Source organism: Anolis carolinensis, chromosome 5 (assembly GCF_035594765.1).
Source record: "Anolis carolinensis isolate JA03-04 chromosome 5, rAnoCar3.1.pri, whole genome shotgun sequence".
NCBI lineage: Eukaryota > Metazoa > Chordata > Lepidosauria > Squamata > Dactyloidae > Anolis > Anolis carolinensis.
In genome coordinates, this window is record NC_085845.1 from 61,822,167 (window position 1) to 62,073,549 (window position 251,383).

General features: G+C 39.1%; 4 protein-coding genes across 13 annotated transcripts; 2 read left to right on the forward strand and 2 right to left on the reverse strand.

The window, feature by feature from the left end:
* The first annotated feature begins 18,752 nt into the window (after window positions 1-18,752).
* wdr17 (WD repeat domain 17) lies at window positions 18,753-102,536 on the forward strand. Of its 6 annotated transcripts, none has more exons than XM_008111842.3 (30): window positions 18,753-18,908; window positions 50,825-50,953; window positions 52,472-52,655; window positions 54,187-54,417; window positions 56,955-57,206; window positions 58,473-58,595; window positions 60,522-60,709; window positions 62,689-62,857; window positions 65,568-65,659; window positions 66,619-66,701; window positions 66,856-66,942; window positions 71,357-71,521; window positions 74,118-74,320; window positions 74,421-74,570; window positions 75,525-75,655; window positions 77,473-77,598; window positions 79,628-79,783; window positions 80,388-80,452; window positions 82,398-82,530; window positions 84,127-84,218; window positions 86,426-86,525; window positions 87,965-88,104; window positions 90,681-90,701; window positions 92,552-92,663; window positions 94,756-94,897; window positions 94,989-95,091; window positions 97,324-97,425; window positions 98,622-98,720; window positions 98,873-99,056; window positions 101,597-102,536. In XM_008111842.3, exons 2-30 carry the CDS (start codon window positions 50,831-50,833, stop codon window positions 101,714-101,716), a joined length of 3,876 nt encoding a protein of 1,291 aa, XP_008110049.2. In that variant the 5' UTR covers window positions 18,753-18,908; window positions 50,825-50,830; the 3' UTR covers window positions 101,717-102,536. The 6 variants fall into 6 exon arrangements, 3 of the variants coding, with proteins under 3 accessions (XP_008110049.2, XP_062837453.1, XP_062837454.1); XM_062981383.1 differs by lacking the exon at window positions 18,753-18,908 and adding an exon at window positions 35,439-35,574; XR_010006409.1 differs by lacking the exons at window positions 18,753-18,908; window positions 101,597-102,536 and adding an exon at window positions 35,433-35,574 and having other exon boundaries at window positions 98,626-98,720; window positions 98,873-98,893.
* Window positions 102,537-104,142: 1,606 nt separating this feature from the next.
* spata4 (spermatogenesis associated 4) lies at window positions 104,143-111,751 on the reverse strand. 2 transcript variants are annotated; one of them, XM_003221648.4, is made up of 6 exons: window positions 111,556-111,751; window positions 109,563-109,692; window positions 108,541-108,659; window positions 107,483-107,703; window positions 105,983-106,099; window positions 104,143-104,650 (listed from the first exon to the last, which is right to left on the reverse strand). In XM_003221648.4, the coding sequence occupies exons 1-6, from the start codon at window positions 111,702-111,704 to the stop codon at window positions 104,526-104,528; spliced, it is 861 nt and encodes a 286-aa protein (XP_003221696.3). In that variant the 5' UTR covers window positions 111,705-111,751; the 3' UTR covers window positions 104,143-104,525. The 2 variants fall into 2 exon arrangements, with proteins under 2 accessions (XP_003221696.3, XP_008110053.2); XM_008111846.2 differs by lacking the exon at window positions 111,556-111,751 and adding an exon at window positions 111,369-111,389.
* A 9,029-nt stretch (window positions 111,752-120,780) lies between these two features.
* On the reverse strand, window positions 120,781-158,191 carry asb5 (ankyrin repeat and SOCS box containing 5). Of its 4 annotated transcripts, none has more exons than XM_062981389.1 (9): window positions 158,057-158,191; window positions 155,193-155,293; window positions 148,885-149,178; window positions 128,746-128,825; window positions 126,964-127,071; window positions 125,219-125,369; window positions 124,894-125,028; window positions 123,671-123,862; window positions 120,781-122,668 (listed from the first exon to the last, which is right to left on the reverse strand). In XM_062981389.1, exons 3-9 carry the CDS (start codon window positions 149,078-149,080, stop codon window positions 122,541-122,543), a joined length of 990 nt encoding a protein of 329 aa, XP_062837459.1. In that variant the 5' UTR covers window positions 149,081-149,178; window positions 155,193-155,293; window positions 158,057-158,191; the 3' UTR covers window positions 120,781-122,540. The 4 variants fall into 4 exon arrangements, with proteins under 4 accessions (XP_062837459.1, XP_062837460.1, XP_062837461.1 ...); XM_062981390.1 differs by lacking the exon at window positions 158,057-158,191 and adding an exon at window positions 157,633-157,919; XM_062981391.1 differs by lacking the exons at window positions 148,885-149,178; window positions 155,193-155,293; window positions 158,057-158,191 and adding an exon at window positions 137,388-137,759.
* A 27-nt stretch (window positions 158,192-158,218) lies between these two features.
* On the forward strand, window positions 158,219-172,848 carry spcs3 (signal peptidase complex subunit 3). Its single transcript, XM_003221642.4, has 5 exons — window positions 158,219-158,361; window positions 165,520-165,593; window positions 167,534-167,610; window positions 171,155-171,270; window positions 172,440-172,848. The coding sequence occupies exons 1-5, from the start codon at window positions 158,219-158,221 to the stop codon at window positions 172,570-172,572; spliced, it is 543 nt and encodes a 180-aa protein (XP_003221690.1). The 3' UTR covers window positions 172,573-172,848.
* Window positions 172,849-251,383: the final 78,535 nt, after the last annotated feature.

Here is a 251,383-nt window from a genome sequence, read left to right on the forward strand (position 1 = left end):
ATGATAACATGGATTATAACATCTTCTTTATATATAAAAATACAGCCTGCGTATGTTTGTGCATGCAGAATTCGAAAAGTAGCTGGTCGATCAACTTGAAATTTTGACACAACATGTATATGAGGGGACAATTACCAGAGTATTGCCCTGGAGACATTAAGAGGTAGAGCTGGAGAAGGGAGAAAGTAGGTAGGCAGTGGTCCCAGTGACGCCCGCACAATTCATACACAGTAGTATATGTGTATGACATGTATATGAGGGGACCATTGCCAGAGTATTGTTTTGGAGACATCAAGAGGTGTAGCTGGAAAAGGGAGACAGTAGGCAGGCAGCAGCCCCAATGACACCTGGGGAATACCAGGTTTATACACTAGTACTGTATATGCATATGACATGAGGGGACCATTGCCAAGGTATTGCCCTAGAGACATTAAGAGGTAGAGTGGGGAAAGGGAGAAAGTAGGCAGGCAGTATCCCTAATGACACCTGGTATATACACTAGTACAAGATAAAGCAAAACAATATAACACGTATATCACATCCTTTCAGGCTCGAACTCAAGAAGGTATATATAACTTTTTACCATTTTTATAATTTATTAAATTATAATTTATAATTTTCACAAAAGCCTTGCAAGGTAGAAAAGGTCGAGGATGAATGGCTTCCTCAAGGCCATTGAGTTTATTTCATGACTCAGTAGGAATAAGAACCTGAACCTCCAAAATCCCAGTCCAACATTTGTACTGCACTGAAACACAAACAAATGAGTAAAGATAAAACAAGATAGAATGTAATAGGAAGGGACTTCAGGACTTCTAGCCACTTAATTTACCAATCTGGCAAAATTTCAAAAGTTATGCTCCCCTCCAGAAGACAACAAGCCTTATAGTTGCCCAACTATATTTAAGATCTGTTACGGGACTTCAAATTACGTATGTAGCCCACATAGCTGAATTAAACACGTCCCTTCTTTTCCTACATCAAATATAAAATCATGATTTCCTGATAACTAATTACATCAATGTGTTAGTCATTGTAAAACAGGCTTATTAACTATTGCGTGAACTGTTCAAGGTTGTTAACTGTCTGCTGCTGAATCTTTAATGTCTACCTGATCTATGTAAATCAGCAGTCGAAGATTTTCACAGTGCAGAGATATATTTTTCATTCACTACATAATGGTAGTAAATTTACAAACAGTGCTTTTATTGCTCCAAGTATATCGAAGATTGACACCCGCTATCACCACCCACTATAAAGATAAATCATTCTCCAATATGCCTGGCTATAGATAGTGTCATGGAGATTTTATCAGATCATTTATGCTTGTCTTTTGTATACATGTTCCATCACTGACAAGTCTAAATAAATGTATTTCCCAACAGTACTGCTTTTGTGAAAAGAGATGCATACTGAAATATTTCTGAAAATGTCTATCAGCTTTGGAGGAAAGAGATCAAGTGACCTCTGGTGGACAAATGGTGTTGCTATCCAATGTTGCATGATAGTTTCCCAGAACAGAAACTAGATGTGTGAAAGAATTCAAAAGAGAGAGGGGGATCTGTAATAGAGAATGTGGGCGCCTAAGCTGGGGAAGCAACCCTCTGTGCTCCTGTGGAAAGCAATTGAGAGAGGTGGACTATGAGTGGCAGTATGGTAAAAAGAAGGAGAGGAGGGAAGGAGTCACTAGTGTGTTCATTTTTAGAAGGTATTGGTCAAACTTGAGTATCAAATCAGTGGGATTTATGTAGCCCAATACTACAAACAAATGCTTCCCACTGATTAAAATGCATCACTACAATAATACATTAATAAATGTAAAGAGTTTCCCCTGACATTAAGTCTAGTCGTGTCCGACTCTGGGGGTTGGTGCTCATCTCCATTTCTAGGCCGAAGAGCCAGCATTGTCCATAGACACCTCCAAGGTCATGACTTCATGGAGTGCTGTTATTTTCCTGCCGGAGCTGTACCTGTTGATCTACTCACATTTGCATGCTAGGTTAGCAGAAGCTGGGGCTGACAGCAGGACCTCACCCCGCTTCCCGGATTCGAACCGCTGACCTTTCTGTTAGCAAGTTCAGCAGCCCAGAGGTTTAATCTGCTGTGCCACTGGGGGCTCCATTGGTAAAGGTATATTTACAACAATAAGAAAGGAAGGGTGAAATCACTGGAATCTTCTGTCCTGTAGTGAATATAACTTTAAAAATGAAACATGTTTTTTCGGCTAATGGATGCAGCAGCTAAAAAAGCCAATGGGATTTTGGCCTGCATAAATAGGAGTATAGTGTCTAGATCCAGGGAAGTCATGCTACCCCTCTATTCCACCTTGGTCAGACCACAAATACTGCATCCAATTCTGGGCACCACAGCTGAAGGGAGATGTTGATAAGGTGGAAAGTGTCCAAAGAAGGGCGACTAAAACGATCAAGAGACTGGAGAACAAGCCTTATGAGGAGCAGCTGAAAGAGCTGGGCATGTTTAGCCTGCAGAAGAGAAGGCTGAGAGGAGACATGATAGCCATGTATAAATATGTGAGGGAAAGTTATAGGGAGGAAGGAGCAAGCTTGTTTACTGCTGCCCTAGAGACTAGGCAAAAATGATGGCAGGGACCTAACAGAAACTGAAGAGATCAAGAATAAGTGGCGAGAATATACAGAAGATCTGTATAGGAAGGATAATAATATAGAGGATAGCTTTGACGGTGTGGTGAGTGAATTAGAACCGGACATCCAGAGGAGTGAGGTTGAATGGGCCTTAAGAAGCATTGCTAATAACAAGGCAGCAGGAGACGATGGGATCCCAGCTGAGTTGTTTAAAATCTTGGAAGGTGATGCTGTCAAGGTGATGCATGCCATATGCCAGCAAATATGGAATACACAAGATTGGCCATCAGATTGGAAAAAATCAATTTATATCCCCATACCAAAAAAGGGAAACGTTAAAGAATGCTCAAACTTCCGTACAGTGGCACTTATTTCCCATGCCAGTAAGGTAATGCTCAAGATCCTGCAAGGCAGACTCCAGCAATATATGGAGCGAGAGTTGCCAGATGTCCAAGCTGGGTTCAGAAAAGGCAGAGGAACCAGAGACCAAATTGTCAATATCAGTTGGATAATGGATGAAGCCAGGAAGTTTCAGAAAAACATCTACTTCTGCTTTATTGAATATTCTAAAGCCTTCGACTGTGTGGACCATAATAAACTATGGCATGTTCTTGGTGGTATGGGGATACCAAGTCACCTTGTCTGTCTCCTGAGAAATCTGTATAAAGACCAAGTAGCCACAGTAAGAACAGACCACGGAACAACAGACTGGTTCAAGATTGGGAAAGGAGTACGGCAGGGCTGCATACTTTCACCCTACCTATTCAACTTGTATGCAGAACACATCATGCAAAATGTGGGGCTTGAGGAATCCAAGGCCGGAGTGAAAATTGCTGGAAGAAACATTAACAACCTTAGGTATGCAGATGATACCACTCTGATGGCCGAAAGTGAGGAAGAGCTGAAGAGCCTTATCACCAAGGTGAAAGAAGAAAGTGCAAAAGCTGGGTTGCAGTTAAACGACAAGAAAACCAAGATCATGGCAACTACACCTATTGATAACTGGCAAATAGAAGGAGAAAACGTGGAGGCAGTGACAGACTTTATACTTCTAGGCGCGAAGATCACTGCAGATGCAAACTGTAGCCAGGAAATCAGAAGACGTTTACTTCTTGGGGTGAGAGCAATGGCTAACCTTGACAAAATAGTGAAGAGCAGAGACATCACACTGGCAACGAAGGTCCGCATAGTCAAAGCAATGGTATTCCCCATAGTAACCTATGGGTGCGAGAGCTGGACCATAAGGAAGGCTGAGTGAAGGAAGATAGACGCTTTGGAACTCTGGTGCTGGAGGAAAATCCTGAGAGTGCTTTGGACCGCAAAAAGATCCAACCAGTCCATCATCCAGGAAATAATGCCCGGCTGCTCACTGGAGGGAAGGATATTAGAGGCAAAGCTGAAGTATTTTGGCCACATCATGAGGAGAAGGAAAGCTTGGAAAAGATCATGATGCTGGGGAAAATGGAAGGAAAAAGGAAGAGAGGCCGACCAAGGGCAAGATGGATGGATGGTATCCTTGAAGTGACTGGCTTGACCTTGAAGGAACTGGGGGCGGTGACGGCCGACAGGGAGCTCTGGCATGGACTGATCCATGAGGTCACGAAGAGTCGGAGACGACTAAACAACTGAGCAGCAGCAGAGACTAGGACGTGGAACAATGGCTTCAAACTACAGGAAAGGAGATTCCACCTGAACATTAAGAATAACTTCTTCACTGTATTAGGAATATATTCATAACTTGTTAGGATTATGATACAATATGGTTACATATGGGTGCAGAGTAACAAAAATACCGAAGTCTAGGGATTTATGTGAGCAGAGGTGAGAAAAAAAGCAAAATAGCCAGCCTCCCTTTCCCTTTAAAGAGTCATGTGCATAAAATAAGCATCAGAGACATCAAAAGTAAAATAGTAACAATATGTTTACTCACAATCTTGTATGATGATGGTCATACAGGTAAAAACATCTTAGTTCCAAAAGAATACAGTTCAGGATACTACATATCTCTTAACAAGAAATAACATCGGCATGGCAGGATCAAGAAGCAGGAAGAGGTGAAGAACAGAAAGAGAGAGAACAAAAGAAAGTCTCTCCTTTTATGCCCCAGATTCTAAAGGCCTATGTAACTTCCTGTATGTCTCCAGGAAGAATACTCCCATTTTCCACATCACATGCAAAACCCCTAAAATGGTGCCATCAACTCTGGAATGCAGCTTTGGCTTCAGGTTACTAGGCAACAAACAAAAACTAACTAACTACATAAACCATCCCACATTGAAAATGCATGCATGATTGCTAGATAACCCAACAGTGAGAGCAGTTCAGCAGTGGAACTCTCTGCCTTGGAGTGTGGTGGAGGCTCCTTCTTTAGAGGCTTTTATGCAGAGGCTGGATGGCCATCTGACGGGGGTCCTTTCAATGCGATTTCCTGCTTCTTGGCAGGAGGTTGGACTGGATGGCCTATGAGGGCTCTTTCAACTCTATAATTCTATGATTCTATGTGCATGTATCCTTCCTAATCCTAGTTTTTCCTTCCTCTCAACCTCCATCCCAGTCCCCCCCTTGTTTCTATATACTGTCCTTTTCCAACACATTGTTTGAGCTAGCTGTCTTCTCAAACTGCTTCCATAGTCTTTCCATGATTTCTCCTTCTCCCACTCATTTTTTATAAGCCTTATGGTTGGCCATCTGGACCACTTGTGTATGTCAGCCAACCCCTATTATCACTAGAAAATCATTTCATACATTTTAATATAGGTAGCAATCTAAAGTTGTGGATCCATGGATGGTAAGAGCTTGACATGCAGAGATTTCTTATACTACAATAGATGCCACGAAGCATGGGGTGAGCTAGCATACGATGACCATGTCAATGTTGATGATATTTTGGTTTTGATTGTTACTAGAATTGTAGAAACATTGACTTTGTATGCTCTCTTCCCCTCTCTCCTGTTTATCTCTTCTCAATTTGTGTATTTAACTATTGTATTAAGAGTGATTTTATACAATACAATAACAATGGAAAGTGTCTAAGAGTAGATTTAAATCGATACTCAAAAGCCATCATAACTCTTTCACCACTTCAAAATGCCCCTGGAGCAATACATCTTTTTATGTTCGGGTTTATCCTGCACAATGACAAAAATTCTATAAAACTGAAATAAAGCAGCTCCTTCCCACTTGTGTATTGTTAGTGGTGTAGTAATAATAAGCTACTCCTATGTAACCTAAGGCTTCCAAATTGATAAATTGTTAGGGAAATTATAGTTTTCCTCTCTGAATATTAGATAAGAAAGTACTTGAGTGTAGAGTTGTATACCTGGATACTGTGGATATAGTGGTGGGCACAGCAATATGTAACATTTATGCAAGTATCAACATGATTTGAAATATATTGTTGGTTATCGTGAGCCTGTACTGCCAGACAAATAACAATCTTGCAACAGCTGAAAGCAGGGAACACTTAAAATATGTCCCTTTGCTGGCTGTTTTTGAGACTTAGTTTTCTGAGACTTTTTGGGTCAAAAACTGGAAATGAAATAATCTTTTTTGGCAAAAAAATGGAAATTATTATATTATTATTTCCCCAGTTTTATCTCAAAAATTGACACAAGGTTGGGTTGCTGTGAGTTTTCCGGGGTGTATGGTCACATTCCAGAAGCATTCTCTCCTGATGTTTCGCCCACATCTATGGCAGGCATCCTCAGAGGTTGTAAGGTCTGTTGGAAACTAGGCAAGTGGGGTTTATATATCTGTGGAATGTCCACGGTGGGAGAAAGAACTTTTGTCTGTTTGAGGCAAGTGTGAATGTTGCAATTGCCCACCATGGCCTTGCAGCTTCAAAGCCTGGCTACTTTCTGCTTGGGGTAATCCTTTGTTGGGACATATTAGCTGGCCCTGATTGTTCCTGTCTGAAATTCCCCAGTTTTCTGAGTGTTGTTCTTTATTTACTGTCCTGATTTTAGAGGTTTTTAATACTGGTAGCCAGATTTTGTTCATTTTCATGGTTTTCTCCTTTCTGTTGAAATTGTCCACATGCTTGTGGATTTCAATAGCTGATATAAAAGTGTGGACCAGAATCCATTTCATGAGCTGTGTGAAGTGTTATCCTTAGCATATGTGAGTTAGTGGATATATGTGTATAAACACATCACTGCTAAGCTATCCTTGCCTGGTTCCTCCAAAAGTTGTGGCCTTCAGCTCACATTGGTAATTGGCTGGCTAGGTAATTCTGGTGCAAGTTATTGTTCAAAACATCCAGAGAATGAAGTGGCTGGCTATATGCCAGGAGGAAAAAGAATAATATAATGTTGGTCTGTCTCAAAAGTAATGAGAATGATTTCTTTTTTGCATTGAGTAGAAGGGCCAGGAAAGTAAAGTGGGTGTTGAAGCAGATGTAGAGGAACCCAGATATCCAGTTAGACCTTCCGCAGTTGAGTCTGCACATTTGTAGCAGTCAGTACGTTACCAAAGTGCGTAGTAATGTTACCCTTAGGCATGGAAAGCAGCCTCAAAATTGTAGAACAAGTAAAAAGCTGACACAGGTGTTTCTTAGACCAAGAGAAAAAAGTTTATTAAGGTGTATAGAGATGCAAAAAACAAATGGCTCGTACACATGCATGTGGGTGCTTTGTCTGGTTGCACAAAGGAGGGACAAATTGCATCTTTTTAGAACAATGGTTTTATAGTTTACCTTATCTCTACCACCTAGCTTAATTCCATGACCTTTTCTGGCTAATGAGATGCTTGTCTGGTTAAGAGAGTATGAGTTTGCTTGGTCTCATCATTTCCTCTGCCACAAGGGCATTATCTTATAGCAATATCTAATTCCAAAGGCATACAGCCAGGGTGGTAGAGGCTATCTCCTGACTGCCCATCCTTTCTATATCTCAAATCCATTATAGATCTTTGTTCTCAGTAGTTTTCGTGTCTTGTCACGGGCAAAAATGCAGAGGAGTCTGGGACAATCCTTCAACTTCAAGAACCATGTGGCTCCTTTGAAAGTTTTTCTGACTGCTTTCCTCACCTACTGTGCAGCCCTGAATGGCTCCATGTGATTTATTTTTATTCCCCTAGCTCAAACTCCACCTCAAAGGACATAATTTTGGGGACATAATTGAAAACATCCTGGTGTCTATGACATAGGACCTCATCAGATACAGGGTCCTTCCCATTTCTACACACTTTAAAAAGAGTTTAAAGACGAGTCTCACGGAGCTGATCATATGATGTGAAACTATTTCCGGTGTTCCCTGTGGAACTCTGCCTTAAAAATATGTTTAAAATGTGTAGAAATTGAGGTTTTAGGAGTCGGATAGCAATTGTCTTCAGATCTCTCAATTCGTGCAGAAATGGGTAAAGGCACTTATTTACACATGGGATGGAAACTATCAGATTCCCCCATTTTATATCGTTGTAGTGACGTTAAAGAGTGAGTGTTCCTGTGGGTGGTCTCGAAATGAGACCCAGTGTTATTTTTCTTGCCAGTAATCTTCTTGCATGAAACTTTGACAGTAATTTTTAAAAATAATCTATCTGTTGTATCTCAGGGCAGGAACACCTCTCACTATAAACACCATGCCAGTATAGTAAAATCAGCAAGCAGTTTACTGAAGGATATATGTGAACAAAGCAATAAAATAAAAAAGAACAGTTCAGTCCAAAAACAGTATTTTCCACAGGTAACCAATAGTCCATGAACTTCAAGGTACAAAGGTAAAAACAAGCATGCAAAATCCAAAAGAACATGAAGATGAAGATCCAATATACACAACAGGAACCAGGCAAAACCTGAAACACGAAACTAGAAATCCACTTGGAAGCAAGACTGTCATGAAGGTTCAATATTGCTGAGACTGAGCTAAAATCATTTCCCCGTTTCATTAAAAACCAGATAATGATTTCTTATTCCTCTTTTCCTGCAGATGGGCTAACCTTCAGTGAGAATTTTCCCTTAGTTTACAAAAGTATTGTCTTCTATCTTCAATCTAACTTCTGTACCTGACAAATCATCCTCAGAAGGCAGTTTCTCAGAGGAAGATTGCAGTGGGGCTCTCTCAAGAATTTGACCCTGAGCATCTACAAGAGAAGCACTCCGTTCCTCGGGCCTCTCAGCAAGGCCTGGACTTGACTCAGGCCCAGTAAAACCCTCATCTCCATTGACATCAGACACAACCACAGACTGAACTACAACATTATCCTTCAGGATAATCCATTCATCCAATGCTTTTGGGGTGGAAAGATCGGCCGCTTACAAGAAACGTTGCCCAGGGGATGCCCGACTGAATTCACTCAATCTTCGGGGAGGCTCTTTCCGTGTCCCCCAAAAACTATCTACAGCCTTAGCTAATGCTAAGAAAGACCGTTGGATAGAGCTGCTTGAGAACCTGGACATGTCCAAGAGTAGCCGAAAAGCCTGGCAATTGCTGAGACGCCTGGATAGCGACCCTCTGGTCAACCCTGGACATGCGAACGTGACACCAGACCAGATAGCTCACCAGCTAATTCAGAATGGGAAAACCAACTGCAGCAGAATAAAGATGAAAATCAACAGGGTGCCAGAACTTGAAACCCACAAGTTGTCTTCTCCTCTAAACCTGAAAGAACTCAGAGAAGCCATCAAGCGATGTAAGACTGGTAAAGCACCTGGCCTAGATGACCTGATGATGGAGCAAATCAAACACTTGGGGGCCAAAGCTGATAACTGGCTTTTGAAATTCTACAATCAATGCCTGGCACACAAACAGATTCCCAGAGCATGGAAGAAAACTAAGATAATTGCCATCTTAAAACCTGGTAAAGATGCCTCCAATGCCAGGAACTATCGACCAATCTCCCTCTTATGTCATCTATATAAAGTCTATGAGAGGATGCTATTAAATCGACTAGGACCTGTTATCGAACCCAAGCTTATTGCACAACAAGCAGGTTTCAGACCAGGGAAAAACTGTACAGGTCAAATTCTTCATCTGACTGAACATATCGAGGAAGGCTACGAGAAAGGCTGCATCACGGGAACAGTTTTTGTGGACCTTACGGCAGCCTATGACACGGTGCAATATAGAAAAATGCTGCATAAAGTCTACCATATCACCCGGGACTTTGACTTTACAAAAACTGTCCAGACCCTCTTAGAAAACCGCAGCTTCTATGTGGAGTTTCAGGGCCAGAAAAGCAGATGGAGGAGGCAAAAGAATGGTTTACCCCAAGGCAGCACTCTTGCACCGACCTTATTTAACATCTTCACGAACGATCAGCCACTACCACCACTCACAAAGAGCTTTATATATGCTGATGACCTTGGCCTTACAACACAAGCAAAAGATTTTGAAACAGTTGAAAAGCAACTCACCAATGCCTTGAAAGATCTCTCCAGCTACTACAAAGAGAACCACCTGAAGCCTAACCCTGCCAAGACACAAGTGTGTGCTTTCCACCTACGTAACCGCGAAGCCAACAGGAAACTGAAAGTTACTTGGGAAGGCCAAGAGCTCGAACACTGTTTCCATCCTAAATACCTTGGTATCACCTTAGACCGAACACTAACATATAGGAAACACTGCATGAACACCAAGCACAAAGTAGCTGCACGCAATAACATCCTGTGGAAACTGACTGGCAGCGCATGGGGAGCAGACCCACAAGTAATAAGAACATCAGCCCTGGCCTTGTCTTTCTCAACTGCAGAGTATGCCTGTCCTGTTTGGCACAAGTCTGCCCATGCAAAGCAGGTGGACATAGCACTGAATGAAACATGCAGAATCATCACAGGATGCCTTAAACCTACACCTGTTGATAAACTCTACAAGTTAGCTGGCATTGCCCCTCCTGACGTGCGACGGGAAGTTGCTGCTAACGGTGAGAGAAAAAAGGTTGAATATTGTGAAAGCCACCCACTGCATGGCTATCACCCTCCTCCCACCAGACTCAAATCAAGGAAGGGCTTCATGAGAACCACCACTCCTCTTGATGTTCCTCCAGCAGCAGCAAGGGTGTCTCTCTGGGCAGCTAAACCTGGCAATTCTAACTGGATGGCCCCCCACACGGGTCTTCCTCCAGGGGCAAACCAAGAATGGGCAACTTGGAAGTCCCTGAACAGACTCAGAAGTGGAGTGGGCAGATCAAAAGACAACTTGGCAAGGTGGCACTACCTGGAGGAATCCTCCACCTTGTGTGACTGTGGAGCTGAACAAACAACTCAGCATATGTATGCTTGCCCACAATGCCCTGCCTCATGTACGGAGGAGGAGTTGTTTAAAGCTACAGACAATGCGGTAGTTTTGGTCCAAAACTATTTAGCTGCTTGTGATTTCTTTTCTTTTCTATTTTATTTCCATTATTTGAAATGTATTTGCTGTACCAATGCTTTTGACACGAAATAAATAAATCCTTCAGGAACTGCACAATTTCAAAATATTACCTCTTTGCTGTAGCTGTTTTCCCTGATTTTTAGACCTAGATTTCAGACTTCCACATTTGCAAAGCTTCCCTTTTAAAACAAAACAAAAGAAAGAATGCAGAACGGGCAGGGACTACACTCACCTGTATGATAATTCAGAACGCAGAGGATTACAGAAGAAACAAACAAGAGTACATCACCTGTGATTTGGTGAATATATTATCAGTTTTCCTTATAAACGGAAGGGAACGAAGTGCTATGGTAAGAAGATGACCCTCCCCCAAATGGGATGAGTTATGTCGAGGTGGGATAGGTGCGTGATTTTTTTCCAGTCACGCCCTCCCTGGATAATATGCTGCACATTGGACTGAATGCTTCAGAGAAAGCCAAAATAAACCCATACAGAATGGTGCTTATCAGCTGTCAGCAGAATGTAACTGCACCGTCTAACCTTGTGCTGCTTACTGTTTAGAAAAACTCTTTTGACTCTGTTTTCGTTAAACCTCATAGGAGGCTTTCAATCTTGACATGTTGCTCTGTATACAAAATATATACACACAGATCAGGATCCTCTGATCCCCTGTCAGCCAATGGCATATACAGCAATATACTCATGACATAGGCACACAGATTCACAAGCAACAGATAGTGGCAACAGACGTACAGCAAGAGATTTTGCATTGCAAAAGATAAAGAACACACATTTCTTGCCTTCTTTTATACCCCTGCTTGCTCGTCATCAGCCAGGGAGAAAAGTGAATGATGCAACCCTCAAATGTTTTATCGATGTCTATTTTAGGATTGATTGATTTTATTGTGGTATTGTTTTATGTACTGATGATTTAAATTATGTTTTCCTTTGATATTGATGTATCTGTATTTATTGCACCGTATGTATTGTTACATTATGAATGCTTGTAAGCCGCCAGAGTCCCTTTTGGGAGATGGTGGCAGGATAGAAATAAATTTATTATTATTTTAATGTCATATGTCATGACAGCTGAGTGAATTAAGATCAGTAATGAGGGAGATGTCATATCAAGTAGGCTCCCTTTCTTTTTGCACAGCAACATCTCCAAAGGACTGGGGATAAAAGTTAGTGCTTACTGCCATATTTGGAATCGCAAATTTATGTGAAGCAGTAAAAAAAAAACCCAGTGAACTGTAGGACGTACCTGGAATTTGAGCAGAGACATCTGTTAGCAACTTGCGAGAAGGCAGGGATTTCTGGGATTGTGTATTCTTTTTTGTGTTTGTTCAACAGCTGAGCCATTCACATGTTTGTTTGTTTTTTGGCACACACTTGGATACAAAATAAGATGTGCAATGGGAAAAATGACAGAAAACTAGAAACGTTACACATGGGGTTAGGGCACTGGAAAAAGAAAATGCAAAACAAAACGTTTCTGAACGATGGCAGCAAAATCATAAATGAATTAGTGCTGTATGGTAAATACGTACAGGTTGCTATCCCTTATCCAAAATGCTTGGGACAGAAAGGGTTTGGGATTTTTTGGGGGTTGGGGTGGAATTGGGAGATACACACACACACACACACACACACACACACGTTTAGATTTGGGTCCCATTCCCAAGATTTTTTATATATACTGGGGGGGGGGGAGTATTTAGTCAGATACCAATTGTACAAGTTCTCCCACTTAAAAAGATGAGAGAGGCCTGTAATTGACATCATAGGTAGACCTCAATTATGAGAGACATGAGAAAACACATCCAGAAAATCACATTGTCTGATTTTTCACGAATTTATTTGCAAATTATGGTGGAAAATAAGTATTTAGTCACCTACAAACAAGCAAGATTTCTGGGTCTCACAGACTTGTAACTTCTTCTTCAAGAGGCTCCTCTGTCCTCCACTCATTACCTGTAGTAATGGCACCTATTTGAACTTGTTCTAAGTATAAAAGACACCTGTCCACAATCTCAAGCAGTCACACTCCAAACTTCACGATGGTGAAGACCAAAGACCTGTCGAAGGACACCAGAAACAAAATTGTTGCCCTGCACCAGACTGGGAAGACTGATTCTGCAATACCAAGCAGCTTTGTGTAAAGAAATCAACTGTGGGAGCAATAATTAGAAAATGGAAGAGATACAAGACCACTGATAATCTCCCTCAATCTGGGGCTTCATGCAAGATCTCACCCCGTGGGGTCAAAATGATCACAAGAACAGTGAGCAAAAATCCCAGAACCACACGGGGGAACCTAGTGAATGACGTGCAGAGAGCTGGGACCAACGTAACAAAGGCTACCTTCGGTAAGACATTACGCCCCCAGGGACTCAGATCCTGCAATGCCAGACGTGTCCCCCTGCTTAAGCCACTACATGTCCGGGCCCGACTGAAGTTTGAGTTGAAAGTCCGTGTTGCCCAGCGACAGCCCCAAAACATCACTGCTCTTGAGGACATCTGCATGGAGGAATGGGCCAACGAACCAGCAACAGTGTGTGCCAACCTTGGGAGGACTTACAAAAGAAGTTTGCCAATAAAGGATACATAACTAAGTACTGAGATGAACTTTTGTTACAGACCAAATACCTATTTTCCACCATAATTTGCAAATAAATTCGTGAAAAATCAGACAATGTGATTTTCTGGATGTGTTTGCTCATGTTGTCTCTCATAGTTGAGGTCTACCTATGATGTCAATTACAGGCCTCTCTCATCTTTTTAAGTGGGAGAACTTGTACAATTGGTTTCTGACTAAATACTTTTTCCCCTCACTGTATATATACAATCTTGGGAATGGGACCCAAGTCTAAACATGAAATTCATAAATACATCTTATAACCATAGCCTGAATGTAATTCTATATACACTATTTGAAATAATGTTGGCCATTACATAAATTCTGTGTCCACTGAACCATCAGAAAGCAAAGACACTGCAGCCCAGCTTTTATACTTTCTTCTTTCACCTTGGTTAGAAGGCTCCTCAGCTTCTCCTCACTTTCAGCCATCAAATATTATATGTATATGTATATACAATATATGATATTATTAGCATAGCACAATATGTTTTATACACTAATATATTGTACTATACCACAATATTATTAGTAATATCACATGTAATATATAATATACTAGCTGTGCCCGGCCACGCGTTGCTGTGGCGTTGTCTGGTGGTGTTGGTGAGAACTTGTTGAGGTAGTGGTGGTATTGAATGTCTGTTGTATGGGTGTCTTTATGTTTAGTATGCATTTGGTTATTTGTGTACTGTGAAAGTGGTGAGGGTAGAGGGGGTCTATGTCCCTGTGTAGTATTGTATAAGGAGCCCCGGTGGCGAAGTGCGTTAAAGCACTGAGCTGGAGACCAAAAGGTCCCTGGTTCAAACCCCGGGAGCGGCGTGAGCGGCCGCTGATAGCTCCAGCTCCTGCCAACCTAACAGTTCAAAAACATGCAAATGTGAGTAGATTAATAGGTACCGCTCCGGCAGGAAAGTAAGGGCGCTCCATGCAGTCATGCCGGCCACATGACCTTAGAGGTGTCTACGGACAACGCCGGCTCTTTGGCTTAGAAATGGAGATGAGCACCAGGCCCCAGAGTCAGACATGACTGGACTTAACGTCAGGGGGAAACCTTTACCTTTACCTTTACCTTTACCTTTAGTATTGTATAGTATTTATACGTTGTCCATGTGTTGTGAAAGCTTGGGTTGTGTCCAGCTGCATAGTAGAAAGGGTTGGGCTGGATGGCCCCTAGGAGTCTCTCCAAACTCTTGGATTCTATGCTTCTATTATTATTATTATTATTATTATTATTATTATTATTATCATCTTCTTCATCATCATTATTATGTAGAGGCTGGATGGCCATCTGTCAGGAGCGCTTGGATTGTGTCCTCCTGCATGGTAGAAGGAAGTTGATCTGGATGACCCTTAGGGGTCACTCCAAACCTTAGGATTGTATGATGTTGTTATTATTAGTAGTAGTAGTAGTACAGTAGAGTCTCACTTATCCAACGTAAACAGGCTGGCAGAATGTTGGATAAGCGAATATGTTGGATAATAAGGAGAGATTAAGGAAAAGCCTATTAAACATTAAATTAGGTTATAATTTTACAAATTAAGCACCAAAACATGTTATACAACAAATTTGACAGAAAAAGTAGTTCAATACACAGTAATGCTATGTAGTAATTACTGTATTTACGAATTCAGCATCAAAATATCATGATGTATTGAAAACATTGACTACAAAATGCGTTGGATAATCCAGAATGTTGGATAAGCGAGTGTTGGATAAGTGAGACACTACTGTATTAGTATTGAGAGGCTGGGTGGCCATCTGTTGGGAGTGCTTGGATTGTGTCCTCCATGGCAGAGTTGAGTTGGAGTGGATGGCCTTTAGGGGTGTCTCCTAACTGTCTGATGCTATGATTCAATGTGTGTTATTATTGTGCAGATATTGGATGGCCATCTGTCAGGAGTGGTTGGATTGTGTCCTCCTGCATGATATAAGGAAGTTGAACTGGATGATCCTTAGGGGTATCTGCTAACCTTAGGATTGCACAATATTCTTATTCTTATTATTATTGAGAGGCTGGGTGGCCATCTGTTGGGCGTGCTTGGATTGTGTCCTCCATGGCAGAATTGGGTTGTTCTGGATTACCACAGTAATTATTTCATATTACAGTAGAATCTCACTTATCCAACATTTGCTTATCCAGAGTTCTGGATTATCCAACGCAGTCTGCCTTTTAGTAGTCAATGTTTTGTAGTCAGTGTTTTAAATTCATTGTGATATTTTGGTGCTAAATTTGTAAATACAGTAATTACAACATAGCATTACTGAGTATTGAACTACATTTTCTGTCAGATTTGTTGTATAACATGATATTTGGTGCTTAATTTGTATAATCATTACCTAATTTGATGTTTAATAGGCTTTTTCTGAATCTCTTCTTATTATCCAACATATTCACTTATCCAACGTTCTGCCGGCCTGTTTATGTTGGATAAGTGAGACTCTACTGTATATTTATAATCTTATATTATCTGCTTAGAACTGGATTATATGAGGCCCCTTCTACACAGCTGTATAAAATGCACACTGAAGTGGATTATCTGGCAGTGTGGACTCAAGATAATCCTGTTCAAAGCAGATAATATAAGATTATAAATGGGTAATATTGCTGTGTGGAAGGGCCTTGAGTCTACACTGCCATTTAATCCAGTTCAAATCAGATAATCTATGGAAAATGCCTAAGTGAGGCCTAACTGTGCCTGTCCCGTGAGCTGAGTAGGTTGCTAGGAAACCAAGTGGGCGGAGCTTAGCACTCTAACTGGCAGCAATTGGATAAAAACAATTATTCCTCTCTCTCTAATTAGGACTTTATTTTTCTTTTCTTTTTGTTGTATCAACCTTGAGGCGTGGATGATGGGTTGTGTTGTCAAATTTCGAGGTTGGGGGGCCTGTACTTTTGTTGTTTTGTCCACTGCCCTGATGCCATTACTCTTTTATATATATAGATAATTATTATATTGTACTATATTATTATACCACAATATATATAATGCACTACCAGTATATTGTACTATTAGTATGATATCATATATTGTTCTATATCATAAATAGTATATACAATATATTACAACAGTATATAGGTAAAGTTTTTCCTCTGACATTAAGTCTAATCGTGTCCAACTCTGGTGGGTTGGTGTTTATCTCCATTTCTAAGCCAAAGAGCTGGCGTTGTCCATAGACACCTCCAAGGTCATGAGGCCGGCATGACTGCATGGAGTGCTGTTGCCTTCTCGCCGGAGCTGTATCTATTGATCTATTCACATTTGCATGCTTTCGAACTGATAGGTTGGCAGAAGCTGGGGCTAACAGTGGGAGCTCATCCTGCTCCCTAGATTTGAACCGCTGACCTTTTGGACGGCAAGTTCAGCAGCTCAGCGGTTTAACCCGCTGCGCCACCGGGTTAAACTGCTGAGCTGCAATTAATATACAATTATTATATTATTATATCTTATTCAATTGTACTATATAATACACTAGTATTATATAATATATATATATATTACATATAATATGTAATATATTGTACTATATCAGAAGTTGTAGAATATTATTACATTACAAAGTAACTTACATTACTCCTAGAGGTTGACTATTAATTAAAGTTGCTGGGGAGAACCAAGGTACATCTACACCAGGGGTCCCCAAACTTTTTAAACAGGGGGCCAGTTCACGATCCTTCGGACCGTTGGAGGGCCAGACTATAGTTGGCCACCGAGCAATAAAAATAAATAATAATAATAATAACAACAACAATAATAAAAAAGAGGGTTGGAAGAGACCCTTTGGGCCATTGAGTCCAATCCCCCTCTGCCTTTGTGCACCAAAAGCATAAACAAAGCACCCCTGACAGATGGCCATCCAGAATCAATGTTAATAATAATAATAATAATAATAATAATAATAATAATAATAATACTAATAAAGAGGGTTAGAAGAGACTCCTTGAGCCATTGAGTCCAATCCCCTTCTGCCTTTGTGCACCAAAAGCACAAGCAAAGCATCCCTGACAGATGGCCACCCAGCCTCAATGTTAATAATAATAATAATAATAATAATGGTTGTAAGAGAAGAAGAGACCCCTTGGGTCATTTAGCCCAACCCCCTTCTGCCCTTGTGCCATGGGGGCCGGATAAATGGCTTTGATGGGCCGCATCCGGCCCCTGGGCCATAGTTTGGGGACCCCTGCTCTATACTGTAATATTATATGTAACATATAACATATAATTAATATTATTATATGGTATTATTATTAGTATTATATTGTATAACATTATAATATTATTATCAATATTATATGTATATACAGTATATTATATTATTAAAACTGATATAAAAATATCATATTATAAAACTGAGGGCGGGGGCCAGGTAAATGACCTTGGAGGGCCGCATCCGGCCCCCGGGCCTTAGTTTGGGGACCCCTGATCTACACTGTAGTATTAACACAGTTTGATACCACTTTAGCTGCCCCTGCCAGGATGCTGTAGAAAACGGGGAGTCACAAGTTTGATGAGGCCCCAGCACTATTTGGCAGAGAAAGCACCTTAGCATTAGGTAAAGGTAATAAAGGTTTTCCCCTGACGTTAAGTCCAGTCATGTCTGACTCTGGGAGTTCATCTCCATTTCTAAGCCGAAGAGCCAGCGTTGTCCGTAGACACCTCCAAGGTCATGTGGCCAGCATGACTGCATGGAGCGCCGTTACCTTCCCGCCGGAGCGGTACCTATTGATCTACTCACATTGGCATGTTTTCGAACTGCTAGGTTGGCAGAAGCTGGAGCTAACAAGGGGCGCTCACTCCGCTTCCGGGATTTGAACCTGCGACCTTTCGGTCTGCAAGTTCAGCAGCTCAGTGCTTTAACACACTTCGCCCCCTGGGCTCCTTAGCATTAAGTCAATTCAAATAGTGTCACGCTATATTATAGTTCTACAGCCCTAGTGGGTTTCGAACCCTGATCTCCCGAGCCACAGTGCAGCGCTCTAAACACTAGACCACGCTGTGCTACGACTACAGATTTTGTGGAAACGGCTTTTTTCCTGTGAGTTTCTAGCCCTCTGTCTCTCCCTCCTTCTCGTCTCCCGTTGCCGTGGAGATTCATCCTGCCTCGGTTCCGCCAATCCGCGGCAGTTTTGTCGGTGACGTCACCGGCTCGGGAAGGCCTCCCCCCTCGAGGGGGGCTCGTGCGGAGCCGCCCCCAGCCAGAGAGGGGTGGAAGCGGAGGCGGGCCCGGTGGTTGCCGTGGAGACGGGGTGAACTCTCGGCTCTGGCGCTTCAGTCAGTCAGTCAGTCAGTCAGTCAGTCAGCCCTGCCAAGACTCCAAGGAGGGCCGCTACCTCTACAGCGCCTCGCTACGGGCAGGTAGGGAGCCAAGGGGGGAAATACGCCTGGGGGGCTCAGTGCTATGGGTAGACTGATGGGCCTTCAAGGCAACTCTATGCAGAGAGAGCCTGTCAGTGAGATTTGTAGATGATCCAGAGGGGGCTTGCCATTGCATCCCTCTGAGGTTGAGAGTGTATGATTTGCTTAAGATAGTAAACCATACACTGAGAGCTGAGTAAGCACCCATCCTATAGTCAAATAATCATCCAACATTGAATAAAGTAAATAATAACCAGACTCAAACTCAGAACCTAAATCGGGATGTATGGCCATGTTCCTGAAGCATTCTCTCCTGACGTTTTGCCCACATCTATGGCAGGCATCCTCAATGGTGTGAGGTCTTTTGGAAACTAGGCAGCTGTAGAAAGTCCAGGTTGGGAGAAAGAACTCTTTGTCTATTGAAGGCAAGTGTGAATGTTGCAATTGATTAGCATTTAATTATTAGCATTTAATGGTCTTGCAGATTCAAAGCCTGGCTGCTTCCTGCCTGAGGTAATCCTTTGATGGGAGGTGTTAGCTGACCCTGATTGTTTCATGTGGGGAATTCCCATTTTCAGTGTTGTTCTTTATTTACTGTCCTGATTTTTTTCCACAGTTATTTTTTATTTATTTATAAGTGTTTGCTGTATACAGTGCAATACTTCCCAGCTATTAGTGTTGCATAATCATTTCTCAGATAATATATTTTCTTTAAGGGATCGCAATCTTCTATTTAAATTGTATATATAAAGCTATCATAGGCTCCAAACTAATATCCGTTTCTTCCTTGCCTACAGTCTTATAGGTTCCCCTATATACATTTTTAGATTAATTTTACAGTGAGATGTTGGATCATTGGTTGACATTATCCTGATTTTAAAAGTGGACTGAGTATCTCTTATTATTTCCTTGACACCAGAAGTGTTTGGGATTTCATATATTTTTTGGAATAAAATGTATTTGCATATCCCTAAACTGGTTTGTACACTACGGTTTCAAACTTTTAACCTTCTAGGCTATGTTTATTGCTTATTTTATTTTGATCCAATATGTTTTATGTTAAATTTCAATAGTTATGTTTTACTATTATTTCTTTTGTTGCACGTTTGTATTGTTCTGGTTTTTGTTGTATGTTTTATGCTGCTTTTGTTTGTATTATTGTTATCTTGTAAGTCGCCCCGAGTCCCTTTGAAGAGATGGAGCAGGATACAAATAAAGTTGTTGTTGCTGTTGTTGTTGTTGTTATATACATAATCTTGGAAACGTCATCCAAATCTAACACGAAATCTATTTATGTTTCATATTCATCTTATAAACATGGTCTGAAGATGACTCCAAATGATATTTTAAATGATGTTGTGTATTGAATAAAATTCGTGCATATTGAACCATCAGAAAGCAAAGGCATCACTGTCTCAAACCCTCCCCTTCCCACAAAAATGTGGAAAATTTTGGGGGGGAGGGGTTTGAATGCTCAACTTGTACCAAGTGCTATAGCAATGGTTCCAAACCTTTTTTTGACCAGGGATCACTCTCCAACATTAGTACCAAAAAGGTTACAAATCAGTTTTTGGTCAACTTTAGATTCAGTTTGCTTATTTGGGGTGTTGATTCAGAAAACTGCATTGGATAGACCTCATCAACTCTATTATCTGATTCAGAACATATGACATCCATTAGTCGCCCTCTGCTTGCCTACAGAAAACCATTTTAATCATCTAAAGGGGTCTATCAATGCAATTTTCTGAATCAGCACCCCAAATTATTTATTTATTTATTTATTTACATCATTTATATATTGCCTTCCTCCCCTAGGGGACCCAAAGCGGTTTACAACATTCTGAACATACAAACAATGAACATAGTGTTAAAAATGGTCAAATCATGGCATTTAAAACATCCCAAGTAAAAAACTGATTAAAACATCTCAATTAAAAGTTAAAATCACACAATCCGAAAGCGTCGATCCAAGGCCAGTCCAAAGTCAGTTCTTCTCTGCATGTATGGTTCAATATCTCTTATTTCTGTTGAGTAAAGGCTTGGTCCCACGACTAGGTTTTTAGTTTCTTCCTAAAGACCATGAGGGACAGCGCAGATCTGGTGTCACTTGGGAGGGAGTTCCACAGCCTGGGGACCACCGCTGAGAAGGCCCTGTCTATCTTCCCCACCAATCGTGCCTGTGAAGGAGGCAGGATCGAGAGCAGGGTCTCCTAAGATGATCTTAGATTCGTAGGGGGAGATAGGTTCAGACAGATAAATTGGGCCCGAACTGTTTAAAGCTGTCTAAGCCAAGGCCAGCACTTTGAATTGTGCCTGGAAGCAGACTGGCAGCCAATAGAGCTGGTGTAACAGAGGAGTTGTACGTTCCCTGTACCCTGCTCCAGTTAGCAATCTGGCAGCCATATGTTGGACTAGTTGAAGCTTCTGAGCAATCTTCAGAGGCAACCTCAGGATTAGGCCTAAAAACGAAGACACCAAGAAAAAAATTGGTTGGGCTGTTATTATCCATAGTAGTAATGGTGGGACCACAGACCATATTTTAGTTCTTGCGGACCACTGGTGGCCTTCTAGACAGATCCTATATCTCAGGATCTGATTCCAGGTTTTCTACTTTAAACTGAGTCCCCAATACCAGATAAAATCTGGGATAAACAGAAAACCTGGGATCAGATCCTGGGATATATGGCCAGGGCCGGTCGGAGAAAAATTTAAATATTAAGCGGGGGCGCTGAAAAGCGCCCCCCGCCGGCCCCGCCTCCTGCGCCCTGGCCCCGCCTCCCAACCAGCGTGCCCTGGCCCCGCCTCCCGCGCTGCGTGGGAGGCGGGGCCAGGGCACGCTGGGTGGAAGGCGGGGCCAGGGTTGGCCCCGCCTCCCATGCTATTCGCCCTGGCCCCGCCTCCCACGCAGCGTGGGAGGCGCGGCCAGGGTTGGAAAGAGGGAGGCTTCGCCGCCCGGGGAGGGGAGGGGGGATCGCCTCCTCCCCTCCCCGGGCGGCGAAAGAACCAGGCTTCGCCGCCCGGGGAGGGGAGGGGGGATCGCCTCCTCCCCTCCCCGGGCGGCGAAAGAACCAGGCTTCGCCGCCCGGGGAGGGGAGGGGGGATCGCCTCCTCCCCTCCCCGGGCGGCGAAAGAACCAGGCTTCGCCGCCCGGGGAGGGAAGGAGGGATCGCCTCCTCCCCTCCCCGGGCGGCGAAAGAACCAGGCTTCGCCGCCCGGGGAGGGGAGGGGGGATCGCCTCCTCCCCTCCCCGGGCGGCGAAAGAACCAGGCTTCGCCGCCCGGGGAGGGGAGGGGGGATCGCCTCCTCCCCTCCCCGGGCGGCGAAAGAACCAGGCTTCGCTGCCCGGGGAGGGAAGGAGGCGATCCCTCCTCCCCTCCCCGGGCGGCGAAAGAGGGAGCCACAAGGCCAGGGCGCACTGGTCGGGCGGCGGGGCACCGTCAGAGCGGTGCCCCGCCTCCCTCCCAGCCTGACGGCGCCCCCCGGGACCTGCGCCCGAGGCGGCGGCGTCAATGGCCTTTATGGTGGGGCCGGCCCTGTATATGGCCTGTCTAGAAGGGACCTTAGAGGAGGGAAATCCTGTGAAATTCATGGGGTTGTCATAAAATCGTCGGGCAATCTGAAGGCATGGCAACACAGCAAACTCCATTCTTTATCCTTAGCCAGAGTGTCCTCCTTGACTGGGTAAATATTTACACTGGCATTGAGGCCTCTTCCACACAGCTGAATAAAATTCCACATTTTCTGCTGGAATATGTGGCAGTGTGGACTCTGATAATCCAGTTCCAAGCAGATATTGTAGGATTTTCTGCCTTGATATTCTGGGTTATGTGGCTGTATGAAAGGACCCTGAGTCATCCCATTTTTATTGATTCCTTACAAAATCATCTTACTTAAGATTTTAAAAACACAATTTTATTTAAGATTTCAATAGAACAATGTTAACATAAAGTAAAAAGGGAAAGTGAGAAACAGGAGAGACAGCACAAAAGAATAAGAGAGAAAGAAAAGGGAAAGAAAGTGGCTTCCCATCTTCTCTTCAACAGTTATTTAAACATATAATCAGTTTATACCTCTCTCGTTTATTTCTTCTAAAATATTGTCCTCTCTAGGACAATATGAGTAACAATAGGAGTAACAATCAAAACCAAAGCTTGCCAAAACATATACAGTAGAGTCTCACTTATCCAACATAAACGGGCCGGCAGAATGTTGGATAAGCGAATATGTTGGATAATAAGGAGGCATTAAGGAAAAGCCTATTAAACATCAAATTAGGTTATGATTTTACAAATTAAGCCCCAAAACATCATGTTATACAACAAATTTGACAGAAAAAGTAGTTCAATACGCAGTAATGCTATGTAGTAATTACTGCATTTACGAATTTAGCACCAAAATATCATGATGTATTGAAAACATTGACTACAAAAATGCGTTGGATAATCCAGAACGTTGGATAAGTGAGACTCTACTGTATTTAACTTTCTACAAAAATGTCAACAAAGGATTAGTATTTTTGTTAAAACACACTATGATTTTCTTAATCATTTTCAGATCGATTCATTATGCTTAAATTGATCCTAACTTTTAAAGTCATTCTCTTTTAACAGGCGATGTAACATAATAAGACATTTCAGATAGTAAAGCCTTTCCTCTTTATAGTGAGAAAGCTCTTCCAGCTATTTCCATCTCCAGCATTAAACTAAATTTATAAACAAAATCCATTAATCTCTTTAGATGTAACCTATATTCTTTTAAGTCTGAGGAAGCGTTGTTCCCTACCTTTGTCTTAAATCCTATTTTCCTGAGCGTGGGCACGCAATTTTATGTCTTCCTGTCTACATATTTATCAACTGGTTTTTTTTTTGTTTCTTTGTTTATTGATTAAGAAGAAATAGAAGCAAAGTTTCTACCAAGTACTTAAAATAATTCATCTTCCCCAGTCCAACAGCTTTGTGTGCATTAGTGTTTACATGTGCTTCACACTCTTTTTACAGTCTAGCAGTGTCTGATTTGTTGAGTATGTGAGATAATGATTAATGCAAATTTCAGCCCCCAAATAAAAGGCACAATTGATTAAATGATTATGTTTCTGTGCACCTTTTAACTCTGACCATTGGTCTTTTTTTACAGTATTGTATGCAGGTTGGAGGACAAATGAGCTCTGATTGTAAGACCCTAACCTGCATTACAAAACATATAGATCAGGCATGGGCATGGACATCAGGCATGGGCATGGGCATCAGGCATGGGCAAATTTTGGCCCTCCAGGTGTTTTGGACTACAACTCCCACAATTCCTAACAGCCTACTGGCTGTTAAGAATTGTGGGAGTTGAAGTCCAAAACACCCAGAGGGCCGAAGTTTGCTCATGCCTGGTATAGATGAATAATTGTTAGATTATTCCAGAAAACAATCAAAAGGTGTGAGCTGAAGTCTTAAGACATCTGGAGAACCAAATTTGGGAGTCACTGCTCTGCTCTGTGTGAATGATTGGTAGAATGTATAACTTTTCATTAAGATTTGAGATGGAAGATGAAGGAGTGAAGGAATGTATGATAAAATGGGCTAGAAATGTTGGACATAATATACACATGGAGACATGGGAAAGAATGTGGTGAAATGCTTTGAAATTTATAATATAATAATGATAAATCTTTATTTATATCCCGCTTTTCTCCCTAAACGGGACCCAAAGCGGCTCACAACATTATATAAAAGACAATAAAAATAATATATGTGTGTAAAACAATACTTATAAAAACAAATTTACAATACAAAATAAATAAACACATTTAAAATATAAGTCTAATACAGTTATTGCAGGCGACTCAACAAGATAGATGGGAATCTCAGCACGACTCAATAGATAGGATATAAACTTAAAGTGATTTTTTTGTGTGAAATAATGTGTTGTTGGAATATGACATCCAGAAGTATGAACAATCATTGGATGTATTGGATCATTTGATGTATGCTTGAAACGTAATAAGTAGGAGCCCCCGGTGGTGCAGTGGGTTAAACCCTTGTGCCAGCAGGACTGATGACTTGAAGGTTGGGTTGCTGACCTGAAGGTTGTTGGTTCAAATCCAACCTGGGGAGAGCGCAGATGAGCTCCCTCCATCAGCTCCAGCTCCATGTGGGGACATGAGAGAAGCCTCCCACAAGGATGGTAACCACAGCAAAACATCCGGGCATCCCCTGGGCAATGTCCTTGCAGACTGGCGATTCTCTCACACCAGAAGTGACTTGCAGTTTCTCAAGTCGCTCCTGACATGGATAAAAAAAGATAGCAAGGGTCCTTTTATCATACATAGTGGAATTATGAAATAGCTAAAATTACTAGGTTCAAATACATAGTATGATGTAAAAAGTTCTAAAGATTAATATGCACAATTAAAATGAGATAATAAAACTTAATGACTTATACAAAATGGACAAATTGTCTATTTTGGTTAAAGAAAAATTATTAATAATACGTTATAAGTCCCTGAGTTATATCTGTTCTATCCATTCTATCATCAAACCTGTCTTGTTGGATCATGGCCAGTGTGTTATAATTACAGGCAGGTCCCTGAGTTACAAGTGACTCATAGTTAAGAACAGGGCTGAGACAACAGCAAGTGAGATAAATCCACTTCTCAGAAGGGAAATTCACGCCCTCAGGGAAAAGGTGTCTCCACTGAAGCTTTGTCACCAAACCTGTTTCCACAACAAGCCAAATTTTTCAAAATCCAATTTTTACAGAGACAGCATGTGTGTTGGATAGCATAGGGAAGGGTTACTGCCCCTGTGTTGTTTGTTTTGCTGTCTGAACAGGGGCACAGACAGCAAAACAAACACCACAGGGGTAGTAACCCTTCCCTATGCTATCCAACACAAACACACATATATAAAGCTAGTTACACTTTAAAATATACCTGTTCCAACTTACATACAAATTCAGTTAAGAACAAACCCTCAGAACCTATCTTGTTCGTAACCCAGAGATTGCTTATATTTTTGAGACTAGAAACTGCTAATTTGCTTTTTTAAATATAGTGGGCGATGTGATGGTTGTTGGTTTTATCAAAATATGAGTTAAATATATAGATGAAGTGTAATTTGTAGATAAGAGACACAGTTGTTAAGGAATAAAATATAACTGCCGTAAAGATAGCTGGAAGTCATATTTTTGTAGTTTGTGTGTTGTGGGTTTTGTTATGTATGAAGGCTGGATCTACATTGTCTTATAATGCAGATTATCAATGTAGATAATCCAGATTATCTGCTTTGGACTGGATTATATGAGTCTACGCTGCCATATAATAAAGTTCAAAGCAGATAATCTGGATTTTTATGGCAGTGTAGATGGTCTAAAATGGGATGATTTAAAAAAAAACCTGGAAAGTAAAAGTAGCATGTGAACTCAACTCGAAGAATTGTTGTAAATTTATGTTGTCATGCTTATGTTTTATATGCTTATGTGTAGTGTGTTTTTTTATGTGTGTGGCACTTTGGAGTGCTTTTGTGAGGCTCCCCGAGTCCCTTCAGAGAGATGGTGGTGGGATATAAATAATAATAATAATAATAATAATAATTATTATTATTATTATTATTATTATTATTATTATTATTATAAACACAACACGATGAGTCCACAGCAGACACTCTGCCAGCTGTTGTATTGGATCACACGTCGGACATTTCCCAAGTGTCTAGGTCTGTGTGATGTATTGGCGATTGCAGATCCCAGTAAGGTGGCCTTCTGCAGCTGGCAGGTGGTAATTTTGTCAGCGCCGATTGTGTTTAAGTGCAGGTTTAGTCTTTAGGCACTGCATCCAGTGTACCAATCACCACTGGGACCACCTTGACTGGCTTGTGCCAGAGTCTTTGCAATTCGATCTTTAAATCCTCATATCGTGTCAGTTTTTCCAGTTGTTTCTCTTCAATCCTGCTGTCACCTGGGATTGCAACATCGACAATCCATACTTCGTTTTTTAACATAATCATGAGGTCAGGAATATTGTGCTCCAAAACTCTGTCAGTCTGAATTCGGAAGTCCCAGAGTAGCTTGCCATGTTCATTCTCTGTAACTTTTTCTGGTTTATAATCCCACCAGTTCTTTATCGCAGGCAGATGGTATTTGTGGCACAAGTTCCAATGAATCATCTGAGCAACGGGGTTATGACTCTGCTTGTAGTCTGTCTGTGCAATCTTCTTGCAGCAGCTGAGGATGTGATATATTGTTTCATCTGCTTCCTTGCAGAGTCTACATTTGGGATTTGTCATCAAATTTTCAATTTTGGTTTTGACGGCATTGGTTCTAATGGCTTGTTCTTGGGCTGCCAGAATCAGGCCCTCCGTCTCCTTTTTTAAAGTTCCATTTGTGAGCCGCAGCCATGTTTTTTCTTTGTCAATTTGGCTCTCAATTTTTCCCAGGAACTGTCCATGGAGAGCCTTCTTTCACCAGTTTTCTCTTCTGCTCTGGATTGTGTTTTTACCGTATTCACTCTTTGTCTTTTGCACTTGAAGCAGTTTACTGCTATTGACTTCCCTCAATGTTGGTTCTTGACTGCCTTTCACATAATCTGCCAGGGCATGTTTCTCTTCTACCATTTGTTTCACTTGCAGTCCTGCAATTATACTGTCCTGCAGAAGCCAGTGATGTTTCTGAACTTCAAACTCAGCTCTGCTCATTCTCACTATCTTGTTTGGAGTCTTCTCATAGCACATCTGTTTACAAATTTTCCTTTATGAATTCAGAACATATTTCTACCTTCATCCTGCTTACTGTGCTTTGATCAAAGTTATGCCACTGACCCCACAAGTCCTGTCTGCATTAATCAGCTTAAATATACTTAGTGCTTTGACCAAAAAGCCACTCCATTAAAAAAATGAAATTCTAATAAAAATACAAGGACCAGCCAAACTCCACCTCATTAGCAAGATTTCACTGCACAGTATATCTTGTTGTTCTTGAGTTGTTTTATCTGGGGAATTTGTAAATGTGCCCAAAAGGGATACTTGCATCTCCCTAGTAGGTTTATTATTCAAACAGTGTACATCTAGGGGCACTTGGGAATAGTTTAATTATAGGTAGTTCTTTATAGGTAGGATGGAATCATACAACCAGATACTATCCAGCAACTACTGAAAAATGTACTAGGTGAAAGCTCTGATTGTATGGCAAGCTTTGCATTTGTGGCTTCACACTTGGAAAGGAATATGGGGAACGGACTTGAAATAATCTACTGAACGAACGATCCAGGTCTTTTATCAGCCGAATGTTCACATGTAAAATCTCTAGGCATCATGTTAAGTTGCATGATACAAAGATAGAATTAATCTGCACATGTTGTGCAGTCATATGATACAATCAAAGAAAGTCATACCTCATTGGGCTATGCTCAAGATGCTGCAGTTTTAAATAATAACAATAATATTATTTGCAGGCACAAGCTAGTGCATCAAGTGAATGCAACTAGTTTATCAGATAGATTGAGGCTGAAGACACACTTGCTATATCCTAGAAGCTGTCCACTTGTTTTTCTGCCATGTTTAGGAGGGATGTTAAATCTTGGTTTGTTACTTGTTCTTATGTTTAATTTTAATAACTCTTCCTTAAAGAAAGCATCAATGGCACAGTGATTTTGTAACTAAACATAGCTCTTTGCAATAGGATTTATGTGGAGCTCCTCTTGTTCTGGATATTAATCTACAGATGCTCATAGATTTTATCCAATATTGAAATAATCTGACAAAGTGCACTAGGACATGTAAATAAATCAAATCAAGACTAAAACCTTTTGACCTTCTAAGAATCTTAGCAGGACTGTTATATTTGCATTTTCTTACCTTTGCAGAATCATAGTTACTTTTCATTTTTGTGAAGTTCACTTTTCTCTCAACTAATTAAATACCTATTATCTTTGTCTAGTTACAATCTAGTTGAGCTTTTCATTCCTTACGTAGAATTAGAACTGGACAATGATGCACAGGTTATATCACCATAATATTAAAAACAATCTGTAATGGTGCCATTAGAAATTGTGGTTACCATCATACAGACTCACATACTCAGAACAAGGGTTTTTGGTAAAAGTATTTAGTCACAGATTTTATTGCTATGGTAACACTAATGGCAGAATTAAGTAATAGCATTACATTGGATTGGTAGCATAGCTACCTTGAAAACTACTGGGATTACATTCCAAAGCTGGTCTATATTAAGAACAAATACTGGATTTCCCACTTATCTAATTATAGAATTAAAACATTTGAATACATTTTATTTAAATAAATTACAATAGCTGAATGATAAATTGAAAAAAATGTTGGGAACTCCTTATTCTTTAATAAGAGAAGGTATAGCAAGTAAAACTCTTGTGTTTCAACATTCAATAGGAACAGATGTTCACATTGTTCTTCCTGGATTATTTTCTGCCAAGCCCTAAATTTACCCATAATCTCCATTGAGTTCAAATTCTGAGGATTACCTTTTTTTAGTGCATTTGTCTACTCAGAAATAACCCCCATTCAGTCCTCTGGTTTATTGTTAGATATCAATATTCCAAGGAGCCCCCGGTAGTGCAGTAGCTTAAACCGCTGAGCTGCTGAACTTGTGACTGAAAGGTCAGCAGTTCAAATCCGGGGAGTGGGGTGACCTCCTGCTGTTAGCCCCAGCTTCTGCCAACCTAGCAGTTTGAAGACATGCAAATGTGAGTAGCTCAATAAGTACCGCTCCAACAGGAAGGTAACAGTGCTCCATGCAGTCATGCCGGCCACGTGACCTTGGAGGTGTCTACAGACAACGGCAGCTCTTTGGCTTAGAAATGGAGAGGAGCACCAACCCCCAGAGTCAGACATGGCTAGACTTCATGTCAGGGGAAACCTTTAACTTTACCTTCAGAGGCGGGAACTGACAAAAGCATCTTCAACAAAACCATTTTTGAATATTTCTTTCCTATGAAAACTCTTTGAAACTCATTAGCTGTTCATACGTCAACAGGCAGCTCAAAGGCACATACAAAAGAGAGACAACATGGTATATTGAATGAGGAGCCCCCAGTGGCACAGTGGGTTAAAACTTTATGCTGGCAGGACTGATGACTTGAAGGTTGGGTTGCTGACTTGAAGGTTTCTGGTTTGAATCCTACCTGGGGAAAGCGTGAATGAGCTCCCTCTGTCAGCTCCAGCTCTCCATGCAGGGATATGAGAGAAGTCTTCCACAGATGGTAAAAACATCAAAACATTTGGCCGTCCCCTGGACAACGTCCTTGCAGATGGCCAATTCTCTCACACCAGAGACAACTTGCAATTTCTTAAGTCACTCCTGACATTAAAAAAGTGGATTTAATGTTTGACTACAACTCTGGAAACCAGGATTCAAATCTTGCTCAGCCATGGACATCCACTGGCCAACTCCGGAAAAGTCACACTATCCCATCCTCAGAGGGAGTCAAAGACACCCCCCCCCCCCCCGAACAAGCCTTCTCAAGAAAATCCTGTGATATGACTTGAATATAAACAGCAACAATGAATAGATTGTCCCAATGTATAAAGTGATAGCTGTCTTAATTGCTGCAAAAATAAGCAAGGATATTGGGGTGCCTGAAATGCTAACAAATTCATAGTGGCATAGGTTTTCAAGGATTGGAATTAGATCCTCAGATTCCCTTTCACATCATTTCCCCTCCGCCCAAGCTATTTCAGAATAAAAATATGTTTTTTCTTGTAAAACTGAGGATGAGGCTGACATGTATACATGGGAATTGTCATGTGGGAGTAGAATCAGACATCATTCTACCCCACGTGAACTCCTTTGAAATGCCCACTTGTTGCTAAAAGAAATACCTAGTTGTGCAGAGATGAAATTCTTGTTTCCTAATTTTTTATCTTTTCTTTTTGAAATTGGTCTTTTTATTCTTTTAGGAAGCATGATACTTGATCAATTTTTGTTTTTTAAAAATCCAGATTGTATGCATGCAATCAAAGTTGGTTTAAAAATAATCCAAAGATTGTATCTGTACCTATCCATGCTCTGTTAAATAGACTCATAGTTCCTCTGTTAGTTTAAATATTTGGGTTTTTTGTTTGTTTTGCATCTTGACCTGGATGGTCAATGGCTGTGAAGAGTGATGCCCGCCGATCACAATCTGGGGCAACATGTTAGGGTTCTGTTTCTAAATTGGTATCCTTTTCATTTGGGTAAAGAATGGGTAAAAAATCTGACATGGAACTATTACAACATTATGTTGAGCACAGAGGGACATCCTGCATAAAAGATCATGGGTAAAAAGTTTGAGAACAACTGCTTTAATGGTAAAGAAAAATACCCTCAAGATTTATTGATACAGTAGAAGGATAATAATAACAATAACAACAACAACAACAACAACAACATTTGTTGTAATAATACCTTTGTCATAGCCATGTTCCTTCTTTAAATCCTTTTATCCTTTGACTTATGACAGAAACAAATCCAAATAACTTACTGCTCAGCTGTGTAGCATCACAAGATAGCTGAGGAGGATTTGTCGCAATATTTTCATACCATATGGGAAGGTGCAAACAAAGTTGGGATGTCCAGTTGATTGTACGCCCCCTTTTAAATTAGTGGCTACTGGCATATTTTACTGTGCACTTCATTTAATTTGAGTTGAGCTTGATAATTTCTGTATAACATAATTTCTGTATGTTGTGGTTTTATGTAAATTGGCGTGTTATTGATTTTATATTCTGATGTATTGTATTTTACATGTTGTGTGGCACCATTGTATGCTGCTTTGTAAGCTGCCCTGAATCCCTATGAGAGATGGTGGTGGGGTATAAATAAACTTTTATTTTAATTATTTATTATTAAAGCTGATAAGCAACCAAATGGCCCAAAGCCTGCGAGGCAGGAAAGGCAAAAAGTGATGTGGTAGAAACAATCTCTCTCTCTCTCTCAGTCACATAGTTGTTTCCGACTCTTCGTGACCTCATGGACCAGTCCACGCCAGAGCTCCCTGTCGGCCGTCGCCGCCCCCAGTTCCTTCAAGATCAGGCCAGTCACTTCAAGGATACTGTCCATCCATCTCGTCCTTGGTTGGCCTCTCTTCCTTTTTCCTTCCATTTTCCAGTAGGAAAAACAAAATGAAAAATAACTTAACAAGGGAAATTGAATAGTTCGATTGCTTATTTGGGCTGCAACAAACTCAGAAACTGAGGAGAGTCATCATGAATGCCATACCTAGAATTCATAAAATCATAGAATCATAGAGTTGGAAGAGACCTCATGGGCAATCCAGTCCAACCCCTGCCGAGAAGCAGGAAATCGCATTCAAAGCACCCCCGACAGATGGCCATCCAACTTCTGCTTAAAAGCCTCCAAAGAAGAAGCCTCCACCACCCTCCGGGGAAGAGAGTTCCAGTGCCAAACTTCTCTCACAGTGAGGAATTTCTTCCTAATGTTCAGGTGGAATCTCATTTCCTGTAGTTTGAAGGCATTGTTCCATGTCCTAGTCTCCAAGGCAGCAGAAAACAAACTTGCTCCCTCCTCCCTATGACTTCCCCTCACATATTTATACATGGCCCTCATCATGTCTACTCTCAGCCTTCTCTTCTGCAGGCTAAACATACCCAGATCTTTCAGCCACTCCTCGTAGGGCTTGTTATCCAGACCCTTGATGATTTTAGTTGCCTTCCTCTGGACATCTTCCAGCTTGTCAACATCTCCTTTCAATTGTGGTGCCCAGAATTGGACACAGTATTCCAGGTGTGGTCTGACCAAAGTGGAATAGAGGGGTAGCATGATTTCCCTGGATCTAGACACTATACTCCTCTATTTATGCAGGCCAAAATCTCATTGGCTGTTTTAGCCGCCCTATCACATTGTTGGCTCATGTTTAACTTGTTGTCCACGAGGACTCCAAGGAATTGACACTTGTTTGACTCCCATCAATTATTGTGCTTTGTTGTTGAATAAACTCTTTTCTACTTATTTAGTTCTTTATTTCTAAAACTGATCAGTCAGCTATAGATCTCGAGAAGACATATTGTAAAAATAAAACTGGAAATGATGTTAACAAAAAAATCAAGATATAAAGGGTCCATTAAAGATTTCAGGGCTAGAAACAAGGATAAAACACCTGGCTGTGTGCAATAAAATTCAGCATAACAACAGGGATGCCACTAGGTTGCCTTAAGCAATAAAGAAATATTTATTTCGTGCAAAAAAGAATAAAATTGGTGTCAAGCTGCTAGAAAACAGATACGGAGACTTGATCCTCAGCCATGGCTGAGATTTTCTTCTATGTAGCTATAATTAGGCTAACAGCATGGCAGACACTATGAAGAAGGTAAATGTGTTGTTGCTCTTGAAACTATCAACCAAGCTTTATTTAAGCATAGTATTTACTCATGTATAAGTTAACCTTGTGAATGAGGCAAGGGCATTTTTGAGGGCCAAAATTAAGCATGTAGATATGATGAATGGGTAAGTGGAGGGTTATTCAATTGAATGGGAAAAGCAACACAGCCACCTCAGGGGCCAGCAGGTCCTCACCACTATTTCCTTACACAGGTATTCATAAAGGTCAGAAGCAGTGCTGTGATAGAATACAGGGGCTTGGTGCTCCTTTTAGGTTTCTCCAGGATGGAATGAGCTCTTAACTTTTGCCACTCTACTCAGAGAACATGATGTTCCTTTTTTCAGTTAGCGTTCAAGTACAGTGCTCACACTGACCCATGGATAAGTTGATCCAGTTATTTGGAGGTTGACTTTTGACTAAAAGTGACTTAAGAAACTGCAAGTCGCTTCTGGTGTGAGAGAATTGGCCGTCTGCCAATTTGATGATTTGATGTTTTTACCATCCTTGTTGGAGGCTTCTCTCATGTCCCCGCATGGAGCTGGAGCTGATAGAGGAAGCTCATCTGCGCTCTCCCTGGGTTGGATTCGAACCTGGCAGCCTTCAGGTCAGCAACCCAACCTTCAAGTCTCAAGGCTTTAACCCATTGCACCACCGGGGGCTCCTCGAAACAAAGATAAAAACTTGGCATTATACTACATTTCCTTTGACCGGAAGCTGGGCACTTTAAGCGCTTCTAGTATTGCTGTAAGAAGGTCCTCCATTGTGCATGTGGCAGGGCCCAGGTTGCATTATAGTAAGTAGTCTGTGGTTTACTCTTCTCCACACTCACATGTTATGGATTCCACTTTGTAAAGAGGTTCTGGGTTTTAACTTGCCACTTTGGACTCTCGCTTGCTGAGGTATTCCTGCTATTTCTTGTTTTAAGACGTTGGCATGCTGGCTGATATCCAAACAGAGGATGGGCCGAAAATGTCAATGCCTTGGTCCTTTCATTACTGGCTGCTACTTCCCAACAAATATCCGGTGGTGCAATACTGGCTAGCTAGACCAGTGGTTCTCAAACCTCCTAATGCTGTGACTCCTTATGTTGTGGTAACCCCCAGCCATAAAATTATTTTTGTTGCTACTTCATAACTATCATTTTGCAATTGTTATGAATTGTAATGTAAATATCGGATATGCAGAATGTATTTTCATTCACTGGACCAAATTTGGCACAAATACCCGATATGCCCAAATTTGAATATTGGTGGGGTTGAGGAAGGATGATTTCATCATTTGGGAGTTGTAGTTGCTGAGATTTATAGTTCACCTACAATCAAAGACCATTCAGAGCTCCAATGATGGAATTGAATCAAATTTGGCACATAGAACTCCCATGACCAACAGGAAATACTGGAAGGGTTTGGTGGGCATTGACCTTGAGTTTGGGAGTTGTAGTTCACCTACATCCAGAGAGCACTGTGGACTCAAACAATGATGGATCTGGACCAAACTTGGCACAAATACTCAATATGCCCACATTTGAACACTGGTGGAGTTTGGGGGAAATAGACCTTGACATTTGGGAGTTGTAGTTGCTGAGATTTATAGTTCACCTGCAATCAAAGAGCCCCTTGAACACCACCAACGATTGTATTGGGCCAAACTTCGCACGCAGAACCCCCATGGCCAACAGAAAATACTGGTTTTTAGCAATTCCTCTGAACCCCCCTCGTGACCCCCCCCCCCACAAGAGTCCCGATCCCCAGGTTGAGAAACGTGCTAGACAGTATAATTTCGCCAGTGGTGTAGGCGTAGACATCTTGTGACATCTACATCTTTACACAAGCCTATAAGGGATGTCAGATCAAATATCTGACCAATCAAAACTACTGAGACGTTACTTCTATAAGGCACCACTCTATTGGTGCTTTAAGTGCAATAGTATGTACACTTATTAAGGAGTAAACCCTTTTAAAGTCAGAGAAATGTTTAAGTTTTACAGTCTATAGCATTAAACAAATTTTGATAGTGTGAAATATGCTAATATTTAGCAATATTTCAATTCCCATTTTCTCGTATAAACCCCATATTTGTGCCTTAATTATATCCAGATTTTCTATTAAAATTCATGGCCTTGGGTCTAGCCATGATAGATCAATTGATTTTGCAGAGTGCAGAGCCCTTGTCTGTGTTGCCTCAGTAAATTTTCACACAGAATCCATACTGCCTGAGCATTATTCAGGTGCTTACTTATCAATTCAGCATTTTGCATTCTGATACTCCATGGCTTGGATGACCTGTATTTCATATTGGTTTGATGAAGATGATTGGTATGAAGGACAACAAAGCGTAAGATTCTTTTTTTAAAAAAAAACCCTTGTTCTTTATTTATTTCACTGCATTTTCTTTTTATTGTGTGTTTTAAGTACCATCTGTATTTTGCACTGCAGTGCTTTGATTGGATCAGAAATACTTATCGAAGAGATGAAACCTATTATTCCTCTACTACAATGTTTTGTAATTATAGTATAGTGTGCAGAGCTAAAGGTAGACTACCACTTGGCAAATACTGCTGTTTCTCTATGGCTGTGTGTTTAATATGATTTAAAATGTCTGTTTGTTGAACGGAAAGAAATTAAATGCAATAACCCTAAAGGTGTGAAGTAATTAAGAATAGTTTACCATTTAAACACATATTAATCCGATTTCACAAAGAATAGTGGGATTTTACTCAGGCTCATTAGAAAGATGGTGTAAGGTTTCATAGCACTGATGAATAAGAAATAGGTTGCTATGGCAATCTTTGTACAACTTCAATGGGAGCATTTTTAAAAACATTGGACAGGCTTATATTACCAAAAATTAATAAATATTACAATTGTCTATATGTATTTAATACAAGGTTGACAAAGTGTGCTGTCTGAATTTTTAAAAGGGGAATATTTGGTTGTGAGTTGTATGTAATTCTTACCCCTACAAATAGATCTTCAGAGATCCTTTTGGTTGGTACAATCTGCCTTTTGTTTTGTATATGCTTTATTTTCCCAATGGCACAGCAGGCTAAAATGGTCAAGACAAGACTGTAACAAAATCAATAGATTAGAATGAATTTAGGCATTATAACCGTGATTAAAAGATATTTTTAAAAAGGACAGTTTTTTCTTTGCTGTCTTTAGCCTGGCCTTTCTTTACAGAGCACAAAGCAGTATATATAGAGAGTTTCATGACTATATCCAATCCTGTCCCATGGCACCCAGACTGAATTAGCATCAGCATAGTTTTAGCAGGGTATCTTCAGACCATGAAATGAAAACCTGAATGAAATAGGGTGGAACAAAGGGAGGCATGCTAGGAATGATCAGGCAGAAGACTCACTTCCGCTATTATCTGTGAACACGTAAACATAAATACTGCAACTGCATATATGCAGTGTATAGGCAAGGGGAATGCCTTTTTTCATATTATATGTAGTGGTGCATGTGGGATTTCATATGACTCAATAAATTGTTGGTAAGTGAATAAAATATAATATTGTCCCTGTACATTGCATTTATTTATTTAAAATATTTATATTCCACCCTTCTCACCCCGAAGGGGACTCAGGGTGGAGCACAACATATATACGGCAAACATTCAATGCCAGAACATAAAATAAGCCATAAATATACATAAACATTTCGTTATACAATGAAATGAAATGCTTTCTCCAGCACACATCACAAAAACAACACACTCATCCCTCCACACTCCAACCCCCCCCCCCATGCCACATCAATGCAAAACCATGGAGTTCAATGTAGTTACAGCTCTACGATAAAAGCTATCTTTCGATCTGTCCTTGTCTTTATCACCCTATACCAGGGGTCCCCAAACTAAGGCCCGGGGGCCGGATGCGGCCCTCCGAGGTCATTTACCTGGCCCCCGCCCTCAGTTTGATAATATAATATATTGTATATACATATAATATTGATAATAACATTATAATGTAATACAATATAACACTAATAATAATACCATATAATAATATTAATTATATATTCTATATTACATGTAATCTTACTAATAATATTACAGTATAGTGGCATAGTTCAATATAGTAACAAATAATGCTAATATTGTGTTATGCTAATAATATAATATATTGTATGTACATATAATTTGTAAGCCAATCTGAGTCCCCTTTGGGGTGAGAAGGGTGTGATACAAATGTAGTAAATAAATGCAGTAAATAATAAATAAATAAATAAATAAATTTTAGACTTAGGCTCGCCCAAAGTCTGAAATGACTTGAAGGCACACAACAACAACAACAACAACAACAACAACAACAACAACAACAACAACCCTAATTAACTTGACTATCTCATTGGCCAGAAGCAGGACTAAACTTCCCATTGAAATCCTGATAAATGTATGTTGGTTAAAATTGTTTTTATTTTTAAATGTTGTATTGTTCTTTCATTGTTCTTGTTCTTCTTGTTGTTGTTGTTACACTACAAATAAGACATATGCAGTGTGTATCGGAATTTGTTTGTATTTTTTTCAAATGATAATCTGGCCCCTCAACAGTCTGAAGAATTGTGGACCGGCCCTCGGCTTAAAAAGTTTGAGGACCCCTGCCCTATACTATCTGCCAGATAGTAATAATTTAACAAAAAAGAATGTGCTGGGTGAGATGGATCCTTAAGAAGGTTCTGAGCTCTCTTAAGGCTGCAGGACTTATAAAGTTCTTCCAAAGAGGGGAGAGAGCAGCCAATGATTCTCTGTGCAGTAGTGGTGACCCTTTGGAGAGCCTTCCTATCTGCCACAGTGCAGTTACCAAACCATGCACAGATGCAGTAGGTTAGGACACTCTCTATAGCACAGTGATAGAAAGTCACCAGCAGTTTTTCATTTAGTTGTTGGTTCCTTAGAAGTCTCAGATAGTATAATCTCTGCTGGGCTCTCTTAACTAATGCTCCCGTATGAGTACCCCAGGTCAGATCCTACTTAACAGTGACACCCAGGAACTGGCTACCCGTTCCACTTGATCTCTAATTATGACCAACAGATGGATTTCTGGTCTGTTCTTTCTGTAGCTCCTTGGCCTTACTGATTTTAAGAACCAGATTATTGTCCTTATACCACGAAGGCAGCCAATCCACCGTTGTATCATCTGCAAATTTGGTAATGATATTGCTATGATGGATGGGGGTGCAAGCATATGTGTACAAAGTATAAAGCCGAGGACTCTACACACAGCCCTGTAGCAGTGTTGAGAATGAGAGCTGAAGAGGTATACTGTAATTGTCTAATCTAACCCTCTGGGAACGTCCAGACAAGAAGTCCATAATCCAGGAACAGATTGAATATGACAATCCAAGATCCATAAGTTTAGACGTCAGTCTATGTGGGAGGATTGTGTTACACACGGAACTAAAGTCTGCAAAAATCATCTTCACAAAGTTCCCCTGTCGCTCCAGGTGGGTCAGAGCAGTGTGCATCATGATGGCTGTGGCGTCCTCTGTTGATTTGTTTGCTCTATATGCAAACTGATGTTTGTCCAATGTATGTGGAAGGCAAGAAATGATATGACTGCAGACCAGTTTTTCAATGCACTTCATGATGATGGAAGTGAATGCCACTGGTCTGTAGTCCTGAAAAGTATCAGTAGGGAACCTTTTTGGTAATGGAAGAATGATGGAGGCCTTCAAACAAGATAGCATAATAGACTGATATAAAGACCAATTGCAAATCACAGTAAAAACACTGGCCGATTGATCAGCACAGTTTTTAAGCTCCCGACCAGAAATGCCATCCGGTCCAGTGACCTTCCTAGGATTTACAGCCCTCAAAACATGCCTTAACTCATGTTCCTCCCCGGTGAAGTGAGAGCTGCAACTGCCTAACTGTGGTGCTACCTGTGGTGGACTTACTTCAAAGTGGGCGGAAAAAGTGATTCAACTGCCAATGAGGCGTCTCCCTCAACAGGAATGTTATGTGGTTTTGTTTCTTTCCATAAGAGCCAAGGTGGTGTATTGAGTGTTGGATTATGACTCTGGAGACCAGGATTTGAGTCCCTGCGCAATCATTTGGGCAACTTGCCCTCTCTTAGCCTCAGAGGAAGACAAAGACAAACCCCCTCTGAATAAATGTTGCCAAGAAACCCTGTGATAGATTCATTTTAGGGTCATCATAAGTTGGAAACAACTTGAAGTCACATAATAATATCATAGGAACTTGAAAAAATGCTATTTTAGAAGAATTATTTTCATTAGTCTCTAGGGGAGTGCCTCTGGGGTCTGCAATATAATCAACACTTCAATATTTTTATCAGTGACTTAGATGATACAGTGGCAGGAATATTTATTAAGTTTGCAGATGATACAAAACTGGGAGGAGCAGCTATCACACTGGAAGATGAGAAAAAAATTCATTGGGATCTCTGTGTTTCCATGAAGACTGGACTTGGACTATGATTTGAATCTGCTGTTATCACCTAGCTTGGCTCTCGCTGTGTCTTATCGTGGACCTGTTTTGGATGACTGCACCCTCTTCAGACCTTGGACCGGAATTTGACCTTGCTACTGCCTTCGCCCTGTGATTGATGACTACTATCGGCTTTTGACTCCTGGCTTGCTCTTTGGACACCGCTGTTATCTCCTGACCTGACCTTGGAATCCCGGATGACGTCTTTTCACCATCCTTTTGGAGCCTTTGGCTTTATCCACATTGTGGAAGCAGTCTACTGCATTCTTAGTTTGTTTGTTTGTTTCCTGACCAATTTGGTGTTTTCTTTTGGGAACTGTTCCTTTGAAAACTACAGAGCCGGCTGGCAGGGCTTGGACTCAGAAAGTGCAGTTTGCACTAAGTTTGTTTAGCTTTGTTTTTACCTGCTTGTGTTGCTGAATTATATTTTTGTTTGAACTGCTCTTGAAGCACTGATAGTGAAGTGTTTCAAGGTTTTTTCTGTGTTAACATTACTTTTTGGCTTATCTGCTGAATAAACTCTATTTTTGTTCGCTAATTGGCGTCTGACTCTTGACAACCGTGGCATTATTGTTGAACATAAGGTGCCGCAAGATGATGCTGCAGCAAAGAAGGTGAATGCTATTTTGACTTCTATGCATATCAGCATAGCTTTCACATCAAATGACGTAATAGTACCACTGTATTCTGTGCTACTAATCAAGGTTTATCTACCAAATTGGAGCAAATTCAGAGAAAGGCAATGAAGATGATAATAGGTACTCAAAACGAAACATGAGTAAATATTGGAGGAATTGAGCTTGTTCAGCTTGGTGAAGAGAAGACTTACAGGATCAGCCTTCTTAAATACCTCAAGGACTACAATAGAGAGAAGAAGGCAGGCCTGTTCTCTGCTGCCCCAGAGAGTAGGACCAGGTCTGATGGGTTGCTGTTATAGGAGAATGGATTTCAGTTGAACATTAGAGGAACTTTTTGACAGTAAGAGTGGCTTTCCAATGGAACCAATTGCCTCAAGGGGTGATAAGGTCTTTTTCTCTTGAAGTCTTCAAAAAAAGAGACTGGATAGCACTAACTGCTGGTAATGCTTTAGGTGGAGATTCTGCACTGAGTAGGGATTGGACTCAGTGATCCATGAGACCCCTTTCAATTCTTATGATTCTATGTATAAGAGATAGAAAATTGCCCTCTTAAATGCCATGTCATAAGCTGTTTTTATATCATAGAATTATAGAGTTGGACGACATCACAAGGGCCACCCAGTCCAACCTCCTACTATGGAGGGACACCAATCAAAGCACTCTCAACAGATTGCCATCCAACCTTTGCTTTAAAAACCAGAGAAGGGGGCTCCAGCACCCAATGAGGCAGCATATTCCATTGCTGAATCACTCTTACCATCAGAACCTTCTTTCTAATGTTTGCGTGAAATATTTTTCCCTGCAATTTGTTCAGAGTCCTAATATCCAGCGTAGCAGCAAAGAAGCTTGGCTTCTCTTCAGTGTTATGTTGGTTTCCAAACCTTTGCTCATTTTGGTTGCCCTTCTCTGGCAACCAATATATGTTTTTTTATTTAAAGTATTGGTTCAGAAGCATCCTGGTATTAATTGGAGGTAATTGATTTTAACATATTTCAACAAAAATTATAAACTATATCCATGGTTGATTTGTAAAATGTACAGAGGCATGGAAATCCACCTTTTTTGTCTCCTCCTTCTTACAACAAGGAATTCGAAGTTGTAATCCTTTGGTTTCCCAGTTCTATCATCTTCCTTTCTTTTCTTTTTCTTTACTGTACTTCCAGCTCTTGGGATGCTAACAAAAACATGAAAAGAAGTTGGCCAGTGTGTGCATTATTAAGGACAATCCAGGTATTTGAGAAAATGCCATATTTCCTAGGATGTGTTTCGCTTCTCCTGGAGTACAACTCCACATTTCTCCAGCCAATACAGCAAATGTCAACAACAGAGAGATAGAGAGAAATTGGTTGTGCTCTTGATCCTCCTTTTAGAACTTGAAAATTGATTATTATTTTTTTGGACAGGGGATTACATTTCCCAGTGGTCATGCTGCTGACTGGAAGATTCGGGGATCTATAATTTCAAAAAGTATTTTCCCCCTCCAATCTGTAGGTTGCCCTCCTGATCATATAGCGTATATCTTTAGATGGCCACATGTATGTTTGCCATATCTGGAAATATTTTTTTTTTAAGATTTGAAAGGGACATCAAAGGAGAAAAAATGAGTCAGAATCATTCACCTTCTTTCTAAAGGTTATGGCATCCAGCTGTAGCCTTATCTAGTTTCACTTTCATTTCTGTTGACTCATAATGGAAATTGGATTTCTGTAAATCAATGCAGTTTCAAAGCAGCATGTCAAAGCACTTTCTGGCTTGCCATTCGTATGATCACTATCACTTGCTTTCTACATAATGTGATTTAACAAATATAATTAAACTCGCTCCAGCTTAAATTAGCTTGGCCTGTTTCTTTTAATTCTGTTAGTGAAAAACGTAGATGTGAGCCATATCTCTTTTGGTGCATATTTCAAAGGGCTAGTTTCAAACATGGCATGATTTTCTGCAACAGAATACTACTACTTGAACTATTTGGAAATTATTGTTTTTTTAAAAAAGTGTGATTTGTCCAAAGTATTTTTGTGATGGTTTAACATTTGTGTGTGTGGGGGGGGGGGGGGGGGGAGAGAAATGTAGTATGCAGCATTTTCACAATTACTCTTAAAATACAGGAATTCGGTTTGCACAAACAAAACCTTAGTATATCCCTTCAGGATGTGTAAATGCCAAATAAATTGGAGAGCTGATTGAAATATGACTTTAATGGCAGAAAGATGAGGCCCTGCTCATGGTCCCGTCAACCTCACAGGTGCGGCTGGCGGGGACGAGAGACAGGGCCTTTTCAGTAGTGGCTCCCCGCCTATGGAACGCCCTCCCCAGTGAAGTCAGGCAGGCTCCTTCCCTCCTATCCTTCTGTAGGAAGGTTAAAACTTGGTTGTGGGGCCAGGCTTTCGAATAACAATTAGCAGCACTAATTATTATTATGTACGCTGGAACTCAATCTTGAACACGCCCATCTGTATTTTAGAATGTGTTTTATGAATGTCTGATGTAAGTTAATAATTTTAACTGTTTTATAGTGTATTGTACAATTTTTATATATGTGTTTTATTTTAAGCCACTCTGAGTCCCCTGTTGGGTGAGAAGGTCGGGATATAAATATTGTAACAATAAATAAATAAATAAAGTACTCTCTGCCCATTGAGTGAAGTCCCTTCCAATTTCAGGTTTTGATTATAAAATTTCAGGTTTATAAAAGCTTGGAAAGAGAATCCAAGAAGAGAAGCTATAAGTAGTAGAAGAGTTCTGATTTATCTATATGGCCTTTCTGCTTTAAAAATCAGACCTTCGTTGTCATCTTTCTACGTAACTGGGACAAATCAGTATTTAAGGTCACAAAACCTTCACCGTCATGTTTAGTTTGGCATTTGATTCTGGCACTTTATACTTACTTACTTACTTACTTAGGCGATCCCTCGTCGTTCGAGGACGATAGTCTTCCAACCTTGGTATCTTGGGCGTGTGTTCTTAGGTGACTGAAGAGACCGATTCTTGACCTGCATATTCTCCCGCAGTGAGGACATCGGTTTCCAGGTGGAAGGCGGTCCCGGTCGGGGTTAGCTTGACGCTCCTTCCTCTTGGCACGTTTCTCCCTTAAGCCCTCCGTTCGTGCCTCTTCGAACTCTGCAGCACTGCTGGTCACAGCTGACCTCCAATTAGAGCGCTCAAGGGCCAGGGCTTCCCAGTTCTCAGTGTCTATGCCACAGTTTTTAAGGTTGGCTTTGAGCCCATCTTTAAATCTCTTTTCCTGCCCACCAACATTCCGTTTCCCATTCTTGAGTTCAGAGTAGAGGAGCTGCTTTGGGGGATGGTGATCGGGCATTCGGACAACGTGGCCAGTCCAGCGGAGTTGATGGCGTAAGAGCATCGCTTCAATGCTGGTGGTCTTTGCTTCCTCAAGCACGCTGACATTTGTCCGCCTGTCTTCCCAAGAGATTTGCAGGATTTTCCTGAGGCAACGCTGATGGAAACGCTCCAGGAGTTTGGTGTGACGTCTGTACACAGTCCACGTTTAGCAGGCGTAGAGCAGGGTTGGGAGGACAATGGCTTTATAAACAAGCACCTTGGTCTCTCTACGGATGTCCCGGTCATCAAACACTCTCTGCTTCATACGGAAAAATGCTGCACTCGCAGAGCTCAGGCGGTGTTGTATTTCAGTGTCGATGTTGACTTTTGTGGAGAGGTGGCTACCAAGGTAGCGGAAATGGTCAACATTTTCTAATGTTACACCGTTAAGCTGTATTCCTGGCTTTGCAGAGGGATTAGCTGGTGCCTGTTGGAAGAGCACTTTGGTTTTCTCGATGTTCAGTGAGAGGCCGAGCTTCTCGTATGCTTCTGCGAAGGTGTTTAGAGTGGCTTGTAGGTCTTCTTCTGAATGCGCACAGACTACGTTGTCATCAGCATATTGGAGTTCTATAACAGATTTTGTGGTGACCTTGGTTTTGGCTCTCAGTCTGCTGAGGTTAAATAGCTTGCCATCTGTCCGATAGATGATTTCCACTCCGGTGGGAAGCTTCCCATCAACAAGGTGAAGTATCATAGCGATGAAGATGGAAAATAAGGTGGGGGCAATAACACATCCCTGCTTGACACCTGATTCCACCTTAAATGGGTCACTTTGGGAGCCGTTGCTGTCCAAGACTGTTGCCATCATGTCATCATGGAGGAGCCGCAGGATGTTCACAAATTTGTCAGGGCACCTGATTTTTTGGAGGATGGTCCAGAGAGTGCTGCGATTCACTGTGTCGAATGCCTTTGCAAGGTCAATGAATGCCATGTACAGAGGTTGGTTTTGTTCCCTGCATTTTTCTTGGAGCTGTCGAGCAGCGAAGATCATGTCCACTGTTCCTCTGGAGGGGCGGAAGCCATTCTGGGATTCTGGGAGGGTGTCTTCTGAGACGGGGAGAAGGCGGTTTGCAAGGATTCTTGCGAGGATTTTCCCGGCGGAGGTTAGAAGGGAGATACCACGATAGTTCCCACAGTCTGTTCTGTCCCCTTTCTTGAAGAGGGTGATGATGGTGGCATCCTTGAAGTCTGCTGGGATTTTCTCGGTCATCCACACCTTTTCAATGAGCTGGTGGAGTTGTTGTATCAGCTCAGGTCCACCCTCTTTGAAGATTTCAGCAGGAATCCCATCAGGTCCGCTAGCTTTATTGTTTTTTTGTTGGCTGATGGCATTGCTGACTTCTTCCAAACTAGGCAGTGTTGCAAGCTCATCCCTGGTTTGTTGTTGCGGGATTTGTGAGAGGGTCTCTTCGGCCACATTGGAGCTGCGATTCAGCAGGTTCTGGTAGTGCTCTTTCCAACGTAGTGCAATTGATGTTTTGTCCTTCAGAATTTTGGTTCCATCTGATGAGCGTAGGGGCTGTATGCCATGGTTTCTTGGTCCGTAAATGATCTTTGTGGCTTTGAAAAATCCCTGAGCGTCATGGGTATCTGCATGGTGTTGGATTTCTTCAGCCTTCTTTGTCCACCAGATGTTCTTGAGTTCTCTGGTCCTTCTTTGGACCTCAGCTTTTGCACTGGCATAGATCTTTTTCTTGGCAGCACAGTTGGTGTCTCTCTGCCATGTTTGGAAGGCTTTCCTTTTGTTATCAATCAGCTGTTGGATCTCTTTGTCGTTATCATCAATCCAGTCTTGATGTTTCTTAGTTAGGTATCCAATGCTTTCTTCGCAGGCTGTGATGATGGAGGTCTTCAGTTTGTTCCAATGTTCCTCAACATTTTCGGGGTGTTCTGTGGGTAGATGATCCTTGAGTGTTGTTTGGAGAAGGGCTCGTTTGGAGGGCTCCTGAAGGGCTTGGGTGTTCATTTTGCGCCTTGTTTTTCTTCCTTGGAGTCTGCGTTTGGGGACGATCTTGATAGCCATCGTGGATCGGATTAGCCTGTGGTCTGTCAGGCAGTCATCAGTACCTGTCATGGCTCTTGTGAGAAGCACATCGCGGCGGTCTCTGGCACATGTGATAACATAGTTCAGGAGGTGCCAATGCTTTGACCGAGGGTGCTTCCATGATGTCTTCCATGAGCTTGTTTTTCTGGCGGAAGAGCGTGTTGGTGATGACAAGGTTGTGCTCTCCGCATTTGGTGAGAAGCAAGATGCCATTTGAGTTGCTGTTTCTGACCCCGTCTTTTCCTATGATCCCTGGCCACAGGTCAGAGTCCCTTCCGACTCTTGCATTAAAGTCCCCCAGGAGGATGATTTTGTCCTCCTTAGGTATCTCCGATAGGATGGTATCCAGCTGACAGTAAAAATTTTCCTTGATGTCTTCGTCAGCATCTAGAGTTGGTGCATAGGCGCATATGATGGTTGCCTGTTGGTTTTTGGCAAGGTTAATTCGGAGGGTTGAAAGTCGTTCGTTGATGCCAGTGGGTGCTTCAGTCAGGTGCTTCACCAGGTCGTTCCTGATAGCAAAGCCAACTCCGTGTATTCTTCGCTCCTCTTCAGGCAGTCCCTTCCAGAAGAAGGTGTAGCCTCCCTTTTCTTCCTTCAGCTGCCCCTCTCCTGCTCTCCGGGTCTCCTGAAGGGCTGCTATGTCGATCTTGAAGCGTCCCAGCTCCCTTGCAATGAGAGCAGTCCTGCGTTCGGGGCGTTCACTGTCAGTGTTATCTAACAATGTCCGTACGTTCCATGTTCCAAAGTTCATTTTTCTTTTTTGGCCGCAGAGTGGTGACCCCTCTGGATGCGGCAGTCCAGTCAGGGTAGGAGAGGCAGACTATGTTTAGGGCACCTTTTCTAGCCCCTTCCCCGTGTGGGGTGAGCAGAGCGGATCCTAAAAAGGGCTGCTCAGTCATGGATACAGCTGCCGGACTACTCAACTGCCTCGGTCCTTGAGGTAGAACGACTGAGTCCATATCCACCGCCCATGTGCCAGTCTGTGACTAGGGGCTTCCAGATTTCACAGTCCTGCCCCCGTCGCCACTCGCTGATCGCCATGGGACTTTTGTAGGTTTGTTTTTATTTTTGTTGGAAGACGCCTGTGCGTGATTTTTTTTAATGTGTGGAGGTCGGTGCATGGCCGGTCAACACACAGTCTTCACAGAGTGAGGTTCCAGCAGTGGTGTGGTTAACACAACGACAGTGGCTTCTCAGTCTGTTGCAGCCTTCTTCCGCCTTCACAGCTGTTGTAACATGTACCATGTTATCCTCCGCCTGCTCCGCCGTTGAGGTCTTTGGGTCTTCGGATTGTGCTTGGTCTGGAACCTCCCCTGCGGCCACTCCTGGGAGTGCATCACTCCAGTGGTTGTGCCCACAGGTTCATCGGAACACGCAAGCCCCCTCACCACGGCAAGGTGACAATCCATCGAGGAGGTGGCACTTTATATTTCCTTGTGATCCAGGTGCACACTACAAATCTGTCCTTTTATTGTGATTTGCTAATAAGCATCCACCCTCTCCAGGATGCATACAATTTATTTTTATATTTATCGTATCAGAAGCGAACCGAGGATACAGTTTTAATGTATTTAAAAACACAAAGTTGAAAACTTGGCATTATACTAAATGTCCTTTGACCAGTAGTTGGCCACTAGGAGTGCCTCTGGTGTTGCTGTAGGAAGGTCCTCCATTGTGCATGAGGCAGGGCACAGAATGCATTGTAATAGGTGGTCTGTGGTTTGCTCTTCTCCACACTCGCCTGTTTTGGATTCCATTTTTTAGCCCCATTTCTTAAGATTAGCTCTGCATCTCGTGGTGCCAGAGCGCAGCCTATTCAGCACCTTCCAAGTCGCCCAGTCTTTTGTGTGCCCAGGAGAGAGTTTCTCATCTGATATCAACCACTGATTGAGGTTCCGGGTTTTAAGCTGCCACTTTTGGACTCTTGCTTGCTAAAGTGTTCCTGCGAGAGTCTCTGTAGATCTTAGGAAGCTGTTTCTTGATTTAAGACGTTGGCTTGCTGGCTGATATCCGAACAGAGGATGGCCAGAGATGTCAATGTACAGAGTTGCTAACACAATAGAAAAGCTTTTTATTTCATGTTAACCTAGGAGTTGGATTTTTCCTGGTTGACTATAATTCATAGCTGTGTGGTAATATTCCCAAGACACTGCATTCTGGAGTTCAAATATGTCAGAGTTTTATATTATTTCTTAAGTAAAAATAGGTAAGTGATTGTCAAGAACATGACCAATCACCTGCTAGAGATGGAGTACTACTAATAGAGACTAAGTACATTATGTTACTCAAGGTTGGAGGTTGGAGAGAGTTTGTAACCTGAGGTTGGAGATTGGAACCTGAGGTTGGAGATTTTTCCACAACTGCATGGTATACAGTAGACTACTGCAGAGATGAGAGGATCCCTCTTGTCCTTCACTGAACATAGCAGTTTTCTTAATGGGTCTGAAGATAGTTTGTAGGTTGTGTTTCTTCATCAACTTCTGTATGCGGTCTGTGATTCCCTTGATGTATGATAAGAACACTTTTCCTCTGGGTAGATATTTGTCTTTTCTCTCATGACTTGTTCTTGGTCTTTCAGCCCTGTCTGTGGTGGAGTATCCATTGGCCTGTAGAGCCCAGTTTAGATGGTTTAGTTCAGTTTGGAGCATGCAGGATTCACATATTCTTTTTGTACAATCTGTCAGAGCTTTAATTGTGCTTCTTTTTTTCCTTGAGTGATGGTTGGAGTTTTTATGTAGGTATCTATTCGTGTGTGTAGGTTTTCTGTAAACTGTGTGGCCCAGTTGTTGATTGGGTTTGTGAATGACTAGGACATCTAGAAAATGCAGTTTTCCTTCATTTTCTTTTTCCATGGTGAATTGGATGTTTGGGTGGATGCTGTTGAGGTGGTCCAGGAATTTGTTTAATTCTTTTTCTCCATGGCTCTAATTGGTGAAGGTGTCATCCACTTATCTGAACCATTTTGAAAAACAAGCCCTGGAAACAGCAAGAATGGTGAAGGTGTCATCCACTTATCTGAACCTGTTTCCAGGGCTTGTTTTTCAAAATGTTCCATGTAGAAATTTGCTATGACAGGGCTGAGAGGGCTCCCCATGGCTACTCCATCTTTCTGTTCATAGAATTCATTGTCCCACTGAAAGTAGCTTGTGGTGATGCAATGGTGAAACAGGGCTGTGATGTCTTCTGGGAAATTCTGGTTGATTAGTGTGATGGTGTCTGCTACCAGGACCTTGGTAAATAGAGACACCACATCGAAGCTGATCAGACTTTGTTTATTCTTCTCTCTGCTATGAATTTAGTTCTTTTTCTTATATGTCTGGCACAGATTGCTGACTTTACATAGTGTGGGCAGATGAGAAATGTAGACACTGTTTAGTAATAGTTCAGGAATACTTTGTTTTGAATTGGACTAGAACCTCAGAAATCATCAGCTTTAGTCATTGTTCAGTGTCAAAGAATCCAAATCACCTGGTAATTAATGTGTGGGAAGGAAAGAATGGAGTACAAATGGGTGGCAGCTGTAAGAAGTTCTATTGTATCTATACATCCACACATGTTCAACTCCTAAATAAGGTTGTGGGATTCAAGTACTTCATCAGGATTATATCAGTTTAGCTTCTATCTCAGGGTCTGTGATGTCTCATGGGCCTTGTAGTCCTGTTCCTAGTACTATTGTGGCAGACGAGGAGGAAAACATGGGATTTCTACCGTTTCAGCCAGAAACGGAGCCCCTGCACCTGGAGGATGTTTGCCCTCAAGAAGTCAGCCAAACAAGCCTTGGGCAGAATTCTCCCCCGTTTTCTCGAAAGGACAATTATAATAGAGATAGAGGAGTGAGGGAGGCGAATCGCCAGAGCGCCAGAATTGCAGCCAAACAATTAGCTGATTAGCTCTGCTTCCCTTGGGAAATTCTAAGGAGTCATGCATCTGGACACAGTTGGGTTTCACTTCTAGTTCTCCAGGGAAAGTGTTCTTCTGGCGGGAAACGAGACCCTATTTAGGGGGTTTGCCGCGAAGGAAACCTTGCGGAGTCAACTCGTCAGCTGGAGGAGTGAGATCGTGTGTGGACTACGCAACTCCAGTTCCTTGTTTCCAGGACCAAGTTCCAAGCCTGCCTTGTTCCCCGGACCTCGCCACGAACCTTGTTTTTGCTTCTTGTTGCCTCGTATCAAGTCTTGTTTGCCAAGAATCTAGTTTGTTTTCCAGCCTTGTTGTCAAGCTCCAATGGACTAAAAGACCTTGTCATTTCCCCACACTTTGCTCGGCAAAGTGTGTGTTTTGGTTATTGGATTATAACTTTGGACCTTAATATCACATATTGGACATTATTTTCCTGGACTATATTTGACCTTTCCTGAAAGGTCTATTTCTGAACTTCATTCTTCACTTGTTTTTATTGACTTTATATATTCCTTTAATAAAGATATTAGATAGAATCTGGCCTCAGCGCATGGTTATTGGTGCTCCGTAGCCTGGGTCTTGACAGGGTCATCAATTAGAACCACATTTCTGCAGTCTACCTATTATTAATTCATGGTGCAATTTGGAAAAATATAATGAAAATAAGCATAATTTTAATGATGTTTACCTGTTGTCCCAGGTCGAAAAACCTGTGAAATACAGAGACTGAATGTAGCTTCTATAAGAGCTGTCCTTGACAGATTGGACCTGTACAATGATTGTGACTCATATTTAGTCAAAGCTGTGAGTCTCTAACGTATTGATGATTTTATCTGCTAAATGAAAGACCCATTGCTTAATCAGAATTTTAATCACAGGTTTTCCTTAAGGCAAGGAAATGCAGTCCTTCAGATGTTATTGGACCATAACTCCCAACATCCTTAGTCTTCATTCGCAGTAGTGAAGCACATTGGAGTTGCAGTCCAAGAATATTTGGAATGATGCATGATAGCCATCATGATTCTCTGTCATCTTGTTTTACACACATGGTCTTCTATCAAATTAGTCAGTTGGAACATCAGTATTACATTCACTTCCTGCATGGTTCAGAAGTAAGTCCCAGTGATGTCAATATGGTTTTCTTCAAGGGAAAGAGATACAGAATTGCAGCCTTATTAACCACATTTCTCTGTTTATTTAACAGGCAAAAATGGCACAGGTTAAGCAAGTGGGACTATTAGCTGCTGGGTGTCAGCCATGGAATAAAGATGTCTGTGCTGCTAGCGGGGATAGATTTGCCTACTGTGCGACTCTTGCTATTTATATATATCAGGTGAGATTAAATTTTCCAAATTCCTTTTGAATATTCTCCTTTGCTTGCTTGCTTGCTTACTCACCTTCCTTCAAGCTGTTCTCCATCTAGAAATGTCAGAAAGTAATTTCGTTTGATACAGTGGAGGTTTTATGTGAGATCAGTAGCCTTAGAGAAGGTATTCATTTACATATGCTTCAGAAAATTCATCCAGCAGATTTATTTGGGCTTACATTTGCACTGCACTTATGCATTTCCAAATGGAAGTGCATCCACAGTCATTCTGTGGAGTATCACAATCCCATTTTATCTTTTAACTTCATATTCATATGAGCGTCAACCCAGAGTTCTTTTTAAGATCCCTTACAATTACATGGAAAAGCACACTGGAGGGATGATCTATGCAAATAGTATTTCACAGTTGGGTTTCCCTACAACCTATTCTAATGTCTAATTTTGTGCACATTCAGGGCAAGGTATTCATGCATATCGCTCTGGATCACATCTCATTCCTTCAAGGTTATCAATGTCATGGGTGTCAATGTATTTTAACTGTACAGTAGAGTCTCACTAATCCAAGCCTCGCTTATCCAAGCCTCTGGATTATCCAAGCCATTTTTGTTGTCAATGTTTTCAATATATTGTGATATTTTGGTGCTAAATTCTTAAATACAGTAATTGCAACATAACATCACTGCGTATTGAACTACTTTTTCTGTCAAATTTGTTGTATAACATGATGTTTTGGTGCTTAATTTGTAAAATCATAACCTAATTTGATGTTTAATAGGCTTTTCCTTAATCCCTCCTTATTATCCAAGATATTCGCTTATCCAAGCTTCTGCCGGCCCGTTTAGCTTGGATAAGTGAGACTCTACTGTATATGGGATGCCTGGAAAAGATAATCAAATTGTCTCTAGAGAAATACTACACTCCTGAAAAAAAATGTTTAAAAACAGCGTGGGGTGAACTGTTAGGAGAGTGTAGCATTTCCCCGAATTGGACAGGCTTCCATTCAGTTTTGGAAAGCTCTTCTCTTTCCTATCGTTCTTTCCTATGTTGCTCACTGTGGCTCCCAGACACTTCTGATAAGTTTCAATATGTATGGATGGCTGAAGATCCTTCCCCCCTCCATTAAAGTATTTAATTGAATTTTCCTTATGGTCAGGTTCAATTGCTCGTAAGATGGCAATATTTTTAATGCCATTTTTTGCTTTTAATATTTGCTAACGAACCAAAGACAAAATATTTAAGAATGTAGTAAACTAGTTAGGAATTTGTTAACATATACAGTATTCATAAATTAAGCCTGTCTTTGTTTTGATAATATTATCTTGTCTTTATGTGAATGTAATTGAATGCACATCAATTGGGCTTTATAGAATTAACTGTAGCTAGGGTTTGTACATAATTTCACTGAGATGTATGGAGAGAAGGCAACATTTTAGAGATGTGGGTGGGTTAAGGATGCCAATCAGTCTGTTTCTGTTGTTTGAAATGGCTAACTTTTATTTTTTTAAAACATTTTTTTCTTTTCAGTTAGATCATCGGTACAATCAATTCAAGTTATGGGGAATTATGTCTGAGCACAAGAAGACAATCACAGCAATTTCTTGGTGCCCCCATAACCACGACCTATTTGCGAGTGCAAGTGCAGATAATTTAGTAATAATTTGGAATGTGGCTGAAAAAAAAGTTGCTGGAAAACTTGACAATACAAAAGGTATGTGAGGAACTCAAGTCTAACAATTTTCAAAGTAAAAACGGCCAGCTATACTTCTATATATACAATTTGTTTAATTGAAACAGAAGAAGTACTGTATATATTCAAGTATAAGCCTAGTTTTTCAGCCCTTTTTAGGGCAGAAAAAGCTCCCCTCAGCTTATACTCGAGTGAGGGTCCTGGCCGGCTTCTATTCAGATCAGCTTATACTTGAGTATATAGGTATTCAGAGTTGGACAGTCTTATCTTATTAAAGTCTTATTATTATCTTAAATTACAGTTTTATATAAATATTCAAAAACATTTAACCTACTGATGCCTCAAATAATGCAATTTTATTAATATCTATTTTTATTTTTGAATTTGACCCGTAGCTGCTGCATTTCCCACCCTCGTCTTCGAGTCAATAAGTTTTCCCAGTTTTTGTGGTAAAATTAGGTGCCTCAGCTTATATTTGGTTCGGCTTATACTCAAGTATATACGGTAGTTTATTTTTCCAAACAGAAGTAGTTTATTCCTCTTATTATTCCTTGTATTATTCCAAGTTGGTATGTTTCTTACAAATTTAGTACAGAGGACCTTTAAAAATAGGAAAGGGATCTGCAGAAAAGGAAATGATAAAACCCTTTCTGTTCGCATAAGCATCCAGCAAATTGAAAGGAGTGCTTTCATAAGCAGCAGGGCACTTTTGGCTCCATACTCAGGCTAAAATAATATCATATTATCTCAGGCTGAAATAATAATAACCTATATATTTTGTCATGTCTCAGTGTAGCAAAAGGGCTGTACTTTCCCCTTGTTTTACCTTGGGTAATACATTATCATGATTTATTTTGTTTTGGTGAGTTTCCTAGATAAAATTAGAAATTTCAAGCTTTTGTTTTGATTTGTTTTACACAATTTGTTTTATCCAGTACACAATTGTTCATTTTGATATATTTTCTTCTGTGATAGTTTTAGCAGTACAACACTGTTGTTTGCTTACTTCCTTGCAACAATCATAGTTGCCTCTGTTTGGGCACTCTTTACATTTGTTTTTACATCACTCAAAATGTTTTCATAGTGTATGCAAATATATGTGAGGGATAGATGCTCAAATAACATTTCATTATCATGGTGTTGACATTCATTGGAAGGAAAAAATAGGGCCCTTTCTACACTGTTGTTATATCCCAGGATCCTATCCCAGGTTATCTGCTTTGAACTGGATTATATGAGTCTCCACTGCCATAAAATCTGGGATCAGGAAATAATCTGCGATCAGATACTGGATATAAAGCCTAGATTGCACACAAGTGTTCCTTGGCCGTTTTCTTCAAATTTTGTCATTTAAAATTTCAGTTATTTTGAATTTTTATTTGTAGGGGGAATTATACATTATAAAAACTGTTACATATCACCACTTAATTCTTAGTGTTAATTCTCAATATGTAGATCGGGGAGAAAACATTGCATAAGCAATCTAATCTGCGGCCCTGGGAATAAAGCAGCAAATGTCTTTTAGATTTTTAGATTTCTCTTTATGTTCCAGGTGTTCCTGCCTTTCTTAGCTGGTGTTGGAATGCAGGCGATACAATTGCATTTGTCTCCCATAGAGGTCCATTGTACATCTGGGCAATATCAGGACCTGATAGTGGTGTAACTGTACATAAAGATGCTCACAGTTTTTTATCAGACATCTGTCTGTTTAGATGGCATCCGAAAAAGAAAGGGAAGGTAGTGTTTGGACACACTGATGGAAGTCTTTCAATTTTTCAGCCAGGTAAGAATATATCTTTGAAGACATCCAATACTATATGCAGGGAATGCATCTGTTATTTTGAGAGACTTGAGTCTTTGTTGTTTCATTAACATACTTATTCACACATTACTTGCGGAAAGGACTGAAAATCTGTGCAGTACAGAGTTATTTATTTATTTATTTGTCTTCATGTCAGAAGCAAATTGAGAATACAGTTATGAAATATAGAAAAACCACAAAGTTAATGCTTTGGCATTATAATAGATTTTCTTTGACCAGAAGCTGGCCACTTCGAGTGCCTCTGGTGTCGCTGTAAGGAGATCCTCCATTGTGCATTTGGCAGGGTTCAGACTGCATTGTAGTGAGTGGTCTGTGGTTTGCCCTTCTCCACACTCGCATATCGAGGACTCCGCTTTGTAGCCCCATTTCTTAAGGTTAGCTCTGCATCTCGTGGTGCCAGAGTGCAGCCTGTTCAGCACCTTCCAAGTCGCCCAGTCTTTTGTGTACCCAGGAGAGAGTTTCTCATCTGATGTCAACCACTGATTGAGGTTCTGGGTTTTAACCTGCCACTTTTGGACTCTTGCTTGCTGCGAGAATCTCTGTAGATCTTAGGAAGCTGTTTCTTGATTTAAGACATTGCCTTGCTGGCTGATATCTGAACAGAGGATGGGCCAGAGATGTCAATGTACAGAGTTGCTTTAACACAATAGGAAAGCTTCATTAATATAACTTGTAAAAAAGTATTCTTGACATAGTTCGTACACTCACTAAGGACACTCTAAGAAAGAATCTGATCATTTGTAATAAATTACACTGACTAAAAACAAAGTTATTCACATAAACATTCACTTTAATGGTTTAGATTCTATTTGAAAGGTAAAATACATTCTGTGAAATACAAAATCAGTCATAAAACTACATTTTGGGCAGTCTGGTTAGAACAAAAGTCACTGTTACAATTTTGCATGCTAGCTACAAACTAACTTGTGATTTCCACATATTTGCTTACATAAATAAGTTCTCCTAAAACTGACTGGTTGAATTAGTCTCTGTTTAGTATCAATATGTGAGCATTTGTATGTATCAGTGCAGTACGTACCTGATGGACATAGAGGTGTATGGGTGTTTCTGTGATGGGATTAAACCTAATTATGTCTTTTATCTAGATATGGTGGTATCAACCTATCTATCTACTGGCTTTAGCGGTGCGGGAATGTATCCAAAGAGACTTGCTATTTTCACAGATTTAAATACAGAAAAATGTCAATTTGAAGATTGCCCTTATAGCCATTGTTGTTAAAATGTACTTTGTAAACTATCGTGTTGCAATGCAAAAGTGGAAGGTTATTTGATGCCACTGTTTGGGCTTCTGTTTCCAAGATCCTTCAATTGCCTCCCAGGAGTGATCTGGGTGAATTCTTAGATTTATATAAAGCAGTTGCTTAATCCGGCTGCCTGACTTCATTTCCTAGAAAGATAGTTCCATGTACATGCAAAGCATTGATCCATATGAAGGGAGCTGCTTCCTCCAAGGGAATGATTCAGTGCTTTGGGTTGTTAATTCCACCTGTTCATTAATACAATTTCTAGAGCAGCATGACTATGTCTACAATGTACATTGCCATTGACTTTACAACAATGTATTAGAAGCATATAAAAATGGAACCTCCCTCCCCAAAGCAAAACAAATAAAATATTAAAGATAAAAACATAATGCCATACATAAAAAGGTGCAAAATTATATTTGTTGATATTGGCATCTAGTCTGTATTTAAACTTTACGCATATAATTAATTGGACATCATAGTGGATGTTCCTTGTCGCCCTCATCCCAGCACTACAAAGTGTTGTTTTGAAACCAAAGAACAATTAATCACCTTCAATACTGTAATTTAAGCTTGAGTCGTTGTTGAGTAATTAGCACAATGAAGCAGTGTTTTTCATTGTTGATATTCCAGTATTTTGTTCATTGTATTCAATTCATTTTGAACTTATGAGAACTTTCTGTATCCTAATAATGGCACAACAGAAGCATAAAGATAAAGGGGGGAAATGTAGGTGATGATAGATAAAATTCCTTCTAAACGTTGCCCACAGAGCCAACGCCTACTGGATATTGAGCATTGGAATTATCCCGGAGGACCTAAAGATTACTAGAAAAATGCCTTTCTGCAAGAGGTTGACTACAGAGTTCTGCAGGAAGACCTAGAACAGTGGCTTACTTTATAGATGAGTGCTTCTCAGCCTGTGGGTCCCAGGTGTTTTGGCCTACAACTCCCAGAAATCCCAGGCAGTTTACCAGCAGTTAGGGTTTCTGGGAGTTGAAGGCCAAAACATCTGAGGACCCACAGGTTGAGAACCACTGACCTAGAGATTCCTATATAGGTGTTCAGACAGGTAAAATAAAACAATGTTGCTGCTTTTTATTAAAGAGTTTTCCGCTTTTATGGTGGTCCTATATCTTTAGTTCCAGTGAATGTTTGGGTTGACTGCATGTTTATCCTGCAGACTGCAGTGCCAACTTTTTTTTTGTTTAAATTTTATTTTTGTCTTTCAAGGTTCCAAGAACCAGAAACATGTTCTTAGGCCAGAATCACTTGAAGGAACAGATGAAGAAGACCCTGTGACTGCTCTAGAATGGGATCCTCTATCAACTGATTATCTTCTTGCTGCAAATTTGCACAATGGCATCCGTCTTGTTGATTCCGACTCTCTCTCCTGTATCACAACCTTTAGTTTTCCTACTTCAGCAGCATCTGTGCATTGTTTAGCATGGGTTCCTAGTGCTCCTGGAATGTTTATCACTGGAGGTAAAATCAACACATTTCCGCATGTTGGTTTGTAAAATAGTAAAATAAGTAATATTAATAATATTTATTATTATTATTATTATTATTATTATTATTTTATTCATTTTCCGCGTGTCCTGATGGCTCGGGGTGGAGTACAACAAATTCAAAACATATAAACATAAAATATATACAATAAATTACATAAAGACACAAAAATGTTAAAAATACGTTCACCAAACACAGATACAGAGCTGACATATAGTAGCATGTAATTCAAAATTCATGATTGAAAATTGACTGGGAAGACCTGCTGGAAGAGATGGGTCTTTAATTGTGTTTTAAATTCCAACATCTGATCTAGCTGTGAGAGCTCTTCTGGCAGGTCATTCCACAGTCTTGGGCTGGCTGATGAAAAAGACCTCTGGGTGACAGCCACCAGTCAGGTTCTGGCTTTCGGTGTAAGTGTCCCTCAGAGGACCTACGTGTCCTCAAGAGTGGATTTTGCAGGAGAAGACAGTCCAGTAGATAACCTGGACCCAAACAATGTAAGGCTTTAAAGTTCAAAATCAACACTGTACTTTGCCTGGTAACTAATAGCCAACCAGTGGAGTGACTTTAACTAATTGGAATTTCCAAACTTGGTACAGAGGCAACCCAATGTACAGCACATTGCGGTAGTCCAGCCTGCAATGTTGGACCACCAGTACTAATGTATTTAGTTCCTCAAACACTGCGGGTGCAATCCATCGCAGCAATAATCAGTTTATCTGCAGTTTACTTTATTATAATGTGATTTGGGTGATTAGTTAATTAAAAGTAAAGACAGTCATAATATTTTAAGAGGAATGAATATAGTTTGATAGCATAATCATGCTGTGAAAATTATATCTGTTTGTCTTTTCTTTGCATGCCTCTAGAAAGTCTGATGACTCATATGGTGCATAATAGGGGAGGTCAATCTGATATGAAAACATACTCATGAACTCCATGTTGAGTTTGGAAGTATGTATTTACAGTGATAGTTGTGGAAGTTTCACACCATGGAAGTTTTGTCTTCATGTGTAACACTTGATGAAAGTCAACATAAACTACTCTTCTGCTTTGTTTGAAGAAAAGAATTACTAAAGAGATGATCCACGTTCAGTTTTTTTATCTATAGAAATATGAATAACTGTTAACACAAAGATCTCTGAAAGAATTAAGTGTATCACTTGTTGTTCAAATTATTAGATTATGTATCATTTGGGCTTCAATCAGAAATGAGTTTTGTCCTTTATAATCCAGATTCTCAAGTGGGTGTCTTGCGTGTTTGGAATGTATCACGAACAACACCAATAGATAATTTTAAACTGAAGAAAACTGGTTTCCATGGTTTACATGTTCTTAGTTCTCCTCCAAAGAGAAAATGTAAGTATTTGATTTTGGTTTTTCCTCTTAGAGAATATGTACCAAATCATTGCATTAATGTCCCCCTTGAGTTCTGCACTTGTATATTGTTATCTCTTCAACACAATATGGATCAGTAAATGGCTGTATAGTCCTTAGGAAACCACAGAGATTCTTTCCTAGCATTATTGGAATACATCAAAGATTCTCATAAAATAGATGTTTTTAAAATGTGATTCTTTATATATTGATAAAGGCTGCCTTGCAAAGTTTTATAAGCCCATAACTGAATCCCTTCTAGCTTTGCAAAAGGAGCGACCCTACATTCTGCTCCTCCTGGCTAAAATCCTGGAAGATACTATTACAATCCTTATTGGTTGTTTTGTTTGAGGAGTTACAAAGATTAGTGAAAGGGCTAAGTGCCAAACTAGACATGGAAATAATAGCAAGAATGTGGTTAGGTGCCTCATGACCGATGATGATGATGATGATGATGATGATGATGATGATGATGATGATGATGATGATATCATCATCATCATCATCATCATCATCTTTATTTATACCCCACCCACCAACACCTCCCATAGGGAATCGTGGCAGCTTACAAAATAGCACACGATGGTGCCATTTGTTGTTTATTCATTCAGTCGCTTCCGACTCTTTGTGATCATTGCTTCTTGGTCATTATACAGATTCCTCAAGAGACAGACAAGGTGACTTGGTATCCCCATACCACCAAGAACTTGCCACAATTTATTATGATTATTATTATTAACCTTGCTTCCATCAACTGCTGACTATAGGAAATTTGCTAATGAGTCTATCTCTTCTCATTCCCACTGTTAAAATCTTGATCCCTTCTAATCTCCACTTGGTCAGCATTGCTTTCCAGTGTTCATTTCCAAAGTCTTAGGATTCATATTCAGTTCACTGCTGTAATAGCTCCCACACACCCACCATTGTTTCCCGCTTCTGATTTTTAGCCCACCAGATGATGTTGGACTGTACCTTCCACCAACCCAAGGCAAATAATGAGGGATGGTGAGGTTTTCACTCTCAACTGTTCCTTGAGGACTACTAATTGCCTGACCTAATGCAAATGTTCTGGAAGAACAGCTTGGAAAAGCTGACATCATTGCAGTGTGTTATTTTGCTCAGTGCAGTTACAAAGGCCATATCTCATAGTATAATTAGTAATGAACATATTCTCTGTGCTCATTTTTGCTGTTCATTTATTTTCATACCTATTTACAACTCATTGGTGGTCCCAAATTACTAAATATCATTTTGAGTATGAAGCAAAAACTCATTTATCTTAACTTTTTTTGAGTTTGTACTTAATGAAAAAAGCAAAAGCATGCATTACCAACTTGAGTATTAAAAAAGGCTATTTATCAATGACATCCAAATAAATGTACTTGGTACAAATAGAGCTGTGAAGAATCCATAGAAGGGTAGATATATACTGGAGGGTACATCTATGCTATAGAATTAATTCGGTTTGACACCACTTTAAGTGCCAGAGCTCAATGTTATGGAATCATGGGAGTTGTAATTTTACAACTCTGTCAACGAATATTGGTGCCTCGCCAAACTACAACTCCCAGGATTCCACAGCCTTGAGCCATAGTAGTTAAAGTGGTGTCAGACTGCATTAATGTTACAGTGTAGATGCACCCTATGACAGCTATTTAAAAACAGTTATCAAACATACAGAATTAAACTGAAACTCTCAGAGAGACACCCTGCAACAATTCTTAACACAGGTTGACATTTTTGTAATAGCTTTCATTGTTACATCAAGTTGTAATTCAAGTGACAAGTTTGTGATTAATTCCATAATATAGCCTTCTAACTACCAGGGACAGGTGGTCAATAATACTGTGTTTTTTTTAAACTGGAAAATATAAAAGGGATGCTAATATGTTTTATCTTTTAATTCAGCATGTTCTTCACAGTCTCCTTCTAAAAATCATCACATGTCATCAACAAGCGAAGCTGTTCCGCCCCCATCTCTTACTCAAAACCAAGCATTTTCTCTACCCCCGGGACATGCGGTGTGTTGTTTCATGGATGGTGGAGTAGGACTTTATGACATGGGAGCCAAAAAATGGGATTTTCTTAGGGATTTGGTAAGTTTGCTGGTTTTTGATATGTTGACTAAAGTTCAGTTCACATATTTAAAATCATCCAGAAATTAGTCTTTACTGTGGATGTACCTGCAAAATATTGGGTGTGATTTTAGTCATGATTGGACACATGTTTCTATAGGGGAAATCGTTTATATTTTCAGCTTCTACAGTAATCAGATATGAATGATTCCCAGATGTTTGTTGCATTCATACCTGGAGATGAAGTGAATCACCTCATGGAAGAAAGTTACAAGTTTTGTAAACAACCTTAAGATAGTAATCCACTAAAATAATTGAGAAAATACAAGTAGTTTTCAAAATAATTGCAAAAAAACCCTTTTGAATAAAATATTAAGAAGAATATATGGCTCAGCAGTACTACATGCAGAAAAGACCTTGGAGTTCATGTTTATCATAATATGAACATTCTGCAGTATGATGAGGCAGCAAAGAAAATAAATGTTATTTTAGCCTGCATTAGTTTCAGAGTTGAGGGAAGTAGTAGTCACACTATACAACTGTCCTTCTACGTATTTAGAGTTCATTTTCATAGATCTGATGCTGTCTCCACTGCAAAACATATAAGGAAATGTTGCAGAAACTAGACATACATGTAAAGAGAAGACAAAACTACATGATTACATTCTTTGAATATCCAGAGGGTTGGACTCAATGGGCTATGAGCCCCCCTATGACTTTGTGATTCTTTGACACATATCCCAGTTTGGTAGTTTCTAATAGAGGTTGATATGTTTTAAAAAATTGGAAAATGATCAAAATGGGTTTCTTGAATGTCAGGAAGCCCTATTGAAAAGTACCCTAGACAGGTGATATTTAGCAGTTCAGATCTTATTTCATGAGGGAAAAACCCACAGATTGTTTGTGCTCAAAAATGATATCTAAAATAGCATTTTCCTTATGGAAAACATTGTGTGCAGAAAACAATATTTCTGTGCACAAAACAAGTTTGCTGCTTAGAAAGGGTTTTTTTTACTCCAAAAGTGTATTTTGGTATTGAAAAGACTATTCTGCCCTATTTTTATTGGCATAAAGTGCATCCTGAACTGCACATAGTCTTCCATAACTGTGCACTCTGACAACTTCCACACAGCAAGAAAAAATGTAAAGAGTTTCAAGCAGTGAGTGCTTTTGAAGTATTTCCAGTTATAACTGGAGATAAAAAAGAAGTGTCAAGCTGGAGACTGCAATTTTTAGAATGTTTTTTATCCTTATCTGATTTTTCAAAAAAGTATTTTCCTGTTATTTTAAATTTCAGTTTCATTTGTAGTGGACCATACATTACAGTGTCTTGACTATACTTAACACATATCTTGCTCACCTATATTGTTGGCTAAAATGATTATTTGAAAGTTGGCGAGGTCTGACTAGTATGACTATGAGAATAATATTACTCAATGCACTTTATGTAACTGACATAAAATACAGCAGCGTGAAGGATGACCACAGATTTAGGGCAATGTTTTTAGCAGTTTTAACAATTTTGTTGTATTTATATGTTTTATCTGTTTATTGTTTAATGATGTATTTATACGTGTGTTTTTACAATGTGGCACGGTGTCCAAAGTGTCCAATTTGTAAACCACCCTGAGTCCCTTTCGGGGTGAAAAGAATGGGGTAGAAGTATAGTAAATAAATAAATGCACTTTCAATCCAAATGCAAGATACTTTTATTTTAAATCCCCAAATACTTTGGAACCCCTGGACCTTTAAGTTGTACTTTCTCCCATACTAATTTAAAAAAGGACACACAGAGTGTTTGCGTGTGTTCTATGTTTGTATATTGCCGTGGAACAGCAGTATAAATACTGGAAAATCAGTAATTATCTCTTTGTTTTAGTATTTGTTTTTTTCTTCTAGGAGATAAGAAACTATAGTAGAAATGTCAACAGATAAAGCTTTTTAATTAATGAATATAACATGTAAAACAATTCTTACAGTGGAGCTTACTTTTGTTCTAGGGTCATGTTGAAACCATCTTTGATTGTAAATTCAAACCTGATAACCCAGACCTTCTAGCCACAGCATCATTTGATGGAACAATAAAGGTGTGGGATATAAATACTTTAACAGCTGTCTACACCTCTCCTGGTAATGAGGGAGTAATATATTCAGTTTCATGGGCTCCAGGTAAGAAATTTCTCATCGATTTCTGAATAGCTTATATCTAGCCTATATCTGTATCAGGGCTGCACAACCTGTGGCCCTCCAGGTGTTTGGGACTGTTAAATCCCAAAAGATCTAGCCAGCTTGTCCAGTGATCGACAACAGTACATGTAAAAAAGATCTTGGCATCCTCGTGGACAGCAAGTTAAATATGAGCCAACAATGTGACGTGGTGGCTAAAAAAAGCAGTGGGATTTTGCCCTGCATAAATAGGAATATAGTGTCTAGATCCAGGGAAATAATACTACCCCTCTATTCTGCCTGGATCAATGACTTCAAACAACAGGAAAGGAGATTCCACCTTTTTTTGTGTCAGCAACAACTCGAGAAACTGCAAGTCACTTGTGGAGTGAGAGAATTGGGTGTCTGCAAGAACGTTGCCCAGGGGATGCCTGGATGTTTTAACCATCCTTGTGGGAGGCTTCTCTCATGTCTCTGCATGGAGTTGGAGCTGAACATTAGGAAGAACTTCCTAACTGTGAGAGCTGTTCAACAGTGGAACTCTCTGCCCCGGAATGTGGTGGAGGCTCCTTCTTGGGAGGCTTTTAAACAGAGGCTGGAGTCGGGAGTGCTTTGAATGCGATTTTCCTGCTTCTAAGCAAGGGGTTGGACTGGATGGCCCACAAAATCTCTTCCAACTCTATGATTCTATCATTCTATGATCAGGAATTCTGGGAGCTGAAGTCCAAAATACCTGGAAGGCCTCAGGTTTTGCATGCCTAGTCTATAGATATCGACATATATATAGAGAGATATATAGATATAGATATAAATAGTTCTTCTCTGTTAAGATTTTCCAGAGATGTAGCATTTCTAGCTTACTTAATGGATCAGTGGTTCTCAACCTGTGGGTCACCAGGTGTTTTGGCCTACAACTCCCAGAAATCTCAGCCAGTTTACCAGGTGTTAGGATTTCTGGGAGTTGAAGATCAAAACATTTGGGAACCCACAGGTTGAGAAGCACTGAAATAGACCATAGTTATCTTACCAATCTCAGTTAATGTGTGGCAGTGGCAACACTTCATAGTGAATAGAATTTAAGATTTAATTTAACTGCCTGAGGTTGTTATTTTGCACTTCATTTCCTCCACAAAACATTGGCATACAAGACAAAAAGAAATTCTGCAAATCTTATTGTATTTCCCCAAATTAATAGGGCATGATTTTTCAACATTCATTACTGAGATCAGTTCTTAACCAGTTAATGATAAATCCTTTGCCAATCAACCTTCCTAGTCTTTTTTTCTTTCTTACTTTCTCTCTCTTGACCATATCAACTAGCTGACACACATACTCAAGATCAGTCTCCCACTTTCTCTTTCATCCCATCCTTCAATTTTATCTCTTTCTTTTATCTCTCTCTGTCTTCCTGTCTTTTATTTATCTTTCAGGCTTACTAGGCAGATATACCAGTTGGGTCCCCTTTCCTTTCCTTTCCTTTCCTTTCCTTTCCTTTCCTTTCCTTTCCTTTCCTTTCCTTTCCTTTCCTTTCCTTTCCCTTCCTTCTGAATGGAATATTGGAAAGTAAACCATCACATTTCAAATGACTTTTCCTTTAGGGGTAATTTCAAATTACTTTGCAATGTGAAGTTGGCCTCCCAAAAATGGTCGTTGCGGGATATTTTAGGGAGCAATGGGAGATTGTGGAGGACAGAGCTGTCTGGGTTCTGCATCACCATTGGATAACACATTGGGAAAGAGGCATAAATGATGAACCAGTGTACATGACTTTTGTTGAAAGGGAAACTCTCAGGTTCAAATCTGTGAATCTGGGGTGCAAGAGAATAGAAGAAAACATTGTCTAAAAACACACCAGTGAAACAGAAGAACAGTTTATAACTTCCATTTTGACAACATTAAAGTGTTGAAACTATACATATGACAAGCAGAAGATGTTTTTAATATGCTAGAACTCCTATAGAAAAAAAACCATGAAGAAATCACATTCTTTTTCTTGTTGAGAGAAAGTGAAGCATATAGTTTGGGAGCCTAGCGGCACTACAATTCAAGAAGGTGTGGTTTTAAATCACTTGACCAGGGACTACTTTGACCAGGGACCACTCTCCAACATTAGTACCAAAAGGGTTACGAATCAGTTTTTGATCAAGTTTTTGATTTGGTTTGGTTGTCTGGGGTGCTAATTCAGAAAATTGCATTGATTAGACCACATCAGCTCTAGTTTCTGATACAGAACATATGCCATCTGCTCACCCACAGAAAGCCATATTTAATAATCTAGAGCTGATGTGGTCTATTCAATGCAATTTTCTGAATCAGCACCCCAAATAACCCCAGGAACAGGCCTAAACACAAAAACACCAAGGTGCCCCGCTTCCAGGTGCCACATGGAACGACTCTGCTCAGGGGGAGGGAGGAGGCGGAGAAACAGTTGTCAGGAGCTTTGTTGTTGTGCCTTTCGTGGGTAGTCAGCCTCTTCTCTCCCAACATCCCTGTTGCTTCAGCACTTTAAGAGGGTTTTGCAAGACCAGTCACTCTCATTGCAACGGTATAGTAATGGTGAGATCACGGACCATATTTTAGTTCTTGGGGACCGCTGGTGGTCCATGGACCACAGGCTGGGAACCACTGTTTTAAATAGTACACTATTGTTAAAGAATAGAAGTTACATGTACAATCTTCTACCGCTGTTTACTTTATCATTTCTTTCCCAAAGGAGACTTGAACTGCATAGCTGGGGCAACTTCCAGAAATGGTGCTTTCATCTGGGATGTTTCACGGGGCAAAATGATAACCCGTTTCAGTGAGGTAAAATAAATCTTGCTTTTCAATTAAAATTTTTTTTAAACTCCCAATAATACTTCTTCATGTAAATCAGAATGATGCTTTATTATGGGAAGTTAAAAATCTAACTACTGAACTACAGTTGAAACTTCTTGTACAGTAGAGTCTCACTTATCCAACGTAAATGGGCCGGCAGAATGTTGGATAAGCAAATATGTTGGATAATAAGGAGAGATTAAGGAAAAGCCTATTAAACATCAAATTAGGTTATGATTTCACAAATTAAGCACCAAAACATCATGTTATACAACAAATTTGACAGAAAAAGTAGTTCAATAGGCAGTAATGCTATGTAGTAATTACTGTATTTATGAATTTAGCACCAAAATATCATGATGCATTGAAAACATTGACTACAAAAATGCGTTGGATAATCCAGAATGTTGGATAAGTGAGACTCTACTGTATGTGTGAAAGCAAGGATGGATATAATCCATTCGAGATGCATGCAGTCCATGGATCCTACCAAACAGATTTTTGTGTTTTTGATAAACTTCCAATCAGATTTTATTAATAAAATGGACCAAGATCCCATATCAACAAGTACATAGGGGTTACCAAACTTAATGTGATCTCAACACAAGTTGTGATTTCAAATGCTTGCATAGCAGCTTTACTGGGATCTAGAACTGGTTTATTGGTACATTTTATTATAACTAATGGCTACCAGTGGAACACGCTATTTAATATTCTGGTTTCTTTCTTCCTGCAACCAGTGCCAGTCTGGATTTTGTGGCAATCTGCCTTTTATCACAAGGAAATGCATTATGGGAGGGATATATACTGTACATACTAGATTCAAAGGCTAATGGAAAATACTAGTAATCATATTTCGAAAAAAAGGTAGATCATAACCAAATTTATAAATAAGAGAAAAAGGAGTGAATTATTTCTTATTGATAGGCATTTTACATTTTTTGAAGCATGGAAAGAATGGAATCTTCTGCATTGCATGGAGCCATAAAGATTCCAAAAGGATAGCAACCTGTAGTGGTGATGGATTCTGGTGAGTGATCATTTCGAGACAACTTCAGCATTTGCCAGAAATGTTTATCTATTTTGTTTTTCATAAAGTATAATTAAATAACATCTCTGAAATGTTTTTTACATAAAACATATGCAAGCTTCTGATCTTTATTTCTGTATTGCCATTTGTTCAGTATTATTCGAACCATTGATGGCAAAGTTCTTCATAAGTACAAACATCCAGCTGCAGTCTTTGGCTGTGATTGGAGTCAAAACAACAAGTGAGTTACTTTTCTGTAAGCTTTCTCCTATTATTTATCTCATAATTTCAAATACTAAGTTATAAAACAAGCTTGTAATTGCTGCTATGATTTAGTTCAGTAATACAGTAGAATCTCACTTATCTAATACTCACTTATCCAACGTTCTGGATTATCCAACACATTTTTGTAGTCAATGTTTTCAATATATCATGATATTTTGGTGCTAAATTCGTAAATACAGTAATTACTGCATAACATTACTGCGTATTGAACTACTTTTTCTATCAAATTTGTTGCATAACATGATGTTTTGATGCTTAATTTGTAAAATCATAACCTAATTTGATGTTTAATAGGCTTTTCCTTAATCTCTCCTTATTATCCAACATATTCACTTATCCAACGATCTGCAGGCCAGTTTATGTTGGATAAGTGAGACTCTACTGTACCACAAATTTATTAAAATTTGTTCTAGATTGAGCCAGTTTAGAGATGGCATTGTTATGCCCTTCAAAACTACTTAACACTACAAAGTTCTCTTATGTGTGAATTCCAAATATCTTTTGTCTTTCCATTTGGTTTGTTGATTGACGGACAACTGATTTTTGATATATAGTTGCTTACAAAATTGTATTAAACCTTACCTGGTAATCTATTTGGGACCAGCTGCAAGAAGCATTTGCATCAGGGTTAGGGTTGACTTCTAATAATAATAATAATAATAATAATAATAATAATAATAATAATAATAATAAATTTATTCTTATATCCTGCCCCATCTCCCCGAAGGGACTCAGGGCGGCTCACAGCAATAATAAAAACAGTGACAAATTACACATTGTAAAATCAAACATGAAAAGCAGTCATACAATCAATACATACATCACATGTTAAAAACAAGGAGCTAATCTTTCCATTTTCTAATAATAGTATCTGGTAGTACTGTGTTAATGTGGGACATACTTCACATGTAACTGCATGATCTTCTACCATTCTATTCCTTACTTTCTTCTTCTTATCATTTATATAGTTCAGATAGTGTGCATAGCACTTAACATGAGTGGCTTACAATTGTTAATTTGACAGTTCCTTGCCTTCAGGCATATGCTCTAAAAAAAGTACACACACAAAACAAGAAAAATGGGCATGGCAATGGGGAAAAGGAGTAAGTCCAGAAGATGCTAGTTGCTCGTCTCCCTCTTTTTAAAGACACTGTCCAAACAAAACAGTTGCCTTAAGGCGCATATTTAAATGGATGCATGTACATCCATAGGTAAGGAAAAAATATTACTCTTAAGTTCTGGATGCCTTTAAGGTCAGCCTCAATGGAACACAGAACTGAAGCATAAAAGAGAATGGAATAACTGTATTGTCATTGTACATCATACAACAAAATTAAACGCCATCCCCAATCACATTATATATGTACAAATTACAAAACAAGCACCCATCCTTTCACATTCTAATTGCTATTGCATATCCCCTAACTCTGGCTCTTCTGTTTAGAAATGGAGATGAGCGCCAACTTCCAGAGTCGGACACGACTAGACTCAATGTCAGGGGAAAACCTTTACCTTTACCTTACACTGCTATATAAAATCCCGATTTTCTGCTTTGAACTAGATTATATGGCAGTGTGGACTGATATAATCCAGTTCAAAGCAGATAATGTGGATTATTTGCTTTGATAATCTGGATTATATGGTAGTGTAGAAGGGACCTTAATGAGTTTTCTTGGAGTGCCAAACTTTGATGTCCTATTTCTACCCATTTTTGTTCCCTTTCTTTTCCCCAGATCTTTATGGTTAATATTTTTCCTTTAGCTTGCTGGGTTGAACATAGTTGTTGTGAGAGAAGAGCCATGGAGTTTTGTTTACTTGTTTAGCAAACACAAAGATGACTTTTCCTTTTGATACCTCTTTTGTCTCATTATAACAAACAAAAATAGTTTGCTTTATAAGAAGAGAAAAGAGACATTGATTCTTCATTCCCTTTTGTTTGACCAAGTCTGCCTATAGTTGCAGTTGCAGAATAATAGAAAACAATTTCCATTTGAGGAAGCTTTTTTAATGGTCAACTTTTATTTCCTGACTCCAATAAAAATAACAAGAGTTTCTCTAAATGGAGCAACCAGAGCATATCAATTCCCCTTTGCTGCATAATGCTTCATGGGAAACAGCATGGATTTTTTTGTCTCAATGTGTTATCATTAACTGGGATTTCAAAACTCATAATGGCAAAAACAGTAGGACTGTGGGATTATTTTTATGCTGTTATTAAGAAGAGCAATCACTGTGCCAAAGCAAGTGGCTGCATTTTTAGAAAATTGCTCGCTAGTGTGCAAGTAAGAATTTTGCAGAATGCCTGCATTATACATTTAGTGGTTTGTATGCTTGCTTATAATTCCCAGACACATGTACAGAGGAAGAACTGTTTAAAGCTACAGACAATGCAGTTGCTGTTGCCCGTTTTTGGTCTAAAACTATTTAGCAGCTTGTGATCCCTTTATTTTATGAGTTTTAAACTTATTTATTATGCAATGCTTTTGACACAAAATAATAAATACATTTAGTTTTGTACAGATTATACAACAGAACACGACTCTGGGAAACTAAAAAGGTCCATTTGGGTATCTAGAATTAGATGCTTTTTGCTGATTCCTATATTGATGAAATTTACTTCATCTTTGTGTGTGTTAAAATAAAATCCATATTAAAAGCAAATAATTTTTTATGGACTGCGTTTTTATTTCCAGTTGAAACATTGTGCCCGGAACATTGTGCTAAACAAATATTCAGCAGTTAAAAATAAAGTTTCTAAAGTGCTGAAATGTGTGAGCCCCCCAAAAATATTAAAGGTTCATTAGAAAGGAGATAGAATAGGAACCCTCACTATAACAAAGATCTAACGACATTATTTATGCACAGGCTCCCCTTCTTAGGCAATGCACTTAGTGTTATTAATTTTGTCTATTAGTAGGGGAAAATTACCCAGAAACACAGCAAAGCATCCAAAATACAAAAATACACGATACTTATAGTTGAGCATTCAGCTCACAGCAAGCAGAGTGTGAAGTGCCATGTGGCTGTAAAGAATTTAGAGCTTAGATAGCAAAAATCCAGAGTTCAATCTTTATAATTACACAAGGTTTATTTATAAAAATAATAACTGCATTTCTTAATAGTAAATAACTGGGTCCTAGCTACTCTAACTAACTCCATCTCTTCTAGGGTTCAAAAGAGAGGGAAAATCTCCAGGCGTTACATGTCTCCTAACAGACAAGCAGAGAGAGATCTCAATACACACAGCACACATGAAGATGAAAAAGTAGAAGTCATAGACAAAAGTATCCATTCTACATAACAATCAGAATGAGAACAGAAACAAAAAGGAGAAAAGAAATAGATACTTTCTAACTGCCATTCTGGAGTCATAGGGGAAGGGATTTCCCTCAGCCTATTCTAAGTGATCTAACTACTCCTCATTGAGGACTGGAGACTTGGGCAGTGTGGGGTTGAATTCCAACACCTAGCACATGTAAAATGGATATTGAATGGTAAGATAAAGTATAGTATAACTTTCCAATAGGTAGTAATGCATCACTGAAATACCAGAATCACAGGAGTTGATATAACAGTAGAGGTTTTGTGTAAAGTTTTGGGCCTTTCTTCTGTCATGGAAAGAATCATAGGTTTGTTTGAATAAGGATTTTAAAATAAATAGAAAGATGCAGAGATTGGGAAAGTTGCTTTTTTGAACCACAGTTCTCAGAATCTCATCACAATGGTATCATATACCACAGGGAATTCTAGGAGGAGTTTGTTTGAAAAAAAGAACTTTTCCTGGTTGTAGAAAGATGGATGAGAAAGGCCAAAGTACTGCACAATCTCACCTCCCCCCTCTGCTTTGCTGATTGGATGAAGCGTTTGTCCATTAGAGGTAACAGCAGAGATGTATCTATTTCAAAAACAATAACTGAGCTCCCGGTGGCACATTGCGTTAAACCGCTGAGCTACTGAACTTGCTGACAAAAAGGTCTGCAGTTTGAATCCGGGGAGCAGCGTGAGCTCCTACTGTTAGCCCCAGCTTCTGGCAACCTAGCAGTTCGAAAACATGCAAATGTAAATAGATCAATAGGTTCTGCTCCAGTGGGAAAGTAACAGCGCTCCATGCAGTCATGCCAGCCACATGACCTTGGAGGTGTCTACGGACAATGCCGGCTCTTCAGCTTAGAAATGGAGATGAGCACCGACGGACATGACTAGACTTAATGTCAGGAGAAAACCTTTACTCTTACCCTAACAAAGCAATAGTTGAATTGAACATTTGAAATAAAAAGAAATGCAAGAAGGCTTCCAAAATATTGCATTTTTTCTAATTCTATAGTCTAAATTTTAGTGACTTCTACAACTGATTGCTTTTCTTTTTGCAGAGACATGATAGCTACTGGATGTGAAGATAAAAATGTCCGTGTCTATTATCTAGCAACTAGCTCTGATCAGCCTCTGAAAGTTTTCAGTGGGCATACTGCAAAAGTGTTTCACGTAAGATGGTCTCCTCTGAGGGAAGGAATCCTCTGCAGTGGTTCTGATGACGGGTGAGCATTCTGGGCAGAAATTGTGGTGGTGTGCAATATAAACCTTTAGTTTTTATTCATGACTATAAAGCCATTGCTATTTGGTTGTATGGCCTGTTTTTAACTATAATCTGTTGTTGTGCTTTATTACTTTTGTACTTTAGTTGAGTTGCTTCTGTTAATCTTGTTGTTATTTTATGTTAATTGGTGCTGTTTATTGATTTTTTTTGCAAATTTTGTTGTATCCTATGTGTTTTGTATTGCACTTTTGCTGTGCTATTTTTTAAGCTGCCTGAGTCCCTTTTGGGAGATGGTGGCGGGATATAAATAAAGTTAATCGTATTTATTAATTAATTTACTTATTTATTTACAGTATTTATACCCCGCCCTTCTCACCCTGAAGTGGACTCAGAGTGGCTTACAAAACACACATACGGCAAAGATTCAGTGCCGATTATACAATTAACAAGGACAGACATTAAAACCTTTAATTCAGTAGAGGATAAATTGTACTTGATGTTAATGCTGTTCAATTTTTAAAATAATTTTTGACTAACATTCAAAATATGATTATTCAATTTTATATCCAATTTTTCCTGCAAAACATGTTCTTAAAATAAAGTGAAGGATTGGTCTTCTTAGAATTACCCTGCTCTTATGTTCTGAGAGGACCTGTATTGCTGATGTCTCCTAAGCTCTTGCTGTACTTAGAGATTGGTTTAGTAATTAGTGGGATGATGGTGGAAAGTAGCATGTTGAACCTTGCAGGGAAATATTAATTGTTAGCTAAATCTAGAACTGCTCAACATGCACTTGATGCATCATGATAGCTGTGGCTTTCTTGGCAAAGGGTCAGTTGCCTTCCATCTGTGTACTATGATCAATCAAAGCTTTGATTAATTCATAAAAATGCAGTTGCTGTAAAGTTTTATTTTAAAAAATATGCTACCTCCATCTTTATTCACTTTCCTTTAGGTCTCAGCAAAAGCTGGAAACATATATTTTACTTGTATAGAGATGAAAGTTTGGGGAAAAGTCACCACTGCTGGGTGATTTTCCAGCTGTCTAGATTTATCTGTAGGGAACAAGAGAAACAATGTAGAAAAACTGAGGCATTGTGAGGGTTATAATTGTTTTTATTACTACTACTACTACTACTTCTGCTTCTGTTTAAATGTTTTTCAAAATAAATTGAACATTGCCCAGAGTCCCACCTGAACGAATGTTAAATCAACTTATTCAACCGTAATAAAACAAAAAAAATCACCAGTTGCTGGACCTCTATAGGGTAGCAGGGATTCTTTTTTTAAAAAGCTTTTTTTAATTGATAAATCAAACCATACAATTTGCTATTCTGGACACGAGGTGGCAGGGAAAGTATAACAAACACATATACAATGACTCCATTAAGACTGAAAAATCCACAAATTTGAAGACCACTGTGAAGTTATTGCATGAATTACAATGGAGTTTTTACTGGAACCAATAGTTAAGGCTATTTTTCTTTCTTTCTAATTATTGCAAGGAAACTGTCACCTTTTATTATTAACAAAAAAATAATAGTAAGATTTGTTGATATTCTAAAACACATTTTCTTGAAAAAATATGTATGAATGAATACATTTTATATTTGATTTTGCATTCATGTATGCTTTCCGGAATGGCTTCCAAGCATTGCAACATTCAAACATGCAATCTGGAGCATTTCAACCCACCACATGAAAATAAACGATCACTGCCCAACTATCTGCAAATATCTTCCTGCATTACCAGTATAGCAGGGCTTCTTATGTCCTTTCTACTCACAACCACTCCTGCCCAAGTAATGTTTATGTGACCCCAAGTATATAGGTATATAAAATAAGTTTAAAAATCAAATGATTATGACAATAAATCAGTATTTATAAGGCCTGATACACATGCTGATTTTCCTTTTTGTGGAGTAGAAACATTTTCTGTAGAGTCCATTGTAAACACTGCTTGTTGTTATTAATAAACCTGTTAGTGTTGCCAAATTGTTCATGACCCCAACACTGAGCAAAGGGGACCCAATTTGGGATCGGGAGCCACATCAGTGGCTCTGTAGTATCAGTGCTCTGTAGTACAGTATGTATTTTCCAGTGTGAAGAATAATTCTGTCCTCACTTAAAACTCTGAATATGGAGGTATTCCATCATTTTATGATGCAGGCTACAGGATATTCAGCTGCAATGCTGCACACACATGCTAGTGAATAAGTTCAGCTTCAGATTGGTGTCTTCTAGGTTAATATGCACCATATAGTGGCTAAAAAGGGAAAAAAAACATTTTGGTAAAAAGGTAGTGAAGAGATCAGAAGTGGAAAACAATAAAATGAAAGCTTCACATACAATTGTAGAGTGGTGCATTTTTGTGTGAAAAGCAGCATGCATGAATTTGGTAATCTACTTCTGCAAATATTCGACTTTTAGGTGAGTCAGGCGTTTCTGCAGACATGAGAGTTCCTTGCATTGCCACAACCTGTCAGACTTTTACATAGGTAGGGTCCTTTGAAGAAAAAAATCTGAGAGGTGTGGTGTGAGCAATTCTTGTAGATTGTCAGATGTTACAGTAAATTTCCTTCACTTCTTATTTGCAGCACTGTTCGAATATGGGATTATACCCAGGATGCCTGTATAAATGTTCTTAGTGGACATAAAGCACCAGTACGAGGATTGCTGTGGAATACAGAAATACCTTACTTACTAATATCAGGCAGCTGGGATTATACAATAAAAGTATGGGATACGAGAGATGGAACATGTCTGGACACAGTATATGATCATGGTGCAGATGTCTATGGTAGTATATTTAAATGTTTGATACTACACGTTTTTGTTAACTTTCACAAATCTAAAAAATGCATTGAATAAAAGCAAATATTGAAATATCTTGTTTCTAGGATTAACTTGTCACCCAAGTCGTCCTTTCACCATGGCCTCTTGTTCTCGAGATTCGACTGTGAGACTTTGGTCTTTGACACCTCTAATAAATCCTCTCCAGCTAAATATCTTGGCAGACAGATCATGGGATGAGATTATCGGAAACACTGGTAGGTTACTGCCTTGTATGCTTAAACAGACATTGGAGATTAAAAAAAAATGTTTCTTCATTTCCATAGTACACCTTGGCATCTGGGGCTTTTCCATATTCATGAACAATTTGTGGAGTATCTCAGTTATTCTTTGTTTTGTGTGGCGTAGGGACTGTTTAGGGCAATGGTTCCTAGCTTGTGGGCCGCAGGCCAGCATTGGGCCACGAGAATGAAAATCTGGTCCGCGAACCTCCTTCCTGTTTATTTATTTATTTTATTTCCTTCCGCTCCTTTCCGCAGAGCTAACCATTGCATTGGATAGACCACATCAGCTCTAGATTATTAAATATGGTTTTCTGTGGGCGAGCAGATTGCAACTACTGGATGGCATATGTTCTGTATCAGAAACTAGAGCTAATGTGGTCTAATCAATTCAATTTTCCAAATCAGCACCCCAAATAACCAAACCGAATCTAAAGTTGACCAAAAACTGATTCATAACCCTTTTGGTACTGATGTTGGAGAGTGATCCCTGGTCAAAGTGGTCTCTTGTCAAAGTGGTCCCTGTTCAAGTGGTCCCTAGTCAAGTGGTCCTTTGTCAAGTTGTCCCTGGTCAAAGTGGGCCCTGGTAAAGCAGTCCCTGGTCAAAAAAAAACATTGGAAACCACTGGTTTAGGGAAATGGCCCCCACCAGCAGAATCACTGCATACTCATGGATAACCATCCTTATGATGAGGTTAGCTTTTTTCAGCATCATGCCATCCATAAGACTTACCAATCCTCACCATCTGCCAAGCTTTCTGGGAATAGTGGTTGTATGCAAATGATCTGAAATGCATCAATTTAGGGAAAGATTGAGAGGAACTTTGATGCATACAGGTTTCCCAGAATGTGTAGTTCTGAAGTGTACCTTTGTATTATTCTCATTGTTTTTCAATTGTATTAAGTTCTGTAACTGATGGTTTTTACTAGATCGGGCAATTGAAATTGGTGCTCCTCCCTTGCTATGTGGCAAAGTATCCAGGGATATTAAACAGGAAGTTGACAAACTGTCGGGTAACCCTCGAGGGAGAAAACTGAGATGGCTTTCAGAATGTGTGTCAGTGAGTATGAAATGCTACACATTATGTCCATAGATGATGAAGGAATATAAAATAGGAATTTGATTGAGTTAAATTGAATTAAATCCAAAGCTGCTGGTCAAAGCTAAGACCAACTTCTTTCTTTGCTGTTTTTCATATAAATGCATTTCTATTGAAATATTTTGTTGTTTAAGTCTAGGTGCTTCTAAAGCAGAGCTTAGAAAGTTACTTTTATGAAGAATTAACATAATGACATACTGAAGCCAAGCATAACTGAACAATGGTAGGAGGAGGATACCCTGGGTTAGTTATGGATGATTTCATCATGTTCAAGAGCTTGGATAGTTACTTTTCTAAAGTAATTTATTACAGTTAGAACTTCGGGTCCCCCAATATTTTTGAAGGTTTCCCTTTTTCTCAAAAATACCTAAAGTATTTAATGTTAGGGTTTTTTAGTTAATTTAGAAAAACACAACTAGTTGCTAGAAGCCACTGGTTTGTGGCATACACAAAGTTCCTGTTCATCTCATCACCTCCATAAAAAGCACAAGTACAAACTAAACAATATGATGTTTCTCCTCCATTTCTAGTATTATATAATTAACTCAAAAGTTACTAGTGAAAGTAACACCCTGTTAATTATAATCATAATTAAACTTGATGATGTTATATTTGATAGCAACAATTAATTTACAAATAACTATGAACTTTCAGATTCTAGAATTTACAATATTTATTCCTCTTAAAAATAACTTTCCACGTTCTGCTTTAACCACATTCCAAGTTGCTTCCAACTTATGGCAACCTTAAAGCAAACCCGTTGTGCGGCTTTCTTCGGAAGACTGGATCAAAAGGAGTTTGTCATTGCTTTCCTCAGAAACTGAGAGAGAGAGCTATAATCCATTATTCAAACCACTACAACACACTAGCTCTCTGCTTATCCGCCTACTGTAACTCCTGCACATTAAACCCTCTTTTGCTTCCTTAAACTCTGGGCCCTTCCGCACAGCCATATAACGCAGAATATCAAGGCAGAAAATTCCACAATATCTACTTTGAATTGTGTCATCTGAGTCCACACTGCCATATATTCCAGTTCAAAGCAGAAAATGTGGGATTTTATTCAGCTGTGTGGAAGGGGCCTCTTTCTTTGAAATCTTTGACATACATCCTGGCTCATGTTTTAGTATAAAGCAAGTATTAAATACAACATAAACACATTCTTTCCACCTTATCCCCATTTCTTTGCCCTTAACCGTGTTTGGTTATTGCACTTTAGGAAGTCCAAACGTCACCTCTCCCATAGAGCTTATTTTATATGCACTTTTAATTATGATCTGTATTTTATCATTTTATCGTGATGTTTTTATGTATATTTGCTTCTGTTTTTATTATTGAATACGGCATCGAATATTTGCCTTTTGTATGTGTAAACCACTCTGAGTTCCTTCGGGGAGAGAGGGTGGATTAGAAATAAAATATTATTATTATTTGATGCACAACAAGATTAGTACACAGCAAACAAGATCACTATGCTGGCTGTTGTATTGGATCACACGTCGGAATTATTATTACTTTGTTGTCCCTCTTGTGATTTTAAGTTCCTCACTTCTCTGAAAAGGGGCATTTTACAGTGGTCAGAGATGTGCACATTAATGCTTTTAATAAATACTAACAAAGTCAATGTATACATAGAAGGATGTAAGAACAGTCCAGACTGGATTTTGTTAAAAATCTCGATTCAATATTAACTTTTGAACCGACCTCCTTTTACTTTTTATCTGGTTGGAAAACTACTGTTTTTGGAAGTGTAATTCTAACATGAATTATTTTTCTAGCCCCCAGGAGGCAGTAAGAACTTATGGGATCTAGTAGCTGTAATAAAAGGCCAAGATGATAGCATGCTTCCACAGAATTACTGCAAAGGAATTATGCACATGAAACATCTGATTAGATTTAGAATGGTAAGCTATGCATGCAAATTGATTGCCTTCTGTATTGCTTCAGTTTTCCAAATTACAAAAGAAATGGGATTATATTGATCGGTCAGGCAAAATGCTTGCTATGAATAAGAGTTGTAGTATAAGCAAAAAAATATGTGTTACATTTGTAAAAATACACACATGGGAATAACCCCTTAAATTATCACTTGTCCATTGTGTAAGTTTTTGATTCAGTTTATTTCATAGAATGATAGAATAATAGAGTTGGAAGAGACCTCCTAGGCCATCCAGTCCAACCCCCTGCCAAGAAGCAGGAAATCGCATTCAAAGCACCCCCGACAGATGGCCACCCAGCCTCTGCTTAAAAGCCTCCAAAGAAGGAGTCTCCACAACACTCCGGGGGAGAGAGTTCCACTGTCGAACAGCTCTCACAGTGAGGAAGTTCTTCCTGATGTTCAGGTGGAATCTCCTTTCCTGTAGTTTGAAACCGTTGTTCCGTGTCCTAGTCTGCAGGGCAGCAGAAAACAAGCTTGTTCCCTCTGCCCTATGACTTCCCCTCACATATTTATACATGGCTATCATGTCTCCTCCCAGCCTTCTCTTCTGCAGGCTAAACATAGTGATAGTAGATGTCTTTAGGCAAAATGAGTACAGATTTGCCTGTTTAATCTGTGTTTAGTTAGACTACAATTCTCTTTACAAAAAATAAATAACTGGTAGATGAACCTTCAAATATTCCAGATGTAGAATCAGATCTGTGATTTCAGGATCTATTCTTAGTTAATGGGTTTCACTCCTGTGTTTTTTATGTGTAATTAGTTTAAACTTTGGCTTTGTTATTTTGTAAGTTATACTGAGTTTATTCTATTTTATGTTTTATTTTGTTTGTTGTTTGATTACTTTTGGGCATTGAATGTTTGCCATCTGTGTTATTTTTTTTTTGGAAACCACCTGAATCCGTTTGGGGAGAGAGGACAGATTATAAATAAAGTTTTATTATTGTATTACCTTTACAAAAAATATTCTGACAAAAATTACTCTTGCCAATGGACTAATATTGTTGAATATAATAACATATTTTGCTAGGACATGTACCTCAAGAAACAGTATTAAGTGCATTGTCGAAGGCTTTCATGGCCAGAATCACTGAGTTGTAGTGTATTTTTCGGGCTGTATGGCCATGTTCCAGAAGCATTCTCTCCTGACATTTTGCCCACATCTATACCTCACAACCTCTGAGGATGTCTGCCATAGATGTGGGCAAAACATCAGGAGAGAATGCTTCTGGAACATGGCCATACATCCCAGAAAATGCACAACAACCCAGTATTAAGTGCCACTGTAATGGTCAAGGTAATATTTCAATGTAGTTAATGCAAGATATGCAAAAGACTGTTCTACCATCTATCAGGAACTTCTCCTGTGTACACTCCATTGCAACAAATAGGAGATGGGAAGGAGACTCCACCATGCTTTCATGCAACATATTCCACTTTCAAACATCTCTTACCATCAAAACGTTCTTCCTAATTTTTAGGTGTAATATCTTTTCCTGCAATTTGAATCCATTACCCTAATCTCTAGCAGCAAAGAACAAGCTTGCTGCCTCCTCCATGTGATATCCTTTAAAATATTTAAACAGGGCTATCACGTTCCTTCTCAACCTCCTCTTCTCCAGGCTAAGCATATCCAGCTCCCACAGCCTCTTCTCATAGGGCTTGCCTTCCAGACTTTTGAACATTTTGATTGCCTTTCTCTAGATAAGTTTCAGCTTTTTTTCTCTCTCTCTTGGGAATGCGAAATCCTGCTATGGATCATGGGTGGAGGCAAATGTAAACTTTACACAGAGAAAAGAGGAATCCTACTTAGACAATTGTGCCTCCCTTTTCTGCTTTACGAATTGCAGTAGACAGGTAATTTCTCTTGGCAAGGGCTAGATGTTGACAGTGCTGCAGCAATACTGCTAGAGATTGGGGACATTTTGTCCAAAATGTATTTCATGTCATAAAAAACAGCTTACTGTGTTTTTGTTTTTAAATTCTTCTTTCAGTCCAAAGCCCAAGAACTTACAATTGTAAAGATGTCTAAGTTTGGAGGTGGCATTGGTGCACCTAGTAAGGAGGAGAGGCTGAAAGAAGCAGCAGAGATACATCTCAGACTAGGACAAATTCAGAGATATTGTGAACTGATGGTGGAACTTGGAGAGGTAAACTTATTGCATGATCAAAGTGATTCCATTGAGGAGAAGTAAAGTAGCATCTACCCACCCTACCCTACCCCACCCCCTTCCCTGGGTTTTGTGTTTTTCATACTGAATTTACACTTTACTAGGCAGACATAGAAGTCATAATTTGGTATAGTGGCAGATGAAGTCTTAGGGGAAAGAAACGACTAAGTATCCCTTCCAGTTTGTTGGTTCTCCTGCAGATTGTATCTCTTCCCTGTCCTGGGTTATTGTTGACCATAAATTTTGCTTTGAAAGTTAGCATGCAACTGCTCTCTTACAATCTCTGGAAAAAGTATTATTCCACAGCTGATGCATTTCAAACATATGCCCCTTTGAAGCAAACACAGAATTGCTCTGTAACTCTATTCTGAGGAGTGACAAAAAATATTGTTGCCTTTTTACCCACCTCATTTTTCAGCAATTGTTCACCTTGAAGTAGGAATGGAAAGAGCTAATTCATTAGCTATGTTCTTAAAAATTGAAAAGAACATGACAGATCAGAACTGTTTTCACAACTATTCATTAGCTGAACTTCTGTTTTGAGATAAACATAATATGTGGCAAAACATATTCTGTATTTTAGTGGGACAAAGCCCTTTCGGTTGCACCAGGAGTATCTATGTCATACTGGAAGAAGTTAATGCAGAGGTAAGGTGGAAAGCAATTCTGTACTAGTATCTTCCCTGGTGTTTGTAAAGTCAACGTCTTGAGTAGCTAGAGAAGGGATTGTTTGCCTGGCAAATTAGACAATTGAAAAGTACCTTTCTTTTACCTTCCCCAGGCTTCCTTATGCCTTTTTTCCTTGTCTCCTGCCAACCTTTACTACAATTATATGGTTACAAACATTTTAAAACTTTTTCATAAGTGATTTGTACTTAGTGATGAGTAATAAGTCAATCAAATTTGCAGATAATAAATGAGGGCTTTAGTCCTGTGCAAAAAGTGGGATGTTATCTATTAATCTTATCTATCTATCTATGATCTATCTGTCTATCACACAGTTATTCAAATTCTAATATTATCCTCCAAAAGGAGTTGACATTGTTACCTCCAGCTTGTTCTACCAACAAATTTGATTGCTTCACTGATGTTTGACAGTACAGTGTTCCCTCACTACTTTGCGGTTCACTTTTTGCGTATTCGCTGTTTCACGGTTTACAATTTACAACCTAAGGAAGGGAGGAAAGAGAAGCTGAAGGGAGAGAAAAGGAGCCCAAGTGGCAACGGGAAGAGAAGGAGGCAATTTATCAACACTTGATTGGTTGATAAAGACTTAAAATAATGTATAACTACTAAAATAAGGTATAAATATATAGCATCCCTACTTCGCGGATTTTCACTTATGGTGGGTGATCCTGAAACCTAACCCCCGCGATAAGTGAGGGAACACTTTATAACAACTTTTTTTAAACCCCCCCCCCCTTCTTTTCTTAAATCAGGGCAAGGCAATCTTAATTTAAAGAAAAATTGCACTCCTAGGACTGTGATTGTTTACAGAAAGATGTGCACTCCATGTTGATTGTTTTGGACAGCTGCCTTGGGTCCCACTTTGGGAGAAAGATGGCATACAATTCAATCTAGGAAAAAATAATGTTAGTTCATCTTAGAATCATATAATCATAGAGTTGGAAGAGACCTCATGGGCCATCCAGTCCAACCCCCTGCAAGAAGCAGGAAAACCGCATTCAAAGCACCCCTGACAGATGGCCATCCAGCCTCTGCTTAAAAGCCTCCAAAGAAGGAGCCTCCACTATACTCCGAGGCAGAGAATTCCACTTCTGAACAGCTCTCACAGTTAGGAAGTTCTTCCTAATGTTCAGGTGGAATCTTCTTTCCTGTAGTTTAAAGCCGTTGCTTCGCATCCTATTCTCCAGGGCAGCAGAAAACAAGCTTGCTCCCTCCTCGCCATGACTTCTCCTCACATATTTATACATGGCCCTCATGTCTCCTCTCAACCCTCTCTTCTGCAGGCTAAACATGACCAGTACTTTGAGCCTGTCCTCATAGGGCTTGTTCTCCAGACCCTTAATCATTTTGCTCGCCCTCCTCTGGACACATTCCAGCTTGTCAACATCTCCTTTCAATTGCAGTGCCCAGAATTGGATACAGTGTGATTCCAGGTGTGGTCTGACCAAGGCAGAATAGAGGGGGAGCGTGACTTCCCTGGATCTAGACACTAGACTCCAATTTATGCCGCCCAAAATCCCATTGGCTTTTTTAGCTGCCGCATCACATTGTTGGCTCATGTTTAACTTGTCCACAAGGATGATAAGATCTCGTTTAAAGCTTAAGTGGGGGTCCTGCTGGCTGACATTTTTAAGCTACGTATTTAGTTTTACTATTTATACTCAGGTATTTTATTATACTCCACATTTTATTTTAACTTATGCAAATGCCTCTGGCATGAAGACCTGATATTAAATTTTCCTTCCCCCCCCCCCCCCAAGCATTGATTGGAGAAAGACATCTATGTATCACAGAGGCTGATTTATTGTAACTAGCTTTATGAATGTTGAATACAGTTAGACCTGATATGGAAACATAATTGCAGTGAAACTAAATACCTAAGATATTTTTTCCCAATTTTGATTAGGAGAGCTGATCAGTTAATTCAAGAAGAAAATGATGATGTTATTCCCTATTGCATAGCTACTGGTGATGTGAAGAAACTTGTCACATTTTTTACTTCAAGAGGACAGCTTCAAGAAGCTCTGCTAGTTGCACAGGTACCATTGTATGTGCTTATATTCATTCGTAAATAATAATTCATATTACAGTGTAGTAAAAACGATTTAGTTGTATTCCCTTTATCAAAAAGGGGGGAGTAGATGGCAAGGAGGAGAATAATCTAGCAGAAGACTGAATATTAACATGTATTTTAGCAAGATCTTCTTCAATTCCCTGAAAAAATTGACTTATTTCTTGTGATATTGTAAGTTCTAAAGTTATTGCCTGGAGAAGAATGATCTGGGATATGTTGCCCAAAAGCCTGATATGATTCTCTGTATTTCAGAATAAAACTTTTTAAAATTCACTGTTAATGTTTTACGTGTTGTCAAAGGCTTTCATGGCTGGAATCACTGGTTGGCTGTGACTTTTCCGGGCTGTGTGGCCATATTGGAGAAGCATTCTCTCCTGACATTTCACCCACATCTATGGCAGGCATCCTTAGAGGTTGTGAGGTCTGTTGGAAACTAAAAAGTGGGGTTTATATATCTGTGGAAAGTCCAGGTTGGGAGAAAGAACTCTTGTCTGTTTGAGGCAAGTGTGAATGTTGCAAATGGCCAGCTTGATTAATTGCTAATAAATGCTGATCAAGCTGTCCATTTGCAATATTCACACTTGCCTCAGACAAGAGTTCTTTTTCCCAGCATGGACTTTCCACAGATATATAAACTCCACTTGTCTAGTTTCCAACAGACCTCACAACCTCTGAGGATGCCTGACATAGATGTGGGTGAAACATCAGGAGAGAATGCTTCTGGAAAATGGTCAAACAGCCCGGAAAATTCACAGCAACCCAATGTTTTAAGTGCTTAGTTATTCTGCATGGACACTGCACATTCTTCCTCAGAGAGAGGTAAATAATGTGTTCTTTGCTTTATTCATATCTCTGTCTCCTATCTGGGAAAGATGGGAAAAAAGACTCTGAAAATACGTGGCTAGTGTTAGAGCTGGGAATTCTTGGCCTAACTAGCCTTCTTTTCCTTTAACCAAGGGCAGAAAATTCTTGAATATCCCTATAGTATTGAATTTGATATGTCTAGTTTCAAATGTCATAATTAACTGCTTGCTGCTTCTCCTGTAAAGGTAACTCCAGTATTAAAGGATAACATTGTAAAATTTGTCCACTTACTGATTGAGATATATATATATATATATATATATATATATACACACACACACACACACACACGTATAAATATGCACATATACACACACAAATAAGCTGAAATCCATATTGAACCTGTGCTCTGCTGCAATAGTATGGCTGCTTCAGATTTTAGTCTTAAAGTAAATTTAGTTTTGATGTTTTTAACTATGAGTATGTGCCTTCAGGAATTATAAAGGGTTTTAAACTCAGAAGTAATTAAGTAGTTTTGACAGTTCCTTCTTCTGAAATTCAGACTTATAGCACCCAATATTCATCTTTTTCCATCCAAATAGTAACTAGGACTGTCTCTGCTTGTATTGCAAGATCAGATGGGATCTAATGCCCTTACGTCATTTAAATCCTGTTTTAAGCCTGCCTTCAAACAGTAAAATGGTAGGAGGGAGTATAATTATGTTGCTTTGGGTTGATGATCTTTTAATATTTATAGGCAGCATGTGAAGGAAATATGCAAATGTTCCAGTGTTCTGCACCGAATGGTTCAGCACATTTTGAAGGAAGCACCATGGAAGATTACAATGAGTGAGTCATGCTGAAAAATTATATCTTTTATTGTCTGTTTTGACAAATTGAAAAATTATTGTAGTGGCATTCATTGTTATTTTGAAACGGGGTTTGATGCTTTCTGCTGAAATTTGCTGAAATTTGAAAGCTGTTGAAGTTCTGCCTAGTTTAGATATCGCATGTACACAAAATAGCTAATTCTGTTGACATAAAATATATCTTCTTTTGGACTTGGAAAATTGCTGAAACTCTGCAGGCTACATGAATTAATACAGATCATAGAGAGTCCACAACAATCTCAGTTCAGTTATATTATGTAACACAGTGGTTCTCAACCTTTTTTTGACCAGGGACAACTTGACCAGGGACCACTCTCCAACATTAGTACCAAAATGATTATAAATCAGTTTCTGGTCAACTTTAGATTTGGCTTGGTGATTTGGGGTACTGATTCAGAAAATTGCATTGGATAGACCACATTAGCTCTAGTTTTTGATAGAGAACATAAGCCATCCAGTAGTCGCCGTCTGCTCGCCCACAGAAAACTATATTTAATAATTTAGAGTTGATGTGGTCTATCCAATGCAATTTTCTGAATCAGCATCCCAAATAACCCCAGGAACAGACCTAAAAATGAAGACACCAACGCTTGCAGGTGTCGGGTGGAACGACTCCACTCATGGGGAGGGAGGAGGAGGAGAAGCAGCAATCAGGAGGCTTGTTGTGCCTTTTGTGGGTAGCCAGCCTCTCCCCTCCCAACATCCCTGTTGCCTCGGCACTATAAGAGGGTTTCATGAGACAGCTGCTCGCATTGCAACAGCGTAGTAATAGTGAGACCGCTGACCACGGACCACAGATTGGGAACCACTGATGTAACAGGATTTTTGTTTCTAGATAATAAATGTCATTTCCTAATCAGTTCTATCATAAAAACATGGAAAAAGTAGCATATTTTGCTGTAGTTTTTCAATGAATATCTCATAGAGTCTCAACCAATTCAATATTGTTTGTGGCATCCACAGAAACAAAGTTTCTTGAGTATAACAACAACTTTCAAAGTAAGTACCACACAGTTAAACAGAAAATAATACTTTCAAACCAGGAACAGATTTTTTTTTTCAAATTTTGTTACATAGTGTTATTTATGTGGTGGTGTCTTCAAGTTGTCTGTAGACTTATGGTGACCATGCATTCCATAGTATTTTCTTAAGCAAGGAATGTTCATAGATGGTTTTTTCCTCTGAAATGTAGCCTTCAGCACCTGTATTCCTTTACGGTCTTCCATTCCATTACTAATCAAGGCTGATCCTGCTTAGCTTCCAAGATCAGATGGGATCTAGTGTCTGTAGGGTATTTAGGAGAACAGACTTAACCATCAAACAGTTCTATTTCCTGTGTAAGTAAGCGGGCTTTTTGGAATTCGAAGGTCATTAGAGGAATAAAAAAGTGACGTGGTTTCCAACACTTTCATTTATTATTGTTAATCAATACTGTATAAAATGTGAGAAGAGACTTCCCACAATCTCCAAATTGTTTGGGGATGAACAGCCAGCAAGCCAAATCCCAGACCTACAAGCTGTTTCTTCTTATCTTCCTTTGATTAAAAATATTGTCAAAATTCAGTGAGATGCAGGGATTGATGCTTAACATAAACGGAGATTGCTGAGCCTCCAATTAGGAAGAGAATGGATCAATCAAGGGAATGGATCAAGTGAGATACTGTTTGAAAACAACACAAGCAATTTAGTTTATATATAGCCTGAATGGAACAACTCTCAAAGCAGGTTTTCAGAACTGAAGTACTAACAACACAGATTCTCCAGGATCTCCATAGTAAAAATCAATGCACCTTTAATATTTGTAGGTGTAGGGCTTGCAGGAGAACAGAGGAAAGGAATGGCAAGTTCAAAAATCACTTGAATCAAGAGTTGACAAAGAGATTTGGTATGAACCCCGTGTTGGGTAGATATTGACTGTCTTAATGCTTTCCATCAGGAGAAGAGCTGAAAAACAAGATTTTTTCTGCCACTGGTAAACCATATTGTGCTGTGGATTTAGCAGAAACTGGAAGCCATATAACAGGATCTTCATAAGGAAACTGGGTAGCTACTCATGATAGGTCAAAAAAGCTATAATGTTGTCTGAGAGTGTTCTCTACATTAAATTATTCAAACTGTTATTAATTAATAGCTTCAATTGTTCATTCAAAAATTGTTTCTTTATAGGATCCTACATAAGGTCAGTAATGAACTTGCTGAGTCGTATTTTCAGGACGGCTACGCAGTGCTGGCTGCTTGTTGCCATTTAGCTGTTGAAAATATTGAGGTAAATACTTCATACATATTGTTTAAAAAAATAAGATGGTTTACCATGTTGGAATATCCAGAATGTGAGGTCTTCTCCCATATATGAAAGAAATATTGGTCAGACTTAAAAGAAACACATTTACAGAGTGTGGAAATAGATCTTATATCCATATGACTGTCTCTCTTCTTAGAAACTCTGCCTCATAGAGGAAGTCAGGATTTCTTCTATTGCTGTTCGAAGTAAATCTTGTGAAATCCTGCCACCTTTTTATCTTAAGCAAGTCACATTATGAAATAAACTTCCTACTTCACTCTGATGTTTCCAGAAACTAGGTATCTCCCCACATTAATTTTTTTGTGGGTTGCAAATTGTGACAGAGCCAGTATCCATGTTGACTTAATTCATGCTAGGTAATAGATTCAATAATTGTTTTGATAATTGGAAATGCAACAAGTCAAACTTAGGCCCCTTCTACACTGCCATATAAAATCCAGATTATCTGCTATGAACTGGATTATGTAGCAGTAGAGACTCATATAATCCAATTCAAAGCAGATAATGTGGAATATCTGCTTTGATCATCTGGATTATATGGCAGTGTAGAAGGAACCTCAGTGACTACAATGATCAGATTATACTATGTAACATGATTTTTGTTCTTATGTTATAAATGTCATTTTCTAATTGGTTCTATCATAAAAACAAGGAAAAAGTGTATTAAACTGGCAAAACTTTGTTTTTGTGGCACATTTTGCTATAGTTTTTAAATGAATATCTCAAGTCTCAAACAATTCAACCTAGATTGTGGCAGCCATAGAAACGAAGTTTCTAGAATATAACAACTACTTTCAAAGTAAGCACCATACAATTAAACAGGAAATAATACTTGCAAACCAGGAACAGATTTTTTTCAAATTTTGTTACATAGTGTTATTGCTTATTAACAGAGCTGAATTCGTAAATCACAAGAAGTCACGTGTTTGAAAAACACCTCATGTTTTGTCATAATTTGTAAACCTATCTCTCCTAACATGTCGTGGGTTATTAGGCAGTGCAACAACAAGCTGCAATCTGAATTTGTGATGTCTTGTTACAAACTCTGGCTTGTTTAAAGCATAGCTTGTTGTGGTGTCTAGATTACTACATAGCTTGTTCCTGGCTTATTTTCACACTTGGAAATCCTAAATCTGGAACTAGCAAAGGGAAATGGAGAAGAGAAGCCATGTTTCAGTTGGTAGGTCTTCCATGCAATTCATGATGTGAGTGAGAAACTATTTAAGACAGATCATGGCTTTTTGTGATGTACAGACATCAACGTTCCCTTTGAGTCTGATTCCATAATGCATGTTTCTGTTGCACTTTAAAGTAACCTTTGAAAATAAATGTTAACATGCTGGTATCATTGAATCCTTGAAGTGCTTGTGATGCTTAATGATATGATTTTCTTATTGAGCAAGCTTGCCATGGCATACCTGATTCGTGGAAATGAACTGGAGTTGGCAGTCAGTGTGGGTACTGTCTTAGGAGAATGTGCAGCCCAAGCAACACATTATGCACTAGAGTTACTAGCAAGAAAATGTATGACTGTAACAACATGGTAAGAATGACTTACTCTAAAGAATTTTCTCATTAAAAACCACGCCCATTGTTATAGATCAAAACTTTGTATATCCCAAAATCAGCTTTTGTTGAAAAAAATGTTTTTCATTCACACACATACACACACACGCACACACAAAATCAAAATTTGAATGTCATCTCCAGGAACATGTTTAGCATATTATGAATACTACTGCCTTATAGGAACGAGATAATGTATAAAATTAGGAGGAAAACAGTTAATAACTATTCATTCTGCTACTGTTATGTATGACTGTGTTTTTAAAGCAATGCTTTACCTATAGCGTCGTTGTGCAGGGATAGATGTTTTAAATGACATCTGTATAATTGCAATTGTGTTTACCATTTGAAAGATTACACTTCTTTTGTGGATATTAAAATTGGCCACCTTTGGCAGGAAGGCAGCAGCCAGGCTTTAAAGCTGCAAGGCTATTCAATGCTATTCAAGTGGCCAATTTTAACATTAACACTTACCTCAAACAGACAAGAGTTCTTTCTCCCACCCTGGACATTTCACAGGTATATAAACCCCACTTTTCTAGTTTACAATAGACATCACTACCTCTGAGGATGCCTGCCATAGATGTGGGTGAAACGTCAGGAGAGAATGCTTTTCCAGCCATACAACCTGGAAAACTCATAGCAACCCAGTGAATCCGGCCATGAAAGCCTTCGACAACATACTGGAAGTCGCTTCCAATTTATTTCCTGGGACTAAAATGAACTGGAAGACGTAGCGGAAATGGACACTGCATTACCTATTTGGGCCAAATATTTTTATTACCATTTTTTAAATTTCCAAGGATCATTAAAAGAGTCCCAGGTGCCACATGACTGCACTTTGCCCAACTCTTATATAACATAACCAACTAAATTATGGAATAAGCTGCTACAGGGCAAATGTGAAAGCCATCAACTTGGTTAGCTTTAAAAGAAACATTGAATTATATGGAGTTTAGTGCTACTACGGGTTTTGTGTTGATCCTCCATATCCTTGGTTTAACTTTTGCAAATGTGATTAATATATTCTCTTGAGGAATCTCTAGATTCTCCATGGTAACTCTGTGATCATCTTCTACCAGAAGTTGCCTATAGAGTCATGCAATACTTCTCTAGGAAATCTCTAGCTCATTCAGTATTATTTTATGGTTGACTTCCAGTGAAAGCTGATCATAGAGTCCTCCTTAAGGTGGCAAAAATGGTGGACCTACAGTAGTTCAAAGATGACGGAGCCATCAATGTCTCTCAGTCAGAGTATCTGTATAGCAGTTCCACTATCGAAGCCTCTGGTGGCCAATGAGTTAAACCCTTGTTCCGGCAGGACTGTTGACTGAGACGTCAATGATTCAAATCCAGGGAGAGCGGGAGAGCTCCTTCTGTCAGCTCCAGCTCCCCATGCAGGGACATGAGAGAAGCCTCCCACAAGGATGGTAAAACATCAAACATCTGTGCGTCCTTGCAGACGGCCAATTCTCTCACACCAGAAGTGACTTGCAGTTTCTCAAGTCACTCCTGACACAGAAAAACAAGTTCCACTATAAAAAGCAGTATGCCTCTACAAATCAGTTGCTGGATGGAAAGAACAGGTATATTCACATTCACAGAGTTATATTTTAGGCTGCTGGGTTGGCTGCTGTAGGAACTGGATATTAGACTAGATCGGTTCCTCTTAAACATATTCTTAATGATATCACATCTGCCCTATTTGTGCCCTTCTCAAAAGCACTATGGGAACAGCAACCTGAACTAAATGAGCCCCTGTTCTAGCTTGTAGTTTCTTACTTTCTTTTCTACATCCTGTCAGCCAACCAAAGGCTTTAAAAAAATCAAAGGAAGCATTTCTCAGAGAAAACTATGTCACTATGTTTCCCTGCCCTTATTAACATGTATACTCTTCCAAAGGCGCCTCTAACCCACAGGAGCAAATTTGGGACAAAGGGGAGAAAGGGGGAAATTGCCCCAAACCACTATGTTAGTCCGGAGGGGGGGGGGAGCATCAATTGAATATCACATTTCAGAAGCATATACCAATATCTAATCTTATGCTTTCAAAATAATGCCGGGGGAGGGAGCAAAATTTGCCAACTGTGAGAAGATTTCACTTTTTTCTTCCATGGAATTGTCATGGCTCCAGTACATTGGTTTCTTAGTTGGAGATGTTTTTCTTTTCAAACTTGAACCCTGCCGATTTAAAAACAGATATGCAATCTTAAATATGTGACTTACAATCACTTCTAATAAAAGAAATTAAGCAAAAAAAGGTGACAGAAATTCTTAACAACTAAAACATCAGGTTCACTTTTGTTTTATTACATCTAGGAGATGCTTGGGCATCGGAAATGCTCGATTACGGTTTTCATTTTCCAAAATCAAATTGACTTCTCATGGTTGTGTGTCAAAGCTGATTTTTTGTACAACGAAAATCTTGTTAATTTGTATTTCTTTTCCTGCATGTTTTTATCAAAACATCCTCCACCTCTTGCCAATTCCGTTGTATATGTTAATATCTGAATGCTATGTGGGTTTGTTACAATTTAAATATCTTTGTTTTAGCTTCCCATCACCTGGATACAGGTATTTGCTTGTTTCTAGAGAGATTCTAACCAACCCTTAGTGAAAATGTTCCTTGTGCTTAGATTAAAAAGAAGATTCAATGCCTTGTCTTGATGTTTCTCATAGAGGAAAAATATATTTTCAATATATATAAAAATAGGATGAATGGGTTCTAAAAAAATTACTATTTCAAAAGAATACTGATGACAACATCTAAGAGCAAAGTGTTAATCTATGAAAGACATCCCTTTCCTGTGTGCTTCTATGAAATTAAGTCTGAAATGTCATAGCTTGATTCTGAAAAACGCAGCAGGCAAATGGCTATGGCATACAAAAAACAAATATTATGCTGGACTTGTAGCAGAAGTAACATTAACATTGGAGATTGGGGCATACAGATTCTTGCTGTTCTTATGTGCCTTCATGTTGTTTACGACTTTTGGAGACCTTAAGGTATTACTAAAAGGACTAATACAAATTTGGTACCCGTTCATCCAAGTATATGGTCCTTTTATAAGGAGAATTATTGAAAGATACCAGTCCTCTAATTAGTATTTGTTTGTGACCAGAAATACACATGTATATCAATAATTTCTATGAACAGTTAAGAATTCTCTTATGAAAAAGCTACTAGTAATCATCGTGAGGTTCTGTATGCATGGCTATAATATGAATTAACTGGATTTCAGATCATTACATCGGAGTAGTGTGGATAAGTCATGCTAGTTCCACCAACTTGCTGGATTCAAATATTGTAGACTGTATCTGACACTATGTAGGTTGATAGAAAAATATTCTGGAGGCATAGGAGACTTAAAAAAAACCCCAATACATTTATTAGTAGTTGTTTGTATTTAAATTAGACAAAACATGCTTTCACTTTTGAAAATTAAAATGACCTCTATATGCAGAATTTCTACCTTATGATTTAAATAACTCACTACAATACCAGGGACTGAGCAGTATGGCAGTGGTCTCAATCAAGGACAAAATTGACAGTTCTTTATATTTCAAATTATGACAATCCCATTAATTTTATAGTGTTTTCTTAGGCAGAGAATAGAGGTTGTTGCCAGGTCCTTCCTCTAAAATGTAACCTGCAATTCTTGGTATTTATGGGCGGTTTCCCATTCAAGACTAAGCAGGTTGTCTCTGCTTCATTTCCAAGATCAAACAAGATCGGGTGCCTTTAGGATATTTGGGCCTTCTTTAGACCTAACCAAAATCCAGCCCAGATATATATACCTTTGAATTAAATAGTCTCAACTGAGCCCATTGAGCCTGGATTTGCTCTTTGTATGTCAGATAAGAGTGCAAGCTTCAGAATCAGTCAGAGTTCTGTGTTGTGCCCAAATTTACAGAATGGTGGTTTGCAATTTCTATAGATACAGCTAGTGAAAACAAAGCATGATCAAACCAGCATTCCAGAATTTTCATTAGTTGGCTAACTTTAAGTACTGTATAACAAAAAATCACATTGATCCTAGTTTAGATACATCTTGGATCTATAATCTATTCCAAAGCAGTTTTTGTTTCACTATTTGGTGAAAAGATGGGGAATTATGCCAGTCTAGGGCTCATGGCAGCTCATTCCTGATCACCTAAGTAATACAGGACTTGTGAAGATTTCTCACTTCTATGTTGGGTGATCAACTGAATTGGATGTGCATTGTTGCATGTAGTAGTTACATTAACAACTCTCTTCTTTCCCTCCTCAGTATTTCAATGTGTTTAAGTTGTCCTCTGTGTAGTTGTTTTGTGTCATCTGTAGTCAAAAAAGAAAGAAAAGCTAAACCAAGCAATTCTAACTATTATTGCTTCCTTGCTTGTATAAGTTGGGTGAAATGTGAGTTGTCTCTGTTGCTTTACAGGGACTTAGCAGCAGATCTTCTCATGATGATTCCCAGTAATGAACTACAGTTAGTAAAGCTTTGTGCTTTCTATCCCGGATGTACAGCAGAGATAAATGATCTACATGAAAAGGTACATTTGAAAAGCTAATTACCTTTTAACACCACCCCCCCCCCCTTCATTATTTGTTCAGCATAATATTTAGTTTAATTTCTAGATTTGTTTATTGTAAGATATTACCGAGACCTTTCACTGTTCATGTTTATAAGTGAGCATCACAAAATACATTCCTTTTTGTTAAAAGTCACAATTCCACAATGTTTTGCCTCAGGATTTGATTCTCCACAGATCACCATGTGTATAAAGAGTCGAGGTGGCATAGTGGGTTAAGCCCTTGTGACAGCTCAACTGCTGACCTGAAGGTTGGGTTGCTGACCTGAAGGTTGTCGGTTCAAATCCGTGAGACGGGGTGAGCTCCTGTCTGTCAGGTCTAGATTGTGGGGACAAGAGACAAGCCTAACACATCTGGGTGTCTCCTGGGCAATGTCTCTGTAGACAGCCAATTCTCTCACAGCAGAAGCGACTTGCAGTATGTTCTCAAGTCGCTTCTGACACGATAAAAAAAAAACTATGTGTACAAGACCACCTGGGATTTCTTTACTAGGATTGCCAATAATATTTTCTACAAAAGAGAATGATAGGCTTTACATGGATGAAGGTTATTAGGCATAACCGAGTTGTTGAATGATGGTCTCACAAAGTAAGAAAGCTGCTCTTTCCCAGCTTTAAGGGAGATGTGTACTTAGACTGGATCTATATTGCCCTATATCCCAGGATCTGATCCCAGATTATCTTCTTATCCAGATTATCTGACGTGTAGACTCATATAATCCAGTTCAAAGCAGCTAACCTGGGATCAGAACCTGGGATATAGAGCATTGTCAATCCAGCCTTTGTTGGGCATTCTGTAGACTTAATCTAGTTAAATCTAACACAGTGGCTATATGCAGATAGGATCACACTATGATTATGATGATGATGATGATGATGATGATGATGATGATGCTCAGGGCGGTTTACACACATAAGAAGGCAAACATTCAATGCCCTAAATAAGTACAAACACATCAAAAATACAGAATAATACGCAATAATATCAATAAATTTATAATGAATACATTGAATGGACTCACATTTTTGTATTCAGCTTTCAACACAAGCACAGACAATGTAGCCATTGCAAGGGTAGGGTTACAAAGAGTGACATATTTGTGTGACACATACTGCTATCGAGTTCTCTCTTTACCTGTAATGCAAGTTACACAGGTAACATATCGTATTTATTAGAATCTAATGCTCGCCCTTTTTGGCCTAAATTACCATCTCAAAATTAGGATGCAAATTAGATTTGCATAATATGGTAATCTTAGTTCTGAGCCAAAGCAAAGGGGGGAAGCTACTTCAGGAGCACCTGAAACTCCTATTTTAGAGACGTCGGTTCTAATGTAATTGACATATGGAATTCTGGGATTTGTAGTTTGGTGAGGCATCGTCATTCTTTGACAGTCCCCATGATCCCAAACTACAGCCCCAAGATTTTCTTTTCTATTGCTGAAAGCTTTGGTGTTCTAACACTTTTGTTTTTAAAGGAGGAATTATAAGCAGGTAGCCACTGTAATGGGTACTTTTTTGGTTAAATTACAAAGAGGGCACTTTTTGCCGCTGCACATTACATTCACCAGCAAATACTTATTTTGTTTCAGGATTTTGAAAACTGAGGTGTGCACTAAATTCAGTGTCACATTAGCCTTGAGTAAAAATGAGTAGTTAGTATAGACATGAAGTGCTGAAGATACAAAAAGAATGTACTCATTCGTATTGTTTACAAGCATGCATCTATGTCTTTGTGTTGTTGGGCAGGAAAGAAGACTTTTTTGTGTTTGGTCATTCTATAATCATCATCATCATCATCATCTCGTTTGCTGTGTCATACTCTGTCTTTGGGTCAATAATAATAAATTAATTAATTAATAATAAAATGTTATTTCTATCCCACCACCAGGGACTTAGAGTGGCTTACAAAAGCACGTAGTAGTGCAGCAAAATACACAAGATATAGTAAAATACATAAACATTTTATCTATTCTTAAGCACTTAGATCAAACATTTTTCTCTACTAATAATTCCATCAATGCAGTTGTTTCTTTGTATTTTTATCTTTCAGTGCAGCTTACCAGATGTCGAAGAATGCATGCAAATAGCAGAGACAGCTCAGATGGAAGGAAATACATTTGAGTCAATAAAATATTTTTTGTTAACTATAGAGCCAGAAAAAGCACTTCCTATAGGCATTCAGTATGTCAAAGGTAAGCTAGATGCTGAATGAAAATACTCATACGCTTAACTCCTTTGTCCTTCATTTTATTTAGTTCCTTTCCCCCAATTTGCATTCTGTAGAGCACATCAGCAGTTCAAATTGGACCCTGGACACAGTCTGGCCATTTCTTGATCTTTTGAGCTATATACGCACAGAAAAATTACTGCTTCATAAATGTAGTGAGTAAGTATGTTTCATTTTTAAGTGTTAACAATTGATTCTTAGCTTCTTGCTTCATACACTTAATATACCTGCATTTGGATGCCTTTGTACAGCTAGTAAATCCTACATTGCTTCAGTATAACCAGTCTGAATAAAATGGAATACAGTAGAGTCTCACTTATCCAACATAAACGGGCCGGCAGAATGTTGGATAAGCGAATATGTTGGATAATAAGGAGGCATTAAGGAAAAGCCTATTAAACATCAAATTAGGTTATGATTTTACAAATGAAGCACCAAAACATCATGTTAGACAACAAATTTGGCAGAAAAAGTAGTTCAATACGCAGTAATGCTATGTAGTAGTTACTGTATTTATGAATTTAGCACCAAAATATCACGATATATTGAAAACATTGACTCCAAAAATGCGTTGGATAATCCAGAATGTTGGATAAGCGAGTGTTGGATAAGTGAGACTCTACTGTATATCTAGTGTTGACAACAGAGCTGATAAAGTTAAAACTTTAGGCAAGCATGCTTTAAAAACATAGCTCTTCTTTTTAGAAGTGGCTGTTGATTTGTGTCATGATTTATTTTAGAGATTTAATCTTGACAGAACATCTTGTTCAAATAATTCCACTAAAACAATATCTTTCTACCATCACTAAGGGATTTTTTTGGCAGAAGAGTCTTGAAAGCCTAATTGTGTTGCACTCCAGTCCTGGAAACACCAATGACAACTGCACCACATAGGAGTCCAGGAATAAAAGCAAACAGTTTATTGTAAAAACAATACATTTTTTACTTAATGAGTCCCCTTTGGGGTGAGAAGGATATGGTACAAATATGGAAAATAAATAAATAAAAAGCATATTTAAAAAATAGGAATAAGAAAGGCAAATATATAATCCAAAAAGGTTTAGCAAAAGGGGATAACCAAACAATAATCCAAATTGTCTCATGAAGGTCCTAAGGTGGCAAAGTCCAGGAACATCCAGGGATCTCAGATACAGCATAAGTCCACAATCAGGAAGTTGTGACTAGTAAAATCTTGAACAGGAGTACTTGAACAGAAACATAGACAACTACTAGAATATATTGAATCCAAAATCAAAGCTTGATTTGAACCAGGAACAATAGAACTCAGGCTTAGCTTCTCACTCTAAGGCAACATTGCCTGAACCGATCTTAAGGTAAACAACTTGTTTAATAGGCACCTATGAAATTATTTCGTTTCCTGTGAATTTCTTTCACACGTAATCTCTCTGAATGATGTAATCTATTTTTGGCTCTGATTTGGAAATGAAGACTTTTGTTGATCTCCATAGCTGCAGGTGGGTTCCCATTGGAACCCTGCTTATCAGCTCTTCACTCAATTCCATATCTGCAGTTGCTACTTCTCACTCCCCTGAATGCCCTTGAGGCCCTGTACTTTCTGAGCCGGTTTTCTCACAGAGAGAACCATCATTTCCCAGACTTGAGGGCCCATCGCTTTGTGCCACAGGAAAGCTCACAGTCCTCTCTAAACCATCAGTTAAACCATCAGCTTCTGGGGACTATCTACAACAAAATGATACATTTAGTTCAGTGGTATTTAGGAAAGGCTTTTTTTCAGCCATCTTTATTGTGCAGAAACACCTTTTATCTGCAGTTGATAAACCTCCCATTACACCTGTGTATGTCCTTATGAAATTATTTCACAATGGGATATATCTTTTTTGCAACAATCCATCTCCCCAGCACCAACCTTTTCCGTCACTCTTCGTTGTCTTTTCTTTAGAGCACACATACAATAGCTACAAAATACCTTAGCACTCTTCTTAACATATTTCTTTCCTTATCTTAGATTGAAACCTCTTCTGTCTGCCAAACTGAACTATTATATTTAACTTTAACCAGCTAACTGAAAAGAAAACTTTATAATAATGGCCCTAGAATTTTGGTTCTCACAATAGTTCCCTTGTGTTGTTGATGAAGATAGTTTTATTCTTCCAAGAATATGAGAGTTAAATGTTTCCAGATTATAGCTTTCCATTATTTCAGTTTATGTATGCTTTACTTGCTTATTATGTTTTTTAAAATTAATGTAATACTGTACTTGGTTTTTGTTTGCTTTGTAATTCATTTCTGGAACTTCTAAAGCTGAAAAACACCACAGGAGTGTGGAAAATAGTAGTATGTGTCATGTTGATGCATGATGACTGAGTAAAATAAGAAACACTTTTCATTTGAATGCTATTCTATTTTCAGATTTCGCAATGAGTTGTTAATACTATGTGGTTACATTGGTGCTTTATTGGCTATAAGAAGACAATACTGTAGCATTGTACCAGCACTTTATGAATATACCAGGTAACAGCTTTTATTCCAGCAATAGCTATATACCCAGTTTAACACTGGAATTCTTGTGAGCCATTTTTGAACCCTTTGTTCAAACTGTTTACCATTGAATACATGGGAGTGGCGTGCAGGGAGCATACAACTCCCTTGTTATGTCAGCTCCACTGACTGCCAATCTGCTACCAAGCAGAATTCAAAGTTCTGGCTTTAGCCTATAAATCCCTAAATGATTCCAGTCCAGTTTACCTGTCCAAACACATCTCCCTTTTGAGCCAGCTAGACCACTAAGATCTGCCGAGGAGGTCCTGCTCTCAGTCCCGCCGCCTTCGCAGGTGCGATTGGTGGGGATGAGAGACATGGCCTTCTCAGTGGTGGCCCCTCGGCTGTGGAACTCCCTCCCTAGTGAGATTAGACAGCCTCTCCCCTCCCGCTTAGCATTTAGGAAACAACTTAAGACTTGGTTGTTCAAGCAGGCATTTGATGAATAACAGAAATATGAAAGTAACTAAAGATACTCCAGGATCGATGCAAGGTCTGAAGGTTTTATGTTGGGTCTGTGATTATTGTTATAGTTTTATAGTTTTAATGGTTCTTAATTTATTGTTGTATGTTGCCGATTTGATATGTGATGTTTCATACATCATTGATTTTTGATTGGCATTTATTTTTGCCATTGATTATGTTGTGAACTGCTTTGAGTCCCCCCAAGGGTGAGAAAAGTGGTATATAAATGCAATCAATCATCATCATCATCCGAAAAATACATCACACAGTCCTAAATACTTGGGAAGTATTTGATTGGTGATTTTGTAATATGAAATCCAGCATATATATCTCGTTTGCTGTGTCATACCATGTCTTTGTGTCAATAATAATAATAATAATAATAATAATAATTATTATTATTATTATTATTATTATTATTATTATTATTATTATTATTGAACAGAGGTTCTTTTGTGCTGTTAATGTTTTGTAAGAATGTTGCAGAAGGAGCACATGAAGCAGCATGGCTTCTTATTTCTTTTAGCATGCCTTTATTTGTATATATTTAACACATGCCTAGGATGAGAAGGCAATGCTCAGTTAAAAAAAAATTTCAAGAGAATGTTTACTTACTGAATTATTCACCACATCAAGCAGTCATATAGAACTGTAACGCATGCCCTATGCCTTCAAAACTTCTATTACACTGCATTCTTTTCCAGCCAGCTTTTAAAAAGACGGGAGGTATGTGTACCCCTGAAGATTGAACAACTCTCTGAGGAACTAGATGCTTGGAGAGCCTGTACTCAATCACTAAACAAGTAGGTGTTCAATGATCCTGACTGAGCCTTAGTTGCTTTGAATATCTGATCTTTTGCCTTTGGTAGAAGAAAACTGTATCAGGAATTCTGTTGAGATGCTATGTGTTACAATTTTCAATTAGTATTGGAAACAACATATACTTTTCTCCTAGATCTTCTGATGACTGTCCACATACACCTCCATCTGAGTTGCAACAAGAGGTTTATGAAACACTGCTCTCACGAATAAAAGAAGAATCTCTGAAAGTCAAGATAGGGCCAGATTATGTAACTGGCTCTAACCTTCCCAGTCATTCAGATGTTCATATCTCTTGCTTGACAGGATTAAGGATACAGGTATTGATTATGGAACTTGATGAGGTGCCGTCTTTGAGATCTTTGCAAATGCATCTCTTTGATCATATCTAGTAGTTAAGAAATGCTGCTCACACATTTGAGTTTCCCCATTCAGTTCTTGCTGCTGCACACACCTGCATCTCCCAAAATGTATATAAGCCTCATTTTTTTCAGATTCACCTCAGCAGATCCCAGATATCAGTATAATGACAAATTTTCATTGCAGTTTTTTTGTTCTATATTCCACCTAACATTTTAAGATATCTCTTCAGATTGTATAAATCTTTCTCCTTTTACTAAAGATATTAAGATAGGTTTTTTTCTATCTATATATATAAAAGAGTGATGGCATCACGGCGACTCACAAAACAACAAAAGTACAGGCCCCGCAACCTCGAAATTTGACAACACAACCAATCATCCATGCCTCCAGGTTGATACAGCAAAAAGAAAAGAAAAACAAAGTCCTAATTACAGGGAGAGCAATAATTTTTTTTATCCAATTGCTGCCAGTTTAGAGGGCTAATCTCTGCCCACTTCGTCTCCTAGCAACCAACTCCTAGCAAGCCAAGGGACAGCCAGGGTTCAGTTAGGGGACAGGCAGACTTAGGCTATCTAATTTGCACTGGATTATATAGCAGTGTAGACTCAAGGCCCTTCCACACAGCTATATAACCCATTTATAATCTTATATTATCTGCTTTGCACTGGATTATCTTGACTCCACACTGTCATATAATCCAGTTCAGTGGGCATTTTATACAGCTGTGAAGAAGGGGCCTCATATAATCCAGTTCTAAACAGATAATATAAGATTATCAATAAACAGTAGACTCTCACTTATCCAACATAAACAGGCCGGCAGGATAAGTGAGTATGTTGGATAATAAAAAGGGATTAAGGAAAAGCCTATTAAACATCAAATTAGGTAATCGTTATACAAATTAAGCACCAGAACATCATATTATACAACAAATTTGACAGAAAAAGTAGTTCCATGCGCAGTAATGCTATGTAGTAATTACAGTAGAGTCTCACTTATCCAACACTCACTTATCCAATGTCCTGGATTATCAAATGCATTTTTGTAGTCAATGTTTTCAATATATCGTGATATTTTGGTGCTAAATTTATAAATACAGTAATTACTACATAGCATTACTGTGTATTGAACTACTTTTTCTGCCAAATTTGTTGTCTATCATGATGTTTTGGTGCTTCATTTGTAAAATCATAACCTAATTTGATGTTTAATAGGCTTTTCCTTAATGCCTCCTTATTATCCAACATATTCGCTTATCCAATATTCTGCCAGCCCGTTTATGTTGGATAAGTGAGACTCTACTGTACTGTATTTACAAATTTACCACTAAAATATCACAATGAATTTAAAACACTGACTACAAAAACATTGATTATGAAAAGGCAGACTGCGTTGGATAATCCAGAACATTGTATAAGTGAATGTTGGATAAGTGAGATTCTACTTTAATATGAAATAATTACTGGGATAGAATAATGCAGAACAATATAATCTCTAAAACCAGGACAGTAAATAAACAGGGGAATTCCACACAGGAAACAATCAGGGCCAGCTAACACCTCCCAACAAAGTATTCCCATCATCAAAGTCTGGCAAATCCTCTGTTTTCTCAGGGCCACAGACAGCAGAAGCACATAAAATATCGCAAACAACACCACTCTGAAAACAAGGGAATTCCAAACAGGAAAGAATCAGGGCCAGCTAACACCTCCCAACAAAAAATTAACTCAGGGAGGAAACAGCCAGGCTTTAAAGCTGCAAGACCATTACATCCTAATCATTTTCCTAATTGCAGCATTCATACTTGCGTCCATCAGGGGAAAAAAAAACCATTCAGAAATATTGTATATTCACAACCTTTAGGAAATAATATCCCCTGATGGCGCAGTGTGTTAAAGCGCTGAGCTGCTGAACTTCTGGACCGAAAGGCCACAGGTTTGAATTGGGGGAGCGGAGAGAGCCCCCACTGTTAGCCCCAGCTTCTGCCAACCCAGAAGTTCAAAAACATGCAAATGTGAGTGCATCAATAGGTACTGCTCCGGCGAGAAGGTAACGCCGCTCCATGCAGTCAACCCACATGACCTTGGAGGAGTCTACGGACAACGCCAGCTCTTCGGCTTAGAAATGGAGATGAACTCCCAGAGTCAGACATGACTGGGCTTAATGTCAGGGGAAAACCTTTACCCTTTACCTTAACTACCACCAATTCCTCAATACTCTATTTCCCATACCACCATATTTCGCCACAGCAACGCGTGGCCGGGCACAGCTAGTGCATTTATAAAATAGCAAGAAAAAGACAACGTGAAGATAGCTTTTTTCTATGCATTTATAAAATAGCAAGAAAAAGACAATGTGATCCATGTTTACTCCTCGATCCTTATTTTAATCATAGTTATTTGGAATAGGACATTTAGCCAGATGCTATTTTACATGTGAAATGCCCTTCTCCTGATATGACTTTGCTTTCTTTGTTCATACTACTCGTATTATACAGGGTCCAGTGTTTTTTCTTGAAGATGGAAAGTCAGCAGTTTCACTTAATGATGCATTGATGTGGGCAAAAGTGAACCCCTTCTCTCCGTTGGGAACAGGAATTCGACTCAACCCATTCTAATGCAGAAGAATAGTCCATTTTATGAAAATGAACAAAAATGTGACAGCTATTAGTTTGTCATTAGTTGAAGGATTTAAGACTGAATCTTCCTTGAAGGATAGTTTTATGAAGTCAGCAAATTTTACATTTAATTTATATTAATATATTTTGTAATCCAAAGAAAGACAAACATTGTTGGCAACCTGGGGTTTTAAAAAAGGATTTAAAGTTCTATTTCCATGAACAAAAGACAAATGACAAAGATATCACATTCATGTATAACTTGTGCTTCTTAGAAAAGTCTCTGTAAATTGCTTTTAGAATCACGAGCCTATGATGAGGGGAGTACATCATTCGTACTTTAGATTAAGTTGTGTATTTGTCTCCTCTTGGTGGAAGTTAAGAGCACAATCTACAAAAATCTGCTTTGATGCAAGATCTTGGAAACCAATCATGTTTATACAGCTCTTCATGATGGATTGTGTTCTGATGAATCCAATAAATGATTAATCACTCTAAATTAAATGGTTGTATAATAAATACAGATTTTCATTTAGCAGATATTTTGAAATATTTAGTTTTACACTTCAACTGACATAGGATTTTTTCTTATATTTTGAATATCTAGATTTGCACTTGACATTTCTCTTTATTTTCAATGAATAAGCTTCTTTCTAAAAGTTATTTTATGACAAATACCATGTAAGTAAATTACTTGTTGGGATGTATCAAAATGCCATCATGTAAATGTGGAAAATTGAATTCCTTTAATTTTAGTGATTGTAAACCGATGGTATTCAAAGTTCTGAAATGTTAATAAATTGCTGATGTTTTATACAAAGGATTTATAGCTATAATTGTTCTCTGGAAAAAGAATTGGTCAAACAAACTGTGAGAAAAAAAATGTATCATACAGCATGTAAACTAAGAATTTACACTAATCCGTCAGTACCCACATTTGATGATAGTTAGTCTGTTGGATCAGGATCTTCAATTTCCAGCTACCACAAATCACTGTTCCCCGTATTAGTAAATGGTGGTGAAATGAATGTGTACATTCATATCACCCCCATTAAAAATATATAGAGCATGATCATCCACATTTTTTCATGTCCGTGGTGTCCAGAACAAATCCCTCATAGATGCAGAGGCCCCACTTTACTTGATGGAAAATAAACTTAGTTAAGGTAGATGCTCTCTTGAGTGTTGCACTGCTTATTACTTTAAAAAGCTTAGTTCTTCTTGGCTTTCAGGATATGGACTTCAAGAGCTAGTTATTTTATTCTTTTAAAGCAACTAAATTCATCAAAGCCAAATTCCATGGCCGCTCAAATGGAAGATCATTTATTTCCTCAGTCCATGTTGCATTTGCCTGTGATGAAAGTAATATTTCTTTCAAAGACTCAAACTGTTATTCAGAATGCCATGATTCAAGCCATCTTCTCACAAGTTGCAACACTTGGCCCATATTGCATTCAAAAAAGTTGTTGTTGGACATTCAGACAATAACATCAACAAAGAAGGTAATTTAGACCAGAGGCACAGTGCATATAATATTCTTGAAACAGATATTTAGATGTTTGCTTACAGAAAACAAAAGTTCACGGATGTAACTTCATTCATCCAATACTCCTCCCTCTTCCTGTGTATTCTTCAGAGAATACTAATTTCTTAATGTGTAGCTTAATCCCAGGATCTGATCCAAGGTTTTCTGTTTATCCCAGATTATCTGGCAGTACAGTCTCATATAATCCAGGTTAAAGCAGAAAACCTAGGCTCAGATCCTGGGATATAGGGCCTGTCTGGAAGGGCCCTAATTTAGATATGCCAAAATGATGGTTCAACATATCAAGAGGGGAAACGGGGATCAGATACTGGAGGTCATACTTGCTGCATGGTTTGTTGAAGTTGGAACATGCTTGAAATGGGCCACAGTACCAGAGCCTGGAGGATTTCCATATATCCTGCTTCTTTTGAGCATTTTAGTAGGATCCCTTTTTCACAAATACCTAAAAGCATCCTGCCAATCTTCCCAATTTTACAAAATATAGATAATAGATTCTAAGTAATCCTGCATTTTACATTATTAATAATGAATTCAGAATTCAATACAAAAAGTAGAATGTCATACCAAAGCATTATCCCAATATACTAACAAAATCCACATTTTCAAATGCCTCTTTTTTTCCCCTTTCTCTCCCCCCTCCCCCCAAAAAAATTACTGGCAGTAAATACCTTAGCTGCTGTTAGTGAATGACTAATACATTATTTTTCACATAGGCACTTGTTCATACTGTTCTCCCGTTTTTCCTTCGTGATTACTTTCATCCAAAGTCAGAAATACTCCACGATGAACCAGAAGTCAAACAGGATGACCCAGAACTCTGATTAAGTATGTGGGATTATTATGCCAGCCAAATTGGTAACAAATACTGTAAATGCAATAGTCTTGTACAAAGGTTTTATTTTATTTTATTTTAAAAATTGAAATTTCAAATAGCTGTCATTTCTTGATAAAAGGAACTCAATATTGTAAATTTCATCAGAACTTCTTAAATTGTTTTACTATTCTGTATTAGACAGTAAGATCAAAGTTATGCCAGTAATTAACTTTATTAGAACATCAACCAAAGGGACAAAGCTTTTTCCATATTAGAATATGTAGAGTGAAAAAGATTCCAGTAATAAAGAGAAATAGGAAAACTACTACCGGTAAGTTCTTATTCTGTATTCTATCTCACTATTTAACACTTTGTTAAAGGCCCATGTATCCAATATAAGAAAGAAGCCTTTTCTTGATTAAAAAATAAGCATGGATCTCCTTTATTAGTTACATTTTAAAATGGGTGCCTGGAGTTTCAATATTGATACGTCCATCAAAAGGGTGTCTCTCAGCTTGCTTCACTTGGATGGCTTTGAAGTGGACGCCCATTTTGCCTCTGATTTCGGTGGAAGCTACACAAAAGTAGGGGAAAAGAAAGTTAGTACTCTTCAAACTTAACCATGGCATCATATCATATAGACTTGCTTTTACCAACATCTGACAAATTATGTGCCAAAACAGCTTTACGAAACTGAGCCATTGTTGGAAAGGCCACGGCTCGGACTGGTTGAGAAAGCTGGATGCTTAGGGCTAAGCTGCCAGGACTGTGATGATGAGACTGCCTCCAGCTCTTTTAGCTATCGTTTATTCTAGAAACACTGACAGTATTCAACAATGCTATCTATTCTGTACAAAATCTGTATGTGTGGTAAACAGCTTCCATTACAAACATGGAGTGGGTAGAGCTTTTGCTGACTGTTTATCAATGCTAACAATGTGTAAAGGTGGTGAGGAGACTGGAGAAACCTTACTCAAACAGAACCAGGTGTCTTTTCTTTGCAAGGCCATAAAAAGAATTGATGTCTTAAATTCTTAGGACATAACTACAAATGATAACATCTACTTGAGAGAAAGTGTGCTTCTCACTTTTTTCCCTTTGAAACAAAGGGACCTGACTGATAAGGATCAAACAATAAAACTAGCCATCTCTCACTTCTTTCCCTTGCCCTGCATCAGAAAATGGAGGTGAATGGGCAGGTGACTCCCCTATCGGGAAACTTAAATAACATATAAAGGGAAAATATACAATCAAGGCTGCATCTACGCTGTTAAATTAATGCACTTTCTCACCACTTTAACTGCCATGGCTCAGTGCTGTTGAATCCTCGGCACTGAGGCACCAAAACGCTTTTGCAGAGGCTGAAGACCTTGTAAAACTAAAACACCCATGATTCCATAGCACCAAGCCATGGCAGTTAAAGAGTGTCAAACTGCATTAATTCTACAGCGTAACTGCATCCCAAGAGAGAAAAGGCTGCTTCTGCTTACAGACTCTTGTACATGAACACTAGCCACTGTGAATTTGGTGCACTGTGTACTCCCTAAGGAGAGAGCAGAAGCAGTGCCCACATTATGTCTGATCTGTTGATCATAATAAATCTATTCAAAGTGCCCTCATTTGCTTTTGCTTTCTGGAAGAGACCGTATAGAAACTGAAAGTCAAGGAAGGTGCATCCTCCTGCATCTCGCTTGGTCCACAGAATTTTCCTCTGGCAGTAAATAGATCCAATCAATCAGCATCTGGACCACAAGTTATCTAGTCCGGCTTTAGAAAAACCCACTGGCCTTTTCCACCCATGCACCTGAGGAGCAGGGGGGAGGTAGTTATACTTGTAGCACAAACTCTATCCCAATATTCTAAACAAGACTACAGCCTTACATTTTTAAATAAAGACAAAACTTACTAGTAGGTCCAAGAGCAGGTTTCTCCCTTGTAACATTCAGTGTACTCAAGGAAGGCGTCAAAAGAGAAGGACGACGAATAGCACGTTCTCTTAGCGTTGGCTTGATGCCAAACCGTACTTGAAAATAAAACTTAACGTGAGCAACATGCATGCAGATAAATGCCCCAATCTTTTAAAATTTACATTGTCTTTTCCTGAAGCTGATGAATACTTGTAAATAATCTAAAAAATGGAAAGGAATCCTGTTGGAGATTTGTATCTTTGTAAATGGACTTATGTACATGGAAATTAGAATTATGCAGTTGTATAACACCCATTTCTAGTAGAAGACTGATGTACATAGCACAGCCAGTAATAAAAGAGATTCCATCTAAACATTAGGAAGAACTTCCTGATAAGAGCTCTTCAACTGGATTGTGCTGCCTCATAGAGAAGTGGAGTCTTCTTCCCTGGAAGTTTTTAAACTAGAGGCTGGGTGGCTATCTGCTGGGAGTGCTTTGGTTGTATTTTCCTGCATGGTAGAATGGAGTTGGATTGGATGGCCCTTGCGATCTCTTCCAACTCTATGATTCTAAGAGCTTGACGAGACTGATGTGCATTGGTACCACTGTATTTCTCATTAATCCCAATACGCATTGGGTACTTTTGCAGGTATCCCATTAAGCAAGTTCACATTTCAGTAAAGGGGTCTCTTAGTACCACTACTACTTACCTAAACATAAATATTTGATATCTGATATTCATGACACTGGAATCCTATATGAACTGTTCATATAGGATTTCAGCATCATAAATATCAGATCTCAAATATTTATGCTTCACATGTATCAGCACTACAACCAGGGGATAAAGCTGGGCATTCCATCCTATCATGTAACTCAAGAGTCTGGTGTCCCAAGAGGATGGTGAAGAAACCAATTTCTACACATTTCTATTTGTCAAGGTGGGGCATATGGGAAACCTTATCCAGATGATGTCCGAACTGACAAAATAAATATAAAAGTAATCATCAATACACGCTTTAACTGGAAGAGCAACTTGTAATGACAAAGGGAGTGGAACAAGATTTACATGTCCCATACAGTTTTGTTTTTCCACTATGAATATTTTAGAATAAATATTGCTTAAGCTTCAGCTTCCAACCTCTTTTTGAATACTGAACCAGATCAACTTGTAAGATTGTCTTTCTCACACTCTTCTTCTTTTGCTCTTTAGTGTTAATAAGATGTTGATGTTCAAGTTCAAAACTTCCTAAAGCAAAACATGGTGGCTTATCAGTTGGTTGTCAGCATTCCTCTTAATTTGTGCAACTCACAAGTTTGGAAAGAAAGATAAGTCGAGAATGAAGCAAGCATATTTATGGCTACACCACCATCTCCCCTCTATGATCCCATGTTATTTTTCCATGTTTTTATCGGGTCAGTATTCTACCAAGCATAACATAGCAACAGTTGAAGAATACTTCTGTGCTTCATGCCACATTTGGATAGAACTACTCACCTGGATTTTGTTCCCTTTCTAGCATCCTTCGCTGCATATGCAAATTGATGACAGCATTAATTTTCTGTATGTTTTTGTTTTCATTAGGTTCCACCATTATTTCCGTTAGCTTAATGTGGGATTTGATAGCCCTTGAAAGAGTTGATCTAGCAACCATTGGTAACTTATTCTGGTACATACGATCTGTAAAGTCAACCTCTTCATCCTGGATGTGTTTGATCCTTGAAGAAGGGGAAAGTTGTAGATGTATATATATATTGACTGATCTTTAAATTAAACATTTCTTAAATAACTGTTTTTGAAAACGTACCGGATTACTCCGCACTGTGATAAATTTGGTTCTTCTCTTCATTTATTTACAGCACTGACAACAGATCTACCCAATTCTTAATATGCGAGTGAGAAGGACAGATGGGTGTAATAATCTCAGTGGCTTCTTACTACAGCAATTGAAAGGGTGGCTCTTGTCTTTAGTGCCAAAGCAAAAGGATGAATCTTGCCCTCATATTGGGACTCTTCAACCTACTCTACTTGCTCACCAAGTGAAGACACAGTTAGATAACCTCAGGTACAACAAACAAAGAATAGGCAGCACTTTGCCAAATGGGAAAAGCATATAACTTGATCAAAAATTATCACCAAAATTTAGGCATTTGTATGTAACATTTGTATGACCCCCCCCCCCCCCCGGTGGCACAGAGGGTTAAACTGCTAAGCTTCTGAACTTGCTGACCAAAAGATTAGTGGTTCGAATCCGGGGAGCGGGGTGAGCTCCCACTGTTAGCCCCAGCTTCTGCCAACCTAGCAGTTCAAAACATGCAAATGTGAGTAGATCAATAGGTACTGCTCTGGCAGGAAGGTAACGGCACTCCATGCAGTCATGCCGGCCACATGACCTTGGAGGTATCTACAGACAACGCCGGCTCTTCAACTTAGAAATGGAGATGAGACCACCGCCCCCCCCCAAGACTCAAAGACAACTAGACTTAATGTCAAGGGTAAACCTTTACCTTACTTATATAACATTCACAAATAACTTTGTGAAAAACAAAACTTACCGCCTGTTTGTCAGCATAGTATAAATGTCCTGTACAAATATTTCAGCAGCTCCTGGTTTACAATGAATTGTTCCATCAATCAGCTCTCGGATGGGCTTCAAGTTCCTTTTGGCAAAGAACTGTAAGAAAGAAACCAGAGGAGTTCACACATATTCATTTATTTATTTGTATTCAGTATCTGCTTTTCCCCACTTGAAACAAACATAGATGAGTAAGAATTTTGAACAACAAAACCTTAGAATACAAAATCTGAGCACCACAGGTGACAGGCTACAGCTATGATAAGTATGATATCTAACTAGAACTATTGCAGAATAAGAGAAGATCATAAGGAATATTTCAGCATTTGAAAAACGAAAACACAGAAATGCTAGTGAGATCTAATGCAGTGGTTCTCAACCTTTCGTCCTCCAGGTGTTTGGCACTTCAACTCCCAGAAGTCTCTGCCATTGTTAGGAACTTTGGGAGTTGAAGTCCAAAACACCTGGAGGATCAAAGGTTGAGAACCACTGTTTCTAGTGTCATTTGTGTTCGACTGGGACTTTGGGAGACCAGGGTTTTAATCCACACTCAGCCAAGGAAGCTACTGGGCTACTTAAGAAGAAGACAGTGGCAAACCTACACTGAACAAATCATACCAAGAAAACTATGTGGTAGAAGCCCTTTATGATTGCTATAAGTCAGAAATGACTGTGAGAACATAGCAATAGCAACACATCAAGAGATTATAAGGAACATTTCAATACCTTGGAAACAAAAAGAGTACAAGTAGTTCATATGTTACAAGTATTCCAAGTGAAAACACATATACATAAACTATATGCACAACCTGTCAGTCTATGATCGTTATCACTATTCCTCTGAATTAAGGGTCTCTGAACTAGATGATATTTATTTTTGAGCAGACATGAAGAAATCTCTGCCAGCTATTCAAAGAGTCAAGGAAGAATAATTTGTCCCACTGACTTTCTTGGAAAAGATCAGCAATTATCTGAAATTCCCAAAATGCTGCAATAGCTTACCTTTCCAAGCTGTGACCAATTGCTTAGTTTGGAAGCTAAGGAGGTCCCATTTTCAAAGTGATTCATTTGAATGTCTTCTGGGTAATACCAAGAGAATATTTCAGCAATGAGGAAGCCATTTGAAAAATCTCTGTGCCAAGATGAAAAGAGGGAGAGATTAGTTAACCAGGAGTTTAACTCCAGAGATAGTGTGGCTAAGCGGTTTGAGTGTTAGACTGAGAGTGCAAACTGCGCTCTGGCAACACAGGGCCAAGAAATGGGGCTACATAGTGGAGTCCATGACATGCAAGTGTGGAGAAGAGCACACCACAGACCACTTACTACAATGCAGTCTGTGCCCTGCCACATGTACAATGGAGGACCTTCTTACAGCAACACCAGAGGCACTCGAAGTGGCCAGCTTCTGGTCAAAGGACGTTTAGTATAATGCCAAGTTTTTAACATTGTGTTTTTTATATATACATTGTGACTTCAATTCACTTCTGACATGATAAATAAATACCACCATTCAGTTTCTTTAAGGGAGAGAAAAAGTGGTATATAAAAGTGGTATATAAATTAATATGATTATGATATGAGAGGGAGGGGCTTACGAGAGGTCTTTATGGGAAGAATGAATGCAGTTTGATGCCACATTAAACTGCCATGGCTCAATGCTATAGATTCCTGGGATCTGTAGTTTGCTGTGGCATCAGAGCGGTCTGACAAAGAATAAATATAGATATAATAAAAGTTAATGTTTGTCTGTATGTGGCAGCAGTGCGATTATGTATTTTTCTGGCCAGGCCTTAATGTCCTGGTGCAGCCTGGGGGAGGAAGGACCATGGATGATGGGATTTGAAGTACCTTCATACAATTCGGCTTTGACTTGGACAGGGCACTGCGATCTCCATGAATAATGGACCAGGACTAAACTTGGCACACAGACATCCCCCCCCCCCCCATAACCAACAGAACATACTGATGGGATTTAGGTGAAGATGGATGGGATTTGCAGTACCTCATCTGCTTCGGATCCAACTTCTAACAGACCACTGCAACACCACGAATGACCGACCTGGACTAAACTTGGCATAGAGAACCCCCATGACCAACTTAACAGACTGGAGAAGGTTGGGGGAACATGACCTTGATTTTTGGAAGTTGTAGTTCACCTGCATCCAGATATACTAAAACCTCCCAGCGGCAATGGACCAGGATCGAACCTGGTACAGAGAACCCCCATGAGCAACTGAACATACTGCAGGGAGTTAGGGGGAATTGACCTTGATTTCTGGGAGATGTAGTTCACCCGCATCCAGAGATCACTGAAACCAGTTAATGATAGATCTGGACTAAACTTGGTGGACAGACCCAACATGGCCAACTGTGAATATAGGCAGGTCTTTGGGTGATTAATCTTGGAATATGGGAGCTCTAAAATAAAGGCAAAGGTTTCCCCTGACATTAAGTCTAGTCGTGTCTGACTCTGGGGGTTGTTGCTCATCTCCATTTCCAAGCTGAAGAGCCAGCGTTGTCCGTAGACGCCTCCTAGGTCATGTGGCTGGCATGACTGCATGGAGCGCTGTTACCTTCACACCTGTTGATCCACTCACATTTGCATGTTTTCGAACTGCCAGGTTGGCAGAAGCTGGGCTAACAACGGCAGCTCACCCCCCTCCCTGGATTCGAACCACTAACTTTTCGGTCAGCAAGTTCAGCAGCTCAGCGGTTTAAGTTCAGCATATGGGAGTTCTAGTATCCCATAAAAGAACAAACCCTAGAACTGTATAGCATTGAGACATTGCAGTGTGGCTGGCTGGTTACCTCATCCCATCATCTCATAACCTTTTTCCCCAATCGTTGGCCTCTCAAGTGCTTTTGGACTCCAACTCCCAGAAGTCCACACCATGGGACACGCTAGCTGAGGCTTCTGGGAGTTGAAGTCCAAAAGCATCTGAGAGGCCAAGCACTTGGGAGGCCATTGGTATGCAGGGTCCACGACTGGCCTCACCTGCGGAAGTGCCGAGGCGAGAAAGTCAGGTCGAGGCTCTGCAACCACCGCAACACCGTTCGCGGGAGCCCCGTGCGCCTCGGGATGGTGGAATAGGCCTGAAGGATTTGGGACTCTCTCCCTCCGTACGAGGAACCTCCGGAAGTCATGATGACGGTTGCTACGGTAACCAACAAGCCCGCTCAGCACCGCGCCTCGGAACAGAGAGGCTGAAGGACGCATGCGCCGGAGGACATCATGTTTTATGTCGCTTAGCAACAGCTAGAGTGGGCTGTGTCAGTGGCTCCTGCAAACATAGGAAAGGCCTGTGCCTGTGGAGACTCAAAAGCAGCTCACAATCAAAAACATTACAACAAAATATATAAAAAAACAGAATATAATTATATATCATTATATGTAACATATTAGTATTATAATATTACCACATTCTTCTTCTTCTTCTTATATATTTTATTTATTTATTTATTATTTATTAGCAACATTTATATCCCGCCCTTCTCACCCCGAAGGAGACTCAGGGCGATTTACAAGTATATATACATACAATATATTATATTATACGACTATATTGCAATAGTATTAGTAATATTGCATGTAATATAAATATACAATTAAAATAGTGAATTATAATTACTATTACATTGTATTACATCATAATATTATTAATATTACATGTATATACAATATATTATAATATTAGTATAGTATAATATTATATATTATAATATTAAATTGATTATTACTATGTTGTATGGTATTGTATTACACTATAATATTAGTATTTATATATATTTAATATATTAGTCTTATGATATTACCATATTATTATTATATATTACTATGTTGTATGGTATTATATTGTATTATATTATAATATTAATATTTTATGTATATTTAATATATTAGTATTATATTAGCATATTATTATATATTACTATATTGTATGGTATATTGTAATATATATTATATTATATTATATTATTAATAATATTGATAATAATATTATTAATTATTATTATTAATTATTATTATAATATTAATAATATTATATTGTATAACGGCGTTCCATGCAGTCATGCTGGCCACATGACCTTGGAGGTGTCTATGAACAACGCCGGCTCTTCGGCTTAGAAATGGAGATGAGCACCAACCCCTAGAGTCAGACATGACTGGACTTAACGTCAGGGGAAACCTTTACCTTTATCTTATGGTATATTGTATTACATTATAATATTATTAATATTTTATGTATATTTATTATATTAGTATTATTACATTACCATATTAATATATATTACTATGTTGTATGGTACAGTAGAGTCTTGCTTATCCAACCTTCACTTATCCAACGTTCTGGATTATCGAACGCAGTCTGCCTTTTAGTAATCAAATGTTTTTGTAGTCAGTGTTTTAATACAATACATGTTTTGATGCTAAATTCATAAATACAGTAATTTCTACATAATGTTACCTTGTATTGAACTGCATTTTCAGTCGATTTGTTGTAAAGCACAAATGTTTTGGTGCTTAATTTGTAAAATCATAATATAATGTAACGTGTAATAGCCTTTTCCTTAATCCCTCCTTATTATCCAATGTTTTCGCTTATCCAACATTCTGCTGGTCTGTTTATGTTGGAGAAGCGAGACTCTACTGTATTATATTGTATTCCATTATAATAATATTAATATTTTATGTATATCTATATATATAAAAGAGTGATGGCATCAGGGCAGCGGACAAAACAACAAAACTACAGGCCCCCCCAACCTCGAAATTTGACAACACAACCCATCATTCATGGCTCTAGGTTGATACAACAAAAAGAAAAGAAAAACAAAGTCCTAATTACAGGGAGAGGAATAATAGTTATTATCCAATTGCTGCCAGTTTGAAGGCTAAGCTCTGCCCACTTGGTCTCCTAGCAACCTCCTCAGCCCAAGGGACAGGCACAGTTAGGCCTCATTTAGGCCTCTTCCACAGATTATCAGATTTTAACTGGATTATATGGCAGTGTAGACTCAAGGTCCTTCCACACAGCTGTATAACCCATTTAGAATCTTATATTATCTGCTTTGAACTGGATTATCTTGACTCCACACTGCCATATAATCCACTTCAGTGTGCATACTAAACATAAAGGCAACCATACAACAGACATTCAATACCACCACTACCTCAACAATTTCTCACCAGCACCACCAGAAAATGCCACAGCAACGCGTGGCCGGGCACAGCTAGTTTAATATATTAGTATTATTATATTAGCATGTTATTATATATTACTATATTGTATGGTATCATATTGTATTCCATTATAATATTATTCATATTTTATGTAAATATAATATATTATATTATTAGCATAGCACAATATTAGTATTATATATTATTATATTGTACTATACCACTATACTGCAATATTGTTAGTAATAGTACATATATATATAATATAAAATTATATTATTATATATATATTATTACATTGTGCTATATCAGTGATTCCCAAAGTGGGCGCTACCGCCCCTTGGTGGGCGCTGCAGCGATCCAGGGGGGCGGTGATGGCCACAGGTGCATTTGGGGGTGGGGCCAGGCGGGGCCTCTTCCCAAGTGCCAGAGACAGGGCTGAGCCCCTGAGGCGCCTGTTAGGACACAGGGGGTGGAGCTAGAGGAGTGAGCATGGCTTCTTCCCAAGAGCCCGAGACAGGACTGAGGATCTATACCTATCCTGAGGCACTTGTTGGGATACAGAGGGTGGAGCTAGGGAAGGGGGTGGGGTCTCCTTCCAAGAGCCCAAGACAGGGCTGAACCTCTATACCAGGGATCCCCAAACTTTTTAAACCGGGGGCCAGTTCACTGACCCTCAGACCGTTGGAGGGCCAGACTATAGTTTAAAAAACCATAAACAAATTCCTATGCACACTGCACATATCTTATGACACTGCTTTTGGCTAATAAGATGCTCAATGTCTGGTTCCATATTTGTTTCCCCAGGCAGGAAGCAGCCAGGCCTTGAAGCTGCAAGGCTTTTCAATATTAATCAAGGTGATTAATTGCAACATTCTCACTGGCCTCTAACAGAGAAGAGTTATTTCTCCCACCCTGGACCTTTCACAGATATATAAACATCCCTTGCCTAGTTTCCAACAGACCTCACATCCTCTGAGGATGCCTGGCATAGATGTGGGTGAACGTCAGGACAGAATGCTTCTGGAACATGCTCATGCAGCCTGGAAAACTCACAGCAACCCAGTGATTCTGGCCATGAAAGCCTTCCACAACTCAGAAGAGAAATGTTTGCGTTGTACACGAGGGATTCCTAGCCTAAGGAACCCTATGAAATATATAGGGTTGCCATAAGTCCATATATGCAGATCTTTTCCCTCAATGCTGCAGATTAGAACTGCTCAAAAAGGTGCACAGATGGTTGGGGGATTCTGGGAATGGCAGTCCAAAAAGAAGACCCTTCCCCAATCAATCCCCAAAAGGTCTGCCAAGGAATCCCAGGCACCAGAGACTTTCACAGATATATAAACCTCACTTGCCTAGTTTCCAACAAACCTCACAGCCTCTGAGGATGCCTGGCATAGATGTGGGTGAAATGTCAGGAGAGAATGCTTCTGGAGCATAGCCATACAGCCCGGAAAACTCACAGCAACCCAGTGATTCCAGGCATGAAAGCCTTCAAAAACAATGTTTGTCTTTATTACTGAAGCAGCGCGGAGGGAGGGACTTTAGGACCCAGCTCGCCCTTTTCCTCTCCTTCCTTCCTCTTCTACCAAAGCATGGGCGGGGGAGAGAATTTAGGAGCCCGCTCACCAGTCTCCTGTTTTTCCTCTCCTTCCTTCTCTTCCAAATTGGCAACAGAGACAGCGCGTCCTCTTCTTCCTCATCCAAAGCCCTGGTGAAAGCACTGCTTTGGAAGCAAAGAAGGAAGGAGAGGAAAGTACACCTCCCAGCCTACAGCCATGCTACCGCCACCACCACTTTGGAAGAGAGGGAAGGAGAGGAAGAGAAGGACAACACGCAGGCTCCTTTTTAAAATCCAAAACGTAACCTACTTTGTGGATAGCCCTCGTACTATCCAAATAGAAGACTGTGACCCCTTATTGAAAATTTATTATCTGAGAAATGATTATGAAAGACTAATATATGAAAAATATTGCACTGCATGCAACAAATACTTGCAAATGTATGTATATTTGAATGAATTAAAATAAATAAATATAAATTAAAAAAAGAATGGTGAACTTATGTTCAATACATGTCTATATAATTGTTAAGCCTTTTATGTGCAATAAAAATTTTAAAAACCTAAGCAGATATTGTGGATTATCTACCTTGATATTCTGGGTATATGTCTGTGGAAGGGCCCTGGGAAGGCCATATATCAATAAAAGTTCTGAAAATGGCAGCAGAGAAGCTCATTTTCTGTTCCTGGTTTGAAAGTATTATTCTTTGTTTAATTGTGTGGTACTTGGCTTGTAAATAGTTGTTATACTCCAGAAACTGTTTTTGTGGCTGTGGCAAACCTATGTTGAATTAGTTGAGACTTTACAAGATAGTCATTGGAAAATTATTGCAAAATGTGCTGCAGGATCAAAGTTTTTTGCAGTTTAACAAACTTTTCCCATGCTTTTATGATCGAACCCATTAGGAAATAACATTTATAGCCCAGGAACAAAAATCATGTTACTGAGGCCCCTTCTACACTGCCGTATAAAATCCAGAATGTCTGCTTTGAACTAGACTATATGGCAGTGTAGACTAATGTTTCATTTTTATACCTATTATATATACGCTTATATACTTGGGATCATGTAATAATTTCTTGGGCAGAAAGGGTCATAAGTGGAAAAAGTTTAAGAAGCCCTGATCTATTTTAGTCATTTATTTTAATCCTCCCTAGCTAATTTGATTTACCTTAATTAACTGGAGTACCTTCGGGTTTGCTGTGTCCCCATACATTTCATTATTATAATCTATATATGTATCTGTATCTCTAATAAAGGGCTGGTTTAATTTGCTAGTAAAAACTGAATTTTTGCAAAATGATGCATGCCTAAAAAGTATGTTACCAACATGAAATGTTTGGAAAGCTCTGCTCAAGAATTTTGACAGCTGACATCAGTCCTAGACACACAAAAAAGGAAGTTGCAGTCCAGCAGTTGAAGAACCACATATCTTACCCCCAATGTAAGGATAGAGTGTATCTTCCAGTCATCCCAACATAAAGTGAAAGCAAGTAGACTCAGAAAGGAGGACTGGCTGGAGGATCTCAGGTACCTGAAGCAATTATCTCTTTTTTAAATAATAGGTTTGATCCTGCTAGCAAATTATGACAAGGTCCCAAAGGACGGTAGTTTCCACATTCAAACTGCTCACCTCATTTGTGGCTTGATTTTGTGTGTTAATTTTGTAACTTGATTATTTACAGTTGAGTTTTTCTGTTTAGGAGGCTAAACATCCTGGAGCCATCAGATCCTGTTGGATCTTGGTCAGGCCTCGGGTGTGGGACCAAGAATATCAGATGCTGTAGGCTAATATTTAAGTGGAAGAAAACAGCAAACTGCCTTTGAGACTTCCTTGCCTAAGGAATCCTATGCAATTCATGGGATCACTATAAGTATGCATTCAGCTTGGAGGCACATACACATCCTTCCAAAATGTTCTCCCTGATTTCCGCCTTGAATTTAACTCCTACAATTCCCCTCAAAGTTTGGGGGGGGGGGGGGGTTGCCAGACTACAACAAACAGCTGCAGGAATCCCTACTTTGCCCAAGTATGTGGATGTTGTTTGTAACTAATTAGAAGAGATCCCACTAGTAAAGGATTTGATTAAAAGCTGTTTTTAAAATAGCATATAAGTGTAATCACTTTGGATGAATATGAAAGACAAAATAAACACAGGATCCGTATCAAATGACAAAGCCACATAGGTCCTGACTGACATTTAGGAAGGAATTCACAGTTTACTTTGGGTTTCTGCCAAGCCTTTGTTATGGAGAAGGAATCTACTTTGCAAAGCCCAAATCTTTAACAGTGGCCTTTGGATTGTTTCTGATTTACCTCACCAGCTTAATGTAGCTAGAAGCAAGATTATTCCATGTTGTTCAACTTTGTTGATGCTTGGATGATGACCACAGTGAAAGGAACCGGTTTGCATGGCATGCACCTCTATTAATGTAGCATTGAGAATAACTTAGTAGCATGTTAAATGTGTCGATAGCTATGAATTCTGCCTCATGTTCATCATTGAACATAAACCAAATTACTATTTAAATCGCTAGTTGTATAGGTAAACTAGATATTGTTTTTCTAACAGTAAATAAGGTGTGCTAGTCTCAGAAAGTATGGCCTGACCTATCCGCATGCCATTTGAATGTTATTGTTATGGGTACAGGCCAAGAGTCTGCATGAATCAGGTTACTATTAAGTGGCTGTGCCCACTTTTCTATCTGGAATTTTTGCTTTTTAAGGAATGCCATTAAAAAAAGTGTTATCCCAATTTTAAATGTAAGCATAACCAGGAGTTATACAACTCACAAAGCTATTGGAAAAAGTGGTGATTTGTGTGCATCACCTTGTATAACCAATGTAGAGCAAACCTGCACAACCTGGCAGTAGACAGGGGTCAATATTAAAATAGGCTAAATGTCTTCAGGCCAGATAGGTTTTTAGTGCCTCACCAAATGACAACTCCTAGGACTCCATAGCACTGCTCCATGGCAATTAAAGTGGCACCAAACTGCATTAATTCTACAATGTAGATGCACCTTATGACATTGAAATGGGAAAATCTGAGCACATTAGGGATTCCTACATGACCAGTCCCACTTTTGGACTTTAATTTTCAGAATCCTCCATCCAGCAAAGTCAGTGACCAGATTGGCCAGAGGATTCTAGTTGTCATTCAAAAGTGATGATTACAAGCTCTGTATAGAGTCAAAGTTAGGCTCCTTCTCTCTGTCCAGATAGGTGAAACTTCTTCAGGCTGCAGATAGGCTTTTAGCGCCTTGCCAAACTATAATTCCTAGGCTTCCATGGAACTGAGCCCAGTTTCCATAGTGGGTAGAGGCTCACAAGCTTCGTTGGCTCACTCCTCTGGGAGTGCTTGCTTACTTTTGGCTGGTTTAATTCCCTGGAGGGAATTCTCAGTGTACCTTGTATGCATGCGGCAATTGGGCAAGTGAAAGAGAAAGGCCCCTTGCTGTTATATGGGGCTCAGAAAGGAAAGAGGCATTTCTCTCTATGTCCCTTGGAGCTCAGTCAGTCCCCACACTCTCCTACTGCCAAACACAGCAAGCACTACTTAAAGCTTTACTTTCTTTTACATCCTCAACATTTTTTGATGCTCACCTGAAATCCTTTGACAAGCCGCAAGTGGCCCATCAACCGTATGTTGTGCAGGTCTAATGTAGAGGATGCATGAGAGTAAAACATCATTAATTATATTTCCATGTGTTGTGAGACAATATAGGATACTTGGGCAAAGGATTCCCAGTGGTGTGTTTTATCTATCTGTGGTTGTGTCTGTAGAGGGAGAGAATTACAGCTTGGCTGATAGTAGTAATAACTAGCATATATACCTGGTGTTGTCCAAATGTCATTGGGTCCTACTTTCTCCCATCTCCAGCTCTGATAAGGCCTATTGCACAATGTCTCCATTTCAACAGTGGGCAGGCTCTGTGTGGTTCATTCCTTCCTTCATTTCCCTCATACACCTTATCCCTCTATTTTTTCTTTATTTCGTCTCTCACTTTCCCTCATATCCCTTTCCAGTGACATCACAAAGGGCCACTTCACCTAGTGACAGCCATTGTGGTGTATACATACATACATATTTTTACTTCTATGTATGTAGATAGCTAAGAACAAGATGAAATTGTTATTGTGTTATCACTAATCTAATAGTCCATGTTAAACAATGCATAACGTCTTTAAAATGTCGTAACAATAACCAGGATGTTTTTTCTTTCTGAGGTGGATGGGTGGCGTTTGAGATATACCGACCCAAACTGATTTTGACCATGCATACCTACCAAGAAGCAAACTACATGTATCTTATAACTAATTAAGAATGTATAGGACTGGACTATTCAGACTGTCTTTGAATACCCTCATGATAATGAATAGCTGACTGTTATGATTGAGCCTCATGGCTCTGTTACTGACAGACGTGGGCGTAAGACTCCTCGAGAGTCAGATACTCTCGAGGAGCGAGAAAGAAAAAGACTGCGAGACATTTTTGCAGCACCGTCTGACGAAGAGTCTTTTGAGGGGTTTACGGAGAGAATGGAGGAGGGGCTGGTTAGCTCGGAGGAGGATGAGATGGATTGGACTCGGGTAAGGGAGGAATTGGGTGCCACTGGTCATGATGGGATAGAAGATGAATGGGGACTTTCAGGATTAGACCCATGGCTTAGCTGGAGGGATGGGACGGGATCCACAGCTGGAGATGCTGTGGGGCGTAGTCAGAGGTGTTCCAGCTCTGATGAGGAAAGTGATGAGGAAACGCCCGGGTTAAGGAGGACAGCTGACAGTGATGAGGATTTGTAACTGGCATAAAATGGGGCTTGGGAGCAATTGCAAATTGCGTTGGGCAAGGTAATCTGGACAAACGCTTGGGATCTGTGTGGGACGCTTTCCTGAAGACTGGTGTGTTTTCCTGTGCTGAGACCTTGACCTTCCGTCGTCTTCTTGACGGACGCCATCTCCTGCTTTGAAAACTCGGATTGAACTGACCACGGCTTGCCTTCCCCCTTCTGGACTTGGAAACTACAAACGTCTACTTCTGGCTTTGAACCACGGAAAGGAACTGGGTCTACTCTTCTGCTACAATCCTTGGCTGATTTGTTCGTGTTGGAAATCCTGTCTGCTGTGTGTGTGTGGGAGCGACGCAAGTTCCTCTAAGCACAGTGTTGGCAGCAGAGAGGAATCTGCTGCCAATTAGTTGCATTCTTTTGTATCCCTTGTTCCTCGGCTTTTGTTTTGTTTACCCTCAGGCTGAAGCAAGCAGTTTGTTTTTACCCGGATTAAACTTCGGTTTAATCCGGTTTATCTTTTGTACGTTTTTTCCTTGTCCCTTTTTTGCTCCTAAAGGCTAAAATTGCCTGGCCCTTGTGTTTTACGGGCATTTTTGAGTTCTGTAATTAAATAAACTCTGTTATCTTGAACCTTGTGGCGTTCTGTCCTTGACACTGACTAAGGATGGAAGAAGAGAAATGAATACACAGCATCTGCTTTATTAACTGCTTAAGCAGGGTGAACAGGAAGAAAAATGACACACTTATTATATTATCTTTCAGATTTTATATATATATATATATATATATATATATATATATATATATATATATATTAGAGACATCACATTTCTAGATGCATACATAACAAACATCCTGAACCAGAATACAACAAACCAAACAATAATTAAAATGTAAGATTACATACAATCTTGTGTAGATTGTACCAGACCGAACTCTCTCCTCTCTCTCCCCCCCCCCCCCCCATTACGGCACAGTATCATGAGAATTTTGGTGCTTGATATTAACATTATTTCACTTAAGTCTTTAAATATGAGTGTGTTTACACTGTAGAATACATTAAGTCTGAAACTATTTTAATTGCCATGGCTCAATTCTATGGAATTATGGGAGTGATAATTTTATGAGGTCTTTAGCCTTCTTTGCCACAGAGAGCTGTTGCCCCACTAAACTATAACTCCCATGATTCCATACCATTAAGCCAAGGCAGTAAAGATGATGTCAAACTGCATTAATAGTACAATATAGATGCACCTGGGGAGATTTATAATTGCAAGGAATTGGAAGATAGTAAACAATTTCATGTTGGAAGCATGGTATGGGGAGGTATGGAACATAACCTTAAATGATAAACTATCAATGGAAATGAAGGTGTACAGGGGGATAACTAATAGATCAGATTTTGATTTATATTGGTCAATTTTTATTAAATATGTTCTAGAGAGTGAAAAGGTAAAACAATACAACCTGGTTGGTCAGGAATTTTGGATATGACATTTGTTTAATGGTTGACTTATAAATTTTATGGTAAAGGTAATGACACTTGTTCAGGCCTTGGTGGCAGGGTTATGTGTTTGTAAAATGTTCATTGTTTGTAAGATGCACCTTGGCCTATAAGCCCACTAAAAAGCTGTTGCTCCTGACAACTAATGCCAGTTTTGAGGTGTGCAACAGCATTTAAATGAACTACATCCTCACTTAACCTTGATGTTCAGAAAAATAAAAATAAATTACAGTATTATTCCCCAGTTGTGTTCAGGGGGGACGAAAGAGAAGAACTGGTAAGCCCTCCTTCCTACAAAAGATGGAAGAGAGGAAAGAATTGCAAAAATTGCCAACTGCCAGTGTGGCACTGCTAGGAAAATGTCATTCTGCCTCAAATAACAAAATAATCAGAGAAGAGACAGCAGTATCCTCACAAGAACAACTGTACATTCCCAGTGCAACGTACAGCCTTTGTTTGATCATCATTAAATGCTATAGTGCAGTGTGTAACATGCTGCCAGGATATGAATGATTTCTGTCATACTGAAATATATTAGCACCTTATCAGTGGGTTGCTCAAGGATCCAAAATACTGTCAGATTATATTTTTAGTTGCCAAATATACATAAGTATACAAAACTTAGGTTGCACCCACAATGCAGAATTAATACAATTTGACACCACTTTAACTGTCATGACTCAATACTATGGAATTCATGGAGTTGTAGTTTGGTGAGGCACCAGCACTCTTTGGCACAGAAGGCTATAGACATGTGAAATTACAGCTCCCATAGCATTGAGCCATGGCAGTTAGTAGTGTCAAACTGCATGAATTTCACAGTGTAAATGCACCCTTAGTTTAGACACATTCCCCTTTCCCATCCCAACCATTTTTCACATAGAACATAACATAAAATACTTGTTCTTCAAGTACTGCAAAGCTAGTCAGTACATTTATCTATACTGTAAGAAGTCTTTCAGTATCGTGGGCAACTGGAGTTGTGGTACAAGATGCAACCTGGCTCTCCCAATGTAGTTTCGAATACGTAGCCGACACAGCTGGCAAAGAGAACACGGAGTAGCTGAAAGAGGACATGAAGCGAAAGTTCAATGCACTCAAGAATTTGCAATATATCTTTTACAATATTACAGCTTTCTATAGTACACTCAAATTGATATTTCAACAGTGTTTTTGATATAAATGTTTCAACTTTCTATTAGTGTGCCCTCCAATTTTGCCAGGATTGCTCCTCCACCCAATTTTATAGCAGTTTCCATGAGAAGCACCAAGGAATCGAATGAAATAATCACTTATGGAATCTGTCTGTGAAAATTCAGTAAGAACACAATTGAAAATGGCTAATAATGGAAGATAAGATGACACTGAGAAAGAGAGAGCATACAGATATTGGTTTCCTTGGAAATTAAAATGCTAAAATGGTAAATATTCATCATATAGTTTGGAATATAGGAGTTAAATGTGAAAGTTGGTTAGTCTCCCATCTTAATAAGATAACACAAAGAAAGATAAGTATTGGATCTCTGCAAAATCCATCCAAAGCCCAGCAGAAGTGATAGAAAATGAAATGCTTTTTCTCAAGCATCTCTCATCATTATTATTACAGTGTCTAGAAACCTTAAAGGACACACTGTCTAGAAACCTTAAAGGAAACAGATCTTGTTTGATCTTGGAAGCTAAGCATGGTCATCTCTGGTTAATAGTTTGCTGGAAGACTGCAAACGACTACCAAGTGCTATAGGTTGTACTTCAGAGGAAAGAATTGCCCCAAACACCTCTGAGTATTCCTTGCCTAAGAACACCCCATGAAATTTGGTAAGTCACCAAAAGTCAGCGGGTGACTGAAGACTATTCTACACTTCCATATAATCCAGATTATAAAGCAGATAATCCACATTATCTGCTTTGAACTAGATTATAAGAATCTACATTGACATATAATACAGTTCAAAGCAGATAATATGGATTATATATGGCAGTGTAGAAGGAGCCTTAAAGGCATGTACAGACACACAGATATACATATACATATGGTAGAGGCACATACAGCCACGCATAATCTTACCTTCATGAAGAAGCAATACTCTTTCCACCAAAGTGCTGGGAGAAGCTACATCTATAGGTCGTTCAAACTCTGTATTTTTGGCATTTATATCTGCCCCAAAGTCAAGAAGCATGCTTATTATTTCTGGATTGGATTGCCTTGCAGCTGCATGTAATGGAGTTTCCAAAAATTTTCCTTTTTGTACATTTGCACCTATTATTCATTGAAAAAAAGAGGCAAAGAGAATGCCTTAAATAAACTTTGAACAAGGTCAGAAAACATTCTGGAGTTTCCAGCAAATTCCAGAGTATCCCAGAACTTCAGGGCAGTCTGAAGGAGGATGAGGGGGTTTCAGGTCTTACTGTCCAGCCTGGACACCAATACCATCATCCTTCATCCACAGGGAAAGGAGATGTATCATGCCCATGTTGAACTGCTGCCACTCCTAACTAGCTTAGAAGCACCAGCCTTTTTTCGAATCACACACAGGTCCCTTTCCTACATCTGCAGAGATGCCTGCAATGCCCAAGAACTCATATGGAGCTCCTTGGATGGCTAGGAGAGGGAGTAGCAGCAACACAGAAGAGGTCAAATGTGTGTCAGCCCAGGAAAGAGGATGTGCTCCCGGGCCATCTAGACAATTGCTTCTTAAAATAGGATGCTCTTAGCTCAATTGTGGGGTCATTAAAAAATTCAGAACAGTAAAAGATTTCTGAACATCATCTAGTGGCTGTTTTGGACTTTCACATGAATCTATTGTGCATTACTTACAGTGGACTCTGCAGAAGATATTTCGGATGCAATTAATAAAAAAAGAAAATCAGCTGTTTCGCAAGCCTTACAAATGCTGATTTACTATCAGTAAATGTTTGATTTTATAGCTATTTTAAATACCCGTGGACCTAGGTTCACATAAAAGTTTTTCAGTCAGAAAGGGGTTGTGAGTAGGAAAAGTTTAAGAAGCCCCGACCTGTTCTAGACAATGGACCCAAAATTGACACAAACATGCTGTATCCAGGGAAGATTTACATCAGGCTAAACTGTATAGAACCCACAATCACACCACAGACCTAAAACTAATTGAGAATAGTCTCACTTGATCAATGAGCACTGATTAAAGAATTGGGCTGAACAAATAAAGCGATCATTAAAACAGTATCAAGGTTACTGAACTGAATGATTAATTCAATTTTTGAGGATGGGGGGAAACCCACAATAAATAGGAAGCTTTTAAACATACATACCTGAATAAAGAAGCTTCCGGACACATTGTTTGTGCTGTGAAATGCAAGCCACATATAGAGGGGTTCCGAGGTGAGGAATATCTTGGTCAACATCTATGCCCCAAGAGATCAGCAGTTCCAGACAATCACTATGGCCTATTCAAAAGAGAATGGAACTAATTTCCCAAAGTAGACACTGCACTTATTTTAAGCACTTATATCTGATCTTTTTGCCTTCAGGTTCACATTTCAGGCATGCTACACGGGGAATAAGGGTTGAGGAGCAAGGAGACATTTTTAAAGCTAGATACAATTCTTGATCTATTCTATTGTTCTGGTTTCATACCTCTGCTGGCTGCTTCATGGGTCGGTGAAGGAAGACATGTCTCCCACTGAGCCTTGGCCCCATACTCCAAAAGAAGCTCTACACAAGGTGCACTTCCTCTTGAGCATGCATGGAAGAGGGGGGTCATTCCATCAATCGTCGTAGCATTCACCTAAAACAATGAATATGTCTTTGAGTCAGAACAAAATACTTGCTTATATACCATATTTCTACATGGGAAATGTTTAGGATGTTACTCTGTTCTTCTATCTCTTTTAGAAGGCTCTGTTGCTGAGAAAAAGCAGTGTAGGAAAGGGATGTCTACCAAAATGGCTTGCAGCAAAGAGCAACTAGAGCTATTATATGAATAAATCGACATGTGCCAAGCAGAACCATGGGGAAAGTCTTAGTGGTTAAAAAAAACTCTGATATGGTGTAGAACAGGAGTCCTCAAACTTTTGAAGTGGAGGGCCAATTCATGGTCCCTCAGATTGCTGAGGGGCCGAATTATCATTTGGAAAAAAAAAACGAACAAATTCCTATGCTCACAGCACATGTCTTATTTATAGTGCAAAAAAAACCCCCAACATTTATTTATTTATTTATTTACTACATTTATACCCCACCCTCTCTCATCCCGAAGGGGACTCAGAGCGGCTTACAAGTTGTATGTACATACAATATATTATATTATTAGCATTGCACAATATTAGCATTATATATTACTATATTGTACTATACCATTATACCATAATATTATTAGTAACATTACATTTAATATATAATACATAATTAATATTATTATATTATACAATATTATTATATTGTATTATTATTATTAGCTGCCCTGAGTCCCCTATTGGGTGAGAAGGGCAGGGTAGAAATACTGTAATAAATAAATAAATTTTATATTGTATTACATTATAATATTATTATTATTATCAATATCAATATTATATGTATATACAATATATTATATTATTACTATATCATTCATTTACAATATTTCATTTACAATATTAGTAAATGAAAGAACAATACAATATTTAAAAATAAAAATAATTTTAACCAACATACTGTAAACTTATCAGGATTTCAGTGGGAAGTGTGAGCCTGCTTCTGACCAATGAGATAATCAAGTAGGGTTGTTGTTGTTGTGCCTTTAAGTCATTTCAGACTTTGGGTGAGCCTAAGTCTAAAACTGAGGGTGGGGGCCAGGTAAATGGCCTTGGAGGGCCGCATCCAGCCCCCGGGCCTTAGTTTGGGGACCCCTGGTGTAGAAGATGACAACTGAGAGAACGAAGTAGGAACTTGTGTACCATTTTGAGGATCCCTGAAATGTCCTGAAACTCTAGATTAGTAAATTTTCCTTCTATCAACTGTTAATACTTGATTTGTCATTTTTTTTGTTCTTAATGCATTATGATTATACATATTGTAGTGAACATGGGAAAGTTTGCCCTAAAAATAAATAACTTAAAATACTACTTTTAAATAAATGTACTAAGTTACTCTGAATTCAGAACATTGAACTGTTAGCATTAGTGCTAAAATGCTAAAATTAAATTGTTAAGGAACTTTAATTTGCCTTTGTTAAAAATTGAGTAAATGATAAAATCAATCTGTTTAATGTGTTGCTATATCAATACATGACATTTCCTAGAGATGATAAGTAACAAATTATAGTGAAGAAGAAATACTCAAAAATAATGTCATTGGCATTATAACAATTCAGCATAGGAAGTACAGGATGAAATAATACTTACATTTGCTCCCGCTTCAAGAAGGAGTCTAGCACATCCCACATGATCTCCCAGGCAGGCTTCATGAAGTGGAGTCACTTGGTCAATGGTTAGAGCATCAACATTATATCCCTAAAGGTAACCGTAGAAATAAACTGATGTTCCTTAAAGCTATTCAGCCTCTTGGAATGCAATTACACTATCAAATTAATACAGTTTGACACCACTTGAACTTCCATGGCTCAATGCTATAGAATCATGAGATTTGTAGTTCAGTGAGGTGCCAGAACTCATGGGCAGAGAAGGCTAACAACTTTGTAAAACTACAACTCCCAGGATTTCATAGAATTGAACCATAGCAGTTAAAGTACACTGTGGCAAACCACATTAACTCACAATTTAGATACACCCTTAGTTAAAATCTGCTGTATCTAACAATTTCAGACACATACATGTTAATGCAATATATCTGTGGCAAACATGATTGTCATTTGCAACCAATGCTACTGAATAACAATGTTTGTAAACCTAGAATAGCCCATCATCTGTAACTGTTGGTTAGATTTTGCAGACCCATTTGAAACAACTGTAGACTCCTGTCTTTGGCATCATTATTTTACACCAAGACATAGCCACATAAAAGCAGGCATTAGATTCATGTCAGGCTCCATAGGTTTTCTTCTTGCCTTTGAAACAGGCATGGGTAAACCGCCCAGCCTGCTCACTCCTCTCTGGCCCGCCATGTGGCCCCCATGCTAGAAAGTTTGCCCATGCCTGCTTTAGAAGAATAAAGGCATACTCCATGGTATTCCCTAAATTTTATTTTATTCCCTAAAAAGAAGTTTAGCTGTTTGGATAGTTCTAAATCGAAAATAGACTTCCTGAAGCACTGATATTAAAGTCTTTAGCTAGCATTTATTTCCTTGAATAAAATGTTTTGCCATACAGGATGGCAAAATGGAAGTCTTTCTTCCCTATCTTACACCCTTGATTATTTTTGGAATTGTTGGAATCTAAAATTACTCAAAAATAGAGGTAAACTTTGTGAAAGAGCAGTATTGAAGTTCTGGGACTCTCTGTATGAGAAGAAAGAGCAAGACATGAGTTACTGGAAAATGTTTACAAGCCTATCTAGTGATGGGCTTCCTTTGGAGTCCAGGTAGAACATTATCCATTTTGCAGACCTGCCTATATTCTATGTTGATGTCATTTAGAACACTGATCACTATCATGAAGTAAACAGAACAACATGACAATGATCTAAATTGTAGTGTGCTTGGGCATTTTTCCAGGTGTTTTTTTTTCCAATAATATTTATATTTTGCCTACCTTGACAATAAAAATATAGTTCAGATTCTCACCTAATCAAATTTTCTTTTAAAATTTTGAATCATTTAAAGTTTTAGATATAGAATAACTCCTATGTTTATGTTTTCTACAAACCAAAATGGCACAAGACTTTCCCTCCCTAAAATTGTCAGTTTACTTGTGTTTACTCTTACGAAACGAGGCTATATAAATTATACCTTAATCTTTATTAAAATGTGTTAATCTTCACAACCAGAAATATTTTGGCATGGCCAAAAACATTTTCAGATAATACAATTTGGTTTTTTTACACAACTGCAAAATGTTCTAAGAAATACTTTTAAGAGTGTTAGTTGATCTGTACAATTATTAGCCCAAAGAAGTTTGAAGAAATGAAACAATAAAGATGATACCAAAATGCCATTTTCACTTTAACACTGGATACTAGTAAATGATAGGATGGGGGAAACATGCTTTAAGTGTGTTATCTTTTTTTACCTGTGCAATTAAAGTCTTTAGAGAAAGAAGGCGGCCTTGACTTGCTGCTTCATGTAATGGCGAACGATCTGCCCAAGAACCTATGGAAGAAAACAACTATACAGTTTAATCTACAGAAACATTTTCCGTTAATACAAAATAATTATAAAACTGTACATATAAAGAGACGAAATTAAACATGCCATCATTTGATGGACAGTAAATTAATTATTTCCTAAAGCCAGAAAAGCTAGCAAAGTCTTGGAGTTTTAGGCTGCTGTTATCTAAGGAAGGGATGTGTAATTCCCCTCAGACTCACTCCAAGACCCCTTTTTTCTGGCAAAAAATAAGTGATTTGCCTCTCCTGGAAACTTTAAGTCACATCCTTTCACCTTTTAAATGAAGCAGACCCCTCTTGTAGTGATTTATGTAAAAAACTCCCCCCCCCCCTCAAAACCAGAAGTGGATTTCACATGGCTCCCAGAATGCACCAAAGTGTAGAACTACTCCCTGATCCCACTGCAGTTGTCTATTCCTGCTTTAATCCTTCACATAGGTCTGACTTTAACCAGATGGGTGTTATTTAGATAAAGGTTTATTCTACTTTTCCACTTAACCTGATTTTTTTTTACATGACCCCAGGTAAATAAATATATAAAATAGGTATAAAAATCAAACATTTACTGGTAACAAATCAGCAATTGCTAGACAGGGTGATTTTTCATTTTATGAAATACAACTGAAGCATCTTCTGCAAAGTTCACTGTAAACACTGCACAACAAATTCATGTAAATGTGTAACATAGCATTTGTTCACAAAACCGTTACCATTGCCAATTTTTTGGAGACCCCAACGTTGCACTATGGATACCCCATTTGAGGGTACCCACAGTTTAAGAACCAGTAATTTAAATAACAGAACATTTTGAGAAATTGAGATAAGAACAAATTACAAGCCCTGCGGGCTCAAACAAAAAGGTTATCTTCTCTAACATTCTATTTTCACAGGAACCATTCAGATATCTATGGAGACCTCAGAGGTAAGACAAGCATGCAATTGTACCCTCCCACTTGTGATCCTAGCAAAAGCACACAGGACCACAAGGCCTCTGATACAAAGGACTGGGAAAATTCTGGTAACTGTCAAGTGGACTGAACACGATTCCCTGGAGCAATTCTCCCAAATTCATGTTTATGTTTTTAAAGTCAGAAACAAGCCTGAAGATAAGTGGATGCTGTATACATCTACTCTGGTGCATTCTCACTGCGGAAAATTCAGCACTGTCTTCTGCTAATTTGTTTTGCATTGAAATGCACTGGGAAAGTGTACCAAGCATATAAAGTACCCTATTAAAAATTTTGAGGCATTCTGAAATGATACCAATATAATAGGTTTTGTTGAAGTCAGGACAGTGCTGGCAAGGTCAGTTTATCTGTTGCAAACCATGTTCATCTTCATTTATTATCTTCAGATATCATCATCATCATCATCATCATCATCATTATTATTATTACCACCCTGCTTTTCTCTCAGGACCCAAGACCTGAACTGAAACCAATTCATGAGTTTAGCTCTGCTACTTCAAGCAAACAAACAAAACCTGCTGATATTACTGTTGTGGCATGATATTTGGTTCTCTTCTTTTGCCAATACATTGTACTATGCCCCCTATCTGTGTCCACATACATTCATATACACTCACATTTTATAGATGAAAATAGAAAAAGCACGAACATGTTTGCTATAACACCCACCCACACCCAGTCATATATCTTCCCACCCCATTTTCAAGGCACATCTTCACATATTATATGCTGTATTCATTTACTCAACACAATCTAAACATCAAGCTTACAAAGACAGTGATGTCTGCAAGCAGACTGTGTGATTTCTTTTTTAAAATCTCAGATTTTTCTTTTTAAGAAATATTGACACTCAACGGATGAGTTGTCTATGTATAATACTTTCTATTTTTTCTGTTTGTAGTAATCTTTCCACTGTCTATAATAGATGGGTTTGGACAGAGCAATATACTTGCATTTTCTATATGAATCTTATGTATAGTCAGCCTTCTGTATCCATGGATTCTGTGTTCACAGATTCAACCATTCATAGCTTGAAAATCCAAAAACCACACATTGATTTTGCTATTACATATAAAGGATATAATTTTCCTATGCCAGTGGCTCCCAAACTTTAGCCCCCCATATATTGGGGTTTCAACTCCCTGTCAGCTTGGCTAACTGTCAGGAATTCTGGGAGATGAAGTCCAAAACACCTAGAGAACCAAGGGTTAATAACCACCGACTTGAGCATCCATGGATTTTGGTATCCTTGGGAGATCCTGGAACATAACCAAAGCATATATTAACTGTATTTAACCTGGTGGTTTTGCATGATAGGGATTTCTCTGTAGCAGCACCTTGACCATGAAATGTCTTCCCCAAAAGGTCTATTTGGCTCCTTTCTTTCTAAATCTCCAGAGGGCAGCCACAACTGTGTTATTTCAACTGGCCTTCAGTCAATGCAATTTGAAGTCTGTGGCAGTTCTAGGTTTTTTAGGTTCTACGCTTCTAGAACTATCTTTAAAACGTATCTTATAATGCATTTTGGTAATGTATTTACTTTTCAAAATATTTTTCTCCATTGGGAGCCCTGGCAGGTTGAAATTCCAGCTAGCATTTCCAGTGGGTCCAGATACTAGAAGTTGCAGTGCAACAACACCTGGAAGATCATGGATGTTGTTGTCTGATTGAGTCCATACTTCTGCGCAAATGGACTCTGCAATACAGCTTCCCTAACAAACTATATGGACCAGCAGAGAAGCATGCATCCCGACCCCAGTAAGGTTTAACGTCTAGTAACAAAGAGAAGGTAACTGAAACCTGCACAGCTCTTTTCGATTCTGGCCCCATCTACATTGCCAAATAAAATCCAGATTTACTGCTTTCCAAATTTACTGGATAATATGGCATGTAGACTCATATAATCCAATTCAAAGCAGATTATCTGAGATTAGATAGCTGATTATATGGCAGTGGAGACCCAGCCATTGTTTTATAAAGTCATTCCACAATGAAAATAATAGAGATTGTAATTTCTCAGGAAAAAGTAAATAATAATAATCAGGAACTGTTGCAATGTACGAGTGTGGTACTAAGATATCTATCCTTGTAGATACTGACTGCTCATTTATGCCATTGTTAATTAATAGTAAAGTTGTAATAACATTCCTGTATTCTGGGTATTCTGTATTCCTTTTAGGGAAAGTCCTGCCCTTTGCAAGTGGGTTATTGTGTTCCTGATCATGTACATGGAAGCTTTGCTATTAGGATTAATGGAGATAATACCAGATTCTAAACCACCCTGGATCTCTTAAACAACATTTTAAGGTAGGAGGGGGGAGTATTCAAGAATATTAGTCTATTCTCTTCTTGTGGTTCTTTTCTCTTTGACTGAAATGGAAAGTGTTGCTGCTATATTTAAACTCGGCATTCCAAGCCATCTGGTATCTAATATACACGGAACAGAGCCATCAGCTCCGTCAATACTGCAGAGGGAAGCTTAAAACACCACAACAAGCAGGCAAGGACAAGGAATAAATTAAAAATTGCATACAGTACCTAAATCTCCATCTCCCCAGGGGGTTTCCAGCCAATCGCAATTATAAATCCTGCTCATTTTGAATAAACCCTCCCCAAACCTGTCCCCTTTAACTGATGCCTGTTAGTAGACTCCAGCCATTTTTAGAAAGAGCTCTGTACTCATTATAATACGAACTTTCACCTGCACAGCTAATGCAGTAAACAGATGCCCAAAGCCCAGGGTTTATGAGCTAAGCAGGAATACTAGAAGCAAGTGTGTGTGTGTGTGTGTGTGTGTGTATTTCTTATGAACAGATATTTGGGTTGAGTCTGGATGAAAATCAGACGTCTGCTGCAAATTTATTGTATGGTTTGGAGGGTGATGTTTAACCTCAGTTTCTCATCTATACAACAGGAACAATTATCTGCCTCCCAAGACTATTGTGAGAGAACAAGTGCAATAAACAATATATATCTTTTTGCAGCTCCAAAATATAGTAGAAATTATTGCAGGGTCATGCCATGAACGTATAGGATAAATATAATAAAATATAATCAAGACAAAGGGAATTATCAGTTTTCCAAAACTGCATGATTTTTTTTTTTGCCTAGTGCCTTTTTGATCAAATACTATACAATACGGTCTCTGTATCTACAGACCAATACACATGATTTCATTATCCATGTTAAACAAAATATATCCTCGCGTTTTCTATATCTTGTGGCATGACTGTCTTGTATTCTTGGATCATAAATTCTTTTATTTCATTAGTATTCTCTATTATACATGGTTTCACAAAGTCCGGGAAAGTATCTCCCATAGTGTTTTATGGAAACTATATCAATATTAGATGGTCTCATGTAATTTATGAGATCGTAGTGTGTAATGATTTGGTTAAAGATTGCCCATCCCCATAACAATTTTATTACTTGACCATTTTTGCATCAGTTGCACTTTTCCTGGTTAATCTGATATTAATTCAGGGCCTCACCCATCCTAAACTGATCTCCAACGAAACTGTAGCACTTTATCTGTTATCTTGAGTTTACAATTTTTATAATGTGCACTTCATTTAGTATATTATCATAACCTTGCTGTTTTTAATTCCATGTTGTAGTAAGTGTGTTTCTATTTCTAGAGGTTAATGTTTAAATTGTATAATTTGCGTATGTTCTTGCTCATTGATGTATTTTATATTGTTACTAGCTGTGCCTGGCCACGCGTTGCTGTGGCTTATGGGAATCCTTTGTTGGCCAGGTGGAATAGCAGTGAATAGCCTTGCAGTCTCAAAGCCTGGCTGTTTTCTGGAGTAGCTGGAGCTTTTTGTTGTATGAACGTAGAGGCATGGATGAGGGGTTATGCTGCCAAGTTTAGTGTTTCTGGGACGTGTAGTTTTGTTGTTTTGTCCTAGGCTGAAATGTCACTACCCTTTTATATATATAGATAGCAGTGAATAGCCTTGCAGCCTCAAAGCCTGGCCGTTTTCTGGAGTAGCTGGAGCTGTTTGTTGTATGAACGTAGAGGCATGGGTGAGGGGTTGTGCTGCCAAGTTTAGTGTTTCTGGGACGTGTAGTTTTGTTGTTTTGTCCTAGGATGAAATGTCACTACCCTTTTATATATATAGATAGCAGTGAATAGCCTTGCAGCCTCAAAGCCTGGCCGTTTTCTGGAGTAGCTGGAGATGTTTGTTGTATGAACGTAGAGGCATGGATGAGGGGTTGTGCTGCCAGGTTTAGTGTTTCTGGGACGTGTAGTTTTGTTGTTTTGTCCTAGGCTGAAATGTCACTACCCTTTTATATACATAGATAGCAGTGAATAGCCTTGCAGCCTCAAAGCCTGGCCGTTTTCTGGAGTAGCTGGAGCTGTTTGTTGTATGAACGTAGAGGCATGGGTGAGGGGTTGTGCTGCCAAGTTTAGTGTTTCTGGGACGTGTAGTTTTGTTGTTTTGTCCTAGGCTGAAATGTCACTACCCTTTTATATATATAGATAGCAGTGAATAGCCTTGCAGCCTCAAAGCCTGGCCGTTTTCTGGAGTAGCTGGAGCTGTTTGTTGTATGAACGTAGAGGCATGGATGAGGGGTTGTGCTGCCAAGTTTAGTGTTTCTGGGACGTGTAGTTTTGTTGTTTTGTCCTAGGCTGAAATGTCACTACCCTTTTATATATATAGATTGTTTTTATCTGGTATTATCTGTGAGCTGCTCTGAGTGCCTTTCGGGGGAGATGGAGGCAGGATATAAATAAACCTATTATTATTATTATTATTATTATTATTATTATTATTATTATTATTATTATTATTATTTGAGTGCTGAGCCAGAGCTTCTGGAGAACAGGGCTCAAATCCACAGTCAGCCACATAAACCCACTGGATAAGTCATATTCTCTCAGCTTCAGAGGAAGGCAACCTGAAAATAAATAAACTGAAAATAAACCTGAAAATAAACTGAAGTTTATCCAGGTTGTTGCTTCCGGTGGCACAATGGGTTAAACTCTTGAGCCAGCAGGACTGCTGACCGAAAGGTCAGTGGTTTGAACCTGGGGAGTGAGGTGAGCTCCTTCCTGTCAGCTCCAGCTTCCCATGTGGGGACATGAGAGAAGCCTCCCACAGGATAGTAAAACAACCAGGCATCCTCTGAGCAAAGTATTTGCAGACGGCCAGTTCTCCCACATCAGAAGCGATTTGCAGTTTCTCAAGTCATCCAAACACAAAAAAGAGAAAGGCAACAGTAAACCCTTTCCAAACAATTCTTGCTGAAAAAACTTCTAATAGGTTCACCTTAAGGTTGCCATAAGAGAAAAAAATGACTTGAAGGTCACAGCATAAAAAACACACACACACAACAAAAGCCATGTACAGGCAATCACCAAGTTATGAACATTATAGGTTCTGTAGTTTCTTCTTAAGTTGAATTTGTTTGTAAGTGTAACACCAACCAAAAATATTTTTAGGTTTTGGATAACAAAGGAAAGGGTTAACAACCCGTTGGTGTTTGTTTTTCTGTCTATGCCCCTGTTCATAAGATTTCACCTCACTTTCTGTGATAACCGGATTTTGAAAAATTTGGCTTGTTGTGGAAGCAAGGATTAGTGATAAAGCTTCAGTGGAGATGCCTTTTCTCCATGATAACACTTCCAGAAGTTAAGTTCCCTTCCTAGGGGCAGATTTCTCTCACTTTTTATTGTCTCACTCCTGTTCTTAACAATAAATTGGATGTGGACAATTTCAACAGAAAGAAGGAAACCATGAAAATAAGTCAGATACAGTGTTCCCTCACTACTTCGCGATTCACTTTTTGTGGATTTGCTGTTTCGTGGTTTTTCAATAAAATATTATAAATAATAAAAAATTACATTTTACACCCTAAGGAAGGGAGGAAGGAGAAGCCGAAGGGAGAGAAAAGGAGCCCAAACGGCAACGAGAGAAGGAGGCGATTTATCAACACACAATTGGTTAATAGTGTAAAATACAAAGACACACAATTGGTTGATAAAGAGTATAAAAATAGTGTAAAACTACTAAAATAATGTATAAATATATAGCGTCCCTACTTTGCGGATTTTCACTTATTGTGTGTGGTCCTGGAACCTAACCCCCGCGATGAGGGAACACTGTATTTGTAACTTGGGAACTGCCTGTACAGTCAGCTCTCTATATTCACTGGAGTTAAGAGCACAGGACTCCTCCAAAAATGAAAAGCCACAAATAAAAGAATTCTATTTTTCTATCTCTCTAGTAATATCAAAGTTCCCTAGCATGACTTTATGGTCAACTTCCACTGGAGAGATGTTCTCTCTAGGAATCTCTAGAGGCACATTTACATCGATCACTTAGGTCAGTGTGAGTTTGGTAAGCCCTATGGGGTCAATTTGTGTTAACCCCAGGAAAACAGCTTGACACAGCTTTCCCCTGGATTAAGTGGACTCAGGTGTGCCAAGATTCAGGTTGTGCCCCAAGTTAGGGACAGTCAACTAAGTCGGTTCCTACTCTACCAACATTTTAAACAAAACCACAAATAACTAAATCCACAAAAACAAAGCACATTTGGTTTAAAGCATAAGCTTTTAATATTGCCTACCTAACACATAATATGCTAGATGGTAAACAGATGGTATTTATTATGAATAAATACATAAACAAAATTCAGAGGAACAAAGGACAGAAAAAATTGTTATAACATGATAACGCTTTCTATTTTTTACAGTCTCTCAGAAATATAAATCAACTAAGTGTATACTCAGAATAACCAGAATTATATTGATTTAAATAGTCTCTTGAAACATTATATAAACACACTTTTGTCTGTTTCTATGAACATTTGTTACTGCAATACAAGAAAATTGCTGGATACATTTTCCCCAAATTTGGAACATCTAAGATCTAGATGAGGAGGATCCACACATGTTGTTGTTGCTATTTTGAAAAGAAACATCTCAATCCTAGAATTCTATCATATAGGGAGCAACGCAACCAGTTTGAGCAAATGGATTATATACAGTTGGGTAATTTCAATTGACCCAGAAATAATTGGATGGCCAGATGGAGGATAATATTTATGTGAAGGTCTGGGGAGCATAATTGACAGGAATACTAGATTGTTGATTTTACAGCTTTCTTATTGTCACCTAGCATAATTTGTATGACTTGCAGTATTTCTGAAGCCAGAAAATCAATTCTATATTCATGTTTTGTGACATGTTTACATTTCACCGTGTTTAAAGGCCCCCTGCCTTGTTTATCTCCACTTGTACATTTACATAAAAGGTTACTCCACCCCTTCCACTCTGTAAACAATCCTCGGTACTTAGTAACACTGGTGTTTGCTTTGCATTATATTTAATGTGGCTTCAACATTTGCAGAGGAAGAAGCATTTGAAGATAATATTTAATGTGATATTAATTAAACAGAATACACTAAAACATGTGCATGCACACAGATACGTAACATATAAGGCTTTAGATGAATATTTAAACTTAAACCTTTATTTAAAAAAACAATTTTAAATGGGTGCTGCAAAAACTGGTTACATTAGCAAATTCTAGTTCCCCATCAGTTGGCTAAATGATTGCTTTACTGACCTTGGCTGGTGAGAATACCCCAGCTAGCTTTTCGTTTTGCAGGACATTCCCCTATGATGCGTTCTAGGCTTCTCTTTGAGGGATTCTGTTTATTGCAGCTCCTCACAACCGCAGTATTGGTGGACATAGTTTTACCAGGTTATTTTCCCTCCTGCCAAGACCTGTGTGTCATTAATGCAGATGCTCTTCCCTGAGGAACGCCCACAAACTACTTTCTGTCCTCCTTGACATTTGCTCACAAAGGGTATGCTTGTACTTGCTCTAGGACAGCTTCCTGTAGAAAAGCTTGTACGTGGAAACCCATTCAGCAACATTTAGTAGAAGGACTGTCCTCTAGAGTGCGAGAGGGAAAGGATTGCGCTGGCATGTTCTATTTATAAAGCAAGGGGGAAAAATCAGCTTAGCTGCAGCCTGGGTCTGTTTACATCACGTAGAATAGGAGGGAGTATTTGGTTTTTGCTTAAAGTTATACCAGATAGAATTTTCTCATATTAGTTCTCTGTTCATAAAAAGGGGAATAAAAACCTACCCACTAAGGATTTTTGAAGACAAGCATATTAATGATGATGATAATTATTATTATTATTATTATTATTATTTTGCAGCATTTTACAAAATTAAAGCTATAGGATTTGTGGCTGTGTTAACTAATATTTGCAACTGAGACAAGATTTAATACGGAAACAAATGTTTATTTAATGCTTCAATGCTGATATAGTATTGAAAAGTCCTGAAGGTTTTTAATCACTTAATGTTTGCTGGAAGTATAGCCTACGACCAGACATAAGAAATTATTTTTCTGATGATCAAACAGATTTGACATACAGTACACTAACTCAAAAAGCAGCATAAACAGCAGGTTTTCATAAACGAGAGTAACTAGCCTTTAGCCATGGCACTAAATAATCATGCTGTAATGCTGGAAGCAAACACATGAATAAGCAAAAAGGAGAGACGGGTCTAGGATAAAGTTACAGCACAGATTAACTAGAGCACTGATCTTGTTACAGCAGTGAAATGCCTAATAAAAGAGGTACTTATCTTATGGGGTTTTGTTTAACTAACTTAAGCTCCTGCAGGTACAGTAGAGTCTCACTTATCCAACATAAACGGGCCGGCAGAATGCTGGATAAGTGAATATGTTGGATAATAAGGAGAGATTAAGAAAAAGCCTATTAAACATCAAAATATGTTATGATTTTACAAATTAAGCACCAAAACATCATGTTATACAACAAATTTGACAGAAAAAGTAGTTCATTACACATTAATGCTATGTAGTAATTACTGTATTTACGAATTTAGCACCAAAATATCATGATACAGTAGAGTCTCACTTATCCAACACTCGCTTATCCAACGTTCTGGATTATCCAACGCATTTTTGTAGTCAATGTTTTCAATACATCGTGATATTTTGGTGCTAAATTCGTAAATACAGTAATTACTACATAGCATTACTGCGTATTGAACTACTTTTTCTGTCAAATGTGTTGTTAAACATTATGTTTTAGTGCTTAATTTGTAAAATCATAACCTAATTTGATGTGTAATAGGCTTTTCCTTAATCCCTCCTTATTATCCAACATATTCGCTTATCCAACGTTCTGCTGGCCCGTTTATGTTGGATAAGTGAGACTCTACTGTATATTGAAAACATTGACTACAAAAATGCGTTGGATAATCCAGAACATTGGATAAGTGAGACTCTACTGTACCAACACATTTGAACAAGTTTCCATTTAGGAAAGGGAGCTTAAACATTTAGGTTTGTAAACTGAGGTCAGTGAACACAGATATGTTAGACAATATATTAAGAAGGGGTGATAAATCTATTAGCCAACCCACATATCTTAAACTTTCACATCTGGGTCCCAGTTAGCTTCTCTTCCCCGGCCTCTGTCAAATGGCCTCACTCTTACTGGTGAAACATTTGACCAGATGTGGCTGGTTGTCTTGTGGTTTCCATACATGGTGAGGTCATCCTCCTAGGAAATGCTTTGCATACCTCCCAGGGTCCTTCCGCACCGACCCAAATGTGAGTGAAATTGTCACCTTAAATGCCGATTTCACCTGCATTTGCAAGCTATGCGAAAGGGGGAGAGGATACTGCCTTTCTGGCAGGGGGATGGCCAGATATCCACCTATGATTATTCCCAATTGGCACAGGAGGGAATGTGGCCACTAGCCCTGTTTCGCACCAAAATCTACTATAAATGCCTCAGGGCTGCGGCCCGAGGCTTCCACAGACATCCTATCATGTCAAAATGATGCCAGAAACTATGGAGAGGGAACTCCTCCTGCCCCTCTGCAAAGCTCCTGCAGAATTATTTTCACGTGACAAGGGCACCAGAGATGTCTCATGCCTTGGTCCTGAGGCATTTAAGTAGGTTTTCGGATGAAACAAGGAGCAGGGAGGGACTGATGGCATTGCCATCCCTTCTTCCCAGGGCACTTGAGCATGTGGAGACTGTCCACTGGGATTATGCATGGTGATCCCAGGAAGCAGTCCCCATACCCTTCTCCCCAATACCTGCAAAGATCCAGACCTTATTTCAGACGGTCCAGGCTAATGCGTCCACTTCATCACATTAAATGGCTGTATAGATGGCCCCCCCCATATACTGTTGAAGGAGAGATGGTAACTGCACATTTAAATGCATGCCTGTATGTACGTGCATGAGAACCTGTTTATATACCTAATAATATGCATCAAAGTCCGGCACTTTAGGGAACCACTTTGGCATGTTTACCTGAGACTCCCAACACAGGGTTGTGATAAAAGGTAAGAACTTCAATCTAACATCACCACTTTTGCCTTACATAGGAATAGTATTTTCCCTGTTTTCTGCCCATGGGTCTTCATCCAAAACATCTGAACACAGGACTTTAATCCTATCAGGCTGCACCCCCAGGGCCTTCCCACCTACTAGATTTTCGCCTCACAGGAACTGACAGTTATTGACACCACTACCAATTGTGCTGGCTGAACTGCTGACCTGAAGGTCAGCGGTTTGAATCCATGAGATGGGGTGAGCTCCTGGTTGTCAGCCCCAGCTTCCCATGCGGGGATATGAGAGAAGCCTCCCACAGGATGGTAACACATCCGGGTGTCCCCTGGGCAACGTCTTTGTAGATGGCTGATTCTCTCCGTATATTCTCAATTTACTTCTGACACGATAAAAAAGCAGAACACCTTAGCCCTGGTTTAAATGCAATAAAGCCAACCTGAAGAAAACACTGTATGAGTCAAAGAAAAGAAAAAAGAAGAGAACCATGTGTGAATAAGTCAGATCCTACACTACCTTTTGAAAGTTTATGACCAGTGTCACAACTGAATCTTTCTGTAATCCATAATGCTTTGATCATCTCCTATAACTAGGTAGCTCTGCCTATATATCTAATAATTGAATGTTGTACAGAACTGAATTGAATTTCACAAAGTTCATGCTTCAGTTACTTTAAAAGTTGCCAGTAGACTCCTTCTACATCAGGAATGAGCAACTGTAGAAGTATAGGGGGGGGCATCAGCCCCCTAAGAGACCTTGGAGGGCCACGCTTCCCCCCACAAATGTGCATTTCTCTCTAAATAAAAGTTTATAAGGGCATGGAAGCATTTTCACCATGTTTTTTAAAAAAAGGCTTCTACTGAGAATAAACTGACTCAGAGGGCTTGTCAAATCTGGGAGAAATGCACCTTTCATACCTCCTAGTGGACATTTTGGAGCATTTATAGACAAAAAGTATTTTTTAATGTAAAATTTGCTTTTTACTCCTGAGGTGTCTAAGGGGACCCCAAACATGGTAGAAATGCCCTCACAGGACCTCATCAGATAGGGTGAAAGTGACCTAGGATGCTTTCACCCCATCTAATGGACAGAGCCCCACACTGGCGATCACACGACATCATGTGACTTTCGGTGGGGGCTCTGCCCTTACCTAAGGTGAAAGCATTGCTGGATGCTTTCTTCACAATATGGGAGGCTTCCCATGTTGTGCTGGCTTCAATGGATTCACCCACTGCCTCTCTCAGAGCACTTCACCTGGCCTTTGTGGTGAGGCCCTTAGAGTGCATCTAAGGGAATTCTGGAACAAAAGCACTGCATGTGTGTGCAAGTGACCCCTGGATGGTTCAGGGAGGCTGTCACAAAAAAATGACCCTGGAGATACATTAAGCTCATGGGCCACACTTTGTCTACCCCAATTCTACATGTATACTGCACAAGCTGTTTGAAAACTATACTAAGGAAAGTGTAGATGAAAAGTAGGAAATGTCACTCAGAAAATGCAACAGGGTAGCCCTAAACCATCTCTGTAAATTCATCTGACTCACTACAATACAGAAAGCTTTTGCACAGATGGGAAATTTCCAGGTCAGAGACCAAATTCAATCTGCCAGGCTTCTCGATGTGGTATGTCATGGAATCTTCCTTTTTAGAACCCCCATCTTGCAACACTCAGATAACACTCAGTGCAGCTCCTAAGCCATCGCCTTGAGGACAGCTGCCTGATGTCCAAGTTCAGTTACTTTTGCATCTTCTTAACCGGACCACAAGATTTTAATCTACTTAGCTCTCAATGCATAAAATTCACAGCGAAGGTATGCCTGACCATTAAGAATCCACCATCTTTTGTACCAATGTTCAATTCCCTGAGAGCATCTTTTGCAGACTGACTTCACGTATGTTTCCTCTTTCCCAATCATAAAAGGCAGAATTGGCAAGGGTTATGCATATTTGTTTGTATATGGAACATGCATTAACATTAGTATTATTATTATTAATTAATAATAATAATAATAATAATAATAATAATAATAATAATAATTGTAATCATAATAATTTTCTTTCTTACCCACCTCCTCTTGTGGCAGGTCACAATATAGCTATAAATATATAATCATTATATAAAATACACACATTAAATCTTTTTTCTACAAAATAAATATATTAAGATACACAGAACAAAGATTCAAATATGGTGAGTTTAAAATTCATGATTAAAACTGGCTGGGTAGGCCTGAATGAGATCTAGGCAAATACACTTGAGGCTACATATTAGTACTGATAGTGGTCATGTACGTTTTTCTCATGCTTCCAATTGTGCCTGTCCAAAAACAGCTTCCCCACTCCTATATCATTGCTATTCTTGTGTGTCATTGTTTCCAACTTATGGTGTCCCTAAGGCGAACCCCTGATGATGTCTTCTCCTCTGGGTTTTTCCAGTGCCTTCCTCTGCCTTGCCCAAGGCCACCCACTGGCTTTTCAAGGACAAACAGGGATTCAAACCCCATGTCTCCAGCGGTTTAGTCCAACACTCAAACCACTATGCCATGCAGGCTTAATAAAGAAACTACAGGTCACAGCTCTCATTGCTGAAGTGTTTACATCATAGCTTGAAGGGGGGGGGGGAGAAATGATTAATGCTGATGACTTGTATTTTACATATGCTGATTTGAATATGCCACATTCCTATTATGACCACTTAGAAGTCTATTGTACCTAGAAAGCCAGGATGTGTCTATATGATTTTTATTAATAGAACACTGAACTATCTGGAATGTGAAGTAGGAAAACATCTTGTGCTATTTTCCTTCTCCCAACAACTGTTACTGAGTGACATTATCAGTTGCAATTGTTAAACGAAGTGGTAGGAAAATTTTACTTATAATAATAATTATAAAAAACTTTATTTATACCTCGCCACCATCTCCCCATGGGGACTCGGGGCAGCTCACATTCTTACAAAAGTAACAACACAAATACATTAGCACAATATACAAAGGTGAAAACACAATAAGATAATAAAACAAAAGTTAAAAACAAAAGTTAATACAACAGTAACAATATCATAATTGTACAAATACAGTATATATCTTCAGAGAACTCAACTAGAAATATGAATTACTAAATATTTCCAAAGTTAAAAGAGCAGATAATATGCCATTAATACTAAATAAGAAAAATAACAAGAACACTCCGATGCATATCAGAACCAAATTTCTTTTGGAATTTACTCTTTGTTTCTGTTGTGTACCTTCAAGTTTTTCTTATAGTGGCCTTAAGGTGAATCTATCATAGGGTTTTCTTGGCAAGATTTATTCAAAGATTTGCCTGTGCCTTCTGCTGAGGCTGAGAGAGTATGACTTGCCCAAGGTCACCCAGTCTGATTCAATGGCTCAGTGAAATGATCAAATTTTGATCCCGAGGGTCATAGTCCTTCACTCAACTCATTACACCATGCTAGTTCTCTAATTTACTCTTAGGGCAGTGTGTATAGGACTCAATGAACAGAGAAGTAGTAGACTGTACTGTAAAAAGTTATTGATTCTAGGAACTGGCAGGCACATGCCTGAAAGAGCTAACCTGAGTTATGATAGTTGGAGAACATGCAAATAAAAATGCATGCCCACCCTGTCCAACGTTTATGCTAATACATCAAAGTTTAATATGGAAACCGTTAGAATTGTAGAGGATAATCAGCTGTACTATGAAAACTTCATTTCCTCTCTCGGTAAATAGAATATATTCTCATGTGAGCAGCATTTGCATATTTTTTTAAAAAATCATTTTCCACTTAGCTTTCAAATAATGTAATTCATCATAGTAGAAGGGAACGTGTGTCTAGTCAAGACTTCAAGCTCTTAAAATTCAAACCTTGAAATCTGGTGGACTAAGATGATTTCAGGGGTTGAGGAGGAGCAGGGTCGTGTGGTTTTTAAAATACATTAATTTTATACACCTTTGTGTTCAAAACATGCAGTGCTAATTTCAGCCAATAGGTGGCAAATTTCCCTAACAAACGCATAGGATTGCAGTTTATACATTCTGAAGCCAATTGCAAGTAGTATAAAGAACAGAAACATAGAGCACCCTTTTTCATGCTGATGACATAATGTGGATCAACAACTTCTTCATGAGACTGTGGGTTACATGCCCGGAAGCCCCAGTAACTGCAGCTTCATGAAGACGAGGAAGGCATACGATGGGGGAGGCTCTGACATTTTCTTGATTTGCTTTAAAAAATTGATGTATAAAACTAGGGTGTAGTCCAACTTATGGAAACTGCTCATCTCATAAATAAGTTCCTTGTAAAGGTAAAGGTTTTCCCCTGACATTAGGTCTAGTCGTGTCCGGGGGTTGGTGCTCATCTCCATTACCAAGCCAAAGAGCTGGCGTTGTCTGTAGACACCTCCTAGGTCATGTGGCCAGCATGACTGCATGGAGCGCTGTTACCTTCCCGCCAGATTGGTACCTATTGATCTACTCACATTTGCATGTTTTCGAACTGATAGGTTGGCAGAAGATGGGGCTAACAGCGAGAGCTAACCCTGCTCCCCGGATTCAAACCACTGATCTTCTGGTCAGCAAGCTCAGCAGTTCAGTGCTTTAATCTGTTGCGCCACTAGGGGCTCTTAAAGCTAAACTGAAATAAAACTTTCATCATATAATATGTAGAACAGAATAAACTGGCATAAATGTCTGTACTATTACACGCGTGTTTCTGTTCAGACTTTTTTATGTCTCCAAAGGAGAGAATAGTTATTAATATTTTAGTTCATCTGTTCCTCTCTAATACAAAATGTTGAAGTCCATAAACTTAAAGCTTCAATGGCAAGCTGCTCCTAATGTGAATTTTAGAATTGGCACACAAGATTCTTCATATTTAACATAATTATCTTAAACTAGAAATCCACCAAGAGAAGTTCTTTCTTATTTATAAATGAAGTTAAAACAGGTTTATGAATTTGTTCCTGAATCCAGATGAATGTATCATCTGGATGTGCTAAAATAATGATTCTAATTAATGTTAACATATTGGTATGTATGTGACAGAAATCCTAAAAGTTCCCTTTTTTAATTCAAACATTGGCCTTGTTCGAGGAAAGGACAAAGTTTCGTGCCAAGTTATGACCTTCAGTAATGTCTATAAACTAAACAGCCATACTAGTTTCCTTTATTTCAGGTATGTTTGTATTTTTATTTCCTTTTAAAATGCAAAATGAATTAAAAGCTCAAGGGTTAAATCTAAATGACAGTTACCCAGATTCCAATAATTATTTTCAAAGAGAATCCACACCAGAGGCAAAGGTGTCTTTCAAGCTGATTTCACTAAGATAAGAAGCTGTTGGGACAAATTGCTCCTCAATATAAATTTAAACTATTTTATTAAAAATTCTAAATTGATTTTTAGCACACTTCAGTAGCTTATTCCTATTTTTGAGATCTTAGCAGTTTTTGGTTATCAGTGATTCTCATTAGTCTAGTTAGATTCATTTGCCCATAATAGCTACACATCCTTTCCCACCATGGATAATAGAAAAGGTGGATAATATGAAATCCTATATTTTGATTATACTTTGACTGGAAACACAACATAAAAGCACAACAGAGGACCTAGAAAGATTTATAAAAACGTCTCAGGATGGGTGAAGGGAATATATTTGAAGTGTGGGTAATTGAAATTGTGGATATCGAATCCAATGTGATGGGGAATTATATTGTATTGTTATTAAGTGGAGGACATAGTGAATGATCTGAGAGTAAAATGATAAAGTATATGTAGACTTGATCAGATGAGACACTGCCCTGTGTTTTGGGACATAGCAGTGCATGTTTGTATTTATATGCAGGCAATTTAGAACTGATAAAATGTTAGGGCTCTGATATACAGAAGGAGCAATGTGGAAGGAACAATATGTATCATTTTCATTTAAGATTGTATAGTGGCTTCAGTGTTGGACTAGCACACCAAGAAACCAGAGTTCAGATCCTCACTCAGTTATGGATGACTTTGGACAAGTCATCTCTTTCTGCCTTAGAGGAAAAGAGTGGAATTTCAACCCCCACAAACCCTATGTTAGGGTCAACGTAAGTCAGATTTGACAAGAAGGCACATGATGAGAACATAATGAAAACAAAACATTTTCATATAGCATGTAAATTAGTAAATTTTAAAAAATGTGGTGGTTGGGGAAGCATGGTGCCAAGAACACTAATTCAACTATCTCTAGTCTTCTTCATTGCAGTAACATGACAGGGTCAAGTGGGATAACATTCTTGGGCCATAAAAGGAAAGGGGGAAGTAATTGCACAAAAAAAAGGCAGTTGGAAGAAAGACATGCATATTCTTGCAGTGATGAGTTCCTACAGCAGATGTGACTCTGAAGTTGATTTCCAGGGTCTCACTGATAAGAATGATCAAGAAGCCCCAAAGACAAGAGTGCTGGCCTACCACATTTTGAAGTGGAGTTGATGTATATAAATGGATCACTATACAATCATAAAGTCCAGAGCCGAAAAGTATATTGCTGATGTAAGCCACTAAAAAGCACAACTATTTGGGAAATTTGGGAATTCCCTAAACCAGGAGAATTCATTCTCTCGTGGCAGCCTTTTATGCTAGAGGGTGAAGCACAAACTTTCAGAATAACCAGTGAGTCAAACCTGGGGGCGAAATTCTTTCCTGATTTGATAATGCTGTTGGGAATGTGCCTAACTTCATCCTATTAAGTTATAACAGCAGGAAATGTTTTTAGCACCTCTCCATCCCGTGTGATATCCCATTGCTGGTTATTGGCATCTTGTATGTCAATACTTTCCAACCTAGCACAAGACTTCAAGGGTATGCTTTTGGAATTATTCTTGTGAAAACATTGGATCAAACAATTTAAATCAGAACGCATTCTTCCTATGAGTTATTACTGGAAAGCCTTTGTAGATTACCGCTTCTCACACAATTTTTCACAAGTGACTTCAACAGCATGCATTCTTAAAGGCAAACATTATGTTGAAAGGAAGAGAAAGAGAGAAAAAATTCAGGTTGATTAGAAAACAAAATAGGATACATAAGTGTCTAATTAAATTAGGGCCCAAATGTATTGAAGTCTGTTTTAAAACAGATTATGTTCGTATGTTCCAGAATTTGTTTCTTTCTTTTTAAAATTTTGGCACTTCAACTGTGGACTCCAGAAAATTACTTCTCTGACTACCATGCTGTTTATGCTCAAATCTGACATTAAGAGGAATGGTGTTAAAATATTGTACATGCTTGTATGTGCATTGTGAACTCCCTTCCAATTTCCTATTGGGAAACCAAATCCTGTTAAGTACATTTAAAAACATAAATGGAAAAAGATGAAAGTAAAAATGAAATATAGTTCCATTAGTTGACATCGCAAACTTATTCCGGTTGAATAGGCATTCCTTTTAAAGTGTAGCCTACATTAGCAGCATATGCACATGACACAAATACAAGGGATGCCCAAAAGCATTTGTCAGTTCCATTGGTGGAAAGAATCTAAGTTTGCAATCCTGAACAATACACACTGGGAAATATGTCACTGTGAAATTAATTGTATTTCTTTCCAAGTCTAACACTTTGTATCACAATAGCTAAAACACCAAGCTGTGGTTTCAGTTATTCCCTCATGCTATTAATGAAATCAAATCATAGAATGAAGTGGGTATGTAAATGTAAAATCGTGTTTATAAACATTGCTTATTTCATCTCTGCTTACAAGAATTAAGGACTTAAACTATTTTCTCCCCTGTGGATGAGTTTCTGTACATATTTTGATGATTGCATTTCAGGACTTTTTGTGAGAAACATCCCCATTTTTTGTGCAAATTCCATTTTTACAAAAAATCTGTAATTTAAGACACAAATATCATGTGCAAAAGGCACTGAAGAATTTTTTGCAATTTTGTGCTGCGCCCAAACAATCACATTTTTGTTAAAAAAAAAAAAGCAAGCTTTGGGGTATTCTTTTTTTCCAAAAAAGTAGGATGCAGATAATTATTTTCTCAACAGGTTGTCTTAATGTACCACAGAAATATCATTTCTCATAAAAAAAGAAGAAAGTGTTGACATTCTTTATATCCTTAATCAGAAGTGATTATTTTGAATAAGAGAGCCTATGAAAAGTAAAATCAATGTCTCTCTGCCTTAAAGCAGTATTTTTAAATTACCTGTACATAAAATATATCTTCATAATATGAGCATTGGACATTTAAAAAAAAATGAAAACCCAACTGTCCTTTTATCTTCAAAGCTAAGAACTGATTTCTTAATAGCTTTGCATTAGAGTCTAGTGAGACAGTGTTATGGTACAAATAACCTTTGTAAACAAGGGTACACAAAGGGTATACATGAAGCTGTGTTAGAAAGTAGCACAGGGCCTCATAGACTAGGTTGATAATATGAATGTGTCAAATTAATCACTACTATAAATACATTTTAAAAGATATTTCTCCTGGCATGTATTTTTTGAATTCAAAAGCAAACATAAACTAGATTTCACAATTCTAACTTACTATATACTTGCCTTAAATATAATCTGCATTACAAGTAGTTGGTAAGATAGTACATGAAGAAAGGACATCCAATATTCAATATTTATATAAAGTTGCATATTTTTGCTAATTAAATAGAATGGAAGGTATGTAAAGCTATAATTTGCTAATTAGAACAGTCCTTAAAATAAATAGCAACATACCTTGTTCTTGAGGAATTCCATAAAACTCAGCAGCTATTCTTGCTGCCTCTTTACGGTTCCCTTTTACAATATAGAAATGGCTTAGTATTGCCAGGCTGATTTTCACGAAGAGCTTAAAGCAGAAAAGTGAAAGTATCGTAAAGTATACATTGGATAGTTGTTGGGCGAACGGACGAGTTTCCTCTACGACAGTCATAGCTGCACAAGAGGCTTTGTCAGTGTTTAGGTACAGCTCTGAAATATGTTGATAAGATCATATGGCTCCAGCCAGACACTCCTCGGGAACAGCTGGTCCTGAGGAAAGAAAATATCAGCTGGTCATGATGCCTGCAGCTCAAAATATGAGGATTATTTATACTGTACATAGCACTGAGTTCACTTAAGCTCCTGCTAGCTTGATGGTATTCAACTAGAGAAGAATACACGCAAGTAGTTTCAAAAGCTTTGGATCAGGTTCCTCTACACTACAAAGTTTCTTTATTCACAGCTCATAAATCACTTGTGGGTAATTATTTCAGTTTTATACCTAGTTAAAGTGAACGTCAAATGAGATCTGCATCCACTGAAATGCTTTGCCTCCATGAAGCTTGATAGGGAAGGTTGTTGGGTAACCACTCTCAAATGTGGCTAATGTGCAAAAGATTTTTTTTGGGGGGGGGGGGGGAGTCTTCAGATCTCTGCTGACAAATTACACCATCTACAGATACACCTTTTCACTCAAATCTTATAAAATGATTTTCTCGAGTAATGTGAGTCACCACAAATCATATGTCTATGTATACTTTGATTAAAAATGGAAGGCTAACTTAAAAACACAGAGAGGAAGATGTAAGTTAAGGTCACTATTTCAGGAATGCTGCTGGTTTGCTCTTGCCAACTTATTCACTTTTACTTTTTTGGTGGCTTTCCTACCAAACCATTAATGTACTGGGGAGAGACAATATAAAAAAATGAGTGGATCCAGTGTAAAGTAGATAGGAGAATGTTATTTGGCTTTAAGCATCACCTCAGTTTAGCGCTTACTACCTGATGAAAGACCACTAGCGTTGAAGACTTCTGGGGATGGAGTCAGTCACAGGAATTCCTGAAGCCCTGACATCTTTTATCAATATTCAGATTGTGTAGCCATCACTAAAAAGGGAGGTTTATAATATCCTTTTGATTACACCAGGGATCTTGATCGGTCCCTCAGTCCATTGATATTTTTTGTCTTCTGTTATGCCTTGTTGGATATGAAATGCCAGACTGATTTGATCTCTTTTTTCAATAGAGTTACAAGATGGGTCAATACAGGTTATGCCGTAGATGTAGTGTACCTGGATTTCAGTAAGGCCTTCGACAAAGTCCCCCACAACCTTCTGGCAAACAAACTAATAAAATGTGGGCTTACTTACTTAGGAGATCCCTCGTAGTTCAAGGATGATGGTCCTCCATTTCTTGGAAGACGCCTGTGCATGTTTTTTTTTAATGTGTGGAGGTCGGTGCACGGCCGGTCAACACACAGTCTTCACAGATTGAGGTCCCAGCAGTGGTGTGATTAACACGAGAGTGGCTTCTCAGTCTGTTGCAGCCTTCTTCCGCCTTCACAGCCATTGTAACATGTACCATGTTATCTGTTGAGGTCTTCGGATTGTTCTTGGTCTGGATCCTTCCCTGTGGCCACTCCTGGGAGTGTGTGACTCCCGTGGTTGTGCCCGCAGGTTCATTGGAACACGCAAGCCCCCTCACTACGTCAAGGTGACAATCCAATGAGGGGAAAAATGTGGGCTAGACAAAACTAGTTAGGTGGATCTGTAATTGGCTAAGCCAATGAACCCAAAGGGTACTCACCAATCTGTTTTCTTCATCTTGGAAAGAAGTGACAAGTGGAGTGCTGCAGGGCTCAGTCCTGGGCCCGGTTCTGTTCAACATCTTTATTAACGACTTAGACGAAGGGTTGGAAGGCACGAACATCATGTTTGCAGACAACGCCAAACTGGGAGGGATAGCCAACACTCCAGAAGACAGGAGCTGAATTCAAAACGATCTTAACAGACTAGAGAGATGGGCCGAAACTAACAAAATGAAGTTCAACAGGGACAAATGCAAGATACTTCAGCAGAAAGAAATGAATGCAAAGATACAGAATGGGGGACGCCTGGTTCGACAGCAATACGTGTGAAAAAGATCTTGGAATCCTCGTGGACAACAAGTTAAACATGAGCCAACAATGTGATGCGGCAGCTTAAAAAACCAATGGGATTTTGGCCTGCATCAATAGGAGTATAGTGTCTAGATGCAGGAAAGTCATGCTACCCCTCTATTCTGCCTTGGCTAGACCACAGCTGGAATGCTGTGTCCAATTCTGGGCACCGCAATTGAAGCGAGATGTTGGCAAGCTGGAATGTGTCCAGAGGAGGGCAACTAAAATGATCAAGGGTCTGGAGAACAAGCCCTATGAGGAGCGGCTTAAAGAGTTGGGCATGTTTAGCCTGCAGAAGAGAAGGCTGAGAGGAGACAAGATAGCCATGTATAAATATGTGAAAGGGAAGTCATAGGGAGGAGGGAGCAAGCTTGTTTTCTGCTGCCCTGGAGACTAGGACGCGGAACTATGGCTTTAAACTACAGGAAAGGAGAATCCACCTGAACAATAGGAAGAACCTCCTCACTATGAGAGCAGTTCGGCAGTTTAACTCTCTCCCCCGGACTGTGGTGGAGGCTCCTTCTTTGGAGGCTTTTAAGCAGAGGCTGGATGGACATTTGTCGGGGGTGCGTTGAATGCTATTTCCTGCTTCTCGGCGGGGGGTTGGACTGGATGGCCCATGAGGTCTCTTCCAACTCTATTATTCTATGATTCTATGAAATGAAAGGATGCCAAATGAATGTGAGTTTACTCAACTTCAGAAAAAGATGAATGGTTCCTTAATTCAAACTATCACCAAGAAAGGAAATGTGTTGTAGTAGTTTGGGATTCAGTTTCCAGTTTGGCCATGGAAACCTACTGGGTGAACATGGGGAAATAACATAGTCTCAGTCTTTGAATAGCTATAAGTTGGAAGTGACTTGAAGGCATACAACAATAACAAAAAAAAATCAAGAGATATAGGTGATCTCAAATTCAAATACGGAGCTCTTTTATACAAAATTTATTTCAGAAGAATGAGATAATGGAAATACACAGGCAGGTCAGCTGTGTTAATTGAAGCAATAGGAAAAGCTACATCAAACAAATTAACTCAAAAAACTAAACGAGATGGTGATATACACAGGAGATCCTTAGATGGAGTGGCTTGATGCCACCCAGAGAATCTTAGATGTGTTTTTGTCCCATTAAAATACCTTGGTTTCATGTACTTAGCTGTAAGCCTAAATGTTATGGCATTCTATCAAAGTTCCCTTAACATGGATAGAAAATTCTTCATTTCATTTGAGGTAGGATAAATTCTCAGATATTCTCTATTTTATACATTCTCAATTACTGCTAAGAAATTGAAAGAAGGGGAGAGTAAGAATACATCGATACATCAATCTTTCAACTGGTAAGGAATCCTCCATATATCTTTTTCCAGGAACTAAATAGGGGCAGATCAATTTAAAAAAATTGTTTTCGTTTTAAGATAAATATCAAGTTTCATAATGTACCCTTCATCTGTATTTTGCTTTGAAAGGACAGAGAACAGTGAAATCTTAGTAAGGGTCACAAAGGCTATACAGATCTGAAGGGGCCCCAATGCTAACAGCAAGGCTAAAGATAGTACAAAGGCAAAGCACAAGAGTGAAAAAATAAGTAGCCATGAGTTACTATTTTAGCACAACCATTTTCAGTGAAATAGACATTGCATTTATACTGTAGAATTAACACAGTTTGACACCACTTTCTACCATCGCACAAAAGATACAATCCTGGGATTGGTAATTTTACAAAAGATGTTTCCCCACCAACGTTATGGAATGGAGGCTATCATCTGATCTGCTCCTGTAGAATTCTGGGAAATGTAGTTTAGGGAAGCTGAGGACCTCTCTAGCTGAGAATTCCAAAGGCTCCACCCTGAACTACATTTCCCAGAATTTTGCAAGAGAAACTCTGATGATTGGCAAACAAGGGCCTCCGTTCTATAACTCTGGTGGGAATCTGTCACTAGTCCATAGCCTTCACCAACAAAGAGTGCTGATGCTTCACAAAACTACAAATCCCAGGATTCCATAGCATTGATCGTGGAAGTTAAAGTGATGTCAAACCGCACTTCATTCTACAGCACAGATGCACCCCAGGTCTCACCATTTTTAAAGCACTCACAGATCTCAAATATGGCCATGAACTCCAAAACAAGGAAATCCTCAGAAGACATTTTGCTTTTAAGCTATGCCAACTGATGGCTCCCATTTGAGGAAGGAAAATCCCAGTTTTAGACTGAATTATAAAGGAGCTGTCCAAGGTCCTGAGTTCGATTCCTGAAATAAGTTCAGCTCTTTTACATTTCAAGCAAAACCCTAGGGTGGAATCATGGCCTGGTTGACATCGAAGTCAACCCCTAGCATGACTTTTGACCTGCGGTTCACTAAAAATACACACAAATTTTACCCAAGCAATGTGAGAAGTTGCCTAGGTTTTCCAAAATCTAAAAAATGAATTAGATTCTTGGTCCAGTGAATGCATTGCATGTAAAACTACACTGCATGTAAAACAAAATACATTGCATGTAAAACAGTATGTGTGTTGTTGTTTTTTTTGCATGTATGTGTGTGCTTCCAAAAGACCCATTGGCTTGTGATAGCCTTGTGAATATTATGGGATTTTCTTAGGCAAGGAATACAATAGACCCTTAGTATTTGGAGGGGTTTGATTCCAGAATTCTTCTTGGATACCGAAACCTGTGGATGCTTTACAATTGCATAGTAAAAGTGTCTCTTATATAAACGTTTGGATGTTTAAAAATATATATTCAAGATGGGTTAATTTACAGATGCAAAAAGCACATTCCAGAGGTGGTTTTGCCAATTCCTTCCTCTGATATATAGCCTGGTATTGCTGATACACGTACTTTGCACAAATGAAGAAAAATACGGATTTGGCTGTTAAAAAACCTAGTAATCTTTTAAACTTTAAAATTTAAAATCTGTTAAATGTGAAATTGTCATAATGTGATTTTGGTGCTCTGTGTTTAATTGTCTGAATGTCCTTGCTGCTTGGATAGATGTAAATTGGGTTTACCTATTGACTTATGTAATTTTGTATAGTTATGCGGCATTAAATGTTTGCCTTTTTATTTGTAAGCCGCCCTGAGTCCCATCGGGGTAGATAGAGCAGGATAGAAATAATTTTTTCTTTCATTCGTTAATTTCATTCATTCCTTGGCGGTCTCCCATTCAAGTACTATCCAGAGCTGACCTTGCTTAGCTTCCAGGATCCAGTGCCTTTAGGATATTTAAGTCTATTTACCAGTAAGACCCTGAATTGAGTGCTTTTTAAGATACAAAGAAGGCACTGACCCAAATTTCAAGACAGTCATTAGTTATGGACCAAGCTTTGTAGCAGAAATCAGGTTTGTCCTTCTGATTTAGATCCTAAATTTCAGCAAAGCACGATGCAGGTATTAGAACAGTGGTTCTCAACCTGTGGGTCCCCAGATGTTTTGGCCTTCAACTCCCAGAAATCCTAACAGCTGATAAACTGGCTGGGATTTCTGGGAGTTGTAGGCCAAAACACCTGGGGATCCACAGGTTGAGAACCACTGTATTAGGAGGATTCTGACAGCAGAGAAGTAAAATTCCATTACATTCAGTCCCTTCCACACAGCTGCATAAAATCCACATTGAACTGGATTATATGGCAGTGTGGACTCTGGGTCCTTCCATACAGCCATAAAACCCAGAATATCAAGGCAAATTATTTATTTATTTATTTTACTTTGGTTTATACCCTGCCCTCTCTCCCTCATTTAGGGACTCAGAGCGGCTAACCCTCGGCAGCAATTCGATGCCATACAAATCTAAGACAATACAAAACTCAAAATAAATACAAATCACAGATACAAAAATGTAACACATCATATAAAATGAGAGTACAAAATCAAAAAATAATTTAAAACAGGTATAATTAATTAATCCACAATATCTACTTTAAACTGGGTTATCTGAGTCAGTCCATATTGTCATACAATCTAGTTCAATGTGGATTTTATGCAGATGTGTGGAAGCGACCTCAGACAACCCAACCCAAAGCAGATATTGTGGTTTATATGGCTGTGTGGAAGGGCCCTTCATAAAGGGTGAATTTACTGAGTTCCTGTATTTACTCAGTAGATGGAGAAGGCAAAATAATGGCTTACCTCAAGGCAGCATTCTTGCACAGACCTTGTTTAACATCTTTACTAACGATCAGCCACAGCCACCACTCACAAAAGGCTTTATACATGCTGATGACTTTGGCCTAACAACATAAGGAAAATACTTTGAAACAGTCAAAAACCAACTTATTAATGCCCTGAAAGATCTCTCCAGCTACTACAAAAATAACCACCCAAAACCTAATCCTGCCAAGATACAAGTGTGTGCTTCCCAGCTACGTAACTGTGAAGCCAACAGGAAATTGAAAGTTACCTGGGAAGGCCAAGAGCTCAAACACTGTTCCTACCCTAAATATATTGGTGCCACCTTAGACCGAACATTAACGTTTAGAAAACACTATGCAAACACCTAGCACAAAGTAGCTGCATGCAATAACATCCTGTGGAAACTTACTGGTAGCGCATGGGGTGCAGACCCAAAATTAATAAGAACATCAGCCCTGGTCTTACCTTACTCAACTGCTAAGTATGCCTGCTGTTTGGTACAAGTCAAATGAATGAATATAGCACTGAATAAAATATGTGGAATAATCACAGGATGTCTTTTGATAGACTCTATAATGCTTTGATAGACTCTATAACAGGCATGGGCAAACTTCGGCCCTCTAGGTGTTTTGGGCTTCAACTCCCACAATCCCTAACAGCCTACTGGCTGTTAAGAATTTGTAGGAGCTGAAGTCCAAAACACCTGGAGGGCCAAAGTCTGCCCATGCCTGCTCTATAGCTAGCTAGCATTGCTCCCCCCCACCATGTGCAACAGGAAATTGCTGCCGATTTAATGGCTATCAGCCTCCTCCCAGTAGACTCAAATCAAGGAAAATTTCATGGGAACCACCACTCCTCTAAATGTTCCTCCAGCAACAGCAAGAGTATACTTGGCAATTCCAACTGGATGGCCCCCTTGAGGGTCTGCCTCCAGGGGCAAACCAAGACTGGGCAAGGTGGAGCTTCCTGAACAGACTCAGAAGTTCAAAGGACAACCTGACAAAATGGCACTACCTTATGTGACTGTCTGCTTGCCCACAATGCCCTGACTTATGCACAGAGGTAGAACTGTTGAAATACAGTTACTGTTGCTCGTTTTTGGTAAAAAGAAATATTTAGCCGCTTGTGTTCCCTCTATTTTATTTGTTTTATACTTGTTTATTCATGCAATGCTTTTGACCCGAAATAAATCAATAACCCTATTTGACACATTTTCCACCTGCCCATTACTAAAATGGTCAAAATAAGGATGTTTAATTCAAGCCCATAGTCAAGGAGGTGGTTTAAGGGTTCAAACCAATTTTTTTCAGGTTAAAAATAACAACCAGGTTTACTCATAAATTTTAACTGGTTAACCTAATCCCCATGCCAAGTATATCAAAAGACATCCTGTGATTATTCTACATATTTCATTCAGTGCTATATTCATTCGTTTAACTTGTACCAAAAATTAGAAGCAAAAATTAGAGTCTCTCCAGAACTACAAGCACTATCTCAACCAAATTTTGATGATTCACACTATCATTACCTACTTTTTTATCAATTTAAATTGCAATAGCAGCAATAGGTGGCATAGTGGAAGCTGCCAAAATGTGGTAGCTGGGGGGGGGGGGGGAGATAAACAATGGCCCAGAAGCAAAGCATTGAAGATTTCAACCCAAATGGTTCAGCAGATTTCATGTACAAGGTGCACTCTGTTAAGTACTGCGTGGTGTTTGGAGAAGTTAGGGGTAAAGGTGGTCATCAGAAGCTTGGTAAATTGGTTGCTAAACCATTTGTGCAATGGAAAAATGCAATAGAAGTCTCCTATAGACACAAAAAACCCCTCAAAACAACTTGTGCTTGGCTGAAAACTTGGCTAATTCACAGTGGAAAATGCCTTGATGATAAAGGAAATAAGAAAAAAAAAACCAGAAAGAAACTTCTGCCAATTGTGGAAACTATTCTTTGTGGCAGACAAGAACTGGCTGGTGGTTGAGTAGGTTAAACCTTTATGCTGACAGGACTGATGACTTGCAGATTGGGTTGCTGACCTGAAAGTTGCTGGTTCGAATCCAACCCAGGGAGAGTGCGGATGAGCTCCCTCTAACAGCTCCAGCTCCATGCAGGGGCATGGGTGAAGCCTCCCAAAAGGAGGGTAAAAACATCAAAACATCCGCACATCCCCTGGGTAGCATCCTTGCAGATGGCCAATTCTCTCACACCAGAAGCGACTTGCAGTTTTTCAAGTCGCTCCTGACACGAAAAAAAGCTAACACCTCCTAACAATGGATTCCCAGGCAGGAATCAGACAGGCTTTAAAGCTGCAAGGCTTTTCAATGTGAATCAAGGTGATTAATTGCAACAATCACATCTGCCTTCAACAGACAAGAGTTCCTTCTCCCACACTGGACCTTCCACAGATATATAAACCTCACTTGCCTAGTTTCCAATATACCTCATAACTTCTGAGAATGCCTGTTTTGATGTGAGAGAACCGTCAGGAGAAAATGCTTCTGGAACATGGCCATACAGCCGGGAAAACTCACAGCAACCCACTGAATTGTTCATCTTTGCATTTCCACCAGGCGGCCATTAGGTGGCGTGAAGAGTGGATTTCCTGGTTTGTTTTCGACGCCATGATTGCTTTGGGAAGAAAGCCCTTTTCCGTGTGAGGGAACAAAGGATTTTGTTTGTTACAGGCAAGGATTGCGATACATTCCCCCCTTCAGTTCTCAAAGCTTTTGCCGAAATACTGTAAACGGGTGAGGGGGGTCCTTGTAAAACACACACACACACACACGGAGGAACTGCGGGATCTTGACCCTATCGTTTCGCTGGGAGTAGGGACTCTGCAGTAGTTCTGCGCATGCGCCGCTTACCTCCTCCCGCTGCTGCCCACCCCCTTTCCTCTCGGCGCGAGGGCGGTTGTGCGTGCGCGCGCGTCCTCGGCGTGCGTACTTGAGTGCGTGCTTCCGCCGCTGCCGTGCGTGCGCGCGCCCGCCGTTTCTGTATGTGTCTCAGAGAAGCAACCGGCGGGGAACATGAACACTGTGCTGACCCGCGCCAATTCGCTCTTCGCCTTCTCGCTGAGCGTGATGGCGGCGCTCACCTTCGGCTGCTTCATCACGACGGCCTTCAAAGAGCGCACGGTGCCCGTCAACATCGCCGTCTCCCGGGTCATGCTGTGAGTCCAGGCAAGGGGAAAGAGATGGGCGTTTTCCGTGGGCCACGAGCCTGAGGGCAGGGAGGGAGGCGTATTCATGACCCTCTTCAGTCCTCTGAAGGCACCAGCTCGCTTCCAATCTTCCACACTGATATGAAAGCAGTTTGACACCACTTTAACTGCCATGACTGAAAGCTATGGAATCCTGGGAGTTGTAGTCTTAGCCTTCCCTGCCAAAGAGTGCTGACGCCTCATTGAACCACAACTCCCAGGATGTCATTAGCAGTCAGACTGCCTTCATTCATTGTGTCAGGTAGAGTATCCTATATCCCAGCATGGGCAAACTTCGGCCCTCCAGGTGTTTTGCACTTCAACTCCCACAATTTCTAACAGAAGCCGCCAAGCTTTGAATCTGCAAGACCATTAAATGCTAATCAATCTGGCCATTTGCAACATTCACACATTTTTTCATGTCTGGAATTCCCATGTTTTCTGAGTGTTGTTCTTTTATTACTGTCCTGAGTTTAGAGTTTTTTAAATACTGGTAGCCATACTTCAGGAAATAATGCCCTACTGCTCACTGGAGGGAAGGATATTAGAGGCAAAGATGAAGTACTTTGGCCACATCATGAGAAGACGGGAAAGCTTAGAGTACATAAAGATGCTGGGGGGAAAGGAAGGAAAGAGGAAGAGGGGCCGACCAAATGCAAGGTGGATGGATGGTATCCTGGAAGTGACTGGTGGCGTGGGCTGGTCCATGAGGTCATGAAGAGTCAGAATATATTTTCTTTTAATTTAATCTTTTTAAAATATAAGAGTTCACCATAACATTCAAACAACAACTATAGACTAAAAATAGTGGATAACATGTAGAAATAGCAAAGACTAAATTATTTAATTTAATACTGATAGTTGACCTTGAAGGAGCTGGGGGTGGCAACAGCCAACAGGGAGCTCTGGCGTGGACTGGTCCATGAGGTAACAAAGAGTCAGAAGTGACTGAACGAATAAAATAAAACAAGCTAGATTGACAGTAAATAAAGAACAACTCTCTGAAAAGAGAATTCCAGACATGAAACAATCAGGGCCAGCTAACACCTCCCAACAAAGAATTCCCCCAGACAGGAATCAGCCAGGCTTTGAAGCTGCAAGGCCATTAAATGCTAATCAAGGTGGCCATTTGCAACATTCACACTTGCCTCAAACAGACTTCTTTCTCCCACCCTGGAATTTCCACAGATGTATAAAACCCACATGCCTAGTTTCCAACGAAAAGTAGTATTTTTTTCAGAAAATTGAGGGCAAGAGCAGCACTAATAAATGGGCAGATATCATAAAACATATTAAATCATAGAATCAGTTGAAAGAGACCTCATGGACCATCCAGTCCAACACTCTGCCAAGAAGCAGAAAAATCGCATTCAAAGCACCCCCAACAGATGGCTCTTCAGCCTCTGTTTAAAAGCCTCCAGAGAAGGAGTTTCAACCACACTCCAAGGCAGAGCTGCTGAACAGCTCTCACAGTTAAGTTCTTCCTAATGTTCAGGTGGAATCTCCTTTCCTGTAGTTTGAAGCCATTATTCTGTGTCTTAGTCTCCAGGGCAGCAGAAAACAAGCTTGCTCCCTCCTCCCTATGACTTCCCTTCACATATTTATACATGGCCATCATGTCCCCTCTCAGCTTTCTCTTCTGCAGGCTAAACATGCCCAGCTCTTTAAGCCGCTCCTCATAGGGCTTGTTCTCAAGACCCATGATCATTTTCGTTGCCCTCCTCTGGACACATTCCAGCTTGTTAACATCTCCCTTAAATTGGGGTGCCCATTGAAGTAGCCAAGCAACATTAGCCTTGGGCTGGAAAGAGCAGGGAAAAATGGGAATTTAAAAATGGTTTGAATCTTTTGCAGATGGTATGCTCCAGGATTATGCTTTTGAAAGGAGGATGAAATACACAACAATTGGGACGTGAAATGGGGACGTGAAATGGGGAACGCTGATACCTAGAATAAAAGGAAAAAGATACTTGTATTGCTTTTAATATGTTGTAATCTACTTTGGGTCCCTTTGTGGGAGAAAAGTGGGATGCAAATATAGATTTATTATAATATAAAATGTAAAGAATTAAATCACACTCTCTTCATGATTGATCAATTCAAATAATACTCGAAGATACAACTGTTTCCTATGGCAGGGCGAAGGGGGAGTTGTAGTTTGGTGAAGCAGCAGCACTCTTTGGCAAACAATGCTCAAACTACAATTCTGCAGTCTCCATCAGGCACCTTCAAGCTGTTTTGGCCTCCAACTCCCAGAAGCCCTAACCAGCTTGTCAAATGGTCAACCAATTACCTGGTCTAGATGCACCCATGTTTCATATATACATCATGCACATAGCCTGAAGGTCGTTTTATACACATTATTTTAATAGATTTGTCATGGGGCAAAGTTAGGGTACACTGAACTATCAGGAAGCAAGGGTGACATTGTCTCAGGCACCCACATGAATGGTTTTGGATTTTGCAACTCCACATAAGGGTCACTGAACTTGTATAAGCAGTCCCCAAGTTATAAACATCCGACTTTACAAGCAACTCATAGTTAAGAACAGGGGTAAGACAACAGGAAGTGAGAGAAATCTTCCCCTCAAAAGGGAAATTCACTCCTGGAAGAGTTTTCATGGGTGGAAAGGTGTCTCCACTGAAGCTTAATCATAAATTCTTGTTTCCACAACAAGCCAATTTTTTCAAAATCCAATTCTGTCGGGGACAGAAAGTGAGGTGAAATCTTCTGAACAGGTACACAGAGAGAAAAACAAACACAACAGGGGTGTTAACAATTCCTTATTCTACCCAAAGCTACATATATGTATATATTTGGCTGGAGGTACACTTTAAAAATATACCTGTTCCAACTTACAAATTCAACTTAAGAACAAATCTACAAACCTATCTTGTTCGTAACTTGGGGACTCCCTGTACTTGGGTGGGAGGCCAGTAAATTATCAGGTCCTGTAGGCTATATTTTAGAGAAAGGAACTTGCAAAACCACTGCACTTTGTTTAAGAAAACCCTTTGAAATTTATGTGATCCTGATAATTCTACAGGCAAATTTAAAGACACATGGCCACAAGGTTACTGTATTGCAATATTGTAGCTGTTTTTTTTTAATATATGTCGTATGTTGAATTCAAAAGCAGAATATAGCATTAAGTGCCTCACACACAGTTCTTTCAAAAAATATTGACCAATTTAGTTCAAGTCACAGTTGACAGAATAGAAACCTCAAAGCAAGTTGCATATGCAATTTCTGAGGTCAGTTTTGCACAATGCCAAATTCTTATCAGTCATTGAATCAGAGTTGAAAGAGACCACAAGGGCCATCCAGCATACTTTTTAAAAGAAAAGTTTTTATGACTCTCCGGTTTTCAGGTCTGTGACAGTCTTAATCTATGTAATTTGTTTCAGACTAGCATAATGAGTTTCTTTAGAGATAGGACCCAAGTCTAAGCTCAAAACTCATGTATGGCACAGTCTTCTCAGAGCAGCTGGTGATAAATGGCACAATTAACAGTAGGGTTTGGTACCTTTTGTAGAAAGAGCCTAAGTATCATAATCTCTCACACACATACATTCACACTATTTTCCCATATATGTTGAAATTACATGGCTCACAAGGGCTTGGATTTAAAATTGGATTGCTTTTTAAAAATATATATTTTGCATATTGCTCTTTTGAACTGTTTTTGTTACTTCTCTGCTACTGAAGTTCTATTATCAATCCAAAAGTATAAACCTTTCCTTCCTGCCCTCTCATTTCATTTTTCTGTGAGCCAATGAGCAAACAACACGAACTCTACAGTGTTCTACAGAGGGCTGTAGTCTGCCCTCTAGCAGGCTCCCTTAGGAGTGTGCATGGAAAGGCAACTCAGCCATTGGGCCGAATGAATGTCAGAGAGCTCTTTCACAAGCAGTTTATTGCCAAGCATGTGCTCCTTTCAATGACATGTTATTTTGTAGCAGAGCTTCCCTTTTTTCTTTGTTTTTCATTGACAAAACCAAGTCTCTTTTCAGAGTGATTATGAGTGAGCCTCATTCTACAGAGGCTACAGTGACTATTACAGATGCCATTAGAATCATTTGTGCATCTTGCAGAGCTTTAAGTTGGAACATCTCATTTGAATGTGTTAAATTACGAGTTTGATGCACCATACTCAATTAACACATGCTAAATTAACTGCTCTCTGTGAATTAAGTTATGATAATGCATGCTCTTAATAGCTTCTCATATATTGTGTCATATGCGTAAGATCAGTTGCCAACATGTCATTGTATTGTAATTGTTGCAACTCCAGACAGTAAATAAATAAAAATAATGTAGCCACATATTATAGGTGTCACCGCTGACATTACTTTGGCACACTTTTGTCAAACGCTTTATGTAGCTTCTTAATTTTTCTATTTGCCAGCATGTAAATTATGTTCTATTTATTATATTGTGAATGCAAGGTAGTTTGATCAGTCTACAAAATGTAAGAGAGTATTTGATACCTAACTTAGCAAGGAAATGTGTCCCAATTGTTTGTGCTATACAATAGGCCCTCAATATTGATTCAAGGGCTTCTCGTGGATTCGTAAGTCTATGGATGCTCAAATCCCGTTGTATGCGGTTGTGTAGTAAAATGGTCTATCTTATATAAAAAAGACAAAAATCAAGATCTCGTTTGGATTTTTTAAAAAAATATTTCAAAGCCATGTATAATGGAGTCCTTGGATGCAGAATCTGTGGAAACAGAGGGCCAATGGCATCTGTGGCTTTTGATGAATCATGGTACCCTTCTGGGATGCCTTACTAGGATGGGACTTGGGAAACACTGTTTTTGGACTCCTGTTTGATTGCTTGACCTTTTGCCTATGGAGTACCTCAGGATTTCATTTTGTCCACAAAACCATGAAAAACTGGAAGGGGATCTAGAATTTTGAGTGCCAATGGAAGTCAACTCTGTTTTTCCTTTCCTCCATACCCCAAAGATGTGTTTCCTTGCTAAACCAATATCATTTCCTTGCTGAACCAATATGTTTTGTGAAACTTAATGCAACAAGTTTAATCTAAATAAGGTCTATTGTGAAGGTTTTTTTTTATTTTTTAGAAACTGCAAGTCGCTTCTGGTGTAAGAGAATTGGCTGTCTGTAAGGATGTTGCCCAGGGAAGGCCCGGATGTTTTGATGTTTTATCATCCTGTGGGAGGCTTCCCTCATGTCCCTGCATGGGAAGCTGGTGCTGACAGAGGGGAGCTTACCCCGCTCTCCCCGGATTCGAACCGCAGACCAGTTGGTCAGCAGTCTTGCCAGCACAAGGGTTTTGCACCACCAGGGTCTCCATGAAGATTAATGCAAATAGGGCAGAGGCAGTCTTGGTCAACCAAAAGGCAGATCAGGGGATCAAAATTCAGCCTACACTGGATGGAGTTAAAACTCTCCCTGGAGACAAGTGTTTGCAATTTAGATGTATAGTATCACTTCCTTATCCATAGATTCAATGTCCACAGTTTCACTTACCAACACTTTGAAAAATATTTCCTTTAGTATTGTTTGTTCGTATCTCTAGTGCAATTCTGTTTTGTTTTTCTAGCACAACCATAGTACAGAATAACACTGGAGAACATAGAGAGACCAACAATTGAAAGTTCTATGGACCTCTCTGGGTCCTTCAGTGCTATGCTATGCTTCCTTGTTTAGTCAAAATATAAAGTTCGGTATTGTCTGTGGTTTCATGTAGCCATGCATAGTCTTGTACATATCTTCTATGGATATGAGGGTTGTCATGTATTTCTTAATTGACTGATGGGTCTGGGAGCCAGGTTTCTTTGGTGTCTGAACTGGCTCATTGGTTTCCAATTCATTTCCAGGCACAATTCAAGGTGCTGGCTATTATGTTGAAAGCTTCTTGGTCACATCCACACTGTACAAAGTCTTCTTAGAGTCCAGTATCTTTAGAGAAGGTTCTCTCCATTCTGTCACTTCCATTTGTAGGTTTATTGGGAACACAGTTTTCTATTGTCTTAGGGGTTGCTCTCAGGTTGGAAATCACTCCCTAGGGGAGCCAGGATGGCTTCCTTTTTGCTGTCTTTCCACCAGCAAATGAAACTTTTTCTGACACAATTTTAGGAAAGAAGTGAATTCTAGAGTTGTGTTGTTCTGTTGACTTATATCTTTTGTATTTTAAGAATTTATTTAAAATGTTTTTAATCCTGTAGATAGCCGAACTGTATTTTAATAACGATTGTTTTTGCTTATTGGTATTCATTTTGATTTTTCTAACCTGATTTGAGCCTCAGTTTTGAAAAAAAGGCAGGATATAAATTATTAAGAAGAATAAAAACATTTGTATTGTTTTCTTCAATTTTTGCTTTGTAAATGTGTTCTGGAGGGGAACGGACACTATTTGCAGGAACTGGGGAAAATTAAATTCGATCTCTTCACTAGTCATGGACTACAGGTAGTTAAGCGACGGAGGAGAGGGCTTCCATAAATATCATAGGATTCAACCACAAGGAATTAAAAGACACACAGGCCAACTGCTCAAACTTACATATTTTTGCCACCAAATATTATTCAAATTTTGAGATATGTTCTAATACTTTGAGCAAACTTTGTCACATGTTTGGTTTTATTCTTTTTTGTAATAAAATAACTCAAATACTATTTATGTCTTCAAATTAATGCCTTCAGTTCATCTCTATATTAAGATGAAATTGGAAAGGGGGCAGTGTTCCTCTTTACCTTTTTTATGGTAAAGAGAATATTTATAGTTGTATCCTTATACATAATGGATTTATAATTAAATGTTCTGACTTGAAATTTGAACTTCTGGCAAGGCTGTATATATCTGGTGATTAATAATATGCAATAACTACAGTACGGTTTAAAATAATTTCAAATTATTGAGTTGCTAATTCAAAGTCTGTGTATTTTTATTCTGAAAGTACTATAGAGAAAGCTGATATTATAAAGTATACCCATTATTGTTTGATGTATATTCTCTTACAAGGGATGAACAGTAATATTGCCTGTGTGTTCCTCATTATTCTGTACTCTGAATAAAGATATCCTTACCTTGAAGATTTATGTGTGAAATGGTGCTAAACTACAAAGAAAACTGAATATATTTCTTTTTCTTTCTACCAGAAAAAACGTAGAAGATTTCACTGGCCCAGGAGAAAGAAGTGACCTTGGAATCATTACTTTTGACATTACTGCTGATATCCTTTATAGTAAATGCTAGCTGCCTGCTGAAATATATTTCTTACTTTTAAATCCAGGTCAATAGAAGACTGGAAAGATGAAATGTCTTTAAAGTTAGTTGTAACAAAATGTAAGAACAGAGAATGCATGATATATTTGCTGAAAGTGTTAAAACCTGTGTTAGATTAGAAGTTGAGGATTTTTAAAGCATTAATGATACTTAACCTTTTTGATTTTGGCAAATGTAACATTTCTGAATCTCTTAGCCTTGACTGAATGGATTATGGACTTATACAGTTCCTCTGCCTCCTGTATTATATTTCCTTTCCTCTCAATTCTGTGGTGTCACATAACATCTGCACAGAGAATATCTAGGCACCGTTATCTTTAACCCATCCTAATAAAACACTTTCAAAACCTGCCTTCATACTTTGGTTCAAAACCAATTAATGGTCTCTTTGAAGCACTTGTTTTACATGTTTATGAAGGGCCTCATACCAGTGTTAATCAGAGAAAAGAATTTATTAATATACTGTTAATCCTTTTATCTCAGCCGCCTCTTTGTTGTCACTTAGCATTCTCCGTTCTTAGTCCTATAGAACATTCTCTTCTTTCTTTATTCTCTCATCTTTTGCTTTCAGTCCTGGTTTTTCTCTGATGCTAATTCTTTTTTTACCCACTTTCTAAGTGTGCATTACTTCTACTTCTTGCTGGGCTTGAATACAAACCCATACAGACATTCACTCCCTATTTCTACATTTGAGTAGAAATAAATATTAGGATTGGTTGGCTATGAGAGGACAAACTGACACCAACTTTACCATACCTCTCTGAATCCAGAAATCAGATGAGAATTCATCCCTATTCACTTTTGTCAAGTATCTCCATGTTGGCAGATGTTTCTGTACTATTTTGAAGTCCACCTGGTTTTTTGTTATGTAGGTCTATTTCAAGTGATGGTACTAGTCTGGCGGTACTTTTGACTTTAAACTGCAAGCTTAATGACCTAGACCCAATAGGTCCTTCTGTCATGACAGGACCAGAAAATGCCCAGAGACCAATAATCCTTATATTCTGCTTAAAATTATAGTACACAAAACCCAGGAAAATGTGGGATTTCAATCTCCAAAATGTCAGTATCTTACAGATAAAATAATCAAAGTCACATAGTACCTATCAGACACCCAATATCAATCTCTAGTATCCATTTGCTGTTACAATTCTCGTGTTTTAATTGCGTATTACATTGTGTATGAATCAAAATTGTTGCCATTATAACATTTGTAAACTTAAATATTGTTTACTTTTAAAGGATTTGCTTTTTGAAGACTTCAGATTTAGATATGGGTTACGCTCCTTCTACACAGCTGTATAAAATCCAGATTATCTGCTTTGAACTGGTTTATATAACAGTCTAGACCAGTGGTTCTCAGCCTGGGAGTTCCCAGATGTTTTGGCCTTCAACTCCCAGAAATCCTAACAGCTGGTAAACTGGGTGAGATTTCTGGGAGTTGTAGGCCAAAACACCTGGCGACCCACAGGTTGAGAACCACTGGTTTAGACTAAAATAATCCAGTTCAAAGCAGATTATGTGGATGATCTGCTTTGATAATTTGGATTATATGGCAATGTACAAAGGGCCTTAGACTCATGTTTGGAAAAGAATATTCTGCTTTTCAGCAAAACAACACTTAACAGTTGCAATATGTACAAAGTTCAAGATTCAGAAATTAAATTACATGAATCCTTTGCACTAAAGAGATCAAGAATTTAGATTTGAAAAATATAAGGTGTTATATAATAAAAAGAGATGACTTTCAGGTTCCCAAGTGCCTTTTAAAGAGAAGTGCTTTTTCTCAAATGCTTTTTAAAGAGAGCATGGGTTGTTTACAGATATTAAACAAAACTTTGAAAAGAAACAAAATTTCATATGGTGTGTGTTCCTTAACCTCCCCACATCTGCATAGCATATTCGACTGGAATGTGAAACAATTATTTCTGTATTTATCAGCAGAATATTCAACAAAAAACAATGTAAGTATGAATTTGGAAGTGAATAAATAAGGATTTGTACTTGCATTACATTTGTTTTATCTCAGAACAGCAGAGTACTCCCATATGTAGTAGGGATATAATAATCCTTGTTTCAGTACAAGAAGGGGAGGAAAAAGTACTCTTGTGGCACTGCTCAGACAACTAATTTATTCCAGAAAAAGCTTTTGAGAGCCAAATATTACTTTTTGAGTGCAGAGTGCAGACTTGTTGGACAAACACATAAGGAAAAGTATTTTTGAGACATTATTAGAAGAGCAAAACATGATAGCATGGTAATGGATTACAAATAAAAGTCTTAGTTCATGTTGGTTAGAATTGTTCAAATTATATGGCTGGATAAGAAGTATATATCATAAAAATGAAGGGGTGACAGATATAGATATTACTGATGATCATTCAGTGTCTAGATAGCTGGTATGTAGAAGCCAGTCCTAGTGCACTTCTCTTTGTTAACTTTTAAGATAATTGAGATTGGGCATTAAAGTTAATTGAGTTGTAAGCCCATCCTGAGTCCCCTTTGGGGTGAGAAGGGTGGGGTACAAATGTGGGAAATAATAATAATAATAATAATTTATTTAGGAAGGAATTGTCCAGATTTTGTCTTAAATCATGGAACAGAATGAAAACATATTTTCCCAAGAAAGTTGAATCTGTAGATGGCAGATACCTTTCTAGGAGAAGCTACACAACTGAAAAAAATCACATTATTACATGTAGTGTGTGCAGAAGCAGGTATCTCTGTTCATCTCGAAATAGATTGCAGTGTGTGGATGTGCCCCAATTCACAACTCCCTTTCCAGTCTTTTCATGGGATTCCTTTAAACCACTGATGCAATCTTGTCTTCAGTGACAGTGTCCTGAGACACTGAAATGTTCTGATACTGTGTATATGTGACCATTTCTATTTCAAAGTGTGACAATTTATTCTCTTGTATAGAGACTGCCCTCTTTGTCCCATGTAGAGTGCAGAGGGGCAGAAGATGATGTAAATGATATTGGATGAGGAACAAATAAATATGTCCCTGACTTTATTTATTTATTTACTACATTTACCCCAAAGGGGACTCAGAGCGGCTTACAAATTAAATTTACATACAATATTATATTATTAGCATAACACAATACTGGCATTAAATTACTATATTGTACTATATCAATATATTGTAATATTATTAGTAATATTACATGTAATCTATATTTATAAAAGAGTGATGGCATCAGGGCAGCGGACAAAACAACTAAACTACAGGCTCCCCAACCTCGAAATTTGACAACACAACCCATCATCCATGGCTCTAGGTTGATACAACAAAAAGAAAAGAAAAATAAAGTCCTAATTACAGGGAGAGGAGTAATTGTTTTTATCCAGTTGCTGCCAGTTAGAAGGCTAAGCTCCGCCCACTCGGTCTCCTAGCCACCTACTCAGCCCAGGGGACAGGCACAGTTAGTCCTCACTTAGGCCTCTTCCACAGATTATCAGATTTTAACTGAATTATATGGCAGTGTAGAAAATGGAGATGAGCCCCAACCCCAGAGTCAGACATGACTGGACTTAATGTCAGGGGAAATCCTTTACCCTTTACCTTAACTACCACCAATTCCTCAATACTTTATTTCCCAGACCACCATACTTCGCCACAGCAACGCGTGGCCGGGCACAGCTAGTATATAATATATAATTAGTATTTTTATATTGTATTAATTAGTATTATATTGTATTACAATATAATATTATCAATATTATATGTATATACAATATATTATTATATATTATTGTAAATTATATTGTATATATATAATTAGCATAGCATGTTACTGGGGGGAGGGGCCTCCAGCTGATGGTAAAGGAGACAAGATGGAACTGCCTTCCCGGCTCCCTCTTAGCTCTTGTACCAGAGCGTCAGTTGGAGATGGTGGGAGGCTTTGCAGGTGACATTGTTATGATTTTTGATGCTGTTGACAAACAATATGTGAGGCGGTGTTTGTAGCAGGGTCTTTCTCATTCTTATGTGGTTTGGTATAGTGAATAGTTTCAGACTGAGGTTCTCTTTGTAAGCTAGTATACATCTGCCACCAGAAAGCCTTGCTGTCCAGAATGGCTTATAGCTAATTGATGAACAGTAGTTCAGTGGCAGATGTTCTCTCATTATGTCAGAAGGATGACAACTATTGTTCGGTTCTATCAGATGTTGTCATTCTGTGGGTTTATCTTGCAGTAGATTTTCTGTGTATATCAGTGTTACCTGTCATATCCATGAATTTTGAGTCCATGTTTCATAAGTCTGAGCAGACGCAATTCTTTCTGAGAATTCTTTCTGAGTCCAATGGACTTTGAATATATAGATATACTAGCTTGGGTACCCGGTGATGCCTGGGTTATTTTAAAAGGGCCTTGTTTGTTTTTGGATGTTAGGAGATCCGTCATTGGTGGGGTTCAGAGGGCTCATGGAATACAGGTGAACTATAACTCCCAGAGTTAAAGGTCAATCACCCCCCTCCCCCAAAGTCCACCATGTTGAATTTGTGTGCCAAGTTAGGTCGAGATCCACCATCAGATGGGTTCAGTGTTCTCGGAATATGGGTGAACTATAACTCCTGGATGTCAAGGTCAATAACCCCCAAATGTGGCCATGTTGGATCTGTGTGCCAAGTTAGTTCCAGGTCCATCATTGGTGTGGTTCAGAGTGCTCTTAGATTTCAGGTGAACTATACATCCCAGTCCATACAACTCCTATAAATCATGGTGAATTCTTCCCAAACTTCTCCAGTCTGTTCAGTTGCTGATCAATTCCTCTGTTTGCTGTGTGCTATAGGAAAGGATAGAAAAGGTTAAGGGACAGGCAGTGGGCGAGGTCATGCAAATGGAGAGAGAAAGGAACACTGGGATGGGCTCGCTGTAATCTGCGATGTCCTGGGAAAGAGTAACTTGGTGGCTCCTCAGCACTGGGAATTATAGCCTGTTTGTGGAGGCTGGAGGCTGTCTGTGTGAACGGACACCCGTGCCACCCACACATACAGATTTTCACTTTTATTATGTGTGTGTGTGTGTACGTGTGTATTTAAAATCATGAAATCTGGTGCTTCTCATTTATCACCACACTAGCATGTTTTGCATTTCTTCTCCCCATGTGTAGAAGTGTTTCCTAATCAGGCTGCATTCTATTCCTTAAAAAGTGTGTGTGTGTGTGTGTGTGTGTGTGTGTGTGTGTGTGTGTGTGTGTTTTACAAGCAGCTTAAAACTAAACCTTTTTTAAAAAATAAAATTGATTCACCTTGTCATATTTAAAATAGCTAAACCATGTGGCACACAGGCTTGATCTGCAAATATATGTTCCTGTTTAGGCACTGGTGGAAGAGGTGTGCCTTGGCTCAGTTCGCTCCAGAATGCTTAATTATTCAAATCCTCAAGCATCTATATTCATATGTTCAATTCTTTTGATCAGTGTATGCGTATTTGTGTGTGTGTGTTTTGTTTTAACAAATGGATGCTGAATTTAACTTGGTGAACTAACTGTAATTGTAGGCTTTGAACCAGGTTGTCCTCTGGGACAGAATCATTTTGAGAGGAGATAGTCCAAAGTTGCTTTTGAAAGATATGAAATCAAAATATTTCTTCTTTGATGATGGAAATGGTCTCAAGTGAGTAAAACTTCATTCAGTATTATTTTGTAGCCATATTATATCTGTGATCGCATTCAGTTCAATAGATGATAAAGTTCTTTAACAAGAAGAGAGTAGAGTTCCAAGAATACATTCATGTTGACATATCTGTCCTTGAAGAACAATATTATACAGCACTGTCAGCACTAATTTTGCAAACAGCCTTAGATTATGTAGTTTACTATATGCAGAATTTACAACCACTTTTATGAGTTCAGTTTGACTCCTATATCCATGGAATTGATACCCGTGGGATGGTTTCATTTATCCACATCTGCCAAAATATGTCTTCTCTAGGCCTTTTCTAGGTCATCTTAGGACTCTGTGATATTGTTGGGCTAGAAGTTTCTTGTTTTAATAGGGTTCACTATTTCCACAGGTTTGCCTGTCCATGCAGTGTCTGGAGATATGAAGATCATATTGTATTTTGCCTTTGTCAGTAGGAAATTACAAAAAGGTTTACATAGTGGGGCTGTGGTGGTACAGTGGGTTAAACCGCTAAGCTACAGAACTTGCTGACCGGAAGGTCAATAGTTTGATGGGGTGAGCTCCCATTGCTAGCCCCAACTTTTCCAACCTAGCAGTTGCATAAAAAACATGCAGATGTGAGTAGATCAATAGGTACCGCTCCGGTGGGAAGGTAACGGCACTCCATGCAGTCATGCCGGCCACATGACCTAGGAGGCATCTACGGACAACGCCAGCTCTTCGGCTTAAAAATGGTGATGAGCACCAATCCCCATAGTTGGACTCTACTAGACTTAATGTCAAGGGGAAACCTTTACCTTACATAGCTTAAAATTGTAGCCCCTCTCCTGTTCATAAATGTGAATTAAAATGAAATAAAACCAGTGTCATGAAGCATAAGATGCTCGGGAGGGTAAAAAAGCAAGATACATTGAGAACAGTTGCAGTGGAATTGGAGTGGTTAGAAAAGAAAAATGATGACAAGGGATTATGCCTTCTGTGTGACCCTTTTTGAAATGAAGCACACTATGAACCTTATTGAGATAGTCTGTGGATATGAAAAATTGATCATCTGCGTGTGGCTGATGGAGTATATTGAAAATCAGATTAATGATTTCTTAATGCATAAGTTTGTATCATAGCAGCCATTTTTCCCTACTAATGTTATTTTCAAATTGCAGGGGCAACAGAAATGTCACTTTGACTCTTTCCTGGAATGTCGTACCAAATGCTGGCATCCTACCTCTTGTGACAGGAGCAGGACATGTATCTGTTCCATTTCCAGATACTTACAAAACAGCAAAAAACTATTAAATTATTATGCTGAACCTTGAGTAACATATTTTTATACTTGTACATTACAAATTTTATCTCCCATCCAGTGCAATTGAAAGGTACTGTACTAAATTTCTTTAGGTTAAACCGGGGGAAGGGAAAATTTGGTTGGGTTTGTTTTAATTTTTGAAAAAAAATAAATTGAAATCTCAAGGAAAGAGGATGAATGGCTTAAATTTTGGACAAAAGGTTTTTGTGTTGGTTACTGGGACAAGAAATACCTTTCTTATAAATAAACAATTTTGAAACCAGAAAGTAGTTTGAGTGTATTGAGAATTCATTCGTACCCCTTAAGTCCCCTAATTATATGTAGCGGTTAAAAATATACATTTCTTGAGATTTCAGAACTCATGCTATGGTGTGAAATATAAGATCTTTATCAACTTAAATAATATAATGTGTCTTTTTTGTATAGATGGCATCTTCCAATAAAGACAATATAAACAAGATTTAAGATATTAATAAAACACTATTATAATTGATCTTTTAAAAGTATACACACAGTAATGCTACTGGGGAAAATACAAGAAGTAGGGTTCTCTTTGTGGCTGTGTGTTCCACTAATGGTTTCTAAAGTGCTAACTGAACAATTACCATAACAAATGCCTAAGATACTTTTGTAATCAGCCTGGAAAACACTTGATGTGTGTATAGGAATGAAATATTACAAGGGTGAGTCAAAAATCGGCACTGTAGAATTTATTTTAATCAACTTCCAGAAAAGACAAATATTTACATCATTCCTCAACACAATCCCCTTCTTCTCAATACACTTTGTCCATCAGTCAACAAGTTTTCATACTTCCTTATTAAAAAACATTTTAGACTGCTACCCAAGCCACAAATACATCACTGTCTTCACCTCTTCATCAGACATGAATCTTCATTGTTGTAAGGCTTATTTCAGGAGTCCAAACAGGTATTAGTCTAATGGGGCAAGATGAGAAGACGGGAAAGCTTGGAGAAGACAATGATGCTGGGAAAAATGGAAGGAAAAAGGAAGAGGCACCGACCAAGGGCAAGATGGATGGATGGTATCCATGAAGTGACTGGCTTGACCTTGAAGGAGTTGGAGATGGCCACAGCCAACAGGGAGCTCTGGCGGGGGTGGTCCATGAGGTCACAAAGAGTTGGAAACAACTGAAAGAACAAACAACAAAAGCACTATAGGGAGGATGCTTTAACACTTCAGTATGATATTTTTGAAAAGTCAGTATGGACAGCAAGGTGCAGACATTTTATACAACACCATAAACTACCCTGGCTTATCTTGGCAGTATTTTCAGCCCAGCCCTCTCCACTTAAATACAATGTTGAAGTTCTTCATCTTTCTCTCTAATTGCCAACCTTTCCTACTTACTCTTGCCCCAGAGAACTGTTTGTGTCCCTAAAAATGAAATGAGTGCCGGTATCCTGCTTAAGATGTATGGGACAAAGCCACAGAACCACCTCTCTTTTACCTGAAGCCTAGTTTTGGAGATTGGAAATATAAACCAGAATATTCCACAACTTTTGACACTGTTGATGATCAGAGGAAATTTGATTATGTGAAGGGTGTGTATGAGAGAGGAGGACCACATTTCAATTCTGAGAATGTATCACCTCAATTCTTCATTTCTCTGAAGTCTTTCAATAATAGAAGCTTTATATTTTTGTGTGGGATGTGTCTGTGTAGAATTCCAACATTTCTATTAAAAATTATGTAAAGTTTTTTTTCTGAAAAAAATGTCCCCAAACATCCTCTTTACTTTTTCTTTTGATCCCTTCCAGAATTCTGTCCTCCCTATCTTGTTTATCCAAGATCCGCAAGCTATATGTCTCACTTCTTACATTAACAAGACCTCTGTCCTTGTACTTTGACATCATTCTTACAGCACAATGATTGGGGATAGTAAAAACCTTAACATGGTTGATCCTAGTGGTCTGAAGACATCAATATTTCATCACTGCTAAAGCTAAACATGGCACAGGATATACTGTTGGGAATCCTTAAAGATAAATTCTGGCTTATTTCATTTTGTTTGCTTTCTAAAAGCAGTAGGAATTATATTCATATATAGATGCTTATAATTGGTAGTCCACAAGCATCAAACTTCAGACTTTATTGGCCAGAAAAAGTCCCTTTTTGATGAGCAGGTGTCGTTTGAAACCCAGTCCTGTTTTATAGTTCAGGCTCAGCAGAGTTTCCCACATATGTGTCATAATTAGGCACTGAACAGATAAGATTAATGTCAAAATTAATGAAGTTCACTGATGTTTCAGTATCTCAAAATAGCACAAGATCAATAGCGATTGGTTTAGTATGTTCTTAATGAAAGAGTTTTGCAAATGAAGCTGAAGAGGAAATTAACCAAAGAAAATATGAAGAGAAATTTCAGTAACCCCTTTCACATAGAATCATAGACTACACCGGCCATCCAGTCCAACCCCCTGCCATGCAGGAAAAGCACAATCAAATGTGCAATTTAAAGAATATCTTTGACTCAAACCATATTCAGAATAGAGAAATTACTGGTGGCTTGAACCATATTTTAACATGAAGGCTGTTAATAAATATTTAATTTTCAAAGTGGTGGTTTCCAAAAGATCTTATCCAGAAAACTTAACAAGGCCATGCATTGCTGTATCTGTATTTCTGTCTCATTGCATGTCGCGATGATACCAGCTATGATGGTAAACTAGTATTCTGTGCAGGTGCTGTGAAAGATCATTCTACTCTACATTATAGAGCTGTGCAAAATATCACACATTCATAAGTTGTTACTATTACGGTGGAATTTTGTGTGTAAAACTTGGCTTCTGAACCCAGAACCACTTCCCCACCACCCCCGCTGGACCCATACAGAACTAAACAGCCATTATCGAAATTCTGGAAAAATTCGTTTGTTTTTGTAAGTTTCAGTCAGCTTGTTTTGCAAATGCAAGCAAACTCTCCAGAGAGACTGTGCCAAACTGCTCCATCACATGCTCTCCTCAGACTATCAGGGCCGAGGAAAAGAAGAAGAGAGGTGACGGAGCCTGAGCTGGCGTCTCTCTTTAAATTGCCAGCTGTAAGGGCTTGATGTGGCAGAGGATGGAATCCCCCTTGAATCCCACCGCTGCCACCAATTTATGTAAGGAGCTGAGGTGACAGAGGAATTGAATCCCCTCAGCTTTTCCACCAATATGTACAGAGGTGAGGTGTCTGACAGGAATGTGTGTCAGAGATGGAACCCTTTTTCCTTTCCCACACACACACCCACAGATACCACCACTTAATAAGGATGTCTTATGAGAGATGATGTTAATTAATGATTTGTTTGATTATCTTCTTCGCTGCCACCAATGGAGACGTCAGGCAGATGGTACTGGTTCTTATAAGCTTTCTCTATTTGTTCCACTTCAGGTGTTGATGTTACTTAACTTAATATGAGAGTATGACAGAGGCTTGATTTGAATAAAATCAAAACAAGTTTATTGCAGGTACAGAGCTTGATGGTTTCAGATAACTTGGTAAAGGCACTTCGCTTAATGGTTACAAACAGTTATAAGGTGGTTAAACTTTCAAAATACTTCTTTCTCTGGATTACACTAAACCCTGATCCTCCTGGATCCCTGGGATTAATGTTCTCTAATCCACAGACTCTACAACTGACCCTAGACAAATCACCTAACTTGCCTAGTCTGGTCTAACCTAAATCTGACTCAAATCTCTCTATTTAAGCCAGCCTGATTCTCCACACAAGAATCAGATCTTCTCTATGACTAGAAAATCACCAACTGCTGGGTTTTTAAAAATATTCCCCCTTCTCCTTTCCAGGCGGCGGTTGGCTCCGCCCCTGTTGCTATGGTAACCTGTTCTAGCACTCTAAGATGGCTACCTTCCCCCATACATATTGTCAACTTAAATACTCACCATTTTAACTTAGCCAAACCTGGCTGTATAAACAAAATCAAATACACATATCATCTATAAACAAAATATAATTATACACTTCTTCACACCAGCCATGCTGCATAGTCTGATACATACCCTATACATACCCTATACATACCCTGAAGCCTGGAAATGTTAGTTTTAAAAATCCACCCCAGAAGACTGGGCCAATGTAGACTCAGGTCAATGTGACTTCTGTACCTTAACTCTTTAAAAAAGGAGCCTTTGATGGCGCAGTGGGTTAAACCCTTGTGCCGGCAGGACTGCTGACTGACAAGTCAGTGGTTCAAATCCAGGGAGAGCAGTTGAGCCCCCTCTGTCAGCTCCAGCTCCCCACAAGGATGGTAAAACATGAAAACATCCGGGCGTCCCCTAGGCAACGTCCTTGCAGACGGCCAATTCTCTTACACCAGAAGCGACTTGCAGTTTGTCAAGTCACTCCTGAAACAAAAACAAAAAAACTTGTAAAAAGTTATGATCTTCTCTGATTGGAGTGGCCAAAGACAAAAGCTTAGTCCATTCTTGGAGAACATAAAAGAAGCACCAACTCGCTCCACTTTCTCTGTTGAAGCAATACTTCAGGCTTTTTCGAATGCCTGAGCAGGTAGATGTTGGCAGAGGCCAGAGGTTGCTGCCTCCTGAGATTAAACTTGTGCTTTCCTTTCTCTTGATGTATCCACAGGTCATATCAAAATCTATAATTTTGCCCCCAAAACTTGTCCTTGACTAATACATGAGGTCAATTTGTACATGAGCATATAGACAGGATGTTTGCATCTGTAGTGGTCTAAGGATGAGGAGAAGTGTTACACTACAGAAGATGTCAATCCTAGAGCAAAATAATTGTAATTTGCTTAATGATCAACTTCGCTTATGGAAGAAATATACTAGACACCATCCAGTTCAGCTTACCCTAATTTGATGCAGTGTGTAAAATAAGTCTCCAACTTTTTGACGGTAAGGACTACATGTTTTTCCTTTACCTTATTTTCTTATTCACTGTCCTTGATTCACTTCCACTGACACAACAATCAATAGTATCATAGTTGTTGGGGGGCTGTTTCAGGTTTTTAGTTAAAGGATCTCGTAAAGATACTGAATATATTTCGTAACTCTTGTAAAGTTTACTTCAAAACCAGGAGCTGATTCCTGACCTCTCTGAGATAAATGTCACCAACCACCAATGACCTCTTTTGCGTTGTAGCCTTTGGAGCAATTTCAGAAAATACAGTACTTCTATTTAGTATAGTTTTAGCCCATCTTAAAACTGTTAGAAGTGGAAAGCTGAATCTTTTAATAATGCTTTTAGTGGACATCCTTTCCACCAGCGTCATCTTTCAATGCATTTACAACCCTACCTGAAGAAGATCTATTGTTTTGCTGAATTTGACATGGTCTTCAGGAAAGCCCATGAAAAAGTGTGCAAATGCTTTTGTTTAGCACTAGATGGCAATATTGCATTGTATTAAGCACAGCAACGTGGGAAGAGTATATTTTTGAACTGTAAAGGTAACCTTGCACAGAGGTTGAAATCATCAACTTTTAGAATTGGAAGAGGGTCACAAGGACCACATAGTCCGAACTTCAGCCATGCAGGAATACACAATAATTATGGCACTCCTGAAATAATAAAATACAATAGTAGAGTTTTAAGTCAGGCTGATATGTGCTTACTTCATATAGGTTTCATTTATTCTTATATTTCTTTGGACTGTTTATGGACTTAACCCAAATGAGCATATATTGCCTTTATACGTGCTTTCCTGTTTGCATCATTCTTATGATTGCATATGTCAGATCAATATGACAATTTTGTACACTCTAAAAATCTAATGAAGTGGCTTAGACCATTATTTGGATTTATGACTGTAAGTATTTTTTCTTATTCTTGATCAGTAGCTGGTTTAATCAGTGCGTTGTCTTGGCTATATTTTACTCAGACTCCATCAGACCAAGGTTTGGGTCCTTGCTCAGCCATAGAAACCCACTGGATGACCCTGGACAAGTCACATTCTCTCATCTTCAGGGCAAGGCAATGGCAAAGCTTTGAAACTTATCAAGAAAAACCTTTCATAAGGTTGCCTAAAACTTGAGTTGACTTGAAGAGATATAACAAGAAGATAAATTTGAGTTTGTAGTCAGATTATAAAAAGAGGTAAAATCGCTTTTCTCACCCATTATAACTTCTGTAGCCATCTTGACTATAATAAGAACACATGGATCTACTGCATGCATATCTTCAAAATAGCCATACAGTAAGATGACAATTTTAGGGAGGTTGGTTTTTCAAAAATCAAATATAGAATGTTAATTTAGAATTTTACTCAAATGCATGGAGATCGGCTCATCAGGACTTTTCATAGCTATTTCCACTAGATGTCAGTCCATTCCTTTTAAAAATTACTTGTTGCATCTCTAAGGTATCCATTTTTACACTTGGTACAGGTCTTGATTTTAAGACAAAGGTGAAGGAATTACATTATTCCTACTGAATGTGTTTCATTTTTCCAAATTTTATCATTTCATATCCAGTATCAAACTTTAAGGTAATACAAGAATATCTGTGCCATGCTGTGATTTGAAGTCACAAGTGTACAATATATCTCCCAGTCTCTCTTATTCGAGCAATTCATGTGCATACACACACAATATAGATAATGACATGGATAACTGAAAGGCAACACACTGTTGACATGTTGCTGTTGTTGTCATCGTTGTTTGCCTTCAGGCCTTTTCTAGCTTACGATGTGCTTTTATCATAAGGTTTTCTGAGTTTGGTAGTGTGTGATTTGTCCAAAGTTACTTAGCAGGGGTTTGGACCATGGTTTCCAGAGTAATAATCAGACACTCAAACTACTTCACCACACTGGCATGTTACACTTTAAAAAAAACAAAGATTTAGCAATATTCAGGAGCCATTTTTTTGGGAGGGTGGGAGAGAAGGATAAAGAATACCACATTATTTTAGAAAATTTTAGTGTTTCAGGCTCCATCCAATATCTTAGAGAACAGAGAAAAAATTAGTTTAGTTAGGATAAATTTAATAGTGGCACAAGTTTTTAACCAAGTGGGTTTAAAACCATATATCGAGTTATCAATGTAAATGGATGGCTATTTAGTTAAACATGGCTTGGTTAAAACCAGGTGTCACAATTACTTGTTCACTTCAATTCAACTTGAGTCGTTCAGCCTCTGTAATACCATTCACAGGACACATTAGTAGTTTCTGCACATTTAAAGGCGTGCTAACAATAAATAGTGTTGTTAGATTTTCAGGTTATAGGATGTAACACATCTAAACAAGATTGGTGTTGCAGAGCATGAAATATATATACCTTTAAAGAATCATGTATAGTCAAAGAAACAGTGGGAGCAAGGGTCCATTGAAAAATCAATACATCTACAAAGCCAAACAGGTCAAAGCTATGTAAGAGAAACGGATTACCCAGTTGAAAACATAAAAGACTTGGAACCGAAAAGGAAAATAGAACTAGAAGAGAAGGAAAGGCAGGCAGAGAAGAGCATGCTGCAGGCACACAACCACACAACAAGGGTACAAAACCTCCGCCTATTCAGGCAAGACTTGGCTGAGAGCAATTCCTACACTGAAATATCTATACAAATATGCTTCCCTGATGTGCATATAATGTATCTAGTGAACACATTTTCCTTTTTGACTAAAACCTAGCTGCGTGTATTTTTGATCTTGCTGCAGTTGGTGAAATGCATTTTTCCTTACACTTTCAAAAATATGTACATATAATGTTACAGGATGATATTTGTCTGAAATGAGCCTCACAAATGTGTGAATTCTCAAGAGGCGATGATTTTCATTTGACAAGTCCTGAGAGATGTGAAAATAGAATTTTTTAAACTAAAACTTGCATCTAATTATTTTCCCCATTTATACTAGTCTTTGCATGTGCAGTGCTCCTATTAGAACCAATCTGCTATGAATAGTGAGGTACTCAATCAGTTATCAAGTTATCCTAGAGTTTTTAACTGATTGTTCTGTTATTCTGTTTCCCCTTGATAAAGGGAATAGATTCAGACAAGGGATTATAAGGCACTTAGGCATTTCTCCTGTTGCCCAGGTCCAATTTTCTCCATGGTAGAAGAATCATCAAGAGAGCCAGTGTGGTGAAGCTGTTAGAGCATTGGACCAAGATTTGATTCCCTGGTCAATCATGGAAACCCGCCAGGTGACCTTGGGCAAGTTAATATTATGAGCACCAGAAAAGCCCATGATTGGGTTGCCTTTGGGTTGCCATACATTGGAAACAACTTGAAGACACATCTTACTTACTTAGGCGTTGTCTGAATATGATTGCTTTCCAAGTGTAGTGTCTTGGCAGTGGATACGTAGGCGACTGTGGAACCCTATCCTTGATCCGCATGTTCTTCCACAGTGAGGGCATAGGTTTCCAGGTGGAAGGTGGTCCTGGCCAGGGTTGGTGAAGACACATCACCACCACCACAACAATAATGAGGAGGAGGATCTACAAGAGCTAAACCAGAAGTCATTATGTTATGACCACATAACACATTTATAAACTTAGAGATCATATCAATGCATTCATATCCACATAGTAGAACTTTCCAGATAAATACTAATTTATTATGTCATAGATTTATATTGCTGGAAGGTTTGGTACCTTTGTTAGCCTGCTGTTACACTTTCACAAAATATTTTTATGGATGAAATACTCACATGTCCATATGACAGTCCTGAATATAGTGTGAAACCCAATTGATTACAGTTCTGAAAGTCAAAAGAAAGCTATTTGAATTGGGCCCAGAAACACACTATAAGTCATTTCAGGTGGAATGAGAAATTGCTGATATATGCAAGATGTTGCAGGTACACAAAGCAGATAATATACAGTAGAGTCTCACTTATCCAAGCTAAACGGGCCAGCAGAACCTTGGATAAGCGAATATCTTGGATAATAAGGAGGGATTAAGGGAAAGCCTATTAAACATCAAATTAGGTTATGATTTTACGAATTAAGCACCAAAACATCATGTTATACAACAAATTTGACAGAAAACATAGTTCAATACGCAGTAATGTTATGTTGTAATTACTGTATTTACAAATTTAGCACCAAAATATCACGATATATTGAAAACATTGACTACAAAAATGGCTTGGATAATCCAGAAACTTGGATAAGCGAGGCTTGGATAAGTGAGACTCTACTGTAGCTTCATGCCATGAGACCAACATTCAGGACTTCAACAATTTAGTATAGATTGAGCATCCCTTATCCAAAATCCCAAAATTCAAAATGCTCAAAAATCTGAAATTATCCACATGGGTCAGATCATATTTTTTGATGGTTCAATGTGCACAAACTTTGTGTCATGCACAAAATTATAAAAAATATATACTGATTTCCTAGAATGTATAGGGGGAATTATGTGTAAAAATAATTGGAAGTGAGGTCACTCAGAGGCCAAAGAAATAGCTTTGGGGTCACATGTTGTCTGTGGGCTGCACTTTTTAGAACCTTATTCTAAGGCTGTGGGACTATATTTGAATATCATAGTGTGATAGATTTGAATGCATTCTTAGAACGTTAACTCACACAGGGAGGGAAAGCGGGTGGAATTGTCTTCTTTGTGTGGAGCTTCATGAGGTTCCATCTTTAAAGAAGACACAGAATTTACTCACTGACATGACATAGGGTTGCCTCCTCCACTTTTTAGCTCAACCATTTCAAGGATACCAACCCATTTTTAAAAACAGACATCCTTTTTGAAACACTACTTTCCATAGGCTCATTCCCCTAAAGCCCCAACACTAAAGAAGATGGGCACACTTTTTGAAACACTTCTTTCAATGGGATCCACACCGTCTTTAAACCACTAATGGAAACAGAAGGAGCATTTGCACATGAGCACCCACACTGAAACGTTGCAAAGTAATCCAAACAAATCCACCACAAGGAAAAATACCTGTTTTAAGCATTTCTGTTCACAGAGAGGAGACCCCGGTGACGCAGTGAGTTAAACTGCTGAGCTGCTGAACTTGCTGACCGAAAGGTTGGTGGTTCAAATTCGGGGAGCAGGGTGATCTACCGCTGTTAGCCCCAGCTTCTGCCAACCTAGCAGTTTGACAAAATGCAAATGTGTATACATCAATAGGTACCATTCCATGCAGTCATGCTGGCCACATGACCTTGGAAGTCTACAGACAACGCAGGCTCTTCAGCTTAGAAATGGAGATGAGCCACCACCAGAAGCAGTCCTGCATCATTTGATGGGGTCCATGGGAGCCTGTCTTTGAAGTATGTAGAAATGGAGGAAAACTTCCATATGATGAGATCCTTAGAAAGAGATCGGGTTCCTATGATAAATGTCCTGGCTCCCTTTCAGACTATACAGTTATAGTACTATGTTTCCAATTATTGCCATGGTTCCTGCCTATGGGAATAGGGTGATTTCCAGTTTAGGGAGAGAAATGAGAAATCATCTGCCAGATAGTTCTAGGGACCCACCAAAATATAAGTCCGAGACTATAGCTATAGTAGTTAAAGTGGAATTATACTGCTATAATTTAATGTTGCCCTAGGATCACTATAAATTGGAAATGACCTGAAGGCACACAAGAACAAATTGTGTAGCATGAAGGGCCTTGGTGACCAACCAACATGAGGCTTCCCTCGAGCTGCCATCAATCAAAAACCACAGTAGTTTTCATTGTTAGTTGGAGAGAAGACATAACATAAATTTTATATGAACTTAGTTAATTCAGTATTTGCCAGTGAATTACACATTTTAAGGTGTTACTGTTCTCATTTGAAATTCCTCATAGCGTGAGACTCAGATACTTGCACAGATCTTTTCCCAGTTTGTACTTCCTTGCTATTTGAGATAGATGATTCCCTCGTCCCTCAGGTTGGTAGCTATTTCTCTTCCATGGCCCTTAAATTATGAAATTGGCCAACACCAGATTTTACAGTTACTTTTTTTCAAACTGGTCTATCAATGTTTATGGGCAATTTCAATGTTATTTGGTTTTTACTGGCTGCTGCATAAGATCTTCCATGTATATGATTTACTGGTGATTTTTGGCTATGCTTTCATGCTTTAAGAATCCTTCTTTTCGATGAATTTGATTATAAATCTTCCTGAAAAACACTAGTCGATCATAATAGTCAGACTGGTATAAAACTGGCAGTTGAGAAACAGTACAGAATATTCCCCAGGTGTTTTGGAGGAATCTATTCTGCTTATACACAAGAAGACTCTCAACGGGGAAAAGGAAATTTTATTGTCTCTGAAGATATAAATCCATCCATAAGAGGTTATTACCAGAACTTGAAACATTTCTAAAAACAATCCCTTAAAAATAGCCCACGGGTGTTACTCATTCCTCCTTGAGTACTGTATCTTTTAGTTTTCTTTCAATAAATTAAACGATTTCATTGATAAGGTCTCTAATAACTGGAAAACACCCCCAAAGTGACATCTTAAAGTAACAAGTAAATATTACTCATTACAATCACATAAATGTATGTTGTACATCAATTCATTACATTAAAAATGTATAATTTGTTCTTCTCTACCCAAACAGCAATATCTTGTTTATTTGTAACATATTAGTTTACAGTAGTTATCACTATGCACAGGACAGCTATATTTTACCTGTCCATCTTTCTCTTGTTTCAATTGCCTTTTAGAGGAGTTTTTTTTTTTTTGAGAAAACCAATTGAATTACTGCACCAACCAGATATGGTATAACAAAATTGTCTTTCTAAACTTTCCTGCTACATGCAAGTTATTTGCCACACACACACACACACACACACACACACACACACACACACACACACAAAATTTGACTGTATGGTTCGTTGTCTTGTTTTTTAAGGGGGGCATAACTTAAGTGAAGGAAGACAACAAGGAGTTGAGACAGAAGGTTGCTCTGTATGGTTTCTTCCAGTTAATGCCTGGAAATGTAGGCTTTGCTCACAGCATGGTTGTTACAGTTCATTTCATTTTATTGCTGCCTATTTATGTCCCAGAAATATTCTTCATGCACTTCCTACCCACCCACTCACACAGGTCCCTTCTGCAATTGCATGCTCCTGTGAATGTTAACAAATGCTGACTGTTTCTCTGAGCCTATGTCAGTGCCTGACATTTTTCACACTATCTGTTGAGATTTATGACAGGAATAGGATGCCCTCACCTCCTATGCTAGACTGTAAGAAACTGCCTAAAACTAAATCCATCCATTGGTCTATTCAGCCCAGCATTGCCAATACTAACTGGCAGTGCTCTCCAGACAGGACTTTTTCCAGGCCTGCCAGGAAAATGTTATGGGCTGTATCCGAGATCTTCTTTGTTTAAGACATAGCAAGTGAGGGGCGGTTTTCACTTTGTCCTGTTACTATATGTTTATGTTACCTTAACTGCCACTTGTTGTGGTAATCTCTGAGCGGTTAGACTCAATTTAACCCTCTCTGGGGGAGATTCCACCAAAATCAGCAGAGTAGCAAAAACAAAGCTTTCAAATGCAACAGTTACTTACACTGGCGAGCAAGAGAAGCCTTTTTAGGATTGCAATGGACTGCAGAGTCTCAATAAAAGTTCAAAAAATATTTATTCAGGTAAAAGGAACTCCATTGTAGATAGAAAGCCTTGGGAGCTGTCTAGATTACTATAGACGGGATTCTAAGGAAAAATAAGTAAGGAAAAATAACAAACATCTACATAGTTACATCTTGCCAGGAGAGATGGCAGGATGCTGCTTGTTAGTTTGAAGAACAAAGGGAGAAGAGAGAGAACCAAAATGGTTCCAACCTCATGGTCCAGTTTATTGGGGCCATAAAAGACACTCTGACCAATTGGAAGTTAGTGTCCCTAAAGATTCACATTTCTACCAACTTCAAAGTAAGGGACGTGACGTAAACAGGATAGAGTGAAACACAGTAAAGCCTGTCTAGGCATGCTTTGGAAACAGGGAAAGGATTCCCTCAATCTAACTCTATCATCTATCTAACTACATTTGGACTTGAGTAGTCCAGGATGATTTCCCAACAATCCCCTTCTTCAGCCTGGGCTGCTCATGTCCATCAGGTTCAACATCTTCTTCAACTTATCATGAGCATGTCTAGGCAGGGGTTTTGTCAGAATGTCGGCAATCATGTCTTCAGATCTGCAAAACTCCAACCTCATAAATCCTTCTTCGTGTGCATTCTTCACGATGTGGTATCTTGTGTCAATGTGCTTGAGCAATGTACTGATCTTCTCTGTTTGAGTATACTTCAGACAACCTTGATTGTCCTCAAAAACTTGTATTGGTGTTGGTTCTTCGATTCCAAAATCAAATAACATCATATGTAGCCATTTCAATTGTTTGCATGCTTCTGATGCGGAAACATATTCTGCTTCTGTTGAAGATGAAGCTACTACTTTTTGTTTCTGTGTTGTCCAGTCTATCAGTGCATCTCCGTAGAAGAATAGATAGCCGCTGGTAGACTTGCGATCTGTAATATCATTGGCCCAGTCAGCATCCACATACCCTGTCAGTGTAGGGTTGCTGGTGGCTTGTAGTCTCAACTTGAAGTTCAGTGTGCCTTTTAGGTATCTAGCAACTCTTTTGATTGCAATTAAGTCATATTTGGTTGGTTTACTAGTCTTCCTGCATAGTATCCCAACCGCTGCTGAAATATCTGGTCTTGTGATTCGAGAGATGTACAACATTTTCCCAATTGCCTCTCGATACAAGGTGTTGTCACTCAATGGTTCACTTTCTGAAGTGTTTTTCCAATAGTTCACTTCCATGGGTGTAGTCACTGTATTTGCTTCTAAGAGTCCAAGATGTTTTAGCAAGTCAATAATCTTTTGTCTCTGATTCAGGAGAAAGCTCCCATCTTCTTCTCTTTCAACCTGTATTCCCAAATAATGACTCAAATTGCCAAGTTGTGTGATTTCAACGGTACGGCTCAAATGTTGTACAAGATCATCAAAGTCAGATTTCTGTTGAAAGCAACACACTATGTCATCTACATAGGCTAGAACATATGTCCATCTGTTGTTTTTGAATCTAGAATAAAGGCAAGGATCAGCTTTCCCTTGTGCAAACCCCTTCTCAATTAACATTTGATTTAATTTCTGATTCCAGCATTTTGCTGCTTGTTTTAAACCATAGAGAGATCGTTGCAATTTGCATACATATCCTTTGTGTGCCTTGTCTTCAAATCCAGGTGGTTGTTGCATAAATATCTCTTCTTCTAATTCGCCATGAAGAAAAGCTGTAGCAACGTCAAGGTGTTCAACATTCATTTTTCTAGAGGCTGCAATTGCAAGCAATGTCCTCAAGGTGGTGTGTTTTACAACAGGTGCAAAAACTTCATCATAATCCTCTCCATATTGTTGTGAGTAGCCCTTAGCTACAAGTCTGGCTTTGTATCGCTGTATCTGTCCATTTTCATCACGTTTCAGTTTGAAAATCCATTTACAGCCAACTACATTCCTATTTTCTGGTGGTGGTACAAGTGTCCATGTCTTGTTTTTATGTAATGACTCTATTTCATCTGATGCAGCAGTAAGCCATTTTTCTTTTTCATCCTCTGGAAACTTCAGCATCTGATTCCAGGATGATGGTTCCTGTAGTTCAGCTTCATTGGTAAGATAAGCGAATCTCTGGGGAGGGACCCCACGATTTGTCCTTTGAGATCTGCGTGGTAATTGCTCATTTTGTCCATCAGGTGTCTCTGCACTTTCATCTGGTCCTTGAGGGTGCCATTGATGTTCCTCTGCCATGCCACTATGTGGGTCAATCCTTTCATCGGGTCCTTCGACCTCAGATGTCAGGGTCTCTCCACTGGGTGGCGTTGGCTCATTTCTTTGATCAGCCCTTCTGACCAGCGATGGCAGGACTTTTCCAGCAGATGGCGCAATTGGCTCATTTCCACTCTGCAGACCGCATGTTAAGTCATCCGAGTCATTTCTTAACAAAGGCTCATCAACAGGAGGCTGTAAATTTCTTCCAACTCTTTCATCTATGTAAACCGTCTTTCCTACAAAAATTATATTCTTTTCTGGATCGGTAAAGTCGGTAAGATTTATGTTCATCAGAATAACCAACCAGTAGGCATTCCTTAGAGCTGCAATCAAACTTCCCACTTCGCTTTTCTCTTGGGATGTACACATAGGCTTTGGATCCAAACACACGCAAATGCTTTACACTTGGAGAATGACCAAACCACAATTCATATGGGGTTACATGAATTTTTGCATTGGGCATTCTATTTTGCAAATAACAAGCAGTATTAATGGCCTCAGCCCAGAATTTACGCTGAATTCCTGCATGATAAATCATGGATTTTGCCATTATAATCAAACTTCTATTCTTTCTTTCTGCAATGCCATTCTGATGTGGAAAATAGGGAAGAGAATATTGGCGTCTAATCCCATATTTCCTCAATAGATCATCCACTGCTTTATTGCAAAATTCTCCTCCATTGTCTGTCCTCAGAGTTTCTGGCATCCTTTGAAATTGATTCTCAACCATGGCCAAATATTCCTTTAATTTGTTAAATAATTCATTTTTGTGCTTCATGAAATAGACTTTGGTATATCCAGAAAATGAATCTTTGAAAACCACAAAGTACAAAGACCCCCCCAATGATGTAGACATGGGGCCACATACATCACTGGATATGACCTGCAGAGGGCGTTGCGCTTCAAACTCTTTGTCTTTTGGAACATTTGGAGCACATGCCTTGGCCTTTATACAAGTTTCACATATCTCCTTACAACATGAATTTACTTCCATATCTCTACATACTTCTTTTGCGTTCCAGACATATTTCTCATTTACATGACCAAATCTTTCATGCCATAAACGAGCACAATTTCGTTTCTCACATTCTGGTAAGGCTAATCCTGAAAATTTTGGCTCAAACATAACTTTGAATATCCCATGATATTCCTCAGCCTTTAAAACAAGTTTTCCATCTTTCAGCACTTTACATAGTCCATTCTCAAAAACAATTTTACATCCATGACGCATCAGCTTTGCCACAGAAATCAAATTAGTTCCAATGTCTTTACTGTAGTAAACATTGCTGAGAGTTAGATTGATCCCAGAGTCTGCACATGCAAGATTCACTTTGCCTAGCCCTGTACAATTAACTTTTTGACATCCAATTCCTTTCACAGTAGATTTTTCTTTCTCGATTTCAATAAAATAATCCAAATGACAAAAATAATGGTCCGTCGCTCCAGAATCTAATAAGATATCTTTTTCATTAACAAGCTTATTGGTCACATGTAATGCAAGACTTCCAAAGAAATCATTGATTCCTTCTGACTCAGCTGTGTCACTTGGTAACACCAAATTTGCATGCTTTGCAGAGGTGTGCTGACCTAATCTCTCATTTGCATTTTCACTGGCAGAGGACTGGCTTTGTCTTCTGACCTGGGTATTGAAAGCCCTAGGCTTTGATCCTTGACTCCTGCTGTGAGAAGCTGTAGAACTAGTTTGATTGTTTTTAGCAAACCAGCAGTCCCTTTGCAAATGTCCTGCCTTTTGGCAGAGATTACAAATCACTTTATTCTTGAGTTTAAATTTGTGCCCAGCTTTCAGAGCCATGCTTTTTGACTGAGATTCAGATTGCATATTATTTTTGGGATCAGATCCATTTCTTTCGAGATATTCAGATTTCAACTCAGCCGTGATAGATTTAAGAGTAAGCTGTTCACTTTCAAGTCTGTGTGTATTACGTAAAATTGTAATAATACTTTTGTAAGATGGATGGATCCCACATGCAACTAATCCTATGCACATTCTCTCAGTAATTGGTTCTCCGCTAGATCTCAATTGATCAACTAGAGATCTTATCTGTTGCAGGTAATCATTCAAATCATCTTCTGAATGCATTTTTGAATTAAAGAGTCTTTTATATGCAAATATAATATCTGCCTCCGACCCTTTACTGTAATTAGTCTGCAAATAGTCCATCATCTCTTTTGCATTAGAAGCATCTCTTACAAATTGAAAAACTCTCTCTGATAGGGAATTTATTATTATGCATCTCACCAAACGATCATCTTCCCGCCACGTCTGGATAGCCTCCTCCCCGGCTCCTTCTGGTGGCCCGCCTTCTTGCAGCACTTTTAGTTGTGCTGGTTTGAGCATGGTTTCCAGTCTTCTTTTCCAGTTCAGGTAGTTCTCTCCATTATCCTGCAGCTTGGGTAGGCTCCAAGAGGTTTCTTTGTTTTGCTCCATCCTTTCAATTTCCAAAAAAAGATTAAAAATCTCCAAAAAATCAAAATATTTGGAATAATCCAGAAGAATCAAAAAAAAATTAAAAATCTTGAAATTAAGTCTCAAATCTTTTGAGAACTTTCCTCTGCTCCTTATTTCAATTCAATCCTTTTAAAAAAACAGGCTATTTCCCTTTTGCTCAGCTCGCAGTGTCTGGGCCCGTAACCCTTTGTTGTGGTAATCTCTGAGCGGTTAGACTCAATTTAACCCTCTCTGGGGGAGATTCCACCAAAATCAGCAGAGTAGCAAAAACAAAGCTTTCAAATGCAACAGTTACTTACACTGGCGAGCAAGAGAAGCCTTTTTAGGATTGCAATGGACTGCAGAGTCTCAATAAAAGTTCAAAAAATATTTATTCAGGTAAAAGGAACTCCATTGTAGATAGAAAGCCTTGGGAGCTGTCTAGATTACTATAGACTGGATTCTAAGGAAAAATAAGTAAGGAAAAATAACAAACATCTACATAGTTACATCTTGCCAGGAGAGATGGCAGGATGCTGCTTGTTAGTTTGAAGAACAAAGGGAGAAGAGAGAGAACCAAAATGGTTCCAACCTCATGGTCCAGTTTATTGGGGCCATAAAAGACACTCTGACCAATTGGAAGTTAGTGTCCCTAAAGGTTCACATTTCTACCAACTTCAAAGTAAGGGACGTGACGTAAACAGGATAGAGTGAAACACAGTAAAGCCTGTCTAGGCATGCTTTGGAAACAGGGAAAGGATTCCCTCAATCTAACTCTATCATCTATCTAACTACATTTGGATTTGAGTAGTCCAGGATGATTTCCCAACACCACTGAATCTTGGAATTTGAAGTTTGGGGAGTAGAACTTCTGTAATGTGACACACCAGTGCAGTTCTCTAGCAAATAATTCAACAAAATGCTGGGATCTATACTTTGGTGAGATAAAGCGTATAGATTCCAGAATTTTACAGTATGAAGAATTAGCTAGTGTGGATGCCATCATTCATGCTACCACTGAGCTGTGACTCATCCTATCTATTCCCTACTTGTATTCTATTTTCCAATATTCACATCTCCATTTACCTGATTAGTATATGTGTTGTGGTTAGTCTCTGGACCAGCATCCATATGCCAGAGAAGAGCAACAAAAATGGTAAAGATTCTGGAAGCCAAAATCCATGAGGAACAGTTTCAGGAGCTGGGTATGTTTAGCTGGGAGAAAAGAAGGATGAGAGAGGACATGACAGCTGTTGGGGATTGTGGATGATAGATAGAAACTCTTACGTGTGCCCGTGACCCAGAGACACCCTGCAGAATGGTGTACCACTCAGCTTTGCAGAATGAAGTAACACAGGAACTTTGACTAAATCCAAGAGATCAACAGAACATTGGTATTTACAATAGTCCCTCTGATTGCTTACAGAGATCAGCAGTTATAGGCAGTCCTTTCTTAGTCCATAAATCCGCTTCAGTGAAGATCAGCAGCAAACAAGGCCTCATAAATAGTCAAGCCTCTCTGAGTACAGCACCATCTTCTTTCAGCCAGTACTCAGAAGACTCACACACACACACACACTCAGAAAAACCTGTGCAAACTGGTTCTCCAGCAGCAGGATAGCAACAGTTACAAACCAATTCCCAGGTCCTTGCAAACTCATCCAATCAGCTTTATGCATTTGATTTTCCAGTTAACACACACATAGTATCTTTGCAACCCTGACAACAGCCATGTTTAAATATTTGAAAGGATTTCATATTGAGGAGGGATGAAAAATGTTTTCTGCTGCTCTAGAAACTAAGGACATTAAATTGAGGCTGAGAAGCGTCTTCTCCCCGGAGCCTGTCATATGATGCGGGGCTACTTCCAACAGGGCTCCGTGGAGCTCCATGCCAGTAATGTGCTGACAGCACCAAGAAACAGAGCCCAAAGGAGTCACATGTACACCCGACTCCTCATACAAGAAAACTGGAGGAGGCAAATGGAGGACAACAGGGAAATGTTATAAAAAGTGATACCATGACTCCTGACGACCCATCACGGGTGGGGAACGCAGCATGATGCTACCCCATGATTTCCCCGACTTTGTAAGGGCCATCTGATGAGGTCCTAGGACACAGAGCAATGGATTCAAACTACAGAAAAAGATATTCCACCTAAACATAACAAGAACCTCTTGATAGTATGAGCTGTTTGACAGTAGAATATTCTGCTTTGGGATGTGATGGAGTCTCTATCTCTGGAAGTTTTAAACGGGTTGGATATTGAGACTGCTTTGATTGTATCTTCCTACATGGCAGAGTAAAGTTGGACTGGATATTCCCTGTGGTCTCTTCTAACTCTATGAGTCTATGATTTATTAGTGGGACCAGATCCCTGCCCACACCCTTGGGAGGTGACTGCTATTGAAGTAAATAATACTATGTGAGAAGACTCAGTGATTTGACATTGTATAAACCAAATTAATACATTCATATATATGCACATATTAGTTATTGTTACTCAACTGCTGAGTGACCCAGCTGCTGAGTATGCCTGTCCTATTTGGCACAAGTCTGCCCATGTGAAGCAGGTGAACATAGCATTGAAGAAAACATGCAGAATAATCACAGGATGTCTTAAACCTACACCTGTTGATAAACTCTACAAGCTAGCTGGCATTGCCCCCCCCCCCCCCCCCGGGATGTTAACTGTGAGAGAAATAAGATTGAACACTGTGAAAGCCATCCACTGTATGGTTATCAGCCTCCTCCCAGTAGACTCAAATCAAGAAAAAGCTTCTTGAGGACCACCACTCCTCTTGACGTTTCCCCAGCAACAGCGAGGGTGTCCCTCTGGGCAGTTAAGCCAGGAAATCCCAGTTGGATGGCTCCCCATGAGGGTCTGCCTCCAGGGGCAAACCAAGAATCCACAACGTGGGAGTCCTTGAACAGACACAGAAGTGGAGTGGGCAGATCAAAAGACAACCTGGCAAAATGGCACTACCTAAAAGAATCCTCCACCTTGTGCGACTGTGGAGCAGAGCAGACAACTCCGCATCTGTATGCTTGTCCGCAGTGTCCTGCCTCATGTACAGAGGAATTATTGTTTGAGGCTACAGACAATGTGGTCGCTGTTGCCCGTTTTTGGTCAAAAGATATTTAGCCGCTTGTGCTCCTTCTATTTTTATCAGTTTTATACTAATTTATGCAGTGATTTTGATACAAAAATAAATAAATAATGTTATTGTTAAACTAAAGCCAAATCAAACTGTTGTAATTGATAGGTGAATGCTAAGATAATTTGAATCTGTTGCTCAGTGCATAAGGCTCACATATTTTTAAATACTGCCCTCCTCCGCTTCAGTGTTTTTAATTCATGCAAGAAAGGGAAATGGAGCAGGATAAGAACCCGAGGAACAAACTTGAGAAACAATAGTATTGAGTCATATTTGGGAGTTAGACTCCCATTATAGCAGGCCTTTTTAATGTGAAGTAAAAACTGGAACTAAGTATATGGAAGGCAAGCCAGAATTATTTCTAATTAGGGCTATATTGCTCAGAACAATTCCTTTCTTTAGAGATGGCAAAGCAGAGTTCCTGCCTTTATGTTGTACACTTGAATTATGAGGGTGATAAAACCTATTTCCCTGTAGATAGGAGTCAGAGTTCCTTATCTCTGTAAAGTCGTAACCCAGGGTTTACAGCCTTTCAGTGTACATTTCTAGGGGACTCAGTTTCTCTCCCTTTTCAGCAAAAAGTTTGATTTGTCACAGCCTCAGGCTCACTCGTCTTCTTGGACCAGCTTTTTAAAGTCCTGACAAACTCTGAAGCCAGATCTAGAAGGAATCCACTCTTGGGCCGCATTTCTGGCATCCATTGCTAGATATCTAGCAAGGTTTCTGTTACATGCCACCTGGAAAATGACCTCTAGGGATATTTGTTAGATTCCATTTTGGCATACATCAGTACAAACTCTCTGGATCTTTACCTTTCAAATAAATGTGAGGATTGATACTTAGATTTACATGAGATTTCACACTTCTGAAACAGTCCCATGCAATTCTTTGCCCTCAAAAGCAATGAAATGAATTTAAAACTTTCTGTTTGTAGAGGAAGAAATGTGCATTTATATATCTGAACATATATATTTTAAATGCAATTTTCCATACTGTCCCTACGGCCTCTTAATATAGAAAAGGGGCAAGAAAATATGTAAAACTGACTGAATAGAAATTTCCCAGCCAGTTTCTCGTGATTTCAATCACATCTATCACTTCAAATTAATCAGAGGAGTCATGAGTAGCTTGGATGAACTTTTTTGTACTATAAAATTCTGGTTGTAATATGAAACCAATTTGCGCAAGGTTGTTTTTTAAAATTCTTTCAGAATAGTGGTACTAGATAAAAGCCGTCTCAGCGCAAGTCTACTTGGGAAAGGAAAAACGGACTCACCTTGAATCCACTTCTGGCTGTTGCCAACATCCAATGAATATTGTGAATGTTACTGATTCACTATGACTTGGCCCAGTTGAAGCCCCTGGTGGTGCATTGGATTAAACCCTTGTGCCGGCAGGACTGATGATTTGAAGGTTGGGTTGCCTACCTGAAGGTTGCCAGTTTGGATCCAACCCGAGGAGAGTGCGGATGAGTTCCCTCTATCAGCTCCAGCTCCATGTGGGGACATGAGAGAAGCCTCTCAGAAGGATGAGGGTTTTTTCGTGTCAGGAGTGACTTGAGAAACTGCAAGTTGCTTCTGATGTGAGAGAATTGGCCATCTGTAAAGATGCCCAGATGTTTTGATGTTTTTAACATCCTTGTAGGAAGCTCACTGTATTCATGGGTTCCCTATCCACGGATGCAACCGGCTATGGCTTGAAAATATTAAAAATAAAACCCAGACAGCAAAAGTTGAATTCTCTGTGTCCTGAGCATTATGCTAATGTGTAAACATATCCTCCCACCATCTTGCAGCTCATCAGGCTCTCTCTGGCACTCATTTGAGTGGTTTGCCAATTATAGAAGAAGTGCCATTGCATATAATAGGATTTAAGCATCTCCTGATCTTGATATCCATGGGTTGGGGCAGTAAGTCAAGGACCCAAGCCTCAATGAATACTGAGTGACCACTGTAACATACCCCTGCATTGGTTGAACTTCAAAATTATAGTATCCACAGTTCTGTATCCATAGATTCAACTATCCATGACTTGAATTTAAAAAAATCCAAAAAGCCAACCTTGATTTTGCCATTTTATATAAGAAATGCCATTTTGCCACATGGTTGTACATAATGCAACATGAGCATCCACAGACTTTGATATCCATTGTTGTAGTGGTCTTGGAACCAAATTCTGGTGGATGTCAAGGACCCACTGTTTACATATGACAATATATTTAATAATAATTGTTTTAAAAGGTGTGATGGTAACACTAGCTGACATGTGGCAGAGTAGACATCCATATAGTGTTGTGACTGCGCCTTCGGGGATTATGGTTGATGGGGATGGAATTCGAAGAGGAAGAAAAAACCCTCGTGATGAGGGTTCACTGGAGGAGTTGCGCAGGAAGCGACTTAGAGAGCTATATGGGGGATCTTCTGAGGAAGATTCAGATGGGGAGATGGATGCTGAGGAACAGGTGGTGGCTGGGGAAGCGGGCACTGAATGGGCACAGCCACCGGAGATGTCTGGGGATTTGGGGTCTATGGATACTTCTGAACCTGGGGTTTCTGCAGGAGCTGATCCCAATTGGGATGCTTGGAGAAGGGAGGATGGTTCTTTAAGTGTTCATGGGGCTAAGTGTGGGCAGGATGATTGGGACTCCGACGAATTGCTAGGTACTCCAGATCCACGAGCTCTAGCTGTGTGGAGCTCAGACTCTGAGTAGATTTGGGACACCTGGTGTTTGGGTGTGAGTGTTTGGTCACCCAGGAGGAAGGGGAATAAAATGGGAATGTTTGGCCACTGCACTTTACGTGTGGCAAGGTGTTGCTGAGGCGCCATTGGGATCTCTGTGTTTCCATGAAGACTGGACTTGGACTATGATTTGAATCTGCTGTTATCACCTAGCTTGGCTCTCGCTGTGTCTTATCGTGGACCTGTTTTGGATGACTGCACCCTCTTCAGACCTTGGATCGGAATTTGACCTTGCTACTGCCTTCGCCCTATGATTGATGACTACTACCGGCTTTTGACTCCTGGCTTGCTCTTTGGACACTGCTGTTATCTCCTGACCTGACCTTGGAATCCCGGACGACGTCTTTTCACCATCCTTTTGGAGCCTTCGGCTTTATCCACATTGTGGAAGCAGTCTACTGCATTCTTAGTTTGTTTGTTTGTTTCCTGACCAATTTGGTGTTTTCTTTTGGGAACTGTTCCTTTGAAAACTACAGAGCCGGCTGGCAGGGCTTGGACTCAGAAAGTGCAGTTTGCACTAAGTTTGTTTAGCTTTGTTTTTACCTGCTTGTGTTGCTGAATTATATTTTTGTTTGAACTGCTCTTGAAGCACTGATAGTGAAGTGTTTCAAGGTTTTTTCTGTGTTAACATTACTTTTTGGCTTATCTGCTGAATAAACTCTATTTTTGTTCGCTAATTGGCGTCTGACTCTTGACATATAGATTACCCACAAAACAGACGTAGGCTGGATCTACACTGCCATATACTGTAATTCAAATTTTCGTATCAGATAAACTACATTATCTTCTTTCAACTGGATTATATTTATTTATTTACAGTATTTCATATTTTGCCCTTCTCAGGGCGGATCACAGAACGCATATACGGCAAACATTCAATTCCCATTATACAATGACAAGACAGACAACAGATAGAGGTATTATAGAGGCTTCTTCCCATTTTTTCAGCATCTTTGGAGGCTGTGCTCGGTTCTGGCCACAGGGAGGCGCTGTCACTCCATCTCCTTGCCAAAGAGGGGGGTTTTTGTAAATTTTTCCTCCTTTTCTGATTGAATAGCCTAAAATACCTCCCCACTTTAATGCAGTTCCTATTTATCTACTCACATTGCTGTTTTCGATCCTCTAGGTGTGCAGGGAGCTGGGCTGAAGGTCAGGAGCTCACTCTGACTCGGATTCCAACTGTCTTTCAGTTGGCAAGATTTACTGCAGCTGCAGCTGGTGATTAACCTGCTGTGCTAAAGCCATCTTTATGAGTTTACCCCGCCATATAAACCAGTTCAAAGCAGATAATCTGGATTTTATGTGACAGTGTAGATGGGGCCTTACTCTCCCTCATTCTCTACCACATGGCTACCAAAGGAGGGAGTGGCACAAGTATTTGAAAACAATCCATTCCCTTTCACTGTGGCCCCTTTTACACTGCCATGTAAAATACAGATTATCTGCTTTGAACGGGATTATATGGCAGTGTAGACTCATATAATCCAGTTCAAAGCAGATAATGTGGATTATCTGTGTTGATTATCTGGATTATATGGCAGTGTAGAAGTGGCCTGAGTTAAGTCTATGATTTAATTAAAAAGGTAGTACATTGCAATGCCCTAAATGTTAGCTCCTGCCAACCTAGCAGTTCAAAAACATGCAAATGTGAGTAGATCAATAGGTACCGCTCCAGCGGGAAGGTAACGGCGCTCCATGCAGTCATGCTGGCCACATGACCTTGGAGTTGTCTACGGACAACGCTGGCTCTTCGGCTTAGAAATGGAGATGAGCACCAACCCCCAGAGTCAGACATGACTGGACTTAACGTCAGGGGAAACTTTTACCTTTTAATGATTACTAGTATTGAAATAGAATGTATTACAAGTGATGTTTTACCTTTCCTTGAATTTAAAGATGAAAATGTGCACAGTATATCCCAGATAGTGTTCTATTTATGTTGGATCATTTCTGTTCTTTTTTCATTTGATTGAAACCCCTTTCTATAGCAGATGTCCTGCTACAAGCACCACAGTTTCTCAACTATATCTGTTCTTTTTATATTACACTATTTTTAAAATCAAGTAGTGACATGCAAATACTATGGATTAATGGGACTATGTGAAGTTGGTTCAATAATTCCTGAGGGTAATATCTCCATAAATGACCCTTTAGCCTGATGAAGTAATAACTGCTTGTTCTCACAATCCACATTTAGATTCTTGAAATAGTTGTTCAGTTCAAGGATTTTAGTTACTATGAGTTATGAGTTCCTGAGTCTCCAAAGAGCTAGTTTTCATCATTGTTATTCATGTGATAGTTTTCACATGAAAAAAAAAAGTTAAACAAAAATTCTTAAATGCTTGTGAGCATTTGCTTGCTTGAGAAGGTATCATAAATCTTGAATGTCATCACTTCTAAGGTGAAGAGCACTGGCAGAACTTAGAAGTTCCTGTAGGGACCACAGAAAGTCTTTGTTTAGAAGTGGACCTTTCACTACACTTTGGTTTATACAGCATGACCCATGTGTCCACAGAGCCAATATTCATGGTCTCATTCATCTACGTCTGATGAAATATGTCCTCTCTAGCCATTTTCTAAGTTCTCTAGTGTGAGACCATGGTACTCCTGGGCCCCGGGTTCCTTTATTTCAATACATCCCTAATGCTTCACATATCCATACAAAGTCTGGGAACATATCCTTTATGGATATAGGGATTGTACTGTTCTTCTTATATTTGCACTTTATGTTCTCTTCCCTTGTATATCCTAATGTCTTTCCACCTTTCATCAACTTGAGCACTTGTTATTTACAAAAATGATACTGCTTTAACGGTATTACATAAAGACTTAAGATAACTTTATAACTTGATATGAATATCTCAAAGCTTTTGTTAGTATAAAAAATACCAACGGGGCTACTAAGATGTGTATAGTATTGCAATCCGTTTCATTAAGATTCCATAACTGTAGAACCTATGTCAGCAGTATTACTCACCTGCTCCCAGGGAAAAATCATTGCTGTCGGAATTTTCTAGATCCTCCAAGCAAAAAACCTTAGACCATATATAAACTCTTTGTTATAAACTAATCTATATGCAAATATATTATTCTGGATGCTAAAATGTTATTCTCTTCTTGACACTGCCACTGAAGTGGGAGCCCGTAATGAGAGGAACTTCTCCTGAAAAGATGGTTCTTGCTCAGAGATCAAACACAGAGACTTGGGGCACTTCAACACAGGATGAAAACATACAACAAAGCGGGTTTTTAAAATCTGCTTTGGTGTGGATTTGTGTACCTACAAGCTCCCAAAAACACATGCTTTCTTGGATAAGGTGACATGCAGTCCTTCCAAGCTCCCAAATTTACTCCCCCAAAATAAAGTCAAACTTACCTGATTGCCATAACTGTGCTCCTTGCGCCCTCCTGGTGTGAGGAAATGATGCACCAGGAGATGGGGGGTGAGCTCCTTGGCACATCTCCGGGCACATCATTTCCTCATGCAAGGAGGGTGTGAGGAGCACAGTTATGGTAGTCAGGTAAATGTAACTATTTTTAAGGGATACATTAGGGGTTTGGGAGGAGGAGTGGGTGCCCTCTCAGTTTTTTGGGTTCGCGGAGCTTGAAAAACAGAGATGGCTGTGTGAATTGGGCCCAGGAATCACGTGTTCACACAGGGCCTCCACCTGGTAAGACCCGGATCTTATCTTTAGATTTGGATCTTACCAGGTGTTTAATTAATTCAGAACAAACCAGGGAAACAGTGGTTTGTTTCAAATTAATTTGGTTTTACCCGAGGCATTTTCAGAAACACCTCCGGTAAAACCAAGACAAATCCCGCATTATGGGTCTGTATGGATGGGCCCTTTGAGGATCAGTAACTCAGGTTTTACTATATGTGGATACATGTCTAGTTTAGAGCAAGCAGCTACAGAAGATGTTGCTGGTTCCCGATATAGCCATACACTTTCCAGAATATTGCAGCAGGATCTTCCTATAGCTGTCAATCACAAATTAATTACATTAGAGGCAGACAGATCTGTAGTTCTGCCCAGCACCACCACCACCATTTGCAATATTAGGCCATCCTTACACATACACCACCATTTCCCGGCAATATCTAAAGGACTTTAATCATTTCAGACCTATTGCCCTTAACCACTACTTGTGAACAACTGTTGGGAATAGTATGTGAGAAAAGGTATTTCCTTTATAACTCCTAGACTGTGGAATGCAACCACCCCTTCAAAAGAAATTGTAATCAGTTCCTCCTCTTGCTCCATTTTGGAAGCTTATGAAGGCATATCTTTTCAATCTGGCCTTTTAAACTGTTGGACATTTATTGGTTTTTGATGGTTTTATTGGTCAAGCTATTTTTAGCAATGCATCTTAGTAGCTTTGAAAAAATGTTGTTAATGGAAAGGAGAGGTAAATATGCAAGAAACGGAATAAGCAAACTTCTATTATTTTCCATGGGTGGAATTGATGCATGCAGCTGAGTTTCAGTGTATCTTAAACTAGATCTGCACTGCCATATAATCCAGATTATCAAGGCAGATAATCCACATTATCTGCTTTGAACTGGATTATGTGAGTTTATAGTTCAGTATCATCCAGTTCAAAGCAAATGATCTGGTTATAGCATTGTAGCTGGGGCCTAAGGCCCCTTCTTCCTAATGTTCAGGTGGAATCTCATTTTCAGTAGTTTGAAGCCATTTTTCTGCTTCCTAGTCTCCAGGACAGCAGAAAACAAGTTGCTCCCTCCTCCCTATGACTTCCCCTCACATCTTTCTGCATGGCTATCATGTCTCCTCTCAGCCTTCTCTTCTGCAGGCTAAACATGCCCAGCTCTTTAAGCCGCTCCTCATAGGGCTTGTTCTCCAGACCCTTGATTATTTTAGTCCCTCTCCTCTGGACACATTCCATCTTGTCAACATCTCCCTTCAATTGTGATACCCGGCATTGGACACAGTATTACAGGTGTGGTCTGACCAAGGCAGAATAGAGGGGTAGCATGATTTTTCTGGATCTAGACACTATACTCCTATTTATGCAGGCCAAAATCCTATTGGCTTTTTTAGCTGCCGCATCACATTGTTGGCTCATGTTTAATTTGTTGGCCATGAGGACTCCAAGGTCTTTTTCACACGTACTGCTGTCGAGCCAGGCATCCCCCATTCTGTATCTTTGCATTACATTTTTTTTCTGCCAAAGTGAAGTATCTTGCATTTGTCCCTGTTGAACTTCATTTTGTTAGTTTCGGCCCATCTCTCTAATCTGTTAAGATCATTTTGAATTCAGCTCCTGTCTTCAGGAGTATTAGCTATCCCTCCCAATTTGGTCTCATCTGCAAACTTGATGATCATGCCTTCTAATCGTTCATCTAAGCCATTAACAAAGATGTTGAACAGAACCGGGCACAGAATGGAACCTTGTGGCACTCCACTTGTCATTTCTTTCCAGGATGAAGAAGATGCATTGGGGAGCACCCTTTGGGTTCGTTCACTTAGCCAATTACAGATCCACCTAACCGTGGTTTTGCCTAACCCACATTTGACTAGCTTGTTTGCCAGAAGGTCATGGGAGACCTTGTTGAAGTCCTTATTGAAATCCAGATAAGCTACATCCATGGCGTTCCCAGCCTTTACCCCGCTTGTAACTCTATTGAATAAAGAGATCAGATTAGTCTGGCATGACTTGTTTTTGATAAATCTATTGCCGATGACCGCATTCCTTTCTAAGTGTTTGCAGACCACTTCCTTAATGATTTTTTCCAGAATCTTGCCTGGTATTGACCTGAGGCTGACTGACGTGAAGTGTTCTCTGGGCTCTGTCCTAGGGTGCTTCCAGGACCGGGTCAGGATGGATCCCAGCCAGAAGTAGCCCTGCATTGTGTGAAGGGCTATGGTGGTCTCCATCCTGGTTCCATCCTGGAAGTATCCTAGGACGGAGCAACAACCTCCTAGCACGGCGGTTGGATGTCTACAGTTTACATAGCATGTAAGCTAAGCCTTAACATGCAATGTCCATACTTTTGGGTACATGAGTATCTTGTAAGTATCTTGAGCTTGCTTAACTATTAAGCTTTATGAGTGAAACTTGGATACAAGCATCTTCTTTTAACTGATTTATTGGCATTAATGCATATGATTTAGTAACAATTTCAATTTCTGAAACTAATGGGTTGGTTACAGCCAACATATAGTAAATATGAATCTCTGGGGATATACATTTTAAAGAATAAGGGAATATGTGAGACGTGTGTGTCCATATGGCATGTCCCCCCTTTCTTTTGAGAGAAAAGTCTTCTGACTATAAATGGAACAAAAATGTTTGTTCTCTTAATCTAGAGATTTGTCTCCCTGTGAATATGTCAGCAATGCCAGAACATCTGATAATACTTATTCAAAATCTGATTTAGAATTACAGTTATTAATCCATTTCACTAAACTTTGGAAAATCTTCAGCATTTTTGAAGGCTTTTCATATGGAATACAAGGTCAACTTTCTAAAAACAAAAATGCCCGTCTTGCTGCATATTTACACAGAAGATTGACTGTGGTGTCAACACAGAAGCCAAATTATAACTGAAAGATGTAGAGTATTTTTTTTTAAAAAAAGGTAAACACCATTAATCGATGTAATGGGTGATTTTTGAAACTGTTCTGTTATGGGCTTGCTATGCAACTGTTAGAAGCATGTGCAAGACCTTTAAAAGATTTGTACTAAATGTGTCTAATTATCTGATTATCTGCTGTTCAAAGCAGTTTGTGAACTCAAGTAGTCTCAAAGGTTCTTAAGACTGAAATCAGCTGTCACTTCAGTCCTCAGATCTTGCCAGCAAAGACCACTTCATTGCTTCATGCATACTCCCAAAACAAATGTTCTGTTATTCTTCTGTAATCTTTAACCCGGTCAGTCTAGACAATGTATCTTAAGAACTCAAGTTTCCCTCCTTTCTTTTTTTGTACAGTGTGTTGATCTGTATTTTCAGGTTCCTAATTTAAGCTTTGGATCAGCTTTGTCACCTTGGGGCAGCTGAATTACCCATGTGATATAAAACATCTCACATATTTGACTTACGATACAAGTTTGTCTTTCAAAAGTATGGGAAATTATGTGTGTATGTATGGGTAAGTGAAAATGAGCATAGCCATATGTAGAATTTTTCCTTTGAGACTCTGCTCTGGATTCTCTGCTATCCAGACTTTTTGGGGTGCAGTCTTTTCAACAATGCAATCAAGGGTTGTTGTATGTCTTTCAGGCTGTGTGGCCATGTTCCAGAAGTATTCTCTCCTGACGTTTCATCAGCCTGGACACAGTATATTATTTGAGAACACAGAAATGCTGGACCACTCCAACAACTATCATGTCAGACTACACAGAGAAGCCATTGAAATCCACAAGCATGTGGACAACTTCAACAGAAAGGAGGAAACCATGAAAATGAACAAAATCTGGCTACCAGTATTAAAAAAACTCTAAAATCAAAACAGTAGATGGGAACCAACACTCTCAGGGCAGAGGAGCCCCAAGGACGGCTAATGACTGAACAAAGGATGCCCCCAGGCAAGAGACAAAACCTTTCCAATGCTAATTAGTGTGATTAACTGAAACATTAATGCTGGCTTCCCAGTAACAAAGGACTCTTGCCACACCCTGGACTCTCCACAGATATATATATTTTCCTTGCCTTGCCTAGTTTATCCATACCTCACAACCTCTGGGGATGCCTGCCATAGATGTGGGTGAAACGTCAGAAGAGAATACTTCTGGAACATGGCCACACAGCCCGAAAGACATACAACAAACCTGTGATCCCGGCCATGAAAGCCTTCGACAACACAATGTGATTAAGGTTTTGGAAAAGCTGTGATATAGAGAACTGCACTCCACTTCTCCTTCATTGGTCTTTAAGTGATACAGAAAGAGAATTCTTTTCAAATGTAGGTTTTGTATCCTTCATACAGTATCTTAGGGCCCATCCAGACAGTACCTGTATCCCAAGCGCTCCTACTTCAAAATGCAGGGTGGCCAAATGCCATCCCCTGAAAATGTGGGAGCAATAGTTACAATCAGCTAAAAATGTGAGATTTTCATGTGCGGGTATCTCAATACTGGCCCAGGTTTTAGATGCCAGTTCCTGATTGGTTGTATCCTAAAAACATGGCAACAGTTGACTAGAGGGAGAAAACTTTATCCTGGCAAGAGAAACTTCATCCTCCACACGTTTAATGAAGTTTGTGACACACAAACAAAACAAAGGTTTTGCCATGTAATCAGTTTTCCCCATGTTTTTATGATAAAAACAATGAGGAACAGGCATTTGTAACCCAGGAACATCACCCCATTGTTCCCAGGCACAAGTACAAGGTTAAATTTGTCTGCACAGATAACCACGCAGCCTCTGTAACCCAGGAACAGAATTTATACAATAATTCATGTATTTGCATATTTGCATCTTTAGTTTCTTTTTTTAAAAAAAACTGACAAAATTTTCAGCGGGCTTCCTACAGCAGGCATCTTGTGGGCTGCGAAATCCCAGGGCAAAGCAGCAAGTGTGGACATCAGAGGCAGAAATCCCAGGACCAACAGATTTGTATGTGGACCTCTTCTCAGGTCCCAGTTTTTTTCCCCCTGACTAAAACCCATGATTTAGTGCTGTCTGGAAATGCCCTTTGAAAAATTGTTCCAGTGCCATTTTTGCCTCTCTTTGTTTAATTAATTATGGCACCCCTGTTTGATTATGAATCTCTTTTCTGTCCTTTTTAGATAAAAATGTGAATTTCCCCATGTAAACAGAAGAAATCCACACTGAAATCTGCAATGATAGTAAGAAATATATACAGTACCTGAATGAGTCCTGTATTATCTACTATCAGCCTTGAATGATAGAAGGAAAATGCTAAAACATATGTTTGACTTTTTACACTTTCACTGATTGTAGAGATGGAAACATTAGCATCTGTTTTGTTGCTAAGATGACTTAGTCCTTCATCGCAGAGATGTAGAGACCTTTTTAAATACCACCAGGAAATATTGTGCACACAGAATTTTCCTTGACACTACAAAGAGCATTCAGATAAGAGTTCACTCCACATAGGAGGAGTGACTATTGGTCGCTTTGAGTTTTGTTGATTAAAGAGAATTTTCATGTCCTGCAGGCAATATTTGAAATTCAAGGCAACATAAAAAGACAAGGTATGCTGTTTACAGGACAATTATGAATCCTCTAATGGTCTTGTGGAATGTTTTCACTGATTCTCTTTAATTAACGGGAAAATATTTTGTTAGTATTATTATTAATGATGTAGTAACTCTAGTGAATTATTAGAAAATTTGTTGCACCCAAGATCTGAAGCCACATATGACCAGAGCATCACACAAGAGTCCAGAGTAAAGGCAAACAGTTTATTATAAAAACACACAAAGACGTATAGTAAAAAGTAGGGATAATGTAAGAAGGCGTATAATCCAAAGCGTCAGCAATCAAATGGCTCTAGTAAATCCAAAAACAAGGCAGTTCAAGTCCCAAAATCCAAAAGCAACTTAAATCCATAAGCAAAACTTGAACAAGGATACACAACATGAACATGGAAAAACTCCCAGAATACCTGAATCCCAGAACCAAGACAAGAACTGGAGAACTCAGGCCTGGCTGTAACTTGAAAGCCATGTTGCCTGAACTGAAGAACTGAGTGCCCAAATAGCTCCTAATAAACAGACATGAAGGCATTACGTGTATCATGGAACTTTTGCTTCCCACAAAGGTGTGTTGACATACAAAACTGGCTATCTGCTTGAATTTGCAGGCAAGCCGCCTAGCTTAGGTCGATGTCACCAGGTGCGTTCCCATGAAAATTCCTCATGAATTCCTCTTCGCTAGACTCCTTATTTGGAGAGGATGATTCCAACTCCCTGACTGGCCTTGAAGGCCTTGAGGTTCAGAGGTAAATTGCAATTAAACACCATGGGGCTTTGTATGAAACTGGACTCTGTTAGTTGTTGAGAGTATATATTTCCTATGGCTTATGTTATCACTTGAAATTACATTATACTCTTACTTGCTTATTAATAACTAGCTGTGCCCGGCCACAAGTTGCTGTGGCAAAGTATGGTGGTATGGGAAATCAGATAATCTGTATTTTATAGGTAGTGTGGAAGAGGCCCAAGTGAGGCCTAACTCTGCCTGTCCCCTGGGGTGAGTGGGTTGCTAGGAGACCAAGTGGGCGGAGCTTAGCCTTCTAACTGGAAGCAATTGGATGAAAGCAATTATTCCTCTCCCTCTAATTAGGACTTTATTTTGCTTTTCTTTTTGTTGTATGAACGTAGAGGCATGGATGAGGGGTTGTGCTGCCAAGTTTAGTGTTTCTGGGATGTGTAGTTTTGCTGTTTTGTCCTAGGCCGAAATTTCATTACCCTTTTATATATATAGATTGGAATGATCTGAAGAGTTTCTATGGTTTTCAGAGTATTTTTCCCTTATACCAGAAAGTTTTTAAAACTAGAATAAGCAAGTACATTTGACACGAAAGCGGTAAAGCAATGTTGAGTATTAACTTCCATCATGCACTTTTTTTTGGAGGAGGAAAATGAAAGCATAAACCAACAAAGTTCAGATCTTCTTGCTTTTTGTTTTGCTATGTAGTGGTGATCCAACACCATGACATTCCTAATACAGACTTATAAAGCTTGTCATTAGTCTTGATAACTTGTTTTTGAAACTGTCTGCATTTAATCCATGCATACTGCGTATGGCCAGGCTAAGTCGTTTTATTTGAAGAGTAGCGGAGTAGCCTTTAGATTAGCCTGGTATTTTGTGGTTTCCTAGAGACCAAGTGCTAAGTCTATTAGACATTTCCTGCTATTCTTTTGAACTGTAAATTCTATTCTTATGCTTTGAAAAGACTTGTGTGGGGAGATATCCATGAATTTTCCCATCTATTAAATATAAAGGCTCAAGAAGCAAGAAACAATAAAATATTGTTGTTCAAAAAATTGTGTATACTAAATATAAACTTCTGATACTCACGGAGGATGGATTCCTAAGATTCCACAAGCTTTTGGTCTTTCCCCCCATAATAATTTACAATGACAAATCAAGCCCTGGAATTTTCTTAAAATCAAACTAACACAGTCGTTGTGGCATTACATTAGTGACACTATATCAATGGCACAACAAAGATCAGTATTTTGACACTGGATTAGAGCTTGCTATTTTTTTCAAGGCAGAAGAAGGGCAGATGTTTTCATTCGTATGTTCAACTGTTTGTTTAGCTCATTGAAAAGTATGTCCTTAAAACGCACAAAGATCGAAACACTGTGTACACTGCAAGTTTTGTTATTTACAGCAGGAAACAGCTGATTCAAAAAGACAAAAAAATATGTCACACAACCTAGTTTTATGCCAGGTTGGCTCACTGTGTTGAAGATAAAGAGGGCCACCCATGAAGAAGACAAGTGTGGTTAATATTGCCTCCAATTTATACTCTCATCTGATGTGGAGCATATCTCCACAACTCAGTAGCAAAGCCACTACTGCTTATAACAATATTTAAAGCCCATTGCTATTTTAAATTTCCAAAGCAATTCATGTGGCACTATATTTTTGAATTTACTCAGAGTGCAAAGCAAATAAGTACAACCCCTAAAAACTAGATTTATTCATTTTAATTAATGTTGGAATTACTACATTGGGCATAATGCAGTCCAGATTAGACAGGTCATTGCGGTTAATTTTGTCACTTCCAAATCAAAGTATTTCTGTTGCAGTCCTGTATGGCTATCAGCCTCCTCCCAGTAGACTTAAATCAAGGAAAAGTTTCATGAGAACCACCACTTCTCTGAATGTTCCTCCGCAACAGCAAGAATATCCCTGCGGGCAGCAAAATCAGGCAATTCCAACTGGATGCTCACCCCCCCCCCCCCACACACAAGGGTCTTCCTCAAGCGGCAAACCAAGAATGGGCAACTTGGAATTTCCCTGAACAGACTCAGAAGTTGAGTGGGCAGATCAAAAAACAACCTAGCAAAATGGCATTACCATCTGTATGCTTGCAGACCATGCCCTGCCTCATGCACAGAGGAAGAACTGTTTAAAACTACAGACAATGCCGTCGCTGTTGCCCATTTTTGGTCTAAAACTATTTAGCTGCTTGTGATCCCTTTTTATCAGTTTGAAACTTATCTATTTATGTAATGCTTTTAACACAAAATAAATAAAATTAATGTTAGAATTACTACAGTGGGAATGATGCAGTTCAGTTCAGACAGGTCATTGCAGTTAATTTTGTCACTTCCACATCAAAGTATTTTTGTTGGAGTACTCAGATGTAGTGTGAACTCATTCTAGTGGTTTTTTTATTGGCATAACTATAGAATATGTTTTGCCAGGAAACTGGAGATGGCGCTCTGTGAATTTGAAGACAGCATAGAGATGGAGGGAAGACAATCAGAATTCTTTGGTGACAGTGGTGGCATCACTTGGGTTGGTGTCACCTGGTGCATTAACCCATGATGACACCCTTATCTACCTCCTCCCATACCAGACCATATGTTTGCAATGTTCTTGTACTAATGCTACTCATAAACTGCAATTCCTGTGTATCACTGAATGTTATGACAAAACCAGCAACTATCTATATATTAAAAAGCAATAGCAGTTCTTTTACATTTTTTAAAAATGGACTTTCAGAGGCCTAGGAAAAGATGGAGATCTCATGCAGTAAATACAGAATAGTAGCCATGTGGTTATTCCCTGCATAATATGATGCATTACTGGTGCAGAGTGAAAGCCTAGTGTCAAAACACCATAGGTGGTAGTGACACATTGGCACATTGTGATTCAGAAGAGGCTTGAATTCCTGACCATTATCAGAGAAGTAAGTGCTACCACGAGAAAGGACACCTCAATAGTAAATATTGGTCTATTAAGATTTTTTTGGAAGTACTTTAATGTGAGTTACACCTCCTGCTATAGGAAGACCAACATGCTTGCCTGGGCCCCCAAAGTGAGCAGGTACAGCTGTGTTTTCCTTTCACGAAAAACTCCACTCTTTTCTTCTTTGGCTCACAATGGGTGTGCTTTGTTCTTTAAGATAAATGTTGTCTAGTTTACAGAATAAAACTTTTTTTCAAGTGACTAGCTGTGAGGCCTGACATTATACTGCCAAGAACCCCATCTTCAAAAGCTCTCACGGTGCTAAATGTGGTGGAATGATACATTGCCTTATAGTTTTCCTCTGCAGGAGAAGAGGCTAGAAAAGGGTTATGATCTGAATGAACAGATGATGGCTGTGCACCTGTTTGAATCACTGAATATATTATTTATTTATTTTTCTTTGAGTCTGAATGCAGTCCAAGATAGCCATTTTCATGCCAAGTAAGGTGGGCTTACATTCATGCCAAATAAGGTGGATGTTTGTGTTGTATACAACTGAGTATTTCCCATGTGCCATTGTTGAAATCAGCCTGTCTTTCAAGGATTTAAGAGCTTTACAGATGGCTACAAAAGCATATTAAGGCCAAATATGGTTAAATATTCCATGTTCTGTTCTGTATATTAACAAAGCTGTCTATTTGCACAAGCATGGCATTTTCTAGGCTTTCTCTTTATATTAAAAATTATGGGAAATATACAAACAGAAGTGCTCTATAAAAGTAGCAGTGTTTAGTGTACATAATATGTAATATCACAGCTATTGGCTTACATGGAGTTTAATTTTGTGAGTGCCTCTTACACATGCTTTTGGGGAGAGAGGGTTACTAGTCTCTAAAGGCGAACATGTGCTTGTTTATTATATTTTGTTCACCAATTTGCGATGCTGGGAACTTAATTCACATGCCTGTCATTGTCATCTGGTGAGAGGGGTGACTTGAACTCTCTTCAAGCATGCTAACCATCACTGCTTGAGGGACTAGTGGCTAGCCCAAGCCATCAACTCTCATTTAAAAAGACAGATTATGATGAACTGAAAAGATTTCCTCCGCAGTTCAGAGCTGGAGTGAGCGGGACAAGCATATTTTGGGAAGCTTGGCCTAACCAGACCTTCCATAATCCAATGCCTGCATGCTATGTTCTCTTGCGTAGCAGACTGCTATTGTTGAATAAATGTGTGGCCAATTCTAACTTAACACTGTTGTCCTGTGTCATCATTCTTGTTATTGTGGCAAAGATGCATTTGGAAATACAGTATATAAATGGGAGTGGCATTTACTTTTACTATAGAGATATAATATCCTCAGTATTCAGAGCCCCTGGTGGCACAATGGGTTAAACTCTTGTGCGGGCAGCACTGCTGACGTTATTGGATATTCCATAATCTATTGCAAAACATAACTTATTGCATAAGCTATTGGAACATAACTGCACCCAGTCTATGGACACATATCCTTTTGGCAAATTTAAATCTCCATGAACATGTGGAGACCGCCTTTGGAAAACCACTAGTCAAGAAAAGCATGACCTTGTTAGAAGACAACTCTTTGAACAAGTTATATTCACAAGCATTAATGTAATAGCACAGGTAACTTCAGCTGTTAAACCGAAGAACCATGTCTTTAGTGGCATGTCTTTAGGGTAAAGACATGTCACTACAAAAATAAATTTGGTTAGCAGAGGATAGTTGTTTCTTTGCAGTTGAAGTTGCCCAAAAGATATACACTCCTTTTAAATCGCTTAGTTGAAATATGCACTCAGAGATAAAACAAAGTCTTCTTTGAAAAAATATCTTGTATTAATTCACTATACGAACACATTTCTTAATAAAATTCAGTTACAAATAGGGTATAGTTCTTCTCTCTGTGTTGAGAGCACAGGGTATCAGTCTTTATCAATAGTCCATAGTCTTTAGTATAGTTGTACTCACTTAAGTTCATAAGCAAATATTGAAGTCTCTAAACTGACTTCTCTCTAAAGTCCAAACAGCAACTTGTATGCATTCACCTCCTCCAAAGTCTGATGCAAGACATCTGCTCCCACTGAAATCCAAACAAATACTTCTCCATTGAAATCCAAAGAGATACTAAATACAAAATGGAGTCTTGAGTCTGCATATGCTCAGTATAATCACATGTCTATAACTCCTCCCACACCAAAGAGTCAAATCAACATACACACAGAATACAGGTTACCAAATATATGTATTAACAAATAAATAGTGAGTGGCTTGGGAGGTTGCTATTTCTGACAGGCAGTTCAAATCCGGGGAGTGGGGTGAGCTCCTATCTGTCAGGTCCAACTTCCCATGCAGGGACATGAGAGAAGCCTCCCACTGGATGGTAAAACATCCGGGCGTCCCCTGGGCAACGTCCTTGCAGACGGCCAATTCTCTCACACCAGAAGCAACTTGCAGTTTCTCAAGTTGCTCCTGACATGAAAAAAAAATCCTGAGTATTAGTGAAAATGGATTTAAATTTTGCGAGTGCCTCTTACCCATGCTTTTGAAGACAGGGAAGGACATTACCATTGTAGTCTCCAAAGGAAAACATGGTGAATATGTGTCTTTACACAAATTCTGAAGACTATGGGTGGTTCTACAATGCCATATGATGCAATGTAGATTCACATCAGCCTGGGTGTGTCCACACAATGCACGCAGGCTGATGCTGCTCAATGTAGCTGCACCCTGGGTTAAAATACACAAGGGAAAATCCAGATTTTGCTTCAGGGTTAAAAATTTACCCTGTATTGCAGGAGTGGGAACAGCCATCCTGGATCCCTGTGAGGGATCTAGATCATGTCCCCACAGTCATGGCATACTTCCCTGGCTCAGGCAGCTTGTTCCCACTGCCCCTAACCATCCATTTTAGTCTTCCCAAAATGGAAATCAGCACTCAGCTGCTTTATTCCTGGTTTCTCTCCATGTGATTGAGCCCAGCAGCTTTGAAAGCAGGAAGAGGGGTCTCTCCTCCCAAGCTGCTTTGCTCAGTCATAAGGGGGTAAACCAGAGAGTAGAGAGATGGCAGGTCAAGTGTTGTTTTCTGTTATTGGAGAGGGGGGATTGTGGTGCTGGGAAGGGGTTGAAATCCTGCCTCATTTTCAGCTATGCTGAAATTGGTTTCAGTATGACTGGGCTCTGGAGCCACTGTCCCACCTCCAAGGCCATAAAGCAGCTCCAATCTGGTATTTTTCATATTGGTTGAAGCTGCATTATATGACAGAATAGAACCACCCAAAATTGTATATAAAAGTACTCATAATAAAATATCCTCCTTTCACCCCAAAGCACAGTCTGACAATTGTTGGGGTAGCTATTGATTTCTCCCTTTAATACACCTTCACTTTAGGACTCAGAAGCAGGACCCTTTGTGTTCAATTGTGTCGTTGTTTACTCTCTAGTAAGTACATTTATAATAGTAGTGTTGACATGTATGACTTTAACTCTTAATTTGGAGATTTTATTTGAATAAAATTAGTTTAAAATGCTATTCATGAGTTATCAAGATACAGAGAGATAAATATCCAAATCACTAATTGCATGGATTAATTTCCTTTAGAAAAATCCTTGCATTCACTATGATAAGTGAATTAACATACAAATTCTGGACACCCATTGTCTATTTTCATGGTTTTAGTTTAAAAGGCTTATCTGCAGGCTGTTATCTGTTAGCCTCACTTACTGAAATTTTAGAGATAAGAAGTTTCAGAGCTGCAAAGGGACTTGTGGAATCTGACCTATTTGTAACTGTGTAAAGTATTATTTGTCCCATATAAAAAGTTCTGTAATTATGGAAATCCAAACAGTGGGGAACATATAGAGATGGTGCCTTAGATTTGGTGACATAATACATACATACATACAGCCACATTTTCTGCCGGTGTGAAAAGAAAGGTTTAGAATTGTCACTCAGAACAGTAAGTTTGTAAGGTTACAGAAAAAACAATGTCATAAAATAATGCTTCGGGAATTCATGATGCTGGTTTGTAAAGAATTATAAACATATCAATTTGAGAATGAGCAAAAGTAAACTCCAGTGCTCTATATCCAAATGATTTAGATGATGGCCCTGTGGCTCTTTCATGTTTAGATTTTGATGATAATTGAGGTGTCTCATATAGTGATTTGACAATGTGTCACACTAGTTGAAATGAGAATGCTTGCATTCAAGTTTTAAACAGTATGGTAACTGTGCTTGTATAACTGTATCCCAAAATTGTTTTAATATTCCCTTTTTGTGTTGATTTGACTTTGTCTATCTTCTGTCAATTGCTGCAACCTTGACTTCGTGCAGTTCAACTGAGTGTGTGCATGGTCTCAAAATGCCATCTTTAACTGAGTTGATATGTCTTGACAAGGACCATGCAAAGCAAATGTCAATAAATCACCTGTCTGTCACCTTCACCATTTGAATGGTACCTATGTTCCCCCAAATGTCTTAGAGAAAGTAGCATCACAATCTTGCAATCATTGAGAGGTACATCACATATTTAGATGAGGCAGAAAGAAAGAAGTATGAGTGCAAAACATGTTTCATTTCCCATATCGTATCTGAGGTGAGAATATGAGCATATTTCTTAAAAGGGGATATGCATTCTGTCCTTACACTATGAAAATGCTCTCTCCCCTCACCCTCAACCACATGCTTGTGTGACAAGAAGACTCTGTGAAGTCATAATGCTGAAGAGCTACATCAGATTCATAGCCTTAAGTTCAGAAAATTTTGGGACTGTCCTAGGAAACCTCATCACTTTCTCGCTATTCCCAAGGTGGCTGCTTTATGCATGCACGCACATGCACACATATCCATCCACCCATCTATCCATTCATCCATTGTTTTTAATGCTGAAATTTCACACCCTTCCTAAAAATAAAATCAATGAACTGTCAGGCACACTATGAAGGCAGGGTTATAAGGGTGTATGGAAGATGGTTTGAAGGACCATGGATTGATGAACCAGCACTGTGGTGCTACTGAAGAAAAGTGTGATATCAAAGCTTCTCAACTTGGTATGTATCCATTACCTACACCAGAGGTTCTCAACCTCTGGGTCCCCAGATGTTTTGGCCTTCAACTCCCAGAAATCCTAAGAGCTGGTAAACTTACTGGGATTTCTGAGAGTTGCAGGCCAAAACACCTGGGGACTCACAGGTTGAGAACCACTGATCTAAATGAACACGATTGTTGCGGCATAGTGGGTTGGTGTAATGAAGTCCTACATCTGTGATTTTAGTTGAGATGGTTGTCATTTCTGACTATCTGCTTTGTAGAGAAAATAAAACCTTGTTGTTAGATCTTCCTTGTGATTAAGCTGATAGAAATATCTAGTCTGTAATTTTATGTTTGTATTAGTCAAATGGTCAAAGGCAATAGTGGTGCGATAGCTTGACTTATTTTCCTTCTAAATTGTCTGCCTTATCTTTTTCAATAGCTATTTTTCTGGTTGTCCCATGTCATGAAAAAGTATATACCTTGTAGACTATCAAAAGACCAATCTGATATAATTGTTGGTATAAATAATTATTCTAGAATAACTATTTTCCAGAACTTTCATTGCAATTGATTGAGTATAGTTTTTAATCACTTTTTAACTTGATATTCTCAAAACAGTTTTAAAACTTCTGAAATACCAGTATACCTCTGTAAATTCTTTTAACTATGTAGCTTGAATTGCATATGTCCTTGTTATGCTGTGCATTTTAGATTTTTTTTAAAGCAATCAATGCTGTCAAATAGGCTAGTGACTCCACTTCTCATTTTCAGGAAAAGCACAAACCCCAGAGAACTCCTGAAGTGTTAACTGGTTTTAATCTGTAAATACTATTGTACCACAGTGCAATGGAGAGGACAGTAGGGTTTCGATTTCATTTGTGTTGTCATATTGATGGATTAGCAAATATTATTCATGGGTTGCATGCCAAATGACGTCTTTTGTATTTGATTCCAAGGAAAACAGCAGGAATCTCAACTGATGAAAGCCCTAAAACAGTTGTTAATGCTGGTTATTGAATAGAAGTAATGGGTAATTGCAAACCTGAAGGATATCAAAATATGCACTCCATTCCATTCAAAGCAGTTTGCCTTTTAGATGAAGTGAGATGGAGGAAGTATATGACATGTCTAAAAAACATATGTGGGATTCATAGCATTTGACATCATCTCAGCAACATGTTGATAATCTAATCCTTAGCAAAAGTGCTGCAAGCAACAGAAAGTGAACAACGTAAGTGATATATTTTATAACATAAAGAAGAAGATTAAAGACTTTGCATCTAAACCTTCTGTTTGAAGTTTGGGGATACAAATAAGTGCATGGTAATTGTTAATTTAGTCCTTTGGCTCATCATTTAGGCAAGCATGACGGCAGTAGACATACCAGGCTGTATCCACTGCAACATTATGTTGATGTGTTGTGTTAACCTCAGCAAACTGAAAGCCAAAACCAAGGTCACAACAACATCTGTTATAGAACTCCAATATGCTGATGATAATGTAGTCTGTGCCCATTCAGAAGAAGACCTACAAGCCACTCTAAACATCTTTGCAGAAGCATACGAGAAGCTCGGATTCTCATTGAACATTGAGAAAACCAAAGTGTTATTTCAGCAGGCACCAGCCAATCCCTCTGCAATGCCAGAAATACAGCTTAATGGCATAATATTAGAAAATGTTGACCATTTTCACTATCTTGGCAGCCACCTCTCCACAAAAGTCAACATTAACACTGAAATACAACACCGCCTGAGCTTTGCGAGTGCAGCATTTCTCCAAATGAAGCAGAAAGCGTTTGAGGATGGGGACATCCGAAGGGATACCAAGATGCTTTTTTTAAAGCTATTGTCCTCCCAACCCTGTTATACGCCTGCAAAACATGGACTGTCTACACTCAACTCCTGGAACAATTGCATCACTGTTGCCTTTAAAAAATCCTGCAAATCTCTTGGGAAGACAGGTGGACAAATGTCAGCATGCTGGAAGAAGCAAAGACCACCATCATTGAAGCGCTGTTCCTACACCATCAACTCTGCTGGACTGGCCACGTTGTCCAAATGCCTGATCACCATCTCCCAAAGCAGTTACTATACTCCCAACTCAAGAATGGAAAACAGAATGCTGGTGGACAGGAAAAGAGATTTAAAGATGGGCTTAAAGCCAACCTTAAGAACTGTGGCATAGACACTGAGAACTGGGAAGCCCTGACCCTTGAGTGCTCTAACTGGAAGTCAGCTGTGACTAGCAGTGCAGTGGAATTCGAAGAGGCATGAATGGAGGGTGAAAGGGAGAAATGTGCCAAGAGGAAGGTGCCTTAAGCCAACCCTGACCAGGACCGCCTTCCACCTGGAAACCAATGTCCTCACTGCAGAAGAACATGCGGGTCAAAATAAGGACTCCACAGTCATCTACATACCCACCGCCAAGACACTAGACTTGGAGAGCCATCATACTTGGACAACGAGGGATCACCTAAGTGAATAAGTAAAAAGTGTGCTGTTGTCTAGCTGGTCCAGCCAGACAGAGACTGAATAAGCCACATTGGGGGGTCACCTTGTCCTCTGTGTTCCTGCCAGTCACAGAATTTGCTGTGAGCATCTATCTGTTGCCTGTCACATTGGCTGATGTCAAAACTGGATGTCTGTGTAATCAGCAAAGAATAGGTAGATCAACCTCCTCCTTCTTGTTGGTGATATCAGCATGCTATTCTGAGACCAACAGATGTGATCATGACAGCCAGGCACTAGTAGCAAGCTCCATTGTTGGCAGGGAGTAGTGACAGCCACATAGGGACAAGCCAAATCCTTCCCCTATGCCAATCAATGCAGGGGAAGGGTAATGGGGGCAGCATACATCTGGACAGTGGATTGGGCTGAATGGAACTTAATCCAGCTATCTAGACTGCCATGAAACACAGTGATACTCCAGACTTTTCTGCAAACTCTGGAGTATCTCCCTATTATGGAATCATGGTAGAGGACCTAGCACTACCTAGAGAAATGTTCTCTCATAAAAAGGCCACTTTTTACACTTTTGCATGGATTCTGTGCCCCAATCCCCATGAAAGATGAGGACAGCATTTATACCTCACCATTCAGACAAACAGACTATTAATAATGAATTAGACAATTTCCTGTCCTCAAACAAGATCTAAATAAGAGATAATACATAATGAATAGGCAATGACAGTGGTGGAAAAGATTAAAGCCAGTAAATGCTGGCTGTTCTCTTCTCCATCAGAGACCAAAGCAATAGCAGCTGGAACATAGAGAGAGGGCCTCCCACCAGCCCTATAGCTGTTTCTTCTTCTTCTTGTAAATCACATTATCTGTATGTCTGTTTATCCATCTGTCTGCCTATATCTTTTCTCAATACAACCCCTTGACCTTAAAACCACTTACGTTAAACACAGCTGGGCTTGGGCATTATGATGGATGTCAAATAATTTAGGATTTTTGAAGAATTATGTCTAGTTTCCTGCTCATTGACGGTAGAACCAGACAAGGTACAACAAAGTGGATGATGGATACAGAACATGCAGTGGCTAAGGAAGAACACCCAGCATTTTCCAAGCAACATTCAAATGCTCCACTCTCCAAGATCTTACAAAGGATGGATCATGTGGATAAGGAATACATTGTGTGAACAAATGTTGCAGAGTTTCCTGTGCCATTGATTTTTCTTTCCATAGTTCCTGTGCTAGTTCTGCTGCCTCATTGGCAGGATATGAAAGTGTAGCATTGCCTAGCAGCTTCCATAGGCTGTTGACTGCCAGCAACACCTAGTGGGAGCATAAGAAACTATCAAAAAACACTCTGATAATAGATGTGCTAAACCTTCTATATTCTCTTTATATGTATTTCAGCTTTTCCCATCCACCCTCAAAAGATATTGCATATTTGGTATTCTTATCCAAAACATAACAAAATCAAATGTGCATGTTTTGCTATGGTAGATTTATTGGAATTGATGTCTTAGTTCAAATTTGCTTTCTTTTCCCCATTTTAAAAGACATGGGATGTGATTGTACACAGTCCCGATTAATAGGCACCAAGACTGGATTGCTGTTATGTAAACATCTGGTCTACGTAGTGCTTATCGTGTTCCCCATGCAAACCAAAAATCAGCTAGCTATTGTATACTCGACTATTGCTCTCCTGCAACTCTGTGACACTACTAGAACTAAGGGGGAGTTTCCTTTTCACAATAAAAGGAAATATTTAGTGTTATCAATTCTAAACACTGACTTAGTAGACAAGGGAACTCTCAAATTTAACAAGGAAGTACAACATAATAAAATGAAAGTCATTTTCTGGAATTATATTGCTTTTAACTACACATAAACTAGGAATAAGTCCTATAGCATTGAACTCAGCATATGTCTGTGAAACATAGCCAGAACTTGACTTTTAGTAGCTTTGTAGTAGAGTGTTTGTTGACTTCTGATGGACCAGCAAAGACTCATGATGTCTTTAATGTGCCAGATAAGATTCAGTAGACCTACCAGAACTTTAATCAGTTCACATGTCTTAGTGCTGCATTTCTGCATCTCTTGGATGGAAAAGCTACCTGTGTTGAGTATCAGAAAAGGAGATACCTGCAATGTCTCAGCATGGTTATGAGGACCAAGGATAATTCAAAGACATTCGACCAGCAGCTCAGTCTATGAATGTTTGCTTGAAAATCACATGGTGTCTCAATAAAGTTTAGAAAGAACTGGATCTGGATCCGCAGTTCAGCTCTTCCTTTGAAAATGATAGCATCCATAGTACTTAATTTGCTGAACAGGACAAAAGACTGTACAGTATATTGTCTTCCCGTCCTCTTTATTATTATTTAATTATTTTCTCTGACCATATGAGTGCAATGGAAGAATAGAGGTGTTAAGGAACCCAGTTGTTCTATTGACTTAATCCCAGTTTCTTGAAACAGGACCAGTCCTCTAAACTGGGGAAGAGATGCAGACAGTTGATTTTAAGTGAAGTAAGTTTAGTTTAGGGAGAATTGAAAGAGCCATACATGCTTTCTTGAATTCATTAGAGAGCAGAATAAGTATTTGTCCATGAATATTAAATTCTGCATTGCATGCCAGTACTCCTTATTGCCTATTGCCTTAAGAAAACCAGTATCCTGTGCAAAAAACAAAATGTACAGGATGCATTTAAATGGATTCGCAATCTTCTGATCCAAGAAAAACACTAATGCACTGGGGAAATTAGTCTTGTTTAAAAGACATCATATCAGCAGGTATAATTCGAAATTTCCCTCCTGAAGGCTTACAGTAGGTAAGCACTGCAGACATACTTATTGTGGAATTTGATGCCAAAATAAATACATCCGAAGTGAAAGTTTGTTTCCTCCAGATTTAGTTAATCTAAAATCTAGACAATTGAAGTGAAGACAGAAAGACAATTGAGCTAATAACTGGACCAACATAATTCTACTTTGTACTTTGTTTGGCTAATGAGTTTTGCTGTGATTTTTCTTACAATATGTTTTTGATTATGACTTTGCTGATGCCAGTAATATCTGTAGTTTGCTAACTCAGAAATAGGATTTAAATCACCAATGATTTTACTTAAGCGATTGCCTTATAGATTTCCTCATATTTTGTTTTTTTAAAAACTGAGCTAAAAGTAAATGGATTGGATTCAAAACTGCCAGGTGATCTGGATGACATTTATAAAGTTCTATTAGTAAACCCTGCTGATATTAATTACTTGGTGAGCGGTGTTTTTCATTCACAGGGACATCTCAAGTTGGCTTTAAACTTCCAAAGCTGTTCCACCATCCCTCATCCTTATTTGAAGGTTTCACCTCTTCATGTGTCTAAAACAATACGTGGAGATTTGCCAAATGGAGATGTCCCCCAGAGTAAAGGCCATTTTGAAGACTAATGAATCCTATAACAGGGAGGATTTCCATTTCTACTGTTCCACACCCAAGGTCAGGAAAGGGCAGAGATCCTGAAGCATTTTTCCCAATTTATGTGCCCCTTGACAAAATGCAAAGAGCCACACCTGTTATTAGATATGACAAAGGAATTGAGGCCATATCCTTTTCTGAGAAGATATGAAGGTATTTTGAGCCCCAAATCACAGAGTGTGAACACATGCAAGCAACATGATAAGAACAATGTTGGCATATTATTACATCCTCTTCAGTTTTGTATCAAGATGACAGTAACCTAATAAGTCCAGATGTTCTTGTTTTGTCTGGTGTTCTTGATGTCCCAAACTGAACAGGCTGTTATAGTGAGTACTGAATGAGATCTAGGTATATCAATTACGGTATTATAGCTATAAGTTTAGAAAGGCTGTTTTAAAATGTTGCTCACTCTGTGGATTAACTTCCATTATACTAAACTGAATTTATTGAAATCTAAACAAAAGCCTAAGAAAGTGGCCCTGCAAGAATACAATTTACCACGGTAATCTTGTTTTCTGTTGAAATATTTATCAGAAAGATCCATATAAATTTTATTGAAACAAACAAGTTAGCATTTGATGATTAATACCCCAATGCTATCATTTATCAAACTGTTTTGAGTGTGAGCTTGCTATTGTTTTGATGTGCCTTCAAGTCAACTCCATTTATAGTGACCTTGTCATAGGCAAAAATATGGGGATAAAGTCTGCCATTGGGTTCCTCTAAGGGTGTGAAAATGCGACTGGTTCAAGATTATCCAGTGCAGTGTTTCTCAAGCTCTGCTCCTCCAGGTGTTTTGGACTTTAGCTCCCAGAAATCTCTGTCAGCTTACCAGCTGTTAGGAATTGTGGGAGCTGAAGTCCAAAACAGCTGGAGGAGCAGAGTTTGAAAAAAGCCCGCCTCCAGTGGGTTCCCGTAGTTGAGCAAGGATCCATCCAATGGTCTTCCAGAGTCCTAATCCAACATTAAATAAAGACAGTAATACGCATTCTAACCAGGATCTACATACTCCAAAGATGCTGGATCATGTCTGAGTTTGGAAGCCAGAAAGGGTTAGATCTAGTTAATACTTGGATGGGAGACTGCCAATGGGAGACTACCAATGTAAGCTCTATTTCAGAGGAAGTGGCAAAAAACTATCTCTGAGTTTTCCTTCCTGAAGAAAATCCCAAGAAAGTCATGAGGTTTCCATGAATCAGTTCCCAGGTATTGTTGGCTCATATTGACTGACTGCCTCACATTTTTGCCATTTCCCAATGTGCCATTGATGCTACAGAAAAAAAAAGAGCAAACAGAAAGACAATTAGGTAAGATCACGCATTTTAGCAGGCACCCACACATACATCTATTGCTTCATTCATGTAGGGACATGTTGGTGGCTCTTCAGTGTTTTCCTGATTGTTCAGTGAGCAAATGATGGACAAGACCATGCACGAATGAGTGAAAGTGCAGGGTTGGAGACCAGAACTGTGTCTATCATATCTTCCATCCTATATCTGGTTGACTTCTATTCATTGAAATGGAAAAGGTGAGGGAGACACCATCTTTACCATCTTTGTCCTGCTTGCATCCTACTTTTAATTGTTGGATTTTACAGTGTTTTGTATAGATGTTTGTTTGATGTTGTTTCTGTAAATGCATATGACCATTGGTCGGAGCATTAATAAATTGATTGATTGATACCATCTTTGTCTTTTACATAGCCTTAAAATGCTTTTTCTGAACTTAAATCTTTAGTTGTATTCAGTAAATATTACATTATTGTGGGAATAACCAGTGAAAATGGGGGAAATGGTTTTCTTCCTTCCCTCCCCATAAAATGAAGTATCCTTCTCTCTCTAGCAGCTACTGGTTGATGTAATGAAATATAAGGCTTTTGCCATTCATAACCTGTCCTGGTGTCCTGCTTTTCTTTCAAGCTGCAATGCAGCAACTACAGACGAAGATGAAATACTTTTTAAGGGTAGTTTTGAAAATACAGTTCTGTACTTTTTGGCGCTCTGTGATGATGCAAACAGAAAGCACACAGAAAACAATACAAGGAAATCTTCTCATCAACATCCAGTTCTCTCTCACAGCATATTGTTTGGCTTTTCTAGAAGGACTTCGATACAGCCAACGTGGGAACTGCTAATCAGAAAACAGCCAACTAGTCTTTTTCTCATATTGACATAAGTAGGCTAAGCACTGCCAAGCACACATCCATTACAGTCTAATTGTCCGTTTTCAGGAACTGCATGTTTATACTGCAAGTTCCCTATCTCATTGCTCCACACATGTGTGCTCGGCATATGTTCCCTTTTTACATATGGTTCCTGTAGTAAATAAATACCAGAATAATTTGTCAGACACATATAGTTTATGTGCATTTGAAACATTATGACCATGTTCAATTCATCTGCAAAGCTTGAAATCATATAGTTGTAGTTTAAGCTGTCAGGATTTCTGGCAGAAGTCTATGTAAATGATACCATTTGACTGATAAAGTGATTTCAACAGCAGGACAGATTGGATGCAAAATCTCACCATGAAGACACCTTAACTGTTAATTTGAAATGTTTACAGTGCTGCTTCAAATTTGAAAGGAAATGTGAGAAGGATTCCAATTAACCTTAAGGAGCGTAAATCACATTTGCACTATTTATTTAGGTAGGCAGTTACGTGATAGGGAGGAGGCAGGATATCCTGTTCATCATACACTTTCCCTGTGATTGTGGACCCTGCGCAATATTTCTCACTTTTAAAAGACCTATTAGAATCAAGTAAGTTTTTCGACAGCAAGAAATGCTGAGCAAGGTCTGCTGATGCAGGAATGGAAGAAAGTTTAAGGCTGTGGTCTGCCACTAACTATGTAGCATGCTCCGTCTAATGAGATTATTGCAAAGAATCCTACATAAATCCTGTCCAATTCAACAAGACATTTGTTAATTAAGGAGAGGCACCCTAGAAGCAGGTAACGTAGTTATAGGGCTGAAATGAAATACCATCCCTTCCATTTTACAAACCCATCTTCTGGGTGCATATTTGGGCACGACATTTCAGGAAGCCTAGGAAGCTTGTGCTTTTTTCAAAACCTGTATTTTCCTAGAGGGAAGACAATACCCGCCTCTTATTTTTAGAATCACTTGCATTATTCTGAAGTGTGTCCCTACATTTTAAGTGAATTGTGAACATTTTTAAAAGGTGGCAACTAGGAATTTCACAAGGATCAGAATCAGAACAACAACACATGTGGCAACAGAATGGCTATTTATTTATTTATCTGTTGTGTCAGAAGCGAATTGAGAATACAGCTATAATTTATAGAAAAACCACAAAGTTAAAAACTTGGCATTGTACTAAATTTCCTTTGACCCGAAGCTGGCCACTGGGAGTGCCTCTGGTGTTGCTGTGAGAACGTCCTCCATTATGCACATGGCAGGGCTCAGACTGCATTGTAGTAAGTGGTCTGTGGTTTGATCTTCTCCACACTCGCATGTTGTTACTCCACTTTGTAGCCCCACTTCTGAAGATCGGCTTTGCATCTTGTGGTGCCAGCGCGCAGTCTGTTCCGCACCTTCCAAGTCACCCAGTCTTCTGTGTGCCCAGGGGGGTGTTTCTCATCTGGTATCAGTCACTGATTGAGATTCCTGGTTTTAACCTGCCACTTTTGGACTCTTCCTTGCCGAGGTGCTCCTGTGAGTATTTCTATAGGAAGCTGTTTCTTGATTTAATTAAAAAAACCAGACACGAACACGTGAATGAAAAAAATAGGCCACAACTTTATTGGTTACAGTTTGTAAAGAGGTAGGCATCAACAAAGGTTCAGATCTCAGCATGAACTGAAAATTTGGTAGCACCATTACATGGATCCCTGTGTCAGTTGGGGGTATAATTCATCTGCATGTCCTAGGCTTTAGCAAGATCCCAAGTGTTACAATCCTATACAGGGACCTCCTATCAATTTGCTGGTTCTACCAACACTCACACTCCAACTTCTTGAATCTGGTTCACTATCTGCAAAGTTGCAACAAAACAGGTAATACATCGTGAGTGTTCAAAATACGGGGTAAAGTGGGTGAAATGATAAGTGAATGCAAATTGAGCCTGAGATGCTGTGGGATATATTGTACTCCAAGAAACCGGCACTCAACCTTCACTCCTGTTCTATGCACCAGCCATGCCTTTGAAGTGATTGGTAAGTAGTTCTCCCCATGTTCTCCAGGAAAGAGAAACTACAGTGGCATCATGGATGCCATAGTGCCAGCATTACTCCAGCCAGCTAGCTCACCTCCCAGTACATTGAGAAGTATGTTTTCTAATACATTGATGAAATAGTATGTGCCTTCAGGTCATCTGATGACTTATCATAATGTTTTGAATTTCACAGGGTTTTCTTAGGCAAGGAACACTGAGAGCAGGTTTGCCTTTGCCTTCCTCTGAATATAACCTAGAGCAAATCGTACAAACAGTGTGTTGACATAGTGTTCTGCCTGCATGCTATCTTAACTACTTGGAAGTTGAATTGGCTGTGCAGGGAACAGATCATATAGTTAAATCAAACAAGAATTTATTAACTGACAAGAATTTTAGACTTTCTCTCCTCCTGAGTCTTTATGAGGAGAGGTAAAGTCTGAGAGATAGACAGTTCTGGTCAAACTGAGGCTCTTGAATATTTCTTCTTATTGTCTCTTTCTTGTATGGAGTTCAACTGTCTCTAAGATGGTCTCAGTATTTAACTTTAACTGAACTTGCTATTTTGTAGAGCTTCCAGCCTTTCTCTTTCTCCACCTTCCAGTAACAAAAAGGCTGTCTCTTCCAAGAACCAGAAGGACCTTTCCAGAGGCTCTGCCTCTGATGCAATTCTTAAAGGGGCAGGGAGACGGAGGCTTCAAATGCAATGAGTTTGTCTAGACTGACTCACCAGAAACTGTACATAAAATATTAATCTCTCTAACTAAAAAGGGCTTAACTAGGGATTAACAGTGAGGGTCTTCATGGGGCACAACACATAGGGTCAAATATTGAGTGTCAAGAATAAGTAAACATCTTTGTGACCTCCTATTCTTGCTGTCATTGATTGGAAGAATTGTTCACATTCTACTAGCCAAGATACAAATGTGATGATTAACATGAGACAGACGACCACCATCCTCTGATTATAGGGTCAGGTAGGAATATTTAGAGACTGAAGGAATAGGGGTGTACTCTACCTAGCTGCCCTCAGAGATACAATGACAAATCTGTTTTAGAGTATGCTCAGGTTTTAGCATGGGGGTAGGGGCCAACAGATGAAATTCACTGGGATCTGTGAGGAAACACCATGTAATTGTTGGGGTTACCATACATTGACAGGTGACTTAAGGCACACTCAGCTTGGCCAGAAAGCCTTCAATACTTTTTTTTTCAAACTTGTCTGAACTCAAAATACAGATCATGGCCCTATAAGGTAATCCTGCATGTGAAGAATGAAGGATTTCCTTCTGCCTGTGTTATATTAACATCTGTCCATTTTTATCCATTTAATTTAAGCTGATAGGAGCAAACCCGTGAGGTAAGTTATTCTGAAAGGCAGGAGTAGAATCATATCTCTTTGCTGGCTCTTGACATCTGAATGTTCAGCTGGTGGTCTGAATAGAGTCTAAATGTTGGAAGCTTTTCTGTGTTTATCAGGATATTTGCAAAAGGGAGGGTCCCTGATTGCTCTTTGGCTGAATGCACAGAGGCTGGGAGTGAAGCCAGCAAGCAACAGTCCTACACCACCTCCATGTAGATGTGGATGCATATGCTGCATTACCAGGGATGATGGAAATCCTTTATTACTATGAAAGGTCTCATCAGCACTCTTAGTGGACTTTCTCAGACTCGAGTCCCCCAGATGTTGAACTGTCACTTCCAGAACTCTTAATTTTTGATCATGTTTTGTGGGACAGTTGACATCCAACAACACTAGGGGCCCAGATATGGGTAGCATTTCCAACCTTTTTTTGACCAGGGACCACTTGACCAAGGACCACTTTGACTAGGGATCACTCTTCAACATTAGTACCAAAAGGGTTATGAATCCATTTTTGGTCAACTTTAGATTCGGTTTGGTTATTTGGGGTGCTGATTCAGAAAATTGCATTGGGTAGACCACATCAGTTCTAGTTTCTTATACAGAACATATGACATCCAGTAGTTGCCATCTGCTCACCCACAGAAAACCATGTTTATAATCTAAAGTTGATCAGTGATGTGGTCTATCCAATGCAATTTTCTGAATCAGCATCCCAAATAACCCCAGGAACATGAAGACACCAAGATTTTTTTTTTAGGTTGGGCTGTGTTATTATCCATAGTAGTACTGATGAGGGCACGGACCATATTTTAGTTATTGCGGACCACTGGTGGTCCATGGACTACAGGTTGGGAACCACTGCTCTAAAGACATGAGCATGATGAAAAGATGATTGTAAGGATTTGATTAAAATATTAAATTATCTAAACAAATTCCCTTTTTGTCCCAAGTTGATTGATCTTCATGACGGCTTTGAGTATTTCCCAAATGTTGACAGTCAAAGCTGCTTTCTTGTGACTAACTGAAATAAAATGTATGTGAAAAAGCCCAATCCTTGTAAAAATGCTTCTGGGCTGTAGAATATAGCTATATTTCAAATGTTTTATATGCAGTTCTTAAAGCCATTAAAGGTTTATTTTTGGTTGGTTAAGAAGTCAGAACACAAACACACGCACATTCATCCACTTGAAATGGAGCCACAAATAAATTGTTCAAAGATAAATTTTCCATGAACAGTAATCAGTTCAAGTAAAACTAAATTATGTCTATAAGAGGTTTTGTTGTCGTTTTGATTTTTTTAAAAAGTGAGTTTCAGTTAAACATGTCAGCATAATCCACTTAGAAACTCTCATGTCTGAGAATTGGCAAATCTTTTCCTCATCTGACTCTAGGGACAACATTTGAAGACATGTCATGTGATAGTATACAAATTGTAACACCAGTTTTCTAGCACCAATCCTTTTACATTTCAGGATTAATGATTAACATTGGAATGGCATAGGTAACTTAAAATCTTATTGCTCATTCAGTGTGTCTTCTGTCCTTTTTGACTTGTATGCTTTTCAGGATTTGTGGTTGCATTATAATATAACTTTATTCTTATATTCCGCCGCCATTTCCCTGAAGGGATTCGAGGCAGCTCACATGGGGCCAGCGATAACATAGGTTAAAACACAATCCATAACAGAACAATATAAACAATATAAAAATAAATAAAACAACATAAAAACACAACAGTTACTTTTAAACCAGGCCATAGATACTGCATATGCGAAGGGAGGCTTGTGAAAGACTCTGAGTAGAGTTCATGGATAGCATAGGGACGATAAGGGATAAGGGCAGAAAAACAGTCTCATCAATACACTGGAACCTAAAAAAATGGAGGGCTTCCAGCAGGGACCTTTTAGCGGCGTACCAATGCGTTGTTGTATTTCCGTTTCGTAGTTGTATTTCCGCCCTTACAGTGAGGCCACACACTTGCCCTTACTGTGGCAGGTTTCCTGTGTTGTCACTTGCCTCGATCTCACGCCTTTCCGCCCAAGCCGCTATAAAAAAAAAAAAAAATGGAGGGCCAGGCATGTAGCTGGAGGGGGGGGGGTTGAGGGGCTTCAGCCCCCCCCCCCCCCCAATTCTCAGGGTGGTTTGCGAGAAGGCCTTAGTGGTACGTGGTGCGGTGGCATCCTTGTCCATGCCTGGGCCCTCAGCGCACTCTGTTTCCTTTTCAGTGCCCCTGGTTTCAGCCTTTGGTAACAGGAGAGGAAGGGGAGTGCGGCAGCAGCCCAGGCGCCAAAGAGGATGCCGCCACACCACAGACCATTCGGAGGCCGCAATAGGCCTTTGCGCCTGTGCACTCAGCAGGCCTTCGCACCTGTGCATTGAAGTCTCGCCACACTCGTGGCTGGGAGTGGAGTGCGTCGAGCCTTTCGTCTGGCTTCTGGGACTCTCTGGATCCAGGTAAACAACAACTCCAAAGGCAAAGTTCAAGACAGGCGCATCAGACAAATCCAGGGACTAATTCTGTAGAAGATTATTTCAGAGTTGCGGTGTTCATACCATGTGCCAATTCACTCATACAAAACATTCCTGAAAGGTTCATGTCAAATGAAGAGATTTTAACCAGTTTCCCAGTTCCCCTCCCTGGGTTTTCAGGTCTAGACAAAGTTCACCATATGGAACAACTGTCAGAATACTTTGAAAATGACGCAGAACTTGCTTCCGTCAAGGCTGAGTACATAATGTGGTGTAATATTAAGGTAAAGGTAAAGGTTTTCCCCTGACATTAAGTCCAGTCATGTCTGACTCTGGGGGTTGGTGCTCATCTCCATTTCTAAGCTGAAGAGCTGACGTTGTCCATAGACACCTCCAAGGTCATGTGGCCGGCATGACTGCATGGAGCGCCATTACCTTCCCACCGGAGCAGTACCTGTTGATCTACTCACATTGGCATGTTCTCGAACTGCTAGGTTGGCAGGAGCTAGTGCTAACAGCGGCCACTCATGCTGTTCCCATGGATTGAACCTGGGACCTTTCGGTTTCCAGCTTAGTGCTTTAATGTACTTCGCCACCGGGGCTCGGTGTAATATTACACCATCAATTAAGAAAGATACTGAGGTACTTAAAGTGTTGGAACTGTGTGACAAAACCTACTATCGGTCAATAAATTTCCTTTTGACTGATAGCTACTCTACCAGTAACAACATGCAGTGTGGAAAGATGGTTTTCAACCATGAAGAGAGTGAAAAGTGTATCTAGAAGTTTAATGACAGACTAGAGACTTAGTAAGGCTATCTGTAAAGAAGTGTGTTTTATTTTGATTTATGGATGACATGTTTGTTTGATTTTGTTTAAACAGTCAGGTTTGGCTATGTTTAAATGGGTAAGAGTTGATAATATGTAGGGGAATGTAGCCATCTTAGCATTCTGAGGAAGTTGCCATAGCAACGGGGGCGGAGCTAACTGCTGTTTGAAGGAAAAAGGAGAGAACGTTTTAAAACCCAGTCAGTCAGTGAGAGTCTGTAATGGTGAAATTACAGTGAGGACTGAGGAGGATCAGGGTGGCTCAAATGAGGGAATTTGAGTCAATTCTGAAATAAGGTGACTTATTTTAGGCAGTCTGTGATTCTTAGTCACAGGAGAAAGACCGGTTCCAGTTTAGGAAACTAGGGAAGCAGACCTCTAATAGAGCCAGACTAAGCAAGTGGGGTGACTTGTTTAGGGCTAGTTGTGGAGGCTGTGAAGTAAGGGGAAGTAAGCCTGGTAGATCCAAGTGATCAGTTTCTAGTTTAGTTCTGAGAAAAGGAAGTATTTTGGAAGTTGGAACACCTCACATCTATTTGTAACAGTTATTTAAGTGCCTTAAAGAAATTATTGAAACCACTAAGCTTTGTACTTGAAATAAACTTGTTTTGTTCTTCAAACCATCTAAGTCTCTGTCACACCTATATTCAAGCTAAGCAACGTTATCATCTGAAGTAAATAAGAACAATTAAAAAGAATAAATTATCCTCTGCCTGACATCTCCACAATTGGTGGCAGCAGATATATATATATATATATATATATATATATATATATATATATATACACACACACACACACACACACACACACACACACACACACACACATACACCATATATATAATAATGAATTAAAATCATCATCCAGACACCTTTACAATTGGTGGTAACTGTGTGGTGGGATTAAAAGCATTCCTCCCTGCCTCACATCATTGCAAATTGGTGGCAGCGGTGGGATTTAAAAGGATTCCTCCCTGCCACATCTTTACACTATCAATGGTTTCCATCCATCGGGACATCACTAACAAGCCAGAAAAAGTAATTGACAAAATGGCCGGGGAGAAGAAAAGAAGACTGTCGCTGTAAAGTAAAAAAATAAGTCAAAAAGTATTCTAAACATTTTGTTAATGAAAGTAAATAAATAACATTTATTATTTAAACTGGTATGTTTATTCATATCATGATCTAATCACCATACTCAATATATCCCGTATGCATGGGGGTATTGGGATAATGATACAAAAGGTTTGCTAGGATAGATCCTCTCTCACTCAGACTCAGCCCCACCCCCTCCCGAATCAAAATCCTGGCTACAGGCCTGTGGAGGGCAATGATAAAGTGCAATAAAAGGTTGACTATCTGAGGGGACTGTTCATTCAAACGCACACTGAAACATCCACGTTTTTAGTTCCTTACGGAAGGTGGACAGCGAAGTTGCCAGTCTGATCTCCTTGGGGAGAAAGTTCCAGAGCTGAGGGGCCACCACCGAGAAGGCCCTCTCCCTCATCTCCACCAACCATGCTTGAAATGGAGGTGGGAGCGAGAGAAGGGGCCTCCCCAGAAAATCTTAATGCAATGAATTTATCCATTGCATAAATATCAACAGGTGCCTTGAAAGTACACACAGACAAATATACCAACTGTGCAATCCTTAATGATCTGTTCAGAAGTAAAATTGTGTTACTTCAAATATATATATTGAGGGCTACACTGAATCATTTTCATGACAAAATTGCTTTTAGTTCTTTCTATTCTTTCTGATTGCTTCAATGCCTACTCTGTTTGGTATTGTGCCCTAAGCTAATTTGTGTAAGCACTGTGTGATAGCTTGTGCATTGTGCCAATATTGTTTCATAGAAGCCTTTATCTAGGTAAGTTTCTTTTGGAAATAAGGGAAATAGTAATAATATGTTTATGTACAAATTTTCATCTTAAGAAGTACTATGAAAGACCAAAATAGGCTCTGATGACTTGAACAAGGCAGTCAATTCTAAGTCTCCATTTTAGCGGATGATATGATTTTTATTTCACATGCTTAGAAAAGCCAGCAATCTGATAATTCCCATTATTGCCAAACACATCAGTCATAGAAAAAGACAAATAATTTCTTCATTTATCAGTCCATAACAGCTCCATCTCTCTTGGTGTCTTATCTATCTGTCTGAAGACAGAACATTCAAACATGTTTACAGCCACCATCATGTAATGCTGAGTTGATGGACATATCTAAAATGAGTAAGACTTAATCAATTTGTAAATCTTAACTTGAATAGCTTCATTGAATGAATTAGATGTGTTACAGTAAGTTATGCAAATCCCACTGATTCAATAGATTTGTTCTAGCTGTCAGAAAGTAAGGGAGTAGCATTCCTTTCCTATCTTTATTTCATCCATATTTCTAGATTTTTCAAGAGGCAATCTGTCTTTCCCATGTCATAATTTATCTTTTCTGCTATTTGTTATTACCATGGAACTATTCTGTTTGCACAATATGATGCTTAATCACATCATGTTTTGAAAAAGAGTTGTGTGAGTCATCTGATTAATCAGAAAAGTAATTAAGAAAACTTTCTTTTTATGGTATCATAACATGGTTATGTTGTATTGGAGGGTACAGTGAACTTGGTCATAATGAAACTGGAAAAACTGACCAGAATGTGAGCATTTGATGGAGAATATATCACATATGGTAAAGGCTGGATCCTGCATTAGAAAAAGAAAGATAGATTTCCAGTGTGGAAGCTATGAAATACTATATATACCTATTTACACAGTATTGTACAAAAGTTGAATACAGATGACAGAACCAATACACTACTTTTACCTCCCAACTTTAGTTATGTAGCAAAAACAACAACAACAACAACAACAACAACAACAACTCCCTAGGTATAATAGCTCCACTGGCTGCTAGTTCATTTCCGGGCACAACCCCAATCGCTGCTTCTGGCCTACAGCCCTATATATTATGGGTTCAGGCTGTTTGAGACTCTATTTTTCCATATGAGCCTGTCCGAATTCTAGGATCACCTTGGGGCAGGGGGAGGGGGGGAATGGGTAATGTTTGATGGGAATGTGAGATAAGGTTTTTTTTTTGGTGACTGCTTCCAGACTCTGGAACTATCTTCTTTGTCTTGGGTCCACGTTGCTGTCTTTTCACTATAAGGTGAAAATCCTTTTATTCTAGCAATTGTTTGGGAACTGATCGTTTCACATAATACAGTAGAGTCTCACTTATTCAAGCTAAACGGGCTGGCAGAAGCTTGGATAAGCAAATATCTTTGATAATAAGGAGGGATTAAGGAAAAGCCTATTAAACATCAAATTAGGTTATGATTTTACAAATTAAGTACCAAAACATCATGTTAGACAACAAATTTGACAGAAAAAGTAGTTCAATACGCAGTAATGTTATGTTGTAATTACTGTATTTATGAATTTAGCACCAAAATATCACGATATATTGAAAACATTGACTACAAAAATGGCTTGGATAATCCAGAGGCTTGGATAAGCGAGGCTTGGATAAGTGAGACTCTACTGTACATCTTTTGTTGTAGTGTTGTACTGCTTTTAATCTACACTTGTAATGTTTTAATTCTGTAGAATTTTTTTTTGTAATCATAACTTTTTGTGCTTTTAGTTGTAAGTGGGTTTATTTCTACTTCTTTTATATAGTAAGCGATTCTAAATCTCATTGAAATAGGCAGGGTATAAAAAGTGAATGACTGATATAACACATATGGTTCTTAGAGACATGATTCTTATATTAATAGCCTTGTGAAATGGATTAAATTGACAGAACAGGTCTGCCTAATGACCTCATCATGCACGGCAGATTTTGGTGGCAACTCCGGTTGTGCCACAGCTTTGCCATAGACCCCACCGGCTCCCACTACACATGGGAGAAATACTTCTGGGGTGGCTTCAGGGCAAAACTAAGGCAGAATTACCTAAAAAAAAGCAGGTAGTAGCAACACGGGAGGTTTCGCGTTTTGCATTGCCCTCAATGGTACAAGCCAGCTGGCAGACACTTCCTCCCATGTGATGAGGTAGGGAGGAAACAGGAATGGTGCGAGGTGCAGTGTGATATGTCCCCACACCCCCTGGGTGGTCTCTGACTCAATGTGCATTTTCAAAATGGAAAATGCCAAAGTCTTAAAATTAGAGTGATCAGAAGACAATATTAAACCACACTAGATGGTGCTATAATCCTGATTGGAACCTTGTAAATGGAAATGGAATTTTGGCAAGACACCTGCCCTCCAATTGATACTATATAGGAATGAAAATTCTTGATTTTCCCATTGCTGGACAGAGGTTGAAGAAAAGCCACTGGTATTTCTTCCTGTAGTGTCAGATCATTCAAATTTTTTTCCTCACAAAGAATGGAAAACTCACTGCAGCACTTAGAATTTGCGTATTTTCAAGAAATTTGAGAAGTTTTACTCAAAATTGTACAAATTTCTGGAGAAAAATTGCACTGTTGTAGGTCTTTCTGAGGCCCCGACTGCTTCATTTTGTACAACGTTTTGAGAAAGAGAGTTAAGACAGCAAAGGAATGGATGGATTAAATACCAAGAAGAAATAAAGGTGGATTGCATACTTTTGGGGTTGGTTTTCTAGTCTTCCTTGACAGAAAGGTCAAGGAATGCCCCCACCGCCAAATAACATTCAATCCCCTTTCTCCCTCTAACCTAAAGAAGCCCCAAACAATAGACTCTCTGGGGTCTGCACTACCTATCTTCTGCCGTTTCCGATTCCTTGTCATCCCTCCTAATTCATTTCATTTCACCAAGGCTGACCTTTCTGCTGACTTTATCATTTGCTACTCTTTCTCAGCTGTCTACCATGAATCAGAGAAGGAAGGCAGGTCAAGAAAGGAGGGAAGTGCTGAGTTCAGGGGCCACTTTGTAAAAGCCAAAAAATACCAATGCAGCAGTGAGAAGGAATGGAGCAGTCTTGCAGGGATGAAGTGAATTTGTAGAACTGGAAGGCATCAGGGAATCAGAGAAGGCAGGCAGGTCAAGAAAGAAGGGGAGTGGAGACCCAGAGAGCAGAGCATTCAGGAAGAACATCACACAAAACAAAACAAAACAAAAAACAGAAAATCAGCTGAGAAAGTGTGGCAGAAGAAAGGGAGGCAGGAGAGGAGCAGCCATGGCAGGAGGAAACAAACTAGAGGGGAAATACTTTTAGCTTTTGCTGTTAAGGTACATTGCCTCTATATTCCAACTGTGCAGCTTTTAGGCCGTGCAAAGTTGACAAATTTGCACTATTTTGAAGTACCGGGAACAAAACAAACATTCCAGCAAATGACAGAAACTTTCCAAGTGTTTTTCTTCTCATCAGTTTTTCCCAAACGGTCAAGAATACCACATTTTGAGAACCCTCAGGAAATTGTAAAACATCCATTACGTCAGTACAAAATATTGGCATCCCTTTAACTCAATTTATGGAATGGTCTTTTGGCCATATATCTAGTTTGACAACAAGGTTCTGGATAATGTTCAGGAGGACTGGTTTGAATAAAATCTTTGATTATCAAGGACAAGATTAAAAAGAAAGCTGTATTAAAATAATTGGGCTTGGCAATGCATCACACAATTATCTTTATCTGGAATATAATATGATGAACCATATAATGATAAAAAATGCTAATCTAGGTGGCCAATTGTAACATTCCCACTTTCTCCCACCCTGGACATCCACAGATATATAAACCCCACTTGCCTAGTTTCCAACAGGCCTCACAACTTCTGAGGATGCCTGCCATAGATGTGGGTGAAACATGCTTCTGGAACATGGCCATACAGCCCGAAAAACTCAAAGCAACCCAGCGATTTCCGGCCATGGAAGCCTTCTTCAAAAATTCTTCAGACACTGCAATACATTTTTAGGGACCCTTAAAAATGGGGAAGACCCACTGATTTAAAAAAAATAATTACTAAAAATAGTATGAGGATCCTCCATGCATACAAGATACAGATTTCTTGTTTAGAAAGTTGGTTTAATTTTGTTAGTATTATAGTGTATTGGAAAGCTGTAATGCTAGCTGTTTGTAGACAAGGATAAAGGAAGTAAGAAGGTGGAAGGAAATGCAAACATTGTTATTATTGACAGTAAGAGGAATATTGTATGTGAATATACTTGTAGTCATTTGTTTAACCTAACAGATTGAACAGTCTAGATCAATGGTTCTCAACCTGTGGGTCCCCAGGTGTTTTGGCCTACAACTCCCAGACAACCCAGCCAGTTTACCAGCTGTTAGGATTTCTGGGAGTTGGAGGCCAAAACATCTGGGGACCCACAGGTTGAGAACCACTGGTCTAGATAGTGGGGGTTTTATTTTACAAAAGAACAATCTGAAGCAAGGAGTCCCCGGTGATGCACTGAATTAAACTGCTGAGCTGCTGCCCTTGCTGACCGAAAGGCTGGCGGGTCAAATCCAGGGAGCGGAGAGAGCTCCTACTAATAGCCCCCGCTTCTGCCAACCTAGCAGTTCGAAAACATGTAAATGTGAGTAGTTCAATAGGTACCGCTTCTGTGGGAAGGTAACGGTGCTCGATGCAGTCATGCTGGTCATATGACCTTGGAGGTGTCTATGGACAATGCCAGCTCTTCGGCTTAGAAATGGAGATGAGCACCAACCCCCAGAGTTGGACACGACTAGACTTAATGTCAGGGGAACCTTTACTTTTACCTTAATCTGAAACAATATTTTTCCTACACCTTCTGAAAATTAGTTTTGTAGTCTGAAGGCAATGGAATGTCAACAATTATTTGTCAAGGACTAGTATATCTGTGCAAAGAATCCAGTCAAGGTTTAAGAAGACTTGTGCTTTACCTTTTTTGCACTTGGTCCTTGAGGGATTTTCCTCTTCACTGCCTCTGATCTATTTGGCATAAAAAGAAGAGATTCCCACCGAGGTGAAACATCTTGTCATCTTGTATATCTTGCAGTAGGCTCCTCATCACAGACTTCTTTGTCACATGTTGAGTGCTTCAACAGCTGTGTTTATCTGCAGGCACATGATCGTGGTCTTAATGTGTTCCAGCTTCTTTCTCTTGATTTCTACACATTGTGTGTGTGTGTGAGAGAGACATACACACAGAGGTATCACAGAGCATGCTGTATACTGTTATGATATGTGGGCTTGCAGGACAGAATAAAATAATCGAATGGAAGTATTAGCTTAGAAATAGCTATTTGTTAATTGTGATTGAGACTTCCAAGCTATGCAAAACAAACAAACAAACAAACAAACAAACCAACCAACCAACCTAGAATAAGTAGCAGGGATTATTTGTCATATTCTATATTTCTAAGATGTTAAACATATATTCCACTTTCCCAAAAACAATGTCTTTCAGATATGTCACAGTACACCTCCCATACTTCCAGATGTTCTCCTTAGTAAGAAAGAAACCTGGCATGTCACACAGAGGTATATATGAATTATGGTTCCTTCTCATCCAACCCTTTCAAAGGTGACATTTGAAAGTGAAATGATTTAGCATGCTATTTTAAAGTTAGATTAATTCAGCTGCTTGGTGTATGCCTTGTTTCTCTCCAGTGCCAGATGTTTTGTTGTTTCAGCCGTCTTCAAATGTGTAATAAATGAATTTCCACTGGGTTGGCACTTCCTCTTTTACTTCCTTGTTATAAGACTTGATTGTTCTTTGGAGCTCTCTGGGGATTCTGTTGGTTTTCTCAGAATGACTAAAATGGTCGGAAGATTCAGTCATTAGACTTCTCATGCAATTTTCACACAGAAAATCCAGCAATGTTGTTTCTGGTAAAACAATGAGATTACGGCAGAGTTTTGAGATCAAATGCATTCTCAGGTGTAAAAAGTCAGGGGTTAAATAAATCTGAAATGCTGATTGATCCATTCTTCTTCTGGGAGTTAATGTCATTTGTGAATGAATGGAAAATACTGGCAACTACCATTGTTGCTTCTTATGGAAAAAAAAACCACAGTTGTAGAAATGGAGAAAAAGGGGATCAGTTATGTTGACTTAGGTTAAATAATATTTTGGAACTCTTTACATTTCACTGATACACAAAATACAAAACGGTACACCTGACTTCCATACAAAGTCTCTCTATTATATCCTGTAAAATAAAATCACTATCATTCTCTGCATGATTCTATTGTTCATACTCTTCAAGCTGCAATTGTTACAATATTCCTAAAATCAGAAAATATACTGAATAGTGATTACTCTCGCTTAGTGTTTTGATATATGCAGAATCATAATGCATTTTAACAGAAAGAAAAGAACGATCAGTCAGAATGAAGCATCTGTCAAAATGAAGCATAGTTTCAAACCTAGATACCTGAAATGGAGCATACATCCTGAGGGGACCCTAGAGGTGTGTACCTGAAGTTATTTGGTTTTAAATACTTTACTAATTTAAATATGTCCATGTGTTTGGAGTCTTTCATTAGTCACTTGGTAGTAGACCTTATATTCAGTGCATAGGGCTGAAGCCAATATAGCTTTATGTTAGCAAGGAGTTTGTGAAGTGCCGTGATGGCGAGCGGATGAAACCACTAAGCTGCAGAACTTGTTGACTGGAAAGTTGGCAGTTCAAATCCGCAGGACGGGGTGAACTCACGTTGTTAGCCGCAGCTTCTGCTAACCTAGCAGTTCAAAAGCATGCAAATGTGATTAGATCAATAAGTACCACTTTGGCGGGAAGCTAAAGGTGCTCCATCAGTCATGTCAGCTACATGACCTTGGAGGTGTCTATGGACAATGCAGGCTCTTCAGCTTAAAAATGCTGTATAAATGGAGATAAGCACCAACCCCCAGAGTCAAACTAAACTAGACTTAATGTCAAGGGGAAACCTTTACCTTTACTTTAATGAGGAGTCATTTGAAGGGAAGATTTATTGGGTCATCCTCTTTCCCCTGTTGTATGGCAGTCCTCTCTTTACAATCATGGGAGGGATAGATGTCTCCCTCAGAAGGTCATTGGGGGCAACCATTGCAGCCAGCACACCTTATTTCAGTGAATGTCACTTAATTCAAACACGGTGTGCATAATATTTCCAAGTCTTGAGAGTTACATGACTTGGAAGGCTTTTATGTTTCAAACAAAGGACTATTCCAACCCATGCAAAGTTGTGTGTTGATTACTGAGCAATGTATAAGGTGATGCCAAAAATTGAATGACAGCACAGATTCTTCTTGGTTGTGACCTTGCTGTACAAAATAGCCAGCCTAATGTTTCAACCAGACTTACTAAGCAACTGTTCTTGTGTTGTTGGTCTGTATACTATGGACATCACATGCTCAAGTCTGTGACTGTAACATCTAAACTATTCACCATGTAGGTTGTCTGTGTGTTTCTGTAATACTATTGCACAGTCAAATTAGGAATGTGAAGGATACTCAATATTTGCATCCTCAATTTTAAAAAATGTGGCTCACCATTTGGTGAACCCCACTGAGGAAAACATTAGATTCTTCCTATTTGAGAGTTTCATTCAGAAGATTAATTTGTGAAAAAAATGCACAGAGGTGTGTTTGGATATCAATTTTTTTTCTTGTGCAAAAAGCAGTATATTACAGTCTATTTTAAGCAGAATATTGCTGTTTTGTTCAATAAACACCTTTTCTGCCCCAAAACTCATTTTCTGAGAAAAATCCCATATACTTAAATATCTGAAGTTCCAAAGTACAAATAGAGCTTGAAGATTATAGAGAAACCTTCATGTTCTAGTGCAGGCAGTATCACAGCAATTATTTACACTTGAAACAAGAAAAGTTTTACATCTTTGTTCCTCAGTAATGCAATACTGCTTCTAGTTCCACACTTGCACCGAATCAAGAGCAGTGTTTTCCATTTCTGTTTTACAGAGCAGTGTTCTCATTTTCTATGTTCATTTTCCCCTTGAAATCCTAGGGTCTGATTTTATCACATAGTAAGGAGTAGCCAAGTTATTACTAAGGAGCAGTCAAGGAGATCTGAGAGGTAAAGGTTAGCTCTCTTCTCCTGTCTTGAGCTGCAGGTAGAATCTCTTCTGGAGTCTCCAATCCTTACCCAGCGAGTACATGTCCATGGTGGCCCAATAGCTCACTTCCAAGGAGTAGGTATGGATAACTGCACATGTATATAGTTTAGTAAAGACCATGTTAAACCTATAGTTCAGTAAAGACAATGTGAAACACTGTGCACCTTACCCTCTCCACACAAATATTTGAGTATATATGGGGAGATTCTCCCTATTTCATCTACAACACTGTTTTTTCATCATGTATTTCACCTCGTAGGGACAAAATCACCTCTAGAGTTTGAATGGAAAAACAGCCAATTTTGGGATGGTTAACTCTCTTTTTCTCAATTTTGCTTCTCAATCAAATAAAGTGTAAGAAGTTACATACAAATCTTACTTTAAGTTTAATGAAATTAATCCCTTTAACATTAATCAGTATGGAAATGTTGAACAATGATATTAGCCATAATACAGTAGCTTATGGCACTTTTGAAAGCACCAGATTTACAATGCGTTTATAGACTCTATAAAAGGCCTTTAAAAATTACTCTTGGGACAGCATGAGCTTGTGTCATTGGGTCAATTTTGTGACAGTGTTTATAGGCTGTTCCAGAAAATGTTTTTCCCCTGGCAATGACTATGTTGTAGAAATATGGAAGGGTAAAAAAAAAAGATCATTATTTACACTCTGAAAAAACCCACTGAAATTAATATTGTGACATTTAGCTCTGAGTACATAAGGTCTAGTAAAGTAAACAACAAAACTGCTAGATTGAAATTTATAGTCGCATTAGGCCAAAACAATTAGAAGACTTGCCAGAAAGTGTCCTTGCTTGAGAGAGACTAGTGGCAGAAGAATTCTTGAGTGCTGCCTACAAAAATTGATTGTACAAACATATGCACCGTTGAAAGAGCTGTAGAAAATCCAGCTGCTTCTTGATATGAACCAGTTCTTCCAAAACCTATGAGCAGCCTAAACTTCTGATATGATTGTATTTTCCAAACATCTAGAGTTTGTGTTATAGTGTAATGGACTGAATATTGTGTCTGAATATGGGAAAATCAGATTAAAAATTATTTGTCAGACTGAAGACATATTTGTGGGCTGCTGGGAAAAATGCCTCTTGGTTTAACTTTGAAGGCCAATGTTCCTTTGTGCTCTTTGGAAAATATCAATATAGGACTACATTTAGAATAATGTAGGTGCAGCACGACTAGCAGAAGCAAACTTCTCTGTTACTCTGTTACAGAGAATACTTCTGGAACATGGCCACACAGCCCGAAAGACATACAACAACCCTTCTCTGTTACTGGTTCAATTTGAGGCTACATAGAGATCTAAAAGATGGTGGAACAGAGGAGAGGAAGCCCCGGGATCAGTTGGACACATTTTCTGTGAATGGACAGATGACCCCTGGATTATCTTGCTATCAGAATGACCAATGTCTTCAAAATAGGCTGATTTGTAGTCTCATAAGAGCCTTTCCCTCATAACACACCTGTTTCAATGCTTTGTGCCACAGTCATTATGTAAAGGATTCAAGAAAAAAGCTACTACCTATATCATCAGATATAAGACATGCATTTGGTTAGGTCAATGGCTCTCTGCATGTTTTGGAGAGTCCACAGAACAACTCAATTGCAGAAGTCCCCCTATATCAGTGGTTCCCTCTAGTGGTCCGTGGACCACTAGAGGTCCTCAAAAACTAAAATATGGTCTGTGGCTTCACTGTTACTACACCGTTGCAATGAGTGACTGGTCTCGTGAAACCTCCTTATAGTGCCAAGGCAATGGGGATGTCGGAAGGGGAGAGGCTGACTATCCATGAAAGGTGCCACAAAAAGCCTTCTGACTGCTGTTTCTCCTCCTCCTTCTCCCTGAGTGGAGCCGTTCCATGTGGTGCCTGGAAGAGAGGGCGCCTTGGTGTCTTTGTTTTTCAGCCTGTTCCTGGGGTTATTTGGGGTGCTGATTCAGAAAATTGCATTGGATAGACCACATCAGCTCTAAATTATTAAATATGATTTTCTGTGGGCAAGAAGATGGTGACTACTAGATGGCATATGTTCTCTATCAGAAAGTAGAGCTTATGTGGTCTATCCAATGCCATTTTCTGTGGTCTATCCAATGCCATAACCAAACCGAATCTAAAGTTGATCAAAAACTGATTCGGAACCCTTTTGGTATTAATGTTGGAGAGTGGTCCCTGGTCAAAGTGGTCCCCAATCAAGTAGTCCCTGGTTAAGAAAAAGTTGGGAACAATTGCACTTGATGAAAAGGTTAGTGTGACCAACAGTTTCGGCCTTCCTCTCAAAAGCCTGCCTAACTCATTTGGGTCACTGTAATTGGCCCTTATGGCTTTCGTCCTACCATGTTACTATGTTTTCTATCTCCTGAGAATTCATGTGGCAGTATATGGGGAAAGAGGGCATCATGAATTTTCCCATGAGAAAGCAACTAAGAATATAGGGAGGTGTGAATCTTTTTTTGGTGGCAAAAGCAACCTAGTCCCTTAATAAGCCAAGGCTTCAAATGGGGAAGGAAAACCTTGAAGTGAAAGGGGAACTATGTTTCAGCTGCCAGGATTCCCAGAGCTCTGTACAGATCTTGACACGTTGACAATAGGCAGGGGCACTCTGAGTAATTCTATTCAATTAGGAAAAGATCAGATGGTTCAATCCTGTCCGATGTTTGATGCAGCAGAGCACATACAAAAATTTTAGAAGATAATAATGGCTATGACATTACTTTTGTAAACCCTGGATAGCTAATAATTAAGGTAAGCCTGTATAAAATGCTTTGAGAACAAAGTGAATTGAATTATATTCACACATAGAAATAACAGTAGGGCAGAGGAATAAGGATTTCATTGCCTAGTTACAGCTCTGCTTTAAGGTAACCCCTTCCAGAGATGCAAGGCAGTGTGTTGAAAATGAGCCAGTTAATGTGCAACACAGTCAAGGTGTTTTCTATTTGGGAAGTGATAATGACTGTAATCAATAAATATACAAACCAATGGTTGGTCAGCCTATACAGAAGTAATGAAAGCCATGAATGTGTTTCAAAGAAAATACATATCATACTCTGAAAGAACAAAGGCCTTTTATTAAACCAATGTAAAATATCGTTTTGACCGTTTTCCAACCGTTTTTCAATTTGTATATGACATAACCAACTCAAACCTTCCAGTTTCCAAAATGCAGTAATAGTTGAGTTCCTGTCAAGAATTAATGTGCAGGAGAGTGAAAGAAATATGGGGCACATGTTTAGTACTGTTTGACACCTAGTCTTTTTTATGGCAGTGCCTCTGGAATGCAATAATGACTTCTGCAAGATGTAACAATGCAATATTTCTATTGACTATGGGAGAACACATGGATTTTTCTCTGGATCTAAGTCATAGCAAACTTTCATGGTGAGGGGAATAGCAAAGCAGAATTTTATGTACTAGTCCTTCAGAACTACATATATTCAAGTGATGGGGTAAAAGTGGAAACATCTGGATTCTTTCAAGTCCCTGTGAGTGACTGCATTTTTGTGTCCTCTAGTAATACTTAGTGTTCTGTGTGAATGGATTTAGACATGATATAATATCACAAGGCATGAAAAAACAAGAACACATTATAAGAACTAAATGTAAATCTTAATTGATAAAGTTCACTTTGCTTCACTTTATAAAATGAGAATGTCTGCACAGGACAGAGTAATGAAAGTGAATCCATAGCACTGGATCAAAGTGTCAATGTAAATTTGAGAAATCAGCTTTTGCCAATAGTTCCCACAAAGTAATATCTGAGACACCACAGTTATTTCCTATCTTTGAGTATGGGTGAGACTGCGGTGACTTTTATGTGAATGTGCAGCAAAGCCTGGCAGAATGTGCCTTTGCTGTGCTGACCGCTAACTATATTTAATGGAGACAAAAGATGGATTGAGGCCAGAAACATGCTGTGCCATTTCTTCCTTGTCAGTTATATATAAAAAGCATCTTTTTGCAATAAGTTCACAGCTGTATGAATAATGTTGGGGCTGTATACCTAACTTTGCAGTGAGAGACACACATCCATACACACTGGGGTGCAGGACAGATCTCTGAAGAATTACAATCTAAACTTTGACACAAGAGAAAGAACCAAGATTGTTGAGAGAAAGCAAATAGAAAAATAGTAAGCAACTGTTTTCAGTTTCATGTGCTTAGACACAGTTACAAATTGCAGTAGATGTCTCCATCTATTTTTATTTTTTTTGTAATCTTCTCTCTACTACAGCCAAACCCAGTCAGGAGGTTTCCATGAAACTCAAGACATGGTTTTCAGTGGGGCAGAAGCCTCTCAGGAGAAGACATCTACTTCCTACCAAAAAAGCAGCATTTTTACAAAATACAAATCAAGTGTGGCACAAAAAAAGTTAAACAGAACAGTAACATTCATAAAATAACTAGATTTCAATAATTATTTTATTTGGTTTTTTAATTAAAAAGTCGGTGATGATTTTTGTAATAGATTATTTTGTGTCAAACAAAGAGAATATTCTGTTGGCCTTCCTGCATATATGATAAACAATGGCTTGATAAGTTCATTTCTGAGATCTTAGTTACAGAGAGTGAAATGTGACTTAATTTTAGCTTCTTCTTGACTATAAGGGCATATTCTATTGGCTAGACTTACTGAAAGGCCCCATCTACACTGCTATGTAATGCAGTTTGAAACAGCATTGTGTGGTCAGTGTAGACTCATAAAACGCAGTTGAACTGCACTGAACTGCATTATATGAGTCTACACTGACCATTCAATGCAGTTTCAAACTGCATTACATAGCAGTGTAGATGGTGCCAAAGTCATTTGATTCTATATAGTTCATAATTCTTAGATAAGAGTAATTTGTAAGTTGGATGTTTGCAACTCGGAGACTGCCTGTACTTGAATACACAGCTGTGTGTAGAAATTTTTAGTGAACTGATATATCACATAGGAATGTTTGTGTGAGTGCTATTGCCCAAACAATTTTTACTATAGAAATGAATAGGTTATGGCTATTCTTGCATTAACAGTTGGATGCATCTCCATTTGGCTGTGTATTGGAGTATTCATCACATGGAGAAAATTAGCCTACCAATGAATAATCCTACCAATGTGTTACATATTCACAAATCCACTACTTGGCAAGGAGGCAAAGAAGGGCCACACATTCATACATTACATGCCATTTTTGTTTCCAGAAGCTCTGCATTCCACCAATTTCTGTGGACCAGAAACAACAACTGTGCTAATGTTTATATGGAGCTTACACAGAGAATGAGATGAGTCAAGAGTCCCTGATTTTATCAGGGAATTTTCCTTCTTTCTGCAGCCTTTTATTTTCCTCTTGAATGTATAAACAAACAGAAATTGATGGCTGCTATCCTAGAACAAGTAATCATGTAAACAAATTGGATATCTCAACATTTTTGCCCTTTAAAGGCCACTATGAGCATTAAACAGTCCTTGCAACGAAGGCATTAGTATAGAAAACTGTGTGAGTCTTGTGATGTAAAACATCACCTTTTATGGTATAGCATCTTCACATGCATGTCCTGGGAAATGATAATGGGACATTACTGATGCAGATAATGTGTGCATGTATATCTAAATGTAAGTGTGAATCATAATATGTAACAATATGAAAAACTATTATTGAACAGTAAATCCAGAATGCTGAGGAAGGAAATTGGAATTCAGAGGTACAAGTCCTATCAAACGTACTGTATCAATAATATTTTAATTTTTTTGCCTTTCACTTATTTTTGCTATTTAATTTTTTAGAAATAATCAGGAAATAACTATACATAGGGAGTACACCACTCGAGGTAATGTCTCAGTATCATCTCCAGTGAGGAAATAAACATGCTTATTTGTTTTCATATAACAACCATTTTAGCATTAAGCTGAAGTGACTTTAAAGGGGATTGTGAATGTGCAGTCCTCCTATTATTATTGGACTGCAGAACTCACCATCTCTCAGTGGTGATTGTACTAACTAGCACTGATAGGAGTTGTAGCCCAACTCTTGAAGGACATATACTATCCACCCTCAATTTAATGTTTCATATTAGAATATTATGGTCATGTATTCTTTCTTCCTTGACATACAATTTATATGCTGGGTTGCTGGATTCTTTTAGCATGCACTTTCATGGGTTTTTTTTTTCTCCTTTTTCAGATACACTGATATAGTTGATTTTAAAGCAACACACACACACACACACACACACACACACACACACACACACACACACATATATATATATATATATATATATATATATATATATATATATATGACATGATTGTGAGAGTTGTATCATAATACAGAAAGATGCAAATGGGAACCCTAGCTATAAAACTTCAAAGGGTAGTGTGAGATAATGCAGGTGTGCCAAACTGATAGTAATCTTGAAGGGTGAAAGCAATAAATCTGCTTACCAAGGCCAGTTCCCATGAAGCCAGTAAGGTCTGTGGGGAGAATTCCCCTGTCATATGTATACTCATATCAGTAATCATATAAACAGTGATCTTCAAGTAATGAATCTAGAACTTATTTCAATATAGGGCAAAAAAGCAGCCAAACTATAACATTTCAACAAATTCCAATCCATCTATTGAAGATTGAACAGAAATAAAGATTCTTTGCGCTTGTGGCCCTATGCATTCTCTACTATTTTATTTCTTTATTTCCTCTCAGACTGCAGTTACTGGAAATTTTTATACCAATTTCCATTGAGTAGCCATTGGCCTAGGGTTTCAGGTGAGCCCAAAACTTTTCACAGAATCTCATATATCCAAAATCACTACAGATTTACCAAGGGGTCAACTTTTTGAATCAAGATGTTACTTGAATGGAAATGAATGCTATGAGCTGATTCTTGATGATGCAACTCTACATTAAGATATTCATATAAATCATTCGTATCTCTAGTCATTTTTCTAGGACATCATCTGAAAAGAATTCCCTGCTGTACTGAGGACTCAACATATTCTTTCCAAAGGAAATTCATACGTTTCCTCTTGGAATATTATGCCAGCTATTTGAAAGGGATATATGTGTCATTTGGCTGCCCAAGATCACTATTTCTTCTTCATGGTCAAAGCATCTTGGTGAATCTTTAAAGAAAGTAAGTAAGTAAGTAAATAAAAGTTTATTTGTATACCGCCCTCTCTCCCGAAAGGGACTCAGGGCGGTTTCCAATATAAAATCAGCATAAAACATTGTACAATAAAACACTGAAAACACTATAAAACACTATAAGAATTAGAAACAAAAACAAAACATAACAATTGACTAAAACAATCACATAATCAGAAGGAATATAATCACTCAAATAACATGAATCTGCAAAGAAAGAGGAAAAAAAAAGACCACTGGGATGGAGGAGAGGATGGCCTGGAGGGACCACTAGAACTAAAATGCAATGTGATATTCTAAGATGCTTTGGGGCAGAGGAATAAAGTGCAGTGTTTCAAGTCAAAGAGGTGGCCTGTGCAACTACTATAGCTATGGGCTCGGTTATCCAAAGGCGCAGCGGAAGAGCCAGGTTTTAAGCAGCTTTTTGAAGGAAGCCAGGGTGGGTGCTTGCCGGATCTCCTCCGGAAGGGAATTCCAGATCCAGGGAGCAACAATAGAAAAGGCCTGCTCCCTCGTCCCCGCCAACCGAGCCTGGGATGGTGGCGGGAGCGAAAGAAGTGCCCTACCGGATGAACGAAGAGGACGAGTGGGTTCATAGCTGGAGATGCGGTCACAAAGGTAAGCGGGTCCCAAACCGTTTAGGGTTTTATAGGTAAGAACCTGCACCTTGAATTGGGACCGGAAAATAATCGGTAGCCAGTGGAGCTCCTTAAACAGGGGAGTAGATCTCTCCCTGTAGTTTGCTCCAGTTAACAACCTGGCAGCCGCACGTTGGACTAAGTGAAGTTTCCGGGCCGTCTTCAGGGGCAACCCCACATAGAGTGCATTGCCATAATCCAGTTTAGAGGTGACTAAGGCGTGGACCACCGTGGCCAAGTCAGACTTCACGAGGTATGGTCGCAGCTGGCGCACAAGCTTTAATTGTGCAAAGGCCCTCCCGGCCACCGCCGACACCTGAGCCTCAAGTGTCAGTGATGAGTCCAGGAAAGGGCTTCCACAGCTCCATCAACAGTATGTGTGCATGTGTGAATGTGTAGGGGGAGAGGTTGCATGCCAATTTGGGCAACTGTATCTTAATCTCCAAAGAGCATACATCTCATATGCTATATGCATGATTTTTTTTTCATGTCAGGAGCAACTTGAGTTGCTTCTGGAGTGAGAGAATTGGCCGTCTACAAGGACGTTGCCCAGGGGATGCCCAGATGTTTTGATGTTTTTACCATCCTTGTTGAGAGGCTTCTCTCATGCCCCCTCATGGAGCTGGAGCTGATAGAGGGAGCTCATCCGTGCTCTCCCCGGGTGGGATTCGAACCTGGCAGCCTTCAGGTCAGCAACCCAACCTTCAAGTCACAAGGCTTTAATCCACTACTCCACCAGCGGCTCCTTATATGCATGATGATAAACAACCACACATCCTTTCCTCCATGATGTGGAGACCACTGGATTAATATTATAATTGAATAGGGATTTGAACTTGGATGTTCTAAATTTCAATCAACAGTATATATCTGAATATACTTTATCATCATGGTTTTGATTTAGTTCCAGCTCCTTTAACTTGTCTAATTCCTAACTAGTTTTAAATTTTTATAATATTGGGAAGGCTTAAAAAGCTGGTGTTTATTCTTTAAGACTTTATGTCAAAATTAGATTTTCTCAAATTATGGGTATAGAGGTCAGATTATCTCCTTGAACTGGCCAAAGTAGACAATTAAAAACCAGAGAAAATATTGCAGACCATATATAGTGTGCTTATGACAACCTATCCTTGTGAAAAGTAGGATTCATTATTTACATTAGCTGTAATTCAGACAAACTCTACCAGTAGTAGCCTACTGCAGATTTGATTTAAAATAGCATAATTGTATATTTATGATGGAAAGAAAAGACTTGTGAGGACTGACTAACCCAGGCATGGGTAAACTTCAGCCCTCAGGTGTTTTGGACCTCAACTTCCAGAAATCCCAGCCAGCTATTAGGAATTGTGGGAGCTGAAGTCCAAAACAACTGGAGGGCCAAAGTTTGCCCATGCTTGGACTAGACAGTACTAAAGCAAGGGTGAAATACTTCTGCTTGGCTTTTTATTTTGTCCTATACTTCCTTTGTTCCTGAAAAAAACATGTCCTAGAGTGTTGGAAAATAATCTGGACCAGATCTTTTGGCATCACAGAGAATTTCAACATGAAAGCAAATTACAACTCACGGTCTTATCCAACTGGAATTCTTGAATCAGGAAGACAAACCAGCACATGATTGAGTATCCACTTTCTATTGCCAAATCTGCTGAGATTATAAGGTTTGTCAAGCACCATCCTTTTAGCTCCGTCTCCATTGAATATTACTACTGCTCATCAGAGTTATACGTTCTGTCATTATCGAAATCAGGGTGGGCTACACATTTGGGCTTAAGCAAAACAACAAACTTCAGAAAAAAAAAAAACCAAAACAAAACAACTAGAATTAACATTCTTTTAAAACCAAGCTATGTCTGTACCTGAATCAGCTTTTAATCCTTGTGCTCACTCCAGTTCATGAGCTTTGTTCATACAATAAATGTCAGCAGAAGAACTCTTTTATAACCATTTACCAAATTTCAAAGGGAAATGGTGCATGAAAAAAATTAGTAGCTTTATCATTTTAGAAAGAAAGGATATTTTTCATAGTACCCTTGACTTACCTGATTTTGTTACATATTATGCCAGTAAAATCAATTATACTGTCTAACATAATAAATTTTTAAAACTTGGAAGCTTGTAGCCTGTTCCTGCTATACGTTACATGCACATGTAATTTTCTACTTCTACAAGCTTTTAAATATTACAAATTCCTCTTGTAATGACGTCTTCCTATTATTATATTTCCCCAACTCTCTATATTTCAGGCGGACTGTATGTGATTAATTATAAAGTATAATACAACTCCATTCATCATAGTTGTAGCATAATTTTAACTTGTTTGCTCTAGGCAACAAGAAATCTGACATGCTTGAAATTAAATGTGCACAATTCAGAATAGGCAATACTTGCATATACCAAGGCCACTTCTGAGAATCTCATATTATCTCTATCCAAACTAGAGAAACCTACTGTGTAGTGACAGTAGGCTTGGACCTACTCCCTAATGTCTTTGAGATGTTAGACAAATCGTTTTTTTTTAATTCTAGTAGGCTTAATGGCTTAATTACTGACTATAGTATGGCACCCCTACTCCCACCCCGGGATCTGCAGGGGATATGTTCCTGGACTTTGCTTAGATATGCAAAATGTTGGATAATAGCAAACCCCATTGAAATAAAGATTTTCTGGTCTGCAAATAGTATAAGGTCATGCTGGAAGATTTAGGAAATGCTCAGAGAGGCCATATTTTGTCAGCAGTGGCTAAATGAAAGGGCAGGTACTGGTGCAATGGGTATGGGGGTCAAACTATAATCCAGCTCTTCTGGATGGTTACATAGTTAAATCCTACTGGTAGTTCTCAACTAAAATAAAACCATAGACTCAATTCAATTTGCTTATGTTGTACCTCATTATTAAAAATTAATTTAATAGTTCTCCACTAGTTGGACATTTTCAAAAATATTTGGGACATAGAGTGGTTCTCAATCTGGGGTCCCCAGATGTTTTTGGCCTATAACTCCCAGAAATCCCAGCAAGTTTACCAGCTATTACAATTTCTGGGAGTTGAAGTCCAAAAACATCTGGAGACCGCAGGTTGAGAATCACTGATCTACATTAACCACTTAGGATCAATCCTGTGGTAGCTAAATGCCATATGGGGCTGATCCAGATTAACTTGGACAAGGTCACTAATGTGACCTTGCCCCAGCTAAGCTAAATTACAGCACCTGCATGTCAATGGAAGGAGGAATGGAAGAGGTTTTCCTCCACTCTCCCTTCTTCTTCTGGTGGTGTGGCAGCACTCTGGCTGACACCAGCCAAAGCATTGAGGAGCAAGCAGGTGCCCTGTCACAGCTGGGAGAGCTATGATGTTGGGGTGCGGAAGGGATTCTTTGGTTAGCTACCCAGTGGTGCTGAACCATATTTGGCATGGCTGGACAGTAGGGACTCCCTGTTGCCTCCAAGGTGGCTGAGGTGATCCCTGTCAAATCTCCATGGGGGCCCAATCTGACATCTTGGATGCCGGATCAGGCCCATATTTTTGGGTCAATGTAAAAGGTTCCATTGTCTCATGCATTCTCACAGTTAACATTTTTCAGATTCCATCGGAACCCTCAGACCAAAGAAAAAACCAACAAGTCTGTCAATCCATAGCTCTTTGAAGCTTACCTTGTGAAACAAGCCAATATTCTGCCTAGCTTGGTGGACTTCATAAGGAAGCCATAAGGAAGAAGTTGAATGATTATCTTTGCTTGCTTAGCACACAAGGCTGCACAGTTGTGACGGCTTTTCACTTCGTCCATCAACTAGATATATATTTCTACTGATATAACAAAAAAATAAGATGAAATTTAAATTATATACCTTTTTTCAGAAGCATTAATGCTACATAGAAAAATAATATAAATTAAAATGGTCAGAAGACTTTCTGCTCCCAGTGCAATGTCTTATAAATCCCAGAAATATATAATTTCACTGATAAACCAGTAATCCATACATTAAAGGTTTGTACAATTTGAAACAATGCTATTTTAATTACATTAAATTTTTGAATGTAATGAGTTAGCAAGAGTGTGTGTCTGCAGCAGTAAAAAAAAAAAAAACCTCATGGGTCCTAAGACCTGTATCCCTATTTACCACCTTAGTAAATAAACAATACTCCCACATAAGCAGCTAGATTGATTCAAAATGCAAATATATGCAAATAAAAACCACAGAAGCTCTATTGACCATCTACAGCGAGGACTTTGAGAACTACTAGCATTCTTGCTGCTTGAAGCACCTTTAGCTATGAAAGGCTTACAGATTTTATAATATCACTTGGGACCAATATAGGAATACTTTAGAGTCATGAGTTAAAAAAACAACACCAGGACTTACCTTATTTCTCTGTGATATTTCAAATATCATGGAAAAAACACTATGAAGAAACATTACTACAAATATCTTAAAATTACCCATAGTACTTTAGATATTAATGTGTGAGACTGACCAAAAATGATTTAAGTGAGGAAAAAAATGCAGGTCAAAATGGTTATCTGTTCCATATGGTACTATGCTTTTTCATACATATGGAAGCCCCATCAGTGTTCAAACAATATGCAAGGAGGGTGACAGGATAACCTTATCCTCAATTCTATCACTCTTCACATTGAGTGACAAATTTGAATTTGCTCTATGTATGAAGATTCTCCATGGAGATCAGGAACCAAAAATCCTCAATGGTCCCCCAGCTGTATGTGCAGGGAAGCTTCCTTATTCTTGTCACTTTGCATAGAGTAGACAAGGCTAGCCCATTTGCTTCTCTCTGTGTTGATAAGCAATCACTGCTAAAATGATCCTAGAGCAAATCAAGCCTGAACTATACCTAGATGCCAACATGACCAAATTGAACTATAAGATGACATGGCTCATCAGAAAAGATGACCATCACTATCCTACATTGGATACTCATTTACAAATGCAAAACTAATCAATGTCTTCTGCCACATTATCACACCAGGTCTTTAAAGCCACCTGCAGAATTCTGGGCAATGTAGTTAAGGGAAGGGCTTTTTTTAATTCTCAGCAATAGAGGTCCTCACCTTCCCAAACTACGTTCCCCAAAATTCTGTATGCAGAGCTGTCTGCTTGAAAGCCCTTGTGTGATAATGTGGTAAGTCTGGCTCTCCAGCCCATCAGCATCTGCATTGACCAAGGAAGATCTGATCAACTTCTGATGTTGACACATTTCTAAGCCTCTCCTGCTTGGACTGAGAAACTG

Excerpts from the sequence above, each read along its gene's own strand:
- wdr17 (XM_062981383.1), top strand. The coding sequence starts at position 35,509 with ATGGCTTGGATGACCTGTATTTCATATTGGTTTGATGAAGATGATTGG. Across the intron at positions 65,660-66,618 it reads TGATAACCCGTTTCAGTGAG|CATGGAAAGAATGGAATCTT; the intron begins GTAAAATAAATC and ends CATTTTTTGAAG. Across the intron at positions 74,571-75,524 it reads TGAGATTATCGGAAACACTG|ATCGGGCAATTGAAATTGGT; the intron begins GTAGGTTACTGC and ends GGTTTTTACTAG.
- spata4 (XM_003221648.4), bottom strand. The coding sequence starts at position 111,704 with ATGACTTCCGGAGGTTCCTCGTACGGAGGGAGAGAGTCCCAAATCCTT. Across the intron at positions 108,660-109,562 it reads ATTGGTCACAGCTTGGAAAG|TTCTTTGCCAAAAGGAACTT; the intron begins GTAAGCTATTGC and ends TCTTTCTTACAG. Across the intron at positions 106,100-107,482 it reads AGAAAGGGAACAAAATCCAG|TACGGTTTGGCATCAAGCCA; the intron begins GTGAGTAGTTCT and ends TTTATTTTCAAG.
- asb5 (XM_062981389.1), bottom strand. The coding sequence starts at position 149,080 with ATGACTGTCGTAGAGGAAACTCGTCCGTTCGCCCAACAACTATCCAAT. Across the intron at positions 125,370-126,963 it reads TTCTTGAAGCGGGAGCAAAT|GTGAATGCTACGACGATTGA; the intron begins GTAAGTATTATT and ends TCATTGTTTTAG. Across the intron at positions 122,669-123,670 it reads AGTATTGCTTCTTCATGAAG|CTACTCCGTGTTCTCTTTGC; the intron begins GTAAGATTATGC and ends GTCCTCTTTCAG.
- spcs3 (XM_003221642.4), top strand. The coding sequence starts at position 158,219 with ATGAACACTGTGCTGACCCGCGCCAATTCGCTCTTCGCCTTCTCGCTG. Across the intron at positions 167,611-171,154 it reads AATATTCAACAAAAAACAAT|GCTTTGAACCAGGTTGTCCT; the intron begins GTAAGTATGAAT and ends CTGTAATTGTAG. Across the intron at positions 171,271-172,439 it reads GATGATGGAAATGGTCTCAA|GGGCAACAGAAATGTCACTT; the intron begins GTGAGTAAAACT and ends TTCAAATTGCAG.